Source organism: Acinonyx jubatus, chromosome C1 (genome assembly GCF_027475565.1).
Source record: "Acinonyx jubatus isolate Ajub_Pintada_27869175 chromosome C1, VMU_Ajub_asm_v1.0, whole genome shotgun sequence".
NCBI classification, from domain to species: Eukaryota; Metazoa; Chordata; class Mammalia; order Carnivora; family Felidae; genus Acinonyx; species Acinonyx jubatus.
Genome location: NC_069381.1, coordinates 160,406,126 through 160,686,242, shown reverse-complemented (window position 1 = coordinate 160,686,242; position 280,117 = coordinate 160,406,126). Strand labels below are relative to the sequence as shown.

At 39.8% G+C, this 280,117-nt stretch overlaps 1 protein-coding gene, 2 long non-coding RNA genes and 1 pseudogene across 6 annotated transcripts; 3 read left to right on the top strand and 1 right to left on the bottom strand.

The window, feature by feature from the left end:
* Window positions 1-65,336: 65,336 nt before the first annotated feature.
* CHN1 (chimerin 1) lies at window positions 65,337-267,086 on the top strand. Of its 4 annotated transcripts, XM_053215303.1 has the most exons (14): window positions 65,337-65,477; window positions 65,610-65,805; window positions 112,865-112,903; window positions 115,787-115,842; window positions 135,338-135,369; window positions 137,660-137,773; window positions 180,439-180,727; window positions 219,783-219,860; window positions 243,447-243,531; window positions 253,754-253,927; window positions 254,686-254,763; window positions 257,625-257,762; window positions 264,806-264,911; window positions 266,288-267,086. In XM_053215303.1, exons 2-14 carry the CDS (start codon window positions 65,787-65,789, stop codon window positions 266,457-266,459), a joined length of 1,380 nt encoding a protein of 459 aa, XP_053071278.1. In that variant the 5' UTR covers window positions 65,337-65,477; window positions 65,610-65,786; the 3' UTR covers window positions 266,460-267,086. The 4 variants fall into 4 exon arrangements, with proteins under 4 accessions (XP_053071278.1, XP_026911255.1, XP_014941943.2 ...); XM_027055454.2 differs by lacking the exon at window positions 65,337-65,477 and having other exon boundaries at window positions 65,532-65,805; XM_015086457.3 differs by lacking the exons at window positions 65,337-65,477; window positions 65,610-65,805; window positions 112,865-112,903; window positions 115,787-115,842; window positions 135,338-135,369 and adding an exon at window positions 137,438-137,583.
* Window positions 115,851-122,553, top strand: LOC128314071 (uncharacterized). Its single transcript, XR_008295451.1, has 2 exons — window positions 115,851-116,128; window positions 116,363-122,553. It is a non-coding gene; the product is annotated as an uncharacterized LOC128314071 (long non-coding RNA).
* On the top strand, window positions 226,583-231,028 carry LOC128312177 (40S ribosomal protein S6-like; annotated as a pseudogene).
* LOC128314070 (uncharacterized) lies at window positions 253,769-268,045 on the bottom strand. The gene is made up of 2 exons (XR_008295450.1): window positions 267,598-268,045; window positions 253,769-254,074 (listed from the first exon to the last, which is right to left on the bottom strand). It is a non-coding gene; the product is annotated as an uncharacterized LOC128314070 (long non-coding RNA).
* Between the last annotated feature and the right edge of the window lie 12,072 nt (window positions 268,046-280,117).

The window sequence follows — 280,117 nt, the reverse complement described above, 5'->3', positions numbered from 1 at the left end:
TTCCTGAAATCATTATTATACTGTAAGTTAACTTGGAATTAAATTTTAAATCAATTTTAAAAAAAAAGGAAGGCTCTCTCAAAGGAGGACCTTTCAAAATTATTTTTGCTAATTTTCTAAAAGCATGTAAATTAGGAAGAAATCCTGTTTTCTATAGCTTGACAAAAAAAATTAAGCAATAATTATTTAATGGGATTTACTTAGCAGAATGTGAGATGAGAGTGTTGTCTATTGTAAGTTTCTCAGAATTGGGAACAAATGCATTAGGTTTAGGAGGAAATAAAATTTGTTAATACATTATCTTCAAAAGTAAACCTTTTTGCATTAGCTATTATTACTGCATCATTTATCTTGTTTGATTTTTTTCTACCAATAATTTTTTAATTTAAACACGTAGCTAAGTTTCTCTGTCCAAAATTGTCCTAGGGTCTAGTTAAATAACATCAGTGAAAAATAAAATGAGGTAATACAACTATTCTAGCATTAATTAATTTGGACATTCAAAAAACCACTCAGATTATTATTGACTTTTCCCAACTGCTAAATTTTTAGGAAAGTACTTCTTTTGCATCTTAGTTTATTCAGCTCAGCTAATAGTTTCTGAAGTGACTTCCGGCGCCATGAGGCCATCTGCAAAAGCATAAACAGCCTTGTCAATAGCTCAACGTATTGCAAGCAAAACTCTTCAGACCTTTCCCATGATATTAAAGGCAAAATAAAGTTATTTTTTATGGACTAGGGTGTATTTGTGACACGGTAACATTAGGTGACAATTTTGAAAATAAGATATCTTTCCACTATCATTTTCATTAATAAGTGTCCTACTTACCTGCAGATGCCATAGGAGTACCTCAAAAGTAGTGAGCTATTGTTGAAGAGGACATTGCTCCATAAGTTGAGAATTTGCATGAGAGACATCTGTAGGCCTGCCATAACTAGTAGTGCAGAGGCATATATAAAATCATAGATAATTCTAAAATATATTTTTTTAATATTTATTTCATTTCTGGGAGAGCAGAAGCCGGGGGAGGGGGTGGGACAGAAAGAGGAGGACAGAGGATCTGAAGCAGACTCTGCACTGACAGGCTGACAGCAGTGAGCCCGATGTGGGGCTCAAACTCACGAAACTGAGATCATGACCTGAGCTGAAGCCAGATGCTCAACCGACGGAGCCACCTACGGGCCCCAGTTTTAAAATATTGTAACCTCTTGCTTAAAATTCTCCCCCCGCCACAATCTCTTACCAAAATTTCGAATATAAATTTAACTTAGGCTTCTGTTATTTCTCTTGCTGGTGAAGGTACTTATCAGTATTGGCCCACTGAACGACAGGCCATGGAAGAGAAGAATTTGGCTAGTAAGTACAGTGAACTGCCACTTTGTGCTGAGGTATTGGACTATAGGGCCCACAGTAGAAATAAAGACCAGGATCCTACCTTCAAGTAGAATCCATTTGGAAAAAGAGCATACTTGTGACACCTATGACAGGAAATAATCCCAGTCTATAATTTAGGAAACAGGTTTTATAAGTTCAGAAAAGGAGACAGACTAACATTAAATTTGAGCTTCACCTTAAATTGTGAATGAGACTGGGGTAGAAAGAAAACAAAGGTGAAGACACAAGGTTAGATAAGTATGTTCATAGGACAATGGAGAAATAGGAAAAACATTAGGAATAACAAATGATGTTGCATAGCTACAATTATAGAGGGCCTTCAAAGTTCATTGAGACTACAAAACCTAGGAAACCATTGACTTTCCAAAAAGGGACATGAGGAAAGTAGTTTAAGAAATAGACAATAGGAAGGCTGGCCCACATGGAAACCAGCTGCAAACTGCAGGAATTCAGCCATGAGTTGTGATAAGGACTGGGAAAGAAGGGCCAATAAGTAGCTAAGGGAATGGGTGTAAGGAATATTTTGCAAGAAATGCCTATAGAATTTATAGACTAAAAGAGAGATGATGAAAAAAAAAAAAGTCAGAAGACTCCATTTTTCAGTCTTGAAAGATGGGAATGGTGGTGTCACTTATAAAAATAAGTTGGGAAAGGGAGACAGTTTGGGAAGGACAAGTGAATAGTATTGTGGAGACTAAATGTAAATGTCTATACTCCATCAAAAAAAAAAAACTACTAGAAGCAATGACTGAATTCAATAAGGTCACAGGATACAAAATCCATATACAGAAGTCTGTTGCATTTCTATACACTAAGAATGAAGTAGCAGAAAGAGAAATTAAGAAAATATTCCATTTATAATTACACCAAAAAGAATGAAGTACCTAGGAATAAACTCAACCAAGGAGGTGAAAGACCTGTACTCTGGAAACTATAAAATATCAGTGAAAGTAACTGAAGATGACACAAACAAATGGAAAGATACCTCATGCTTATGGATTGGGAGAACAAATATTCTTAAAATGGCCATACTACCCAAAGCATTGTTGACACTGGAATAATACTAAAATTTGTATGGAACCACAAAAGACCCTGAATAGGAAAGCAATCTTGAAAAAGAACAAAACTGAAGGTATCACAATCCCAGATTTCAAGATATACTACAAAGCTATAGTAATCAAAACAGTATGGTATTGGCACAAATATAGACACATACATCAACAGAACAGAAAGCCCAGAGAGCCCAGAAATGACCCCACAATTATATGGTCAGTTAATATACAATAAATGAGGTAAGACTATACAGTGGGGGAAAAGACAGTCTCTTCTCCATATGGTGTTCAAAAACTTAGGTAGCAACATGCAAAGTATAAAACTGGACCACTTTCTTACACCATACACAAAAATAAATTCAAATTGCATTAAATACCTAAATGTGATACCTGAAACCGTAAATATTGTAGAAGAGAGCATAGGCAAATTTTCTCTGACATTGGCCATAACATTTTTCTAAATGTGTCTTCTAAGACAAGGGAAACTATTCTAAAGCAAAAGTAAACTATTGGAACTACATCAAAGTAAAATGCTTCTGTACAGCAAAGGAAACAATCAACAAAACAAAAAGACAACTGACTGAGTAGGAGAGTATATTTGCAAATGATATTTTGAATTTTATCTCCTTATCAGATATATATGGAGAACTTGTAGAACTCAACACCCAAAAAACAAATAATCTATTTATCAAATGGACAGAAGACATGAACAGACATTTCTCCAAAGAAGACATCCAGATGGCCAACAGATACAGGAAAAGATGCTCACCATCACTGATCAGGGAAATGCAAATCAAAACCACAATGAGATACCACCTCACACTTGTCAGAATCAAAACTCAAAAACACAAGAGTTAAAATAAATGTTGGCGAGGATGTAGAGAAAGGAATCCTCATGCACTGTTGATGGGAATGCAAACTGGTGCAGTCACTACGGAAAACAGCATGGAAGTTCCTCAAAAAGTTAAAAATAGAAATACCATATGACCCAGTAATGCCACTACTGAGTACCCAAAGAAAGCAAAAATACTAATTTGAAAGGATATATGCACCACTATATTTATTGCAGCATTATTTACAATAGCCTTATTTACAAATTATTTAAAACAGCATTATTTACAAATCACACACACACACACACACACACACGCATGCGCATACACAATGGAATACTGCTAGGCCATAAAAAGAATGAAATCTTGCCACTTGCAACCATGGATGGATGGATCTAGAGGGTATAATGCTAAGTGAAATAAGTCAGTCAGAAAAAGACAAATACCTTATGATTTCACTCATGTGGAATTTAAGAAAACGAATAAAAAGAGAAAAAAAAACAGACTCTTAAATATAGAGAACTGGTGGTTATCAGAGGAGAAGGGGGTGTGAAATGGGTGAAGGGGATTAAAAATACACTTGCCACGGTGCGCCTTGAGTGGCTCAGTCAGTTAAGCATCCAACTCTTGATTTTGGCTCAGGTCATGATCTCATGGTTCATGCGTTCAAGCCCCACATTGGGCTCTGCACTGACAGTACAGAGCCTGCTTGGGATTCTCTCTCTCTGCCCCTCCTCCACTCATGCACACAAATGCTCCCTTCCCCCTTTCTCTCTTAAAATAAACTTTTTTTAAAAAAAGGGTACATGCTCATTCATGATGAGCATTGAATAATGGATAGAATTGTTGAATCACTATATTGTACAACAGAAACTTATGTAACACTCTGTGTTAATTAACTAGAATTTTAACTAGAATTTTAACCCAGGGGGGCACCTGGGTGGCTCAGTCGGTTATGTGTCCAAATTTTGATCTCAGCTCAGGTCTTGAGCTCAAGGTCATGAGTTCAAGCCCCGAGTTGGGCTATGTGCTGGCTGTGGCACCTACTTCAAAAATCTATCTATCTATCTACCTATCTATCTGTCTACCTATCTACCTACCTACCTACCTATCTATCTCCAGGAAGCACATAAAAATGTAATAATAGCCTCTATTGAGTATATTGTTTACTAGAGTACCTGCATTTATCTCATTCAATCATCATCACAGCCCTCTGATAGTAGTATTGTTTTAGTAAGAAAAAAATTGAAAACAGATTTAGAAGTTGATTTTTAAAGTCCTGAGACTGAATTAATTATCTTGAATTATTTGAAAGACAAGCTGTAATGGGAGACAGGCAGAAGATCAAGTCTTGAATATCACCAAATGATTATAATAAGAGAAAAAAGGGAGAGTGGTCAGAAGAGAACCAAAATAGTGTAATAACTTATTTCTATCATGCTCTACAATATATTAAGTACTTTTATAGATACTAACTTACTAGAACCTCTGAATCCTACGAAGATGGCATTATCCTCATTTTAAATAAGAAATGAACCTCAAAAGTTGAGTTATTTAACCAATGTTACACACCCAACAAATGGCAGGATTAATACACACACCCATTTCCTAATCCCACATAAAAGTGTTCTTTCCACCACAGACAAGAAGAGCAAAATTTAAAGCAAGTGGTTTATATGCAACAAAAAAGTCAAAGGTTGTGAAGATTTAAATTGCCACTTAGTTTAGCAACAAGAACGTCTTTTGTGACCCATGGGACCATAGTCAGTACAATGGTTTGAACAAGTGACAATAAGCTCATTGGCACTTGGATTTTATCTCCCATCAGGGGATGCAGAGAAGTCTTGGGCTTTCTAATTTTTGAAACTACACCCTCACATTAAAGGGGTATCTTATGATCACACCCACAAAGAAACACGAAAGAAATCTTGTTTGTTAGTACCTAAGTTCCAAGTTTAAAAAGTCTCTCCTGAAAAATGGAACACCCTTGCCCTGTGCAGCTGTGTTTCAATGTTTCAGCATGCTCCATCCACATGATCTAGAAAGCTACGCTAAGAAATTAACAGGATACATTTTGGATACAAATGCAAAATCTCTCCAAGAGAACATTCCTGCAATCTGGATCATACTCAAGTGTCACAGAGAAAAAGAAAATGGCCCCGTTGAAAATGAGTATATATTAAAAACAAAAAAACAAACAAAACCTGCCACAAAATGCAGGAAAAGCATTTGACAAAATTCGACATCCATTTATAATAAAACCTCTCAACAAAGTAAATCTCGAGGAAAAGTACCTTCACATGATAAAGGTCATATATAGCAAGCCCACAGCTAACATCATATTCAGTGGTGAAAAGGTAAAAGCTTTTCCTATAAAATAAGGAAGTCCCAGCCAGAGCAATTAAGCAAGACAAAGAAATAAAAGACATCCAAATTGCAAAAGAAGAAGTGAAATTGTCACTATTTGCAGATGACAGGTATTAGAATAGTTGAAATCAGTAAAGTTGCAGGATACAAAACGAATACACAAAGTTCTGTTGCATTTCTATACACTAGTAATAAAGAAAGAGAAATTAAGAAAACCGTCCCATTTATAGTTGCTCAAAAAGTATAAAATGCTTGGGGTGCTTGGGTGGCTCAGTCAGTTGAGCGACTGACTTTGGCTCATTATGATCTCACAGTTCATGAGTACAAGCCCCATGTTGGGCTCTGGGCTGGCAGTGTGGGGCTTACTTGGGATTCTCTCCCTCTCTTTGCTCTCTGCCCCTCCCCCACTTTTGTTTGCTTTCCCTCTCTTTCTCAAAATAAATAAACTGAAAAAAAAAAGAAAAGCATAAAATGCCTAGGAATAAACTTAACTAAGGAAGCAAAGGACCTATGCACTGAAAATGATACAATGTTGATGAAAGGAATTGAAGAAGACACAAATAAATGGAAAGATATTCTATGCTCACAGACTGGAAGAATGGAAAGCAATCAAGAGATTCAATGCAGTCCCTATCAAAATACCAAAGGCATATTTCACAGAACAGAAAAAGCAATTCTAAAATTTGTATGGAACCACAAAAGACACCAAATAGCTAAGGCAATCTGGAGAAAGAAGAGCAAAACATCATTCTCCTTGATTTCAAACTATATTACAAAGCTATAATAATCAAAACAGTAGGACATGGCATAAAAACAGACACAGATCCATGGAACAGAATTCAGAGCCCAGAAATACACTCACGCATATAAGGTCGATTAATTTACAACAAAGAAGCCAAGAACGTACAATGGGGAAAAGACAGTCTCTTCAAGCGACTGGGAAAACGGGAGAGTCACATGCAAAAGAATGAGACTGGACCACTATTTAAGCATACACTAAAATTAACTCATAAAACTCCTGTAAGAAAACAGACAGTAAGCTCTTTGACATCAGTCTTGGTGATGAGCTTTTGGGTGTCAAATCTTGGTGAGTTGACATAGAAAGCAAAATAAATAAGCAGGCTACGTCAAAGTGAAAGGCTTCTGTATGGCAAAGGAAATCAACAAGATGAAAAGGCAATCTGTGGGCTGGGAAAAAGATTTGCAAATCACATACCTGATAAAGAGAAACAACCAAAATGTATCAAGAGCTCATACAAAGCAAATATAAGCAGGAACGCATATTCAATAGCAAAAGCCCAAAATCTGTTCTAAAAATGGGCAGAGGAACCAAATAGACACTTTTTCAAAGAAGACATACAGATGGCCAACATCACAAATCATCAGGGAAATGCCAATTAAAACCACAATGAGATACCATTTTAGAATGGCTATCATCAAAAAAGATAAGAAATAACAAGTGTTGGTGAGAATGTGCAGAAAAGGGAACCCCTGTGCACTGTTGGGAATGTACATTGGTATGGCTGTAGTGGAGAACAGTACAGGTGTTCCTCAAAAAAAGTAAATTAAAAATAGAAATACCATATGATCCACAATTCCACTTATGGTATTTATCCAAAGAAAATTAACACACTGACTTGAAAAAACATTTGCACCTTCAGGTTCATTATAGCATTACTTACAGTAGCCAAGATATGGAAACAAGTGTTCATAGATGGATGCCCGTGTCTGTCCAGTGTGTATATATACAGCCCATGGAGTACCGTTCAGCCATACGAAAGAAGGAAATCTTACCATTTGTGACACAGTGGATAAACTTTGAGGGCATTATGCTAAATGAAATAAATCAGATAGACAAATACCGTATGATCTCACATCTACGTGGAACCTTAAAAAATAAAATAAAACCAAAGCGAAAACCCTGAGCTCAGAGATACAGAAAACAAATTGATGGCTTACAGGGGTAGGGGTGTGGGGAGATGGGCAAAATGGGTGCAAGAGGTCAAAAGGTACAAACTTCCAATCCAGTGACGATATAATGTACAGCATGGTGACTGACTATAGTTAATATTGTACTGTATATTTGAAAGTTGCTAAGAGAGTAAATCTTAAGAGTTCTTATAAGAAAAAAATGTTATAACTATGTATGTTAACTAGACTAGCTGTGATCATTTTCCGATATGTACAAATATTCAAGCATTATGTTGTACACCTGAAACGAGTATCATGGTAAATGTCAATGATAACTCAACAAAACAAAAGTCCCTGGGTAAAAGTTGTATTCATTTTCTATCTGTACAACAAGCTACCACAAGCCTATCAGCTTACAACAATACCTATTTATTATCTGTTTTTTTTAGGCCAGAATTCTGGGCATAACAAAACTGGTTTCTCTGCTTGAGTCTCACAGGCTGAAGTCAAGGTGTTGGCTGGGCCTGTAATCTCATTTGAGGCTTTATATCCTTTTCTGAACTCACTGCTTATTGACAGAACTCAGCTTCCTAGAGATGTAGGACTGAGGTCACTGCCCTCTTGCTGGCTGTCAACTAAAGACTGTCAATTAAAAACCCTTTCCTGCAACATGGTTCTCTCTACAATATGGCAGTTCGCTCCTTCAAGGCCAATTTGAGAATCTCACTTATTTTGAATCTGTCTGGCCTCATTTAAGGGGTCATCTAATTATGTCGGGCTTACTCAGAATAATCTTAGTTTTGAGTAATTTCAAGTCAATTGATTAGGGGCCATAATTACATATATGAAATCCCTTCTCTCAGGTAGGTAACAGAACTACAGGAGTGATATCCCATTATATTCACATGTCCCACTCACATTCAAGAGGAGGGTATTATATAGGCTCTGTAAGGAAGTGAAAAGAATGAGGAAAAAAATAGATAAGAGCATCCAAGAGCTGTGGGATAATATTACATGGAGAATTTGACAGAAGTATTATCTGAAGAGATAAGGACCAAGAATTTTTCCAAAAATAATCATTAAACCATGAAACCCAAGCAGATAAATACCAAGAACACCCCACAAAAATTACACCTAGACACATCACATGCAAACTGTTGAAAATTAAATATAAATCTTACAGGAACCAGAAAAAAATTACACACAGAGGAAAATGATAAGAATTATAGCAGATTCCTTAGTCCCAAACTAAGCAAGTCTCTTTAGTGGCTCCTTTTAATGTGCTAGGGAGAAAACTGAGAAACACATATTTCTATATCCAATAAAAATATCTTTCAAAGCTGAAGGAAAAAGATGTTTTTAGATAAGCCAGTACTGTAAGAATTTATTACTAGCAGAGTCTCACTCAAGAAATGTTAAAGAATCTCCTTCCAGAAGATGCAATAAAACAGATGGAAACTTGACTTAACAAAAAGAAATGAAATTTTCTAGAAATAGTTAAAATGAAAGTCAATCTAAAAGACATTTTTTTCTTATGTCTAATCACTCTAAAAGATTTAGACTGTCTAAAGCAAAAATAATAGCAATGTTTGGTAGGTTTATAACACGTGCAAAAATAATATATGACCACAATAGCTCAAAAGATGAGAATTTTGGATAATACTATTTGCAAGGTTTTTATACTGCATGTGAAGTAGTAGGATATCATTTAAAGATAGACTGATTAGAAAGAATGAATATTGTAAAACCTAGGGCAACCGTGGGGTGGGGTGGGGGGGAGAAAGTGGTATAAATAATATCTTTTTTAATGAACTCCAATGGGTTGCAGTAGTCCCCTGTGCAGAACACCCCAGGACCCCCGACTTGCACCCATTTCAGCTATCCTGACAAGGTGTCCTTTGCGTGGAGAGTCCTGGGACATCAGCTTGCACCCACTTCAGTTTCAGCTGTCCTCCCAGGGAGACCTCTGCACATAGAGCCCCAGGAACCCCTATTTTCACCCACTTCAGTTCAGCTGTTCTGACAGGGAGCCCTCTGCATGGATAGTTCGGGAACAACCCCATCCCATATCCCCTTTAAGTGCCTCTGCACAGAGAACCCCAGGACCCCCTGGTTTGCACCCACTTCAACTTCAGCTGTCATGTCAGGCATCCTTCTGCACAGAGAGCCCTGGGACTGCACCACCTCATGCCCACTTCAGCTCCAGCCATCTCATCAGGGAGCCCCAGCATGAAGTATCGGGGGACCCCCTGGCCCACACTAGCCACAGCTCTAGCCAGCCACAGTTACCAGGCACACACACAGTCTACACAGGGATGGCTATACACGAGACCATTCCCTCAAGTTTAGGGGAAGTAGCTATTCCACTTAATTCATAGAAACAATTATAGAAAGTTAAGCAAAATGAGGAGACAGAGGAACATGCTCCAAATGAAAGAACAAGACAAAATATCAGAAAAAGCTAAAGGAAACAGAGATAAGTAATACACCTGATAAAGAGTTTAAGTAACTGGAGAGAAGAGTAAAAGAACTCAGTGAGAGCTCCAAAAAAAGATAGAAAATATTTAAAACAACCAATCAGAGTTGAAGAATATAATAACTAAAATTAAAAATACACTACAGAGGATCACCAATAGGGCAGCAGATGCAGAACAAATCAACAATCTGAAAGCATAATAGAAAGCACCCAAGCTGAACAGTAGAAAAAATAATAATAATAATTTTAAAAATGAGGATAGGTTAGGGGAAGCTGGGTGGCTCAGTCAGTTAAGTGTCTGACTCTTTATTTTGGCTCAGGTCATGATGTCACAGTTGGGAGATGGAGCCACACATCAGTCTCCATGCTGACACTGCACAGCCTGCTTGATATTCTCTCTCTTTCCCTCTCTCTCTGACCCTACCCCACTCTCCGAAAAAACCCTAAAAAATTAAAGATAGGTTAAGACATCTCTTGGACAATATCAAGCAAATACACATTGGCAGTACAGGGATTGTAGAAAGAGAAGAGAGAGAGAAAGGGGAAATTTGAAGAAATAATAGTTGAAAACTTCCTTAACCTGGATAATGAAACAGACATCCAGATTCTGGGAATCTTAGAGGGTTCCAAACAAGAGGAACTCAAGGAGGTCCACACCATGACACATAATAATTAAAGTGTCAAAGATTAAAGGTAAAGAGAGAATTTTAAAAGCAACAAAAGAGAAGCAAAAAGTCACACACAAGGGAAACCCCATAAAGCTATTAGCTGATTTTTCAGAAGCTCTGCAGGCTAGAAGAGAGTGGAATTCAAAGAACTGAAAGAAAAAAAACCTACAACCAAGAATACTCTACCCAGCAAGGTTATCATTCAGAATGGAAGGAGAGAGAAAGAATTCCCCAGACAAAAATTAAAAGAAGTTCATCACCACTAAACTGACTATATAAGAAATTTTAAAAGGACTTCTTTAAGTGTGTGTGTGGGGGGGGGGGGGGGGAGGAAGGCCATTTTAGAAGAAAATTATGAATAAGATGTAAAATAGGACAATATATACATAAAGTCTGGAGGGGGCAGGGAGTAAAAACATAGTCCTTTTATAATGTGTTGAAATCTAAGTTACCATCAACTCAATATAGACTGCTATATACTTAGGATGTTATATAGGAACCTCATGGCAATCACAAACCCAAAACTTATGATACACACACACACACGCACACGGGGGGAGGGAGGGAGGGAGGGAGGGAGGGAGGGAGAGAGAGAGAGAGAGAAAGTCAAATGTAAAACTACAAAAAGTCATCAATCACAAATAAAGAGAGCAAGAAAAGAAAAAAACAGAACTACAATAAGCAGCCAGAAATCAATCAACAAAATGACAGTAAGTACATATCTATTAATAATTAAATGTAAATGGCCTAAATGCTCCAATCAAAAAGCATAGGATTTTTAAGACCCATTCAGGGCACCTAGCTGGCTCAGTCAGAACATGTGACTCTTCATGGTGGGGTTGTGAGTTTGAGCCCCATGGTGAGTGTATAGATTAAAAAATCTTTAGGGGTGCCTCGGTGGTCGGTCACCTGGATGTCCAACTTTGGCTCAGGTCATGATCTCACAGTTTGTGGGTTTGAGCCCCACACCCATCTCTGTGCTGACGGCTCAGAGCCTGGAGCCTGCTTCAAATTCTGTGTCTCCCCCTCTCTCTGCACCCCCATGCACCTGATTTCTCTCTCTCTCTCAATAATAAACACTAAAAAATTAATTTAAAAATCTTTAAATAAAAATTTAAAAAATTAAAATTAAAAAAATTAAAAAGATCCATACATATACTGCCTTCAAGAGACTCATTTCAGACCTAAACACCGATACAGACTGAAAGTAAAAGGATGAAAAAAGATGTTCCATGCCAATGGAAGTGGGGGTGGTGGTGGAAGGAAGCCAGGTAGCAAGACCTATATCAGACAAAATAGACTTTGAAACGAAAGACTGGGAGAGGAACACGGAAGATGGTGGCATAGGAGGATGCTGGGCTCACCTCGTCCTGCTGATTATTTAGATTCCACCCACATCTGCCTAAATAACCCAGAAAACTGCCAGAAGACTAGCAGAACGGACTTTCCGGAGCCAAGCATAGACAAGAGGCCCATGGGAGAGGGTAGGAAGGGCGGAGAGGTGGTGCGCACTACACGGACTGGCGGGAGCGAGCCGGGGCGGTAGAGGGGCAGCCCGCCCGGCAAGGCTGAGCCCCTGAAGTCTGGCTTGCAAAAGCAGAGGGGCCGGACTCCGTGAGTTCTGACAGCCAGCAGGACTTAACATCTGGAATGTTATAAGTCAACAGCTCTGCTTGGAGAGCGGAAGGGTGAGAGGACACTGGGAGAGAGAGGTGTTGAGCCCTGGAAGACAGAACTCAGCTCAGCGGGGAACAAAGGCGCTGGCAAGCGCCATCTCCCTCTCCCATCCCCCAGCCGAAATCCTAAAGGGAACCAGTTCCCATCACTGAACTTGCTTGCACTACACAAACACCCAATGCTGTGCTTCTGTGGATCCATCCCTCCAACGGGTCAGCCTCCCTCCTGGTGCTGCAGGGCCCCTCCCGCAGGACACCACCTACGGCAAAGCAAGCTAAGCCTGCGCCTTCTGCCCCTGTGCACCTTGCGGATCCACCCCGGCTAATATGCCAGATCCCATCAAAGCAGCACCACAAGCCTGGCAGTGTACGAGTAGCTCAGACAGGGGCCACACCACTCCACCGTGAGTCCTGCCCCTGGGAGAGGGGAAGATAAGGTACACACCAGTCTGAGTGGGGCCCCAGTCATGGGCTGGGGACAGACATTGGGTCTGAATGTGCCCACCCACCAACACAACTTACTCCAGACAGCACAGGGGAAGTGCCCTGCAGTTTGGAGCCACCCCAGGGACTACCCAAAATGATGAAACGGAAGAACTCTCCTCAAAAGAGACTCCAGGAAGTAGTGACAGCTAACGAATTGATCAAAAACGATTTAAGCAATATAACGGAACAAGAATTTAGAATAATAGTCATAAAATTAATCGCTGGGCTTGAAAAAAAGCATAGAGGACAGCAGAGAATCTATTGCTACAGAGATCAAGGGACAAAGAAATAGTCATGAAGAGCTAAAAATGCTATAAATGAGGTGCAAAATAAAATGGAGGTGGCCATAGTGCAGATTGAAGAGGCAGAGGAGAGAATAGGTGAATTAGAAGATAAAATTATAGAAAAAGAGGAAACTGTGAAAAAGAGAGATAAAAAAATCCAGGAGTATGAGGGGAGAATTAGAGAACTAAGTGATGCAATCAAATGGAACAATATCCGTATAATAGGAATTCCAGAAGAGGAAGAGAGAGAGAAAGGGGCTGAAGGTGTACTTGAACAAATCATAGCTGAGAAGTTCCCTGATCTGGGGAAGGAAAAAGGCATGGAAATCCAAGAGGCACAGAGAACTCCCTTCAGACGTAACTTGAATCCATCTTCTGCATGACATATCATAGTGAAACTGGCAAAATACTAGGATAAAGAGAAAATTCTGAAAGCAACCAGGGATAAACAGACTCTAACTTATAGAGGAAGACCCATAAGACTAGTGGCAGACCTATCTACTGAAACTTAGCAGGCCAGAAAGGAATGGCAGGAAATCTTCAATGTGATGAACAGAAAAAATATGCAGCCGAGAATTCTTTATCCAGCAAGTCTGCATTCAGAGTAGAAGGAGAGATAAAGGTCTTCCCAAACAAACAAAAACTGAAGGAATTCATCACCACTAAACCAGCCCTACAAGAGATCCTAAGGGGGATTCTGTGAGTGCAATGTTGCAAGGACCACAAAGTACCAGAGACATCACTACAAACATGAAACCTACAGACATCACAATGACTCTAAACCCATATCTTTCTATAATAACACTGAATGCAAATTGACTAAATGCTCCAACCAAAAGACATAGGGTATCAAAATGGATTAAAAAAAACAAGACCGGTCTATTTGCTGTCTATAAGAGACTCATTTTAGACCTGAGGACACCGTCAGATTGAAAGTGAGGGGATGGAGATCTATCATTCTACTGGAAGTTAGAAGAAAGCTGGAGTAGCCATACTTATATCAGACAAACTAGACTTTAAGTTAAAGGCTATAACAAGAGATGAAGAAGGGCATTATATAATAATTACAGGTTATATGCATCAGGAAGAGCTAACAATTATAAATGTCTATGCGCCGATTACGGGAGCCCCCAAATATATAAAACAATTAATCACAAACATAAGCAACCTTATTGATAAGAATGTGCTAATTGCAGGAGACTTTAATACTCCACTTACAACAATGGATAGATCATCTAGACACAGGATCAATAAAGAAACAAGGGCCCTGAATGATACATTGGATCAGATAGACTTGACAGATATATTTAGAACTCTGCATCCCAAAGCAACAGAATATACTTTCTTCTCGAGTGCACATGGAACATTCTCCAAGACAGATTACATACTGGGTCACAAAACAGCCCTTCATAGGTATAAAAGAATTGAGATCATACCATGCACACTTTCAGACCACAATGCTATGACACTTGAAATCAGCCACAGGAAAAAGTCCTGAAAACCTCCAAAAGCATGGAGGTTAAAGAACACTCTACCAAAGAATGAATGGGTCAACTATGCAATTAGAGAAGAAATTTAAAAATATATGGAAACAAATGAAAATGAAAATACAACAATCCAAATGCTTTGGGGTACAGCAAAGGCAGTCCTGAGAGGAAAATACATTGCAATCCAGGCCTATCTCAAGAAACAAGAAAAATCCCAAATACAAAATCTAACAGCACACCTAAAGGAAATAGAAGAAGAACAGCAAAGACACCCCAAACCCAGCAGAAGAAGAGAAATAATAAAGATCAGAGCAGAAATAAACAATATAGAATCTAAAAAAAACTGTAGAGCAGATCAGTGAAACCAAGAGTTGGTTTTTTGAAAAAATAAACAAAATTGATAAACCAGGCTTCTAGCCAGGCTTCTCGAAAAGAAATGGGAGATGATCCAAATAGATAAAATCATGAATGAAAGTGGAATTATTACAACCAATACCTCAGAGATACAAGCAATTATCAGGGAATACTATGAAAAATTATATGCCAACAAACTGGACAACCTGGAAGAAATGGACAAATTCCTGAACACCCACACACTTCCAAAACTCAAACAGGAAGAAATAGAAAACTTGAACAGACCCATAACCAGCGAAGAAATTGAATCAGTTATCAAAAATCTCCCAACAAGTAAGAGTCCAGGACCAGATGGCTTCCCTAGGGAATTCTACCAGACATTTAAAGCAGAGATAATACTTATCCTTCTCAAGCTTTTCCAAAAAGTTGAAAGGGAAGGGAAACTTCCATACTCATTTTATGAAGCCAGCATTACTTTGATTCCTAAACCAGACAGAGACCCAGCAAAAAAAGAGAACTACAGGCCGATATCCATGATGAATATGGATGCAAAAATTCTCAATAAGATACTAGCAAATCGAATTCAACAGCATATAAAAAGAATTATTCACCGTGATCAAGTGGGATTCATTCCTGGGCTGCAGGGCTGGTTCAACATTCGCAAATCAATCAACGTGATACATCACATTAATAAAAGAAAAGAAAAGAACCATATGATCCTGTCAATCGATGCAGAAAAAGCATTTGACAAAATTCAGCATCCTTTCTTAATAAAAAACCCTCAAGAAAGTCGGGATAGAAGGAACATACTTAAACATCATAAAAGCCATTTATGAAAAGCCCACAGCTAATATCATCCTCAATGGGGAAAAACAGCTTTCCCCCTGAGATCAGGAACACGACAGGGATGTCCACTCTCACTGCTGTTGTTTAACATAGTGTTGGAAGTACTAGCATCAGCAATCAGACAACAAAAGGAAATCAAAGGCATCAAAATTGGCAAAGATGAAGTCAAGCTTTGACTTTTTGCAGATGACATGATACTACACATGGAAAACCCGATAGACTCCACAAAAAGTCTGCTAGAACTGATATATGAATTCAGCAAAGTCACAGGATACAAAATCAATGTATAGAAATCAGTTGCATTCTTATACACTAATAATGAAGCAACAGAAAGACAAATAAAGAAACTGATCCCATTCACAATTGCACCAAGAATCATAAAATACCTAGGAATAAAACTAACCAATGATGTAAAAGATCTGTATGCTGAAAACTATAGAAAACTTATGAAGGAAATTGAAGAAGATATAAAGAAATGGAAAAACATTCAGTGCTCATGGATTGGAAGAAGAAATATTGTTAAAATGTCAATATTACCCAAAGCTATCTACACATTCAATGCAATCCCAATCAAAATTGCACCAGCATTCTTCTCGAAGCCAGAACAAGCAATCCTAAAATTTGTATGGAACAAAAAAAGGCCCTGAATAGCCAAAATAATTTTGAAGAAGAAGACCAAAGCAGGAGGCATCACAATCCCAGACTTTAGCCTCTACTACAAAGCTGTAACCCTCAAGACAGCATGGTATTTGCACAAAAACAGACACATAAACCAATGGAATAGAATAGAAACCCCAGAACTAGACCCACAAACGTATGGCCAACTAATCTTTGACAAAGCAGAAAAGAATATCCAATGGAAAAAAGACAGTCTCTTTAACAAATGGTGCTGGGAGAACTGGACAGCAACATGCAGAAGGATGAAACTAGACCACTTTCTTACACCATTCACAAAAATAAACTCAAAATGGATGAAGGACCTGAATGTGAGACAGGAAACCATTAGAGGAGAAAGCAGGAAAAAACCTCTCTGACCTCAACCGCAGCAATTTCTTACTTGACACATCCCCAAAGGCAAGGAAATTAAAAGCAAAAATGGCCTATTGGGACCTCATGAAGATAAAAAGCTTCTGCACTCCAAAGGAATCAATCAACAAAACTAAAAGGCAACCAATGGAATGGGAAAAGATATTTGCAAATGACATATCAGACAAAGGGCTAGTATCCAAAATCTATACAGAACTCACCAAACTCCACACCTAAAAAACAAATAATCCTGTGAAGAAATGGGCAGAAGACATGAATAGACACTTCTCTAAAGAAGACATCCAGATGGCCAACAGGGACATGAAAAGATGCTCAGCTCAACGTCACTCCTCATCAGGGAAATACAAATCAAAACCACACTCAGATACCACCTCACGCTGGTCAGAGTGGCTAAAATGAACAAATCAGGAGACTATAGATGCTAGAGAGGATGGAGAAATGGGAACCTTCTTGCACTGTTGGCGGGAATGCAAACTGGTGCAGCCGCTCTGGAAAACAGTATGGAGGTTCCTCAAAAAATTAAAAATAGGTCTACCTTACAACCCAGCAATAGCACTGCTAGGAATTTACCCAAGGGATACAGGAGTGCTGATGCATAGGGGCACTTGTACCCCAATGTTTATAGCAGCACTTTCAACAATAGCCAAATTATGGAAAGAGCCCAAATGTCCATCAACTGATGAATGGATAAAGAACTTGTGGTTTATATACACAATGGAATACTACTTTGCAATGAGAAGGAATGAAATCTGGCCTTTTGTAGCAACGTGGATGGAACTGGAGAGTGTTATCCTAAGTGAAATAAGTCATACAGAGAAAGAAAGATACCATGTGTTTTCACTCCTATGTGCATCCTGAGAAATTTAACAGAAGACCATGGGGGAGGGGAAGGAAAAAAAAAAGGTTAGAGAGGAAGGGAGCCAAAGCACAAGAGACTCTTAAAAACTGAGAACAGGGGCGCCTGGGTGGCGCAGTCGGTTAAGCGGCCGACTTCAGCCAGGTCACGATCTCGCGGTCCGTGAGTTCGAGCCCCGCGTCAGGCTCTGGGTGGATGGCTCAGAGCCTGGAGCCTGTTTCCAATTCTGTGTCTCCCTCTCTCTCTGCCCCTCCCCCGTTCATGCTCTGTCTCTCTCTGTCCCCCCAAAAATAAATAAACATTAAAAAAAAATTTACAAACTGAGAACAAACTGAGGGTTGATGGGGGGTTGGAGGGAGAGGAGGGAGGGTAATGGGTACTGAGGAGGGCACCTGTTGGGATGAGCACTGTGTAATGTATGGAAACCAATTTGACAATAAATTTAAAAATAAATAAATAAATAAATAAATAAAGACAAAAGACTGTAATGAGAGTACCTGGGTGGCTCAGTCGATTAAGCATCCAACTCTTAATTTTGGCACAGGTCCTGATCTCACAGTTCGTGAGTTCGAGTCCCTCAACAGGCTCCATGCTGACATTGCAGAGCCTGCTTGGGGTTCTCTCTCTCTCCCTCCCTCTCTATATGTCCCTCCCCTGCTCATGCTCATGTGCATGCGCTGTCTCTCAGAAATAAAATAAATAAACTTGAAAAAATAAATAAAACAAAGACTGTAACAAGACAAGAAGGGCATCACATAATGGTAAAAGGATCAATCCAACAAGAGGATATAACAATTGTAAACATCTATGCACCCAACATTGAAGCATTATTATACAGTAATACCAGGGGACTTTAATACCCCACTTATACCAATGAATAGATCATTCAGGAAAAAATTAATAAGGAAACAGTGTCTTTGCACAACACAAAAGATTAGATGGACTTACCAGATATATACAGAACATTACATCCCAAAACAATAGACTACACATTTTTTAAGATATTTTTTAAGTCACTTCTATACTCAACATGGAGCTTGAACTCACATCCATAAGATCAAGAGTCACATGTTCTTCCAACTGAGCAAGCCAGGCACCCCTAGAATACACATTCTTTAAGTGCATACATGGAACGCTCTCCAGGATAGATCATGTTACGCCACAAAACAAGTTTCAATAAATATAAGAAGATTTAAATTATATCATGCATCTTTTCAAACCATGATGGTATGAAAGTAGAAGTCAATCAAGAAGAAAATTGGAAAACACACAAATACATGGAGGCTACACAACTTGCTACTATGGGTAAATGGGTCAATAAAGAAATAAAAAATATACATAGAGACAAATTAAAGTGAAAGCACAGTGGTCCAGAATCTGTGGAACAAAGTAAAAGCAGTTCTACGAAGGAAATTTATAGCAATACAAGTCTACCTCAAGAAGAAAAATAAAAAATAACCTAAGCTTACATCTAAAGTAACTAAAAAAGGAAGAATAAACAAAGCCCCAGGTTAGGAGAAGGAAGGAAATAATAAATATCAGAGCAGATATAAATGGAGACTAAAAAAACAGTAAAGCTGAAACCAAAAGTTAGTTCTTTGAAATGATAAACAAAATTGATAAGCCTTTAGCCAGACTCATCAAGAATAAAAGTGAGAAGCCCAAATAAAATCAGAAATGAAGAGCGGTGCCTGGGTGGCTCAGTTAGTTGAAAATCTGACTTTGGCACAGGTCATGATCTCACGGTTTGTGAGTTTGAGCCCCACGTTGGGCTCACTGCTGTTAGCGCAGAGCCTGCTTCAGATCTTCTGTCCCTCTCTCTCCTCCCTTTCCTCTGCACCTCCCCCGCTCATGCCTCTGTCTCAAAAAATAAATAAACATTACAAAAACTTTTTTTAAGAAACGAAGAAGCAACAACCAACACCATAGAAATACAAAGGATTATAAAAGAATTGCAAAAAAAATTTTATGTCAAAAATTGGACAACTTACAAGAAATAAATTCCTACAAACATATAATCTTCCCCAACTGAATCAAGAAGAAATAGAAAAATCTGAACAGACCAACTACTAGTAACAAAACTGAATCAATAATCAAAAAACTCCCCACAAACTAATGTCCAGGATCAGATGGATTCACAGGTAAGTTCTACCAAACATTTAAAGAAAATTTGATACCTCTTCTTCTGAAACTATGCCAAAAAATAGGTGAAAAAAGCTTCCAAATGCACTCTGCAAAGCCAGTATTACCATCACACCAAAACCAAAGATATTACAAAAATAAAAAAATAAATAAAACTACAGGCCCATATCCCTGATGATCATAGACAAAAGAATCCTCAACAAAATAGAAGCCAACTGCATTCAACAATACATTAAAAGGTCATTCACCACAATCAAGTGGGATTTATTCTGAGGATGCAAGGACGGTTCAGTATTTACAAATCAACCAATGTGACCCACCACATCAACAAAATGAAGGATAAAAATCATATGATCATCTGAATAGTTGCAGTAAAAGCACATGATAAATTTCAACATCCGTTTACGATAAAAACTCTTAAGGTGGACACAGAGGGAACATACCTGACCATAATAAAGGCTATATATGAAAAATCCATAGTTAACATCTTTCTCAATGGTGAAAAACTGACAGATTTTCCTCTAAGATCATGAACAAGCCACAGCCATCCACCCTCACCACTTTTATTCAGCATGGTACTGGAAATCCTATCCACAGCAATCAGATAAGAAAAATAAATAAAAGGCATCCAAATTGGTAAGGAAGAAGTTCAACTGTCACTATTTGCAGAGGACATGATACTATACATAGAAAACCTTAAATACTAACAACAACGACAACAACAACAACAAAAAAACATTAGAAGTAGTAAATGAATTCAGTAAAGTTGCAGGAAACAAAATTAATTTACAGAAATTGGTTGTGTTTCTATACACTTACAATAAAGTAGTAGAAAGAGAAAGTAAGGAAACAATTCCATTTATAATTGCACCAAAAATAAAATACCTAGAAATAAACTTAACCAAGGAGATGAAAGACCTATACTTTGAAAACTATGAAACATCAATAAAAGCAATTGAAAGTGACACAAACAAATGGAAAGGTAGTCCTTGCTCATGCATTGGAAGAACAAATATTGTTAAAATGGACATACTACCCAAAGCAATCTACAGATTTAATGCAATTCCTATCAAAATACCAACAGTATTGTTCACAGAACTAGAAAACATACTACTAAAATTTGTATGGAACTACAAATGATCTGCAATATCCAAAGCAATCTTGAGGGGAAAAAACAAAGCTGGAGGTATCACAATCTCAGATTTCAAGATATACTACAAAGCTAGACAGCAGTCAGTAGAGCATGTGACTCTTGATCTTGGGGTTGTAAGTTTGAGCCCCACCTTGGGTGTAGAAATCACTTAAAATCTTAGGGCGACTGGGTGGCTCAGTTGGTTAAGCATCCAACTCTTAATTTTGGTTCAGGTCATGAGTCAGGTCATGGTTCACGAGTTCGAGCCTCCCTTTGGCCTCTGTGCTGACAGTGTGGAAACTGCTTGGGATTCTCTCTCTCCCTCTCTCTCTGCCCCTCCCCTGTTTGCTCACTCACACTCCGTCTCTCTCTCTCTCTCTCTCTCTCTCTCTGAACATAAATAAGTAAAAATAAACACTTTTGAAAAAGAAAATAAGATAAAATCTTTTTAAAAAGTTATACTACAAAGCTACAGTACCATACTGTTTTTGTTACTGGCACAAACATAGACACATAGATCAATGAAAAAGACTAGAGAGCCCAGAAATAAACCCACAACTACATGGTCAGTTAATCTACAACAAAGGAGGTAAGAATATACAGTGGAGAAAAGACAGTTCCTTCAATAAATGGTGTCGGGAAAACCAGACAGCTCCATGCAAAAGAATGAAACTGGACCACTTTCCTACACCATACTCATAAATAAACTCAAAATGTATTAAAGAACTAAATACGAGACCTGAAACCATAAACTCCTAGAAGAAGACACAGGCAGTAATTTCTCTGACACCAGCCTTAACATTTTTCTAGATATGTCTCTGTAGGCAAGGGAAACAAAAGCAAAAATTAACTATTGTGATGACACCAAAATTAAAAGCTTTTGCACAGCAAAGGAAACCAGAAACAAAACAAAAAGGCCTCCTGAATGGGAGAAGGTATTTTCATTTTGTTTTTGTTTTTGTTTTTCAATATCTGAAGTTTATTGTCAAATTGGTTTCCATACAACACCCAGTGCTCATCCCAAAAGGTGCCCTCCTCAATACCCATCACCCACCCTCCCTCCCACCCCCATCAACCCTCAGTTTGTTCTCAGTTTTTAAGAGTCTCTTATGCTTTGGCTCGGGAGAAGGTATTTTCAAATGATATATGTGGTAAGGGAATAATATTCAAAATACATCAAGAACTTATGCAACTCGCACACGCAAAACAAATAATCCAATTAAAAATATGGGCAGAAGACCTGAATAGACATCTCTTTAAAAAGGACAGAAAAGATGTTCAGAATCACTAATCAGAAAAGTGCAAATCAAAACCACAATGAGATATTACCTTCACCTTTCAGGTTGGTGGTAGCAAAAAGACAAGAAACAAATGTTGGCAAGGATGTGGAGGAAAAAAGAATACCCACGCTCCGTTGGTGAAGATGTCAATCGGTGCAGCCACTGTGGAAAACAGTATGCATTTCCTCAAAGAATTAAAAATATAATTGCTACATGATCCAGTAATTCCACTGGTGGTATTTGCCCAAAGAAAATAAAAACACTAATTTGAACAGATACATGCACCCTTATGTTTACCTCAGCATTATTTACAATCGCCAAGATATGGAAGCAGCCCAAGTGTCCATTCAATAACAGGTGAATGGATAAAGGAGTGGCATAAATATTTACTCAGCCATAAAAAAGAATGAGATCTTGCCATTTTGGAACAACCCAGATAAACCTAGAGGTATTGTGCCAAATTAAATAAGACAGAAAAAGAAAAAAAACCATATGATTTCACTTAAATGTGGAATCTAAAAAACAAATGAACAAACAAGCAAAAAAAAAAAAAACCCAGACTCCTGGATACATAGAACATTCTGGTAGTTGCCAGGTGGGTGAAATAGAAAAATAAAGAAAAGAAAATGTTCAGCAACACTAGATAAAATCGTGTTTTTACTAAAACTACAATGAATTTTTTTTAGTAGCTCATCGCCAGTTTTTCTCATAACCTAATTTTTGAAACACCATGACCAAATTCCTGTCTCTTTATGTTACTTCTCATGAGGCTATTTGCAATCTTAAATATTTGCAGATCTTTACAGCAAGAGTGGATTTAGTTGACTAGTTTTTGAAATAAGTGGCCAGCAATTTGGTACTGCAAAATACCACTACGGACCAGTTTTTCTCATATTCAGCATATGCTTCTAAGGTCCATTCTTTAATTTGAGTGAAATATAAATGCTCCTTTGGACAGAAGAAAGATATTGATCTAGGACCACATACTCCTTCAAGACAAACCAAAATAGACCCAATTTAAGCAACTCATCTCAAAATATAGAACTTCTTCCTAAAACTTGGAAGAATAAATGTTGTATCTACCCAAATAGAAAGTCTATTAGAAAAATTATATTTAGAAGGAATGCCATAGTTATGAATTTTAAAAAATAATTTTAAGTTCTTAAGATCTATCTAACTATAAATTAGATTATATTTATGTTCTACTTGTTGAGTAACAAGCAGAAGCCACTAAGAAATTCACTACAAAGCATTGCATGGGAACCCAATGAATATTTTTAATTTTTTTAATGTTTTTTTTTAATTATTTTTGAGACAGAGAGCGAGCATGAGCAGGGGAGGGGCAGAGAGAGAGGGAGACACAGAATCTGAAGCAGGCTCCAGGCTCTGAGCTGTCAGCACAGAGCCCAACGCGGGGCACGAACTCATGAACCATGAGATCACGACCTGAGCCGAAGTCAGACGCTCAACCGACTGAGCCACCCAGGCACCCCAAGGGAACCCAATGAATATTAAATAAGCATTAAAATCATGATTTAAGCTCTAATTATAATCATGTAAAAAGATGCATAGGATAAGATGCAATAAATATATTTTAATAAAACAAAAGCTTCCGTTTTCACAATAATTTAACTTTTGTAAGTAGTTTTTTGGAATTTTGGAATTCTCATTTTGGATGTTTGCTCTTGTTGGGGAGAACTTCAGGATGGCAGATAGAGCTAATGTGGAATGCTACCCTATCTCTTCCCCATACATAAAAATAGATTATATAATATTTGAAATATTTCAACACATAGCTGAGCTATAAAGCAAGAAGAGTGCCGTAAATAAAAACAATTCTCACGGCAGACAGCTGGATTCAGTTAGATGTCCTTTGGAGCTCACCTGAGCTCACTTATACAGCACAATTTTAGTATACCTTACAGTCAGATGGGCAAAGGAGTCATGGCTGCAAGCGAAATGCTGTTACTGGGCTCCCATCATTTTAAAAAACAATTTTTTTTACATTTATTTACTTTTGAGAGACAGAGAGAGAGCATAAGCAGGGAAGGGGCAGAGAGAGAGGGAGACACAGAATCTGAAACAAGCTCCAGGCTCTGAGCTGTCAGCACAGAGCCCGATGCGGGGCTCTAACTCACAAACCGCAAGATCATGACCTGAGCCGAAGTCGGATTCTTAACCAACTGAGCCACCCAGGAGCCTACTGGGTTCCCATTATAAAGCCAGAGCCGGGAAAGTGTGATCCCAGTACAACTCCACTCACTGGGAGGGGAACTGACTGTGCATCTTTCCAGCAGTATCTCTATACTATAGAGATAGAGCACAATTTTCAGTGGAAGGTGGCCATCTCTGCAACAGTCCACCCCTTTGGCCACCAACCATTGGACACACTCCTCTTCCCACACTGAACATCTCACTTCCTAAAAGAAGAAAACCCAAAGTCCCATCCAGTTATTGCATCCACTACAAAGTCCATGGCTGATGGGGGAAATCCAAGCACAGACCTCCCTATCAGATAAGAATGTAGCTTTTTGTGACCTAGCAATACTTGAACTAATGGACATGTTCTTTTCTTTCAAACCCCCAACACTTGCACTATTCCACTGCAAATCAAGGATGAAATAATTACGATAGAAACTTCTCACCAGAAAAAGGACTGGTGAAGGGCACACAGCAATCATTAGCCTATAGCAATTTTCAAATCTGATGGGAGAGGCATTCTGAGGGCCCCCTTTTCTGACATTTGGGGAACTTCCTTTTTAGACCTGATCCCACCCATTCGTGGAATTCTTCTATCCTTTGTGGCTCCTAGGTCACCTTTCTGGAGGTATCTTCCACCTTCATTATCCTCTTTGGCCACATCTTTGGTGGGTGTAGGAGATTATGTTCTCCTTGGGAGACTCAAGATTTCACAGCCTACCTCCTGCCTATATAAGTTTGGCAGCCAGGGACTGTTTCACCTCTTAAAGCCTTTTTAGTCTAGGCTCATGGATTCTTCTGCAATGTAACTTTCTCAAAATCTCAACTGACTTATGATCTATTTGCTTCAAGTCAGTCTCATGAGCCAGCGGACCCACCCAACATTTGTTCCTAGACATCTTTCCAAACATCTCAATGTCTCTCTCCTGGGCCCCTTTGTCTCTCTAATCACTGGCAAGTTGAAATCATCAGACTTAAGTGAGAAGACACATTTCTTTGTTGCTGGGTTCAGTCTTGACTGGTTTTTCACATTCCAACTTTTTTTTTCCTTTGGAGTTTAAGAGCAGGTGGCTTCTTCAACTGTGCCACTCTAGTCCCCTCAGACCTGGACGAAAGGGGGTCCAGGCAGCAGCCCACACTTTCGAGATCCAATACTCAGTCCTGGCACAGCTTGACCCATAACCTTAAAACAGCTGCTCTCACAACTTATACCATTCAGCCTCCAGAAACACACTTCTCTGCATCTCTTTCATATGTCATTAAAACAAAAGTAACTGTCATGAAGTTTTGTGGACTGTGTCACTGCTGGTGTCAGGGATGAACACTAGTTTGTAATTCAAGGGAGATTTGAGTATTAAAAGCATTTAGCTACGAAAAAGACATTAATTTGTCAAATCCTTTCTCTCCACATGAATGCAATAGATTCGTGTGCAAAAGGTATTATTTCCCAGTGATGTCAAAAGCCCATTTTCTTGTTCCAATCTGTAGTATTGTCAGAAGATGTACATGGTATCTGAGAAACATTTTGCAATGTTAATAATGTATGTTACTTTTAAATTTACAAATATCAGGTCCAGCTGCATGCATGAGGTGATACCATTTCCCTTTATATTGGCAACTAGTGAACATTCAACACCAGAATTGCAATAAAAAATATAAAATACCTATAAAATTTAACTAAAATTTCAATTTTGATTAATTTTGCTTAACTAATTTTGCTTAATTTTGATTTATGTTTGATATTTACTAATTACAACTTTATTTGACCTTTTCAAAGATGATTTTACTCTTTGGGGAGAAAATAGTGTTTTTTGAAAACAATTTTTAAAATTTATTGGAAATAATTAAATAATATCAAATGCATTTACATATTTTCCATTTTGATAAAATTATATTTAAATTGGGTACACTTCGAATTACCTTCTTTAAAAAAGATTTTTTTAATGTTTATTTATTTTTGAGACACAGAGCATGAGCAGGGGAGGGGCAGGGAGAGGGAGACACAGAATCTGAAGCAGGCTCCAGGCTCTGAGCTGTCAGCACAGAGCCCCATGTGGGGTTCAAACCCACGATCCATGAGATCATGACCTGAGCCGAAGTCGGACGCTTAACCAACTGAGGCCACCCAGGCACCGCTGAATTACTTTTCTTTTAACCCTACTGTCAAAAAGAATAGAAATTATATGAAAATCTTATAGCAACGTATTAGTGATTTTATTAAAATTAAGGCAAGAATAAATACAATAAATGTTACAGGGGCGCCTGAGTGGTTCAGTCGGTTAAGCATCCGACTTTGGCTTGGGTCATGATCTCCCGGCTGGTGAGTTCAAGCCCTGCAACCGGCTCTGTGCTGACAGCTCGGAGCCTGGAGCCTGCTTCAGATCCTGTCTCCCTCTCTCTCTGCCCCTCCCCCACTCACACTCTGTCTCTCTCAAAAATGAAATAAAAACGTTTAAAAAAATAAATAAATGTCATAAATGTTGTGTCTTAATTTTCTTACTCATGTAATTATAATTGGCCCAAAGAACACGCCAGATATGTGCAATCATTATTATATTCAGAGATCTTTCATATTTTGCTGACTCTCAGTCATAAAAAGTAGCATTAGCTGCTTTTTTTCATTATGGAAATAGATTTATCAAGGTGGATGGACCAAGGAAGGTAGAAGAGCATATTTTATGATATGTAATAGTTTGTGATCTTGGCTTGTAACCTGCAAATATCTAAACAACGGGTCTATATACTTCCTTTTGTACTTGGGTCTTAGACCTGGCCAATTCTTAGCATCTTGAATATCACCTGTTGCCGTGCCAAAGTGGGAGGAAATAGGGAGAGAAATCTTGAGGGTCTCAAACCAGCAGTACTAATCAATCACAAACATCATTTCTATTCACAACCAACAACTAGTCTCATAGCTTGACCTAAATACAAGGGAACCAGTAGAGAACTGAAAAGATACGGCAACCCAGTTGGTATATTACTTTCCTAGTTTACAGAGAAGCCAAGAGAAGCTTAAGAAACCAAGTTCACACGGTTACACAAGCAACAGAGTCGGAATTAGAACACGAGCAGTTTGGCTCTTGAGCCCGCGCCCTTAACCACTATGCTACACAAATCCCCTGGGAATTTGAAGAGCTCTTGAAGCGCTCTGGACATATACAGGATGGGACACCAAAGTTCAAGTTGATCTTGTACGGTTCTCAAAGACACAAGAAATTCCGGCTAACATCTAAGAGTAATCTTTACAGTGTTCTGACCCTAGAACCCCACGTCCAAATTATCTTTTATATGGTCGCACAAACGTTACTGAGGAGATAAACATCCTTCTCCTACCTTCCACTTTCCTTCTACTGTCTCTTCTTGGCAGAACTTATCACGAAGTCAGCTGAGAAACGTAGTTTGCAGAGTTTGAATCCCAGCATCAAAAACCAGAGTTTGAAAGGGTAGAGATGGGTCTGAGAGACAAGTGAGTCACTACCACAACTGCTCTTCCCAGGCTCCCTTGCTACGGGTGATAAAGTTCCGGTCCGTTGAATGAATGGAAATCACGTGTGCAATTTCCTGAGTTACGCCCTCCCTCTTTTCCCTGTCCTCAGCTGCAGTGTCCACGTGGAGGTGAACTGTGGCCACCAGGTAGATGAGCTTAACATCTTACAGATGGTGAAGCAATGGGATTATCAGAAGGGCCTGGGCCCGTGAAATCACAGGGTCATTACACATTGATGAAGAAACAGAGACTTAAATCAGCTTGTTGGAACGCTTAGGCAATTTCAATGGTGTGGGAAAAGGAAAAAAACATTTATACAGGGGAAATCATGAAATTGGGTGAAAGGGGAGGAAAATAACAATAGAACATAATAAATACGTAGTCGGGTGAAAATCCAAACTTCCAATTGTATTATCTGTACAAGAGATAAATACAAACAAAAAGAAAGGTTAAAAATAAAAAGATACAAAGGGATATGGCAGGGAAATGCAAACTAATAAAATGGGAGGTTGAGTGGCTCCTGGGTGGCTCGGTTGGTTGAGTGTCTGACTTTGGCTCAGGTCGTGATCTACCGGTTCATGAGTTCGAGCCCCGCATCAGGCTCTCCGCTGTCAGCACGGAACCCACTTCAGATCCTCTGTCCCCCTCTCTCTCTGCACCTCCTCCACTCACGCTCTCTCTTTCTTTTTTTTTTTAATTTTTTTTTTAATGTTTTATTTTTGAGACAGAGAGAGACAGAGAATGAACGGGGGAGGGTCAGAGAGAGAGGGAGACACAGAATCCGAAGCAGGCTCCAGGCTCTGAGCTGTCAGCCCAGAGCCCGACGCGGGGCTTGAACTCACAGACCGTGAGATCATGACCTGAGCCAAAGTCGGACGCTTAACCGACTGAGCCACCCAGGCGCCCCTAACGCTCTCTCTTTCAAAAATAAATTTCAAAACATGAAAAAAAATCAAATTGGAGGTTGAGAAATATTAACATCAGGAAAACTAGCATTTGAAGTCTAAAGTACTACTTGAAATGAAAATATTCCATTAAAAATGGTAAAGGGCTATCAAAAATGTTAACAAGCCCTCTCATTCTGAAGAACACATCACCAAAATATGTAGTAACAAAGCGAAGCCTGGATGAGCTAGATCACAAGAATGTTTAGTTTTTGAAGAGAAACTGAAAATAAATTGGACTTAGCTTTACACAACTCAGTTTCAGTTTGGTATTCTAAGCATGCTCGTATACAGGAGACTAGCCCAGAATTTGAGAAATGCGTTCGTACTCATTGGGTGATTATCCATTCCCATTTGAGTCTCTGAAGCGTTTGTGAGGAGACTGGGTTTCCCCTGAAAGGATGAATATCCCCCTCGTCCGTCATCCCGGGAACAGCTCAGCCCGGGGCAGAGACAAGGCTTTGGGCTAGAGGGTGAAGTGTCCCAGGAAACCAGAGGCTGGGATCCGGGCGTGTAGTTGCCTGGGTGGGCTATTCCTGGCTCAGATGAGCTGAGAGTGGGGAAGGGGACTCAGATCTGGGGCCCTGGGAAGGTCTGGGCCTGCGTAGAAGGAAGGTTTTTGCTGTTGCTGCGGGGTCGCTTTGTGCGTTTTCGGTTTTTCCGAATAGTGCATTTCTATTATCGCCGGACCTTCAAGAAAGTCTCCTTAAGTCTTTTAAAATGTTCCTGCCTGGTCTCAGCCTTCACTATGGGCGACTGGGACAAAGCTGGTATAGGGGGAGGGCAGCAGCCGGACAGCACAGCCCGGCATTAACAGGCTGAGGTGGCCAGTGACCATCAGAGAGTCCTTGTGGCTTCTTAGCTTTCCTGTCATCTTGAGTCCTCTTTGGACTCTGTTACCAGATTCCATTGCCATAGGCGGTTGGCTGGGCCTGGTGCTCTGGGTCTGTGGTCACCTGCCATCACCCTGGGCCAAAGAGGCTCCGGGCCCAGGACCTCGTCACCAGCCCGCATCCTGCTCCAAGACGAAAAGGCCCCCGGGCAGAGTGCCCACAGCTCTGGGCCGAGGCTTCTCCTATAGCCAGATTTTGTTCTTTGCTCACTTGGGGAGGGGGCTGAAGAGGTATTTAATCATGGATTTAGAAGAGCTCTTTATTTATTTTTTTTTTCAACGTTCATTTATTTTTGGGACAGAGAGAGACAGAGCATGAATGGGGGAGGGGCAGAGAGAGAGGGAGACACAGAATCAGAAACAGGCTCCAGGCTCCGAGCCATCAGCCCAGAGCCTGACGCGGGGCTCGAACTCACGGACTGCGAGATCGTGACCTGGCTGAAGTCGGACGCTTAACCGACTGAGCCACCCAGGCGCCCCTAGAAGAGCTCTTTAAACTGTGTAAAAGTGGCGTTTGGGTACATAGGTGGGAAAGCCCCGAGTCCACCACGCTGGCATTTGGGGTAAAGTCCTGGGGTAAATGTATGGGTCTCAAAGCCCTTTGGTTTCTTGCCAACTGCTCCCAAACTGTGCACCCCTCCGGCGCCTGCTGTGGAATAGGATGGGCATCACTGTCAACGAGATTAGGTAAGAAGTTAGCATAAATGTGGAGTACGTTGTATGATTTCAGGACTTTGCTAAGCCTGTTTTCCCCAAGGGTAAAGAGATCAGATGATTTTGTTTCCTGGAATTCCAGACGGGACTGAGGAAAGCAGACTGAGCGGTCATGGGTATTCCAATCTGAGAAAGAGTGGGAGCTGGGGAGCGAGTGAGTTGGATGACCTGAGATGATAGATAACAGGGGCTCCCTGGGGGAGGGAAACAGGCTTTGGGAGGCAGTAAAGATGGCTGGAGTTGGTGGGAAGCTATGGCGTCCCTGCCCATGTCACCCCCACTCCTCAGCAAAGTCACAGAGCATCACAGGATGTGGAAGGTGTTGGCAGTTCTCAGGACGATGGAGAAGGGAGGGAGCCTCGCCTGTGGGTCTGATCCACACCTGAACCAAACAGAAGGGGGAACACAACCAAGGTATCCTACAAAGCTCCTGTATGTAATGTAATTTTCCAGCAGAACTCAATTAATCTAAAATTGATACTTAATATCTATTTACCAAGCATTCTACTACATACCAAAAATTTCACAATATTAAAAAAAAATCTGCCCACCATACTAATCCTGGGAGACAGATATTGGTATTACGGGCTGGAGAGCCTCGATTTAGACAGGAAGAGGCTTGTCCAAGGTCATGGAGCAGGTAAGTAGCAGAATTAGGGTTCCATCCCAGGTTGGACACAGAGGGAAAGGAAGTCTTTGGGTTGATACATAAAATCCTATTTTACCACTTCTGATGAGAGAAAAAGGCATGTATTTTACTTAAATAGTTATTCTAGCGGGGAGCACTTTCATAAGAGAGCCATAATTTCAGTTTCTAACAAAGTTGTTTTTAATGAAGTAATGAATTTGCAGAAGACTTAGCTAAGTATGTCTAGCACTAGGGGTGGTAGGCACTATTAAATAAGGGGATGAAAAAGCTAGTCAGTATTTTTCATTTAAAAGGGACTTCAAGTTTTTAATACACAAGTTTTATTTTATTTTATTTTTAAGTTTGTTTGAGAGAGAGAAAGTACCCGTGCGTGTGTATGCGCGAGCCGGGGAGAGGCAGAGAGAGAATCCCAAGTGGGCTCTGCACCGACCGATGAGGTGCTCGACCTCGCCAACCGTGAGATCGTGACCTGAGCCGAAACCCAGAGTACCCAGGCGCCCTACAAAACTTTTATTTTAAAAGAAAGCACAAGAACTATAAACACAAAGTGATCCCTCAGGCGCTATTCACATCGGGCTTCTCTTCCACACAGGGCTTGCCTCCTGCATCATCTCATTCCGGGGTCCTTTCAAGGGAATGGGATGAAATTTCCATTTCATCGAGAGACAAATACAACAGCGTGTGACACTTGAGGAAAGCACAGTTTGCATTTATACCACAGCTAGTCTAGAAAACTGGAGCTAGTTGGAAAGTAAATATTAGGACTGGAATCCAGCTGGTAGCATGTTTGCTTTTCAGTACACTTTCCTTCTGAAATAGGAATCCAATGAAAACTTTACTTTTTAACGAATTGAACAAAGCGCCACCTAGTGGTAAATGAGCAGATTTTGTAAGTGAAGAGAGCAGAAGTTTCTTATAGAAAATTTGGAATCCATTCACTATCAGTTTATTTTACCAGGTAACCTTCGTTTAATATTAGAATATTAACGAGCTTATGGGGCGCCTGGGTGGCTGAGTCAGTTCAGTGTCTGACTTCAGCTCAGGTCATGATCTCACGGTTTGTGGGTTTGAGTCCTGCGTTGGGCTCCGTGCTGACAGTGTGGAGCCTGCTTGGGATTCTCTGTCCCCCGCTCTCGCTGCACCTCCCCCACTCGCACTCTGTCTCCCTCTCAAAGATGCATAAACGTTTAAAAAACGAAAATATTCATTTGCAGCAACGTGGATGGAACCGGAGGGCATTATGCTAAGTGAAACAAGTCAGTCAGAGAAAGAAGATTTCATGTGTTTTCACTCATATGTGGAACTTGAGAAACTTAACAGAAGACCATGGGGGAAGGAAAGGGGGAAAAATAACTACAAACAGAGAGGGAGGGAGGCAAACCACAAGAGACTCTTAAATACAAAGGACAAACTGAGGGTTGATGAGGGGGGCAGGGGAGAGGGGAAAATGGGTGACGGGCATTGAGGAGGGTACTTGCTGGAATGAGCACTGGGTGTTGTATGTAAGTGATGAATCACAGGAATCTACACCCCAAACCAAGAGCACCCTGTATGCACTGTATGTTAGCCAACTTGAGAATAAATTATATATTTTTTAAAAACCCTAAAATATTAAAGAGCTTACGTAGTTGGGGTTTGGGGAGGGGTTACAACCATTAAAAAACTGGGCAGATAAAATCCTGTCTTACTAAATATCATTCCTTTATGCACGTGTTCCAAAATAGTGTTTAGAGCCGATGGCATAAATACACCCTCTACTTTGAAGCCCTCTGAAAATATCCTTCCCACATTTCAAATTTTTCATTTTCAAAGCTCCGTGTGATGGTACTTTGTGTTGCTGGATAGATCGGTGAGCCCTGCGGTGTACCTTCTCTGTATGGTCCCCCAATGTCCCCTCCACCCTTCTCCAGCCCTTTATTCATCGCGCCCTCTCTCTGAATGAGATGGCTCTGCCTATGACTTCACAGAGAAAAGAGAAGCCAACAGCTAGGAACGTACCCAACTTCCTGCCACTGACTCTGCGCGCTTACAACTGGACCCAGCTAGTCTCCTTCCCTCTCCAGTTAGAGCTTGAACCTTCTTCTCCCATCAGAATCTGGGTATCTCTCCTCAGGCTGCCTCAGAATGGTCCTCTGTCTGCCCCCTCTAGCTCAGTATGGTCCTCTGTCTGCCCCCTCTAGCTCAGAATGGTCCTCTCTCTGCCCTCTCCAGATCCCTCCCCACTGGCTCATCCAGGGCACCGTTAGGATGGGATGTCTCTCCCATCCTAAAAGCAGACAAATCTCAGACTGACTCAGTGACCACCTCTCTTTAGCCCTATTTTCCTTCTTTATAGGCTGTCAGCACTTGCTGTCCCCAATTCTTCATCTGCCTTCATTCCTTAGCCAGGTGGAATAGGAGCTCCTAAGGCCCCTCTCCAGCATTTACTCACTTGGCCACTCCTTCCTTACTGAAAGGATTTCGTGCCTTGACTTTTTTTTTTTTAAGTTTATTTATTTTGAGAGAGTACGTGTGTATGCAAGCAGGGAAGGGGCAGAGAGAGAGGGAGAGGGAGAATCCCAAGCAAGCTCTGCACTGTCTGGGCAGAGCCCAATGCGGAGTTCAATCCCACGACCCTGGGATCATGACCTGAGCCAAAATCAAGAGTCAGATGCTTAACCCATTGAGCCATCCAGGCTCCCCTTATGCCTTGCCTTCTATGATGTCACCCTCCCCTGCTTTCCCCCACCCCTCTCATCTGGAAGTTTACTGTTTGTCTGCTCGCCCTTTGAACACTGCTGTGCCTTGGATAAGGGCTTCAACTCTTCCATACATTTCCCTGGGTGTTTAATCCACTCATGTGGCCTAATTTACCGGAGGGCTGAAGGAGTCTGCAACCTGTTAGTACTTGTCACATATATAACCACCTCATCATTGTTCCAAATATCTAGTACATGCTTTTAATTGTTCATTTATATGCTGTAAAATGTTGCAAAATAGAATTTAGGGGCAACTGTGTGTGCAAAAAGCAAGCACTCTGTACTCCATAGTACACTGGGCACTTTATTTTTTCTTCACTACACTGAGCACGTGAAATGAATTATTTAATTCTTGCAACCAACTCATGGATAAAGTTCTATTTATTTTCTCTATTTTACAAATCATCACTGAGGCTTTAGGCAGATAAATAGTTTTCCCAAGGTCACACAGTTAGAAAGTAAGAGAGCTAGGTTCTGTAATGGGGTAATGTTTAATGTTAAATTATATGCTTTTCATTTCTTTACCCTGACCTTCTTCCCCCAACCATCAAGCAAAATAGTTTTTGGGGTTTTTTTTTTTTTTTATTTATTTGAGGGGGAGGAGGGGCAGAGAGAGAGAGAATCCTAAGCAGGCTCTGCACTGTCAGAGCTCGATCCCACGACCCTGGGATCATGACCTGAGCTGAAATCAAGAGTCGGATGCTCAATCAACTAAACCACCCAGGCGGCCCTTTTTTCTTTCTTCTTTTTTCTTCAGAATGGTTTTCTTTTCTTTTCTTTTTAATGTTTATTTATTTTTGAGAGAGACAGAGACAGAATGCGAGTGGGTTAGGGGCAGAGAGAGAGGGAGACACAGAATCTGAAGCAGGCTCCAGGCTCCGAGCCATCAGCACAGAGCCCGACGCGGGGCTCGAACTCATGACCTGAGCCGAAGTCGGTCGCTTAACCGACTGAGCCACCCGCGCACCCCTCAGAATAGTTTTCTAAGTGCATGACCTGCAGAGGAATGATGGAACCAGTTTAGAACAAAGAAATTACACTTCAATTTTGACTTTCAAAACAGATATTTTAAAGCCTAATGCAGAAAAAATAGTGATGAGAGGCCTGACTTTCTACTGGAAGAATGAAGCACCTGAATGAGACAGGATTCTCTCGATGCCTCCAAATGCCGAGAATTAAACTTAGAAGATTAATCGTAGAGCTTATGAAGAGCCGTTGAGGACAGCAACTGCAGAATGGGACATACAGGTCATGTTTCTGGGTTGGGAAGGTGCTTGGAGAGATTTGAGGGAGGTGAGTACTCAACACATGTGAGGGTCTGTTCCTTGGTCCCCACTTTGGGGCCAACATTCTGATGTAAGGGAGTGATGATGACCGGCAAAGAGGTGCAGAGAAACTCAAAGCAGATGGGTTCGTTTCCTGCTTTCCAGGACATGGCAAAGTTGTAAGCCTCCTAGAGATGCCCGTGATTGGGATGGTGCCGGAACAACTCGATCGTAGGAAGTGGATTAGCGGTGGGTGAGAGGACTGTTTGCATGGATGTGCCGATGCCCCTCTACTTCCCCTGCCCCAAGGAAGCTTCACAGAGGACCAGACCCTCCAGAACAGGACAAGGAATGCAGCTAGGGGGTCTGGGACTGCAAAGGAGGGACACAGAAATGCTGAGAGGCTTGAAAGCCTAGAAAAGTGGTAGGGTCGGGACAATGGGAGGCAAGACTCACTAATGTCAGCAGCAGAAGTCCGTGTACAGTGGCCAAAGGCCAAGTGACCCCCGCCCAAAAGAGAGACAAGACCTCAGGGGACAGCAACAAAGACAGGATGACAGCTTAGGGACTGGGCCATCCCTCATCATCACCATTATGAAATTTAAGGTTCCTCCTGAGCCAAAAAGTCACTTGGGAATAGCAAGACAGAGGAGGGAAAATCCCCTGCAAGTTGGAACACTCCAGCTTTTGGAACATGCCAAGGAAAGCTAGAAACTTAGCAGAGACTGGTGCTCAGGAGGGAGGAATTTAGGCAAGAGTGAGATAAAAATTCTAGGCATGGACCTGTGGGATCAAGGAAAAGTCCCCCATATCACCTGTCCTCTGGAGCTGTCTTTGTTTTCCTGCTTTGTCCCTTGCAGTGACCATCACAGGAAGGCTCGTGGACACCTGACCTGGACATAGGCGGAGTGAGACTTTCACCACTGCGGTTCATATTAAATTCGGTTTTTACTCATTTTATGCTTTGTTTGGAAGATTGGGTGTCAAAACGCTTTTTGGGCATTACGAAATAAAGTTTAAAAGCTATTTTGAAACGTGGGTTGTGAAAGTTTGTTGACTATTTCTGGATGTAATCAAACAGCTCAGGTTAAAGTACAAGGAACTGGCTTCACCTCTCAGTGTCCATGGAGTTCTTCCCTAACACCCTGAGTCTCTCTTCTAGCTTATGTTCAGGAGTATCCTTACTCAAGGTTTCATCGGCGTAAAAAAGCTGTGTGTGTTTATTCCTCGAGACCCAAAGGTACATGGATGCTTAACACAATGCCAAAACCAGCATGCTGAGCAAGTCATAAGGCGTAGACCCTCAGGTAATGCAGCGGACACCATGGCTGTCTACCCACTAGCCTTCCCACCCCTCTTCTTTGTCCATTGAGTCCTGACTTTGTTCAGGAATCAGGCATATGTGTGCTTCAGGGAACTCTGCCCCCTAGCCAGAGCAATCGCTGTAATCCCAGGCCCTTGGGCAGTGGTTACTTCAGTGATGGCCTAACTTCTGTTCGATAATACATAACGCAATGGCCGTTGAGGAGGTCCTGAGAGAGTTTGGGGGTGGCATCGGTATTCGCTTGGTAGGGCTGCTGTAGCAAATGACCACAAACTGGATGACTTAACCAACAAAATTTGTCGTCCCATCGTTCTGGAGGCTAACGGTCCAAAATCAAGATGTTGGGCAGGCCTAGTGCCGTCTGAAGGATATGAGGAAGGATCTGTTCCAGGCTTCTCCCCTTGGACCATAGATGGCCATCTTCATGTTCATATGGCATTCTCCCCATGTCTTCACATTATCTTCCCTCTGTGTGTTTCTCCCTGTCCAATTTTCCCCCTTTCTATAAGGACACGAGTCATATTGAATTAGGTCCCATCCTCATGACCTCATTGTAACCCAGTTACTTCTGTTGAGACAAAACTTGCAAATAAGGTCATTTTCTGAGGTACTGAGAGTGACTTCAACATGTGAACTTGGGAGGGACACAATTCAACCCATAACGATATCTCTTCCAGTCTTTGGATATTATCAAGTCTCTATACACCAAGCTGCCTTATCTTATTACTATGTTTCTTGGCAGGACATGAAGATTCTGTCTTTCTAACCCACAAGTGTAGGCTGGTAACTGGGGGACTTACCTTCATCCTGAGATCTCAGCTTACCCTTCCATGGCCCCATTGTGGGCCATCCTCAACCCACATTACCCCACTTTGGAACTCTTCTGCTCAAACACCCTTCTCTCTGGCCTTAACCTCCTATTCCCTCCTCACTTCCCTTTAATTGCTCCACCCACACTTGGTCCCCTTACGTATTTCTGATCAGCCCCTCCTCCTGTTCCTACACCGTCTCTTCTAAGATGCTGTGCCTGTCATTTCAACCACACTCTTTCCAAGATTCTAAACTCATGTTCTTAAATTCCATTGCCCGGCCTGGCAGAACTCCAAGCCTGCATTCCAAAGGCCGCCCACCTCCACATGCTGACATCCGTTCTAGGGAGCCTGACCAGAAGCTCCACACACAGAGAAGGCTGGTTCCTGTGACTTCATGAACACAGTGTTAGCTGACCACCATTATTATTTAAATAATTCCACTTCTCTCTTTTTGTGAACAAAAGCCTTCTCTTAGTGTTCTCTCTCCACTACCTTCTGGCTGATAACCTTGGGCAAGTTACTTAACTTCTTTGTGTCTTGGTTCTCTAATCTCTAAAACGTGAATGGTTATACTTCCTATATGTGAAGACTGTGGTGAGTTTAAATGGTAGAATACACATAAAACACCAGGAATAGTTCCTGGCATATATTGCATTCTCAGGAAGTTTTAGCTATTGATATAATTGCCTGAGTTAGAGTCCTGGGACTCAATCTTGATTTGCACATCTAATGAATCCTAAAATTACTTTGATTTTATCTCCTTAATACCTCTTGAATGTATTCACGAGAAGTGACAGGAAAGGAGTGAGTTACCAATAAAAGCAAAAATGAATGCATTTCCACCTCCCCTGCCTTCATTCAAGCAGGAATCACCAGGCAATCTAGCCCCTACCCAACCGGGCTTGGCAACCCAGCAGGGTTGCACTACTGGGTTACAGAGCCTGCGATGGCAACGCTATTTGGTGTCCATGGGATCTGGGGATTCCGAGCCCAAGTCTCACAGAAGCAGGGAGTGAACAGCAAACACTAAAGTGGCCCAAAGAGACCAAGGACAGAAACTAGCCTTAACTAGTTACCTGACAAGGTCACACGTCAGCACAATGCTCTGTTGTCCCAGTGAATAATTTCTCAGTGGTCCCTTCCTCTTCGCATTATTGCTCAAGAGTTAAAGTCGCCGGTGGCAGCATCTGATTGGCTGAGCTCAGGTCCCCAGCTGCCCAGGCTAAATCCCAGGGGATGGAGACAGGGGTGACCTGTCCACCTCAGGTTCTGTAGTGGGAGGGAAACCTTCCCCCCCCCCAACACTTAAGACAATGAAAGAGTCACCCAACACAGAAGTAAAGTTTGGAAGCTGGGTGGCCAAAAGAACAAATGAGCATTCGCCATTTGTTTATTTGAAAGTAGTGCAATCGAAGTATCAGAAACAAAACTGAAAAGGAGCTAGAAAGTGACCTGCCTAGGCTACCTGCTTCCCAGCCTGAAATGGTCTGGGAAATGGGAACTTCGCTGATTTAGATAAGAATGGCTTTAAATTTGTTTCTATTTCAACTGGGTAAGGCTGGACTAAATATATATATATTTATTATATATATATTATATATATATATTTATTATATATATAATATATATATTATTATTATATTATATATATATATCATAGTACTTGAATGAAAAACGTCACATTTGACACAATTCAAGAGGCTCAGAGACAGATCAGGGCTGTAGAAGCAACTGGGAGGACCCGGGCTAGCTGGGAGAGCCGCAGGTGCCCGCGCATGAGCACAACATAGTTTGGACTCTGGGTCCACCTGCTGGTGCAGTTTGCCTTCTGCTTTTCTTTTTAGTGAACATTCGCTGCCGCCAGGCTCACTCGCATTTCCCAGCAGTGTGGGGATCAGCAGGAGTGGGTCCAGATGCAAAGTGTAGCAAGGATTCCCCAAATAAGAATGGAGGAGGGGTGGTTCATCAAGAAGGCAGTTCCTGATGGGTCAGGGAGACTGGAAGCTGTTTTTGTTTTTGTTTTTGTTTCCATTTCAGGACACAAAAGGAACCCAGGGCTGGGGCAGAGGATTTCTGTGGTTCTGAGACTCGGTGCAGAATTGACATCATGGCTCTCCAGGGTCCGTGCCTCACTTTTACAAGCAGAAAAGAGGACAGTCGCCTGCTAGAAGCTGTGGCCTTGCAGGACACTTCTTGGCCAGTGTTTCCCTCCGCCCCCTATCTCAGCTTCTTGAGGACTCTGCCAGCAGGAGAGGACTGAGGACTGTGCCTCAGCAGGTCTGTTCTTCTTGCTTATGTGACTCATGGCCATGGCTTCTCTGTTGCCCAAGACTTGTATGTACAGCCCCGATCAGCTGGGTTTTATCACTGCTTCCTGGATTCCTCTTATTTTTCTTGTGCTGCTTGAAGGACCAGTGCTTCCGCCTATCTGCTGCCAGGATCACATTAGGGCTTCCTGTGTCTGCGGCTCACGTCTTGGCTCGGGGACATACCTGCGATGATACTGAACAAGTTGAGGCCATCGCCTGGGGACTAACTCACTGCTAAATGACGTCAATAAACCCCTTTGAGGTTGCTGCAGACAGGCCTCCTTGGCTGTCAGCACCAGGGAATGGCTCACCATGGCAAGTTAGAGAACAGTGCTACTCTAGCCAAGGTCCCTGGGTCTGATGACCTTCATTTACAGGGACAAGCCCAGCCCCAACCAGCTTTCTAGAAGTACAGTTTGACTGTGATTTTTTTTTTTTTAAATCGAGGTTTGATTAAATCAAGGAAAATTTATAGATCTTAAGTGTAGAGCTTGGGTAGTTTTTATGGAGTTATGTGCCTCCTGTGTAACCACCACCCGGATCCAGATACACATGTGACTGGAGTTGAGTGTGTGAGTCAATTAGAGCAAATTCCTCATGATTTGGGGGGGGAGGGAGGTACCTAAGGCAGTGGTTCTCAAACGTTATCTGTACGTCACGGAAGGTTTGTTAAAACACAGATCGCTAGACTTCACCCCAGAGTTTCTGACTCGGTAGGTCTGGGGTGGGTTGAGAATTTGCACTTCTTTTTTTTTTTTTTTTCAATTTTTTATTTATTTTTGAGAGAGAGAGAGCACAAGCATGAGTGGAGAAGGGGCAGAGAGAGAGAGGGGGAGACAGAATATGAAACAGGGTCCAGGCTCTGAGCTATCAGCACAGAGCCCAACGCAGGGCTTGAACTCAGGAACAACGAGATCATGACCTAGGTTGAAGTCAGAAACTCAACCAACTGAGCCACCCAGGTGCCACGAGAATTGGCATTGCTTTTTTTTTTTTTTAATAATTTTTTTAATGTTTATTTATTTTTGAGAGAGACAGAGACAGAATGCGAGTAGGTTGGGGCGGAGAGAGGGAGGCACACAATCCGAAGCAGGCTCCAGGCTCCGAGCTGTCAGCACAGAGCCTGATGCGGGGCTCGAACTCACGAGCTGTGAGATCATGACCTGAGCCGAGAGCCACCCAGGCGTCCTGAGAATTTGCATTTCTAACAAGTTCTCAGGTAATGCTGATGCTGCCCTTCAGGGCCACATTTAGTGAACCCCTGGAGTCAGGAATTGCCAGTAAATGTTAGTTAAGCTGCCTGGTATTTATCACCATACAAAGGAGGAAAGCCCATTCACAGAACAATTTTAATTAAAATGTGTCAACCAGGTATTTGGCTGATGGTCTTTAGATTCCGGCCTTGGTTGTCTGACCCAGAACTCTTTGATGATCCAGTCTGTTTCTAGCCAAGAGGCCAACAAAATTATAAGCATAGATTAGATCAGTACAAACCCAAAGAGCTCAAAAGAATCAGTATGCTTTTAAAAACTAGAAGACCCATTTTACCTTTTTATAGTCAGAGAAGTGGTATTTGTACATTGTTTTGAAATCCTCAGAAGACGAACCAGTCAGCACCTATTGTTGGGGCATTTTAAACATTTCTATTTCTTTAAAGAAAGGTTTTTTAAAACATTTTATTTTTGAGAGAGACAGAGAGACAGAGAGCAAGCAGGGGAGGGGCAAAGAGAGAGGGAGGCACAGAATCTGAAACAGGCTCCAGGCTTTGAGCTGTCAGCACAGAGCCTGAGCTGGGACTCCAACGAAGAGACCGTGAGATTCCTCAGGGTCCTGAGCCGAAGTTGGACGCTGGACGCTTAACCGACTGAGCCTCCCAGGTACCCCTAAACATTTTTAAAAGAAGCACTGTGACTTAATTAAAAACATATATTTGGTTTTGTCTCCAGCTCCTGACACACAGCTCCTAAAACCATTGGAATCTCTGGAGTGTGCTAAGTGTCTTTTGTACGCTCATGAGATGACTGGTACCTAGGGAGGGGGGCACCTCGATAGCTTCAGGATGGGTGCTGGGTTGGCCAAGACATAATTAGAGGGTTGGAATTTTTACCTCCACCAGCCCCACCCCCCACCTCTGACCTCTGAGAAGCGGGGAGTGGCTGGAGGTTGAGTTCAATCACCAGTGGCCAATGATTTCAACAATCATGCCTACATAATTAAACCTCCATAAAAACCCTTAAACCATGGGGCTCAGAGGGCCTCCAGGTTGGTGGACACATCAAGACACTGGGAGGGTGGCCCTCCCAGGGAGGGCATGGAAACCCCTTCCCACATATCTTTCCCTATGCATCTCTTCTATTTAGCTACTCTTGAGTTGTATCCTTTATAATAAACCATTAACAGTAAGTGAAGTGCTTTTCTGAGTTCTGTGAGACACTCTATCAAATTATCGAACCTGAGGAAGGAATCATGGGACCCCCCAAATTGTAGCTGGTTGTTTGGCCAGAAGTACTGGTGACTATCTCAGACTTTTGACTGGGCAGTCCTATAAGTTCTGTGCTGACTCCTGGTAGTTAGCGTCAGAATTGAATTGTGGAACAAGCAAATGATGTCTAGAGAGTTGGAGGATCAACTGATGTGGAAAAAACCCCAACACATTTGGTGTTGAAAGGGCGGGCCTACGCCGGTGACTCCATCTTGTTCTGTGTCCTTCACCTTGACCACACCTCCCCTTGAGTAACCCCCCCCCCCTCACCTGCCTAACAGGACTCGACCCTTCCCCAGGACCCTTCCCCAGCCAATCGGCTGAGGCCACAGCCATTACCTCACCAACTGCCCCTAGGCCCCAATAAAACCTTTGTCCTTTTGAAACTCGCTCTTTCCCTGGTATCTCACCGCTGCGTCGGTGCAGGTAGGGGATTGAGCTCGAGCTAGCTCGAATAAAGGCTCTTTGCTTTTGCATCGGACTCGGCTCCCTAGTGGTCTTTGGGGATCACGAATTCTGGGCATAACAGTGTCAGAAGTGTTATGAGTAAAAACAGCTCAAGCACATCCAATAAATGTAAAACTAACAGCCTAAAGTGTGCATTTTTAACTTTTATATGTAATTTCTGAATCCAGAAAGGTTTTCATAACTTTTTTCCAAATTTTCCAAAATGGTTTACAATCACTATATGTTACTTTAATCAGAAAAATCAGGAAAAAAGCAAGCGCCAAAACAAAAACAAAATTTCCAGGAAAAGCAACAATAGAGGTCCAAGAAATTTAAATTGTTGCCTCGCTTTGGATACACAGCCGTACTTAATTAAGACTTTCTGTGCTGTGGGGCCTCTGGGCAACTCTTGATCTCAGGGTTGTGAGTTCAAGCCCCACATTTGGCATGGAGCCTCCTTAAAAAAAAAAAAATTGTACAAAGTAAGAAATCTGAAAACGTTTGAGGTGCCTGAGTGGCTCAGTCGGTTGAGCGTCCGACTCTTGATTTCAGCTCAGGTCATGATCCCAGGGTTATGAGATCAAGGCCTGTGTCGGGCTCTGCACGGAGCGTGGAGTCTGCTTAAGATTCTCTCTCTCTCTCTCTCTCTCTCTCTCTCTCTCTCTCTCTCTCCCCCCACTGCCCCCTCCTCTGCTCAAGTACACACACTCTCTCCCTTCTCAAATAAATAAATAACAAAAACCTCAAAAAATAGACTCATGTCTATTTTTAGAGTGTGAAATGAAACAGACCAGTCCTGTATGATCCATTCCTCCCACAATGCTTTGCAAATGTGTCCCTAAACTCACGTTCACCCAGCTTGCATGCAACCTTGCAAGGCAGCCCTCTCCATCAGCAGACAGGCATTCCCCGGGAAAAGAGCACGTCCTCCCGCTGAGCCGGAGTCTGCCCCCCGAGGCATTCCACCCTGGGTTTCTGCAGCATGTCAGATGAAGTCCTGCACAGGACACTTCAAGTATCCGAAGACTGTTATGTCCTCTTCTCGGAGTCTCCTGGTATTCAGAGCAAGCCGTTTGAGGGCTCTCAACTGTTCTTCAAATTGCACCGAGGTTTGCCACCTCGCTCCTTTTCCTCTCCCTCTCTATCAGAGGCTCTCCAGCCTGACCAAGTGCTAAGCACGCACTCTTCATTGGATGAGAGCTGAGCGAAGGACCCAAGGGTTATAATCTTCTTTAATGGACACTGCTGCTAGTAACTCAGTCTAATCTCGGGGAGTTCGTTTTATGATAGCCTTGCCATTCTCCTAGCTCCAAATGAACCTGTAGTCAGCTAACCCGTGCCACTCCCCAAATTCAAGGTCTTTATTACATGAACTGCTGCTAAGCCACCTTACAGTCAGTTATTTGAGTCAGATTGTGGGTCTTTATATGTGCCTGGTTAAACAGTAAAAACGTGACTCTTAGGGAAAGTAGGCATTTCACCTAAGATCCCATCAAAGTCTTTCTCAATATTGACTCCTTCATCCAAAAGAGTATCAGCATCACAAAAAAAACAGACTTTAAAAAAAACCTTGTATGTATCAAGCATTATTTAAATGCTTTTTGTAAATCAACTAATTGAATCTTCATGACTTTATGAGGTAGGTCCTATTATCATCCACATCTCAGCGTTCAAGAAGCCGAGGCACAGAGAAATAATCAATTCCCAAGGTCACAGAGATGCTAAATGGCAGAGCTAGGATTCACTCCCAGGTAGTCTGGCTGCAGCGGTCTACTTAACCATTCAGCCTCTCAAAGCAACCTTTCCCGTTTCTTATTACAGCTTTATAAAAACGTCTCTGATTTAAAAAAAAAAAAATTTTTTTTTACGTTTTATTTATTTTTGAGATAGAGAGAGCCAGAGCATGAACGGGGGAGGGGCAGAGAGAGAGAGGGAGACACAGAATCGGAAGCAGGCTCCAGGCTCTGAGCCATCAGCCCAGAGCCCGACGCGGGGCTCGAACTCACGGACCGCGAGATCGTGACCTGAGCTGAAGTCGGACGCTTAACCGACTGAACCACCCAGGCGCCCCAAAACGTCTCTGATTTTTAAGAATGCAGTAGTTTACTGATTCGCTCAGCACTTGTTGACTTCCAGGCCTTATGCTTAGCTCCGCGTATACACGTACAGGACAGACAAGACGAAGGCTGGGCACGAGGTGATTTCCGTCAATTGTCAGTGACAGAAACCTGACTCAAACTAGACGAGGCTGAAAAAGGGAGATTTGTTGGCTCATAAATCCAGAAGTGTAAGAGGAACAGATCTTGGGTTAGAGGCAATAGGATCTAGAGGTGAAGATGCCGGGGCGTCTGCGTGGCTCAGTCAGTTGGGCATCTGACTTCGGCTCAGGTCATGATCTCACGGTTTGTGAGTTCAAGCCATGTGTCGGGCTCTGTGCTGACAGCTCAGAGCCTGGAGCCTGTTTCGGATTCTCTGTCTCCCTCTCTCTCTGCCCCTCCCCCGCTCGTGCACGCACATGTGCTCTCTCTCTCTCTCTCCCTCTCTCAAAAATAAACAATTGGAGGTGAAGATGCTGTCGTTAGGGCATGGGTGGGACTTGTTGCCAGAAAGTGGTGAGGGAAAGCCTGCCAGGGGGACATAAACCAAAGCCACCGATGGCAGAAGGAGGTCTTTGTTTCCAAGCAACAGAGGCCTATTCTCTACCTTGAAGGTAAAAGAAATGTATTAGAAGGTATAGGGTGGCTTTTGGAATCATCGAATCAGCTGGAGAACCAGGATCAGCAGGAGCAATAACTGAGGCAGCTTGAGGGAATTCGAGGAGCATGGCATTAACCGACAGGCATCTTTCCTGAAATGCGTCAGCACCAGTCTTTTTTTCTCCCCCCTCGTGTCTCTTCACTCAAGATTAGTAGGATACCTCTGCACACGTATGAGAATGGCTAAAATTAAAAAGACTGATCATGCCAAGCGTTGACGAGCATGGGAGAAATATGAGCCCTCGTACATGCTGGGTGGGAACTTGTGCAAAACCACACAAATCCTGGCCAACACAGTCTCGTTATTTCTCAAAAAGTTAAACATGCATTTATCATCTGACCCATGCATTCTACTTGTAGGTATTTACCAAAGAGAAATGGAAGCATGCGTGTGTACTAAGACGGGTACACGAATGTTCATGGCCCTTTGTTCACGATAGCCCCCAAGGGGAAACAACCCAAATATCCACCAAAAGGCGAATGGATAAGCAAACTGGTATCTGTCTGCCAGCAATAAAAAGGAAGGAATTATTACTGCCCACAGCGACAAGGATGAATCTAAAATAATTATGCTGAATGACAGAAGCCAGTCAAAAAGGTTGCATAGCATATGATTCAATGTATATACAATTCTTAAAAGATGAAACTGATTTCTGGATAGTGACAGAAAAGAGATCAGTAGTATTCCGGGGAGAGCAGTTAGAAGAAATTAGTAAGGAGAACAAGAAAACTTTTTGTGTTGATGGACATGTTTATTATCTTGACTGTGGTGATGGTTTCATGGGTATATACATATGTTTAATTGTATCAGGGCATATAAATATGTACAGTTTGTCATATGTCAATTATACTTCAAAAAAGCTGTTCAAAATGTTCTCTACAAAGTCTCCACTACAGGGGCGCCTGGGTGGCGCAGTCGGTTGAGCGTCCGACTTCAGCCAGGTCACGATCTCGCGGTCCGTGAGTTCAAGCCCTGCGAGTTCGAGCCTTGCGAGTTCGAGCTGCGTCAGGCTCTGGGCTGATGGCTCGGAGCCTGGAGCCTGCTTCCGATTCTGTGTCTCCCTCTCTCTCTGCCTCTCCCCTGCTCATGCTCTGTCTCTCTCTGTCCCAAAAATAAATAAAAAACGTTGAAAAAAATTTTTAAAAAAAAATAAAAAAAAAAACCAAAGTCTCCACTACAGATTTAAAGAAAGAGATGATAATTTTCCTTTCCCAATCATCACTATTGGAAAAAATTATTAAAAGCATACTAATTTCTTTTTTAAAAAATAGTGAATCTGATATTCAGTATCATCATTTTGTTTATTTATTTTTGAGGTAGAGCATGACTGGGGAAAGGGCAGAAAAAGAGGGAGAGAGAGAATCCCAAGCAGGCTCCATGCTGTCAGCACAGAGCCTGATGCGGGGCTTGAACTCACGAACCGTGAGATCATGACCTGAGCTGAAATCAAGAGTCAGATGTTTAACCAACTGAGTACCCAGATGCCCAAATGTATGCTGATTTTTTAATATGTCTTTGGTAAGTTGGTCTTTGGAGTGTTGGCACTAGTGAGTATGAAATGCCTTGGGGGAAGACATCATTTAGTTAATGGTTTCCTACGGCCCACACATTTCTACATAAGAAACTAGTAAATCAGTCAATTAGAATGTTTATGTTTGTAGAAACATTAGAAATCATCTAGTTCAACTGTGACATTTTGTAAGTGAAAAAACTGAGAATCAAAGCAATAATTCGCCTACAGTTATTTGGCTAGTGAAAAAATCATGGTATAATTATTTAATTAAAAAATTACCTTACTGGGCAAATGGCAAGCCCCTTCGAAATAATTGCTAACAACAACCTTGACAGATATCTATCTTGACAGATTTTTGGTGTTGTTGTTTGCCTGATTTCTGCCTCTTCAACGATCTCTGGTGTATATCCCATCTAGAGACACTCCTTTCCCACAGGAGGAATGGCTGGGAAGGACGCGGCAGTCCCTCGACTGATAATGCCTTTCTGAATTCAGCTGTTTTTCCACAAAGGTGTGGTCAAGGATTCCTCAAACATGGTGGCCTAATGATAGCTCCCATCTTCCTTGTGCCAATGAACCATTAGGGAGAGTAGTCATGTTTGTCTAATTCTATCCTTTGTCCTTAAAAAAATTTTTTTTTGATAAGATTATAGTTGGTACACAATGTTACATTAGTTTCAGGTGTGCAACACAGCGATTCAACTTCTCTGTATGTTATGCTATGCTCCCTAAAAGTGTAGCTACTCTCTGTCACCGTGCAATGCTATTACAATATCACTACTACACTATTACACTATTACACTATCACTATACTATTACAATATCATCTATTACACTATTCCAATATTACACTATTACAATATCATCGGCTATAATCCCTATGCTCTCCCTTTTATTCCCATGATGTATTCATTCCCAAACTAGAAGCCTGTATCTCCCACTGCCCTTCACTCATTTTGCCCATCCCCCGCCCCTTTCCCTTTGGCAATCATGAATTTGTTCTCTGTATTTCCAGGTCTGATTCTGCTTTTTGTTTGCTTATTCGTCTGTCCTTTAGATTCCACATTTAAGTGGAATCATATGGTGTTTGCCTTTCTCAGTCTGGCTTACGTCACTGAGCACAATACCCTCTAGGTCCATCCAGATTGTCACAAATGGCAAGATCCCACCCTTTTTACGGCTGAGTAATATTCCATTGTGTGTATGAATATATACATATATATCTCACGTCTTCTTTATCTGTTCATCTGTTGATGGACGCTAGTTTGCTTCCACATCTGGACCTTTGTAAATAATGCTGCAATAAACACAAGGATGCCTGTATCTTTTCAAAATAGTGTTTTCATTTTCTTTGATGCCTAGGAGCTTACATTTTCTTTGATAACCTAGGGGTTTGATAACTCCTAGGAGTGAACACCTACAAGTAAAATTACTGGGTCATATGATAACTCTATTTTTAATTTTCTTAAGAACCTCCATGCCATTTTCCATGGTAGCGGCACCAGTTTGCATTCCCACCAATAGTGCACGAGAGTTCCTTTTTCTCCACCTCCTTGCCAACACCTAGTTCTTATCTTTTTTTAATGTTAGCCATTCTGATGGGTGGAAGGTAATATCTCAAGGTGCTTTTGATTTGCATTTCCCTAACGATCAGTGATAGTGAACATCTTTTCCTAAGTCTGTTGGCCATCTGCGTGTCTTCTTTAGAAAAATGTCTATTCAGGTCCTCTACCCATTTAAAAAAATTTTTTTAATGTTTATTTATATTAGAGAGAGAGAGAGAGAGAGAGAGCATGTGCACATGAGCAGGGGAGGGGCAGAGAGACAGAGAGGGAGACACAGAATCCGAAGCAGACTCCAGGCTCTGAGCAGTCAGCACAGAACCCGGCTTGGGGCTCAAACCCACCAAGCATGAGATCATGACCTGAGTGTGAGCTTATGACCTCAGCAGAAGTCAGAGGCTTAACCGACTGAGCGACCCAGGCGCCCCCCCCTGCCCATTTTTAAATCAGGTTGTGTGTTTTTTTCATATGCTTTTAGCATGCTTTTTAATTGGTAAAGAACAACAATAACAACAAAACATATAACCAAGAGTTTGCAACGATTAGATAAACACTATTTAAACAGCAATAGTCATCAAAATACTTTAAGCATTATAAGACATCTGGTTCATTTCAATAGCAAATTTTTTTCTATTCAACTTTTTTTCTACTAAATTTTGGGGATACACTCATCCCCAAAATTTAATAGAGAAAAATTAACCCTTTGCAAAATAAAATAAAAAGGATTCTTCTTTTAAAAAAATTTGTTTTAATGTTTATTTATTTTTGAGACAGAGAGAGACAGAGCATGAATGGGGGAGGATCAGAGAGAGAGGGAGACACAGAATCCAAAGCAGGCTCCAGGCTCTGATCTGTCAGCACAGAGCCCGACATGGGGCTCGAACTCACGGACCTTGAGATCATGACCTGAGCCGAAGTCGGATGCTCAACTGACTGAGCCACCCAGGCACCCCAATAAAAGGATTCTTCTAAAGCATATCTTATACAAAAATTGATTTCAGAAGTATGGAAAATTTAAAGCCATAAAAAAAGTAGAATAAAATATAGATGAATATTGGTTACACTTCTTTTATGGTATATGCACAACGCACGTTCCCTATTCCCTTTGAGAACTGCCCTTTCTCCACATGATGCCCCTCAAGACGAGCTCCTTATAGCTGGACATAGCTTTGTATTTTGGATTGGAAGGTGGGAAGCAAAATAGGTCAATCTACTGGGTAGACTGTATGAATTAGCTTCTCTTTCCCATGAGTTAAAATTGAGGCACAGAGATGCTAGTGCCTTTTTCCGTGGTGCCAAAACTAGGGTGGCCACAGCATGGATGAACAGCGTATCAGAGAAGAAGAGGGAAGAAGAAAACAGCTGCTCACAGAGAAGCAGAGAAATGAAGTGAGTGGAACAGGTAGCTCAGAGAAATGCGAAAGATGTTTTGGTTCCAGGTAAGGTGTTAATTCCTAGCTCCTGACTCTCATGTGGCCTGCTTAAATCTCCTACCCCCAGGTTCCATTTTAGATCCCAAGTATTAAAATGAATTTCCCTTTAATTAAACCAGCTTCTATTGCTTGCAAATAAAAACAGCCTAAACTAAAGCAATAGTCTTGTCAACATTCCTTCTAAGTAAGACACCATAATCAGAATCCCTAACAGAAACCTCCTCTTAAAAAATTTTCCCTTGTGGGGCGCCTGGGTGGCTCAGTCGGTGGAGCATCCGACTTCGGCTCAGGTCAAGATCTCACGGCTGGTGGGTTCGAGCCCCATGTCGGGCTCTGTGCTGACAGCTCGGAGCCTAGAGCCTGCTTCGAATTCTGTGTCTCCCTCTCTCTCTCTGCCCCTCCCCTGCTTGCACTCTGCCTCTCTCTCTCTCTCACTCTCTCTTGCTCTCTCTCAAAAGCAAATAAGCATAAAAAATGTTTTCTAATTTGCCCTCGTGAAAATGAAAAATTTTTTGTATCAAAAAAAAAAATCAGAAACATGATTAAATTAGGAGAAAGCTGGGGTCAGAGAACTACATATATGACAGACGAAGAGTTACATTCTTAACATCCTTAGAAATCCATAACAGAAGGGAAATATGCTAATAGCAACATCAGCAAAGATCTCAGAATAGGTCCCTATTTCCTATAGAAGAAATACAAACTATCGACTTATATAAAAAATGTTCAAGTGCAAAAATCTACAGCAACAATGACACTATTTTTTCATCCAGCAGGCCTCCCGCTTCCAATGTCGTCAGCGTAGTTTTTCTAAACACGGCAGCCAGAGGGCGCCTCTTGAATCATGAGTCGGAACAAGTCACATTTCTATTCCAATCCCACGTCTGGTTCCTGTCTTTGTAAAATTATTATTCTAAAGTTTATTTCTTTCTTTTGAGAGGGGAGGGCAGACAGAGAGGGAGAACGAGTGTCCCAAGCAAGCTCCGCGCTGATGCGGGGCTCCGTCCCACCAACTGTGGGATCGTGACCTTGAGCCCAGTCACATGCTCAAGCAACTGAGCCACCCAGGCTCCCCTCGTTCCCCTTTTGTCTAGAGAAATCCATACCCCCCACGACCATGTAGCATCCCCCATTACCTCACTAACACATCTCCCACTCTCGCCCTCGCTCCCTCCACGTCAGCCTCCTGCCAGGTTGTTGTTTGAACACACGAGGTGTGATTCAGCCTCTAGAACCTGCTGTCCCCTCTGCCCAAAATGCTCTTCCCCCAGACATCCTCATGCCATGAAAAGTCTCTGGCTCCGTGAGGGCTCCCCTGACCCCCATACTTACAGTGGACCCCCTTCACCCCTTGTAGCCCCTGCCTCCCTCCCGTGTTTCACATGTCCCTGTAACACCACCTTCTGGTACACAAGATTTTCATTAATTTCATTAATGAAGTTAATTTCATTAATTTCAATTAATTTCAATTAACTTCATTAATTTCAATTAATTTCATTAATTGCCTTTCTCTTCACACCTAGACTACAAGCTCCAGGAGGGCAGGGATTTACCCCTAGCCGTTAGCACACAGCCATGCACGTAGCAAGCACTCAATCCGTATTTGCTGAATGAATCAACCAATTAAAAAGGATAATATCAGTGTTGTGCCAAGTCTGGGAAGTGGTTACTTTCACACCCTATCGATGAGAATGTAAATTGGTGCGATGTTTCTAAGGATGGTGTGGCAACAGGGGTCAAAAGCCTTACAGATGTGTATCTCTTGTATAACATTAATTTTACTTCTAGAAATTTATCATAAGGAAATAACGTATTAGTTAGAACCTTTGTGGCGACAAAACACGAGAAGCCCTCAGGCTAGCTTGAGTAATAACGGTAGAGTGCTTTATTACAAAAGTACATTATACGCCATGTTACAAAGGAAGAAAGGGAGAATGCATGATGTGGGGCATTTAGACATCTCTGTCACACCCACTGTCTTAAGTCAAGGCTCTCCAGGAAACCGTTGGAGGCAGAGCTTTTCACGCAGAAAGTTATGGGCAGTGCTCTTTGTATCAATACCTGTGAGAGCGTGAGGAAACGAGGACTGGGCAGAGGGCAAAGTTGAACTGTGATACAGTTGCGATCGCTGCTACAGTCAATGGCATGGGGAGCTCTGGAGTTGTCCCAGATTGAGGCAAGGAACCCAGGCTTGCCTCCAATGATGATGACAGCATCCATCATTGGATGGAGGCTGTCCCTATGGGGGAGGGGGGTGTGACCTTCATCCAAGCAACCGCTTCAGTCCAAGGGCAAGGCCTGAGAAGTGACTCAGCTGTGAGCCATCAGCAACAGACATTCCTGGCATCTGGGAGAGCAGATACCTCAGTCCTGGTGGGAGGATCTGGACAGTACACCACAGCGTGGACTCTACCTATAGAACTTCAAGTTTACATTTCTTCTTCCAAGCCTTAGAATAACTGGAACCAGACACTGGGGTACCGTCCGGGCTCTCTCTCTCTCATCTTTACTGTTTTCAGTGCAGCTCTTCCACTCTGGGCTGTTTTCTGTTTCTTACTCTACATGGTCAAAGATTGTTTCCAGCAGCCCCTAATTTAAACTTCACAGCTTCATCCTCAGAAAGAGGGTAACCCAGAATGGCGCAGGTTGGGTCAGTGTCCATCCGCCGACCTGCCAAACGACGATGGTAGAGGGGAAAAGCACGTGGCATAAAAATGTCGTAACCGTACGGGTTCGAGGAGGCAGGAAAAGGGACCAATCCATGCCGGCATGTGTCACATCCATAAAGCCAGACAAAAATGTCAAAGAATATAAACTAAGATGTTAACGGGGGCTTCTTCATCCTCTAATGGGCGACCACACCATAAGCACAAACTGTAAACAAAACTTTCTATTTGCTTTTGCAAAAATATAGGCTGGAGCAGGGCAACGTGAACCTTTGATGGGAATATTATCAATATCCTGCATGCTGCTCCCTAGGAGGTCCAGCACCCAGAAAGCCTATTGGGAATCCCTATATCAGCTTTTATATTTAGTTAATGTATTCACCATCAGGTGAGTTTGCTGACCATCCATGTGCTGCAAAAGATAAAGAAAAACACAACAGAACCTTACTCTTAATGAGCTAAGGACCCGGTAGGTAGAAAGGTAGAATGCATGCATGTATATGTAGCATTCATAAATATATATTGACAAATATATGTTATATATTTGGGTGTATATATGTATTCAAATAATTAGTACAAAAATGTAAAATGTATTTAGACCCATACCTGGACTTGAAACACAGTTCTCTGGGAATTAGAAGGATTGGTTACTTCTGGGTGGGTGGCTTCACGGAGAATTTCAATTTAAATGATTGTTTTGGGATCTCAGCTGAACAATATCATTATATATTTGTTTGTTTGGGTGGTTTTGTTTGTTTTAACCAAGCATCCGTATTAGCATATCACTATACCGCCACGGTCTCTGCACAGGCTTGGAAACTAAAAGGAGAGCCCTAAAGAAGTGACATTAAATATTTTCAGTTGAATAAAACTCTAATGCCAGCTTTGGGGGAGGGAAAAGTGGGGCGGAGTTTTAAGGCCCCGTGGGTCTGGGAGAGTGGACAGGACTGTAGAATGTGGACGCTCTCCAGCTTGACTTTCTGACTCTGAGAGATGCCTCGATCTATCTGACCCTGATTACTGTAAGACAAGCAAACACCAGTTCTTCCCTGAAGGAGATCTTACTGGTAAAAAAAAAAAAAAAGAAAGAAAGAAAAAGCTGGAGAAATGAATTAGCTGTTTCATTCCATTAAGTAATGGGATACAAATGCATGTTGAATGGTAGAAAGCTTAATGTTTCCCATCATAGTTGGGAAGGGGGGCGGGGGAGGCTTTTCGGACTAAAGGGAGACTTTGCTTCAATTTGCAGGGACAAACTAAATGTGCTAATGCTTGAGGATGAAAGGGGTGGAGAGCACAGAGCTGATGAAGAGCAGAGAGGAGAGCTGTTTTGCATTCTGGATGTTTTCTTCTTTTTGTTGGGACCAGTGCTTTATTTCACCCTGTCTCTAGAGGCTATCTTTCTCCAGTGTGCATTGTTCTTCACAAGAAACACAGGAAACACAGGAAGACATACCCTAAGACGGCTGGTTTCCCTTCCCAGCTCCAGAGGTAATAGGCACTTACATTTTTAAAGCCTGGGAATCAGACTAACCCAGAAAATGAGGAGCAATTAATGGAGCCACTCATGAATGCAATAAATGCTCGACAGGAGATTGTTCGTTCCACCTCAGATTAAAATTGTAAAATCTTACTTGTGAGCGAAATAAATTTCATCCTGACCCTCATCTGCTAAAGAATCTTAACTTTCCTTTTAAAAACTGTTACGTTTTTAAGTTTTTAAAAGTGACCCCTTGTAACCGGGCGAGCAATGTCTGGGTGTTCTGGTGGCATTGATAGTCCAACGCCAGGCAGGTTTTTTTCAATGTTTATTTATTTATTTTGAGAGAGAGAGAGAGAGATTTGGGGAGGGGCAGAGAGAGAGAGAGAGGGAGAGAGAGAGAGAATCCCAAGCAGGCTCTGTGCCGTGAGCACAGAGTGCGATTCAGGGCTCAAACTCACGACCCAGGAGAGACCTGAGCCGGAAGCCAGAATCGGGTTTTTACAAGAGTCGGTTGCTTAACCGACTGAGCCACCCAGGCGCCCCACCAGGCAGGTTGTAAGGACCCCTTTTCCTTCTACCTCTTCTTTCTACTGCTTAGCCAGTCACCTGTCTGTCTAAGTCACCCCCTACCAGTCACCATCCCCAGAAAGATTTCGGGGCAGGCTAACCCTCTCCTGGCATTTAAAAAATGTAGCTCCCCATCAATTATATAATGTTTCTTTCATTTGATCTGCCCCAAACATATAAAACTTCCTGTCAGAGCATTTTGCAAAATATTGAGTTCACAATAGGTGTTTGGGATGTACACGTTGCTTGCTTTATTAATTGGACTCTGTCTCCTTGTGTATCTGAGCTCCTGGTACATTGTCGTCATGACTAAATGTTTTGCCAAATGAAAACATATTTAAATTCTAAACTGGATTAAAATTGGAGCACCAATTCTAAACTCAATTTTTTAAAGAGCAAAATATTTGTTTAGGGTATCAGGCTAGCTTTTATCATAAAGGGTCCTCAACATGCAAACTAAGCAAGTGTATGTGACTGTGCTAATGATAAAAATCTGTAGCTAGACCTTTCTATAGAGAATGGTGGTGTGCTTTAGTTAACCAAGCGTTGGAGCCCCGAGGAGGAATCCCGGACCCAAAGTTCCACCTTACCCCACAAGGTTGCTGGGAGTTTCGAATGAGAAAATGTTCACGAAGCAGTTCACAGAGTTGCTTGCCAGTTGCCTGCCATTGTAAGCCAGGGCAAAATTTATCAGAATTTTGTCTTGGCCAGTCTCACTTTCTAATGAGAAGTCTGGATTTCTCAGCCTTTTGTGTGTGGTTAAGAATCAAGGTTAGTGGCTAGAGAAAGACTAGAATTGAGAGGCAGGAGGACAGGGAGGGAGATTCTTGCTTGCTGGGCCAGTTCCTGGGTCTTCTGAGTAGTGAAGAATTTAGATACCAGGTGAAGGTTAAGGAGAGTAAACAGAAACAGAGAGACCAGTCTGCGCAGTGGGAAATAGCGACGGAGGCAAGTGCAGGAAGCCCACATAGGAAGGGGTGGGAGGGAATTTCGGAGGTTCAAGAGTGCTCTGCTCCAAAACGGTTGTGGGAGATGACAAAAAAAGGGGAAAAGGGATTTCAAGAAGTGTTCCTGGGAGGAACATCCCTGGGAGGGATGTGGTGGCTACCCTATAAGATTTTTCATGAAATGGAAGTAAAGACTATCATTCCTTTTTAATCACTTTGGCCAGACGGACTCTTGCTCAGAATGCCAGTCTATGCAGAGACTAGGTCATTGGGATCCTGGAAGAGATGCATCCTATGATTAGCCCTGCCATTTTAAGCCATTTATTAACATAAATGAACACTTACCCACCCCTGAATAGTGTTTATATAAATGTAAAGCCTACTGGTTCACTGCATAGGACCAGACTTGGAATCCCATTTGAGGCTCAGCTGGAGATCCTAAAACATCCAGAAAAGACTTTCCCTAATGTTGAATCAATTGTATATTTTGCAAGAGATTTAAATTATTTTGAAACTGGAAACCATGATGACAAAACAAGGGTCCGATTTAATGAGAAAAAAAATCCGATAGTTTTGTTGGCCTTGCATAATAGACAAGCACATTTTGCACAATAATCAACTACAATTTTAGCTCCCTGCAGGTCGTGTCAGTGATGTAAATCATCTGGGAAGCAAATATATAGGAGGTTAAAGCGTTGGACATTGTTGTTGTTTTTTTTTAATTTTTTTTCAACGTTTTTTATTTATTTTGGGACAGAGAGAGACAGAGCATGAACGGGGGAGGGGCAGAGAGAGAGGGAGACACAGAATCGGAAACAGGCTCCAGGCTCCGAGCCATCAGCCCAGAGCCTGACGCGGGGCTCGAACTCACGGACCGCGAGATCGTGACCTGGCTGACGTCGGATGCTTAACCGACTACGCCACCCAGGCGCCCCTGGACATTGTTTTTATATGTGGGAAGAGATGGCTTAGTGAGGAGAGGACTTGTTAGCACAAGACTTGGGTGCTTACTTTCAGAGAAAATTGGACTTTTACTGAATATTGAGTAATTCAATATTGGAGGATGAGGATCCTCCTCAATATGGAGGACTGAGGAAGATAATCCTCAGAGAGAGCAAGAAAAGCCATTATTTGTTACATGTCCAACCTGTGCTTTATTTAATCCCCAGAGTGACCCTAAAAGGCAGACATGTGTGCGTTGCTTGCCCAGCCCCTTCTCTGTCCTCCAAGCTATGTAGTGGGTTTTCTTTAAGGAATTCATCTCAGCCATGAAATTTGGAAGGGTTAATCCACTCGAGTAAGGGGTAACTTGTGATTGGCCTATACTCACCCCTTCTCCCTGGCCACAGCAATGATTCATGGATGGGCATATATCCCAACTCACACCAACGAGAGTGAGATGTTCCAGGACTCTCTCTTCCCTTAGATGGAGAGGTGGGACTATGTGATGTCTAGAACCTCAGAAGCCATTTTGCTACCACAAGGGGAGAGTCAGGGAGATGCTGTGAAAGGGGAAGGACTCTGTGTTAGAGAAAGACAGCGACTGGAGAAATAGAGAAATGAGGTCCTTGGGGACATTTTTTGCACTGTTCGATCAGCCTTCCCAGATACTCACCCTGACTCTGGGTTTGTCCATGAGTAAATCTCCTCTGTTCAAGCCAGGTTGAATTCCATTTTCTGTCAATTGCAACCAAAAGGTTGCAAACCAAGTGATACAGAGAGTACCTCAATTTTGCAGAAGAGGAAACTGAAATCCTACAAGAATTAAATCTGCCTCAAGTCACATAGATAGTGAGAGGTGAAGCCAACATTTGAAGCCAGATCTTTCTCACCAGTGTTTTTCAGGACTTAGTGTGGCGCTGGTGAAGTACTATGGGGCAGATAACAACTCCCCACTCTCAACCACAGAGTCGTTGACATTCAGTTTTAGAAGCTGTTTTATAGGCTATGCTTCCACTCAGTATTAAGAGGAAACAGAACATTCAGAGAACTTCTTTCATCATGCTTGGTTTCTAAGTTTTAGAATGGTCCACTCTGGTACTAGCCCTTTCTTCTCTCTATGGCGAGTAGTTTTTGTTCCTCACTCTCTAAACGTTAGCCTCATTTTCCAAGGATAGCAGAGGTGCTGGGTGACGTCCCCTGGAGCTCCTTAAAGGCTAGGCTCTCTCAAAGTTCACACCAGAATTCTTAGAATTTGAGAACAATTGCAGTAATAGGTAGGTAGGGCTTGAAGCAGGAGCCCTGTAATTCAGTTCCTCTCCCTTCAACCTATTCTACGCACAGATAACAGGTTCATCTTGCTGAGAGTCAGCCCTGACCACACCACTTCACAAATATTTGCCCTGGTTTCCTAAGGTCCATACCAGCAACCTCCAAAGTAGTGTGCATACCCCAAGAGTTCCATTGTCTTATGGAAAGAAAAAGAAGAACTTCCAGGTATAGTTATTAGCTATTGTCACAAGGGAGGAGAAAATTCAGCTTTATTAGTATTTTATATACAGGTCAACACAGACTCCCTTACTCAATTTGTATGTTGGAAAGTCCCACATCATGTGCAAGTTACCCTGGGGGCCGAAAGGGTGGCGCGGACAGCACAGGTGACCCGTCTTTTCCCATTTGGCTCATTGCCAACTCACTGTCATTTACACGGCCAAGTTAATTGTTGGGGTTTTCTTTATTTACTTATTTTTGAGAAAGAGAGAGACAGAGACAGAGCGTGAGTGAGGGAGGGGGAGAGAGAGAGGGAGCCACGGAATCCAAAGCAGGCGCCAGGCTCTGGGCTGTCAGCACAGAGCCTGACGTGGGGCTCGAATTCACGAACCGTGAGATCATGACCTGAGCCGAAGTCGGATGCTTAACCAACTGAGCCACCCAGGCGCCCCTCAAATTAATTGGTTTTATGGGTTATATTATAGGCTTCTGAACAAAACTAAAACCTACCAAATGAACAGATGTCTTTAAAAGGTCCTTTCAAAGAAATCAGGCATTGACAGGCATACTAATAATATAAACACAAGTAAATGTAAGAGAAATGACAGAACTGATATGCCCCCTACCCTTGCCTACTTGGTGCAGGCTCTTCATTAGCCAGGTTGTGAAGCAAAATAATGATCATATAATAAGAACAGGCTAGGAGTTGACTAAAAATTTAGAAATTATCAGGGAGACTTTAAAACGTGGATTTATATCATTAATGACAGATGTCACCTTAAGGGTATATTGTGCCTTGAGTTATTAGCTTATAACAATAGCACGTTTGTGTGTGTGTGCGAACGGATCATTCTTGTATTGGTGGTCAGTCAAAAACTTGTTACTGGAAAATAGGGCATAAAAAACTTTGAGACCAGACTTTCGCATAATGAATACAAATTCCCAGTTGCCTCAAGAATGTGTAGAAAGCCCACGGGGTTCAGATAATGTAGTAAGTATCAAGGCACCAGGTTAGCCTTCTATATACGTCCCTGACCTACATGTCTAGCCTCTCCTCCCACAAGTCCTTGTTACAGCCAAGTTGTCCTGCCTCCAATTCTCCTCTCATGATTTCCCACCTCTTTCCCCAAGATGTTCGTCATGTTCTTTTCTCTTACCTAAACCCTGCTTTTCCCTTTTCTCTGTTCCCTTTGCCCAATTTCTGTCCATACCTCGAAGCACAGCTTCATTCTTCATGAAGCCTTCATTCATTTTATCAGCTGGAAGTAATTTTTCTCTGCTCTGAACGTCCACAATATTTAATCGGTACCCCTCTTATGGCTCTTGTCATTGTCCCTTTATAAGGGTTATCCCAAAGGACTGCACATTTTTAAAGATCTGAATACACGTTTGATTCATCTTTGACTCCTTTGCTAGGATCTAGCACAATGCCTGATATAGCACAGGTCCTCAGTACATATTTGTAGACTGAATGAAGGATGATTGGATGAATTCCAATTGGTGCATTGTCCTAAATGTCTGATATACGTTCTATTTTACAACAGTACACAAAGGAGCTTTATGAAAAATCCCTCACAGGAGTAGACACGATTTGAGCTCAAATTGTGAGTTTAATCATGGAAATACACTTCTCTCTTTTTCAGCTCTGTTATTTAATTAGAGATTGTGTAATTCTCACCCAGACTTCATAGCTATTTAGCTGATTTATAACTCACAATGTAATCAACTTGAATAAGTCATCTTATTTCGGACACCCACATTAACCAGAAGAACCATGGCCATATTAGGGAGATTTGATTTGCAGCCAAATCTCCTTCTACCCTCTTGAAAACAAAATCTGGCAGAACTCCAACTGCTCAAGTCAAATAGACATTTAGCTTACACTGTGCATTAGATATGCCCGGTGACCTCAGAAAAATACACACAAATGGAAATGCTGGCTTAAAGTACTATAATATGATTATAGTTCAGACAAAAACTTTTACTTGAGGGCAGCCATAATTGCTGTACTTCTAGCTAATGTGCGCTTGAAAATGTATTTGCTTTTAAGCCTATAAAAAATTCCAAAAGATCTGCTACAGTATTTACCAGGAAATAAGTATTCTCTTAAACAGGTATTAAAAACAGACCTCTTTTTACCCTTTCGTTTTCCTTGGCGACTCCAAACCAGTGGTCATTTTGACATTTCAAAATAAATTCTATAACAAAGTTAAAAAAAAAAAAAAAGGACCTGTGGCATTTAGAAGATTCTATCCCTGTAATACCTGTAGTCCTATCACCTACTACACTAAAATTTCTTTGAAAAAATTATTTTTAAATGTTTGTATTTATTTTTGAGACAGAGAGAGACAGAGCATAAGCAGGGGAGGGGCAGAGAGAGAGGGAGACACAGAATTTGAAGCAGGCTCCAGGCTCTGAGCTGTCAGCACAGAGCCCGTCGCGGGGCTCGAACTCACGGACCGCGAGATCATGACCTGAGCCGAAGTCGGACGCCCAACCGACTGAGCCACCCAGGTGCCCCTAAACTAAAATTTCTTCTTCAGACTCAGCAATTAACAACAAATCCATTATCTTGGGTCAGGGATAGAAGAACTTTTGAATTCCAATTTCCCTTCCCTTCTTACATGTGCACGCGCGTGCGCACACACACACACACACACACACACACACACACCTTCTACAAACACTTTCATCTCACTTTGGAAGTGATAAAATAAGGATTGAACAAACACTGCTCAGTAATATGCAATTTCAAATCTGTGCCTAACCTGTCACAAGGCACCTCCCCTTTTAGCATAATTTTGGTGGCATTATTTTCTGCTACTTCATAAGAAACGCTATGTAGGGGAGCTGAGAAAGTTTTCAATGCCTAAGGATTCTTATGTATTTTTCAAATTTTACTTCATTTCTAAGATCCAAGATTGCTCCTATGGATATAATTCAGGCACCCTCTGGTGGTCAGTAAAACACAACTAACTCTCCAAAACATTAATTTGAATTATTTAAGCTTAACGGCCAAATTTACAGTTTATGCAAATAAGCCTGCATACCTTTTTTTCATCAACAGTCTAAATCTGTCTAAATTTTTGCACTCAAAGCAAATACTGCTTCCATTACTTGTATGAATATGCCTTTGCCGTATGAAAGTGTCATTTATAAGTCATGAAATTCCATGTAAATAGCAGGTATGATATTAATTCAGAAAGATAAAAATTAATTTATCTTCAGAAATATAAAAGCAGGGGACCCATCTGGATTAGGGGAAACATTACTAGGAAAACATTAAAAGCAGACGAAACCCACTCTAAACAAATTCACTGTGGAAACAAATACTCTAACTGGTAACATAAATACTGGATGGAGAGAATGTCACACATGGCGATTATTTTAAATAAATAATTTAAACCCTAATTAGTATAACTGGGGCATAAAAAAATGTTTCTATCACATTAGCAGAAATATGCTATGTAAGTTTTTCTTCAACAGCAAACTTCTGCACTATTTTGGGAACAGTGCTAACAGCACTGGTATTCCTAGTGTTTAAAGCTGTGTTGACATGATAAAGTGCTATAATTTCAACTTGTTATCGCGAGGCAGAAACCGCCTCATTAATTTCTGCTTCATTCAAAACTAAGGAACAAATCAATGTTTTCCAGCGGGAACAAAGCTAAATGAGCAACAAAAAGAAAACCCCAAACACTTGCAATATGTCATTAGTTTAAAATGTAGAAAAAAATTGAAGACCGTTTCCTAAACTCTGTTTAATCCACAAAATCTACATAAAAATGAGAAACTCTTTGGGGTGCCCGGGTGGCTCAGTCAGTTGAGCATCCAGCTTTGGCTCAGGTCATGAACTGATGGTTTGTGAGTTTGAGCCCGGCATGGGCTCACTGCTGTCAGTGCGGAGCCCGCTTGAGATCTCCTGCCCCACCCGCCCTGCCCTTCCCCTGCTTGCACTCTCTCTCTCAAAAACAAATATTTAAAAAAATGAGAAACTGTTTTAGTAAATTTGGCCTGGATTGTTCAGTGCGTACTTTTAATTTTAATCCTATTAAACCTGAAAAGGGGTTTGCTCTGTGTACAATAAATACAATATTGGAGTAACATACTGAGGATGACATCACAGTATTGATATTTTAATAAAATATGACTTCTTTACTGTACTAGGTCTTTATGAAAATGTAACATATGACTCAGACTTAACCAGATATATCAGGACTTTAAATGTATTGAATGCATAAATAAGTGACATACTGAATATTCAAATAAAAATACCTTCTGTTTTATCCATAATCCAGTTAATTTAAATATTTTAAAATATCACAGGATGACAGCTAACTAAAAAGGACACTAGAGATATTTTAGCCCCAGCCCTTCATTTTACAGATGAGGAAGAACCAGAAAGAATAAAACATTTGTTTGAAAATCTAACAACTAAGTAACAGCAAACAAATCTGGCCATTCCAGGTGCTTATGTGTTCAGCACAAAATTAAATCTTTCAATGAAAACATAAATGCTTTCAAAGTCATCTCATTCTTCACCCTTTTAAATAAACAATCCAAGGTACCGCCCATAATAATCACCCCCAAGGGGTTAACGCCCTTCCTTACATTGAATCTGTGGCCAAAAGGCTATTGCTTTATTTCTCACCAAAAGGTGAGAAAAGCAACACTCCATTCCTCATTAGATAATACAATATTATAAAAATGAATATTATTTTTCAAGACCTAGCACTTTGATCAAATATAGGAAACATTTTGTTATTAGGAAGTCAATCAAAAGGAATCACTTGTGAAAAACTAGAAACATTAGTATTCTTTCAAATAGTATCCTAAAAACCTCTCTTGGGAGGGTGGGTGGGTGGGTGTGTGTGTGTGTGTGTTTTGGATATGGGCCCAGACTTGTATAGATAGAGGAAGGGGAGGGTACAATGTCCCCACCTGAGCCTGAGCTCAGTCTATCGCTAAGATTCAGCTGTGTTTAGCCACAACTAGTGGGTGCAAAGCTGATCCAGCAGCTCAAGCTTCGCTGTATATTGGGAGTGTGAGTCTGAACACAGGATTGCTAATTTCCCTGGGATGCATCCCCCCCCCCCCCAGGAGAAGCCCCCCAGGGGACAGAGGGACTTACCAGCCAACACTGATGCTCTGGTACCTCCCTAAGAGAGTTTAACAAATAGAAGAGAAAAGCACTTTTCCTGTCAACCTGATTGGACACATAGTTCTGAGTTGAAAAGCATGTGAATAAAGGCCCTTTGAGACAAAATTCAACTTCCCAAACTATAAGAGACCCAACAATCAAAATGAGGACAAAATACCCCCCCTTGCCACTCTGCTTCTAATACTAAACAGATTTTTCTTTTTAAATTCAAACCATGTACCGTCTAAATTGGTGGGGGATGGAGAGTGGGGGAGGTGGTCAGGGAGAACACCAGATGCCTCATATTTTCCTATTAGGTCTGCCCCTAAAAGGTATATACACACTTGGGAAAATCTTTCCACCACTGGGCCCTCAAGCTGCCCTCTCTCTAAATCGTGGGAGTTGGGTATCTTCCTGTCTAAAATTCCATGCTTCTATGTGAGAAGTAAAACATTTTAGTTACAAAGTATAACTTTCTGAGATTACAAAGGGTATCTGGGGGTTAACCTAGAGTCCCTGAATAGGCCACAATCCCCCTGAAATTGTGTAAAACAATTTTGGTGAGTCTGTGTGCATACATAAGCATTTTCCAGGAAGAGGGATGTATTTCCATCAGAGCCTTAAAGGGAAATTAAGTCCCCCAGAAGGTTGAAGATCACTGGTTGAGGCAGCAAATGGTGTCTTTAGTTTCTGATTTATCTGATTGCAGAGCAGATCAGCAATCTTTACATGGTTGTAAAATCTGTCCCACAAAGCCTTCTTGAGTAGCTCATTTATCTTCATGAGCTGTGTTTGTAATTTTTCATGAGCAGGAAGGCTGCTCAAAATCAAGTCCTTTTCATTAAAGATTTAAAATTGTGGGGATTTCAAGATTTATTTTGATATTCGTGGCTAGAGGAGAACGATTTTACTCCCTCAGAAAATTGCAAGCATACAGCATCTTACACATTTGCCTCTTCATGTTGAATTATTTTACTATTTCTTTTTTCTTGAGTTAACTGACATGAAACAAAGGCTTGGCTCCTCCTTCAACCGGCTTTTCTTTTTCTCCTGATGCTAGAATCTGCTGTGAAACGATGAAGAATTAACTGTGGTTCTATTTGTAGTATCAATTTTCATTTTTTGTAACGATTTGATCCTCAAGACACATTAAATAGAAGGTATTTATATAATGTTCTTAAAAGAATTAGTTGAGATTTGAGAGAAGCAGAAAATGACATTAGGGAATCTGAGGAACTGAAAGGAAAGATGCACGTAGGAAGAAATGAGAGCCAAAGAGAAAATCTACATGATTAGATACTGAAACAGTATCAGATCTGTAAGAGAAACAAGGAAAGGAGGGGCATTTTTCTACACAGGGAACAAACATAGCAACTAGAGAACGCTGAATTTTTGAATACATTAAATGAAAACGGCACCAAAACACCACTACCGAGCTTTTCAAGAACATCTTCTGGCTGATAATCTCAAGGCGTTACACGGCTTTTTGTTAATTAAGGCAAAGACAGAGGCGAGCAGAGAGCGTCACAGAAAGATGTTGCCAGTGATTATCAGACAAATGCAACAAGCTCAGGGGAACACTCTTTTGTGGTAAAGAAGAGGTGCCAATCGGTGACAAATGTTGATTTTTCCCGAGGCAATATCAAAGAGGTGTAAAGTAAAAGGAAGAAAATTAGGTTTAAGCACTGGCCTTGTAACAGATTATTTTAGGCAATTCCAGATGCTTTTTTTAAACGACCCCTGTTCCCTCAGTTACGACAACCTGAGCAGTACCCCCAGTGGCTCTAAATCCTAGGGGAAAGGAAGGCAACAGCCAGGGTCTCCAGTGGACTCCAGGCTCCCTTCCCGAATCCTATAGCTTCAGGTCTCGGGCTCCAGACTCTCCGTTAACCCCGAGGGCGCCGGGCGGGAGATTTATCCTCAAACGAACCCGATCCCCGGATGACCCTGGCTGGGGACGTGTATTCAGGGAGCATCCTCCTGCCACTCTTCCTCTTTCGAGTAACAGCTCAGGGTTTCTCCCCTCCGCGCCTCCGCAAATCCCATTCAAGAAAAATGCCTGGGATTTCGCCTAAAACGCCCCCGCCCCCGCCCCCGCCGGGCTCCGGGAGGCCGCCTCCCGCGCGACCCGGGGCGGCTCCTCCGGGCCCGGGCCAGGAGGGGCGCGCGCCCCCGGCCCCCGCGCGCGCCCGTTGCCATGGGAACGCAGCGGGTTCGGCCGCCCGAGGGGCAGGCACGAGGAGGCGCAGGGGCAGATCCGGTGGGAGACGCTATCGCAAGATGGCGTCTGCGAGGCCGCGGGATGCGGAGTGAGCGCGCCCCGCCGGGGGCCCCGCGAGGCTGCTCGTCTCCCCGCCGCCGCCGCCACTGCGGCGCCGCCTCTCCGCCTGCCATTGCGCCGCGGCCGAGCCTCCCGCCTCGCAGGTATCGCCGTCCGCGCGCGCGCTCCGCGCAGTGCACAGATGGCAGCGACAAGTGCCGGCTCGCCTGGGGCTAGCGGGTCTGCCCCTGTGCGGGTGCGCCTGACAATAACGCGTAAATAACTTTTTCTTGCAGCGGCCCCCAGCGCCCCGGCCTGCAGCCTCCCCGCGCGCCCGCGCCCCACCACGCCCCTCCGACTCCCCGCTCCCTCCGAGGTGTGAGCGCTTCGGGCCGATGCGGTGATCTCCGGCCGGCCTGGGCGGAGCGCGTGGACTGGCGGGCGGCGGCGAGCACTTGGCGAGCGCCTTTACAATGGCCCTGACCCTGTTTGGTAAGTGCAGCCCTCCGACCGCGCCCCTGCAGGTGGGCCGCGCCCGGGGTGGGGGGCGGGGGCCCGGGGCGCCCGGGGAGGGGATGCCGCGCGCGGAGTCGGGCGCGGGCCGGGGAGGCGGAGTTGGGGCGCCTGGGGCGCCGGGCTTGCTCCCTCGCGCCTCTCCCATTGTTTCCTCTCCAGGCAGGGCCAATGGGCGTGTGCTCCCCTGGCCAATTCTGGGCTGGGAGTCTCTGAGGTCCTGGGTGTTTTGTCAACGGAGGATTCTTTAAGATGCCAACTTGGGAGAGAAGTTAGCTGGTTGTTTCCAAACCTACGTTTATCAAGTCAGTAAATAAAGATCCTGCAAAGTTTATTTATTTTGAACAAGATGTCTGTGCATCCCAACCTCCCCGGAATTGCCAAATGCACGTATTGAGTCTTATTGGATTTGGGGGGTGATTTTTGGAGTCGGCATATTTCGTTGGAAAGAAGAATAAGTGATGAACTGAGTAGTTATTAAAATGGAAAATGTTTGTTCTAACAAATACGGAAGCAGACAGAAGAAAGTTGGTTTCTGGAAGATAAGTGATCTCGGGAGAATAACTTCGAGTATTTTAGGAAAGATGTTATTTCTGTGATGTAATTACTGCAACACTGTTGTTTCAGTGGTTAAGATTTCAAGGTTTTTTGTTTTTATTTTGTTTTCGTTTTTTGTTTTTTACCCTGGAGTATAGAATGACAATGGGCTGGGAAGAAGGGCTGAAAAGATACATTGTTTCCTATTACAGAAACAGTCTATGGTACACATGTACCTCCCTTTAAGAAAACTCGATATGTGAAAATTTAGATGTTCAAAGTAGTATGATATGTACTGATATATAGTACTATGAAGCTGATAGCTACAAGGATGGTCTTAGTAAGTTACTCATAATATCAAGTTGCCAGTTACGTTTTAATTGCGTCATTTGATCAAGCACATTGTAGGCATAATATACCACAAATGCTTTTTCCTGTAGATAGACTTAACTAATCTGCTGGAATCAAAACGTTACATTTATTTAATCATCTTATTTTATAAATTAAATTAGATGCAGGGAGATTATTTTCCAAGGTCACATGGCCCTTTTTTGGGGCAAAACTGAGCCCAGAACACAGTTTGCCAGTCTACACTATGTTTACTTTGCCAAAATACCCACAGTACTAGAAATGACTTTTCTTATTTGGTGGTAGTTCTCTTTAGATGCTTTAAAAAACGTTTCTTCTTTTTCTGAAAGAAAAATCTCACTATTGTTTTCCAATACCTTGTGTCTAATCTGCATCGTTTAGAAGAAGCATTTTTTCTTAAGTATGGACTTTTTGTACAAAATTTAAAAATGGTGGAAGGCTTAAGTCATAATTGATATTTTCTGTCGAAGAAGCATTTCTCTTACACTGTTGTAGCTAATACATAGCAGTAATATTTCCAGAAGTAAATATCCCCTTAAACTGTGTTTTTTTTTTTTTTTTTTTTTTACTAAATTCATTTTCCTTCCTAAAGAGTCTGCATTTTCGTGGTTTTCAAAGGTAAGGTTTACAAATCAACCACTTTTTGAATGCTTGACGTTCTCAGTGAATAAAACAGATAAATTGGGGATAAGCACAGTGAGTGATAAGGTTCTTTTAAAAGGCTTCCTAAGTTAAATCTTTACTGAAGTAGAGATGAGGAAAAGAAGGGCACGGATTTGAGTTCTAGAAGCAGATAAACCACTCTCACCCCTCAGAATCAATAAAGTGTCTTTAAAATTTTAAAGTCAACTTGTGCAAAAATAGAACTCAATTTACAAAATCTAATTTGGTGACAATTTTTAAGAATATTTTCCTGTTACAAAGCAAAGTCCACCTGTGTGCGGAGGCTGTTTTCCTGTAATGATAGAGTGGTAGATGTTCTCAAAGGTTCATTGCACACCACTCCTCAGTCATCTCCTCTCTGTTAAAAATGTAGATTCCTTCGGCCACAGAGCCACAGAATCTGCATTTCTAGAAGGGGATTTTAAAAGGATTCCCCTGCGGGGCACCTGGGTGGCTCAGGTCATGATCTCACGTGAGTTCGAGCCCTGCATCGGGCTCTGTGCTGACATCTCAGAGCCTGGAGCCTGCTTTGGATTCTGTGTCTCCCTCTCTCTCTGCCCCTCCCCCGCTCATGCTCTGTCTCTCTGTCTCTCTCTCTGTCAAAAATAAATGTTAAAAAAAAAAAAGGGATTCCCTTTTCTGCCGCTCTCAAGTTTGAGAGCCATTGTATTAAAGATAAATATGAGATTTTCTCAAATTTGCCCAATTCAAAATAGCCTTGGTATATATTAAGAGCAGTCCCCAACAGTTAGAAGAAATGGATTTTTATTAAAAAAATTAAAAAAAAATTTTAATGTTGATTTATTTTTGAGTGAGAGAGAGAGCGAGAGAGAGCATGAGAGGCGGAGGGGCAGAGAGAGAAGGAGACACAGAATCCAAAGCAGGCTCCAGGCTCCAGGCTCCGAGCTGTCAGCACAGAGCCTGATGCAGGGCTCAAACCCACAGAGTGCAAGATCGAGACCTGAGCCGACATCAGAGGCCCAACTGACTGAGCCACCCAGGCGCCCCTAAAAAATTTTTTTTAATCTTTATTTATTTTTGAGAGAGAGAGAGAGAGAGAGTGCAAGCCAGGGAGGGGCAGAGAGAGAGGGAGACACAGAATCTGAAACTGGCTCCAGGCTTTGAGCTGCCAGCATGGAGCTGACACGGGTCTCAAACCCACAAACCTCGAGATCATGACCTGAGCCAAAGTTGGACACTTAACCAATTGAGCCACCCAGGTGCCCCAAAATGGATTTTATTTCGGAAGTTACAGTTGACCCTTGAACAACATGACCCTTGAACAACAACATTAGGGGTGCTGATTCCCCACATAGTCCAAGATCCACGTGTTAACCTTTCATTCCCCCAAAATGCAACTACTAATAGTCTGTTGTTGAACAGAAGCCTTACCTGATAACAGAAGCAGTTGATTAACATGTATTTTCTATGTTATGTGTATTATATACACTGTACTCTTACAATAAAGTAAGCAAACGTTATTAAGAAAGTCATAAGGAAGAGAAAATACATTTATAAGTACGGTACTAGTTTTATTGAGAAAAATCCTTATATAAGTGAACCCATACAGTTCATATCTATCGTTCAAGAGTCACCTGTACTACTTTTTAACTAGTTTAGTCAGAAGTACCTCCTGTCCCTTTGTATTTACTCTTAATAACCAACTTACAGCAGAGGAGCAATGAGGTATTAAAGTTCTGTGAGATGATAGTGAGGAGAAGATAGGAACAAGAAACTGGACGAACGTAACTAAGCAGTCATCAAAGTCAGAGCTCAGTAGGTTTCTACGAAAGCCCTAACCACTGCCAGGATCCCATCTTGTGCCTCTTGGGTGTGTTAGTTGGTAAGGTGAGTGTCTTATGTCAGCTTGGGCTCCTGGAGAGAAATACCATAAACTGTGTGGCTTACGCCCCAGACATTTATTTCCTGAAGTTTTGGAGGCTGGGAATTCTAAGACCAGCATGTCTGTAGGAAAGGTCTCTGGTCTTTTCTGCGGGCACTAAACTCCTCTGGAGGACTGCATCCTCATGGCATCATCTAACGTAATAACTCCCCAGAGGCCTCGTTTCCACAAATACTGTCACCTCGGGGGTTAGGGCTTCAACGTAGGAATTTATTGGAAGACACAGTTCAGTGCTTAGCAGCCAGCAATAGAGTCTCGTTTTTTTTTTTTTTTCTGTTTTGCTTTATGTTTTACATTTCCATTCAGGTTTTTTTTTTTTTTAATCATTGTAAAGAATATTCTTTTTATGGGACATTAGTTAGCTTCATTTTAAAAAATGAGAGCCACTAAAATGACCCAATACAGTTTTCCATTTATATACGTTTAGCATATAGTATGTTGTAGCGACTCAGAATAGCTGTCAAATTAAGCTGAAGTGTAAAAGCTGTCGTATCTCTTATAGTCACTATTAATCACCTTTGCTGTTTGAAAGGATATTTTTGTGCAAATTGCTGTTTTATCTGTGACAAAAGAACCAGACCCCAATCCTTCCTGATTTTGTGGCTCATTTGGGAGTTGAAAATGTGCATTTTTGGGAGTTCAGGAATTTGTTAGCATTTTTCTCCCCTTGTAGATGACTAGACCTCTCAATCATCAGCACCAATACAAGTAAGTTTTAAATCCTCAAATCCTGAAAATAATCCAAATATAATTCATGCTTTGCTCACTCACCTTGCTCATTTGTCCAACATACCTCTATAGCACGTTCAAGAGACATGGCCCTGTCTCATTAGAGCTTACGTTCCAGAACTGTAGTGTAAGCTCCGGACTGCTTATCTCCAGTAGGATTCGTTAGAACGTCCCTGACTGGGAAGCACATGTTCTCCAATTATTGCTGGGCCAAGAGGAAATTCTCAGATCATCTAATTTAGGACTTTCTAGCTGGTCTACCTCACAGAACTCCCTGACTGGCCACACCAGTAAAACCCTATTTGACAGAGCTGGGTGAAAAAGCATCCTGCCAGGTTATCCTGTGGCGGGAATGTCTATCATTTATAGCTAAATGGGGCTGTGGTTTACAGCTCAAATGCTAGGAACTCAGTGACAGTCCAGCTGGGCTGGCTAAACCCTGAATAACTCTCTTCCCTGTCTGTGTAGAATTAGCTTTGGCATTGCTCCCCTCCCCTTTCTTTTTTCTTTCTTCTTTCATTACCTGTCACTGTCATCACTGCCATAGATCACTCCTAATACTTAGGATTTCACTGTAATTTCTGACCTTTCCACAGACTTTTATACCGTCATAGAAACCTTTTTATTATGCTGCCGGGCACACCTGCCTTTGGGCCTCTTTGTAGAGATCCTTTGAGCAGTTAAATGGTAATGGTGTATTCTTTGTGATGCAGTCAGGAAAATTTTGATTTTCTGTGACTGCCCTGACATTAAAATTGGTTTTTAAAAAGACAAATCCACTATGCATCTTCAGTATGATTTATTTGACCCAAAGCCAATTTTGTAGGCATCTCCACTTGAATACACTCTCTGCTAAACATTTTTATTTTTCGGACATTGCTCATCAAAGAATATGAGAGGGAGTTACCTAAGCAGCAGTGGTGAGATCAGGTCATGATCTCACGGTCATGAGATCGAGACCCCTCTCGAGCTCCGTGCTGACCGTGGAGACTGCTTAAGATTCTCTTTCTCTCACTCCCATTCTCATTCTCCTTTTCTCCCTCTCCCTCTGCCACTCTCCCTGCTCATGCTCACACTCTCTCTCTAAAGAAAAATCACCATCCTTATTTAAATGCTTGTGCATATTCTCTTCCTGGTATCAAAAACTTAATATTTCACCTTTAAAATTTTTCTCTTGATGTGTGGTGACTTGGTATAATGCAAGAGAGATAAAAGAATTATAGTTGCTATAACTCTGATAGTTACCATCTGTGTACAATGTAAAAAGATTATTGGTGATGCTGTCTTTTGAGTGACATTTGTCCCTGCAAGTAACAGTCCTATAAGCAGCCTGATCTTTGAAGATAGAGTGATATGTATAATTATAAAACTTTGACATATTTGTCAAGAAGAGTTGCAATTTCTTTTAGATCAGTATTTGTCCACTTTTTAAAAAAACATCACCCTTCATAAGAAGTTTTAGGCATTTTTTTCTTAATTGTTTTCTTCGTGAAACTTTAAAAGCAGAGGTACACTGTTTCTTTACACAGTGTATGTATATCTGCCTTACGCACAAAAAGAGTGAGGTTTTTGATCCCCAAAAGCTAATTTTTTCTCCCTTGAAAACAAAGGTTACCTTCAATGAGAATACATGTTTTAGACTAATCTAAAGCAATCATAAGAGAAATAGGCAGAAAAATACTGTTTGGTCATGCTTTGTGTGGCATATAATAATAGTTCTGAAGGAATGATGTTAGTAAAAGAAGTTATACATTTTTCATTGGATTGGGTTCACCCTAAGAATTAAGTAAACTTAATTTACTATCATCTTGAGAGCAGCCATAAAAAAGGTTTAGGGAAATCTTTATTAGGGAAACCCCAGGCTGGGTTTTGTGTAGCTTTTGTCCAAGTCCCTCTAGTAATAATATCCTTTGATAGAGATATTTGATGTTTTCTCAGTCTTATATAAAATATCAGTAACAGCACCTTTAAAAAACTTCATTTTTTGTCCACCATATATAAATGAAGTCACTGAACTTTCTTTGCAAACCCAACTCAAGACAGGTCCCTGAGCCTGGCCTTATGACCGAATTACCAGCCATAAGTCATTCTTACATAGAAAATGATTCTTACAAGCTTTGATTTTTATTTATTAATACAGTCTTACTATCCTTAAAAAAACAAAATAGGGAGAAATTAAGAAACAATGGTGTGACTGTGTTTTACACTGAAAAGTCATATAGAATTAAAAAAAAACCTGTCTAATAAAATAGAGTTATAAATATACTTTCTTAATTTGGCTCCTTATTTCTAAAAACCATAATGAATGCTTTGTGAATATACTAAAAACCACTGCCTTGTGTATGTTAAAGGGTGACTTTTATGGTATGTGAATTCTATCTCAGTGAAGCTGTTATTAATTTAAAAATTACCTGGAGTAAGGAGGCCAGATTGAATAGAAGAAAGGTTTACTTAAACTGAAAAACAGAAATTACTATTTTTAAAATAATGGTTTTATATCCAGGAATGTTTTAGAAGTGTTCATGTTTTTAGACAGTTTTTTTTCTTTTATTCTCCAAGAATCAAAAAACAAAATCAAAAATTGATAGCTTAAAAATGCCCGTGCCTGTTTTGAATAGTTGTTTTAAATTTAGAAAAGTAAGCACTTCTTGGAAAGGATGCCAGCAGTTGGGGGATCTGTGGGAGAAGGGAAGGTCAGTCAGGCCCCTGTGTGGCTGGCTGCCCTGGCAGGGGGCCACCTCTTTGTGTTTCCTCTGGCCACACTAAAGGTCGTCCTCTCCACTCTGATTTTTACCTTTGAATTTCTTTGGACCGTGTATATTTCATGGTGTAAAACAAGTAGAAGAGAAGATGTAGTCCAAGAAACATCTCCCTGCACGAATAGATTTTCATGACCACAATTCAAAAACTGAGCAACCGTTCCTCTTCTTTAAACTGCTAATCACATCTAATTTCCCATTTGTGCCATTAGCACTTGTCTTCAGCCCTTACGGTATATTCTTTCTTTTAAATAGATCTATGTATGTATATATGTATTTACATATGTACGTATGTGAGTGTGTATGTAGGCAGATTCCATGCCCGATGTGAGGCTTGAACTCACGACCCCGAGATTAAGAGTTGTATGTTCTACCGACTGAGCCAGCCAGGTGCCCCTGTATCTTTACCTTTTATATAGAACTTTGTTATCATTTTTTAGCTCCTTAATGCGGTGAAATGACTTCGTGAGAAGTGATTTCAGGATTTGAAGTAGCTTGTGCTAGGTAGGACAGACAGGCGTTCATTTAAGGGATATGTAAATATCTGCCTGACTGAAATGTTTCCCCTGCAGTCCTTCCTTGGTGAATGAATTTTACACCATTAGACTTCAATTAAAGCATGGATTCTTAGCCTGTTACTTATGAGGAAGAACATGCTAGATATAGATACGTGTCTTTATATAGCATGAAAGAATGATTTTAATTTATGAACTAAAGATCTTAAAGTACTCAGGGCAAGCATTTTGACTGAGGGAGCTGTGCTGTCAGAGAAAAGAAAGTGGTGGCCTTTATGTAGAGGGTGAGGCATGACTAAGAAGGGGGAAGTGTAATAAACAGAACAGTGTAAAAGCCTAGGGCATTTGGGATTAGGGGCAAGAAAGGATAGGACCGTAGAGTGAGAGAAGGGAGTAGGAACAAGAGCTGTACTATTTCAGAATTTTTCTGAGGGTAGCTCTGAGGCTTGGGATGTGTTTTCTTATTTTGTGATTTGTTTACTCATCTGTTCAGTGAATTGAGGGCCTAAAATGTGCCAGGTATGTATTTAGTTCCTAGTCTCAGGAAGCTTCGGCTCGCAGTGGAGGCGGACGGACAATAAAAAAAATGGATGGTGTACCTGGTGCCTAGTGCTATGGAGAAGTACAGAGCAGGGTGAGGAGATGGGGCTGGCTGTCCCATCTTGGCCTCACGACCAAGGTGGATTTTGAGCAGATACTTGAGGACCGCAAGGGGATGAGTCGTGTGAAGTGGGGGCATCACCTCGTGAAACAGGCTTTGAGGCAGGGATGTGCTCGCTTGACGATTTTGAGGAACAGAACGAAGGGCAACATGGCTGGAGCGGAGTAAGCTAAGGGAAAGCAGTGGGAGATGAGACAGAGCTGTCCTTGGGGAGTGGAGGAGCTTTGGGCTCAGATTATGCAGGGCCTTACAAGCTGTGATAAAGATCAGGTTTTACTCTGTGAGATGGGTACTTCCGTAGTGCATGGAGTAGAGGAAAGTGCTCAGATTTGGGTGTAAAAGAGTTACGGTTAATACAGTGTCATCTGTACATTCTGGTCTCATTTTCCTTATATATAAACAGGCGAGTAATTCCCTCCCTCCGTTTGTGCGGAAATAAATGAGATCGTGTGTGTGAGGTTCTTAACACGGTGGTGAAGATAGACAGTAGCTGATGTCAGTATCATTGTTATTGTTGATGTTAACAAAGATCCACAAGAGAAAGATCCACTTGAGAAAGTGGCTCTACAATATTTCCGTTTATGGGTGTTGCTAAATGTGCCATTTTGTACTTTGAGGATGCTCCGGTGGAGACCCAGTTTGGGGATATACATTGAACAACCAGATGGACTTCTAATAGTGCCGGATGCTTGATACTTCCTATTGTACTCTGAAACTGTGAAAAGTACACTCACCAGTGCTGCTGCTTCGGGAGTAATCCAGACAATAGTCAGCTCTAGCCCCTGCCCTTTTAGCGCTTAAAATATATCAGGGATTGTAAGCTCAATGTCTGCTATGTCATAGGTACTCAGTCCAGGTTTACTGAGTGAATAAATGAACGAATGAAGAATTCCTAGCGGGCCGTCACTTTCTATACTTATCCTGTGAGCAACCTTGAATCAGTTTAAGAATTTGCTTTCATTTATCTTTTTTTCTAACTTTATTATTTTGGGTTATTCTTATGTTAGAGTCCAGAATTGGAAATTTAAACCTGTCTCTTAGAATTTGGTTAGTCTAGGGGCGCCTGGGTGGCTTTCGCTGGTTAAGTGTCTGACTTCGGCTCAGGTCATGATCTCACAGTTCATGAGTTCGAGCCCCATATTGGGCTCTGCGCTGTCAGCTTGGATGCCTCTGTCTCTCCCTCTCTTTGCCCCTCCCTTGCTCATGTGCATACGTGCTCTCACTCTCTCAAAAATAAGTAAACATTAAACAAATTAAACAAATTTAACAATTAATTTAACAAACAATTTAAACAAATTAAAAACAAATTAAAAGGATTTGGTTAGTCTAACAATTTACTTCCCTACTTCTCCAGTGGGTCCCCATCACCATTAAGATTAAGTCCAAATTCCCTAGTTTGCATATTAGGCTGTTAGGATAAGACCCTTGCTTACCTGTCTGGTCTCATCTCTTACTGTCCCCTCTGTAAGAGGATGTGCTTCAGCCATCTTGAACTTCTTGAAGTTTCCAGAAAGGATTATACTCGGTGTGCCTTTGGCACAGTCATTTCCGAGGCCCTTTGCACTCACATATCTCTACACATCTTGCAAAACTCAGTTTGAATAGGCTTCTCTTCTAAGTAGTCTGCTGCTGTGACTTAGTTGCACCTTTTCTGCATCAATTGTACCCTGTACACATCTCTGTCCTACCACTTATTATGTGGTGACATAGTGGTTGGTAGACATATTCTCTTGCCTTTCCTTTTAGATGAAGTTCCATAGTGGGAAAGTTGTAGCTTTCTTCTTTGTATCCTCAACAGCCGCCACAGTGTCTGATGCATCCCAGCTACTCAATAAATACTCGAATGAATGTTGGATGTTATAGTAGGCTACTGTGTTTCTTAAATTTGGGACTTAAGTTCAGGGCCCAAATCAATATGATGCACACCCTCTCTTTATTTTTTTGTTCATTTGTTAATTTTTTTAATACAGTAAAGGTGCTATTATGTCATCTCTTGGTTCCATAGTCTAATATGGATTTCCCAACTGGAAGCTTACAAGGGCTTGAATAAAATGGAAATCTCCCTGGGAGCAGATTCTTTGAGGTTTAACTATAGTATTACTAACCATCAGCAGATGTTCCTAAATTATTTGGCATAATTAGATAACAGATTCCACTTCATTAAACTATTGTTCCTTTTCATTTCAGTGGTACAAAGGAATTGCACATAAATTAGCTTGGTTTGTTCACGTTTTACCCTCACAGAAGGGAACATAATCAAATTGAATAGGAATTCAGTATGAAAATGGCTAACTTAACCTTTTAGAGGTCTGAAAATAAAAACAATATAGTCTTTCTCCCATAATAATAAATCTGTGTCCTACATGAGCTACAGATTTAAATGTGCTACAGATTTAAACATTCATATTTCTGAATGCATAAAAGAAAAATTTCATTTGTTATTTATTAATACCTCTCATTGTTCCAGAAAGAAATGAGGTGATTTACAAAAAAAAAAATATATATATATATATATATGTGTGTATATATATATATATATATATATATATATATATATATATATATAATGCGAGAGGGCTGAAAATAATCAGCATGGGAATTTGTTTTTTTCTCCGTCTTGTCTCATTAGTTTCCTCCTCTCCCCTGGCTCCTTCCCCTTACATTAGAGCCATGCTTTCCTGGTCAGGGTGAGAAAGCCTTTCCTCAGCTTTGGAACCCTGTTGGGTACCAGCCTGAGTTACTAGTGTTCCATCTCTTGGCAGAAGTTTATTGAAAGAGCATTCTGTATGTCCCACCTCCTCTTCTTGGGTGGCTGTTTACTCATTAACCCTGTCTATACCATCTCTTCCTAGACAGTGTTTGATTGTACTTCGGTGTTTGGGAATGTCATCCAGCACTAGGGAAAAGGACAAGTCTGAAGAAAAAAAATTTCTGACACCTGTTTGGGGCGCCTGGGTGCAGTCGATTAAGGATCTGACTCTTTTTTTTTTTTTTTTAATTTTTAATGTTTTTATTTATTTTTGAGACAGAGACAGCATGAGCAGAGGAGGGGCAGAGAGGGGGAGACACAGAATCCAAAGCGGGCTCCAGGCTCTGAGCTGTCTGTCAGCACAGAGCCCAACGCGGGGCTCGAACTCACAGAGTGTGAGATCATGACCTGAGCTGAAGTCGGACGCCCAACCAGCTGAGCCACCCAGACGCCCCAAGGATCTGACTCTTGATTTCGTCTCAGGTCATCATCTCACAGTTGTGAGATCGATCCCCATGTCGGGATCCATGCTGGGTGGTGGAGCCTGACAGAGATTCTGTCCCTCTTTCTCTGCCCTTCCTACCCCTCTCAAAAAAACCAAACAAATGAGGAAGACTTAATCAAGACTATTGTGATAGGAACACAGTAGGAAAGAGGGAGTATGAGAACTTAACTCCAAATATGGGAACGAGAGAGGATTTATAGCCAAGGAGCAGGTTGCAGGGTATGTCAGGGGATGAAAAGTACTAAGAGGAGACAAGGTAGGGGGAACTCTTGCTAACCTGACCTAACAGGATTCTTGATGAGGGCAGGTCAGGGTGATCAGATATCAAGGGTGAGGGTGAGGAATTTGATCAGATGTCAAAGGTGGGAGGGTTCTTTCCAAACTGACATAGGAGAATTCGTGCTCAAATGTCGTTGCAGGCCTGGTAAGACCTGGGGACAAGGCTGACGCTAGTACAGAAGAGGGCCTGGCAGAGCCTGACTCAGGTTTGGTCAAGGGGAGCTTCCTGTCACGGCCACTACCTCTTATTCGGCTTCTGTTGGGCCGGAAGTGCCTTATCACTTAGTAGCCAGTAATCAGTGGCTTCCCCTCAGTCCTCATATTTGGTCGTTCTGCACTCTTTGCTATTTTTGACTGCCTCTTTCTGGAATCTTCTTTCTCTTGTCTCTCAGGGCATTGTGTTCTCCCGCTACTCCTTCTCTTCCCTTTCACTGTTCTTCAGTCTCCTCTGTTCGCTGCCCAAAATGTCTGCTTTTCAAGACCAGGCCTCCCTTTCTCCCTTGGGAGTATGTCGGCTTCAATACTGCGCGCTCCGTGGGTGATTCCCGAGTCTCTGACACCAGCCCTGCCCTGGCCCCCCCTCTAAATCTCTGTCAGGATTTCCTGCGGACTCCAGACAGCACACGGTCCCAGCGCCAGATCCTTAGCTTTCCTTCTTCAAGCAGCCTCCCTCCCCTTGCCTCTGCACCCAGTCAGCTGCCAGCTCCTGCCAGTTCTTCCATATCTGTCCCCTGCTCTGTATCTCCTGCTCTTACTCTGCCCTTCTTTCCAGTACTTCATTCAGTCCATACCCTCGCCCCCTGCACCCGTTCAAAAGGAATCCTTGTCTTCTGAATTCGTTATCATTTTATGTGCACATCTCCTGTGACATTGGCCAGTGTGTTCCTCTCGCAGTAGTTTTTTATCCTTATAATTTTCTAGGCTGATGGTGTCTGAAGGTAAGATTCATTCTCTTATTTTGTACTCACAGTGCTTAGCACAGTGCTTCGCTTGTCGTAGGTGCTCAAAAAATAATTAAGTGAATAAAATAGTTCTTAAACCATGATACTTCTGTAGTTTATTTTTTTAAAAGATTGTATTTGTAAGTAATCTCTACACTCAGTGTGGGGCTCCAGATTACAACCCAGAGATCAGGAGTTGCACGCTGCACCGACTGAGCAAGCCAGGAGCCCCAGTGCTTCTGTAGTTTAGCAATTTCCAGGGTAGAAACCTAGAGCACTCATTAATTTTTCCTACAACTTTATAATGTGTTAATCAAGTTAGCAGTAGTAAACATGTCTCATAATCTCTCATATTGTTTTTATTGTCTAATTATCTTGAGTCTTTAAAGGATGAAATATATATATTCCTGCAGTATTGTTGCATGTCAAGGGCAGACATACAATTTACTTAGAGATTGGTCACTTTTGTCGGCTTAACTTTTTTGAGAAGTTTCTGGTGAAATTCTGGTTGGCTTTATACCGCTTTATAGTGTGTAAAAAAAAAAAAAAAGCCTTGTCATCTTTTCTTCCAACTTTGCAAAAGGACAAGGAACACTAAACAGGCTCTGCAAACACAGGGCTTGTGAATCCAGGTTCATTTGTTGGCCCTTTTAATGTTGCTGGGTGTCCAGTATTTAACTGGAGACAGAAACCATCTTCTGGACAGACAGCACTAAATGTAAGGGGAATGATGGGTACTTCTGGCTTGATATCTGTTCTCTGTTCTTTTAGACCTTTTCAGGCTATTAGCAAGGAAGTGTGAAGGAATGCCTTTGCTCGTTTGAGCCTCCCTTTTAGACCTTGGTGGGTTAGCCAAGTTCATAGGACTTTTGTATATTCCTCTTCCATTAAAAAAATGACTCATTGGGGCGCCTGGTTGGCTCAGTTGGTTAAGTGCCCTACTCTTGGTTTCAGCTCTGGTCACGATCTCACAGTTTCATGGAGTCAAGCCCCCATGTTGGGCTCTGAACTGACAGCGCGGAGCCTGCTTGGGATTCTCTGGTCTGCCTCTCGCTGCGCCCCTCCCCCACTCACGCTGTTTCTGTCTCTCTCAAAATAAATAATTTGAGAAATTAAAAAAAAAAAGGCTCATTACGGGTCTTTAAAGTTGCTGAATAGAAGGCACAAAGCAGTGGACCAAAAAGCTCATGTTAGTGATTGTTTTTCAGAATGTGCTGAGCCCCCCCCCCCCCCGCAAAAGATGAAATCATTGGTTTATGGGACATTTCACAGATTGCTAATAGTATTTTATTTAACTGTGAAAAAATTTTTGATGAGATCGCTTTCTCTACTACTATAAGTTGTTTTGGGTGATAGTGCCAGTTTAAGTCTTCGGATGGCATTTGTTGATATTCTCAGGTTTGAATGTTTTAAAGATGTTCATTATATATATGTGTGCAAAATATATAGTTACACATAAGAGGCACAAAAGCACAATTCACGTTTTTTTTAATCCATCGTAATATTTAGAAGTTGACTGAACACTTTCAGTTATTTTCCTTGAATGAGAAAGGATTGTCAACTTGTCTATTCACTCTCTTAGTTGAAATTAAAAAGATAAGTTATTTTAAAATAAGAAAAAGGAACAAGAAGGATTAATACAGTAATTAAAAAAAGGAAACAGACATTACTATACAGAAGGGAGACTTGCAGAATACTTAAGAGGCCTGCCATCCTGAATTTTTCAGACAGATGGCTCTGCAGTTTTCTGGAGAGACGCGAGCCTCTTTGTCGTGCTGCCCCCTCCCTTGCTGTTCTCGGTGTCTCCAGACAGAGGAGCTCTTGCTCTCTTTTAGTGTCCCTCAATCCGCCTCCCACCCCCACTCCTCCTCCTCCTCTTCCTTCTCCTTCTTCTTCTCCTTCTCTCTCTCTCTCTCTCTCTCTCTCAGGTACTGGAGGGAGGGAGCAGTGACTGCACACGGGTCTCAGGATGTAACTCCTTTGGGGTGAGACCTCATTCAGCTCAAGGTGCCTTCTGATTTCACTCTCCTAATCAAAACTTATTCCTTTTATCTTGTTTTTGAAGTATAGTAATTGCCCTTAGGAAAACAGAGGCATTTGAAAATTTAGAAATAATTTTTGGAAATGATTTTCACTTAATCAAAAGCTGATGGAAAAAATAATTAGCAACATTAGCAAAATGATGTGTTCTGGGCTAATTTTATTAAAACAGATGTGGGAGGCTATAGAAATTAAGATGCTATCAAATCTTAAATCAGCCTCGGCTCTACCGAAGTGATGTTCTCCCCTCTTTCCCCCAAGTAGTTGGACTTCGTCCCCCTCCCACAAAGAAAATGTCAAACCATAACACAAATCTCCGTAGTCCTTCACACCAGCAGTAGGCTTGGGTTTCCCTTTGTGAAGCAGAAAGCTCTCTCAAACTTTTGCATCTCGGAACGTAGTTTAAAACAGATGAATGTTCTGTAAACCTCCAGGCATTGCTGCTTCAGGAGCCATTAGCAGGACTGAGACGAAGCCCCTCCCGCGTAGAAAATTGGGGAAGAACCCTCAAGCAGACATAGCCCGAGCTTGAATGTCATTATGCACTCCCCCACCAAAAAGTACCAGGAAAAAGAACCCTGGAGGAAAAGTTAAGTTAGAAAGACAAAAATGTAAGCCAGGGCCCACAGCTCAGATGCCTTCAGTGGGCAGATGGGTAACAGACAATAGGGAATGCTGAGGAAGTTCCCGATTTTAAATGTTGGTGTTTAATTTGGGCCTTTAGAAAAAGCACTGTGTGGGGCAAAGAACACATATCCTTGGGCTGGTGGCAAGGCAACTCCAGGCCACTTGTAAATTTAGAATATTAATTAATGTTTCTTCCTTAATATGTAAACTGAGAGAATCACACTATTTCTAAAGTCTAAAGAGAATCATATAAACGTGACTTTGGGGGCATTTTCTTTCCTATTAGTCTTTCATTTTTTTGTTTCTGTGTTTTTTCATCTTCATATACTATGTACCTTAACTCCTAACACAATTTGTAAACTTACTTACAGGACATAAGACACAAATACGCACACGTGCATGCACACACACACACACACACACACACACACAGTGGATTTATTAGTTTCACTAAATTTTAGAATTCTTGATAACTTTCTCGATTTAGTTTTTATAAACAACGAAAGGCTTCTATTTTGTGAGGCACTGTTGTATGACTTTGCCACACTACAAAATTATAAGACTCATTCTAAGTTCTCCACTGCCTAGATGCTTTTTTAATTCCTTTGGTATGCAGATTTCTCAAGCTTCATTATTGTGTAACATATCTCTCTCTCCAGCCTTAAGTCCTGAGGATGTTGTAAAGATAAAATGTGATGGTTTGGCTATAAATATATCATCATCAAGTGCTTTAGAAGGAAGATCTTATCCCAAATCTACAAATGCCACTTTATTATAGTTGTTGGCATTTGGACCCTGGAAAATTAACCATTAGGGAGTACTTTGATTTAAATTCAAGTAACATTTTGAATGTTAAAAATATTATATTGAATAATTACAATAATTTGCTTCTAGAACTGTACTGGTGAATAGAGTGAAAATATTTCCTAAGAAGCCCACAAGATGGCGCTTCCCAACCTGCTTCCTCAGTTTTTCCTTAGCATAAGGAAGGAAATTCAGCAACAAAATAAGAAGGAACATGTAAATAATTTATTCTCAAAGTTTAGGTTTCCAGAAGGCTTGACTCCTTAAAATTGATGGGTTTCAATTGAACATTTTGAAAAATGTTCATTTCTATTATGGGAATTAAGAGTATTTGTTGAAGATTTTAAGGTTATTTTGAAAATGCTAGCATCTGAGTAATACAAAGAGCTGCCTCCATTCCATTTGCCTTTGAACACTTATTTTAAAGAATATATATGACTTATGAGAGGTAGTTTACATGCATAGTTTCTAAACATTTAAAATATTGGCATTTATGAGGACCTGGCCATTAGTAATTGTTCTAAAATAATTGTTCTGTTGTCAGTTTAAAATCAGGAAGGTACACTTGGAATATAATTTCTAATTTCTAATTAAGAATGAAATTTAATAAGTGGAACAGTAATGGAGGGTAACAGGAATCCATCCTAACACGGTTTGCATTAGGCTCCTTTTTACCCCTGTATATTTAGCATGTAATTAGCACTGTTTTACATGTTTACTGGTCACATTAACATCGTTGTCAGGGAAGGGAATTATACTGAAGTTGTGTTGAGGTTGCTAAGGGAAGTTTTATTTATTTTTGCCGAAGGAAGTTTTATATTTTTTTATTGTTTCCTGAAAATCCTGATCATAATTTCAACGAAAAGAGCTATATTCATAAAAGACTAAGACAGGAAAGTATATCCAGTAGAATTTAGAGCAAGTTAGGTTTAGGTCTGTAGCATTCCACTGGTCTGATTTTTCTCAGCCTCATCAGACAAGTGGTCAAGCAATAGAATCAAAGGCATATTATGGAATAAGAACAATAAAAGGAACTTTCTGTTGAAAAGGAAGTCAGACTTGAAAAATTAAATTAAGGCTTAAACCAAATACTCTAGATGGTTGTGAAAGTAGTCATTTCTTTCACCATTCTTGTGAGGGTTTGGGAAGAAGGAATCTATTATATGTGAAGAAAGAATCACTAAAGCGTTCTTTTTTAAAACAATTATTGTATGTGCTGGCTGCTAAGCTTGCATAATAAATATGTTCTGTGGGTAGGCTGCACAGTGAACCCATTCCTTTGTTAGCTTGCCCTTTTCTGTATCAAGGGTTTAGTGTTGAGTTTCATGTTGCCATCATTTACATCATACTGTTTTGCGCAAGATGTGCTTTACATGGGCTTATAAAACACAATCTCTTTAAAGTCAATAATTTTCGCTGAATTTATGTAAACATTGAATTTAAGCTAACTTAGTTTCTGAGCTAAGGAACTTCTTGAGAAACATCGGTCAGAGAAATGGAATAGGGGAGCAGATGGAGCGGATGTACACATAGCACACAGTGCTGATTCATCCACTGGCATCTTTGAGTACCGAGATCCTAAGATTTTATTTTTAAAGTGCTTTGATTTTCCATTGATAAAATGAAGATTGCACTTTCAAATGTGCCCGTTTCCAGTGTTAAAAACACAAAATTCAACTGAGTAAATCTGAAGATCTAATTGGCTTTATTCAAAGATTCATGAATCAGGCAGCATACCATTTAGTAAATACAAAGGCTCCAGAGGGCTGCAGAAAAGGAAAGGTTTTTAAAGGCAGAAAGGGGTAGGGCCAGGAAGTCACAAATGGGTTTAAAAAAAAAAGGATTATTTCCGGCAGGGTCACCTTTTTGGGAGGGGGGCGGGGGACATAGGGGCTATCAGATGGTTTATCTAACCAGTGCTGACCAGGAAAATTCCAGACTGATGGGTTAAGCTTTCATTCTTGGGGAAGGTTGAAACGGCAGTTAGTTTAGGTGTTAAGTCTCGGTTTGGTGGACTTAGCACATGAGACTCCATTTTAGGCCTGTTGGTTTTTTTTAAACAACAGTTACTTTGTTTTTCTAGAATTAAATTCTAAAGTATTTCTGAAAATGGAAAAAAAAAGGACTAGAATTCTTTCCTTCTGTCTTTAGGTTCATAGTACACATTTGAAAACAAGGGAAAGTTAAATAGCTTAAACAGAAATGTGTTCGTGTTCTTTTTCATCCCATGTTTTGAAATTGTAGGTATGTATGTCATAGTCAAGGCAAGGATTTGCCTTTAAAGTTAGTTGACTGATTGACTTGTTTTTTCTGAATGTGTGAGTTTGGAAGCTTGATTCTAGGCTTAGATACATTTTGCTTATTTCTTCTTCTATTCTGTAACTGTGGAATGCTAAATTTACGCGTGGAGCCTCCCTGAGATTTTTTTGGCCCGTGACAAGCACTATTCGAGGTAATTATGGCACCCTCCTCAGACTTGGTCAGTAGAACGACTGATGTTCTACTAAGAACAATGGAACTGTAAGGAGCCATATTTATTTATTCCTCAAGGATTTTTTTTCTTCATTTTTAAAGTGTATGTTACATGATACATTTTTAAAGTGTATGATACATTAAAAATACATGATACGTGAGCATATTTAAATAAGATGCACAAATAAGTAAATAAAATACAGAAGTCAGAAGCTTGATGCTTTATTACAAAATGAACACACCTATGTAACTTGTACTCTGGTCAAGAAATGAACATTACCAGCCTCATAGACAGACCCTTTGGAATTCCTTCCCGGCTATCCCAGCATGTCTCCCCAAAGTTTGTCACCATCCTAACATCTAACAGTAGAGACTAGCTTTGCCCATTTCTTTAGACAGCTTTTTTTCTCTTTTTGGTGATGTTGAAATGCTTTTTTTATACTGGAGTCTTTAGTAGAATGCAGTTCAACCAAGTAAAATACTTGTGAATAGCATGGGAGGGGATATGTACATGTAAGAGAACATTGTGTTTTAAAATTTTTTAATGACGAATGAACGTAGAATTCCTTGGTATATAACTATTTTAAACTACTGAAAGAGATTGGTACCAGGTGAAGGGATGTGCTGTTGCCTATGGGAAAAGTAACTTATAGCAAGCAACATACCCTTACATTTGTTTTCACACTTGCCACCAGCGGTAGAGGAGAATAAATGCATGGAGTTAGGGATTGCTGAGGGACATTTCTGTGTCATAAAGTGATGTAACTATAAGCATGATATTTCTTTGAACTAAATGTTATCTTAAAAGTTGGAGAATTAGGGGGTGCCTGGGTGGCTCAGTCGGTTAAGCTTCCAACTCTTGATCTTGGCTCAGGTCATGATCTCGGCTCAGCTCATGATCTCATGGTTCATGGGATGGAGCCCTGTATCAGATTCTGCGCTGACAGCATGGAACCTGCTTGGGATTCTCTCTTCCTTTCTCTCTGCTCCTCTCCTGCTAGGGGTGCGTGTGCATTCTCTCTCTCTCGAAATAAACATTTAAAAACATTAGGGAATTTTGATATTCTCCATAATTGACTATTTTTATTTATTTTTTATTTTTTATTTTTTTTTTTCAACGTTTATTTATTTTTTGGGACAGAGAGAGACAGAGCATGAACGGGGGAGGGGCAGAGAGAGAGGGAGACACAGAATCGGAAACAGGCTCCAGGCCCTGAGCCATCAGCCCAGAGCCTGACGCGGGGCTCGAACTCACAGACCTTGAGATTGTGACCTGGCTGAAGTCGGACGCTTAACCGACTGCGCCACCCAGGCGCCCCATAATTGACTATTTCTAATATAATGTTCTTCCCTGTTGGAAAAAAAGTATTTACTATTGCTTTCCTTAGTTAATGGACAAAATGCTGATGAATTGTCACTTTTGGAAAACTGCATTGAATTAGAGTGTTCAGATTCATATACATCTGTTCAAATGGGATGAATTATTTTATTGTTTTGTGAGATGTGTTCAGGCGGCCTCAGGAAGGATGCTGAGTAGCTTGGGTAGTGTTTTTGTGCTTCAATTAAGAGTTTCAGTACTTGCGTTATCTGCTGAGAAGGTAAACTGCTTTGTTGTATGGAAAACTGAAAGTCACTTATTCGTAAGTTAACATTCTTTATTGTCTCAAAAATATTTGTTAAAGAAATACTCAGTGACTAAAGATGACGGTTCTGTGAATGATAAAGTGGCTTCTGGGGTGCTCAATGGCCCTGCTGCTGCTGACAACCTTTCCACAATTTAGCCTGTCTTCTTTTTAGCCCAATTTCTGGATATATGCCCATGAATTTTTTAGTAGGTCTCAAAATTCGTGCTCTGTCATCAAGCACTTCACAAAATGACATATCCGTGTAGATATTATTATAAGAAGATGAACAAATACCGGATTATTAAAATTCTTATCCAACGTGAAGTTAAAGAGCCAGGTTAGCTTCTTCAACCAGCTGCTTAAATAGATCTTTGAGCACATTGAAGGATGTCATTTGATGATGGCACCTTGCTCTAACTTGGTTTCCTCCTTTTGCCAAAGGTGGATTCAACTATACACAAAGCACAGAATTTGGCCAAATTTTACGTTTCACAATGATTCTTAAACTGACCTTTATGGCAGTTTTTAGTGGTTTAGTTGGAAAATATCTTAGAGGTTTTTCCTGCCAAATTTACGTGATTATAAACTCATTATGAGTGATATTTTTAAAAACATTTTTAATGTTTTATTGATTAAAAAAATTTTTTTTTAATGTTTAGTTTTGAGAGACAGGCAGCAAACGGGGGAGGGGTGGGGAGAGAGGGAGACACAGAATCCAAAGCAGGCTCCAGGCTGTGAGCTGTCAGCATAGAGCCGGAGGCAGGGCTCAAACTCACAAACCATGAGATCATGACCTGAGCCGAAGTTGAACGCTTAACCAACTGAGCCACCCAGGTGCTCCAAGAGTGATAGTTTCATTTGCAGGTATTTCTTATCCAGATATTCCTCCACTTAAATAGGATTTTGTTCCCAATAAACCCATTGTAAGTTGAAAATGCATTTAATTCACCTACCCTACTTAACGTCATAGCTTTGCCTCACCTACTTTAAAAGTGCTCGGAACACTTACATCAGCTTACAGTTGGGAGGAAATCTTTAACCCACAACCTATTTTATAAGAAAGCACTGAGTATCTCATGTACGTTATTGAGTACTGTACTGAAAGTGGAAAACAGAATGGCCGTAAGCTTACCGGTTGTTTGCCCTTGGTGCTCGCTGGCCGACTGGGAGCTGTGGCTGCCACTGCCCAGCATCACGAGAGAGGATCCTCCTGTACATGGCTGGCCCAGGAAAGATCCAAATTCAAAACTCAAAGTATGGTTCTACTGAATGCATGTTGCTTCCCCACCATCGTAAAGTTGAAAAATCTTAAGATGAAGCATCTTAAGTCAAGGAGGGTGTGCATATAGAATATAAATAAATATTCAGGTTCATTTGTTCACAACGATTTGTCCATTTTAAAGTCATTTTTTAAGTACATCTTATGCCTTTTGAGATGATGACTACAAATTATGACTGATTCATTAGTTGTGGTGATGAAAAACATAGCATCCTAATCACCATTAGAAAACCAGGTGTAGGGGCTCCTGGGTGGCTCAGTCCATTAAGCATTTGACTTCAGTTCAGGTCATGATCTCACAGTTTGTGAGTTTGGTCCCCGCGTCCGGCTCTGTGCGGACAGCTCAGAGCCTGGAGCCTGCTTTGGATTCTGTGTCTCTGTCTCTCTCTCTGCCCCTCCCCTGCTCTCTCTCTCTCTCTCTCTCTCTCTTGCTCTCTCTCTCTCTCTCAAAAACAAGCACTAAAAAAAAAAAAAAAAAAAGACCAGCTATTTTCTGAATTTCTTTCTCTCTTTTTTAAAAATGTTTATTTATTTATTTATTAAAAAAAATTTTTTTTAACGTTTATTTATTTTTGAGACAGAGAGAGAGTATGAATGGGGGAGGGTCAGAGAGAGAGAGGGAGACACAGAATCTGAAGCAGGCTCCAGGCTCCGAGCTGTCAGCACAGAGCCCCACGCGGGCCTCGAACTCATGGACCGCGAGATCATGACCTGAGCCCAAGTCGGACACTCAACCGAGCTCACCCAGGAGCCCCAAAAATGTTTATTTATTTTTGAGAAAGAGAGACAGAGCGTGAACCGAGTAGGGGCAGAGACAGAGAGAGGGAGACATAGAATCTGAAGCAGGCTCCAGGCTTTGAGCTGTCGGCACAGAGCCCAATGTGGGTCTTGAACTCACGAACTGTGAGATCATGACCTAAGCTGAAGTTGGATGCTTAACCGACTGAGCCACCCAGGCGCCCCTGAATTTCTTTTTTTTTTGGTCATCATTTGTACTTCCATATGTACTGTAAGCTTAATTTTGCACCCTTTTCCTTTTTAACCATGCTCTTGTTTGAAAACTGTTTTCAGATCATAACACTGTAAATTTTCACATGCAAAAACAGGACATCAGCTATTTTTATATCACAGGAACTCACAGTGTCAGAGAAGGAGTGTTTATAAACCTGATGAAATGTAGTTGCAGCAGGAAATTGAACTGATGTGTGGGACTTTGTGAGGGTTTTTGTTTCAAGTAAACAAGCAAACAAACAAAACATGGGTTCCTAGGGGAAAACTTTTTTTTTTTTTTTCCCCTTCTAAATCTTGCTGTTGGGTCCTTCTACTTTCTTGGTGAAGTGAAGATAGCAGAGGTGGTGTCGGCTAGTGTTACTAGTCTGTCTTTTTCTCAGAGCATTAGCTTTTATTGTTCACTTAGACTTGACAGCAAGAATAATACCCTAATAACATAAAAGTGCCAACGGTTCCAGTTATGTTTTTGTTAGGAAGCATTTCTATTCTTAGGGCTTTTGTAACCTCCCCTTGCCCTAGGGAAGAGCAAGAGTCAGCAGGGAATACAAAAATTTAAGAATTATAAATCTTAGCGTCAAATTGCTTTAGAAAGATGTGCCATGTTAATCCTACGTACGGTCCAAATACTGCCTCGTACCCTGCGGGTTACGGGTGGCCAGAACCTGCCTATCTGGGTTGACTGTAGAGAAAGAAGAACAGAGAGGACAGAGATTTTAGCTTGGGTGACATTATTAAGTTGATCTTGCTTTCTTTTAAAACGCATACCTAGCGTATCATCTGGGAAACCACCCATGACTCATGAGTATGTTAGCAAATGAAATAATCACTTTGTGTATCAAGAACAAGTTATTATGCTTGATAATGATAATACCTGTCATTTTTCTATATCACGTAATAATTTTGTTTCCAGAGCTCTTCCTTTTTTATTGTGACTCCACTGAATCCTATGCCAAATGTGCTGGGTGTTCCTAAAATTTAGTAAATGGCCGAGTCTGGGCTTGAAATTGGCTCTCCTGGTATTAGTAACTCTATTGTAGCATTCCTCACACTGCATTGTGAATATTTCATGTCTTTTGTCAGCCCTAAACTATGGAACTCTCCAGTATAGGACTGTGTTCTACTCATATTCCTTTCTGTATAACTTAGTCCAAGATCTCATCCATAGTTGGCACTTGGTATGTGTTTGATGGGTGAGATTTTATCTGATTGACGATGACGCACATTTTCTTTTCTTGAGTCACTAAAAGTTTGGGTATCATTTTTATTTCCAGGATATTTTGAAAACATTTTATTTTATGTTATGAATTTATTCCAGTGAGCATGGAAGGGTAAGGATAGTATGCTGGGAGCAATTTAAAATTACTGTGTATCATTAACTACATTTCACATTAGCTACAGTTTATTAAGATGTATTTTTTTTTGTATGTTTTTTTTTATTTATTTTTGAGACAGAGAGAGACAGAGCATGAACAGGGGAGGGGCAGAGAGAGAGAGGGAGACACAGAATCTGAAACAGGCTCCAGGCTCTGAGCTGTCAGCACAGAGCCCAACGCGGGGCTCGAACTCACAGACCGTGAGATCATGACCTAAGCCGAAGTCGGCCGCTTAACCGACTGAGCCACCCAGGCACCCCTATTAAGATGTATTTTAAATCTAGAGTCTTTATTGCATTTTGACAAATGCTAGTTAAGAAAATGAACCAGAAGTCCTGATAAACTAGAACTGATTAGAGATGTATTTGAAGTCTGGAATTAGTATTTACAAAATGGCTATGTCTCCTGTGTGATACACTGGGGAGTCTAAATCATCATCTGTGCGGTAGGCTTGCAGAAATGCTTATTCCGAATCCTGCCTGGCTTGGTGGGTATGTGGAGGTGAGCAGTCACACACGGCTCCACACTCCGAAGAACCTTGCTTTGGGTTTAATGCTGTGCCGTTGCCATCTTGCAATTCTTAATAATTTTTAAACAAGGGACTGGAAAAGTATGTAACAGGTCCTGATTTGAATCGTGAGGAAGTAATCACAGAAATACAGAATGTGGACACCTACAAGACAAGTTACAGGTTTCTTACAAATGTCATTGTCATGAAAGATTTTTTAAAAAGGTAGAGAGCAAGATTGTTCTTGTTTAAAGAACACTAAGAAGACATAGCAACCAAATGTGATGCATGAACTTTGGATCCTGGATCAAAAAACAAAAGGACATTTTCACGTAGTTGGGTATGTTTGATGATGTGTTTGAATCTTGACATGCCGTCAGGGTCCTTTTTATTCACTATTATTAAGTTTCTTTTTGGGGAAGTTCTAACTATTTGTTAGGGATCTTCTAAAGAACAAAGGAAATTTTACCTTTTAAAAAATAGAACAATATTTTGCCATTACCATATGGGTTTCTTTATAAATCTAAGATACGTTAAGGGATTTTTATGATCTTATCTTTCCTGTATCTTGAAACATTTTGCCACTTTCTCATCCTAGGAGTTATTTCATCATTACCTACCAGTTTTATTCTCAATTATGCTAAAAAACCCTAAAATTAACAAGAAAACAGAGGAACACTGTGGTTGTGGAATACATGCTTGCTGTTTTGTCATTGTCCAGTTTTCTTACTGTGCTGCCCAAAGTATTGCATCATCTTTTAAGAAGGTATAAGAGAAGCTTGGAGTCACTATGTTTGTAGTTGTGTTTTAAAATTTCACTGAACACACTTCACTGAACACAATTAGAAGTTTATAATTTTTTATTTCCTGCGCATAATGACAAAGGAAAGTATTTTGACAGAGGAAGACATTTCACAACTCTTAGATAAATGAGAAGATGAACATATCATAGTCCTCTAGACTTTATTGATGATGGTTAAATTTATCATACAGAAGAAATCCAAGAACGTAAATTATCAAGTGGTGATATCCAAGGTCCAGGGTCAGAAAGCCAGCTTACCGCTGGTTTCCCAAAGTAAGATTTTACTGGGAAAAGCCATGCATATTTGTTTAATGTTGTCTGTGGCTACTTTCCAACTGTACAGGCAGAGTTACGTAGTTGAGACAGGGGTGGTTTGGTTTGCAAAGCTGAAGATATTTGGCTCCTTATCTGGCCACTTATAGGAAAAAAAAAGTGCCAACTAATTGTTAGGCGAATTTTCTCAAACTCAAGAATTGACAATGAACAGTATGTGTCTAAGGAAAAAAGGAAATCAGGTATTAATATCCAGTTAGTCACTCAACAGGAAACATTTCATTGCATCATATTTTGCATCAAGAATTGGGACCATCCCATTTTGCTATTAGGACAGAGGGTGTTAGTTTTTTCATCTTTCCTGATGCCTGTGCACTTGAATACACCTGGTACAGTTCTTAACTGGACAGGTGCTTAAGATAGGTGTGTGTACAGAAGTGACAGGAAGGAAAGAGATGGTGTGGAAATGACAAACTTATTGGATTGGTCATTTTAATTAGTTTTTACAAATCTAAAAAGTTTTGCAATTATGGAGCAAAGAAGATGACTCTCCTCTCTCCGACAAAACTGTGAGCCATCTGAGTTTTCAGAAGTGTTATGTTTTGAAGATGTAAGTGTAAGAGGAAGAACCAGAAATAGTTATAAGCTAGAACATTAAGAAGATATTTTTAAAATATGAAATATTGCATTTTGACAATGTAAGTGCAAGAAAAAGAGCTTTAATGAGAAGCTACATTCTATTACAGATGTAGTTGAGACCTGGAGTCAGTACTTACAAAATGAGTATGTGGGTTCGCGTAGGACTGTTGGTGAGCAACTAGTTGTATTCAAAAAATAATGTCAAGACATATTATTTTCAAAGCAGAAAAATACGGAATCAGATTTGGGCTTGCCATGTTTAAATATTTATTAAATTTATAATAGGTTGTTTTTTCACTCTCCTTTTAGTCTTGAACTGGTAGGTTATTCAAAAATGGCTTAAATACACAAAAAGTAAAATAAAAGTTTCATGGACCCAGATAGTAAATAGCGATGACTGTTTTTCCTGGCTTACAAAGGGGTTAAATTTCTTGGGTGTGAGAATGGTATTGTGTGCGTATAGGAGAATTTTTGTTTTCAGGATATACATGCTAAATTAAACTATGTATGAGTGAACTTTTGTGATGCCTGCAACTTACTCTGAAATTGTTTTGGGGGGTTAGAGGAGGGAGGAGGTAACAAATGGGGCAGATGTTAGCAATTAGTGAATTTAGATGAAAGATGCACTAAACAATGTACTTATTCTTTCATTTTTTGGTAGGCTTTGATATTCTCAAAAAAAATGGAGAAAAAAAATTCACAGAAATAAGAATTCTCAAATATATGAAAAACAAACCATTCCCCCTGCTTCCCCACACTTTTCTTTTAGAGGCAAGACTTGTGTTTATACAATAAACACAAACATATACCTTTTAATTATTAGTCTAGCTTGCTCCTGATTGTATCAGCCTTTTACTGCTGACTAGTAGGGAGAATAAAATGGTGAGGTTAGTAACATGCATTTGTTTGACACCAGGAGTTTTCTTAAAACTTCTTGTGTTTTCAGGGGCGCCTGGGTGGTTCAGCCGGTTGAGCATCTGACTTTAGCTCAGGTCATGATCTCGCAGTCTGTGAGTTGGAGCCCCGCATCGGGCTCTGTGCTGTCAGCTCAGAGCCTGGAGCCTGCTTTGGATTCTGTGTCTCCCTCTCTCTCTGTCCCTCCTCCACCCATGCTCTGTCTCTATCTCAAAAATAAACAAACATTAAAAAAATTATCAAAAAATAACTTCCTGTGCTTTCAGAAAATATTACATGTACTAGTAAAATGCAGAAATTACCTTCCTTGTCTGTTAGGCAACTTTGTTAGGACAGTTAATGCCCAGTGGCCAGTGTAGCTTCTGTCAGTATGTCACCTGTTATTTTTATCATTTTTTATGGCCTATTTACATAGAAAATCAAGAGGTTTTTTTTGTTTTTGTTTTTTGTTTGTTTTTGATTACAGGCACAGGGGTTGCCTGGGTGGCTCATGAATTAAGTGTTGGACTCTTGATTTCGGCTCAGGTTATGATCTCACAGTTGGTGAGATCAGGGTCCACATCTGGCTCTGTGTTGACAGCATGAAAGCATGGAGCCAGCTTGGGAGTCTCTTTCTCTGTCGCTGCCCCGCTCACACGAGTGCGCGCGCGCGCGCACACACACACACTCTATCTTTCTCTCTCTCTCAAAATAAATACACATTTAAAAAAATTGCAGGCACATATTTTATACTGAGGACTCAAATTTTCTGAAATTGTTTATTTCATATACACATATAGTATGTGTGAAATAATCTGGTCTCATGTATGGGTATATATTAATGATATAAATGAAATTACCTTTAAATTTGAGCATTTCATTGCTGTTGGGAAAACATTTACTACCAGCATATTTGCACTGACTTTCAAAGGTACACCAAATATTTTTAAATTTATGAGAAAACAGCATGTGATCTAAGTGTCACTTGTGAACAATTAAATGAATTCATTTATTTTTGTTATGATATATTACAAGAATTGTAAGTCTTATTAGAGATAAATAACTCTCCTTTACAGACTGATAAAGGCACATGAAATGTTTTTCTATTGTTGTCATTTCTCTGTGCTTGATGTTGGTTTGAATCAGATAAGTCTTTTTTCATTTTCCTGTGACAATGACCTTTTGTTTTCCAATCCGTAGTATTCAGCATCCTTGAGGGCATTCTAACAATGTTAGTGCAGTAAAGCATGCACAGTATTTCCAACAAAATGCTTGTTCACAGCTGCATGACATAAATCATTCAGTCTGCTTTTCGAGTAACAAATAATATTGCTTATTAGAAAGCTGTATCAAGTCTGGAGTTAAAAGAGGACTCTATTTAGATATTTAAAAACAAACTGATCATCTTGCTTTTCATTTTGGTAAAACTATTGGACTGTAACATTTCATGTGTGAAGTGTGTGGGGGCATTGACACAGTATTCTTTCTGATCCTGAAGTAGAAGTGAGGGAAAAAAGAAGTGACATTTTTTACATAAGGACATTGAAAGTGTGGTATCTTGAGAGACTTCCAGGTTCTCTGTTTACGTGGTAGTAGTCCTCACTTCCCATCAGAGCTGGTAGGAATTCACGGAGTCCTAGGTGTCTTTGTATAAAGGATCCCTGCCACTGGTTTAACTCAGACATTTCTACATATAGTTTTAACCAGAACCTGTTTTTTACTGTGCCCATGTTTGATATATATATATATATATAAATAAATACACACACATATACACGTATATGTGTGTATATATATATAAATTAAATGTTTGTAATATATATAACTATATATTTATGATATGTAATATTGGCATATATGTCATAGGTTGTCATATATATAATTGTCATGTTCATGGGGGGTGAAGTCTTAACAGATAAATGGTGGCTGGAATTGAATTAAACATCTTTGACTCCAAATCAGATGATCACTTTCTGTTAAACTCTTTGCCACTTATGCTACAGAAGATGTTCAGTGGCTTAGGAAATGCTCGTGGCAGAATGACAAAAAGGAATATTGTTAGGTAATGGCTTAGGTTATGGCATCTTACATGTTCTGAAGACTATGAAAATCTTCCTAGTGACATCTACATTTCTTTCCCTGCGAATTTCCTTAATGTCTGTTACCTCAGGAATCAAGTTAATTTTTTTTTCTAATAATAACAGCTAGTATTCATTTCCCAGGGTGAGACACACAATTAGTGAGCACTAGTCCAACAGACAGAGTCCATACTTGTAACCAGTTCTGACAAAGCTAGTATAGGGCAGGTCCTCTCGTCCTTTCTGAAACTTTACACTGGCCTGGCAGACAACGTATCATTCCTCTTCCTCCTGAGTACTCTTGGGTGAAGCACCCACCCATCCTGGTTCTTTTGAGTGTTTGATCTATTCATAGAAAAACATCCTGCAATTTTGTCTCAGTCATTAGTTTCCCAGACACTAGTGGATATAATGTTAGCTTCTGTTCCTGGTTTCTGCCCTTCCTAAGAAAATTGTGTTTTGGGAATGGGCTTTGAGCAGTCTAAGTTGGTCCATTGCTGTCGTGCAAAAAGACCACAGTATTCTGTGGAATCTTAAATACTAATAATTGTGTTTCATTTATATGTTTTCTGTCTTATGATCCAGCAAAATGTTGAATTGCTTCAGTCCTATATATCATATGTTGAAGCATAGGCAGTGATGGAAGGAGGCATGATCATTGGACACCAGCCCACTCAACTCTGGAAAATACCAGCGAGCATCATCACTGTTATCTAGCATTCTCTTTCTGATCTTAGACTTTTACTTTGATGGTCCCATGTAGAAGAATTGGTGTTTGAGGAACTGAAGGTTTCCAGTGTTAGGGTAATCCTAGATCACTGGTGAAGCTATGAAAGCCCTCTTCATTTTCCTTTTATAGTCACCAAACTAAAATGAAGTTAGAAGACCAGAGAAAGAACATTAGTTATTATTCTTACCTCCTTATATCCTAGGAGCTTTTTAGGATCTCCCCAAATTTTGAGAATATGCTTATAAATTCATTGTTTTTCATTGTTGCAGATATTGTACATATTAAGAGGTTATACTTTTCTATTTCAGGTCTTCCATATGTAGAGTTGAGTCAAACTTTTTCAAACCTGATTAGGGCTGTCAAGCTTAACTCGTCACAGTCTCAACATTGGACGTATTAACACAGCAGTGAACACTGTAACTGACTTTTGACCTCTGTCCCAATAGAGTGGGGAAAACAGTTCCAGGACTTGACTTTGCTTTTTCCCCCCTGACTTCCACTGTGATCTGAATGCTACATCGCTACATCATGGCTACTGATCTGCCACCCACTTCATCTTCTGTTTTTCCTTCCCAAACCTAGCTCACTCCTTTTTTCATCATCCTTAGCAAGAGTGATTCATGGTTTAAATATTACAGGAAGTAGAAATTTCAAGACTGTGGAAAAGTGTATCTGCATATTCTAGCAGCAATTTTTAGCTTAGGAAAATGTGAAGCTGGGAAGAAATTACTGTTCTTGGCCTTACAGGACTTTTTCATAAAATGCAGACATTAAAAGCCCTTCTTGTCACTAATCCGATCAAGATGACAAAACTTCAGAGGCGACTGGGTGGCTCAGTTGGTTGAGCGTCCGACTTCAGCCCAGGTCATGATCTCACAGTCTGTGGGTTCGAGCCCTGCGTTGGGCTCTGTGCTGACAGCCCAGAGCTTGGAGCCTGCTTCAGATTCTGTCTCCCTCTCTCTCTGCCCCTCCCCTGCTCATGCTCTGTCTCAAAAATAAATAAAAACATTAAAAACATTTTTTAAAAGATGACAAAACTTCAGGATATCACTTTACTGTAGGCTTGAGAGGAGGCACTTCTTGGAGTTGATAGATTTAGTCTCTTTATAGGTGGCAACCCAAATTGATTAGTGGAAACTCTGTTTGGATGTAGCAACCAAAGAGCATGCTGAACATTTCATTGAAGGTTATACTCAAGCTTGAGCTACAGGGAAACCAACAGCAGTAAGATGACTTTAATAGTGTCAGGAGTGAATCTGGCCAGAAGGGATTTATTATCCTTGGAAGCCAGTCTGGAAACAAAGTAGACATCTTAGGGTTTTTATCGTCCTTCTTCAGCCTGTGATAGTTGTTGTGCCGTGTGGTCTATGCTTGAAGTACTTCCTGAAACATTTGCATTCTGCCTCCAGGAAGTTGGCCTGGCCTTTCTTCTGCTCACATGAACCTCCTTAGATGTTCTCCTCCTAATGCATTTCACTTTTTATGTTGACTCCTTCTTAGTGCCTTCATATTTTTAAGTTTAGTCACCTGGCTTCGCACCGTTGGTCTTGTTTCTAACATAGCATGCCTTTATCATAGTATCGGTAGCGGCCAGGAGCATGCGATCCAGAGTCATGTGACCTCAGCTCAAGGGCTGGCGCCACTGCTTGCGACTTTAAGCTAATGCCTTCGTCTCTCTCAAGTACCGGTTTTCTTATCTAGAAAATGGTGATGGTAACAGTACCTTATAAAGTTGTTCTTGAGGTATAAACGAAGTAAGTGTGAAAGCATTTAGTAAGAGCCAAGCACAATGTAAGTGTTCAGTGCAACAAAATTTATTGCTACCTACTAGGTACTGTCTTAGGCCAGTGGCTCTCAAACTTTTTCATCCCAGGACCCATTTAATGCTCTTAGACATTACCGCGGAACCTAAGGAGCATGTGTTTCTGTGGGTCACATGTATTGCTGTTTGCTGTATTTGAAAATAGAATTGAGAAACTAAAAAAAAAATTATCAGTTGATTTTAAAATAATAATAAACCCATTACATGTTAACACAAAATTTTATGAAAATAACTATATGTTTAAAGTAGTGAGAAGAGTGGCATTCTTTTACAGTTTTACAAACTCTTTGTCTAGCTTAAAAGAAAGAAAGCTCATATCTGCAGTCATTTGTTGTGATGTGTTGTTTTGATTGGAGTATATGAAGAAAATCTGGCCTTATACAAGTATGTAGTTGGAAAAGAGGGAAGTATTTTAATAATCTTTATTTTATTAAATTTTTAAATGTTTATTTATTTTTGAGAGAGAGAGAGAGAGAGAGAGACAGAGCACGAGCAGGGGACGGGCAGAGGGAGAGAGGGAGACACAGAATCCGAAGCAGATTACAGGCTCCCAGCTGTCAGCACAGAGCCTGATGTGGGGCTTGAACTCACGGACTACGAGATCATGACGTGAGCCAAAGTCAGACGCTCAACTGACTGAGCCACCCAGGAGCCCCAATAATCTTTTAAAATAGTGATTATTCTTTGATACTACACTAAAACTTGACAAGTGGTAGTTTCTTCAAGGTCAGTTGACATGTAGACTCTGAAACCGTATCAGTGAACATTTCATGGTGTTACATTAAAATCCATTGGTCTAGGGGTGCTTGGCTGGCTCAGTTGGGAGCGTGCAGCTGTTGGTCTCAGGGTTGTGAGTTTGAGCCCCGCGTTGAGTGGAGAGATTACTTAATAAAATAAAAAATCTTTAAAAAAAAAATCCGTTGGTCTATCTTGTCTGACTAGATCTTTCACCCATGCATGGTTTTGTACTATAATGTATTTTGTCATTTCCGAAACATTAGTTCATTGAGTTACACAGATTTTACAAATGTTAGCACATTTCACTATACAGTGTATTAACAAATCACATTCTTTATTACCACTATCAATCTTATGAGATAAGTCTTTAAATATTAACAAACTGTCAGGCTCATAATGGTGGATACAATTTTCTCCAAATTCTAATGTTCATTTAAAAGCTTGGATTTTATGCCTGGCAATAAATACGGTCAGTTATTGTCATTGAAGTGAGAAAGTAACTTTGTTCATTTTCAGGAAAATATCTACCAGATATAGCCAGGTCTGAATAGACACAGTTTGTCAGTCCTTCTTTCCAGTGAAATGGCGTTGAAGAAAATTGCAGCTAGTCCACCTCACAGCTTGAATGATCTCACATATGCTTTTCCCCCAGATAATATCCTGCTGTAGGGATGCCTTGTGCACACCTCTCTTCTTCTCACACAGAATATTAAAAAGATACATACTCAGTGGTCAAGATTTAATAAAATTAATGCTTTTTTTTTTTTTAATGTTTATTTATTTTTGAGACAGAGACAGAGCATGAACGGGGGAGGGTCAGAGAGAGGCAGACACAGAATCCGAAACAGGCTCCAGGCTCTGAGCTGTCAGCCCAGAGCCCGACGCGGGGCTCGAACTCACGGACCGCGAGATCATGACCTGAGCCGAAGTCGGCCGCTTAACCGACTGAGCCACCCAGGCGCCCCAAATTAATGCTTTTTAAACTCCATCAAGAATATTAAGTGAAATTGAATTAGAAAAAAATTTTAATGTTTGTTTATTTTTGAGAGAGAGAGAGACAGAGCATGAGTGTGGGGGTGCGGGGGAGCAGAGAGAGAGGCAGACACAGAATCCAAAGCAGGCTCCAGGCTCTGAGCTGTCAGCACAGAGCCCCACCCGGGGCTCAAAGCCACGAGCTGTGAGATCATGACCTGAGCCGAAGCTGGACGCTTAACAGACTGAGCCACCCAGGCGCCCCTTGAATTTTTTTAAAGCCCTATTGCATGTGGTGGTGAAGGGTACAGTGACAGCTGATAGTTTGGTGCTACTGCATTGCTTTACACTGAAGCCCAGCAGTTTTACCCACCACAGCTTTTGCACGGAGTGTGAGAAAAGCAAATAACCTCTTAGTATAATTACGAAAATCGATCTTGTGCATCCCCTTGAAAGAGACTCAGTGATCCACGAGGTCCACACACCACACTGAAAATTGCTGTTCCAGGCACTGTGAAAAACAGATTCTTTGCCCTCATGAAACTTACATTCTGCTGGGAAGAGACAAAAAAACAACAGAATTTGGTAAAGTGTTGGTACTTTAGATAGTTACAGGTACTAAAGAGAAAAAATATGACAACTAATGAAATAGAAGAATATGAATTGTGAGGGGGTTTTGAGCATTTTAGATAGGGTGACAGAGAAGGCCTCATTTAGAGGAAAGAACTGAAGCAGGTGAGGGAGAAGTCAGGAGAGATACCTGCGGGGAGGACATTCCAGTTCTAGGAAACAGCTACCTGGAAGTGTTTCTTGTTATGTTTCACAAATGGCAAGGAAACCAGAGACTGGGAGGAGTAGGTGAGAGGAAAGAAGAGGTGAACCTAGCAAGGTACGAAGAACCCTCCAGAGTCTTGTGGGTTAGCACTTCCAAAAAATCACATGCATGCACATCAGCTGGGGGTCTTGTGAAAATGCTGTTTCTGACTCATAGATGGGAATTGGTCCTGCAATTCCGCATTTCCAACAAATTACCAGGTGAGGTCAATGTTGTGGTTCTCTTTGAGTAGCAATCTTGTAGGCATTTGTAAAGAGTTTGGCTTTTATTCTGCGTGACGTAGGAAGCCATTGGAGAGAATCTAGCAGAACAGTGGCCTGTTCTCACATGTGTCTTAACGTGGTCAGCTGTAAATAATAGTAACAGTAGTGGATCTGTAATCACTTATCAAGAGATGTGTGTTAGAATTTTTCAGATTTTAGAATGGTAATACATTTCATATATATGTATTTTATGACACTCCAGCAATGTTTGAGAAAACACTCTGTAGTCATACATTGATATTTCTGCAGTGAAATGAACAGTCACATTCAACAGAATAAGTAAAGACTGTAAATATTTTTTTTTAAGTTGATTTATTTTGAGAAAGAGAGAGAGCATGTGGGGGAGAGGCAGAGAGAGATGGAAAGGGAGAATCCCAAGCAGGCTCCACACTATCCGTGTGGAGCCTGACGTGGGGCTTGAACCCACGAACCATAAGATTGTGACCTGAGCCAAAATCAAGAGTTGGACACTCAACTGACTGAGCCACCCAGGTGCCCTAAGACTGTAAATATTCTTGTATCCATTCAGGTGAGGTTTTTGCCATCAAATGAATTATAAAGAATTATGAAAATACTTTTAGGTTTAGGACAGACCAGTGTTTGCTGCCAGATGAGTTATAAAAATACTTTTACTTTTCAAAGCACTTGGATTTTAGAATTGAGAAAAGATGGACCTTTGTTTCTATTATACTTTCAGGTAGTTGCTCTTCCTGTCCCTGCACTGCAGGAACTTTTAAGACAAATAAGTCTATTACATGTTCATTTCAGGCCTTGTTGGATGCAGCTGTGGACAAGAGAGCGCTTTCATGCCCCAGGTCCTGCTCTCAAAGGAAGAAAAATAGGTACCTATCAATTTGGAACACAAGTTCTCATTTCCAAAGAGTTTTTTCATCTTGGCAGCCTGGACTGTCATGTGTGTAGTCAAAGCACATTTAATTAAAACATGCTGAGCATTTTATTATACCTTGGGACAGTTAGCATGTGCTTAGAATTATCCAGCTCTGCTCATTTGTGGTTAACACAATATTACTTCCATATCAGACTCTGCTTTCTTTCCTACAGCTCTGAGCTGCCTTCTTCCACATTTGGCCCCACGTCTTGTAATCTAAAGCAAACTTCTCTGTGTTCTTCACAATCCGCTTTTTTTTTTTCTTTAGGTGACTGGTTTTCCCAGAGAAGTCCAGTTTAAAAGAAATGCAGTAGGAAATTATCATGATAAAATTTGTTGCTATCTTTTCCCATCTCCATTATCTGTGATATCAAATTATTACTAATAGGAGCATTATCTCTCTTTTCCCAGTAGAGTTTCACTTAAGGGTTATTATATCCCTGCTCTGAGTACCTGTCTTCTTGATAAAGCTTGAAAACACTGATATAAGGCAAGATTTTGAAAGGTTGCTGTTTTAATGCTTGCTGGCAAAATGATATGTTGACTCTCATCATTAAGGAATCCTAACTATTATATGAATCTGTGTCCAAAAAAATGCACATTCTAATAGACGCATTTTAGTGCAACTGCTAAGCCCGAGAAAATGGCGATAGATTCCTTTTGCTACAAAACTATGTTGGTTTATGGGAAATGCGTGGGTTGGGAATAATTGTCTGAAGGATGAATAACAACTAAGAGAAAAACATTGCAGCTTTTCCTGTAAGAAAAGAACAAGGAAGATACACAGTGGACCCTTGGTGGTTGCAGGGATAGGGGTGCTGACCCACCCACCTCCACACAGTTGAAAATACAAGTGTAACTTTTGATTCCCCCAAAACTTAACTACTAAGCCTTACTAATAATAAATATTTTGTAGGTTGTACGTATTATATACCGTATCCTTACAATGAAGTAAGCTAGAGGAAGTAAAATGTTACTAAGAAAATCATAAAGAAGAGAAAGTACATTTACAGTACTGTACTGTAGTTATCAAAAAAAAAAAAAAATCCATGTATAAGTGGACCTGCACAGTTCACACCTGTGTTGTTCAAGGATCAACTTTGTACTGTTTCTACTGAAGGAAATGAGAGCATTTGAGACAACAGGGTTATGGTTCTTAGATAACTATCTGGGAAGATCTCCACTAAAAGTATAGTTTTACTTGGTTGTTTTCCAGAACTTGTATTTATAAAAAGTAAAAATTCTGCCAAGAGTTTTCATGTGATTACATTTTTATTGTCTGTAACTTCACGTGCTGTGGATGGTTAAAAGTCTAAGTTATTGGATTTGGAAGAAGTGTTAATCAGGTGTATTTTTGTGTGTGTGGTGAAATGTCTATGCCATATGGTATATTCCTTTAAGGATGAATTACAAGGACTTCATAAAAAGTTAATTCATTGCCGTCTGATTTTAGGTGTGTGAGCTATAGAGAAATCAAGTAGAAGGGTATACTTTTTTTTTTTTTGCTATTATTGAGTTTCGTGTCATCTATTTTTTGTGGAAGAGGGTTTTAGGAAATATGTCCTGTTATTAAAGGTGAGTTTTTTTACTTCACGAAATCCAAACGAGAGCCATTTGAGAATGTTGAGAAGTTACCGGGAGGCTTGGCGGCAGCTAAGTCTCCTCTTGAAGTTCTCCGTCAGAAACCTGGTGTTAAGTAGGCCTATCTGAGGACTTTCTGTTAATGTGCCAACAAGTTGGATAAACAGTATCAGAAATTATCATATTCTTTAAAGAGAAAACCTCAGAGAGATATGACTTGCTGTCTAGAAGAAGAAATAGTAGGTTGGAAAATGACAACCCTTACCTTTGAATTGAGCTGAATGACCCAGTTCCCGTGTATAGCTTTTTGTTTCCAAGCCTATAGTGAAAACTTTGAGTAAGCAGAAAGACTTTGTTTGTGTAGTCTGCTTGCGAGGTCTGCCAAGTTGGTTAGAGGAAACATTGCTTAGGTCTTTATTAAAAGCCAAACTTGAGTTCTAAAAAGGAGAGGTTTCCAAGTTTGGTTCACATCTCATTTAGGAGGCTTTATTGGCCTCAAGCTGTGGGTCCATGGTGAAGAGATGAACACTGCATTTGCAAAATATTTGGTTTTAGAGATCTTTGATGAAACTGAATGTGAGCACTGTAGTTGCAGTCAGAAATTTTCTTCCATGTATTAGTTCTGGGTCAATATTCTCTGAAGAATTAAAAACAATTATCTTTGGGTTTAAAAATAGTTTATCTGTCAGAATTGTATCATGACACATCAGTTCTCAACTTGGAACAGTTTTAAATGACTTTGTGTTTTCTAAGGGTGAATTTAACTGACCTGATTTGGCCATCACTTTCCAGAGTGAATTTTAATTATCTTAGTTGAAATGCTTCCTTCCCACGTTTTGAAGCATTTTCTAGGAAAGAAGTTTAGTCAAGGTAGGAGATACCTAGAAACCTAGTGAAGCACTTTTTTATTTGTTCCTTGTTGAAATTGTTTATGTTATTATGAGCCTTTTTTACCTCTGAATTTTCATTTTCTAAGAAATATATTTCTTTTAGAGTAAGAAGTTTGGTTGTTTTCTTTGTGACTCTCTCAAATATTAGCAGTAGTAATTATTTGGTATTTATTGTGGATTTTATGTCCTTGTTCTTTTAAAAAGATCACTTTATAGTGAAATAGACTTTTGTGATCACAAGCATCTCATTATTTTAGTATGCCAGAATTTGGTACAGAAACAGAATAGCAACATGTCATTAATGCCTTTCATTTTCTGATTAAAGCAGGACAGGGAATCTCTTGCCAGTTGGTTGAAAGGTGGGTCTTCATTTGAAGGGGAGAAAAACTCTTTTTCTTGTCAATAAATGTCATTCTTTTTACAGAAATCAAAATTGCTAATTTTCAAGCCAAAGACAATCTGAAACAAATGTTCTTTAAAACATTAATCACAGTTTTTGAGTGTTCATGCCTCATTAGTCTAAACCTCATTTAAAATGCAACATAGTCCTTTTTGAGAAAAATCCATCATATTGTTAAAAACTTTTGGTTTGAGCCTAAAACAAACAGCTTAAATTTAACATTCTAGTCTGTTCTACGGTGAACTATTTATTTTTTAGGTAAAAAGTTAAGCAGATTTAAACTTAACAGAAAAATATTGTTCTAAACCAAAGAATTCATTTAACGTAACTATATAATGATACACAAACTATTCATATAAACAGTGAAAAAATTTTGTTTTGTTTTCTAAAGTCAGTCATTTTCAACAATATGCATAGACATACTGGATATAAATAGGATCCAGTTGGAGAGAGCACAAAGATTTAATCATACAATGTTTAAAAATTTCTTTTTAATGTTTATTTTTGAGAGAGAGAGAGAGAGAGTGCGAGCAAGGGAGAGACAGAGAGAAAAGGAGACAGAGAATCTGAAGCAGGCTTAGGCTCTGGGCTGTCAGCACAGAGCCCGATGCAGGGTTCAAACCCATGAACCACGAGCCAAAGTCGGACCTGAGCCAAAAGTCGGACGTTTAACCGACTGAGCCTCCCAGGCGTCCCAATCATACAATGTTTTATATTTATTCTAAAAATTCAGCATATTAAGGTATTTTATAAATATATTTAATCATGTCAATAAATGAACATTTTGAGTACCTCCCAAATAGCCCTAATATTGTAAATTATATCCTATCAAAGATATTATCCTAGATATATTTTCTTAAGATTTTTTAATCATTGCTTAAAGAGACAGATGAGCATTTTGAAATTTTTAATATTAAAGGAAAATTGAATGTTCTGAAAATATTAATACTTAGAGAAAAAAGCACAGAAGAAAATTATAGCAAAGATAAGTTTAACATTAGAACTTGCTTAAAATCTGTATCTTCAAGTTTTGAAAAGCAAGAAAAAATTGGAATAATTTTTTATAGACATGACAAAATATGTAAAAGTAAGATTTCCTTGACTCACAATTCTAGCAGTTAACCAAAAAGAAAAGAAAATTTAATTATGCAACTTCTCTTTTTCTTAATGAAAGCTTCCCATTCAGCAGATTCGATTAGAACAGGGAGAAGAGGGAAATGAGGACCTGCAACGAGATTCTGAGGGGAATTCAAAGACCGTAGAGGAAGATGATGCCTCAAAATGTGTACATTTGCCATAAAGCTTATATTTGATTCCCAGGCCTCAGACTGGGAGTATGATTTCTAGGCTAGTGTGTTCATTTCAAGAGCCCACTCAAAAAATTAGTCTTGTGGAGTTTGTTAAATGGGACTTTTTAAAAAAACTTTTTTTTTTTAACATTTATTCATTTTTTGAAAGACAGAGAGAGACAGAGCATGAATGGGGGAGGGTCAGAGAGAGAGGGAGACACAGAATCTGCAGCAGGCTCCAGGCTCCAAGCTGTCAGCACAGAGCCCGATGCGGGGCTTGAACTCACAGACCGCAAGATCATGACCCGGGCCGAAGTCAGCCGCCCAACCAACTGAGCCACCCAGGCGCCCCGAATGGGACTTTTCTTTATCTGAATCAGTTTCCACGGTTTTCTCTTCTTACAGATAGTTAACTTACACTTTTAGTTTTTAACAGTTTTTTTTTCCTCCTTAGCACAAATGTAATATATTCCTTGAATACTTTTTTTTTTTTTTTAAACCACATAGTCTTATAAGACAAGTAAAAAACACCATCTAGAGAAACTTCATTCTTCCGGGTTCTGGGAAAAAATAATGCCCCAACAGCCTAGGGCATCCATTGTATGTAATAAGTTAACTTCTCTCCTGTGCTTCTAGGGAGACACTGGTTATCTACCATACGTGGGGGAACTGAGAAAATAGTCACTCAGAACGTTTTCTGTGCTAGGTGGGTCAGATGAGGAACCTGAATGAGAAAGGCTGATGTAGAGCTCATGAATGTGACTTAAATGATGGTATGTTATTCTAGATCTTTCATATTCTGTCTCGTTGGCTCTCTGCCCCCATATGTATGTACACACACACATCTTTCATTTCTAAAAGTGCGATCAGACGGTACATACCAATCAACTTGGTCTTCATTTTCCATACAGTTTACTGATCTCTCTTTTTTTCTTTTGGCTTTCTGCATTTATTTGTTTAGATTTTGCTTACAGTCACATAGGAGAATGTCTCGAACAGAACCTTTCTACTTTTCCACTTGCTTAGACGCACCTGTGACTTCTGAGCCCATTATTCCCCACCTCTGCATCTTTGGTCAGTCAGTATTACTGGCAAGTATTATTTCTTTCTTTTCTTTTCTTTCTCTTTTTTTTTACTGGCTATTTCTTCTACCTCATGAGAATTGAGAATTGGTCTGGGCCTGACTATACCACCCCTCTCTCGGCAGACATCTTAGTATTTAGTGGGAAGTAAGTACCAAGCAGAAGAAAACACATTTCATTACTTGTGGATGCTTCCTGGACAACTCAGCCCAGGATCCCTCCAGTGCCTGCATCTCAAGCTTTCCTCAACATGTCTTTTATTTCAACCAGTCTGCATTATTTATGGTTCCTCAAACACTTCTGAACTCTCTTGTTTCTGTGTCCTTATCACTGTATTCCCTCTGTTCAGAATGGTGTTCTTCCTCTTACCTCCAGTCTCCTTTCCTTAGCTCTTTGACTTTAAAGATCATCGGTCTTTGAAAACTCTCATCAGAGGATACCATCTCTGTTTTTCTTTCTTGGCGCTCTGGCTAAAAGTGACGACTCCTTTCCTTCTTTTCTTTCGTCAGTTCAGCAGATACTTACTGGGGACCTGTTCTTGCCAGGAATTTTGACAAAATCATGGTTTTACTTCTATTATCTTGTTTGTGTAATAATGTCCACCTTATTTTCCTAAATAAATTACATCTGGACCCACCTTGTAACTGACATTCTTACCCAAAGGTGTTTAATACATATTTACTGAGTGAACGAAACTTTCTGATTATTTTAACATTGTCTGTGGCAGCATAACTTTTTTTTTCTTATAAAATTTTCTTTTGTGTAGATAGAAAAGTATTACTGACACTTAAATGTGATGGAGAAAATCTTTTAATGGATTTTGTAGGTATGTACTTAATTTAAAGACTCGTCCATACCATACGAAGGTTATTTTAAGCAGCTGTCCCTGAGTTATTAAGATGGTTTTAAGGTGAGCTGTCCCTGAATCATAGGTTGTCTGGCTGTCATTCTCAGTCATGCTCTAGTGATGGAAGTCTGTCACGTTTATAAGCTTGGTGTGGGTGGTTTCCCTGACAGAATCAAAAAGGGGGGAGGGGAGCCCTAGAGACTGACAGCTGAAAGCAGATCACCGACATTTGGGACTTATTGGCCTGTAACTTCCTTTCAACAGGCTGAAAGGACTTTAAAGTGCTAAAAGACCACACGATTTCCTCTCTTTTCTTCATTACCTTTTGTATTTCTTTTCTTAGATGAAATGTATCTTAGCCCACCATACCCCATATCCTAGATATGCCAAAAAGATCACGATTTAAAACAGTTCTTCTCAAAGTATGGTTTGGGGACCTCTAGGGTTCCTCAAGTTTTTTTCAGTTTCCACAAAGTTAAATTAGAATAAGAAGACACAATTATTTGCCTTTTTCACTCCTCTTCTCTCACAAGTGTCTACTTGAATCTTCCAGAAGGTACATGGCAAGTGATACTACAATAGGTTAAATATAGAGGCAGGTATGAGAATCTGTCTTCAATTAGACCAGACACGAAAAAAATTTGCAAAATGTAAAACAAATACTTGGTTTTGAAAAAATAGCTATTTTCATAAAAGTGTTAAAATATAATGACCTTATTATTTAACAAATTAGCAACTAAAAATTTTATTAAAACAAATGAAAACAAATTAAAATTTGTTTTAATTCTATAATGTGGTTCATATCAGTAGATATTAAAAGCTCTTTAGAATCTGGATTTTTGAAACCAAATGTTTGAGAACCACTGGTTTAAAAGATGTAAAATATTTAAAGAAGAACAGACTTTTTTTTTTTTTTTGGATGTTTTTATTTATTTTAGGGAGAGAGAGAAAGCAAGAGCCAGGGAGGGGCAGAGAGAGAGAGAGTTGGGGAGATAGGAACCTAAGCGGGCTCTGCCCTGACAGCAGAGAGCCCAATGCAGAGCTCAGGCTCATGAGCTACGAGATCATGACCTGAGTCAAAGTCGGACACTTAGCCAACTAAGCCACCCAAGCAACCCCAGACTTTCTTTTTTATGTCTGTTTTATTTTTGAGAGAGAGGTGGGGGGGGGGGGGGGAGGGACAGGGACAGGGAGAGAGGAGGTTAGGATCCGAAGCAGGCTCTCTGCTGATGGCCGAGGGACCATTGCGGGCTTGAACTCAGGAACTGTGAGATCATGACCTGAGCTGAAGTCAGTCACTTACCCAACTGAACCACCTAGGGCCCCAAGAAAACAGACTTTTAACAGATTACAAGATAAAGTCCTTTTGGTGTAGTCAAGGTGTCTTCAAGCTGGAATATACGGTAATTGAACATACTGGTTTCTAGTTGCTGGGCATTTAGGTTGAGTCCAGTTTTTCAGTCTTAAAGGAATATTGCAGTGATACTCTTCTATATTGCTATTTTCCAGACATCCTTAATTGTTTTACAGTAGATTCCTAGAACGAGAACAGAACTGCTGGGTCAGAAGGTATGCAGAAGGAACTGACATGACCTGTTATATAACTTCAGGGGCCAAGTATGCCCCCCCTGTTTGTTGTTGGTGTTGGTAATCAGTGCCCCAGTTATCAGGAAGTCCAGGGTCTTTCTCTTTAGGCAGCCTCTTCCTGTAGGTCTGAGCCCCTGAAGTCTTACTCAGTCCCACAGTGGTCCCATCCTCTTCCAAATGCAGAAGGAGAGGTGCAGTGTAACAGTACACTCTCTGTCTTCCTTATTTTTATCAGTTTCTGTCAGTGTTGAAGACCAGCCCCATATTGTTTGTGATAATTGCTTATCTAATGCCGCTGGGATCCTGTTTCTGGTCGGACTTGGCCCAGGTCAGGTGGTAGGGTCCCCTCCCTAAGGAAAGGAAAAAAAAACCCTCAAGGCAACGTTGCTATTCACATACTTGACAACTTCCTTCACGACCTTGTAACATGAGGCCACTTAATCAGACTATATGTTTGTGTGTTACCGTATATGGGAGACAAAGAAGTAAACAATATATTAAAAAAACTACACCCGTGGCGTTCGGGGCTCAGTTCTTTGGGTACGAACCCGACTGAGCGATGCCGGCAGGAATAAAGTTGCTTCCTGGGAAGAAGAGCCTCTGTGTCACCACTCTCTGTGCGAGAATCCTGCTACGGTCACAGTAGTGACCCCACTTGGAGGTCCGGATTGCAGTTTGTTAGTTCATCCTCTTACACTCAATGATTTCAGTGTACCAGGGAGGATGAGTATGCTTCGTGCATCAGTCTCATGCTGGGTCGGAATCTGTCCTCCCCAATAAACCCATAAGCCCTTTTGTGTGGCCCCAGATCACCGGTTCAGTTAATCCATTTTCAAGGTCATTTTACTTCAGGAGTGTCTCTGCCTTTTCTTGCCAGTGGAACTTGGTTTGGATTGTGAGTTTCTTCTGGAGCAGAATTCCTTAACTTTGAATCTGAGGAATCAAAGATTGGAGTGATGTTTCTTCCCTTCCAGAAGGACTTAGGGTCCTAGAAAAATCCGTCTCCCCAACTCTAGCAACTAACTCTGCCCACCAAGAGGTTGGGGCTTGTTTCTCTAAGTCATCTAGCCATGCCCCCTCCATGGGCTGCTTTCCCCTGATTCTGAGGGCAGTGGTGCTTGCCCGTTGCCTAACTTGGTCAACAAAAAGACCAAGGTGACCTAAGGCTCCCTAAGCATTAGAAAGATTGTCATAATTTTTAAGGGTTTTCCTTCAAAGAGCATCTTATTTGAGCTCTGTCATGACAGGTGCCTGTTAAACACTTTGAAAGGCTTAGGATAAGTATTGCTAATTGCTCTCCAGAGAGGTTGTGCCAGTTTATGCTCCCATCAGCAGAAAAATACATGGCTAGGAAAAGACTTTTAAAACCCAAACTTCACTCAAGGGGTGCCTGGGCGGCTCAGTCCGTTAAGCGTCCGACTTTGGCTCAGGTCATGATCTCAACCCGTTCACGAGTTCAAGTCCCGCATTGGGCTCTGTGCTGACAACGCAGAACCCGCAGCCTGCTTCAGATTCTGTGACTCCCTTTCTCTCTGCCCCTCCCCCGCTGGCGCTTTGTCTCGCTCTCTCAAAAATGAATAGACCTTAAAAAAATTCAAACAACCCCAAACTTCACTCTTAAAAGTCACTAATCATTAGAATTGTTTTAATACTAAAGGAAACTCAAACTTTTCTCCCACTATTTCTTGGTTATTTGCTAAATGCTCAGTTTATTTGGCCACATAATTGTGATCTGTAGCATCTTGAATAATAATGCCTTCTGTAATATAGTAGGTATACAGGGAAGAACAAAATAATAAGAAGAGAACGCACAGCTGAAATCATTGGCAGTGGCCTGAGGCTAATATGGTAACATCATTTTGTTTTTAAATTCACTTTTGGTGAGGGCAGGAGAGGGTACTCATTTACTAAAGCTCTCCTAAGCGCAGGGTGCTTTATGTATGACACCTAATTTGATCCTCACAAGAAACCTGTATTGTCACTATTCCCATTTCAGATGATGATATTATTCCATTTTATAGATAAAGAATAAGATACAGAGAGGTAGTAAATTTCCTAAAGCCACACAGCTTTAGGTAAAAGTTGATGTTTCCCTAAGAAAGTCTTATCTAGGACTGGATACACAATTCTCCAGAGGCAGGATTTTGAGAATTAGCCTCTTTCTCACCTTCTCCAAAGTCAAAGCAACCTGCAGAAGGCTATCACTGCTTGGGTACAGGCTTTGTACAGCGTTTGTGAGGAATTAGGGCTAACTACAAAGTTAGAGGGCACAGTCCCAAAGGCTTCCTTAATTCTGACACCCCCTCAGGTTTGATAATTCACTAGAAGGACTCCTAGAACTCACTCACAGTCAGGATTTATTACAGGGAAAGGTACAAATTGTAATCAGCCAAGGGAAGAAGCATGTACAGCCAGGACCAGGAGAAGGACAAAATGTGGAGCTCCCCTTGTCCTCTCTGTTTAAAGCCCCCACACATAGTGATGAAGTGCTTTCTGAGGTTCCGAAGCTCAAGAAGGCTGTGATGCCTCTTACGGAGAAGATACATGTGTTGGATAAGTTTCACTGAGGCATGAGTTACAGTATACAGCTGTTGGCTGTGAGTTCAGTGCTAATGAATGACAATATTTATTAAATAAGGTGCCTTTAAACAGAAACAAATAAACAAGGTTATGTATTCATAGGTTGATGAGAATGTTGTGACCAGAGGCATATAGGAACCTAACTTTGTGTTTTCCCCAAGGAACAGTGGTTCAGTATTCACTAATTGAGTGTTCAAGGTGACTCTGTACAATAGAACTTGAAATAACGAGAAGCAACTGTATTTGCTGCTTTACTTCATTACTCATTTATTTATGTCATTTTTTATTTGTTCATTAAAAAATATATTTGAACACCCCTGGGTGCCAAGCAATTTCTACATGACTTAGAATTTCCTTTGTGTGTTCTTATGCCTATCGTCAATAGTCTTGCTGTAGCCCTCTGACTCCAAATATTTGTGTGGTTCATGATAACATAAGTGAAGTGTTGGCATTTTAAAGGTTGAGGGGAATGTTTTGAGTCTATGATCATTTTTACTTAACCTACATATGCTAGATTCAGCCTTCTCCATAAACTTTTCGTAAATTTACTTACCTCCGTGGAGACCAGGATTTTTTGGACCAGATTCCTTAATGGGTTCATGTCGGGTGGTAGCAGAACCAGGTGAGGTAGCCGGCCACATATTCCCACGCCGAGACGCTATGTCAGCGGATTTAGCTACATGGTATTGCGGGCAGAGCTTTTGACCAGCAACATTATTACTGAGCTGTGCTTTACTGATGAGATGCCAGACCACACTGGTACCTCTCCTTTTTCTAACTCTTCCCATCTCCCGCACGCGTTTTTATTTCCATCTCTTTCCACATCCTCTTTTACACTGTCTCCTAAACCCTCATTCAAGCAGAGTGAGGGGAAATGGACTTGGAAAGCAGATGTTCACCTCATGGTCTTTGTGGCTCCCTGGATACTCTCCTCCACTGAAGTGTTTCTCCTTTCCTGGTTTTGATTGTTCATGATATATGAAGACACTAAGTACCTTGCTGCTCTTCTCTCCTGAAGTTAGTAAAACCAGTTACACTGGAATCCTCCAAATATGATGGGGAGATACACTTCTGAGGATTAAAACTGTTATCTGGTGAATTTGACTGAAAAAGAAAAAATTCCAATAATTTCAGGGATCTGAGAATCCCTTAATTGTAGAATTAAGCCCAAAGATACAAAGACTTTATTGACTATCAGTGACTGTGAGAAATGAGTGCATGCTGTAAAAATTAACCATGGTGTTTTTATGTGCTAAACAGTTGAATAAATAGTCACTTTCTTTGAACATCTTTGTGAAACTGTACTCCCAAGAAAATAAAGATCAAGACTAAAAATCCTCTGAATGTCCTTTAGAGTCTTAACACGATGCCTAGGACACATAGACATCAACAAACATATATTAAATATATATTAATATAACTTAATTTAATGTATATTAACCATATGTGATTAAAATATAAATATTCAGTAATGTTAACTTGGTGTTTATTCTTCCAGATACAGATGAATATAGACCTCCTGTTTGGAAATCTTACTGTAAGTATGCAAATAATTTTAAATTGGGTGGGTTATAGTGCTTTATAAGTGATATAGAAATAGAAATATTAAAATCATTAGGTATGAAGATTCATTTCATTTTGTACACATTATTGAAAAATTAATTTATAGCAGGGTTTGGGAATAGCGTAGAAGTAGTAATTGTGGGAAAACAGGAGTGTTTCCATAAGGTCTGTCTATGGTTTGCATGTCTGGAATGCATCTCATCTCTCTGAGCTTGCGTGAAATTCCATATTGAACTTGAGGCCACTTGTTGACATTGGCTGATAAAAACTAATGAAAAGAGAAGCTAACTGAGAATTCAAGCAATCTAATTATTCTCAGATCCCAATTCTTTATATGGAAAAGAACTATGGGTTATATAAATGATAAGTCAGAAGGCTGTCTTCATAGAATGAATGGATGAAAACAGGCAAAAGTGGTTTTGTTTTGTTTTGTTTTTGTTTTTGTTTTTTTTTTTAGGAATTGCTTTCCTGCGTATGAGAGACCTTTGAATTCTGTTTTGCTCTTTAAACTTTGCATTAGAATAAAAATCTTTTCAAAAGAGTCTAGGCTCTTTGCCCTTTATTTTCCCTTCCTTGTCCTTGAGAATATTGTCTCTTCAAGTAAAAGATATTTCAGATTTTTTAGAAGTGGAAATGGGATTAATATAATCAAAGTAGCCTTAAAAAGAAATCCATGAATACACTACTGCTGACGCCATTACTGTAAGTTTTTGTTTATGGAGTTGCATAAGCAACCTGAGAAACCTGTACTTTAGACATACATTATCAACATCTTTGTAAGTGTTGAGTTATCCTAAGTTTTGATATTTGTAAGTTGCCGAAATTTGCTGCCTGCAGGGTCAGCTATTCAGATTCTTGGTTTTGTGTTCCCAGAACAACAGATAGGTTTATTTCAGCAGGTTGCTACTTTGGGCTACTTATAGTAAGCAAAATATGAATAATCTCTAGAAATATTGCCATAGAGACTTTTTCCCCACCCCTGCCTGTGCCTTTTTTGTTTATGGGAAGTATAGTTCAAAGAATGTATAAAAATGACTAATGTTCTTCTTAAATATTTTGTCTTGCAATATCATTGGCTAGAAACCTATTTAAAATTCTTGTCTGCATTTTCTGGTTTTCACTTTACCTTTGTTCTCTTTGTTCTGACTTGTACCTTGCACATTTTTTATGTAAGAGCATCTATGAAGCCTCACACTGTTATGGAATCATGGTGATGATTTTTTTTTCCTGTGAAGAATATTGATCACTAAATGTAGTATAGGCAGTTTGTATTTCTGTATCTCTAAATGTCTCCTAGTAGCCATCATTTTTAAAAAATGGCATATTTCTTTTTTTTTTTAATTTTTGGAGACAATTCTGCTACTGAGTTTTAGTTTTTTGTTTTTTTTTTAGTAACCTCAATGCCTGAGCTCCCCCCAGCATAATTCTAAAACTTTACAAATATGAACCAATAGGAAATTAGGACTAGCAAGAAGTCTAAGTTGAGGATTTTTATTATTTATTAAAAAAATTTTTTTAATGTTTGTTTATTTTTGAGAGAGAAACAAAGAGTGTAAGTGGGGGAGGGGCAGAGAGAGAGGGAGGCAAAGAATCCAAAGCAGGCTCCAGGCTCTGAGCGGTCAGCACAGAGCCCGACACGAGGCTCGAACTCAAAAGCTGTGAGATCATGACCTGAGCCAAAGTTGGACGCTTAACCAACTGAGCCACCCAAGCACGCTTAAATTCAATAATATGCGATTATATATGTAGAAAGAGAAGAAAAATTCCCTCCCAGAGATAAACTTAGATATACATAAACATACTTTCTCTGATGACCGCCATGTTCTATTCATTCTTTCTTCATTACAAATCAACCTGAAGTGAGGCTAGAATGTCGTGGTATTGGTGTAATTTTCACTGATTCATTTTCAGATACTCTGAAAATTATCCTTTCCTTGGCAAATTATTTCAGTATCTGAATTCCTTCTTTTGCTGCATTTACTCTATTTGAAGAAGCGGTGGTAACTTTGGCTCAGAAATTTTGTTTTTAGGGGAGATTATCTTTGAAGATAGATGTTTGCAATATAAATAGGGGAGAAAAACACATCTGTCACTTCTACTATAATCCTAATTTTAGTTTCAAGTTTGACATGTAATAATGTGCTTTAAAAATCGATAACCATTGGGGCGCCTGGGTGGCTCAGTCAGTTAAGTGTCCAACTTCGGCTCAGGTCATGATCTCTTGGTCTGTGAGTTCGAGCCCCCCGTTGGGCTCTGTGCTGACAGTTCAGAGCCTGGAGCTGCTTCGGATTCTGTGTCTCCTTTCTCTGCCCCTCCTCTGCTCATGCTCTGTCTCTGTCTCAAAAACAAATAAACATTAAAAAAATTAAAAAATATACACATATATAACCATTATTTGCTTGTATTAGAGACGTGCCTTATGCAATACAACCACCAAGAATTCAGGAAAATAAAGGGCCAGATTTTGGAGAACACAGCCAAACACCCAGTACTAATTTGTTACAAGGTAAAAAGACATTTGTGTGGATTATGATTTTTCTATTTATGCTTGCCTTTGGGCTTTCACTAAGTTTAGTTTGTTTTATTTTCTTCGTGTTGCTCTTAACAGATTTTAATTTAATAACAAATAGAACTGTACCACAGTTTTCTATAAAAAGCAGCCAGTTTGTGATTCCTAATATATTTATGCTTTCTACAGAAGGGCAATTTAGAATTGTTTGTAATAGCAGAATATTAGAAAAAACCTAAGTGTCTGCCATAGGAGAGACATAGGTTAACTGAACAACCTATAACACCAAAAAGAACGAGGAAGATATCTGTGAGCTGATGTGGAATGATTTACTTTCTGTCTTCACAGTATATCAGCTGCAGCAGGAAGCCCCTCATCCTCGAAGAATTACCTGTACTAATGAGGTGGGTGTGATGCGACTGTTATAAGAACGTGTCTCTCAAGTGATGAATCACTGTCTTCTACTCCTGAAACCAATATTCCACTCTATATTAACTAACTAGAATTTAAATTAAAATCTGAAAAAAACACAACCACCACAAACCAACAAAAAACCAAAATGTCTCTTGGTCATCTGTTTACCAAACTTTGACCTTCCTCCCGTGACATGGTTATTTGTGGGATTGGCCAGTTATGTTAGTTAGCTTCATAAAGTTGTACTTGAATGCATCTTTCTTAACGTTCTCCTCAGTTGCACTAACTGTCACTTTTTTTTTAAATTTTTTTAACGTTTTTATTTATTTTTGAGACAGAGAGAGACAGAGCATGAATGGGGGAGGGGCAGAGAGAGAGGGAGACACAGAATCGGAAGCAGGCTCCAGGCTCTGAGCCATCAGCCCAGAGCCCGACGCGGGGCTCGAACTCATGGACAGTGAGATCGTGACCTGAGCTGAAGTCGGACGCCTAACCGACTGAGCCACCCAGGCGCCCCTAACTGTCACTTTTTAATGGACTATTTGGAGTATAGAATGTGACAGTGTAGTTTTAAGTGATGTTAGTATTCTTCTCGGTTAAGTCACACATTCTTCAATAAAGTTTGAAGGCATTATTGAAGTAACTTTTCCATTAAAAGAAAGATTTATATTGTGGTTTTGAAAATGAGCAGAAGACATGAACGGTACTTATCACCGTATTTTCAGTACTGAAAAGATGTTCAGCTTCACAAACAATAAGAGAAATGCAAATTAAAATACACAGAGAGACCATTTCCACCTTTTTAGATTGGCAAAAGTTCAAAAGATTAGACTATGCTTAGTTGGTAAGTCTGTGAAGAAACAAACACTCTCATATATTGCTGATGGGAATGTGAAGTGTTACATTTTATGAGAATTTTGTGATATCTGACAAATCGATACCTGCATTTACCTACCAGTCCAATTTCTAGTGATTTGCCCTGATGAATTACCTGTACAAATATGGACTTATATACGCCCAAAGTTTTTGATTAGAGGATTATTTGTAATAGCAGAATATTAGGGAAAAAACCTAAATATCAGTCCATAGGGGACCGATTGAATAAACTGTGATATTAAAAGGAATAAGGAAGTTTCTGTGAGCCGATACGGAATGATTCCAGGTAGAAAGTGTATACGCAGACATACCTTGGAGATATTGTAGATTTGGCTAGACCCACTGCAATAAAGCCAATATTGCAATAAAGAGAGTCAAATGATTTTTTTTTGTTTTCTCATACATATAAAAGTTATGTTTACACTATACTATAGTCTTTTAAGCATGCAATAGCATTATGTCTAAAAACACAATTTACACACATGAATTTAAAAATACTTCATTGCTAAAAATGCTGTCATGTAAGCTTTCAGTGAGTTGTAATCTTTTTGCTGGTGGAGGTTCATGCCTCAATACTGATGGCTGCAGTTGATCAGTTGTGGCTGGTGAAGGCTGGGGTGGCTGGGACAGTTTCTTAAAATAAGACAACAATGAAATTTGCCACATTGATGAACTCTTCCTTTCACGTACGGTTTGTAGCATGTAATGCTGTTGAGGAGCATTTGAAAGAAACAGAACTTCTTTGAAAATCAAGAGTCAATCCTCTCAAACCCTGCTGCCACTTTGTCAACTAAGTTTAGGTCATATTCTAAATCCTTGTCGTTTCAACAGTGTTCATGCCATTTTTATCGGGAGTAGATTCCATCTCAGGAAACCGCTTTCTTTCCTCATGTACAAGAAGCAACTCCCCTGTCTTATCATGAGATTTCAGCAATTTGGTCATATCTTTAGGCTCTACTTCTAATTCTAGTTCTTCAGCTGTGTCCACCACATCTGTGGTTGCTTTCTCCACTGAAGTCTCGAACCCCTCAAAGTCACCCATGAAAGTTGGAATCAACTTCTTCCAAATTCCTGTTAATGTTGGTATTTTGACCTTCTCCCATGAATCATGAGTGTTCTTTGTGACATGTAGAATGGTGAATCCTTTCCTGATAGTTTTCAGTTTACTTTACCCAGATCTATAGAGGAATCACTATCTATGGTAGCTATAGCCTTATGAAATGTATTTCTTAAGTAATAAGGCTTGAAAATCAAAATTACTCCTTGACCCATGGGTTACAGAATGGATATTGTGTTAGAAACATCATCATTCTTATTGTACATCTCCATCAGAGCTCTTGGGTGACCAAGTACATGATCACTGAGCAGTAATATTTTGAAAGGAATCTTTTTTTCTGGGCAGTAGGTCTCAACAGTGGGCTTAAAATAATCAGTAAATCAGATGTGCTGTCATCCAGACTTTATTGTTCCATTTATAGAGCGTAGGCAGAGTAGAATGAGCAGAATTCTTAAGGGCCCTAGGATTTTCAGAATGGTCAGTGAGCATTGGCTTCAACGTAAAGTCCCCAGCCGCATTAGCCCCTAACAAGAGTCAGCTTGATTTTTGAATCTTTGAAACCAGGCAATGACTTCTCCTCTCTCAAAGTTCTAGATGACGTCTTCTTCTAATATAAGGCTGTTTCATCTTTACTGAAAATCTGTTGTTTAGTGTAGCCACCTTCATTCATTAGCTCTATCTTCTGGATAACTTGCTACAGCTTCCACGTCAGCACTCACTGCTTCACCTTGTACTTTTATCTTACAGAGACGGCTTCTTTCCTTAAAGCTCATGAACCCACCTCTGCCAGCTTCCAACTTTTTTCCTGCAGCTTCTGCACCTCTCTCAGCCTTTACAGAATTGAAGAAAGTTAGGGCTTTGTTCTGAATTAGGCTTTGACTTAAGAGAATGTGGTAGCTCGTTTGATCTTCTATCCAGACCAGAACTTTCTCCATTATTGCTTTCTTATCATTCATGTGTTCACTGGAGTAGCTCTTTTAATTTCCTTCAAGAACTTTTCTTTTACATTCACAGCTTGGCTAACTGGGATAAGAGGCCTAGCTTTTGGCCTCTCTCAGCTTTTGACGTGCCTTTCTCACTAAGCCTAATTGTTTCTAGCTTTTGATTTAAAGTGAGAGATGTGTGACTCTTTCCCTTGAACATTTAGAGGCCACCGTAGGGTTATTCATTGGCCTACTTTCTATCCTGTTGTGTCTCAGGGAATAGACCCAAGGAGTAGGAAAGAGATGGGGAATGCTCAGTTGGTGGAGAAGTCAGAACACTCACAGCATGTAGGGATGAAGTTTGCTGTCTTATGTGGGTGAGGTTTGTGGTGTCCCAAAACAATGATGATGCTAACATCAGAGATCCTCGATTACAGATCACCATGACAAACATAATAATAGTGAAAAAGTTGGAAGTATTGTGAGAGTTACCAAATTGTGACACAGAGACACAAAGTGAGAAAATGCTGTTGGAAAAATGGCATGAACAGCCTTGTTGGATGCAGGGTTCCCACAAACCTTCAACATGTGAAATCCCCAGTGTCTGTCAAGTGCACAATAAAATGAGGTGTGCCTGTATGGTAATTATGGTCCCTTTTTAGTAGTAAAAAAGGGAAAAATAGGAAAACAGTTCAGCGTTTTGTGCAAAAGAGAAACACGGGAAGGATTAACCCAGAGACCGGTGAAATAGTTATCTGTAAGGAGTGGGGCAGGGGTGGGGCTGCGGGGGGCAGAGTGGGGAGGATAAGGATGGAGGTCAGACCTCTCTGATGATGTTTTTATATAGTTGCAACTTTTGAACTATGCAAATATTTCACATATTCAAACAACAGAATTAAGTAAAAAATGATTTAAAAAGCAAACCCTAAAATTGAATACAAATAGAAACAAATGAACCTAACAAATTCATAGCATCCTCACCCCAAAATGAATTTACATAGCTTATAAACATTATTCTGACCATACAAACTTAGAGGGAAATGTACTAAGAATCATAACCTGCAAAGAGATCTTTATACTTAGCAATTTGTTGTTGTCAGTAGCACTTTGTGTGGTAATTCTGAAATTATTTTGTGTGTAATACAGGATAGAACAAATGAGTAACTATATTAGATTTTGGGGAGCCAGTGTTCGTGGGAGATATAAATATGGAGCTTTGAATTCGAGTTGGAGGCATAAATGTGAATTCACAGATTTTTAAAAGTATATTTTCTATCTCAGTCTGTGGAAAGGGCTTAGAAGCAGTGATGCCCTCGTAAGAGTAAACATACTCGGTGCCCAAATTTGGTTTCCAAGTACCATCTCCTACTGAAAGGAGCCAGTGTTCCTTACAAGAATTCCTGATTCCAGAACATGGGGCAATGACTTCTTAGAACCTTTTATATCGGAAAGCAAGAAGAACTCAAATGGATGGGGACATGTCAAAAGTCCCTAGGAGCCCACTTGAAGGGTTATCACAGATAACACAGAAAAGATAATCTGTTGGTCCATAATGATGCTTACCAAAAAAACTACCCCAATACAAAGAAAAAAAAGACAACAGAGGGATGGAGTATAAAGTCCTTTACAGCCGAAACATAGCTAAACATGTAGAAGGAGTGATAATGATTGTGCTGATAATTGAGTCAAGCAAGGATCATCACTGGACATTAAAACCATTGAGTAAAAAGATTGTAGGTGAAGAGAATGTTTACATGGTTTTAAGGCATCACCCTACTAATTATTTATGCATTGCAAGGAGAAAGATATATTTTTATAGTGGAGGGATCTGGCACGCTCACCCTTATCTACATGATCAACTTTAGCATTACCTGTATTGGGACAAACTGACGTGTCTCTGGATGTGATGTAATGAGGCATACACAATACCATCTACATAGTACTTACGCCAAAAATGTTTCACTTAAATCTGTTTGTGAAGTATGAACCAGACAGATCCAAAATGTGTACATTCTATAAGACATCGGTCCTGCAAATGTCCTTTTCATAAAAGAAATAACAGTGGTGGGAACATTCTAAAATGAAGGAGACTAAAGACATATGACCACCGTATGCAGTATGCCTACCTTGAGAGGGTTGTAGAGACAGAGAGCTCTCTCTCTATTTAAGGCTGCACATTTTGGGTATAATTAGAGAAATTTGAATATGAACTATATATTAGGTAATAGGGAATCCTAATAACTTTCTTAGATGATATACTATTAAAAAGAATTGCTTCTCCATTGTTTAAAAACATGTGAAATGGATTCTGTTATTGTGAAAACTGGCTAAACATTGAACAGCCCTGAAAGCATATAGTCATAAAATTAATTTATCAAATTAGTCAGGGATTTCATGAGATTATCTTTTAAGTGTCCTGCTGCAATTTAAGTATTTGTAGGCGTCCAGTCTGCACGTCTGTGTGTATCGGGTAGCACTTGATGATTGCATTTTATTGCTACGGTGCCATGATCAGGCATGACGAAATAATTTTATATGTAGTGAACATTTTTTATAAATGCTATCTAGTAAAATGTTTCATTCTGTTATACTCTGGTGAGACACAACTTTTTAAACTTTTAAGAGAAAGTAAGATATTGGCAGTAGTTCTGTGAAAAGTCTGGAAGTGTTATTAACGTAGTTATCTTTATTGAGAAATATCTGTACTTTGCCTTTCTCAGAATTTGAGGCCACCTAAATGAAGACATAAGAAAAGGAATTCAGAAAGAAAAGTTGAGGAAAATAAAAAACACATATATGCCGGTTGATTGCAGTGCTGATTAAGGATCAATAAAATTGTGTGAAAAGGGAATCAGAGTAATAAAGTACGCAATTCTTAAGGATCAGAAAGGCTAATAAGATCCAGTTTTTACCTGAACTAAATTCTTTAAAAAAATTATGTAGCTTACTAAATGAAATACATTTGTTGATGTTACTTACATTGAGCAGCTACAGTCTTACAGCAAAAGTAGGTTTATGATCGTTTCTTATAGCAGCTGGCATAACATTAAGGAGCAACAAATTACTGAAGCTAATTGTTAAAGGGCTAAACTGTAGCCTTCTGATGATCCACCTTGATACAAAGAGATGACATAGAATGCTAGGAGATTGGATGGCTCTTAGAGTCTCTGAAAATAATTTCTCTTGATTTAGTTTTGTGATGTAGTTGACAAAATACTGCCATGCCCTGAAAAACAAGAGAGTCATATTCTATACTGTTGGTTAAAGGAAGGCATATAAGTACCGGAAAACAAGGGATACAATTGAGATTTTCTTACTTATATTTTCCCATTTTCTTTTAAAGATAAATTTCTTTCTTTTTTTAAAAAAATGTTTTATTTATTTATTTTGAGAGAGAGTGTGTGTGAGCAGGGGAGGGGCAGAGAGAGAGAGGGAGAAAGAGAATCCCAAGCAGGCTCCACACTGTTAGCCCACACAGAGCCTGACATGTCGGGCCTGAACTCATGAACTGTGAGATCATGACCTGAGCTGAAATCAAGAGTCAGATGCTTAACCAACTGAGCCACTCAGGTGACCCTAAATTTTCTTATTTAAATTGTTTTCAGTCTGCTTAGGTTTCTTTCACAAGAAGTTAGTGATCATGTTCTAAGGGCAAATTGGTGAGCAAGGGGGGCATCTGGATTGCTCAGTCGGTCCGGTGTCCTACTTCGGCTCAGGTCATGATCTCACAGTTTGTGAGTTTGAGCCCCACTTTGGGCTCTGTGCTGACAGCTCGGAGCCTAGAGCCTGCTTCTGATCCTTTGTCTCCCTCTCTCTCTGACCCTCTCCCGCTCATGCTCTGTCTCTTTCGAAAACAAATACACTTTAAAAAATTTTTTAAAAATTGGTGGGCAAGGAATGCTGCTTTGTGTGCAAAAGGATTTACTGTGGACTGGCCCTTCTATCAGACTGTAACCACCGTCACACATTGTTCAAAACTGATAACCTATTAGCTACTCAACTTTGCTTAATAAAGGGTAGTTATGCATGCATAAAATATGCATATTTAATTAGCAAGTCAGTAGTGATATTTCTGTATGTGACCAATTTCTGTAATAACAACATCTTCCTGTTTTCACCAGGTGATAACTAACGGACAATTAATAAATAGTGGGAAATGGTCTCATTTTAAAGACATGACATTCCCACTCAATATTGCTGTAATGTTAAATTTATAAATATAGATATCAAGAGTATGTCACTAACGCTAATAACCTACTTTGAGCAATAGTCAATCTCATTAAATTCCTGCAAAACAAATAACTTAGATATCTATTTGAAATGAAAGTAAAGCGTGCATCAGTGAGATGGAGCTAATGTAAAAATACTTCTTGGATAAAGAAAGTTTCAGTCTTAGTCTTGATTAAATGATAAATAATGTGGGAGAATTAAAGGTCCTTGGGAGTGATGAGCACTAAAGATAAAAATGTACTGAGTAACCAGTTGATGTTCAACCTCAAATATTTAACTGGGGAATTGGATTTGGGACATTAAGCACTAAGAGGCCACTGTGTTTTTAAGGGGGAAAAGGAAACAGGATTTAATTACCACCGGAATGGGGAGAGAAAAAGAGAAAAGTTAATGCGGTAGATAAACTGATGGTTCTTTTAAATAAAGGTTATTAAATTCTATGGGCACTAATTATAACTATAAAAATGGTCCAATGACATTGTCTTTAAGGAAATGTCTGCAGTCATAAGAGAGGGAGAAATGACCCTGTTCACGTGTACGTGAACATTTCTCTTCCCTTTTCTTCTAACCGTAGCATTGTATTGCAGATTATCAATTCAGAGGCTGGGGAATTAGGCACACCTAAAGGGAGTACGCATTTAGTTGCCAGCCATGTTTTGTGACTTTCTCTTGTGGTCTAAGCCCTTAGCCGGTGATGAGCTCCATATTCTGCACTTTCTCAGCTGAATTGCTATTAGCATTCATCAGATCAAGACACATAACACTGTATTTTAAAACCTGAATTCTACTGTTCAAACAAATCATAAATTATTGAAGACAGAACTCGTAAAACACGGTATATCTGGTAGTAAGAAATAACATAATTTAACAGAAAATAAAATTGTAATGCTTTTCTTTCTAATTTCAGAAGATCTTTCCAATTGCCGTTATGAGTGTTAAAATATAGAACATTTTAAAAAATAATTATTTTTGAGAGAGAGAGAGAGGACATAAGTAGGAAGAGGCAGAGAGGGAGAGAGAATCCCTAGCAGTCTCCTTGCTGTCAGCACAGAGCCCAATGCAGTGCTTGAACTCACGAACAGTGAAATCATGACCTGAGCTGAAATCAAGAGTCAGTCTCTTGACCGACTGAGTCACCCCAGTGCCCTGAAATATAGAACGTTTTTTATTAAAGGCTGTTTGTTAGGAGAAAAATGTTGAAATTTAAATATAAATAGTTCTTTTTGAAGGAAAGATGTCCAGGTCCACAACTAAGTATTTTAGGCATGCTTTAGAGACTAAGCAAATATTTAAAAGTCTGAAAATGATTCTTAATAATATTGTTAGAGTGCAGTTTTATCTTATAGTGGAGTGAATTCAGAATTTAGCACGTGAAGTGAAAGTCTTACATAATCAGAATTTCCCCTAGAAATCGCTTATCACCTGTAAAGTGTATATGTTTGTGTATGCAGCTCTGGGTCGGTGTAGAAATGTATAAATATATAATGCAATGAAATACAGCTTATAATAAATATATCACATATATACTTATGAGATTTTCAGTTATGTAAAGTGATTTTATTTTTTTAAATTTTTTTTAATGTTTATTTATTTTTGAGACAGAGAGAGACAGAGCATGAATGGGGGAGGGTCAGAGAGAGAGGGAGACACAGAATCGGAAGCAGGCTCCAGGCTCTGAGCTGTCAGCACAGAGCCCGACGTGGGGCTTGAACTCACGGACAGCGAGATCATGACCTGAGCCGAAGTCGGACGCTCAACCGACTGAGCCACCCAAGCGCCCCTGATTTTGTTATTTTTTAAAAAATGTTTATTTTTGAGGGAGAGAGAGAGAGAGTGAGCGAGCAGGGGAGGGGCAGAAAGAGAGGGAGAGAGGGGATCTGAAGTCAGACACTTAACTGACCGAGTCACCCAGACACCCTGATTTTGTTATTTTATGTCAAGCACCTGGTTGAATTCAAGTAAATGTGGGGGGGGGGGGGTGGGGAGAGAGAGAGAGAGAGAGAGATACAGGTATAAATTATACAGGTACACAATATGTATATTTGAGTAGAGATATCAAAGAACTTCCATATCTTTAGTTGATTTGTACTAATATGATGTAAATCAAACTAGTTTGGCATTTAAGCATCCTTAAACACAAAGTCTTAAAATGGATACGCTTTTTATTTTTTCTGGCAGCCAAAGAGTGGGAATGTAGTTACGACTTTTAAGTGCACAAAACCAAATCTCTGCTCTTTGTGACACATTTTGGAGCTGGTGTTGCAGGGAGCTGGATAGCAGTTCTGAGGACGCTGCTTCTTACTATAACAACCAGTTGTGTTTTCCAGGGTAATGGGTAAGGCAGGCTAAGGCTGGACGGAATGCATCAAACTCAAGTTCAGTGCTGTTAGTGTAATGAGAAATACGGAGAAAGTTACACATTTCGCGTTGTATTCTAATTCTAGTCACAGTACCGGTTAGATGTATATTTGATACACATTTTGCCAGCACATGTTTTAAAAAGTCTCTCTTCAAATCTGGTTACGGAAGTATGAAATTGATGGTAATCATTTCTCTACTTACTGTCTCACCCCGGCAGATTATATTCAGCACCTGGCTATGATGACTTCTGCGTAATAAAGGCTCATAAATGTTTGTTGGATGAATGAATATTGTTGCGTACTTTATTTTGCAACATAATGCTCTTGTTATATGGTTTGCAAAAATACGTATATTAATGCCTATAGCTCTTAGGCTCCAGTTCTTTTTGTGACCTGTGTGTATTTATTCATTGAATCAGTATTCTCTGAGGGGCTTCTGTCTGCTAAGTCTTCAAGATTCAAGTCAAATAAAACAAGTCCCCTCTCCTCAAGGAGCTTCCTGTCTAGCTAGAGGATGGAGCAATGAATCCAGCATTACGGCAGATCTGGTGGCAGTTGCCTAGCTACGCGTGTGCAGTTCCTGTGGGCAAGTGCAGAGTTCTTGTGGGAGTGTGGCAGATGCGACCGCAGAGCTAAGCAAGCATCGCTAATAAAAACTTCCGTGTTCTAAGCATAGACCTTGGGAGTTTATCCTGATAGCTGTGGAGAGTGAAAGTGTGTTCATGCGATTGGACTTAGACATAGAAAGCACATTCTGTCTGCAGTGTGGAAGATGGACTGGAAAGGAAGATGGACATTTTAGAGACAAAAAGACTGGTTTAGGAGGGGTTACAATAATCCTAGGGGAAAGTGATGAAGGCACATAATACGACACTGTTCCTGAAAATAACCAAGAGGGGCGGGAATGGGAATAGGTGAAGCGGTAGAATTCACAGGACTCTGGTGAGTAGAGAGTCATGGAGCTGAATGAGAGAGAAGTCTAGGTAGATGACGGCGAGCCAGTCTGCTTCCCTCTCGCGATCTTCTCCAGTGTCATACTTGCTTGGCAAAACCACAACCCTGTTTAAAATCTACATCTGCCTACTCCTCATGTACTTCCAAGAAACTGTGTACGGCTGGAGGAAAACGAAGTGCTGAATAGGCTTCACAAGAAATTTATGAACCTCAAGTTGATACTTCCTGCTCACTGGTAATCATACCATGCTTTCCCCTCAAACCTTCAATACCTTCTTCCTCCCCTAATTCCCAGCTCATAATTTTATATCCTACTTTATTCCTGATGGAGGCGTTCAGAGGAGGATTTCCACAAACTCTCAGTGCCACATCTACCCAGCTGTCAGGGTTTGGGTCCATGTGTTCTGCATTCTTGCCTGTTGTCCTGAATCATGGTAAGCTGTCCACTACACTCGATTCCATTTCCTTTCATCTCCTTGAGGACTCAATCCTAGCAATCTCCCCTCTCTTATCATCAGCAGTGTTTTGCTTTTTACATCAGCCCACAAACATCCTGTTATTTCTCCCATCTTAAAGAATTGTCTTGACCCTACTTTTTCCATCTGCCCTGCCCAATTTCTTTGTTCCCCTTTGTAGAAAACACTTGAAACTGTTACCTATACTTGCTGCTTCCAATCCTGCTCCTCCTATTTTCTCTTAAACCCACTTCAGTCAGGCTGTTAACCCACTACCGCTGCAGTAGAACTGTGTAAGGCGAGGTCACCAGTGAGTTCCAATGTGCTCGATCTAACGGCCAGTTCCGCTTGTCCAGTCAGCAGCACGTGGTACAGATGATGACTCTCCATACCCTCTCCTCACTTCATTTCCAGGACAACAGCCTTCTGGTTTTTCTCCTGCCCTCACAGTCACCTTTGCTGGTTTGTCTTCTCCCTGGCTTCAGTGTTCAGGTGTTCTAGGGCTCAATCCTTGATCTTCATTTCTTCTCTGCCTCTATTTATTCCCTGGTGAGGTTGCTGTTTCAGGTTTTAATAAAACTTACATTTCCCAGTCCAGTCTTCTTTCCCCAAATTCCAGACCATGTAATCAATTGCTTCTTCTATATCCTCCCTTGATGTCATCTCAAATATAACACATCCAAAACAGAACTGAACTTTACCCTCCTCCCCAAACCTGCTTTACCAAACAAAGCTTTCCACGTGTCGGCTAATGGCTGTTCCTTCCAGTTGCTTAGATCAAAAACCATGCAGCATCCTTGAGGTTTTTTCTTCTTCTTTCTTTCTTTTTTTTTTTCCCCCCCTCTCACCAACCCATGATTAATCAGGAAACCATACTGGGTCTATTTGCAGAATATGTGCACAATACGTCAAGAATCCTACCACTTGCTTCCATGGCTGCCATTTGGGTATGAACTGTGAGAACTGCTAGACACCCACCTAAATTCATTCTTCCTTTCTTTAGAAACCTGGTTGGGCTAAATCTCTCCATCTTTATCTATATGACAGCTCTCTTGTGGAATAGAAGTGAACTTGAATGCCGGACCCGTTAAACCTTCCCATCTAAGTTCCTCTGTGTTACGTTCCTTTCTGCTTGGATTCAGATAAAAACAGGGGATCTCGAAAAGATGGTGGCAAAGCTAAAAGATGGAAGCTGCTTGGATGTTGGTCTTCCTGACCTGAATACTAATCCATTAGAGATGTTATACAAGCAAGAAATAAACTTCTGTTGTGTCTAGTTGGTATATATTTAAGCCAATTTGTCATCGTAAATTATTCTGCCCCAACATACAGTAATCTCTCAGTTGTGTAACTGAAATAGTCCTTAACTGATCTTTCCCCTCGTAGTCTGCTCTCATCACAGAAGTTTCCTTTTAGAACTTCAGTCAGATCTCGTCACTTTTCTACTCAGAACCGTGCAGTGGCTCCCCATTTCACCCAGAGTAAAAGCCAAGTCCTTACAAGGGCTTCTGAAGCCCTATATAATCTCCCCATCCACTTTATTTTTTTTTGTGCTTATCTCCTACTGTTTCCCTGTCTCTTCTTCTCTAGCCCATCCTGCTTCAACCAGACTAGCCTTCTTGTTTTTCACATACTCCAACTGTGCTCCTCTCTCCAAGCCCTTGCACCAACTCCTTTTTCTGGAATGTTCTTTTCTCTAATATTTCTCCTCATAGTCTTTAAGTCTTCTCAAGTCTTCCCTTGTCAGTAAGGCCCATCCTGGCCACTGTATTTAAAATTCTACTTTGTCAACCCCCCAGCATTTATAGTTCTTACTTATTCTACGTTGTTTTTATAACACTTTTCATTTTGTAACATACTGTGTAGTTTACTTATTTATTATCTTTATTGTTTATTGCGATATCCTTTTCCGTGAATATAAGCTCCGTGAGGGTAGGATCTTGGTCTGTGTTGTTCCACAGTATGTCCCAGGTGCCTTGAACAGTGCTTGACACATAAGTAGGTGCTTAATAAAGACATTGGTTATGTGAATGAATTGGGGGTATAAAGCATTTGTTTTATGTTTACTTTGTTTTAGAGGACTTATTTTGCTGGGTGGGAGCACAAGAGTTTGTTTCAGAAGTGGGAAGAAAGCACCTGAATTGCAATTGTAGCTTCACAACTGATTGCTGCTATATGCTGACAGGCTATATATAGCTTTAGAACTTCCGGTTCTAAAAATAAAGGTTATCATGCTCATAGATCTCTTGGTTGTTGTGACATTCGTTATTTAACACTTAAAGTATGCGGCTGGAAAGTATTGTTTTATGAATGCTGACTAGTCCTGTTTGTTGAATTAGTAAAACCAACTATTTATTTTAAAATCAGCCTGTCACTCAGAGCCTGTTTTCACCTTATTTTACTTTTGAAAGGGCCCCTTTTTGGTGTCATTTTTTGCTCTTGTTTAAAATTCAGTGTTCGTAAGCAATTGGGTAGTAAGATATGCTTTGATGTCACAATCTGCGATGCCCTAATGTAGAAGTATATTTATAAAATTGGAGATCACAACTACAATTCCAAAAAGAGCTCCTTTACCACATTAACTGTTACATAAACAGATTGGTGGTTTCTACCTCTCTATTCCCAAAACCTACAAGTTGCTTTAATCTAAGGTGGGAAAGTAGTGAACAAAGAATCTTGTGTTTTAAAATTTATCTGTTATCCTTTTTTAGTTCAGTCTATTAATAAAAGAAGAAACTAATATCAGGAAGCTGAATAACTGGTGTTTACCAAGTCACTGAGTAGTAATTACAGAGCTTTAAAAAAAAAACCCTGTAAATACGTTTTCTTCATTGAATTTGTGAAATCTGACAGTAAATAGAGAAATAACCTATTTGGCATGCTGAAGGTTAGTGGTTTTCTTGGCTAAGTCTAACATACAATGAAAAGGAAGCTGCGTTCTTAGCACTTTTCACTTTGATCTAAATATCATCAAGAATGCTACAGAATTGAGGGCGGCAGGTACCTAGAAGTTTATCTTACTGTTAATGGAGGATAAAAAATTAAACAGTCTTTGTAAGTTCTATAACATTTCTGATCTCTTTTTTCTCACTTCTTCCCTAGAAGTCATTTCCAGCCATGTAGTTATTTGATGTGTACTTACTCCTCCACTATGCTGGCACTGTTTTTTTTTTTGTTTTTTTTTTAAGTTGTTGTAAGTTTAAATTATTATGGCTTGTTGAAGCTTAACTATTACCCATGTTGATATTTCCTGTGGTATAAAGTGCAGTCAAAAAAACCTAGTAATTTAGAAAATGTAGTGAACAAAAATTGTACTTCAGTGGAACACTGTGCATTGTTTACATGTAGCACATCCTTCCGGGTTATCCAGTTCCAGTCTTGTACGTATGTATGTATGTGTGTATATATTTGTTTATTTATTTGGGGGGGGGGAAGAGAGAGAGAGAGAGAGAATGAATAAGTGGGGGAGGGGCAGAGAAAGAAGGAGAAACAGAATCTGAAGCAGGCTTCAGGCTCTGAGCCATGAGCACAGAGCCTGATGTGGGACTCGAACCCATGAACTGCGAGATCATGACCTGAGACAAAGTTGGATGCTTAACTCACCGAGCCACCCAGGCGCCCCTCCATTTCTAGTCTTTGATTGTCCTTGAGCGGTTGTAAGATTCCTCCTCCTGTTCTTCCTCTCACTTCCTTCTCGCTTTCCTCCTGCCTGACTAATACAGGAAACTAAAATAGATCCAGAGTTAGAGTACTGAGTGACTTATTAATTCAGAATCTACCATTGTAGGAAGCAAATACCAAATGTGTATTTTTCTCCCTTTTCCCCTCTTCTATGTCTCTAAACAACTGAGCCACTTTGAAAAACAATGCAAAACAAAATCTTGACACTTGTAAACATTTGTACTTTGTGTGTAGACTTTATATATATACTCTAGACTGCTGCCTGAAAAAAATAGTAAATATTTGGCCAGGGTTCTGTTATTTCTTACAATTTCATATATGTATACCCTAACTTTTACAAGCATCGTATAGACTTCCAGACTAGGTTTAAAGTACCTGCCTCCAAGTACTATTTTTTACAGTGGGAACAAGAAAGAGATAATGATTTTCTGTAACTTCTAACCAGGTCAGTACCACTGTTAGAAAAGAGCAGCATTAAACACTTTGGAAATTTTCTGAATTTTCTGCTTCACTGTTCTCGTGACATTGCCTTCAGAATTACATGTTCTTTAAATTTGAATTTAAATTAGAAAAATTTGTGGGTGGGGGAACAACTGTTCTGATTTATAGTCATGGGATAAAGTTGCCTTAGTGAAAAAAAACTAATCTGAAAGGTCAGTCTATAACGTTGTAGGGGAAGAGGGGGGGAATTAACATTTATAATGCTTTTAGTGTTTATTTCTACAGTTTCCAGATTTCCTTTGGAGAGCAAGAAACATATATTAAGCTCTTCTTGTTTTTGTGGAAAATAAGATAAGAAATAAGACTTCTTCAATTTGAAAGAGTGTGATTGATGAATTTGATTAAAATGTTTTACATATGAAGAAAATAGTTCTTGGTGACTGGGTGGCTCAGTCAGTTGAGCATCCAAATCTTGATTTCAACTCAGGTCATGATCTCAGGGTCATGGGATCAAGCCCTCCATGTGGCTCTGCACTGTGTGTGGAGCCTGCTTAAGATTTTCTCTCCCTCTACCTCTCTCTCTTTCTCTCTCTATCAAATTATATGTATATATACGTATACGTATATGTCTATACGTATATATACATACAGATATATACGTATAGACATATACGTATACGTATATATACATGTACGTATATATCTGTATGTATATATACGTATAGACATATACGTATACGTATATGTATGTATATGTATATATATGTATATATATGTAAAGAAAATATATAACACTGTATATTAAAAAATAATCATTAAAAAAAGAAAAAATAGTTCATTAGTTATAAAACTACAGTAAATGTTAATGTAACAAATTCCATTGATATTTCAAATATTGTAAAATGGCGTCTATTTATTGAATTCTTGTACTTTGCATTTTATGTCATATTTAATAATGGTAGATTAACTTAAAACTTTCTTTCTCTGAGGTATGACAGCCAAGCTACAAAGCATTTTATGAACATCTTTTATTTTTAGTTGGAATCTTTTTTGTTCCCCTTGTTTGCCATTTTTCCTACCCATGATATGGTATCATGAAAAAAATGTTAACTAAACAGAAAATTAGAGAAAGCAAAGCAAATAATTCAACATAAGTACTAATTTAAAATCAGGTCTTACTTAGTCATATTGATGTCAGACTGTAAAAAGTCCCTCAACTACTATTATGAACTTTATTTTTTTTAATTATTTTTTTAGAAACTTAGAAGCTTATGCTTATACAAATGCTTGTATAAGCATATAAATACATTTCTATTATTGCATATGACATTTAGATTCCCAGTTTGATGTATTTGAAAGTAAATCAGTTGGGATCATTAATAATCATTACTTATATTACTAACCCTTTTTTATTTGATTATGTATCAGAGTAATGCTATCCTATGAGTTTGAAGAGACTATTCCCGCTCACCACCTAAGTATTGACATCTTAGACATCAGCAAAAATCTAAATGCTGTTGTAGGGAATGAAACACTTCTTTATCCTCTTAGGTTCAATGCCTGGGGGCAACAAATCGAACTGATGAAAGAGTGATTAACAGTAGAAAAGTTCTGGGGAGGCTGGGTGGCTCAGTTAGTTAAACGTCCAGCTCTTGATTTTGGCTCAGTCAGGTCAGGATCTCAGGGTTCGTGGGATGGAGTTCTGCTTTGGGCGCTGTGCTGACAGCCTAGAGCCTGCTTGGGATTCTCTCTCTTTCCCTCTCTCTCTGCCCCTCCCCTGCTCGCTCTCTCAAAATAAATAAACTTAAAAAAAAAAAAAGCAAAACAATACAACAGGTCTATTTCATATGCACACAGGAGGAGGGACTCACAGCAGGTAATTGAAAACCCCAAAGAGGCAGTTTCACCCAATGGCTTCTATACCACTTGAACAAAGGATGATAAAGCGTGCTGAAGAGACCAGACCGAAGTGTTTTGGGCTTTAGAGGGGTTAGGGTGAGTTGTGGGAAGGGGACTGGGAAATGTTTAGTAAATAAGGGTTGTTTGGTAAGGTTTATTATGCAGACTCAAGTCCCCTCAGATGATAAGAGTTGTTCCCCGAGTCATTGTGTTTTTCTCTCCCTGTTTGTTATCTCTTCCTTGTTGTAAAGCTATCCCCTCCCTTTACAAAGGGAAATTTATGCCCTGCCTTGAGTTGGAAAGGGGGCAGGCTAATTGTTTCTTCCATGCTCTCTGTTTCTTAATCGCCTTCAGTGCAAAATAATCCTTACCCTAAAATGGCATATTCTGAACCCCTTCACTATCTAGATAAGAGAGAAAAAGAATTAGTTTAAACTTGTTTTATTTGATATTTCCATTATAGAAATGCAGACAAGGTGCAATGGGTTTGTCAGTTTTATTTTGGGCTTGTTGCATATTTTAACAGTAATATTAATCATCCTAAGGAAATTACCTAATTTCCTTTAATTCAAAAAGTCTTTGAGTAAAGCAAAATAATTACTCAGCAATGTAAAACCTAATCATTTGTGTTACAAAGATGACTATTTAGGCAATCAGTGGAAGCTTATTGTGCATTTAATGTAGGACATAATCACTATTTGTCTTGGGTTGTAACACCATTGGATTGCTACACCATTTATGGCCACCAGTTCCTCAGCCACGCCACTTTGTACTTGTTGAGAATTTTCATCCATGAGTGGGGTGTATTCAAGAACTTTCCTTTCATTTTACTTCATTCCCATAGGCTTGATAAAGAGCTTTTACCTTCAGCCAAAGACCTTACGATTTGAGGGACTCCATTGAGGGAATAGATCCTAATGTGTCCAAGACTCTAATATTAAATTACACAAAAGTTAATCTTGATTTCTGCTTTTTAAAGGTGATATCGGCTATATCAGCAATGCATGAATGCATTCTTTGTTTAAAAATTATATTACAGGGGTGCTAGGGTGGCTCAGTCGGTTGAGGATCTGACTCTTAATTTTGGGTCAGGTTTTGATCTCAGGGTCATGGGATCGAGCCTCATGTTGGGCTGTATGCGGAGCATGGAGCCTGGGTTAAGATTTTCTCTCTCTCTCCCCCTCTGCCCTTCTTCCCCACTTGTGCTCACTGTCTCTCCAATAGAAAAAATTTTAATGTATAAAAAAGAAATAAAAAATTATATTACAGATAATACTAAAACCTCTCTTTTGCCTTTCTAATGGGCCTATCAGTTCATTTCCTCCCCAACCGTCCTGGAAGGAAACCACTGGAATTTGGTATATATTTTTCCACAACTCTATATATCTATGAACATATATTAAAGCGTTACATGTAAATGTGCTTTTCCTAAATGGTGTCATACTGTATAATTATTTCCTAACTTATGTTTGCATTTAATGGTTTGTCTTGGTGACTTCTTCATGTTAGTCCCTGTAGAGCTACACATTCCTCCAAGCTGTGCATTTACTATAAATCAGCTTACTTATTCCTCTATTGGTGTATGTTGGCATAAATATATTTATTTTCATTTTTAATTTTTTAGTAAAAATTTTAAAATGTTTGTAATTTAATTTTTTAATTTTTTCTTTTTGAGACAGAGAGAGAGGGCACAAGTGACCAAGGGGCAGAGAGAGAGAGAGAGAGAGAGAGAGATAGAATGAGAGAATCCCACAAGGGGCAGAGAGAGAAGGATGGAGAGAGAGAGATTGAAGCGGGGCTCACCTGGGGCTCGTGCTCACCCGACATGGGGCTGGAGCTCATCCAAAGCACGGTACGAGTTCACCCGACGTGGGACTCAAACTCATGAACTGTGAGATCACAACCTGAGCCAAAGTCAGTTGCTTAACAACTGAGCTACCCAGGTTCCCTATTTTTTTTTTATTTTTTTAAATTATTGAAGTGTAATTGACATAGAATGTCATTAGTTTCAGGTATACAACATATTGATTCAACAAATCTGTAGGTTACTCGGTATTCACCACAATAAGTGTAGTCACCATCTGTCACCATACAACCTTACTACAATATTATTGACTACATTCCCTATTATCTCCATGACTTATTTTATAACCGAAGTTTGCACCTCTTTATATCCCCTTTATCTATTTCACCCATCCCCTCCCTTTTGTTCCCCTCTGGCAATCATGAATTTGATCTCTGTATTTAAGAGTCTGTTCACTTTGTTTTTTAGATTCTGTTTATAAGTGAAATCATATAGTATTTGTCTTTAACTTATTTCACTTTGCATAATATCTCCATATTATTACAAATGGCAAGATCCCATCCTTTTTTATGGCTGAGTAATTATATATATGTGTGTGTAACTATATATATATATATGAATATGCTTTAATTACATTTATATATATAAGTATTATACTATATAATTATTATACATAATTATATATATATATGCTTTAATTATATATATATGTTTTAATTTGCCACAAATACAAAATGCAAAATTTTGAGTTAGGTTGTGGGCATTTGCATTTTCACAAATATCTTTTTTTTCTCTTCCCAAATAGGTTGAAAACAGACCAAAGTATTATGGAAGAGAGTGAGTATGGATTATGAGAAAACATTTTATAGATTGGAATATGTAAGAGAGGCAGGTAAATGGATGCTTTTAGTAAAAATCAAGATGAAGGAGGTATTCAAGTTTGAGTTAAATTGTTTTTTCATTAGAAATAGAATTCTTCTAATTAGTGAAAATATGGAAAATAAAGATAAGTGTAGAGAAGAAAAGAGCATGGAAAAATGTATATATGGAATGATGTTAAAATACAGCTGCAATTCATATAGATAAGTAATACTAGATGTGTATGAGGAAAATGTATATATTTGTGTGTGTATGTATATATTGAGTGTATCAATATATATTCACATATGTATGTACAGTGGGATGGGTGGCTTTTTGTAACACTTTTCTTTATTGTCCAAATTTTCTAAAAGTGAATTTATGCTGTGCAGAAATAACTAATGTTCACAATTTGAAATGTTACCTTCTGAGGCTCTGTCTTCCTAATGGTTTTACAACAATTAGGTATTACAGTTTTACAGCCTGATTTTTCCACTTAATATTAATAATGAGCATTTTTCTATTTTATGAAAAATGTAATAATTTTTAAAGTCCTACTAGTTTTTCTGAGTATATATATAAAAAAGAGAAATATAGGCCTTTGGAAAGAAAAATAAAAATCACCTAAAAATGAAGAACCCCATCATTCTTCAAATAAAATCATTTGTTTTTCAAGACTTACGATCGTATCATATAAACGGTGATGTATATAGCAAATATTTTAAATTTTTTCAAAATTCTGTCTAGGTTTTCAAGACTTTTATGACTAGAACACAGACACATAAGTTGGGGGGAGCCACTTCTGGTTCTTATAGTTGTACCATGATTTCGTCACTTTGCTGCTTCTGGCATTTAGTTTGCTTTTAAACTATATTATTAAAAATAACACCATCAGAAACATCTTAGCGCATAAAGCTTTTTCTGGGGTTGAAATTTTGGTTCAACTGATATGAACAGGTTTATAGTTCTTTAAATACCCTTGTTGTCAAGTTCTTTTCCAAAATTTGTGTCCTTTAATGAGATTTTCTTTTAAATTAATTGAGTTTTTAAAAACAAATAAATACTAACTTTTACTAATTTGATTAATTAATGTCATTTCAACGTAAAACAAAATGCCAGTATGCTAATCTAATGGAATGTGCAACCACCAGGGACAGGTTACCATCTTCTTGCCTCCAGCAGAGTCTGATGGGCCTGGTTCTGAACGACTGAGGAATATATGGGAATAAGAAATTCCTGGAATCTCCTTTCAGACCTAGCTTCCCTGATTGTTATGATTTGAACATTTGTATCATGAACGGTTTTAAGACTTGAATTGAGAAAGACAGAACTGTTCCCCCGAGAAAGACTCTGGAAGCTCAGCACTTACCCGCTAGTATAGTTCCTAAATTATTAAGGTGCCGTTTCAGGGCCTTTTAAATGTATCATTCCATAATCAAATGACGTTTGTTTCTTTCATACCAGTAAAAACCGCGGTTTCACTTGAGCAGTCTCTCAGTTCACTTATCCTTGAATTACTGAAAGGATGTAATGTCCGTGTAAGTTCTCTGTAAATTGTAAGTCACCATACAGACACAAGGTGGTTTTTAGTTTTTAGTATTAATTAGCAGTCACCGCTAACATTTTCTTTCTTTGTCGGTGTTTCCTGTCCGAATGCTATAAATGAATCCACTGCCTTTGTGTAAAGAATGTGTTATTTATGTTTTTTTCTTTGTGCTTTTTTTCCACGTTAATCAAAAATAGGGTTTTAGCAGGGAGCGAAAGCAAGTATTCCTGTTGTTTGCTTTTGGCTTGAGTATCCAGTGATGCAGATTATGCACATTATTGGGCAATCATGCCAATTAAGGGCAACCCAGGGTCCTGGCAGCTTGCCAACATAGACTGTGAGCCAAAATTCTGGAGCAGTGCCACTAGCGTGAAGGAAGGAAATGGGACACATTTCTGTATATTTTTTAGTACGTCCATATGGTCAGCTGGCTACATAAGAAGGAAATTGGCCTCTTGAGAGAGGTGGTTTGATCTTCCCTTAGATGGATGTGAATTTTGATTTCACAATTGTTAAATGGATTGGAGAACTACTTTGGTGCGGTTCTCGTTACCGCAGAGAAGCTGGCCAGGAGCCAGGCCCAGAGAAACACAAGCAGAGTTAAACCCAACTGCTCCCCTTCGATTATATGGCAGTACTTTGTCTAGGTGGAGGGCTTTGTTTTATCTTGCTTTATTGAGAAAGGTGGAAAGCATTCAGTTTCTGAAATGACTTTTTTCTTAGGTTTCACGGCATGATCTCCCGAGAAGAAGCAGACCAGCTCTTGAGTGTGGCTGAGGGGAGTTACCTCATTCGCGAGAGCCAGCGTCAGCCAGGAACCTACACTTTGGCTTTAAGGTTGGTCATGGACCTGTAATTATAACTGTGCTTCATTTAAAACCCTCTTAATAGAGGGCTTTAAATTTTAAAAGCATCCAGCATGTAATTGAATTGGTTCTTGTTTTCTTGGGACCTAATTACCATTTTAATAGCTTTGAGACCCTTAAAAAATTCCTCATGAATGGTAGCACTCAGTAATTAAGAATTGAAAAACTTTTAAAGCATTTTTATTGTAGCTGCTTTCTTCTATTTCATCTTACCCATTCTCCCCCGTCTGTCCTGCTGTGTCAGCTCCCATCTATTTCTTGAATAAGGAAAGGAGCTAAGAAAAGATCTTTGTAACTCATAAAATTAAAGCCAATATCATTTCTCTTCCGATGGCTTTTGGCTGAAGCAGCTTTTCTTGAGAGCTCTTGGCTCTTTCCTGTCAACTAAACTTTGCCTAGTATTTTGGCTGTTCTTAGCTTATAGTACAGTGCCCAGAAACAAATATTTCCATTAACCCTGCAATAAAAACAGAACAGTAATACAGTAGCTTGCTTATCCATTGGGCTTACCTTATGTCACGCCTCGACCCTCATTTAATCTTCTCGGCAACTCTAGGATATATGTTCTGTCACTATCGCCACGTTGCAGATGAGGAAACTGAGGACCTAGTGATTGAATAACTTGGCCAAGGTCATACATTTAATAATTTGTGTAGCTGGTACGTGAACCCAAATAATCTGGCTTCAGAGTCTGTGTTCTTACTCATTCAACATTGCTGCCTCTCCAAAGGCCTGGAATATTTACCCGTTGTCTTTGTTCATTCATTCATCTATTCTTTCGAAAAGACTTAAAAGTAGAAACTTCCTAAGAAAAAGGTCAAAGACATGACAATTTCCTTTGGTAGCCACTAGGAGAGAACAGAAAGATGATGTTATTGCTGTAATATGAGCGTGTCGAATGCTTTCTCCAATCACTTATGCCTGTTTGAGCGAGCAGGGACTGCTCTTAATTTCATCCACAAGACTTAATCTTTCTGACAAGGAGAACAATATAATTCAGTACTTTTTTGTACTGAATTCTGGATTAATTGTGTACTTGCAGAATAAAGCTCATTGCATGCGTGGAAATCAGCTTTTTATGGCAAATTATAAAGTGTAAATCCCCCTTCAATGATTTAATTATATTGTTCTTCAGGTTTACATTGTGGCATACAGGGGAAAAAAATCTGGGCTGGGAATTCAGATAGTTATTTTATTACCACTAAATGAACTAAAGACTGATTTGGCATAAATCATACAGAACTTCCTAAAGTCAGTTTTTCCCTCTTTCCACTCATAACATTTTGTAATTCTAGGATTCTGCAACACCTCATTTCCAAATAGTCTGGTCATCTGTGTGTCTAGGGTAAACGAGTGTACATGTAAAGATTTACAGACCAGAATAACAAAGAAGGAAGGGTGGGGGTGAGGGGGGGACAGGTGTCTGCACAACACTCTTCTTCCTTTCCCCTTTATTGCCATCTGCCCTAAATCCCTTTGAGATCACATAGTAAGTTACAGAACTGAATTTGAGCTCAGTCTTGCCTCATTGCCAGGTTCAGGTACTTTCCATTATGCCATTTTGCCACTCATCTTCTAGCGTGGCTGTCACTCAGTTTTCACTGAAGGACATCAGTAAACACCCGAGGGTCAAGGGTTTGCTGTAGAGAAAAGTAGCACCCAAAGCCCTCAAGCTCTACCTCTTTCCCACCCTCTCACCCTCTCTCATGCTACTCCTAACTGTCATTTTTGAATCACTTTCCATCCACTCCAGCCCAGGAAATCCTAGAATAGAGAATAGAGGAGATTAGATTGTTGGGAATGTTTTTAACTCATATGTCTTGGGGAAACCTGCAGCCTTCCTTTTGTTATTGAAAATGACCATAAAATTGTCACATGGAAAAGAAATAGTAATGAGTAAAAGCGGTGGTAGTGGGAGTAGGGAATTTGTGAGTACACATTGTGAGTAATTTATATGCTAAAATATGATCTTCCTTGCTTTGAGCTAGATGTACAGCAGGGAAGTGTTAAGGAGAATATGAAAATAAGTCGTATTGATGTATCTGATAGTCCGCGTTTCAACTGGTGCTTCTCCCAATTCACATCAGCTTGTTTTGTTTTCAACGTAATGCACTATTTCTTCGGGAACCAGTTTTATAATTTACAGGCGTCAGCGTTCATTATGCTTTTACTGCGTTAACCATGGGCCCTTAAGTTTGGAACACGTCCTTGAACGCAAGTTGCCCCATTGGCACCTCAACCTCGTTGTGTCCAAAACTGAACTCACCAGTTTTACTCCCAAATATGCTGTAACATCTATATTCCCTTTGTTAGCTGATGACACTGTGATTTAGTCAGTCCATAAGACTGAAACCAAGACATCACTTTTCTTTTTTCTCTTAGCTCTATTTTAAGATGTTTGTAGGCCCCGGCACTACTCCCTTTAGAGGCCCTCCCCTCACATCATAGCAAACGCTGTATCCCATATCAGATATATATTTTTTTGGTGTTAAGATTGTTTAGGTTTTTTTATTTTTTTTTTCTAATTTTTTTTTTTTAACATTTATTTATTTTTGAGACAGAGAGAGACAGGGCATGAACAGGGGAGGGGCAGAGAGAGAGGGAGACACAGAATCCGAAACGGGCTCCAGGCTCTGAGCCGTCAGCCCAGAGCCCGACGCGGGGCTCGAACTCGCGGACCGTGAGATCATGACCTGAGCCGAAGTCGGACGCTCAACCAACTGAGCCACCCAGGCGCCCCTGTTTAGGTTTTTTTAAAAAATTAATGCTTTTAAAATTAACTTTAATTTCGAGTTTACCTTTTGTATTTGGGAGCGCACCCTTTTTTTTTTTTTTTTTCCCCTTTGTATTGCATAGCTTTTCATAGACCGGAAAGCCCAAGGTACCGTGCCTGTATTATCTCATGGTTAAGAGGACTTTTCCTTCTTGGTCATCTCACACGGTCAAACCCAACAGTCTTTTATTTTTTCAGGTGTCTCAAATTTTACCCTTCTTTTTGATTTCAAGATTAGTGCAATAACTGCTTGGAAATCTCCCTCCCTCCAGCTTTGTTTCCTTGAATGTGTCTTACACAGTATCATTCATGACCAGTCTTAAAACCTGCTGCAGTAGTCAGCAAAGTTGTGGTGTCGAGTGGGGCACAAGCTTTCAAAGAACATACCTCCCTCCATCGCTGGCATCTCCCCACTACCGTGGAGCCTAATCCTTTACTGATGATCTTTGTGTAGAATGTGAGGTATTACATAGGGGGACTATGTATTGTGTGTGTGCTGTCACAATACCAGCGTTCCCATAATCAGAAAAGAGATTCCCAGTACACAGCGTGGGAGGTCTTCCGTAGTTAACATCTAACTTTCCTCTTGAGCAGCATCTTCTCCCACACCCCGTCCCAGCCTGAATTTCAGGCCAGGTTTGTCTGGCTTTTTGGCCTTTGCTCATGTTGACCCCTTGGTTCCATAAAAATGATCGTTGCTCAGTGAAAGTTTTTTATACACTGAAGGCGTACAGACAGACATCCACGTGAAGGTAGAATGCTGGCCCAAGCACTAGATTATGTATCGTGAAGCATGAAGTATTTCAAAGTGACTTTGACTTTGGAGTTTTCTGTGTATTGATGTTGACGACGTTTAGATTAGTTACAGTTTTAATGATATATGGCAAGTGCCACTTATTAAAAAAAATCTAAGATAATTTAAGGAGTTTGATTTGGAAAACATTTGTATGATTTTCATAGTTTTAGAACTAATTGCGTTTTGTTTTTTGTTTTTTAATATTTATTTATTTTTGAGACAGGGAGAGGCAGCATGAACGGGGGAGGGGCAGAGAGAGAGGGAGACACAGAATCCAAAGCAGGCTCCAGGCTCTGAGCTGTCAGCACAGAACCTGACGCGGGGCTCAGACTCACAGACGATGAGATCATGACCTGAGCCGAAGTCAGACACGTAACCGACTGAGCCACCCAGGCGCCCCAGAACTAATTCTTTAAAAACATACGTCATTATATAATTTTTTTACTAGAAGAAAAAAATTAGGTTCAGTGTTGTACATACAGAGTGATAAATGAAAAGGGATAGGACTAGCGCATGTTTTATATTGTCCTTTTTATTAAATGTAAACATATACAAATGAATACTTACAAGAAATATAAAAGTTATTAAATAACATGTTATTATAACTGTTACATGCTCAGCCTATATTTTGAGAAAAGCCATTGCCTTTAGAGTCTCCTTTGTACTGTATATGCCTCCCCTATTCCTTCCTTTTGCTTCCTGTCCCTCACACTAGCTAACTTACCCTGATTATCATTCCCTACCTTTCTTTAAAAAAAAATTTTTTTTTAATGTTTATTTTGAGAAAGAATGTGAGCGGGAGAGAGGTGGGGGTAGTGGGGTGGGGGAGGGGAGACACAGAATTCAAAGCAGCTCCCAGCTCCCAGCTGACTGACACGGGGCTCCAACTCATGAACCACGAGATCAGGACCTGAGCTGAAGTCGGACATTTAATTGACTGAGCCACCAAGGCGCCTCCCGCCCCCCGCTTTTCTTTAAAGGCTTATAATTTATGTTTGTATCCTTACATAATACATTGTTTAGATTTGTTCATTTTTGAACTTCAAGTAAATAGAAAACGTAGTATGTATTCTTCAGTTTTTTCCACTCCACGTTGTATTCCTGATATTTCTTCTTACTGTAGAATATGGCTATAATTCATTTATTTTTACTGCTATATAGCCACTAAATAAATACAGTATAATTTGTTTATCCATCCTGTTATCAGTGGACAGGTGGGTGGTTTCTAGTTTGGTGCTGTTAAAAACAGTCCTGCCATGTGTAATAATCTTGTAAATGTCTCCTGGTATACATGAAGATTTTCTCTAGAATATTTACTTAGATGTAAAATTGCTACTTTTGCTTTATTAAATAATGACAGTTTTTTCCAAAGTAGTTGTGCTGATGTTTATTCCACAACACTGTATGCGAATTCCTGTTGTTTTCCTTTTTGTTTTCACTTAATACCGTCAGACGTTATGTGCGTCTGATGGTATCTGCTGGTTAATTTGAATGTCTCTGATTCCAAATGAGATTGAGAATCTTTTCATGTTTATTTACTATTCACATTTTCTTTTCTGTGAAATGTGCACTCAAACCCCCTGCCCTTTCTTCTTTTGGGTTGCATGGCATTTTCCTGTTGACTCATGAAAGTCCATTTGTTCTGGATACTAATCATTGGGTTCTATGTGAATTGAATTTGTCTCCTTCAAGTTTGTGACTTGTCCCTTATTTCTATTTATGGTGTTTTTAAGTTTTAATTTTAGATAAAGTATATTATCCATTTACATTCAGCGTAATTACTGATATATTTTGGTTTAAATATTTATTTTTTATTTATTTTCTGTTTAACTTAACTGTTTCATGTTTCTTTTTCTTTGTTGATTTATTAGATAAATGAATTTTTATTCCATTTTTTTTCTCCCTGTTAACTTGAGCTATACATTATTTTACTGTTATTTTAATGGTTAAAAGATTAATGATTAAGATTAATGGTTAAACATGTGCCCTTGAGTCGTTTATATTTAATATAAATGATGGCTTCTATCACTTTCCCGATACTGCCAGAAAATTAAGTCCCTCTAAATTCCATTTCCCTCCCTCCTACCTTTTGTCTTGTTACTTTTAGATATTTTATTTCTACATGTATCTTAAACCCTACCGTACCTTATTATTGTTTCAACAGAAAACATTTAGTCAGTATTTTTCCATATATACTCATATTTACCCCCTCATTGTTTTTCATTCTTTCCTGTAATTTTGTGTTTTCTTAGAATTACCTTCCTTTTGCTTGAAAAACTCTTTTAGTATTTCTCTAACTGTATGTTTATTCAGGATAAATTATTTTCTGACTTTTCTAAAATTATTTTGCTTTCTGAACGAAATTTCTGACTTTTATTTCTCTGAACTTTAGTTTGGACATTTTCTGTTGACCTTTCAGTTTACTAGTCCTGTATCCTGCTGTTTTTATCAGCTATTAAATCCATCCATTGAGTTCCTTGTTTCATATACTGTTACTTAGGTGCAGAATTTTCTTTCTTTCATTCTTCTTTTTTTAAGGTTCTAATTCTCAGATGAAATTTCCCATATTTTCCAGGATATTCTTGAGTAATGACTTATCAAAACAGTTGTTCACTGCAAATAATGTAGAATTACATGAGTACTGCACCATGAATTCTTGGAAATAGTGAAATAAGAAGGTGAAAGACTAGTGAAGACTAATATAAGTGATCATATGAAATGATCTTTTAAATATTTGGTATCTGTTTTCTCATTGCCACTGCTGTACCTGCTGATAAGGGTGCAAACAATTTCTGTATGTAGGTCTAATCCCAACACATTCAAAACTAGTTTTTTCAACAGGTTTATCTGAAAATTACATATTTTTTATGGCATTGATGTGAATGCAAAAAGGTCTTTACTATCTCAACAAATTTATAAATAATATTGTGATCCCCAGTAGCTGTTTATCTTGTCTGCATTAAGTGTACAAGAGGTGAGCCGTTGCTCAACTCTAGGACCTTACTATTATTCTTCCTAAGCTATTCATTTAATGTGGGGCACACTCGCTTGGATTCCATCCAAGAATTTTCTTAGAAATATGAAAACACGTCTTTATATCAATGTTGTGCATTTAATATGGTGTCGGGATTAAAGTTATGCATTACATTGATTTATTGTGCTCTGTGATAACATTGGTTCCCTTTGATATGAAATATCCCTTTTTCTCAGTGGCCTGATGTACTAAATTTGTTCATTTTTACTGACAAGAAATATATAATCTTACGTTTGTATTTTACTAAAACTAGAAAATAACGCTGGAAGAAGAAACATTTAAAATGCTAATTATAGGGGTGGTGGGATGGCCTCAGTTGGTTAAGTGGCTGACTTCCGCTCAGGTCAGGATCTCGTGGTTTGTGAGTTTGAGCCCTGGATTGGGCTCTGCACTGACAGTGAGGAGCCTGCTTGGGATTCCCTCTCTCTTTCTCTCTCCCCGCCCGCCTTTCTCTCTGCCCTTCTCCCACTTGTGCTTTCTCTCTCAAAATAAACAAACTTAAAAAAATAAATAAAACACTAATGATCTAATCAGGAAACTTTTCAGTTAAAGTATAGGTTGCAAGAGAAGATGGTTAGAGGGAATAAGGAATTGAGATTTTAAAACATCTGTCACAAAATATGATTGCAATTCCCTATTCTCACTGTTGGAATTTTGGAAATAGCTGTAGTAGCTTAGACCTTGACAAACATGAGTTCCAGTTGCCTGACCTTATTATATATATTTAACCTCTCTGAGCTTTAGTTTCCTATTTGTGAAGTGGGAATTATAATCCCGCACTGGGCTCTGTACTGACAGAGTGTAGAGCTTACTTTGGATTCTGTGTCTCATTCTCTCTCTGTCCCTCCCCCACTCGTGCTGTGTCTCTGTCTCTCAAAAATAAGTAAATGTGGGGCCCCTGGTGGCTCAGTCACTTGAGTGTCCGACTTCGGCTCAGGTCATGATCTTGCAGTCTGTGAGTTCGAGCCCCGTATCGGGCTCTGTGCTGATGGCTCAGAGCCTGGAGCCTGCTTTGGATTCTGTCTCCCTCTCTCTCTGCTCCTCCTTGCTCATGCTCTGTCTCTCTCTGTCTCAAAAAAAAAAAAAAAAAAAAATTAGAAAAAAATAAGTAAATGTAAACAAAAATTCAAAATAGGTAAACTCTACTGGCTCAAACAATAAATTACTTAAGGAAATACCTCATATAATGAGAAATTTAGAAATGCAATAACAGGGATGATCAGTATCCCAGTGATGTTATCAAGGACTTATTATCTTTTTGTTTTTATTCATGGCCACTCACAACATCAGCTCCAATCTCAGGCTGGCTTTCCTTGTGGTCAAAAGGTGGTTGTCAGGGCATTTAGAGTTGTATGCCTCCTTATTTATGCCTGGCAGGGGAGGACAGGGGAACTTCATTTTTCTCAGGCAGTATGCATCCTTCCTTTAAGGTTGACCAGACCTCTCCAGGTTTCCCTTTTCCATCCCTGAGCCAATAATAGTATGCAGGGAAATGCTGTACCAATTGCTTGTCTAACCACATGGTTCTAGAGCTGGGAGATAGGGTCAGTCTCTTCTTCAAGATAAGGCTGGAGAGGAAGTCTGGATGACCAAACAAAATCTGGTTTTCTTTTCTTGTTTTATTTTATTTTATTAAAAAAATTTTTTCTTAATGTTTATTCATTTTTGAGAGAGCGACTGAGCATGAGTGGGGGAAGGGCAGAGAGAGAAAGGGAGGCACAGGATCTGAAGCAGGCTCCAGGCTCTGACCTGTCAGCAGAGAACCCAACGCAGGGCTTGAACTCACAAACTGTGAGATCACAACTTGAGCCAAAGTTGGATGCCCAATGGACTGAGCCACCCAGGTGCCCCTCTTTTCTTGTATTAAAAGAAGGAAGAAGGTGGAGTGGGGAGAGAAAATGGATACCAGTTACATAATAGGACATAATAGGTATTCATTAAAGTAGTTTCCTTGTTAGAAAGTGAAGGTCATTCTATGATATAGTTCTTCAAATCTTTCCATCCTGATCAGTCTCTTATTAAAGTAGTATATCCAATTTTAGCTTTGGTAAATAGTAAGAAAATATGGTATTAGCTCCAAAGAAAGTTTTATATGAGGCCAGGCACCAGAGTTTTGTAAATTCTGTTTTAATGATGTTCTGTTGGCTATACTGTTTTCAAAATTAAAAAATATATATTTTCCAAACTGACTTTAAAATCAGTATTTTAAAGGTGATTGGAAAACCTAATTATGTTAATATATAATTTTAGCACAGTGAAATCCATCATACTTTGACTAATATATACCTTAAAATATTTATCCCTGGTGTGTCACAGATGTATCAAGGCCTTTTGTTAGGGGCGTGGTCTTCATTGTTAAATGGGGGAATTAAAATAATCCTTCAGATAACTGGATATTCAAAAACAGTAGCATTTTTTGAGTTTCTGTGTTCTGCCAGTGCTATTTACATGGGTCAAGAAGGAAGACATTTAAGTTGGCTCTTAAAGGTAGACTAGAAGTTTGCCAGGTAGAAGAATAGGATGTGACGAAAAACAAGCATTTGGGGAAGATCAGCCAAGGAAGTAATATATAGAACAGCGTGGAACATTTGGTGTATGGCAGGTTGCTAGGGCTTGGGGGTGCAGGAAGTTTGAGCAAGAAGTGTGCCAGGGAAGCCTGGTATTTCATGCTTAAGAATTTGGACTTTATCTGAAAGAAATGGGAGTCACTGAAGACTTTTAATAGAAGAGGGTGATGATTATATTTGTAATTTGGAAGGATCATTGTGAGAGCAATAAGAATAACGAGTGGAAAGTGTGGTGGGACCTAAGTTTTCCCAGAATCATTTCGGTAATTAATTTAGTAAGCATTTTTCCTTTGGCTACTGAAAACTGACCTTTGAAAGGGTTTCTAGAGGGGCGCCTGGCGGGCTCAGTCAGTGGAGTGTGCATCTTGTGATCTCAGGGTTGTGAGTTCAAGCCCCACATTGGGTGTGGAGCCTACTTAAAATAAAAACAAAAAACCAAAATAAAAGGGTTTCTAGATATCTTATAGATTTTTGAAAGGCTTGTTTTGAGGAGAAATGTTAACTACAGATTTGGCATCTCCAAAGACATTTCTTTTGAGTCTGACTCATTTTAGCTTCTCTAAATTGGGAGAAGAGCAAGATGACGTATGTGCAAGAGTCTTGATAATCCCCAAATTCTGTATCTGGATATTCCAGAGAATGCTTTATACCCACAGTTCTTGCACTTTCCTGTTAGTTCTGTGCTGACCATTAAGATAAGAATTATTTAGAAAAACTTTTGATAATGGGGAACAAATGAGAATTTAAAAACTGAGAAAGCCATTATAACTATGTTTGAACATCATACGTATTGTATTTTCTTTGAAAAACATTTTATCTGATAAATATTGAAATATGGATTCATCTATGTTAATCTGAAAAATGAAATTCATTTTTCGTATATGTATGATATTACACTGCTTAAGTAAAATTGTGTATCTGTTAGGTATAAATGTAAGCAGAGAGATGTGTGAACCCTTCTGGGGTGCCTGGGCGGCTCAGTCAGTTAAGCATCCGACTCTTGATTTCGGCTCAGGTCATGATCCATCCCAGAGTCATTGGTCAAGCCTCTGTGTTGAGCATGGAGCCTGCTTAAGATTCTCTCTCTTTCTCTCTCCCTCTCTCTCTCTCCCTCTCTCTCTCTCTCTCTCAAATTAAGTAAATAAATATAAAAAAATAAAACAACCTTTTTGAGTTGCCTGATTTTGTTTTTACAATGCATGTATATCCCTTTTACAGTCACACACACAAAATTCAGTAGTGTTACTTTCATTTTGGGAAAAATCGGAGATACTAGTTGCAACCTTGGGTCAAAATGGAAGGTAATGAGTCCCAAATCTCTGAAGGTTTCACTCTCAATGGAATGTATCAGCTTATTTAAATAATTGGTCAGGAGAGGAATTGGTCAGCTTTGGGGGTAAGAGGGAAATTCTAGAAGATGGGGTCTGTGGAACAGGGGAATCTTGGCCAACACTGACAGCACTCTTCTCTACTATGGCGATCACTTTGAGGAACCATGTGAGTGTCTTGCCATTAAACATAATCAACTGGATTTCTTTCTTACAGTGCTTCTCAGAGCCTGTGAGTATTGCTTAAGAACTAGATTGCATTTCCCAAATTCATTTGGTTATGAGACCCTCTTCTTGAAATCTCTCTGTGGAACACACTTTGAGAAATATTCCAGTAAATATTTGATTCACTCAGTTTCTCTTGTTTTGGACTCCACGCTCACCAAGCACTCTGATTAAATGGCTTTTCAAGTGATCTGTCTACAGGGAGAGAAAACTTTAAATACATAGTTTCAGTATTAAGAGCCTTTGATATATTTCTCATTTTCAGTTAACAAATTACAATTAAAAGCTGAGAGTAGAGGAGGTAAAAAGAAGGGGAAAAAATCTACCAGGTTTCTTCTGTTTGGTGAGTTCAGATTGACACCCACCCCATTTTTTTCTCTTTTTCATACCCCTTTTGGATAAATGAACCTAAATGACTTCTTGCTAAAGCATTAAGCTGATAGAGAAAAAAAGTTCAGGGCTGATTGACTCACTGATTTGTTTTCTTCCTGTTTTCTGGTTGTTGTTGTCATTGTTGTTGTTGTTTTCCTGGACCGAGAAAGATTTACCTCCTGTCCAGAGAGTGTTCTGAAACTTCTACCTATAGCAACCAAGGAGTTTCTATGTATTACAGTTTGCAACTTCCCCCCCCCCGCCCCAATTTAATTTACAGACGTGGCCTTTGCATGTTCTTACATCTTACTCTTTTTTTAAAACCATTTAAAAATTATATTAACACACCAGTTCACCCATTTAGGGTGTACAATTCAGTGTGTTTTACTGCATTCACAAAGTTACGCAACGTGGTCAGTTTTAGAACCTTTAATCGCCCTAAAAAGAAACTCCATATCCATTTGTAGTCACTTCTCCCTTATTCTGAACCTTTCTAGCCTCAGGGAACCATTGGCCTACTTTTGTCTCTATAGATATATACATCCCGGGTATTTCATAAATAATACTTTTTTGTGTGTGAATGGCTTCTTCCCTTAGCATGTTTTCAAGGTTATCTGTGTTGTCACATGTGTCACCACTTTATTCCTTTTTATTAACCTAATATTGGAAGAATATTCCAATGCATGGATATATATCACATTTTGTTTCTTCTGCTTAACAGTTGATGGACATTGGAGTTGTTTCCACTTTTGGGCTATTAAGAATAACATTGTTGGGGCACCTGGGTGGCTCAGCCAGTTAAGTGTCTGACTTCGGCTCGGGTCATGATCTCACGGTCTGTGAGTTTGAGCCCCGCGTGGGGCTCTGTGCTGACAGCTCGGAGCCTGGAGCCTGCTTTGGATTCTGTCCGTCTGTCTGTCTCTCTCCAAAATAAGTAAAACATTAAAAACAAAAAAAAAGAATAACATTGTTGTAAATAATGCCAGTATGAATAATGCTGGGTATAGGTTTTTGTGTAGATACATACATTTTCATTTCTCTTGGGTACATACCTAGGAGTGAAATTGCTAGATCACATTGTGGCCCTGTGTTTAACATTTTAAGAACCTGCCAAATTTTTTCCCAAAGTAGTTTTACCGTTTTACAATCCCACCCGTGGTGTATGAGGGTTCCAGTGTTCCACTCCTTGCCAACGCTGGTTATTATGTCTTTGATTTAAACAGGAGGTATGACATCCTAATGGGTGTAAAGGGGTGCCACATCGTGGTTTTGATTTGTACCTTACTCTTGAATGGTACTTCATTTCTCATATTTTTCTGCTCGGTATGGTTTTTATTCACTGGTATACGGCCTATTCAAGCTTTAGTTCCCATCTCAAAAATACACATACATTGCAGTGGATTTAAAACCAAAGGTAGAGAAATTGAAAAAGCTGATTTCAAGATATTTTTGGGTTTTGTATTCTTCAGGCACAACATAAGGCAAATTCCACTGAGCATTTCATTTAGGGTGGAGTTGAATTTCAAGTACAGTTTGGGGCTTATTGACAGGAACTTTGATATGAGAGAGAGAACTCTGATTGCTTTCTTTGTAAAAGGAAACTGGAATCTGATTTATGTATCTGCTTTAAGGTGCGCTAGAAAACCTACCAGGTTCTCTTAATTTAAGATCTGTTCCTTGGTAACCACATACAGTCCCAGAATGTGTTGATAATGCTCCTCCTTTCCTGTGAATGATTTGGCATATATAAATATCTTTTTAATGGATTAACAGTGTTACAAATATATTAAGAGTTAACATTTACTAAGTATTTCTTGTGTCAGGCAGGCACTATGGTAAATGCTTTATGTGCATTATCTTTTAACATTTTCTATTACTCTTTCATATTTTTTATGTTTATTTATTTTTGAGAGAGAGAGAGAGAGAGAGATAGAATGTGAGTGGAGGAGGGGCAGAGAGAGAGGGAGACACAGAATCTGAAGCAGGCTCCAGGCTCCGAGCTGTCAGCACAGAGCCCGATGTGGGGCTTGAGTCCACGAACCAGGAGATCATGACCTCAGCCGAGACACTTAACCGACTGAGCCACCCAGGCACTCCTAATACTTTTTCATACCATGGCACCCGATGAAAATTATGGTGTTCCATGGTACACTGAAGTAAATGTACCATATTTACCTTACTGTGGCCAGATGTGACCAACCCAAGGGCCTCAGCCGCATCATACCTTTCTGGCCTCTGAAAAGGCTGGACTTTTTTTTTTTTGTAATGTTTATTTGTTTTTGAGACAGAGAGGGACAGAGTGCAAGTGGGGAGGGGGCAGAGACAGAGGGAGACTATCTGAAGCAGGCTCCAGGCTCCGAGCTGTCCTCACAGAGCCCGACTTGGGGTTTGAACTCACAAACCACGAGATCTTGACCTGAGCTGAAGTTAGACCTTAACCAACTGAGCCATCCAGGCGCCCCAGGCTGGACATTTTTGATGTCTTATAACCTGCAACCTCTGTTAATGGCATACAGGTTGAAAAACTCAGTTTTATCTATGAAATAAGCCCATGTGGTAGATAGTATATTTTCTGAATTTTACAGATAAAGAAACCAAGGCTTATCTTGCTAAAGAACAAAAAGCTAAGAAATAGAGGATATAACTTGTTAAAAACAGCATCCAAAATAACAGTAAACCATGCAGCACTTTCTCTAAGCTGACAAAGGGTGTGGCATAAAACTAAACTCTTAGCTTTTGAATTAATGAATTTTTAATAAACATTTTTTAAGGACATTTCTTTTTTTTAATGTTTATTATTTTGAGAGAGAGAGAGAGAGAGAGCAGGGGAGGGGCAGACAGAGAGGGAGACACAGAATCTGAAGCAGGCTCCAGGCTCTGAGCCACCAGCACAGAACCCAGTGTGGGGCTTGAACTCACAAATCTAGAGATCATGACCTGAGCCAAAGTCAGATGCTTAACTGACTGAGCCATCCAGGTGCCCCTTTAATGAAGACTTTTAAGTGAACACATTGCCTTTTTTTATAAAGCCTACCAACCTTGTTTAAAGCCTTTTAGGATAAGACTTATTCTAATCCTCAAGGGTTAACTTTTCACCACGACACCCCCCTCAAAAAAAGAAAAAAGAAAAACCAAATTAAGTATATATAAAGTTTAATTACTTAGGCTAAAATTTTAATATAAAATCATTTGGTCATCATTTGTGCTTATAAAAATAATTTTGTAATGAGCTTGGATAAAGAAAAATGGCAAGTTATCTATTAAAATAATACCTATTTGCATTTATGTAATTTGTTACATCTATTATGATTATGAAACCAATACATGGATGTGGTTAAAAAAATTTTTTTAAGTAAGAGAAATTTATACCGTGGTAAATTACATTACTTTCCCAGCACATTCTTCTGGTTCCACTCCTTAGAGATTATGTCATTCACAATTAGTTGTCTATCCTTCCAAAAATTCGTCATGCATAAAATATACATGTTTTTCTGATAGGTATACATTATATTTTATGATATTTTACATATGCATATATTTTTATGTGAAAAAAAATACTGTATTTTATTTTAAGTGATCATTATTAGGGAGTGCTAACCATAGCCGTAAAGATCATATCGAGTCTTTGCAGAGGCCTGCCGTCTTGTCTGTCCAGTGAAAAAGTTGTGGAATAAACAGTTAATGTCTCACAAAAGCCATCACTACCTTGTTTATTTAGTTTTAGCTGATGGTTGGTAATTTAAGAACATGTTGGGCTAGAGTTCGTGAATTTAGCTTCAGTTCCTATGATGAGGGTTGATGATTGGTGATAAAATGGACAGATGACAAAATGGGGCTCTTCTGTATCATGTGCGATTGTGATTTATTTTGGCTTTGGGTTTGGAATGCTGCTAAGATTCTGTTGAGGAAGAAATTCCTGTGAGAATGTGTTTTTATCTTTACAAAGATGAAGATTTAGCATGAAGAAACTATTACTACTGTGTTAGAAAATGATAAAATTCGTTGAAGTAAAAAATGTAATTTGCTGGTGATTGAAAAAACCAGTAACTCTTAATTGAATCTCAGAGCATTAGGTTGACTCTTAAAAGTGAACTCAGCCAGAGTTTCTGATTAAAGTTAGAGAATTACAGTAGATACTGGTAAAGGGGCTTTCACATTTTTTAAATATGAAAATTGGTTGAAAGCTTTTTTTCATGTATAGGAAGAAAGATCAAAAGGAACCGGGGAAAGATTATGCTGCTGGTAGGCGTTGACGTGTAATGTACTATGTGTTCTTTTGATCTGATAGCTCATGATAGGTTTAGTTGGTTACCATGGTTTCATTTCATTTCCCGCAAACCTTGTGCTATTTGGAATAAGTGGAAAATAATGTTCTGCAGAATAATTTTTCAAAAATGTTTTCCTGCTTCTCTTAGTTAAGATTATGATCACTTTTTGGAAATTTTCTGGATATAAGAGTAGGTGATAAATCACATGACAACAATAGAATTTAGAAGTCTTACAAGATCAGAAAATTGATACTGATAAAGAGGATAGGATAATTTACTTAAACATGTAATACCATGTTATCAGGGCCATGAGCTTTTAAAAAAATATTCCAGTTTATATGAAGTAACTTCAGGTCAAATATGCTTTAATAAAACAAACTATAGAAAATAATTGATATGACCCAGTAAGGAGTGGCTAGTTTAAAGCATTCCTTACTTGAAAAAAGTAGATGGGGTGCCTGGGTGGCTCTTGGTTTTGGTTCAGGTCATGGTCTCAGGGTTCATGAGATTCTTGGGATTCTCTCTCTTCCTTCTCTCTCTGTCCCCCACCCCTCAACTCATGCATGCACTCACTTGCACACACACTCTCTCTCAAATAAATAAACTTAAAGAAAAAGGTAGATGTGTTCCTAAAAATGGGCTGCAAATTGAACCATATTGTAAATGCACAAGAGAACTAGCTGTTTAGACATTTGTTTTTTCCTAACACGTATACAATACAGAAAACATTAAAAATGTAGAAAAGCAAAAAATAACCTTTTAATTTCACTACCCAAAGATAATCACTGTTAAAAGTTGTGGTGTATGAAATTCTGGTACTTTCCAGGGTTTCATAAATCATAAAATAATCATATAATTGTTATATGATTTATATAATGACTGAATGGTTTCATGTCAAGTACACTATTTTATGGTATATTTCTTCAGTTAGCGGTACATCGGGAACATTTTCCATGTCAATAAATATACGATAAGTTTGCTATTTGAATTAATTTTTCATAAGGTAAAGTTTCACCCCCTGGTTTTTTATTTTCACTTATTATATTTACTTATTTAAATTTGGGTCCATCATAAACTTTTTTTTATTAATGTGCACTATAGAAAATACGTAAAATGCGTAAAAGTAGGAAAAGAAAAATATTACCTTTATAGTCTCGCTGCCCCCCAAATAAATAGTATTTTTATTCTTTTTCAGAAGTATTTTTTGTTGTTGCTTTGTTTTCGAAAAGTTGTTCTGATACTCTTCTGGGTGGTGGGGATACAAGGATGAACACAACAAATAAGATCCCTGGCCTTGTGGAGCTTATCAGGTAGTGAGAGGAGTCAGTTTAACGCAGTTGGCTCACAAATGTATAGTTAAAACCGGAGGTGAGTGCTGTGGAGGGCAAGTGCAGGGTGCTGTGACTGTATGAAGAATCTGATCCAAGTCCGTGGAATTGCAGTCACGGAAGGCCCTTCTGAGAAGGCAAGCCTGATGTGAGAGCTGAAGGCTATGTTCAAATGAACTAAGGTAAAAGAGCAGGAGGGTGGGGAGAGAAAGACGGGGCAGAAGGAGCCTCTTGACGGGGCAGAAGGAGTCTCTTGTGGCTCTGTGGCAAGGAGGGCAGAGAGGGAGCTTCGAGAGTGAAGGCATGAGGCTGCCTGATCTGCTTCCTCTCCGCCATATTAAGGAGTTTGCTCTTTATCCCGAGAGTCGTGGGGAACTGGACCAAGTTTTAAGCTGGGCTGTCATATGGCCCAAGTTTGAATTTCTTTTTGGATTCAGTAGGAAAAACAGCCAAAGGGGATCACTAGTTCAGGCAACACAAACAAGTTACTTGTTATATTTTCTCTTTGTGACCTGTTCATTGCCCTATTAATTCTTTAATATATTATGCATGCAAACATTTATTGTATTTATTGTGTGTGCTTTCTCTATTTTTCTTGCTTTGTAAACATTTTTTAAAGTTTATTTATTTATTGAGAGAGAGAGAGAGAGAGAGAGAGAGAGAGAGAGAGAGAGAGAAAGGGTCAAAGAGACAGGGAGAGAGAGAATCCCAAGCAAGCTCCACACTATCAGCCTGTAGCCTGACACGGGGCTCAGTTGCACGAACCATGTGATTATGACCTGAACTGAAATCAGAGTGAGATGCCTAACCGACCGAGCCACCCAGGCTCCCCTTTCTTGGTTCTGACACGAAATTATTTTAATTGTACATGGTCATATTTTCAGTGAATCTTTTTCTTAATGACTTACTCTACTTTTTTTTTTAGTGGAAAGTACTAACTCTGTAAGGTATTTGATAGTTAAACTGGTTCTCTTCTGGATTTTATGGTATGTTTTATACATTTAACTTTTTAATTGCCCACTAACTTATTTTGATATCAATGAGGTACATGTTTCCCAAACTGTATTCTAGCTAATACTTTCTTTAAGATATGAATAAGTCAGAGAAGTAAGGTAAAATAAATTCAGAAATTGGTGTATACTATATCCCTGCCTAGAAGATTTTAAGGTTCTGAGAAGTCTTACAGTAAAGCAAAACATATGCATGCAAAACAATAGTTTATTCAACTTTTTGTATTTTCCTAATTTTTGACCACAAATAGCACTTATTGACGTCTCAGAATACCATAGATAATTCTAAGTAAATTTATTTGCTAATTGTGGTTCAAATTCTGAGTAGTACTTTCTTTCGTGGTTGTTGGGGATTATTCTGAACATCATACTGACTATGGTACTATGGAGCTTCACAAGCTTCTCAAAATTGAATTTATTTTAATATCCTTTTTTTTAATGTTTATTTTATTTTTGAGAAAGAGAGAGACAGAGCATGAGCAGGAGAGGGGCAGAGAGAGAGGAAGACACAGAATCTGAAGCAGGCTCCAGGCTCTGAGCTCTCAGCACAGAGCTCAACACGGGGCTCGAACTCGTGAATCTCGAGATCATGATCTGAGTTAAAGCCAGACATATAACTGACCGAGCCACCCAGGTGCCCCTGAATTTATTTTAACTATCCTTAAACCTTAGTCAGAAAGACATGGTTAGTCATGTAAATCAGGTACTGGTTTTTTTTCTGTAAAGGATCCAATAGTAAATATTAAAGTCTTTACAGGTCAATTGAGAGTATTTTGTTATGTAGATACTTATTTAGCCATTTAAAAATGTAGCCATTTAAAAATATAAAAATATAAAATCCATTTTTAGCTTATTAGCCACGCAAAAACACATAAGAGCCTGGATTTAGCCAGTGAGCTATATTGCTGGCCCCTGATGTAGACTGCTCTCTGTATTATCGTCACTACATTTGGCCAATTTTTGGCCTCCTTGTGCATTCTAGAGTTGACACATACTGGGTCAGGGCCACAAGGAGAAGATACTTACAGGATGTTAATGTTTTTACTTTCACTTTGCTTTTGTTGTTCAAATGTAATTTCTATTATTTTTATCAGTGATTTTAACACGTTAAGTTTTTATCAGTGATTTTAAAACCAAGTAACAGTAATTTGAAAACTCATCCAAACCATGACTCTCTAATTTGTAATATACCATGTGTGTTCTCTCCTGTGGCCCTACCTTTTCAGCTGCCAAAATTTTTCCGCTGCTAGGCCTCCTGTAACACTTTTTCACGCAAAAAGATCCTACTGGCTTAAATGCTCATTTGGAAAGAAATGAGAAAAATAGCAACAAGTGTGGGAGCCTAGGAGGCAAAGGACCCTGTCCCACTGACAAGCCAAGAAGTTTAAAGTTCTGACTCCCTGGAAATTTCTTGAGAATTTGATTCCAGCAAAATAAATTATGATTTTTACCATATTATTATAACAGACAAAACGAAAGCATATTTTGGGGTGGTAATATTCAGATAGTGAAAAATATTTTAGGGACTTCCTGTTTATATGTTACTTTGGCTCTTACTTTGTTACTGTTGTAGAATTCTTAGACAAGGCTCAGTAGTGGCAGCTGCTGGAAGAAAGTTTTTCATAGTATTACTTTTTTAAAATTTTATATTATACTCAGGAAAACATAACCTCATATAAGAGAATCCCCCAAATACCAGAAACAAAAGTAGACTATCTGTGCAGCGAGGACTGAGAATTGGGCTTAGGTTTGACTATAAGTTACTGAGTAAGAAGTGTATTATACAGAATAGATGTTTTTTTTCTCCCACATTCCAGAAATCTGGAGGTATTTCAAGGCTGGTGTGGCCCTTTTTAACAAGGTAAGGGATACAGACTAGTTCCATCCTGTTGCTTTCCCGTGTGTGGCTTCCAAGTTTATCTCACGTGACACCAGACTTCATATCCACATTCCCGCTGAGAAGGCAGAAGGGGTGAAAATTCATACCACTTTCACTTCTCATTGGTTGCTCCTGAAAGCAAGGCAAGGGAAGCTGAGAGATGTGGTCTGCAGTGTAGGGAGCCAGGTTCACACCTGAAGAGTGAGGGTCTGTTATGGAGGAAGATAATGGAAGATCGTCAGTAGCCTTTGATGCAGAAGCAAAAGATGAGTTTTTGTCAGATTTTGTCTTAAAGGCACATTGTTCATTTTGGGAAATATGAAAAGCTGGGTTTTCTTTCCTTCCTCCTCCCCTACCCTTTTCACCACACACATCTCCTTTTGTTGATAGTCCTAGAAGAGAATACTTTGTGATCAGTTCAGAGAAGCCTGGTCTCTAGCTTGCCAGAGCTATCTCATCTAGTAAGCTTTCAGTTCTACTGTGATTATTTTTGTATTTTTATCAAGTTATGGGTTTTTTTCTTTCCAAAATAGAAGTACATAACACTTCTAGATAGCCACTAGATAGGTCGATGAAACTTTTCATTGCTTTATGAACTACTATGGGAGATGAAGCTGAGCTTTGGAGTGCTTTAATTTTTTTTTTAATTCTTGTGCCAATAGCACTAACATATTTTAGAAATGTCTGGGGAAAAAATTCACATAGGTGTATGTATATCATACACACACACAAACACACACACACACACACACTTACCGCCCCACATATACCCAGATTTCTTTCTCTAAAGATAATTTTGCCATGATCCTTAGACAAATATCAATCTTTCTTCACTTATCCTGCCAGTTGTCCAAGGCTAGACTTCTCCTCTGCCAATATACAAAAGAATGAATGCGTGTTCTCTCAGATTATAATGTATAAAGTAATAAAAATGCAGTAAGTGTACAAAGTGATTAAAATATTTTTTTCAGGAAAAACTGTCTATTCTCTAAATTTCAGTGGATTTCAGATACTGGAACATCCATTTGGAATAAGAAAGATTCTTTGAATAAGTACAAAGTTCCAAATAATTCTCCAACTTTCTGTAGTCAGATTTTGCCAGAACACAGATTTCAGAATTTCATAACACACCAATTTTAGAATTTGCCAGAATATATTGATAGAAAATGGGAAAGGAAAATATCTTCTCTGCTTCCTTCTTCACTCCCCTATTCTTTCATATTTATTTATAAGCCATTTTACTAAAGTATATATGTGATTTGAATATTGACATGGTGCAGATTAAGTATGATTTATACCATTATGTGATACATGTATGTATGTGGGTATACGTGTGTGTGTGTGTGTGTGTGTGTGTGTGTGTGTGTGTGTGTGTGTATGGTGGTGATATACTTTAAAATTTAGCTAGTTGAGTGCTTGCTTCAGCAGCACATACACTAAAATTTGACTAGTTGAGCCTGACATTTGATCAACAAATAATGAGTTTTGACGATTTACTGATGAGCAGAATTAAGTACAGTGATGTTAGAAGCAGGTACATATTAAATTCCTGCACCGATCTAATTAAACTGCCCTCCTTGCCCCAGCCAAATGTCACCTTCCAACAAAGGTTAGGAAGAGATGACAAGTAGGTGACATTATGTCTTGAAAACAGAAAGAAATCAAATTTGTACTTATGATTGGGAAGAAGGAAGAGAACATGGATGAAGATGTGAAGAAACGAGGTTTGTGGTTTTTTCCCTTACAAACTTAATCTTTGTTATATTCAATAGACAGAGAAGTTAAGGAGTTATGTAGCAGATCCAGTTCTATCTCAGGAATATAAACTAGGTTATTTATACTCCATTGGGGTGAAATCTATCTATCTATCTATCTATCTATCTATCTATCTATCTATATCATATATCCTACATAAAGGAGCACGGTGGTTTTTTTTTAATTTTAGATTTGGCTTTAATGACTTCTTAATTTTTAAATTTTCCAACTTCTATGAGTAAAAAAATATTGCAGTCAAAAATAGTTAAGGACTTCATAAATGTCCTTCATAAAGCATTTGTGGATGTAGCTTTAGAGTTGATTTAATTAATTGGTGAAGCCTTTTGTTTTCGCCTTGTGTCGGAAATGTTCCAGTGTCTAGATTTTGGTCACATTCATTTCTGTCTTCTGCTGACTGAAGATAAAATACATATTCAGCCTTCCACAGTCAATAAAAATAAACAATTTCCATGAATTACTTTGAGGGAAAAATGGAAACTCTGCATGTATACTCAATAATTATAGTAGAATCTTTCAGATTTCAGAAACTTTGTATTTTTCAAATAGCCACATGTACATTATATCGGTTAAGAGTAATAACTTCTAGGGGCGCCTGGGTGCTCAGTTGGTTAAGCGACCGACTTTGGCTCAGGTCATGATCTCACAGTTTGTGAGTTTGAGCCCCGCGTTGGGCTGTGTGCTGACAGCTCAGAGCCTGGAGCCTGCTTCGGATTCTGTCTCTTCCCCCCCCCCCCCCCCCCCCGCCTCCCATGCTCGTGCTCTGTCTCTTTCTGTCTCTCAATAATAAATAAACGTTAAAAAAAATTTTTTTAAGAATAATAACTTCTGTTGTCTTGTATGAAGAAATATTTTGGGATTTACTTAAGAAAGAGAGTTATTTGTCTCAGTGGAGTATCTTTTTAGCAATCATAATTTACACCCTCACTTTTCTGAAATACGTGTATAGACACATACATGTGTTTTTAAACTCTCTTAATTTTCAAATGTAGAGTACATTATTGCTTACTTTGTGCACATTGTTGTACATCGGTTCTCTAGAACTCTTTCATCTTGCATAACTAAAACTCTGTACCCACCTAACGATGACTCTCCCTTTCCTCCTTCCCCCAGACACTGGCAACCGCCAATCTTCTTTCTGTTTATTTTTTTTTTTTAATTTTTTTTTTTAACCTTTATTTATTTTTGAGACAGAGAGAGACAGAGCATGAACGGGGGAGGGGCAGAGAGAGAGGGAGACACAGAATCCGAAACAGGCTCCAGGCTCTGAGCCGTCAGCACAGAGCCTGACGCGGGGCTTGAACTCACGAACCGCGAGATCATGACCTGAGCTGAAGTCGGACGCTTAACCGACTGAGCCACCCAGGCGCCCCTCTTCTTTCTCTTTTTATCGGTTTGATTACTTTAGATACTTGATGTAAGTAGAATTATGTAGTATTTGTTTTTTTTTTTTTTGTATTTGCCTCAGATTTCTTTTGTATCCATCCATCTTTGATGGATATTGAGTTTGCTTTCGCATCTTGCTTACTGTGAATAATGCTGTAGTGTTCACGGATGTGCAAATATCTCTTGGAAGTCTGTTGTCAGTTCTTTTGGACATATACTCGAAAATAAGATTGCTGGGTCATGTGGTAGTTCTCTTTTTAATTTCCTGGGCAACCTCCATACTGTTTTTCCATAGCGGCTGCCCCATTACAATCCTGCCAACAGTGACACAAGGGTTCCACTTTGTCCACATCCTCACCAACCCTTGCCATTTTGTTTTATTGATAGCGGCCATCCTAACAGGTATAAGGTGGTTAATCAGAACCATCATTGTGGTTCTGATTTGTGTTTCTCTGATGTTTAGTGAAGTTGAGAATCTTTTCATATGCTTGTTGTCTATGTCTTCTTTGGAGAACTGTTTATTCAAGTCCTTTGCCCACTGTTTAATCATGCTATTATCTCTTAAATTGCACTGTATGGGTTCTTTTTATATTCTGGATGTTAACCCCTTATGTGATACACAGCTTACGTGTATTTTCTCTCCTTCCATAGGCTACCTTTCACTCTGTTGATTGCTTCCTTTGCCGTGTAGAAGTTTTTAAGTTTGATGTAATCCCCTTTGTCTATTTTTGTTTCAGTTACTTGTGCTTTTGGTGTTCTAGCCAAGAAACCATTGCCTGTTCCACTGTCCTGAAGCTTTTTCTTTGTGTTTTCTTACAGGAGTTTTCTATTTTCAGGTATTACGTTTAGGTCTTTAATCCATTTTGAGTTAATTTGTGTAGATGGTATAAGATGAGGGCCCATCTTCATTCTTTTGCATGTGGATATCCAGTTTTCCCAGCACTGTTTGTTGAAAAGACTATTCTTGCCCCATTGTATAGCCTTGGCACCCTTGTCAAAGATCATTTGACATACATGCCAATTTCTTTCTGGGTTCTTCATTGTGTTCCATTTGTCTCGATGTCTGTCTTTAGTGTGGCTAAGTGCTTGTCAATTTTGATGGCATTTTCAAAAAAAACCAGCTGTTTGTTTCATTGATTGGTTTTCGATTGTTTTTTTTAAAATGTTTATTTTATTTCTTTTGAGGGTGGGAGGGGCAAAAAGAGAGATCGAGAGAGAATCCCAAGCAGTCTCCACGCTGTCAGTGTAGAGCCCTATGTGGGGCTCCGTCCCACAAACCACGAGATCGTGACCTGAACCAAAATCAAGAGTAGGATGCTCAACTCTTTTTACAGGTTTGAATTTTTCTACATATAAGTCATCTCCTATAGCATTTGTCTTTCCCTGATGTATCTTGTTTACCAGTGTGCCCAAGGTTTATTCATGTTGTCACAAATGGCAAGAAATCCTCCTTTCTCGTGGCTGAATAATATGCCGTTGTGTATATACACCACATCTTTTTTTTTTTATCCATTTATCCATTTGATGGACATTTGACTTGTTTCCATATATTTGCTATTGTGAAAAATGCTGTGGTCAACATGAAAGTGCATACATCTCGTTCAGATCCTGTTTTCATTTCTTTTGGGTGTATATTGAGAATCAGAATTGCTAGATTGTATGGCAGATTTCTAATTTTTTTAAGGAACCTCCGTATTGTTTTCTGTAGTGGTTGGACCAATTTACATGCTCATCAGTAGTGCATGAGAATTCCCTTTTTACCACATTCTCGCCAGCACCTGTTGTCTCTTGTCTTCTTGATGGCTACCATTCCAAAAGGTGTGAAGTGACATCTCGTGGTGTTTTGCATTTCCCTGATGGTAGTGATATTGAACATCTGTTCATCTGCCTGTTGGCCATTTTGATGTCCTCTTTGGAAAAATGTCTTTTTGGCTCTTCTGGCCATTTTTTAATTGGATTCTTTGGGTTTTTTAAAGTTTTGTGAGTTCTTTATATATTTTGGATAGTGACCCCTTATTTGACATATGGTTTGCAAAAATTTCCTCCTATTCTGTAGGTGTCTTTTTATTTTGTTAATTGTTTCTTTTACTGTACAGAAGCTTTTGGATTTAATATAATCCCACTTGTTAATTTTGCTCTTGTTGTTTGTACATTTGGTGTCATGTCCAAAAGAATCATTGCCAAGGCCAGTATCATTGAGCTTCTTCCTTGTGTTTCTTTCTAGGAGGTTTTGGTGTCAGTTCTTATATTTAAGTCTCTGATCCATTTTGAGCTAATTTTTGTGAGTCGTGTGAGATAGAGGCCCAATTTCATTGGTCTGCATGTGTTTCTCCAGTTTTCCCAGCATCATTTGTTAAAGAGACTGCGCTTTCCCATTGGGTATTCTTAGATCCTTTGTTGAAGATTAGTTGACCAAACTTTTCTAATTATTCTTTAGCTCCAAAATTTCTGTGTGATTCTTTGTAAGGGTTTCTATCTCTCTGTTGATATTCTCTCTTTTTTTCACGTATCATTTTCCTGATTTTGTTTCATTTAGTTTTATTTTTAAAAAAACTTTTTTTAAATGTTTACTTATTTTTGGGAGAGAGAGTGTGAGCAGGGGAGGGTCAGAGAGAGAGGGAGACACAGAGTCCAAAGCAGGCTCCAGACTCTGAGCTGCCAGCACAGAGCCGAGGTGGGGTTCGAACCCACGAACTGTGAGATCATGACCTGAGCCAAAGTTGGACACTGAACCGACGGAGCCACCCAGGTGCCTTGTATTTCGTTTAGTTTTGTGTCTGTGCTCTCTTTAGATCATTCAGCTTCTTTAAGAAAATTACTTTTAATTCATTGTTATATACTTAATAGATCTCTGTTTCCTTGGGGTTGGTTTCTAGGAATTTCTTTCGTTCTGTTGATTGGGACATGTTCTCCTGGTTCTTCATGTAGTTTGTATTTGTTTGTTTTCTGAATTTTATGAGCATTTGTAAATATAACCATTTCTTCCAGTCATTACAGACTGGCCTCATACAGAGGAAGACCTTCTCCAATCAGCCCAGGTAGAGATTTGGAGGGACTCTGACACTTTTTGGAGGGTATAACTTCTCAGGGCTATGTGCATTTCTCAATTAAAGAGGTGGGGCACCTGTGTGGCTCAGCTGGTTAAGCATCTGACTTCAGCTTCTTAGTTTGTGAGTCTGAGCCCCGCGTCGGGCTCTGTGATGACAGCTCAGAGCGTGGAGCCTGCTTTGGATTCTGTGTCTCCCTCTCTCTCTGCCCCCTCCACCTCACGCTCTGTCTGTCTGTCTGTCTCTCTCTCAAAAGTAAGTAAGCATTAAAAAAAATTTAAAAAGAGGCTTGCCAGTTTCTTTTTCAGGACCTTGTAATCTTTTGTACCATCTGGTATCTGTCTTTGGTACTGCAGGTTCTTGGGTGCTCTAGGAACAAGCTGCTTGTCTCTCCTTATTCTCACCAGCCTCCAAGCATCTAAAGTATACCAGCTCCCTGGAAGTTTCCCAAATCAGGCAAGACAGGTACCATTGCCTTGGGCAACTCTCAGAAAAGCCAGAGCACTGGATACATGCCCCACTCTTCTCCCTTCTCCTGAGGGAAAAGTGACAAATTGGACACTCTCCCTTGTTTTCAGAACCTCCCCGCCTCCACGGGCATCTAACCTGTGCCAGTTATCTTAGCACTCTGAATCAGGTGAGATAGTAACCAGTCCCTCAGGCAGCCCTCCAAAAGCCACGATGTTGGAAACATGTTCCACTCCTTTTCCTCCACACCCACCCTTAGGGGAGAAGCCATAAGCCAAGCTCAATGGTGCTGTCTTGGGGAAGGGGCACTCATAGATAAGATGAAGTAGCCCTTCTTACCTGTTTCGGTGAGGCTTTCATGGTTTTGCACTTGCCTGGGGTACTGCAATTTCTTAAATGGGTTCTGGAGTTGTCATAAGAGAATCTTAGTCCATATGTTGTTCATTCAGTGGTTCTGTGGAGTGCGGTCTGGGACTTCCTCTCCATCCATCTTGCTCTTATGTATCTTTTATATACATTATCCTTATCTTATTAAATATACTGCATGTTTCTTTTGGTTTGTCTTCCCACCCCTGCCCCCTTGAAGTGTCCTGTCTTCCTGGAGTCTAGTAGAACAGATCTCCTATGAATATCTTATGATGTCCTTAGGCTAAAATAGCTGCCCTCTGGCTCTTGTCATTGTTCTGCGTGAATGTTTCTCCCTCCTGTTCCTCATCTGCTCATTTCAGACAATTGTGTTAGCTTTTGGCCCTGCTTCTGTTCTCAATTGTGGCCATTCTCCAAGCTACAAATTGGCTCATCCTGCTAAGTCTTTCAAAATTTTTCTTAAGGGTTCCATTGATGTTTGCTGTCAGATTTTGAGGCTCACTTAGAAATCTATTCATGACTCAGGTGTTTTTATTTTTAGGGATGGTACCTAATGTTCAAGATTATATTTGAGTCTCTACTGAATATATTTATGCCAGGTACTGTTGATCACATGGTTATTAACTTATTTTCAGAAAAGATCTTCACGTGTTCCCAGAGCATACCTAAGAACAAGTTCCCACCTACAGTAATAATCTATTTACATGTGTGTCTTTACAAATGAATTGTAAATTCCTTCAGGGCAGGAACTAAGTCTTATTTGTTTGGTTTCCTTGAACCTCATGCACTGCTTGGTGCATACTGGGTTTATTTAATAAAATTGCATTAGAGAACTGTCAGACCTAGAATGCCTCCCTGTGATACGCTTCCTTATAAGTAGGAACTAAAGAAAGATATTTTTCATTCTATTTATTGCTCTTAACTAAGGATATCTTAAGTGGACAGATTCATGTTTCTTTTGCTGTTTTGCTCTAAAAGATACATAACCCAATCATTGGGCCTTATTTCTGGCCCTGTGGTTTTATTTTTTATTTTATTATTTATTTTTAGAGAGAAAGAGCAAGCGTTCATGCAAGTGGAGGAGAGGGGCAGAGGGGGAGAGAGACAGAGAATCTTTTCTTTTTTTTTTTAAGTTATTTGAGAGAGTGCACACGAATGGGGGAGGGGCAGATAGGGAGAGAGAGAGAATCCCAAGCAGGCTAATGCGGGGCTCGAACCCATGAACCGTGAAATCATAACCTGAGCTGAAATTAAGAGTTGGATTCTTAACCAACTAAGCCACCCAGGTACCCCCAAGAGAGAGAGGCTCCATGCTCAGTGCAGAGCCCAACGTGGGGCTCGATCCCACAACCCTGGGATCGTGACCTGAGCTGAAAATCAAGAATTGGACACTCAACCAACTGAGCCACCCAGGCACCCTAGCCCTGTGGCTTTAAGTCGGTAGATATGGGGGGGCACCTAGGTGGCTCAGTTGGTTGAACACCCAACTTCAGCTCAGGTCATGATCTCGTAGTTCATGGGTTCGAGCCCCAGGTTGGGCTCTGTGCTGATAGCTCGGAGCCTAGAGCCTGCTTTGGATTCCGTGTCTCCCTCTCTCTCTGCCCTTCACCCTGCTCATGCTTTCTCTCTCTCTCTCTCTCTCTCTCTCTCTCTCTCAAAGATAAACATAAAAAAAATTTTTTTTTAATCAGTAGATATGGTCAGTGGTTCAGAATGTCGCTTTGCAGTCAGACAGTCCTAGATTAATACTCTGGTTCCAGTATTTTCTGCATAACTTTGGGCAAATTACTTACCTCCCTTAAGTCTGTTTCCTTATCAATAAAATGAGGATGTAATAATAATACCTCATACTAGTTGAAGGATTATTTGGGATACGGCATGCATAGTACCTAGCACAGAACACTCAAAAATAGCAAATAGTATTATAAAAATGAACACACACAGATACATTGTGTATTGCATTTTAAACCTTTTGCTTATTAGCATTAAAAGTCAATGAGTGACAACCAGGGCTATGTTGATAATTCTTTGTTTCCAGCTAACAGGTTGATTATATCTGATGCTTACATCTTAATTAGACATGAGAGGCTATTTCAGAACAACCCCAGAAACAAAAAATGCAATTACAAATTTCATTTATTGCTTTGCCACAGCCTGAAATCCTAGTCTAGTTGCATTCAAAATCTGACAAGAACAGTATCCATCAGTTTAAAGGTGATGCTTTATAAAAACTGAGACATCCAAACACAAAAGAATATATGCTGCATAATTCCATTTCCATGAAATAGAAAATTATAGTGACAGAAAGCAGATACGTGGTTGAATAGAATAAGGGACAAAGAAATAGGCCACAAGAGGACATGAGGGTACTTTGGGGATGTTGGGAAATGTTCTGAATCTTGACTGTGATAGTATCTGTCAAAACTCATTGAATTGTGCACTTCAGATGGAGGTAGTTTGTTGTGCATGAATTATACATTAAGAAATCGATTTTTTAAAGTGAGGCATTTTTATGCTACACTTTATGTAGTAATTTGCTGATTGTTAATAACCACTAGGTGATAAACTTAAAGGTGTATATTTAATCAAATTTAGGCCTGTTTCTGCTCGTCTACAACAACATCCTACTTGTCTGGAAGTCAGATCGTTGGCAGCCTCAGGTCTCTAAAATACAGCCAGGAGGCTGGGAATGAGGGGAAAGGCCTTTGAGTGGCTAAAGAGAGGCTATGGAGCCCATGTGTTGATGGCCAAGGAATGGTCAGTAATCCCCATTAGAGTCTACTTAATACAGCTTTCTGTCAGATATTGGTAAAATTCCCTTTTTGTTTTTCAAGCTTACAGCAGATGAAAAGTAACAAAAGGTGAACACATGCGATAACATGCAAGGCGATTTAAAAATATAAACTAGGGGCACCTGGTTGACTCAGTCGGTGGAGCATCTGACTCTTGATTTCAGCTCAGGTCGAGCCCTACATCGGGTTGTCAGATCGAGCCCTACATTGGGCTCTGTGCTGAGCGGAGCCTGTTTCAGATTTTCTTTCTCTCCCTCTGCCCCTCTCCCCAACTCACACTGGTGCTCTCTCTCTCAAAATAAAAATAAATGAATAAATAAATAAAATAGTTTTTAAAATATATATAAAACTCAATTCAAGAACTGAAAGTTCAGTAATGGGCAATGTAGGGGCACCTAGGTGGCTCAGTTGGTTAGGCATCTGACTTTGGTTCAGGTCATGGTCTCACTGTTTGTGGGTATGAGCCCTGCATCGGGCTCTGTGCTGACGGCTGGGAGCCTGGAGCCTGCTTCAGATTCTGTGTCTCCCTCTGTCTCTGCCCCTCCCCTGCTTGCGCTCTGTCTTCTCTCAAAAATAAGTAAACATTAAAAAAAATTTTTTTTAAATAATAATTGAGGGCAATGGTAGATTGGAGGTTAACTCAATATACCACAATAGCCAATGAGAGAGTTCCATATTCAGACACTAAACTTTTAGTTATATATTCATGATAATGAAACTTAATATTTAAGAAAATATTAAATTGTATTAATTGTTAACTCTAATATTTAAAAAATTATAGGAGGGGTGCCTGGGTGGCTCAGTCGGTTAAGCATCCTTCTTCAGCTCAGGTCATGATCTCGCAGTTTGTGAGTTCAAGCCCTGCATCAGGCTCTGTGCTGACAGCTCAGAGCCTGGAGCCTGCTTCTGCTTCTGTGTCTCCCTCTCTTTCGGCCCCTAACCCACTCGCATTCTGTCTCTGTCTCTCTCAAAAATAAATACACATTTAAAAAAATTTTTAAAAATTAAAAAAAATAAAATAAAATAATAAAAAATAAAAAATTATAGGAGTGCCTGAGCCTGGGTGGGTCAGTTGGTTAAGCATCTGGCTCTTGATTTCGGCTCAGGTCATGATTTCGCTGTTCATGAGATCGAGCCCTGTGTTGGACTCTGCAGTGACAGCGTGGAACCTGCTTGGGATTCCCTTTCTTCCTCTCTTTCTGCCGCTCCCCCTCTCATGCTCTCTCTCTCTCTCAAAGTAAAGAAAGAAAGAAACTTAAAAAAATATTAAGTTAGGGGAGCTTGAGTGGCTTAGTCGGTTGAGCGTCTCACTTTGGCTTAGGTCATGATCTTGTGATTCAGGAGTTTGAGCCCTACATTGGGCTGTCAGCACAGAGCCCGCTTTAGATCCTCTGTCCCCCTCTCTCTGCCCCTCCCCCACTTGTGCACATGCATGCGCGTGCTCTCTCTCTCAAAAATAAACACTTAAAAAATATTAAATTATAGTCCCTGTGTAATACCTAGAATTGTTTATACAAAAATGGTTAAAGAAAACATTTTGTTGTTTAAGAGGATTAAGTAGTAGGAATCTGCAAAACACATAAATGAGTGTGTAAACACACACACACTTATGTATATGTATAGAATTCTGCAAGGACTCACATATATAACTCCATGCTCTTATAAACTTCTGTTGTAATGTGATTTTTTTTTTTTAATATCCTGAAGTAGTGGACTCATGGAAACAAGGTTTTATACGCTTTTAGTGGCACTAAGCACCAGCTCTTGAATAAGCCAAATCTGTTGTTAATTATATGAATACACTCATCATTTCTGGACCCATCCTGTTTTAAAAAGATTAAAATGTGTGTATAATATGTTCTGTAAGTGCACATGCATTTACTTATTGGCTGGATAGAATACTTAATATTGTTTCTTTGATAGTAAAATGAAAATAGTGTAGTAGAAATTATTTTAATTGGTTCACTGTATTAGAAAAGTTGTTTTTCATTTATTTGCTCCCAGTTGTCAGTATGGAAACCATTACAGTTCTGTAAGTGACAAACACTATGCCTGATAATTACCACATCTTTCTTAGTTATGCCCGACAAAATTAATAACCTTCTCATATTTTGGCAATTCTGTGTTTACTCACATGTATTTTTTAGAATCTTTTTTATTGTTATATTCAGTTGGCCATCTTAGGGGTCAATTATGAAAGCATTAATCAAGCCCTTATTAATTCTATTCTAATAATTCTATTCAGCAGCTGATTAGTTAGGGTCTAATATGTGCAACGCACTATATCAGTCTCTAGTGCTTTCGAAGTAAAACTAATAACTGATTCTCAAGGGTTCAGGATTTGCTAAAGTGTTTGGACGTTTTCTTATGGCAGTAGTGAACGATTAACAATTTTCAAAGGGGACAAAAGGGAAAATAGTATGATAGGATCTCTCTTGGAACAAACTCTCGTGGCTGTAGGCAGAATGGGCAGAGTTTGCGTGGACTCAGATCAGTCAATCAATAAAAGTTTAAATGTAGAGGGAGATTGAAGAATCTCAGATAATTATGAAAGTTTGGGCAGGAGTTGACTGTGTGGGTGGTGGTTCTCTTAAGGGGTGTTGGAGAAGGAACAGTTTTCTGAAGGGAGAAGAGATGAGAGGATGAATTTGGTTGAGGACCTTTTTGGTCTGACAGTGCTTAGCAATAGTGGGGAGCACAGTACGTGCGGACTCATGTTGAGCCAGGAGGCTTTCCAGAAAAAAGCTATAAAGCAGCCAGTACTAATGCAGATAAAGAACCATTTGACTTTAAACAGTGGGTTGGATTTTTTTGATTATTATTTTGTTTTGTTTGGGACTTTGGGGTTTTTATTAGGCTCTCTATTTCACTGTGGAGGAACTTGAACATCTTCCTTGCTACATCGATAATGTGAGGGGATTGGATTAGACGGGTGTTTCCCAGACTTTAAGCCATATAGGGATTACCTCGGGATCTTGTTAACAATGCAGATTCTGAATCTGATGGTATGGAGCGTGGGGGCCTGGATTTACAACAAAGAATTCGACAATCACAAAGATCTCTTCTGTCTTTTGAGTCTTCCCTTTTAGACCCAAGATTTTTGTAAAATAAGAGAAGACAGAATCCTTACACTTTAACTCATTCAACATAGTTTTATTTCATGATTGGTAGATAAGCCAGCAGCTGTAGGTAAAGTTTAACAAAGCACATAATTAATAGCTCTGCCAGGTATTGTGGTTCCAGAAAATCAAGTCATCCTCTCTCCTTCCACGTATGTTTGATTGGGCCATATGCATTTTATTATCCTAACATGGTCTCATTTTAAAAATCTTTTATTATAACTTAGTTAGCTGTCAGATTGAATAGTACACTGAAATATGAGGTGTGTTTTTGAGATGGCACAAAACCTCTCTTTTGGAATGACATTGACATACTTGCTCAAAAATAAATGATCTTTCCTAACCTTACTGAACCACTAGTCAGATAAAACCGTATCAGTGACTGTGTTACAAGTACCGTATAGCAGTGAGTTTTTATTTGTTCATGTATTTGGCGGTGACATCCATTAACTTATCCTTGACATTCTGTTTCTGTATAATGATTGTGGTTTAAGAGATTATGATAGCAATGAAGAAGGCTGCAAGTTGGGGGTTGGCAAGACTGAGTAGGTATGGGAAGAAGACATGACTAGGAGACGTTTTATAAATTTAAAGATGCAAGGTAGTCTCACCAAATTCTTTACTCAACAGAGGTGTTAGCAGTGAATAAGCTTCTCCCTGAATTTAAGGCACTTACAAGGCTTGATCCTCTGGATCCCTATGAAGACCATGCAGTGTAAAATGGCATAGGTCATCAAGACTGGTTCCACTCACAAGGCTTTCACTTGAATTGGGTTTCATTACAACAGTTCTGTTCATTGTATCCTAAAGACACAGCGAGCTCATTCACCAGTGCATGATCAAGAAAGAGTCACTGCCTTTCATGGAAGTGAAATTCTAGTAACTATAGTTCTGTTGTCAAGAATGGTCATTTATTAACTTAAGTAAAATTCGAAACATTTCTTAAAGCCATCAGTATGCTAAAATGTTAAATTGCTGCTGCTAAGTGCAGTACCATAAGGAAAAAAAAAGGCATTTCAAAAGACTAACATTCTCTTCAATGACTTCTAAAGACTCAGAGAAGGTATAACTTTATAACAAGAATGTCTCTTTGTTGCCTTTATCTTATTTTATTTTTTAAATTTTATTTATTTATTTTGAGAGAGATAGCGTGCACAAGCAGGGAAGAGGCAGAGAGAGAGAGGGAGAGAGAAATCCCAAGCAGGCTCCACACTGTCAGTGCAGAGCCCAACAGGGAGTGAGCCCGAACTCACGAACTGTGAGTTCATGACCTGAGCCAAAATCAAGAGTCGGATGCTTAACTGACTGAGCCACCCAGGAACCCCTATTATCTTTAAACAACAGCTTGTTTGGACAGAATATCCTCAGTGTATTTTTTCCTATCCTTAGTACTTAATGGTAATCCATTGTTTCTTGACATTTATCGTTAATGTAAAGAAGTCTGAAAACAGTCTTGCTTCCAGCCCCTTATATGAAAGTGACACTGGTTCCTGCCTGGTTGTCTAAAAAATTCTTTGTTTACTCTTCAAATTTAGTAATTTAAACCAGGATTTGTTCTCTTTTTTAAATGTTTATTTATTTTTAAGAGAGAGAGAGAGAGCACGTGTGTGCACACGTGGGGCAGAGAGAGAGGGGGACAGAGGATCCAAAGCAGGCTCCATGCTGACAGTGGAGAGCCCGGTGTGGGCTCGAACTCACAAACTGTGAGATCAGGCCTGAGCCGAAGTTGGGCGTTCAACCAACTGAGCCACCCAAGCACCCAACCAGGATTTGTTTTAATGTTGATAGTTTTTTTATAAGCTCATCCATGAAACAGTGTGTTCTTTCGGTCTTGAGATTCAGTTCCTTCTTCCTTGCCTGGAATATGTCCCCAAATTCTATTTCTGAATAGTATTTCTGTTCCATTTGCTGGCATCTGAACTTGAAGCACAGTTTTTATGGTGGATTGTCTTAGTCTTCAGTGTTTATCCTATATGCCTTAATTGATTTACTCTTGTACTTTTCCTTAGCCATCCAGTTGACTATTTAAGCCTTATCTCTATGCCATTGATTTGCTTTTCAGTCCTATCGATCCCGTTTCCTGTCATTTCTAGTTATTTATTAGATCTGTAGTAATTGTATTGGTATTTAATTTGTTTTTCTTAGCTCTATACTCTCACTTCGTTCTCTTTAAAAACTCACCATTGAACTCTCTTATAAAACTTATATCCTTAAAGTCTATAGTGTAAACCACTTAGAGGGAATCTGTTTCTGATTGCTTTTTCTTCCAGATTTAGGTCTTTGTCATTTGAATGCTATAATTTTATTTTTATTTTTAATTTTCTTTTTTATGTTTGTTTATTTTTGAGAGAGAGAGAGACAGAGTCTGAGTGGGGGAGAGGCAGAGAGAGAGGGAGACGCAGAAAATGGGAAGCAGGCTCCACTCTGAGCTGTCAGCACAGAGCCCGATGTGGGGCTCAAACTCATGAACCATGAGATCGTGACCTGAGCCGAAGTCAGACACTTAACCGACTGAGCCACCCAGGTGCCCCTTGAATGCTATAATTAAAAACATACATATTGTGAAATAACACATACAGGAAAGTATGTAAAACTGATATACCCAATTTAAAAATTGATTACATGTAAATATATGTAAATCTATGTAATCCCTACCACATCAATATGCATTAATGGTAGTTCAGAAATTCCCCATATTTCTCTTGCTTGTCATTATCCCCCACTTCCACACAATAGTTAACTACTGTGCTCGGTTTATAGTTATCTTTTTCATGCTTTTCTTTATAGTCTTACCACCTGTATATATATTCCTGTATAATATATTTAGATTTTGCCTGCCTTTGGACTTTATATAATCAGACCACATTGTATGTATTCTTTTGTGACTTGTTCTTTTTGCCCACATTATACTTGTAAAAATCCATCATGTTTTTGCATGTATATGTTTGCTTTCCTTGCTATATAGTATTTCATTATATTTTTTAAATTTTTTAATGTTTATTTTTGAGAGAGAGAGAGAGAGAGAGAGAGAGAGATAGTGGGGGAGGGGCAGAGAAAGAGGGAGACACGGAATCCAAAGCAGTCTCCAGCTCTGAGCTGTCAGCACAGATCCTGATATGGGGCTCAAACTCATGAACCGTGAGATCATGACCTGAGCTGAAGTCAGACACTTAACCGACTGAACCATCCAGGCACCCCTAGTATTTCATTATATTAATCAAGGTTCTCCAAAGAAGCAAAACGAATAGGGTGTGTGTGTGTATGTGTGTGTGTGTGGGGGGGGGGGGCATTTATTATAAGCAATTGGCTCATGTGATTATGGGAGCTGGCAAGTCTAAATCTGCAGTGTGGGCTGGTAGGCTTGAGACTTAGGAGGGCCAATGTTGCAGGTACATCCAAAGGCAGTCTGCTGGAAAACCCCCTCTTGCTCAGTGAGGCCAGTCTTTTTGTTCTATTCGGGCCTTGAAGTGATTGGATGAGGCCCACCCAATTATGGGAGAGCAGTCTGCTTTACCCACAGTGCACTGACTTAAATGCAAATCTTCTCTGAAAACACCCTCCAAAGTGACATAAAGTTAACTATCATATATGTGTACTACAGTTTTTCTATTTTACTGGAAATGTGTGGTTTTTAGGTTTAGGCGTTAATGAGCATTACTATTAGAGAGAGAGAGAGTGTGTGTGTGTGTCTCCTAGTGCATATAATCAATCGTATTGTCTAGAATATTACCTAGGAATGGGATTGCTAATCCTAGGGAATGCATACATCCAACTTTACTAGAAAATACAAAACCCTTTTGTTAAATGGTATGCCGGGTACTGGTTATGTTAGGTGCTCTGTATCCTTGCCGGTGCTTGGTATCGTCAGACTTGTTAGATTTTACCAATCTAAAGATTTAATTTGCATTTACTGGATTACTCACTGAACACCTTTTCATGTTTACCTGCTTGACGTGGGCTTATTTTTGTCCATTGTATAAGTTTGTATCCTTCAACTTTGATGAATTTTCTTGAATTGTCTTTTTTGATTTCTTCCCCTTCCAGTTTCTCTGTTCTCTGTTTTTAGAACTCTTTTAGATATTAGACTTTCTGAATTGATTCTCTATCTTACTTTTTCTCTCCTATTTTCTATCTTACTGATCTTGAAAATTTTTTCAACTTTATCTTCCATTTCTTCCTTTAAATATGCTATATTTTTTCTGTATACTCTATATTCATCCCTTTCTTACAGCATCCCAGTGTTTATCCTTCAGCTCTCTTTGATTCTCTTTGTTTATCCATCTTTGTCCTTCATCAGATAGTCTTTCCTCAGATGTCAGGTGGTCCTTGGCTAACTGTTCATATTTATTTGGCACTAAAAAGCTGACTGGTAGTTCTGAAAGCTTGAAAGAAACCAGCCAAGTAGACGGTGATGTTTCTATTCTTAAGTCTTCAATTGGGCGGATCAGATTTCTAAGAGCAGAATTCTCCAGTCTCCTACCATGAAAAGGTACAACCCTTTTGAGAATCAGGTGACAAAGAAAGATGGAGGTTTCAATCTTCAGTATTAACAACTTTTCGCTTAATTTTCAGGATAGCACCTCTGCCTTCAGCTCTGTCTGGTGTCCCTCTGTTCACTATCTCCTTGTTTTACCCTCTCCAGAAAACCAGACTTCAGTCTTCCACCAGAGCCGGGAAGGGGTGGGACTGGAGACAGGATTGGAGAGGGTGGGGGGAATGGCTCACTGCTTCTTAAACAGACCTTCAACTAACTCATCTGTATTCATCCCACCTTCCAGAGCGTGCCAGGTTTAGTTAGGCACATTGACTTGCTTCTTTCACTGAAGGCAATTTACTGTGCCAAGGGAATGTCATCATGAGTTCGCGTATTTTAATACTTTTGCCCCATTTCACCATCCAGAATCAATGACCAGATAGACAAAAGTAGTACCCTAACAAAGGTTTCAGGTGCAAAAAAAAATATTTTTAAATTGTATATAGCTATGCTTTCTCTTCCTCAGCCTTTCATTTTTTAGTATTTAACTGAATGCCTCGTCATATTCTTGTTTCTGTTTTAGCTTTTCAAGGGTGTGTTTATGATTAGATAAATTTATGAGATGCTCGTATTTCATCATTAGATTACCGTCTTTGATTTGGGTAAACAATACACAAATATATATTTATGACAAATAAAATTGTTCTTGTATGTTGGTTTCTGGAAATAGTTCTAACATCTTATTGTTAACTTAGACAAGTGTGTTGTATATGTTTCTTTGTTTGTTTAACAGAAAACATCTGTTAACTTGGAACTTTCCTTTGAAGAGCTATTTCCCAATACTTTGACCTCAAATCAGAAGTAATCTTGGTTTTAGAAAAAGTAAAGTAAAATCCCAAAGGCTATTCTTTACACATATTTTCATCACTTTGTACCTCTAGACTGAATGTTTTGAGTACGATTTACTTTTAAAAAATAGAAAGGATGGTATTAAAGGTTTTGTTCATTTTTTGAAAGCTAGATGTTACAATTATATATTTTGAAATTCATCTGAATGCAATTGGGCACAGCATTAAACAGCTTTTTTAAACATGAAAACCAAAACCTGAAATCACAGGAGAAAAAGACACTTCTCGAAAGTGGTAATTACGTACAACAGTAGCAGTTCAAAGCAGATGATCCCAGTCTCTCTTTTCTATTCGTTAACTACAGTACCACTTTGGAGAAAATGAATTTTGTTGAACTCTAACTAAGAGAGAGTTGGTCCTGTACAGCTTCAGACATGTTCACCAAAGAATGAACAGCTATTAAAAAGCGAGGGCAGATGCAGGTAATAAATACAAGAAAAGATGAAAAGAAGATTTTCCTGTAAAAATGGAGGAAAATGGTTTAGCTTCGACAGTTTTGACATATCAGTGCTCTCTAGTGTAGAGTTCAGCAGTTGTCCCCAGATCCATGGAACACGTCCTGCCGTCAGTATGGTTACATTGACTGACCTTTTGCCTTTGAATTCAGAGACCTGACTCACAAGTCACAGTGGAAAGACTCATTGCTCTTCCCTCCCCCACCAGCCCCCACTCTGCATTCTGCTATAGTTCCTGTCTGTCCACCCAGGCAGTATAAACTTTTCAGGGACATCTGAAGACAATTCACAAAGAGCTCCTCCTTGCCTTGTGTCGACTGTGAAATCAGCCAGGGCAGAGATATTCCGGTACAAGTTATTTGTGTTACCGGTTGTTTGTTGAGCCCCCTTCAGTGCATGTTTATTGGTTCTCTTTTCTGTTCTACTTTATTGTTTCATGACATGTTCTGTCATTCTCTGCAGAGGCCTAACTAACAGAGAAGGAGAAAGAGAACTACTGTTCATTGAACCTAGTATGTACTTAGCTTTGACTTAAATACGCTTACGTAATCCTCCCAGCCATGTGGAGAAAGATAATGTTATTCCTGTTCTCTAGATGCAGAATCTGAAGAATGATTTTCTCAGATCAGCCAGCTAAAAAGTGGCAGATCCAGGATTTAAACCTATTCTTATACCAAAGTCTGAAGTTTTCTGTTAAACACTCAGGACCCACACTTGCCTTTCCTGGTCAAACCCTGTTTCAAGACTGCAAAGGTGCTTTTGCACCGGACATAAGCAGTAGCTCTGAGACCTTAGTAAGCAGTGAGTTCCTTGGTTTTCATAGTGTGAGGGGAGTTGTTGGGTTCACTTGGTTTCATGAATCACTGCACAGAAATGTAATGTTTCTATATAAGGTTATGTACCTTTTTACAATGATGTTTTAGAAATGCAAACTAGGGGTTCCTGGGTGGTGCAGTTGAGAATCCAACTCTTGGTTTTGGTTCGGGTCATGATCTCACAGTTCATGAGTTTGAGTCCTGTGTCTGGCTCCACACTGCTGGTGTAGAGCCTGTTTGGGATTCTCTCTCTCCCTTGCTCTCCCTCCGCCCTTCCCCCACTCGCATGTGCTTGCACGTACTCTGTCTCTCAAAATAAATAAACTTTAAAAAAAACTTAAAAAACAAAAAAGATTTAAAAAACAAACTAAAGATGAATTCTTAGGGACCCCTGAGTGACTCAGTCGGTTAAGCGTCTGACTTCAGCTCAGGTCATGATCTCATGGTTCGTGAGTTTGAACCCCGCATGGGGCTGTGGGCTGACAGCTTGGAGCCTGGAGCCTGTTTCGGATTCTGTATCTCCTTCTTTCTCTCTCTGTGCCCCTTCCTGGCTCTCACTGTCTCTCTCTCAAAAATAAACATACATTAAAAATTTTTTTTCAAATAAATAAATAAATAAATAAATAAATAAATAAATAAAGATGAATTCTTTAAATTCCAGGGCGCTTGATAGAGCATGCAACTCTTGAGATATATATATATCTATATCTATCTATCTATCTATCTATCTATATATATATAATGTGATATATATAAATATATATATATAGTGTTATAATGTTATATAATTATGTTATATATATATAATATATATATAATATATATATAATATATATATAATATATACATATATAATATATATATTATATATATATATTATATATATATATATATATATATATAATCCATCATTTGATCTTATCTTTGTGTTTGTCTATATCCTGTAGAGGTAATCAAGGGAACAGGAACTTTATTATGAACCACCTAATATTTAACAGAATTCCTGGGTGTGTGGTTGAATGGTAGTTTGTAAGTGGTAAACTTTTCCAAGAAAGGATCCTTTCTTTGCCTTTAGATTCAGCATCTCTGCTTTTCTGGCTCTTTTGTGGAATAGACACATCCATTCCCCACCTTGCTCAAAGATTTTCTATCATGCCTTTCAAATCACAGAAGGGAAGGAGACTCCGTTGATGTAAACTGTGATGCTATTCTTTATGTCACTTCCCAAGGGAAAGAGAGGGCTGTACAGGCTAGGCAATGAGAGGGTATGGCTCCTTTAGTAAAAATAATGCAGCTTTCCTAAAAAGTCAATCATAATTCCAAAATGGAAATTCATTTTCTTGTCCTCTGAGGTTACATTTTAATCAGCCCATATTATGAGTTACTTTCGTTATTGGATCAGGTTCCTTAAGACTGGAAGTTCGACTGGACCGGAAGTCCAGAGCTGACGTGCAGGTTGAGGAGGAATTGGGAGTTGCGCGCTGGGTCTCTTCAGGTTGCTGTGATAAACAGAAAAGCACAAACTTACTTAGTCTTTTTTGCCCGATGCCTAGAGGTAGCCAGGAAATCCTCTCCTTAGCTGGGGTAGCAATAGGCCCATTGTGAAGCATCCTAGACCAGCTCTTTCAGTCTCCCCACACTCACCCAAGTGAGGCCAAGAACGCCATCATCCCTTCTGCCCTACACTCCCATACTGTTCAGATTTTAGAATAAATGTGAGTGACAAGTGCCTACCACCATTGCTTGGATAGTCTTTAGTTTAAGTGCCACACGCACTGTAAAATCATAAACCCCTGAAGGAGTAAAATGGTCTAATCCCTCATTGAAATGTCTCTGAATACACCTGAGCTATAAAAGGACTTAATGTTAAACAGTGCTGAGTGATTATTGTTGTAAGACTCTTACAAAAATTATACAGTGGCCTTCCATGTTTATTACTCAGAAAACAGATAATATGTCTTAACAGAAAGGAAATAATAAAAGCAGTATATTAAACTGAAAGAAACTTTTATATTTAACTTTGGTGTAGAAATTTTACCTTCTACTTTTTTAGACTTACATTATAATGAAAATTTACTTAGGAGAAATATGTCTATAACATTACAGGAAAATGACCAGTGGGAAATTGGAATTATATGGATCATTCACTTGAGTATAAGTCAAAATATAATTGCTTTTAAAGGACCAAAGGTGGATAAATTTTATTATAGTAGAAGGACCATCATGGATAGAATGCCAGGTTCTAGATTCAATAATTACTAAAGTTCAGTTTGAACTACAGAAACAGAGATACCTCAGGCCATTATAAAAAATTATTTTGTTTCCTTTTTTAAGGATAAATTAAAAGTAGAATCTTAAGTTGGTAAGCCCTGTCTTTCTGGAATATAAGCAATACCAGAATAATATTGTTGTGAAAGTTTGGAGTCCTAATTAAACATTTTCCTTTGGTATTAAACACGGTATTATTTTTGTATTTAAGTTCACCTCTGTTCTGTGTATTTGGGGGTCTTTTTTGTTGTTGTTCTGTGTATTTTTAACAGTGAAATTAAATACATCCTCTCTGACTTGTTTTGTTTTTAATTAGGCTCACTTGGGATTGCCTTTGGGAGACCATGATACTGGCTCTTGGTGCCTTTTGGCATCCCCTTTCATAAAATCAGGAGGCAAAATACTGAAATTATCAGAAGAGTAAACCATTATTCTCCGGTTTTTAAAGTATGTCACCAAAACATGACCCAAAAGTGAGAACAGATCTAGAGTCCATTCGTTTATGACTTCTGTGACTTATATGTATTGCTGACGTTTCTTGCCTCAACTCAACATGCAGACACAGAAAAATGACTATATAAAAGGAAAGAGCAAGTCATTGACTCATGGCTAGAAATCGCAAAAGTATGTTTCTGTTGCCATCCTGCCTTACTGTGCGGTTCAGGTTCTGGACTCAGCTGTACTTTAAATGATTGCTGGCATTGTACTTACGTGAGCCCATTAAATGGGGCTTTCTCATTAAAAGACATGAATGCTGGGGTCTAAAGTATGTTGAATATTTTTATTGATCGACTTGAAGAGAACATGTTAGTAAAGAAATTTCATCTCTTATGGAGTTGACTAATTGAATATAGAATGTGCTCTAATAGGATATAAGCTTTATTTTCCTTCACTTTTCCTACAGGTTAATGAAGTGGTTTAAAAAGATAAACAAGAACATTGTTTCCCTTCTAGAGTAGGCGTGCTTTTAGCTAGTTATCCCTAGTTGTTGCAAGTTTAGTCTTTGTGTTCACAAGTTTTATTTTCTGTATTCCAGACGATTCATAGAGATTAGCCACAGTTTATTTAACAAAGAAGACACACACAAAGCAATAGTTTTTTTTGCTCTTTCTCTTTTTTTTTTTTTCAGAAAGAATTCACTTGCTTACTTTTCTTAAAAACATCTTTCCCATTTCATTGAGGCAGATTTGGAAGTCAAACCAGAAACTTCAGGCTCTACTACGATGGAAAGCACTTCGTTGGGGAGAAGCGCTTTGAGTCCATCCACGATCTGGTGACTGATGGATTGATTACTCTCTATATTGAAACCAAGGCAGCAGAATACATTGCCAAGATGACGATAAACCCAATTTATGAGCACATAGGATACACAACCTTAAACAGAGAGCCAGCATACCAAAAACATATGCCAGTCCTGAAAGAGACACATGATGAGAGAGATTCTACAGGCCAGGATGGGGTGTCAGAGAAAAGGGTAAGCTACCATGAAACCACACTTTATCTTCTTCTGTTTGGGGTCCGTATAAAAAGCCATTATTGCCAGAAGAGATTGACTTCTCCACAGAGCTTTGAAAAAGATGTGCGTTTCCCTAATGTCACTGGTTTCTGTGGTGCTGAACTTTGCATATATCTAATTCTTGTTCAGTTATGTCAGGTATATATTTGTGCTCCATATTATTTCCTATTTCATCAGTTTCATGGTTTTAAAACTATGTTGAAAAAAAAAATGTCCCCTGATTTAAAAAAAAAAAAAAGCTCAGGGCTTTGGGTCAGAAGCATGACTACGGTCAAGAAAAGAGAGCTGTATTACATGAGAAATTGAGGGGGTCGCATAATCTATCAAAACTACTTTTTTATTCCCTTTATAAATAGTTCCGTTCCTTAGCAAAATGATATATAGCCATGCTTTAAAGTACATAGGATTAAATTCAGTCTATCGATAACTTTTACTATTTTGGGAATCGGTCAGTCTTGAGTAACAGGAGTGTTTATCTCCTTCGGGACTCTTAAGAATTAATTGAATCAGAAAGATGTATTTTAATTACAAGAGACAATTTAAGTTTTTCCTTTGTCATATTTTAGTTGTAATACGTTTAAAGTTAACATCAGAAGTTTCAATTCCTTGGCATTACTATTTGCTTTGGAAAATGATCCCTAGCTGCCTCTTTATCCCTCAGAAAAAGAGTGAGAGAATTTCTTGATGTTTTACATTGTATGGGATTTAGTTGGGAGAATTTTATGTATTCTAATTGGAATTGTGTTATTCACTCTAATATTCTTGAGCCTCTCCCGTGGCCATATTAAAGAAATGCAGTATTATATAGTGATTTGAGCTTGGATTGTGTCACCGAATAGATCTGTGCACAAATTCTACCATTTTACCAGTTGTGTGAACTTACTTCGTGTCACTGAATTTCTCTGTGCTTTGATGTTCTCATTTGTAAAATTATAATCAAACTGTTGTGAGGATCGATTGAAGGAGATAGTAGGTGCAAAATAGCCAAACAGTGACAGGCACACAGTAAGCACTCATGAGTTTGGTGGTAACGTTACTGTGACAGCTATATTACCTCAAGGCGGTATCCTAAAATACTTGCAGTTATCTTGAAGTATGTAGGCACAGAATGGAAATTTAAAATGTTCATTGTCTAGCCTAAATTTTAGTTTCTGGCAAGGCTAACTCAAAGTAGCATTTGCGGCTACCCAACGTTTTAAATTACAGACTGTAGAAAATTTGTAGAAAAAGGTTTTTCATATATTCGTGTTTGTTAGGAACCCTAATCTTTTTTGGAAGTAACCAGAATGTAGAATCCTAATTGCTTGCCGTATTTAATATTGTTCTTTTCACTCTCTAATTCCCATTTTCTCACTTTTGGTTATTTTCTATTCATGGTATTTTTCAGTCATGCTCGTATTTAAGTATCTCTGACAATGCATTTTATGCAGGTGTGATAGAATATTCTAAATCAGCATTTGTGAATGTGTTTAAAATGTGTCCATGTGAGGTTTTTAGAGTTGATCGGCCAAATGATGACCTTTGCTAATGTGTTCTGGGTATACTTTTCAAAATCAAGAGACTCGAACTAAAGACACAGCTGTTTCCCACTGGGCTAGTCGTTCCACCTCCTAGAGTCTTGGTTGTCCCTCCTACAAAGTGAAAGTAGCATTCACAGAGGAAAGAGACTGAGGTAGACGATGTCTGGAGGACCCTTTTAGCTCTAGGATCTGTGATTCCCCATGTATTCTGGCAGCGGCACCTGTGATGGTACATGGTCTGGATCGCCTGCTGCTGATGGCCACTGATGGCCACATAGAGTGAGGTAGCTAGCACCGGAAAGTATTTCTCTCCAGCGGTACATAGTTAAGGATCATGGAAAAAAAAATTTTTTTTTTCTTTTTGCTTTAAACTGCATGCATCTTAAATCTAGTTGGCTTAAAATCTACTCACTCAAAAATAGATTTATTTTATTTATAGGTGTCATCCAACAGGACAGGGATGATGACCTGTTCAGGAGCTTGAAACATTGATTCCCTGTCACAGTTGATGACATTTGTAAGTAAAGACAATCGTGTTTCATTGATTTCAAATATCGCTTGACACAAGTATGATTTAATAAGTATTTTACTGGATCCTGAATAGCTAAAGTCCCTCTTGTCCGTGAGGGGCTTACCTTTTCCTCAGAGGCAAAAGTGGTGATTTCACAGGAGTTAGGATGCTGGTGTGGAAAGGTTGCTGGTATTGGAGTTAAGAGCTAGGTTCCAGTTCTGCTACAGGAATTGATTTCCTGTGTCACTTTGGGCAGACTGCTTCACTTCTCTGAGACTGTGTTTCCCCGCCTTTAATAAGAGGGCTTTGGGCCAGATGATCTCCAAGATGTGGTTCTTGTTATAGCCTGTGATCCTTCAAGGAGTGTAGGTGTTGTAAGAGGCAGAGAACACAGGACAGAAATAGCACCGAAGTCTGGTCTTGAAAGGTGAGATCTATTTTTAGCTTATCTACCAACTAATTGTGTGACTTTGGGACAATCCCCTAGCCTGTCTGGACTTCAGATTCTTCACAGATAAGGGTTTTTCGCTAAAACAGTAATTTTACAATTGTTACAATTTTGCTTACTGCAAAAAGGGCTCTGTGCTCAAATAGGCTTGATGAAAAAAAATTTTTTTTAACCTACCTATTTCTTTTCTGTAGTCTTCTCAGTTTCGCTAATGACCTAATAATATGTGTTATGACTCTCCAAGAGTGTTCCCAGACTTACCTGAAGCGCCTCGCCACTCTTCAGAAAATTATTCAGGAAAATAATATTTCACGAAATCCACTTGGGGAAATTCTGAATCAGATATCTCTTAAGGTCTTTCCTCCTTCTAAAATTAAAGGAGGAGAATGCCGTGCGTATTTTATTTTTCAGTCCTTAAGTGTAAGTTGAGCATCTGAGCTTTGTGGAAGGTTATCAGGATGGTTTGATGGTCTTAAAGTTTTTTGTCACGGAAGTGAATCCTGAAGGTCCCCAGCTGTGTCTAGGAAAGCTCGTGGCATATTCTGAGGGCGGAGATTTTTTTTCCAAGTGACATCTGTGTCATTTTTTCATTAACTCTCCCAATTCCTTCTCCAGCTTGAAATATCAATCAGAAACTTAAATTTCTTTTCAAAAAGTATTAAGAGAAATTTAATCATGAAGTGGTAGCCTGTTGAAAAGCCAGAGTTCCTTCTCTTCTAAAATGGCTTAACTATAGTATCCACACTGGCCATGAACCCAGCTTTTATTAGTTACTTTTTCAAAATTTATCTTGGAACTGTATTTGAATAGTGTCTTTCTCCAAGTAGTAAATGTCATATGTTTGCTTCAACAGATATTGGACCAATGGCTGAATGCAACAATTTTTATGATAATTTTATACTTATTAATAATGTAATTTCAAATTCTCCAAAGCCCTGCTTTAGAACATGTCTCATAACTGTTAATAATATAAACTGCCAAATAAAATATATTAATTTGCATTTCAGAAACTGTGCTATGAGTCAGAACTCAGAATCTAGCCAGGACCTCATTTCTTTAGAATCTAGTCTTCTAAGTCCCAAACCTGCCTCACATGGAAGAGTGACCTGTGATGGCAAGGGGGTACAAAATCCATTTGTTGGTTTTATGGAACTTCACCAAGCCAGATAACCTATATGTGTCTGTGTGTGTATATATGTGTTTTTTTCTTCCCCTGGAAGTTTGGAATGATTGCAATGCTTGGCATACTGTCATATTATTTTATTCTTCAGGAATTTCTTTTACATTTAAATTCCACTTTTTAAAGACTTCTTTGGGAATCACCAGACTGCATATGTACTGAAAAACCTTGTGAAGTTTGAAGTTTAAATGTAATCAGGGCCCTGCCAAAAAACTGCTATAACTACTGGACTTCTTTTGGCATCTCCATAAAATGATAGGAGTCTTTGTCCCTGGGAATGGCAAAAGGGGCCCAGGCAGTCTGGTCTGCTAATTGTCTTATTCTCCCACAAAACAGCTCTCCTAAATGTTTTTACTTTGCTTAAAAAATATGTAGCTAGCACATTATTTGTATCCCTATAATCTCCATGTAGAAATCAGCGGGGAAAGCCATACTTAATCATTGCAAAAGTGACCATATCAGAGGAGGGAGTACCATGAAGCAGTCTACAGAAAACTGTTCTTTGACTTTATACTTTACCACTTTTTAAAGCCTATCTTTTCCGGGGCACCTGGGTGGCGCAGTTGGTTGAGAGACCGACCTCGGCTCAGGTCATGATCTCACGGTTCGTGGGTTTGAGCCCCGCGTCAGGCTCTGTGCCAACAGCTCAGAGCCTGGATCTTGCTTCTGATTCTGTATTTCCCTCTCTCTCTCTCTTCCACTCTCCTGCTCGTTCTCTCTCTCTCCGTCTCTCTCTCTAAAATAAGTAAACATTAAAAAAAATAAAGCCTGTCTTTTGCTGCTTCTTCCTTATTCTTCCCCAACTTGTGCTCCTGTTGTTCATCTGCTTCCTAACCCTGCCTTTATCCATATCCATTCCTCTCTCCCCTGGTCAGATTTACATGCTCACACTTCCATTGTGGCTTAAGGTTAGGATGAGTTGTTCCAGGGGAGAACAGGCACTCAGAGAACTGCCAGATTTGCCCAGGGTCACCTATTTGTATAAAGAAGCCAATTTAGTCATTTGTGAGAAAGACTATAGTTGCCCTACAGAACATCTAATAGTGGCTTTGTCTTCTCTAAGTATCCTTCTTAAGAATCAAGTCGAGTTCAAAATCCTACATAGTCAGTATATAAGTATATCTTTGTCTGTGTGGTTTTGAGCAAATCTTAAGTCTCCCTGGGTCGCAATTTGCCTCGGTCTCTAAAATGAGGATTATGGATTCCGTTATACTGGTGGTTATGAATATTCATGAAACTTTATAAAGTGGCCTTCCTCGTATGTAATGCATTATTGACTTTGGGATCAGAGCGATCACCAACCAGATGCCCATTCGTGGGTCTGAGTACTGTTCCCCCAGCTTTTGCTGGAAACAGCACGTTCAGGTTTCTCTTCAGGATCCATCTTTTCATTGCTTGAAGTGCCCTCCTCGTTCACAACATAACATCAAACAGCTCCAAATTGCTTCATCCAACAGTGGAGTTTCTCTTTTAGTAATACTAGGATGCCTCTAATTGTGTCTAAACAGGAAGCATGTCTTTGCCCAATAATATGCTAAGGATTTTTAAGGCTAGAATATGTTATTTTTTATGGTATTTGCATTTTAGTATTGACCAGTATTTTAACTCTACTTTCCATGAATGTAAGACAATTAGTCTTCTGCTTCTCTGCCTGTCAGTGAACTTTTATTGAAGGTGCATCCCATGTTGAGTCCATTAGCAAACATCTCTCAAATTTCCCTGAACTTCTGATTATTCTCCTAACTCCAGCCAGGGAAACCCTCTCCTTCCTTGGCCTTAACATCTTCACGTTTCACTTTCTAGATAGTCTTCTATGAGCTATCTATCTAAATAGATTTGTGGTTTTAACTCAAGAGTAATCTTGGAACATAAATAAGTAAAGAGCATTGCAAAAATATCATCCCCATGTCTTCTTCAGTATCCATGAACACTAACTCATCTATGAAAATTAATTGCTTTTAATTCAACATCTATTGCATGCCTCCTGTTTGTAAGGAAACAGGCTAGACTCTGGAAGGGATAAAAGATGTACAAGATAGAAGCCCTGCCTCAAAGAAACCCCGCCTTACGTGTTAATGTTTTCATTGTTTCCACCCTAATTAATTAGCAATTAGGCATCTTGATAGCAAGAGGCTACCTGCCTATATCATCTGAAGAGTATTGCAGTTCAGTAGGTATTAAGTTGGACTCGCTCTGATGTGAGTTTGCTTCTCTAATAGCCCAGCAGATCACAGAAAACACTTTTGTAGACAAGAACACTACTTTGTCAGAATCATAGATCAGAAATTAATAGGACATGCTGGCATTCCACTCCAGTTTCAAGGCTTTAAACCCCCCGTGTTGTTACACTTCTCGTTCAGCGCTTTGGATTTTATATTAATGGTGTTGACTGACTACATGAACAAATGAGTGTATTTTATGAATTCAGCCAAATCCGAGAAAGAAAAATATAGTCACTCAAGTTGATTTGATACTTTATATTATTTTTCCTTTAAGAACTCAGAATCCTTAGGATGTCTCTGTGAGGTAGGGATGGCCATTCCTTATTCCATAGATAGAGCATCTGAGGAACAGAAAAATTGTCTTTGTGATATGAAATAGTTGGTGAAATGTGGTGGCTAGATGCACGTCTTCGGGGACATGTGCCAAGAAGCCAAGATGGTAGAGAAGTGGCATCTCCCCAAACTCATGGTTATATCAGTCATGTGTTGGGACAGTGTGGACCCCACCAGAGAATCTCATACTTACAATGATTAAAGAAAACTCAAAGGGGGCCCTGGACATCTGTTGCATGAATCTCCTCTGTTCCTCCATCTTATCACCCACGGAAAGGATTAGTAATTAAAAGCCATTAGGGAAAACCAGATGGAAAGATGAAAACGGAAGTAAACATCAAATCCTCAGCTCCAAAAACCAGGCCAGCGGAAGACCAAATTGTAATTTACCAAGCCAGCTGCAGTTTTGGAAGATCTCTGTATATGAGCCAATTTAACAAATAAAATAAGTCTTAAATTACTGGCTTGAGGGTTGGAAAAGGAAGCTGTTAGAGATTGTTTCACAATTGCTATTTCAGAGTCTCCAGCATTTTGGTGAGGAAATAATCATTGGTGGCCTCTCCATTTAACTCTGAAACAGAAATCAGCTCTGGTGGCTTTAGGAGTGATAGCATTTGGGTACAAAGTGAGTGAGACTATCAAGCAATCATCTGGCTTTCCCATGTTGCCCACAAACCAATTCTCTGGGCAATTCTAAAATAAAACTTTCCAGTTTCAATAAATGCTTTTTTTTTTTTAATTTTTAATGTTTATTTGTTTTTGAGAGAGACAGAGAGACAGAGAGAGCACGAGCGGGGAAGGTACAGAAAGCGAGGGAGGCACAGGATCCAAAGCAGGCTCCAGTCTCCGAGCTGTCAGCACAGATCCTGACGTGGGCTCAAACTCACAAACCGTGAATTCATCACCTGAGCTGAAGTCCGACACTCAACCGACTGAGCCACCCAGGTGCCCCTAATCTCAATAAATCCTTACATTAGATCTCATCCTAAATGATTTGGACCTGTAATTTTTTCTTGGGCCTTTTGCTCTATCCTATTTCCCTTTATCCTTGGAGTACTTTCTCTTTCCCTAATATTTAGACCTCTCAGAGACTCACAGATCATGCCCTGAGCCTTTCCTTACCCAAGTTGTGAGACCTTAATTGTTTTAAATGGCCTCATAAGTTAGTCCTTAACTCTTCTTGGGTCTCCTTTGAGTTACTGCACCCGGTGAAAAATGCTCAAACCTGAGCATTATATTGCAAAAATAGATTCTTTCAGTAAGACATTCTAGGCCTCTATAATCAACTGATCGTGCCCTTGTTTATGTGATTCCTATTAAGTGTGCTGCTACGTTATTTCATTGTTTTGCTCAGTAACTTGAATGAATAAGCTCTATTATCCTCTATTTCCTCAGGTTCTAAAGACATCCAGTGAAAATTCACTAAATGCTGTAGGTTTGCTGATGAACTAAAATTTTACAACTTAAACATTATTTTTGGCAATTTCTTTTTTTTTCCTGTTTTAGGAAGCTCTTTTATTTTTGGTTTTATTTTTCAAATTTTAATTCCAGTATAGTTACATACAGTGTCATGTTAGTTTCAGGTGTACAATATAGTGATTCAATAATTCCATACATCACTCAGTGCTCATCATGATAAGTGTACTCTTAATCCCCATCACCTGTTTCACCCGTTCCTCCCCCCCCCCCCCCCGTAAACCTCTGTTTGTTGTATACAGTTAAAAGATAGTTTCTCTATAGGTTTTTGGTTTGTCTTTTTTTTTTCTTTGATCATTTGTTTTTTTAAATTCCACATATCAGTGAAATCATATGGTATTTATCTTTCTCTAATTTCACTTAGCATTATGCCCTCTAGCTTCATCCACATCACTGCAATTAGCAAGGTTTCATTCTTTTTTATGGCTGAATCATATTCCAGTGTGTGTGTGTGTGTGTGTGTGTGTGTGTGTGTACACACTCCATCTTCTTTATGCATTCATCTATCAGTGGACACTTGGGCTGCTTCCATAATTTGGCTATTGTAAATAACGCTGCAGTGAACATAGGGGTGCGTATATCTTTTCGAATTAGTGTTTTTGTGTTCTTTGGGTAAATATCCGGTAGTGTGATTACTGGGTCATGGAGTAGTTCTATGTTTAACTGTTTGAGGCACCGCCACACCATTTTCCACAGTGGCTGTAGCAGTGTGCATTCCCACCAACAGTGCATGAGGGTTATCTTTGATAATTTCTAAATTACTCCAGTTTGTACTTATTGACCAGCATTGTTTGATTAAAAACAAACAAACCACCTTTAGTATAAAATTCCTCTCCAAAAGCAGAAGCTTTTATATGAATTGCAGATTATGTAGCACCAGCTAAGAGATTTACACCTTTCTTTCTTTCACCCACTCAGCAGAAGGAGATCCTCGTCATGGGTATAGTTTGCTTAATAACTTTAGAATGACTTGGGGTTGCTGCTCAAGTTCATAGTGAGGAAAAAAAAAACCATATAGTTCCCCTATCCCTGGAGAAAGTACTGTTTTTCCTCGCAATGGGGAAACTGCAAATGAATAAGCCCATATCTCTTTATAGGCTTATTTTCTAAGAATTTTTTGTAAGTCAGCTTTATTGCAGTATAATTTATATACAATAAAATGCACACAGTTATGTGTCTAGTTTGATGAGCTTTGACAAATACACATACCTATGTAACCACCACTGCAATCAAATATGGAACATGCCATTACTCCATGAAGTTCCCCTAATGTCTCTTTGTAGAAAATCGCACCTCCACCCCCGGCCCTAGTGCAACCACTGATTAGATCTCTATCAGGACAAGAACTTATTTTTATAAGTATTGATATGAAGGTGGCGTTCTTTTTAATGTTTTAGTTTTCTACACGTATAGCACTTTTTACCTTCATTTTCTATTTATTATAAGTACATCATCTTATTTACCTTTTTTTAAGTGTTTTTGTTTTTTGTTTTTTGGTTTTTTTTTTTGGAGAGAGAGAAAGGATCCCAAGCAGGCTCTGCCCTACCAGTGTGGAGCTCATTGTGGGGCTCGATCCCATGAACCGTGTGATCATGACCTGAGCCGAAATCAGGAGTTGGACACTTAACTGACTAAGCCACCCAGATGCCCATAAATACCTACCTTCTTATCTGGATTTTAGATGTAAAATTTCTCAAGTCATATTATTTTAGAGAAATATGGGCAACAAAAGAATGACTGATGTTTAGTACCGATTGCAAGGCACTGTGACTTGTTGATGGTTTCACTCCTATCATTATGGGCTTTTCACTTTTTCATCTATGATAAGAACTTCAAAAATGTGGGAACACAATGAGAGAGGATTCTTAGGGAGGAAGATCTTCTCTGCTCTGTTGGGATCTTGGACCTGAGCCAGAAGCACTCAGCCAGCTCTCCTTTAATCACTGCCATCTCTTGGCCCTTCCTCTTGGGAATAGGTCCCATGGCAGATGCTAGTCACAGTCACAGTTGATAGGAAGTACAGTGTCCCCGACTCTCTGAGTGGGAAGCGTACCACATGGTACCAAGTATCACAATGAGAAAAACTACCGTTTCTGCTTCCTCTTTGCAGTTGGCTCAGATGGGAAAAGGCGTTCTTTGTGGCAGTGGTATGATTTCAGAATTCCCTATGGAATACCGCTGAAGCTTTTTTTCCCCAGCTTTATTGAGACCACTAGGGCATTTAGACATGTCTCCCTATGCTCCTTGAAAGCTTGCAGGTACAACCCACTCAAGAATCCTGAAGACTGGAGTTCTGCTCTTCTCGTTCCCAGGTGAAGACTGATAATCTCTTGTCTGACAAGCTCCTATGTGTGGAGTGTGGGTTGTATAAAATCCTGGAGAAATGATTTTAAGTTTTCTCCTGGCGCCCTCAGACAAAACTATTGGAATATGAGTGAATGGAGGGAATGTTAATAGATGCAGAACCTTGACCCCACCCTAATTCCTTAAAAGTAGATTTAAGAATTTACATGTGAATTTTAGTAATCTCTTGCAATGCAGTTTGACTAGAGTAGGCTCTCCAGTGAACCAGAACTGTTCTCGAAGCCTCAGGAACTCAAAAACCTTGTGACCCTCTTTTAGAATTCGGCATGGTTTGTTGGCCACCTTTTTGAGGTCTACTGCTTCTTAAGGCTGGGAGGACTGGGTATAGTGGTGGAGGGGGAAGAGCACTGGAGTTCTGCTTCTGCTTCTACTTCTGAATAGAAGCAGAGTAGAGAAGAATTGTAGAAATGTGTTATGTACACTGACTAGTATACCATGTTATGCCTGTATATGTATATGTGGTATTTGTGAACCAGTCCAATCATGTGACCTAAAACTGTCCTTAAATTTAAAAAGAAAGGAATCATGTGTTGATGTATCTAATTAATGAATTTAAGAGCGTTTTCTCCCCTACTCTTAAGGAAATACACGTTCTTTATAAAAAAATCTGAAAAATAGGAACTAAAAAAAAAGAATTATTCATAGCCTCACCATCCACAGTGTATGTCAACATTTTGATAGATTTCCTTCAAGCCTTCCTGTGCACAGATTATTTTAAATTTTTATATTTTTATTGTACAAGTAATCCTTGTTCATTTCCTACAAAAATTAAAAAAAAAACATTTAAAAACTAGCATTAAATTCACACCAAATCCCATTATTGATGGATAACATAACCAACAATATTCTGTTTATTCTTCTAGAGTGTGTGTGTGTGTCTGTATGAGAGTATGAGAGAGAGAAAAGCAGAGAGGAGAGAGAGAAAACATGTTTCTTCTATACAAACTCCTTTTTAATTTGCTTTACTGTTAGGTTATGAAAAATCTTTCCATGCGAATAATGCTCAATTGTTTTAAATGTCTACATAGCATTCCTTCATTTTAATGTTTATTTTTTTAGAGAGAAAGAGGTAGAGAGCCAGTGGGGAGGGGCAAAAAAAGAGGGAGACAGAATCCCAAGTAGGCTCCACGCTGCCAGAGCAGAGTCTGATGTGGGACTTAAACTCACGAGGCACGAGATCATGACCTGAGCCAAAATCAAGAGTCGGACGCTTGACCGACTGAGCCACCCACGCGCCCCTGTGTAACATTACATGGTGTTTATATGCAGTAATTATTCAACCAATCTCTTAAGATATTTTTCATTCACTCATTTTATGAATATTTATTGAATACAGCTCATTTGGGCTACCGTGCCCAATACCAATCAAGACAACTTTGGATCTTCTCATGAAGCTAATTTTCTGTCTTATACACCGAGAATATTAAAAAGAAACTTGAAGATTATCCTCATGTTTTAAATGATGATATGTTGGTTCAGAGAGGAAAATTCTTCTGGCCAGGAAATTTTGTTGTTAAGTGATTGGTAACCAGTGGTTTTTTTCCTGCATGCTATGTTTTTATAATAATGAATCTTCCTTAAGTATTTTTTAAAAATATTAAATAAAAATGGTTCCTTTGCTTATTCAGATTAGCATAATTTAGATTATACTAGTCATTTAAATAGATTTTCTAATTTAGATTTTTGTTTATTCTTGTAAATGGCTTTTCCCCTTCAAATATGAGATTTTTTTTTCAGAATACTTAATGCTCTAAAAATCAGTATTTCTTCAGGAATAATGATAACTAACCAAAAAATTTAAATTTATAAGTTATTTGGGGGGTAACTTAAAAAAACATACACAGTTGGAATAGTCTTTATCTTTAAAATGGAGAAGACCTGAAATCATTCTTTCACTATATGCTAATTTGGATGTAAATTAAAAAAAAATAAAAAATAAAATTTAAAAAAATCTACGTGCAAAAAATAAGTAAATAAATAAAATGGAGAAGACTTTCATGTGAAAAGCATATTTCTGCACTTGTTGAATATGGAGAGTCGCACCTTAGCTTCGTATGTAATCACAGCCATACTTGTCTGCTCTTTGAAGTTACTTGGTTCTAAATTAATGAAGCAATTTGAGGGGAAAGGATTTCATAACTTATATCTGCAGTGTGCACCGGAGGATGGGGAGGTAGGATTAGCTAAAACTATTATTTAAGTCAGAAAGAACTATTTTGATATCTTGTGGACATAACATTCTAATTACCGTATATTTCAAATGTGAATAGTGAATTCCCTTCATCTCCTTATAGACAAAGCCCCCCAAAATGCCCCTGCCTACTTAGTGAATGTGACAAATACTTTTATTTGGAAACTGTTTATTGTTCCTGAGGAGGGGGTAAGTTTTTCATATATATCTTTAATTCATAGTGATATTAGATTATAAACAAGTGTTTGGAATATTTCACTTTTGGTTTCATACAAAAAATATTCTAAACTTTAAAAAAAAATTTTTTTTTAACGTTTATTTATTTTTGAGACAGAGACAGAGCACGAACAGGGGAGGGTCAGAGAGAGAGGGAGACACAGAATCTGAAACAGGCTCCAGGCTCTGAGCTGTCAGCACAGAGCCCGACGCAGGGCTCGAACTCACGGACCACGAGATCATGACCTGAGCCGAAGTGGGACACGTAACCGACTGAGCCACCCAGGCGCCCCTAAACTTTTAAGCTAAATTTATTTATTTTTTCAAGACAGAACTTAAATGGTAATGGATCTTTAGCATCTGATCTGGTGTTAAGACTCATCAAAGAATTTCTGTAGCCATGTATGCTAGTGTTTGATCATAGCTTTGGAGAAGTCCACAGCATCTGGTTCACATGTTCTCTTTATTTAGAATCTGTTGTATTTCTTTCTTTAATTTCTTATTTTTTGAGATTTGTTTTCCAGGAAGATGTACCTTTGCTCCTCAGACAAAAGCATTTCAAAGGTAGCTTTAATTATCATATTATCTTCTACTTATCCAGACATTCTGACACACTCAAAACAATTTTGCTCCTCAGACAAAAGCATTTCAAAGGTAGCTTTAATTATCATATTATCTTCTACTTATCCAGACATTCTGACACACTCAAAACAATTTTTTTATTAGACATCCCCTTGGGACAGGATATCTGTTCATCTTATGACTTTAATGATGTCACTTTAAGCACATCATTAACCTCTTCAGGACTGAGTTGAAGAACTCAGCTTCTGCTTCATTAGATGCCATTCAGGTCCCTTCTAGCAGTCATGATTCACAACTAATAAGTTCTCTTTGTAACCCTCAAGAGATTTTTCAGACTTAGATTCTGTACTTCTGAGAACTTACTATGTTAAGAAGACAGGCTGAAAACATGCACATTTCAATACAGGCTTGACTCATACTAACTAGGATTGTAAATTGTCGAGCCAGTGACATAATTTCCTTTGGCCTCAGGAAATTGAAGGTCTTTTGTAGCTCCCCAATAAACATGTCTAAGGGTTGTAAGACTACAAATAATAATAAACATAACTAACATTTATTGAGCCTTTGTACGTCAGAAAGTGTGCTGAGTGTTTCACCAGAGGATCTGCTTTGATTTTTACAGCAATCCTTTTGAAGGTAGGGATTATAAGAACATGGGTATCTTTACGGATGATAGGTTTATGGGGAGTTATCAAAGGGATTCTGGGGGCATGTTTTAATAGTGCATGCTTTATTTTTAAGAATGAAATCACAAAGGACAACCAGATCTACCAAATGTCCTTTGGTGTCATCATAGTGATGGAACCGTAGACTGTGTTCGTATTTAAAGTAAGTAGATCACTTTATTGTGAGTAATTGGATTACTCAAAAAGGAAGAAATTACGGGCGCCTGGGTGGCTCCGTAGGTTAAGCGTCCCACGACTTCGGCTCAGGTCACGGGATCACACGCTATTCATGAGTTCGAGTCCCATGTCAGGCTCTGTGCTGACGCTCGGAGCCTAGAGCCTGCTTCAGATTCTGTATCTCCCTCTCTCTCTCTGCCCCTCCCCTGCTTACTCTCTCTCTCTCAAAAATAAATAAAAACATTAAAAAAATGTTTTTTAAAATGAAGAAATTAAAACACCTTGGAACCTGCCCAGAGATAGTTGAAGCTCGGTCTAGATGGGCCCTTCACCCACTGAGGCATGTTATGCTAGAACTATAGTGCTTAGGTTTAGGTTTTGTTTTGTTTGTTTGTTTGTTTGTTTGTTCTGTTTTTAAAGAAACTCTTACAATGTTAAAAGACTAAAAAGCTTCCAATTTACAGAATAAGAAACCTGTAACTATTGAGTTTTTAAGTATAAAAAACATGAAACAAAATAGTCTTCCCTGTATTGTAGCTTACTTCTCTGAGGGTTGCTCGTTCAAATGCTACCTCCTTTCTTTACATCACAAAAAATGTACAAATCCAAATAGTCTTGTTCCTTTCATAGAAACAACAACAAAAATAAGTAAGAAAGGATTTTATACTTAGGTGAGAGTGTAAATTATACATAAATGTGCAAAGCTGTCAACAATTCAACATGTGAATTTTAAATCACAGTGTACTTAATAGAATGAGCTCTGCATAAATTTCCTTAAAGTTTTTATTATCAAACTATATTAAATGATTAACATAGCTTATTTGTATATTAATGAAATATACTTGCAACTAAGATTTATGAAAAGCATTTGTATTTATTATATTTAAGAAAAGTCTGTACACTTTTCCATTTTCAACAGTTGACTAAGACTCACGTTGACATCTTGAGGTTTTCATCATTTCAGTGTTCAAAGTGCTTATTAGCATTTCCTTGTCAAAGTTGAAGCTTACGTAGCTCTTTGTAACTGACAAAAGACCTTTGAGTTGACAATCACCTCCTAAATAAATAAGATTGTGAAGGCAGTTGAAGTGTTTTTCAAATCAATACTCTAGAGACCATATGTAAAACTTACTATAGAGAGTTTATTATAATTTAGAAGCAAAAAAAGAAAAACAAACAAAAACCAAAACTCTCTCGTCTTCTTAACACAGTTTGACAATTTGTCATTTTCTGTCTTATCTCAGAAGCAGGGAAATCAGTAACAATAAGGTTTAGCATTCATGACTATAAAAGATAAAAAGATATTATTGCTAATGATCATACTTCTGAGAAAGTAATAAAGAAAGTGAAAAAATCTTTAATATAAAGTAAACTTTGGGAAAAAAAAAAGAGGTTAGAGTGGAAGAGAGCCAAAGCATGAGAGACTCTTAAAAACTGAGAACAAACTGAGGGTTGATGGTGGGTGGGAGGGAGGGAAGGGTGGGTGATGGGTATTGAGGATTTGGGATGAGCACTGGGTGTTGTATGGAAACCAATTTGACAATAAACTTCATATATTGAAAAAATAAAATAAAATAAAACTTTGGGGAAGTTCTAAAATACGCACTCATAAGTAGTTTTGTTTTTAAGTATTTATTTGAGAGAGAGGACAAGCTGGGGAGGGACAGAGAGAGAGAAGGGAACAGAGGATCTAAAGCAGGCTCTGTGCTGACAGCAGAGAGCCCGATGTGGGACTCAAACCCACAAACTGTGAGATCATGACCTGAGCAAAGTCGGACGCTCAACTGACCAGGCCACCCAGGCGCCCCAAAGTCATAAAGAGTTTTTGATTAAAAAGTCAAATTCGCCACGGGAATTTACCCCAGAAACCAAGAGCATGCTTTACACGCTGTATGTTAGCCAATTTGACAATAAATTATATTAAAAAATAATAATAAGTTAGTCAAATTAGATCAAAGTTCTCATCAGTGAAACTTTATATGCAATAGAGATGGCTACAGAAATTTTGATTTAGTAGATTCAGTGTGGGGCCCAGACACCCATTAATATATGAGAGTGAGCAAGTGAGAAAGAGAGAAACTGCATGCATGGAGTGCACAGATCCTTTTGCACAGTAAAGTTTACAGCTAATGGATTCGATTAGTGGTTCTCAAACATTTTGGACTGAGGAGCTCTTTACACTTGGAACATTGTTGAAGCGCTAAAGAGTTTTTATTTATATGAATCATGTCTATTGATATTTACTATACTGGAAATTAGAACAGATTTTTTCAATGCTGCTAATTCATTTAAAAAACAATAAGCCCAATACATATTAATGTAATAGCATTATTAAGATCATATTTTGTTGACCAACTTTGGTTAGAAGAGTGGCATTTTTTGCATTTCTCTTATTCTCCTTAATGTCTTACTTAATATTGGAGTGCCTGGGTGGCTCAGTCAGTTAAGTGTCTGACTTTGGCTCAGGTCATGATCTCCCAGTTCATGAGTTCAAGCCCCAGGTTGGGCTGTGTGCTGACAGCTCAGAGCCTGGAGCTTGCTTTGGATTCTATGTCTCCCTCTCTTTCTCTGCCCCTCCCCCACTCATGCTCTGGCTGTCTCTCTCAAATACAAATGAACACTAAAAAAAATTTTTTTTAATGTCTTAATGTTTAGGAAACAGCTGGATTCCCATAAATGTTTCTGTGTTCAATCTGTGGTGATATGTTATTTTAGTTGAAGCATATGAAGAGAATCTGACCTCATAGAAATAATGTGCATTTGGAAAAGAAAGGAGTCTTCGGATAGCCTTTTTAGATAGTTGTGGATATTTGTCTTTGGTACCTCACCAAAACTAGATAAATGGAAATTTTTTTTAATTGAAGTATAGTTAGCATATAATAATATTCATTTCAAGTATACAACATAGCAATTCAACATTTATGTACATTACAAAATGATCACCATGAGAAGTCTAGTCACCATCTGTCACTATACAAAGTTAATGCAATATTATTGACTATATTCCCTATGTTTACTTTGACTTATTTATTTTATAACTGGAAGTTTATACCACTTAATTCCCCTCACCTGTTTTGTCCATCTCTCCACCCCCTCCCCTGTGACAACCACCAGTTTGTTCTCTGTATTTATGAATCTGTTTCTGTTTTGTTTTGTTTGCTCATTTATTTTCTTTTTTTAGACTCCAGGTATAACTGAAATCATGGTATTTGTCTCTCTGACTCCTTTCACTTAGCATAATACCCTCTAGGTCCATCCATGTTGTCGCAAATGGCAGGATTTCATTCTTTTCTTATGACTAATATTCCATATATATATATTATATGTATATATAATATATATATTAAGTGCTTGTGTATGTGTGTGTACAGATATATATATGTGTGTGTGTGTGTGTGCGCGCGCGCGTGTGTGTGTGTGTCCACCTAGATAAGTAGTAGTATCTTAACGGTTAACGTGCAGTGGTATTATCTGAAACCTTCACAATAAGCATTTATATTCTATTACACTAAAATCCCTTGATCTGTTTTGAACTCCAAATGGATCTTTCAACTGTGCCTAATTCTATAGTATCATGCATTGGCCATTCGGAAAAGACTGGTTCACAGAGTTATACAGGTTTTCTAAACATTGACACATTTCTTTATACGATACCAAAAAATCACATTTGTTAATATCATCATCATCGACCTATCAGAAGAGTCATTTAAGTGGTGGGAAGCTGGTAATATGTTCAGGATGGCAGATATAAAATTTCCAAAATTCTTATTTTCACTTGACAGTTTGAATTTTATCATTGACAGTCAGTTGTTTTCCTTGAGGTGGCTGGCTCATTTTTTTCATTTTTGAGAAAATGCCAAGTCTGAATAACTAATATTTATGTTAATCATTCTTCCAAGTGAAAAATGCTATTCTGTGGAAAAAGCAGCTAGCTCAGCTTGCAACTCAAACAATACTTTTCCTCAAGAAAACCATCCCTAAAAGGGACCCACACATCTTTTACATCGTTTTGTGTGAAGCAGACTCTCTTTTGGAGAGTTTTTTAAAAATACTGAGGTGTAAAACTCTAAATGTAGTCTACCGCAGAAACAACAGAAGAGACAGAGTTGGTGGGGGGAGAAAAAATCTAAATGTATGACCCACAGTAACTAATTTAACACGCTATTGTTCATTAAAACCAGTACCTTTGCTATAAAAGACTGCATTAAATGCTGTACTTAGTATCTCAGAGAGTTGGTTCTTTTAAAAATGGAAACAAGGAAACATTATTCAACTGATGACATGGTTTGATATTTCTAACAGTGAAAAATGTAACAAAAGCATCCAAAGGCAAAAAATCTACAGCTGATCCCGCAGGAGGAGATATTTTTAGGCAAGTTATTTTTTTTTTAACATCATACTTCTTATTTTAATGTCTTCCTTATTAAGACATGCATTTGAAAATAGTTTCATCTTACAGTTTTATAGCAAATTGTGGGTTTGAGTTCTTGGGAAGAAAATAATCAAACTTTAAACCAGGTTTTCTAGTGGTAGATGCTGTCCAAATTCCCTTTTCTTTCTAACATCATTACGGAAGGGTTTTATTAATCCAGAAACATTCACTGCACTTTGTTCCTCAACACTAGTTGTTTTGTTCCTGCATATCATTTAGGCCACAGCGCTTCAGCCATCTTTAGAGTTGAAAACTGCAGTCCATGAATCCCGAGCATCCTCTCTGTTTCAGCTGGCACCTCTTCTCCTCACACAACCTGTGGTTTTCATGCAGTCTCATCCTTTAGTCAGCTATGGTTGCTAAGATACCTATGTTGTCACAAATTTCCCAACATGTTTTCAGTTCACATTTGCATACAGTTTGGCTGTCACATGAGGAAACAGCATTTAAACTGCCCTTCTTTGCACCCCTGGCTGACGGTTCCTTTTTTAAAACACATGATATAAGATATTTTAAGGAATGGTCATTAGAAGAAAACAGTTGTTTTTTGGTTTTTTGTTTTTGTTTTTGTGTCAAATATATTCTGACAGTATCATAAGGACAGGAGGCTAGAATCCTTCAGACAGGCATTCATTTAGGAGTCTGAAGAATTCACTGAGGCTTGCAAATATGCCATGAACTTTGTGTGCGCCTTCTTTCAACATTTATCTCCTTATTTATGGTCATGCTTTCAACATTTAGCACCTGCTGGGTTCCAAACACTGTTAGGTGATAAGACTGATGGCCAATGATGATAGTAGTTATCGGTATAACCACCGACACCTAGTCTCGGGGAGCTCTCTGCATGCTAGGTGCTGAGAATGCGTTCTGTGTCCTCATTCCATGCATTCTGCTACGTGATCTCACCTCATCTTGTCCTCCCAACAATGCTAAGATACTGTCATCATTTCAATTTTACACTGAAGAAACTGAAATTTCCCCTGAGATCGCATAACGATAGTAAGTGGACCTGAGGTCTTTTACAGATAGTCTTTATTCAAGAGCCAAGCTTTTAACTATTTAACTGTAGATAACACTGAATTTCAGTTAAAATTTGTTTTGCTAGCTCTTTATTTTTTTAATGTTTATTTTTTTATTATTTATTTTGAAGAGGGGGGCTAGCAGGGGAGGGGCAGAGAGAGAGGGAGAAACAGAGAATCCCAAGCAGGCTCCACACTGTCAGCAAGGAGCCCGATGTGGGGCTCCAACTCATCAAACTATGAGTTCATGACCTGAGGCGAAACCAAGAGTCAGATGCTTAACCAACTGAGCCACCCAGGAATCTCTGTTTAACTCTTTTAGGCAGATGAGGAGGAAGGTTTATAAGCGACAGCTCCCTGCCTGTTATTGACAATCAGAGGACTGTTACGAGGTGGTCAGCAAACTGCCTTGTAGTTTGGTTGGTAGAGGCTGCCGAAGGTACCTCCAGGTTGGGAGAAGAAAGAGATCTGGGATGGAAAGACGTGTAGAAGTCACCCTCTCGTAAAAGGAGGAAGAAGCTTGGAAGGAGGACATGGACGTAGATTTCATGAGTAAACACAACTTTTGTTAGAAAATACGATTTTTGGGATTCACACAGGATGGAATAAAGCCATTACCCATCCAGTACTTACCCCAGTTATAATTGGTTCATTAAATATATATTTATTTGTTTAATATCAGGTCCTTATGAAAATAGCTAGGGCTCTATTCTCTGGTACTCACCAGTTTCACTAATGCCTAGAACATAGTAGATATTCAATAAAATACTTCTTTACTTATTCATTTATTTCTATTTATTTGTATATATATTTTTAAGTAGGCTTCATGCCCAGCATGGAGCCCAACACAGGGCTTGAATTCATGACCCTGAGGTTGAGACCTGAGCTGAGATCAAAAGTCGGATGCTTAACCAACTGAGCCACCCAGGCGTCCGTCAATAAAATATCTTTTGAATGAAGACTATTTAGAACTGTGTATTGTACATATATACTTTGACCATTTCTGTATTTTCTTTTAATGAATTAGTGGGCTGTATGAAGTATTTATACACTCTTGGGCCACATGTCCAAAACTCCAAATTCTTAGTTATTTATACTATATTCTTTTAAAGATAAAATGCATCTAATTATGAAATTCCTGCATTAGCCAGTTTGTGGAATCTCTTCTATAAATATAAGACTTAGTTAATTGTTTACCCATGAGATTGGAATGGCTTGCCACCTTATAAATTATGTATGTCTGTTTGGTGAATTTTAATGGAAAGTTTAATTACCTCTTTCTAAAGACAGCTTAATTAGTTGCTCAGGAGACTGACTACTGTCTCAATCCATTGGTTTGGAGGGTGCTTTTGTTGATTTGTTTTTATTTAAGGAACACGAAAAGCCAATGCCAAAACAAAAATAAAAATAAAAAGGCAAGCTGCTCCATAACTCTCATTGCAGGCTTGGTAGACATTGGACAGAGGTTCTGCATACACCTAATTAAAAGCAACACATCACTGTACTCACCGCCATCAAAATAATCAAGAAAGCTTTTAAATTGCCAGAAATTAATCACCAAAGCTGACCTTCTCGGTAAACCATTTGTCAGGTTTAGAACTGAACTGGGGGTGGCCATGTTCACCTGTCCACATTTCTGCTTGCTGTTGGTTCTGGGTCTTCGTAACCCTGGGCTTTCCTAAGGTCAGAGTCAGTCTCATCACATGTTAAGCGATCCTATGCCTGGTCCCAGGGAAGCAGAGCGGAGTAGAGAGAAATGAAGTGTGAAGTTAGGAGTCTTGGGTCTCCATCACGGCTGCTTTGCTTACCGATTATCTGCAAATACTTGAACATCACAGAATTTTCTTTCTGAAAAACAGGATTGTCGGGATGCCATACAGTAGTGTGTGTGACAGAACACTTTGTAGAATCCAAAGCTCTGTGTAAGTGCTAAAGTGCATAAGAGCCAGACTTGGATTTTTTTTTAACCAAAATATGCAGAAGAATACAGTAATGAAAGTTCTTGTAAAGTAAGGCTAGAATAGGATCATTAAGCCAGTTACCTCACAGATTACTTTGTGCTGTGTCACATGGCTATAGAACCAGGCCTGTTGCTGGAAGGGATCTCCCTCGGTCACCCAGGCCTGCCCTCCTGAAACAAGACAGGAATATGCTAAACATCTTCCTAGAACATCACCTTTACCCAGTAGTAATGGACTGAAAACATTTTTATATTAAACATTTTTATGTGGGGGCATTATGGGGGAGCTTAGCCACCCCTGGGTGGCTTCCACCCCTGCTTACTATTGGTTGCTCTTGGGGACATTTTAGTGGAAAAGGTAGTAAAGCTCTAGCCTAAGCTCACTGGAGAGCCTTAAATAACATTTGACCTTACCAACTGAAGATCTTCACTTAAATTATCCCCCATTATCCTATCCTTTGTAGAAGAGGAAAGCGGCAGGGTGGATCCTTCCCAGTACATTAAAATGTCACTGAAAGATAGATGTTAAGTTATCCTTTTTAATCTTTTCTTCTTCCTGCTCACAGAAGTTGATTGTAGTCTGACTTTCTGTGTCTTATTGACTAATGTACTGATAATTTCTGGGCCTCGTCCAGATGCTTCAAATTACTCTTAAGATGTCAAACTTCATATATATATACATGTATGTGCGTATATACACACACACACACATATACATATGTATACATATATACACACATGTATATATACGTGTATACACACACACACACACACACACATATATATATATATATATATATATATATATATCTTTTATAAGTTAGGGGTTGTTAAAGTTCTCTCTTAATTTCCTTAGGATCTTGTGAACTAACAGGAATTTCAGAAAATGAAATACTATGGGCATGATATAAAAAGTTGATTTTAGAAAGTGCCCAGATACAGGCTATTTTTACTTTTTTAACATCATTGTCTTGATGTAAAACCTGCCACATGGCAGTGTCGTTGCAAGAAAACACAAGTTAGTGTCTAACAGTGAGGTTATAAATTATGCTCATGTTTATACTTCTTCTCAAGGTAATTGCTATGAAAGTTAAATTTTTTGCCTTCAGGCCACTATTACCATTTTCAAATAATAAAAACAGGTTTTCAAAATAGGTATGCTTGAACTTCACAAGTATACTTTATACCATGAATCAACATTTATCTTTGTTGAGGCTTAAAAAGACATTTTTCTTTTTATTTTAGAGAGACCACACAAGTTGGAAAGAGGGACAGAGGAGAGAGAGAGAGAGAGAGAGAGAGAGAGAGAGAGAGAAAGAAAGTTAAGCAGGTTCCATGCTCATCACCAAGCCCAGTGTGGGGCTCGATCCCACAACCTTGGGATCATGACCTGAGCCAATATCAAGAGTTGGGTGCTCAACCAACTGAGCCATCCAGGTGCCCCGAGGCTTAAAAACAATATTAAAATAAATCACAATTTGAATATTTTCATCCAATGACACATATAGGAAATAAGCGTTTATAACTTAAATTTAAGTAAGTTGGTAACAGGCCCTTGTTAAAAGAACCAAAACACACAGACTTCATCCCAGCCTAATCCATAGAAGTCACTGGAAGAATGAGGAAGCTGAAAATATCATGCTTAGCTTTTATTGTGATACACTGGCTTGCCTCTGTTAAATAGGTGATTGCAAAATGTTCGCTGGATTGCAAAATGTACCTCACATGGCAGTTTAAAATCTGAAAATACTATTAATATCATTGTGAGTTGGCATTTTAGTTGTATTTTCTGAATATACATTCTAACTAAAAGCTTTCTGAAAAAGTGAAATGTCTGATTCTAGAGTTTTGCAGTAGATTTAAAAATCCCTAATTGTTCATAAGGTGTTAGAGTTCCTCTAATTTCATCTCCTCTGTTACAGAACAATAATAGTGTTTCTTTAAGTCTTGCAGGTAATAAATACCAAAAATATGGGTTAAAAAAATCAAAATGTCAATGATACATTTCCTATTAGCCCCTCAGGTTTATTGAGGGAGAACATTTTGAGAATTTCCCATGGGGGCCGATTACAGCTTTTGATTAGGAAGAATCAAGAAAGACTGTTGTTACAATCATTGCCATCTAACCAATCATTGCCAATGGCTGAATATTGGAGAGTGTCAGACTAGAATGCTTTATTGTGTAATTTTATGTATATTACATATATATATTACTTTGTAGTTCCATAACTCAGGACAGGAAACATCTTCCCATTTATTTTATCTTCCCAAAGCACCTATTATATAAATTGTTATCAGTATACTGGGGCTGTAATCTAGTATCCTTTAAGAACTTGTAAATGAAAAAATAAGACTGTGTCTTAGGAAGTGACTTTAAAATCACCATTTATATCTGAACAGAAATATGCAAAACCTTCAAAAAGAGACACCTGGCTCAGTTGGCTGAGCATCTGACTCTTGATTTCACCTCAGGTCATGATCCCAGGGTTGTGAGATTGAGCCCTACGTCTGGCTCAGCACTGAGCATAGAGCCTGCTTAAGATTCTCTCTGTCTCTCCCTCTGCTCACTAGCTCACTCGCTTTTCTTCCCTCTGAGAGAGAGAGAGAGACAGACAGACACCTGGAAAAAGACTCAAAGAGGTAGAAGTTGCTCAGGTCCATCTAAGCACTGGTTTGAAATGAGGGGGCCCCCACTAACTAGACATTTAATGTTCTTGTCAATTAGCAGGGCCATCTTAATTGTAGAGGATTCAACAAATGGCTTAACTTTGCATTCAGTACTCCGTTCACCTAACCCACTCCACTTGTTCTGGTTTCTTTCTCATCAGCATCCTAATTATGTTTCGTTTCCAGTATAGGTATGTTACCAGAAAAGAGAATGTTGATCACCTACTCTATGATCATTATATCTCATACTTACTATAGACTGTTGTCAGTCTGCTTTTATCCATCAGTTTTATGAACTTGGTATTACAATGTCACTCTCGAGAAATATATATGATCACCTTGACTTTCTGAGCCTACAAGACTAGGTACCAGACAAAAGCCTGTACCAAATTAGCCAGGGCTGCCTTGTGGGGACTCACTGGAGATGGCCGACCTGGTCTTTCCCAATCGACACAACCAAGTCTTCATATCCCTGTGTTCTGAAGGAGTACGAACCTTCATTTTTCCTTGGCTTTCCATTACAAATATGGAGAACGCCATGGAGTTCGTTTAGTCGAAGGCTTAGAAAAGTTCAGTGAGTTGGCTGGTAACAGTCAGAGCCAGGCTTGGAAACCAGGCTGTGCAGCACTCCACCCCCTCTCGGGGCCTGGTGCTCTTCGTGCAGAGTGCAAAACACTCCCTCAGAACTGGTGCCTGGAGAATTTGATCATTTCTGTTGTTTCTAAGGAATGCAAGGCTGTCCTTTTTTTGTTTGCATTATGTTTTCAAATGCCTTACGTTTAAAATTACTGCATACGAGTCAGGGAACCTGTTAGAGTGTACAGAGTTTGGTGGTGTCGGTGTTAGTATAGTGTGATTTAAATTTGTTAGACACTGAGATGAATGCATTGATGTGCTTCATTATCGGTTTAGCTGGATATTATGTTAACGCTAGAAAAGCTATGTAATGAAGACCGAGTTAGGAATTATGACGTGACTGATGCATAAAAATGTAGAGCCTTAGAAGAATGTAAGAGTTTCCCGTGCAACATAAAACGTTATTTATCCCAATGTAACTTAAGGAATTTATAGAATTCCGTAAAGATGTCGTTACTGCCCGACCTAAAATGCATTTGAAAATTTTGATTAAGTGATGAATATGGTAGCTACTATAAATTCAAATATAAGCAGTACTAAAATGGCTAGTGATCTGAAGGGTACTAGAATTTAAATGATGTAGAAATTTATTCCAATGATAGCCTTTCAGAATTGCATGTTAACAATAGATGATATGGGAAGCAAGACATTCTAGAGGAAAGACACAGAATTTGAAGTCATATAGACCTGGTTCAAATCCTGTTGCCGCCACATTTTGAGTGACCTTGGGCAAGGTACTTAACCTCTCAAAGCTTTTGTTCCATCATCTGCAAAGTAAGAATTATAATATGTAGCTTGTTGATTGTTTTTTTAATGTTTGTTTATTTTGGGAGCGAGAGCATGTGTGTGCAGGGGAGGGGCAGAGAGAGAGAATCTTAAAAAGGTTCCACACCCAGCGTGGAGCCCGACATGGGGCTCTATCTCATGACTCTGAGATCATGACCTGAGCAGAAATCAAGAGTCAGACGCTCTACTGACTGAGCCACCCAGGTGCCCCTACCTTATTGAATGTTTTAACAACTACATCATCCATGTAAACCATTTCCTACTGTAGAGCCATGCAGTCGTCAGTTAGTAAATGTAAGGTGACATATTATTGCCCAGCACCTCGGAATATATTCCATTCTTGTCTCTAATGGAGAGAAATTAGATTATAAATTATAATTCAGGGGAAAGGTATGAATAATCTGTTTATCTAGGGTGAGCTTTGCTTGGATCCACAAACCTTCTTCCAATATAACTTGATATTGGAAGTTTTAGGAAAGCTGCTTTTGTTCTGCTTTTTACTGAAGTATAGTTACAGTGTGACAGTAGTTTCACGTATACAACATAGTGATTCTACAGCGCTATACGTCATGCTGTACTCGACACAAGTGTAGCTACCATCTGTCACCATACAACTGTATTACAACACCATTGACATGCTGTCCTGTGACTTAGTCATTCCATAACTGGATGCCTGTATCTCCTACTCCCCTTCACACACTTTGCCCATCCCCTCCCTTTCTAGCATCTATCAGTTCTCTGTATTTATGGTCTATTTCTGCTTTTGTTTGTTTTGTTTTGTTTTTTAGATTCTACATGTCATTGAAATCATTTTACCTGACTCATTTTACCTAATACCTTGTAGGTCCATCCATGTTGTTGCAAATGGCAAGGTCTCATTCTTTTTTATGGCTGAGTAGTACTTCAGTGTGTGTGTGTGTGTGTGTGTGTGTGTGTGTGTGTGTGTGTGTGACATCTTCTTTGTCCATTCATCTGTGTATGACATTTGGGTTGCTTCCACAGCTTGGGTATTGTAAATAATGCTACAGTAAACATAGGGGTGCATGTATCTTTTCAAATTAGATGTTTTCATCTTTGGGGATAAATACCCAGTAGTGGAATTTCTGGATCATATGGTATTTATATTTTTAATTTTTTGAGGAACTTTCATACTGTTTTTCAGGGTAGCTGCACCAATTTACATTCCCACCAAGAGAGCATGAAGATTCCTTTTCCTCCACATTCTCACCAACATTTGTTATTTCTTGTCTTTTTGATTCTAGTCATTCTGACAGGTGCAAGGTGATATCTCATTGTGGTTTTGATTTGCATTTCCCTAATGATTTAGTGATATTGAACATCTTTTCATGTGTCTGTTGGCCATCTGTCTATCTTCTTTGCAAAAATGTCTATTTAGGTCCTCTGCCCATTTTTAATCAGATTATTTGGCTTTTGGCTGTTGAGTTGTATCCATTCTTTATATATTTTAGATACTAACCCATCAGAAATGTCAATTGCAAATATCTTCTCCCATTCAGTAGGTTGCCTTTTTATTTTGTTAATGGTTTCCTTTGCTGTGCAAAAGGTTTTTATTTTGGTACAGTCCCAGTAGTTTGTTTTTGCTTTTGTGGAGACATTTCTAGAAGAATGTTGCTAAGGCGGATGTCACAGAGATTATTGCCTATGTTTTCTTTTAGGAGTTTTGTGGTTTCAGACTTCACATTTAAATGTTTATTTATTTATTTTGAGAGAGAGAGAGCACGCGTGTGCACGCATGTGAACTGGGGAGAAGCAGAGAGAGAGAGAGAGAGAGAGAGAGAGAGAGAGAGAGAATCCCAAGCAGGCTCCATGCTGCCAGTGTAGCGTTGGACATGGGGCTCAAACCCATGAACCATGAGATCATGACCGGAGCCAAAAGCAAGAGTCAGGCACTTAACTGACTGAGCCACTGAGATGCCCCCCAGATCTCATATTTAGATCTTTAATCCATTTTGAGTTTATTTTTGTGTGTGATGTGAGAAAGGGGTCCAGTTTCATTCTTTTACATGTAGCTGTCCGGTTTTCCCAGCACCATTTGTTGAAGAGACTGTCTTTGCCCCAGTGTATATTCTTGCCTCCTTTGTCATAGATTAATGGACAATTTAAGCATGGGTTTATTTCTGGGCTCTCCATTCTGTTCCATTGATTTGTGTGTCTGTTTTTGTGCCAGTCCTGTACTCTTTTGATTACTACAGATTTGTAGTATACCTTGAAATCTAGGACTGTGATACCTCCAGTGTTTTTCCTCCACAAGATTGCTCTGGCTATTTGGGGTCATTTATGGTTCCATACAAATTTTAGGATTATTTGTTCTAGTCCTGTGAAAAATGCTGTTGTTATTTTATAGGGATTGAAGTGAATCTGTAGATTGCTTTGGGAATATGGATATTTTAACAATATTAATTCTTCCAATTCAGGAGCATGGAATATTGTTCCATTTGTTTGTATCGTCCTCAGTTTCTTTCATCAGCGTTTTATAGTTTTCAGAGTGTAGATCTTTCACCTCCTTGGTTTATTCCTAATTATTTTTTTTTGGTACGACTGTAAGTGGAATTGTTTTCTTAATTTCTCTTTCTGATATTTTGTTGTTAGTATGTGGAAACACAACTGATTTCTGTATATTGATTTTGTATCATGTGACTTTACTGAATTCGTTTATTACTTCTGATAGCTTTTCGGTGGAGTCTTTAGGGTTTTCTATGTATAGTATCATGTCATCTGCAAATAGTGACAGTTTAACTTCGTCCTTATCAATTTAGACGCCTTTGATTTCTTTTCTTTGTCTGCTGTGGCTAGGACGTCCACTACAGTATTGAATAAAAGGGGTGAGAGTGGATATCCGTGTCTTGTTCTTGATCTTAGGAGACCTCAGTTTTTCACCACTGAGTATAATCTTAGCTGTGAGTTTTTTATATCCTTCATTGTGTTTAGAGGTATGTTCCTTCTAAACCGATTTTGTTCAGGGTTTTTATCATGAATAAATATTATACTCTGTCAAATGCTTTTTCTGCATCTGTTGAGATGATCATATTTTTATCCTTCATTTTGTTAACATGGTGTATCATGCTGATTGATTTGTGAATATATAACCATCCTTGCATCCCTAGAATAAATCCCAATTGATTGTGGTGACTGATCCTTTTAATGTATTGTATAATGTGGTTTGCTAATACTTTGTTGAGGACTTTTGCTTTCATGTTCAGGGATGTTTTATGTTGGGGATATTGGCCTATAATTTGTGTGTGTATGTGTGTGGTGCTCTTGTCTGGCTTTGAAATCAGAGTAATGCTGACCTCATAGAACGTATTTGGAAACTTTCTCTTCTATTTTTTGGAATAGTTTATGGAGAATAGATATTAATTCTTCTTTATTTGGTAGAATTTACCTGTGAATCCATCTGATCCTGGACTTTTGTTTGTTGGGAGTTTTTTTAACTACCAGTTCTCTTTCATTACTAGTAATTGGTATGTTCAGATTTTCTATTTCTTCATGATCACTTTTGTTTGTATGTTTCTAGGAATTTATCCATTTCTTCTAGGTTGTCCAGTTGGTTGGCATATAATTTTTCATAGTATCCTCTTAGAATCCTTTGTATTTCTGTGATGTTCTTTGTTACTTTTCCTCTTTCATTTCTGATTTTACTTATTTGTGTCTTCTCCTTCTTATTCTTGATGCCTAAAGGTTTATCATTTTTGTTTCTTTTCAAAGAACTAGCTCTTTATTTTTTTGATCTTTTCTGTTGCATTTTGGGCTCTATTTATTTCTGCTCTGATCCTCATTATTGCCTTCCCTCTACTAACTGTGGACTTTGTTCTTTCTTTTTCTACTTCCTTTAGGTATAAGATTAGATTTTTTTTATTGGAGCTTTTTCTTGTTTCTTAAGGTAGGCCTGTAATAGTATAAATTTCCCTCTTTGAACTGCTTTCCCTGTGTCCCAAAGATTTTAGACCATTGTGTTTTATTTTCATTTGTTTCCATGTATTTTGTATTTCTTCATTGACCTGTTGGTCTTTGAGTAACATGTTGTTTAGCTTCTACATGTTTGTGAGTTTTTTCTAGTTTTTTTACTTGTGATTTCTAGTTTCACAGCTTTATAGTCAGAAAAGATGCATGATATGACTTCAGTCTTCTTAAATTTATTGAGACTTGTTTTTCAGCCTGACATATGATCTATCTTGGAGAATGTTCCATGTGCACTTGAAAAGAATGTTACTCTATTGTTTTGGGATGGAATGGTCTTTCTATATCTGTTAAGTCTATCTGGTCTAATGTGTTATTCAAAGATGCTGTTTCCTTATTGATTTTATGCCTGGATGATCTTTCCATTGAGGTAACTGGGATGTTAAAGTCCTGTACTATTATTGTACTACTCTCAATTTCTCCCTTTATGTCTGTTACTATTTGCTTTATGTATTTAGGTGCTTCAATGTTGGGTGCATAGATGTTTACGGTTGTTATATCCTCTTGTTGGACTGACCTCTTTATCATTATTTCATGCCCTTCTTTGTCTTGTTACAGTCTTTATTTTATAAAGTCTCCTTTGTCTGAGTTTTGCTACCTCAGCTTTATTTTTTCACTTTCATTTGCACGATATATCTTTTTCCTTCCTTTCACTTTTCAGTCTGTATGTGTGTTTGGGACTGAAGTGAGTCTCTTATAGGCAGCCTATAGATGAGTCTTGTTTTTTATCCATTTCACCACCCTGTGTCTTTTTAATTTTTTAAATGTTCATTTTTGAGAGAGAGTGTAAGTGAGGAGGGGCAGAGAGCGAGGGAGACACAGAATCTGAAGCAGGTTCTAGGCTCTGAGCTGTCAGCACAGAATCCGACACGGGGCTCGAATTCACGAACCGCAAGATCATGACCTGAGCTGAAGTCAGACGTTTAACTGGCTGAGCCACCCAGGCATCCCCTCCCTATGTCTTTTAATTGCAACATTTAGACCATTTACATTTAAAGTAATTATTAATAGCTAAATATATATTGCCCTCTTATTCATTGCTTTCTGGTTGTTTTTGTAGCTCTTCTTGCTCCTTTCTTCTTGCTCTCTTTCCTTTTGATTGATGCCTGTCTTTACTGTTATTCTTACCTTTCTTTCTATTTTTTGTGTAGCTATTATAGGTTTTGGGTTTGTGGTTACCGTAAGGTTCGTAGTTAACATCCTCAGTATATATTAGTTTATATTAAGTTGATAGTCACTTTAAGTTTAAACTAAACACATAAAAACTTCTATTATATTCTCTCTGCCACATTTTATGTATATATATCCCTATTTTACATCTTCTCATTTATAAGTTTTTTCTAATTATTTCCTTTTCTTTTCCACTTTAAGAAGTTCCCTGAACATTTCTTACAAGGCCAGTTTAGTGGTGATGAACTCCTTTAACTTTTGTTTGTGTTGGGAAACTGAGTCTCTCTCCTTCTGTTGTGAATGATAACCTTGCTGGGTAGAATATTCTTGGTTGTAGGCTTTTTCTTTCGGTTCTTTGTGTGTATCATGCCACTCCCTTCTGGCCTGCACAGTTTCTCCTGAAAAACCATCTGATAGCTTTATGGGGTTCTCCTATATGTAACTGTTTCCTTCTCTCTTACTGCTTTTAAAATTCTCTCTTTATCTTTAATCTTTAACATTTAAATTATTATTTGTCATGGTGTGGACATCCTTGGGTTCATCTTGTTTGGAATTCTCTTTGTTTCTTGAACCTGGATGTCTGTTTCCTTCCCCAGGTTAGGGAAGTTTCCAGTTATCATTTCTTCAGGTAAGTTTTCTCCTCCTTTCTCTCTCTCTTTTCCTTCTGGGATCTCTGTAATGTGAATGTTTGTTCAGTTGATGTTGTCTAAGAGATCCCCTTAACGTATCCTCGTTTTTTTTTAATTCTTTTTTTCTTTTTACTATTCAGCTTGCGTGCTTTCCATTATCCAGTATTCCACATTGCTGATCTGTTCTTCATCTGCTAACCTACTGGTGATTCCCTCTAGTGTATTTTTCATTTTAGTTGTTGTATTCAACTCTGATTGGCTCTTTTTAATATTTTCTTTCTCTTGTTGAAGTTCTCACTGAGTTCTTCTGCCCTTCTCTCTGATCCATGGGCATCTTTATGATCATTACTTAAACTTTTTTATCAGGCATATTTGCTTATCTCTGTTTCATTTAGTTCTTTTTCTAACATTTTATCTTGTTCTTTCATTCCGAGCATCTTCCTCTGTCTTCTCATTTTGCTGGACTTCTTTTGTTTCCATGAATTAGGCAGCACAACTATTTCTAAACTCACAGGAATGGTCTTGTGTGTGGTCACCCCCTGTGTATACTGTGTGTGCCTGGTGACTGGCTGGCTGGCTAGAGCTGTGATTGCCATGGGTTGGAGGTCCTGGGATACTTCATGCTGGGGCTTCCCCGGTGGGATGGCTGGAACCAAAGAGGGCGTGGGCTGCGGCAGCCCCAGAGCTGTCAGCACAGAGGGATCCCGATAGGACAGCTGAAGCTGAGGTAGGTGTAAGCCAGGAGGTCCTGGGGCTCTCTGCACAGAGGATGCCGTGGCAAGACACCTAACGCCGAAGTGAGCGTAGGCCAGGACTGTCCTGGGGCTCACTGTGCGAAGGGCAGCCTGGCAGGACAGCTAAGCTGAAGTAGGTGCAGCCTGGGGTGTCCTGGGGTGCCCAGCACAGAGGGCACCCTGGCAGGGCAGTTGAAGCCAATGGAGGCGGGAGCCAGGAGGTGCCCGAGCACTCTCCACTGGCGTTGCTCTAACAGGTCATCTGGAGCTGAAGTGGTGCAGGCCTGGTGTGCTCCAGGGTGCTCTCTGCTTGTGTCACCTTGGTAAGACAGCTACAGCTGTAGTGAACGCTGATCAGGGGTGGCCTGGGGTACACCCTGCTGGACCTTGATGGCACAGCTTGGGCTGGTGTGAGACAGGCCCGGTCCCATCGCTGAGATGGCAGGTCAGCTACTCTCCTGTCCGTGCTACGAGGTGGAGGGGGAATGTAAACTGTGGGCGCTCTCACCAGCCCCTTCCACTCAGAGGGTTCTGTCTGCTCCCCGGCCATTTAGTTGAGTCCTGGGGCTATTTTAGTTGTGTGTTTTTAAACCCCAGCCTGCTCACAGTCCCTGGTGCTGTCCCTTCCCACTGCAATACACAGTTACAGAGGTAGCAGTTTCCATCGTCACTGTCTGTCTGTCTGTCTTTCTTGCTATTCTCCATGCGGTCTTTCGTTGTGCTGAAGCTGTTCGGTCAGTCTGCAGTCCTTCAGGAGGAATTACTCTATAAATAAGTGTAGATGTGGCGTGTCCATGGATGAGGTGCATTCAGGGTCTTCCTATGTTACCATTGTGGACCCCAAGATCCAAAGCTGTGCTTTTAGTATCTGAATGTTACCATTGTATAGAACTTGCAGAATCTTGCTAAACCTGAACCAGGATTACCAAATAGTTAATCCAGTTCCTCCTCACCTTTCCAAGCTTCTGGGCCATGCCAGCTAGAACATTTCTTTATGGTGCTTTTCTGATGGAATGCTGACTTAGTTAACTAGAACGTTGTGTTCATGGGTCTGTGGTATCATAGTGATGTTACAGAGGAGGTGGCTGTCTGTGTGAGGTCCTTCTGGTTTGCTAGAGAACACTCTTAGTGAGTTCTGACGTTCAGTAATTACAGATTTATTCCTTTGGCATAAGTGTGGGTCCCATATTAAAAACCAGGTATTTGTGGAAAAAGAAGTATAATCTGTCATTTGTACCTTAGTGTGAATAAGTTGATAAGTCTCTTCCCTGTAAGCAGGTTTTGAGGTGGGAAGGCGGAGAGAACAGGGATTACTCAGAGTTTGAGCCCGGGGATTGAGATTGCCAAGACAGGATAAGGTGTAAGGATTGCAGAACGGTGATGCATATGATGTGTCCTTAAAGTATCTCGTTACAATTTGACCTGAAGTTCACATTGCTTAGGCCAGTGGCCTTGGCCCTTTTGTGTGTCTCAGAGTCCCAGTAGACTAACCCCGATCTTGGAGATAAAAGTCCCTAGATACAAAGAAAGGAGGGAAACTTCTATTTATTGATCACTGTCTGTGCCAGGAATAATGCAAAATGCTTCCCATATATTATTTCACATAATTCCGGAAGTATTTTTAGTCAGTTTTACACATAAGGAAACAAAGACTGAAAGAAATCAGTAATGTGACCAAGATAGGCCACAGCCAGTAAATGACAGGGTTAAGATCAGCACATTTGTCTGGCTCTGATCCCCTGATCCTGTTGTACTACACTTGGTGGAAATGAGAGACTAGTTTAGCATAAATTCAGTATTACTACTAGACAAACAACAGTGTGATGGGTGAGTGGTGGAAATTTCTCTGAAAAACAGCAAATGTGTTCCCTTCCAAGGTCACCTGTTTCCCACTTCTGTTTCTTATTCCTCACACAGCTGTCTCCCACTACACACACGCCACTTTTGTAGTCCACTTCTCCATATTACAGATGGTATGGACAGAGGTGGAAACAGAGAGGGTTGTGGAATCTGCCTGTTCTCGGTTTCTTTTTCCAGGTTAGTCTCCCTCATTCAAGTGAATGTACAAAAGTGGTATCAGTATCAAGGATGGCCAGAGTTAGGTCTAAGGCAGGCCAAAGAGTCACAGTCAAAATGAAAAGCTGCTGATGTTTCCAGCAAGAATGACCTTGTGGGAGATGTGCCCTGCCAGTTTAGATCCCCACCCAGCTAAGCCACTTTACCGAACCAGAATGTGAGGGGGCTGTATCCCCAACACCTAGGATTTATCTCCCACTCTCATTATAAGCTAGCAGAAAGAGCTTCCAGACTTTGGAGACTGAACATAGGGATTCACATAACAAAGTTTTGACTTCTTGACTATGACCGTGAGCATTTCCTTATCTATAAAATATTCATTATACAACATACTCCTGGGATTGTTGTGAATAAATAGGACAATATGAAATATGAAACAGTGCTCCTCACTTCTTAACCAAATGCTCATAATCTTTTACACTTTCCACCCTGCTTCCCCCCATTCCTGCTCCCTCAGCTAATATGCATGTTATCAGATCCCTTTTAAAAGATAGGATTGGGGGTGCCTGGATGGCTGAGCTGGTTAAGTGTCCAACTCTTGATTTCAGCCATTATCCCAGGGTCATGGGATTGAGCCCTGCGTCAGGCTTCATGCTAGGGGTAGAGCCTGCTTGAGATTCTCTCATATTCTCTCTCTCTCTCTCTCTCTCTCTCTCTCAAAAAAAAAAAAAAGGATTAGGACTAGAATTTGGGAGATTTGGTAAAGAACATAATCCATAGGGAAGGTCAGGAGTTTCCAAGCATGTCTATAAGGTATAAACCAAAAGCAGATTAATCTACCAACTCCTCGAGGACGAGAACCTATGTCTTATACTCCACAGCATAACCTGCAGCTCATATTTGGCCCCGCACCCCTATAATACCGTCATTTAGTGAGTTCTAACTATCTGCAGAAAGTCTTTTCCTCTTTTATGTCATCTCTCGTAAACTGCCCAGTGTATGTATGTAAATGAGGTAACCAAGGCACTAGGCAGATCTCCCAAGGTCAGGATTTATTTTTTTTTTTTCAACGTTTATTTATTTTTGGGACAGAGAGAGACAGAGCATGAGCGGGGGAGGGGCAGAGAGAGAGGGAGACACAGAATCGGAAACAGGCTCCAGGCTCTGAGCCATCAGCCCAGAGCCTGATGCGGGGCTCGAACTCACGGACCGCGAGATCGTGACCTGGCTGAAGTCGGACGCTTTAACCGACTGTGCCACCCAGGCGCCCCCCAAGGTCAGGATTTAAACTATAGTGTTTCTGATTTCAAATCCTATCTTTTTTTCCCCCTAATGTACCGGCTGCCAATAGGAATGGCTCCCTTCATTTGGTTTTGCTTTTTTAACCAAGTATTTAATGGACCTTTATTTGTGCACACTACTATGCTAAATTCAGGGTTTATACAAAGATGTAGAAGACCCAATCTATGTGAGTAGCTTCACAGGAACTGTGATAGGAGGTAGAATGTGGTACATCTCATAATTAATGAACAAGTGAAGGCCCCTGAGGCGCACGGAGGGGTAAAATCACGTCTAATTGGTGATCATCACAGGTTCAGTGAAGGAGGGTGTGTGTGGACGGAGCCTTGCAGGTTGCGTTGCCTGTTGTATGCACTGAGCACTGAACTTGAGATCTAGGGATCTTACCTTTTACTTTTTCTTACCATCCGTTGTTACTCATTGCTTACTCTGTCTTACCATGTATTGCCGCTCTTTAAAGTCTAAAGGAGAAAATAACTGGAGGAACCACCTTGAAGAGAATCTGCGAGGAAAACAACTACCCAGACTTTAAAATTTCCTCTCATTTTCTCATTTGCTTGGATGGATATACATAATGCTTAAGAGCCCGACTCTTTTCTACCAACTGCTGGAGGCCTCAGTTCTTTCAGCTGTAAAGTGAGGATAATATGTGCCTCATAGGAATCTTTCGGTGGATTTAATGGGCTTCTGTATGTAAAGTGCTTAGCTTAGATAGGTGCCTGGAACATGGATACTTAATAAAAGACAACCATAATTAACAAATGCTCTAGTATCTAAATGTGACCAAATATAAGAATGACTGGTGTATATTTGGGACACCAGAGCATTGATACTAGTTCTGAATTTTAGAATTAGCAGTTCTTAATGACTTGAGAGCTCATTCAGCAAAATTAATGCGGAAATTGCATTATGGCAAGTAGTGACCAAACCCCTAGCCCTTTGAGGGTAGCTAAGAACTTCTTCCTGAGCTGTTGTTTTCTATCTCCTTATTGCCCCAGGTAGCTGCACAAATTGCAGTTAACCCAGTGTGTCCCAATGAGGCACAAAAATTATTCGGGAAGAACAGTGTGACTGTGCAAAGTCAAATGTTCACTCAGTCTAAGTGAACAATGACAAATGTTCACTCTTGCCCAGCCAAGAATTTTCTCTACCATTAGTCTTTTTATGCTTTGATTGAACTCTGGTTACCACAGCTGAAGGACTGGGGATGGTATACAATAAAGAACCTTGATCAGAAATACTCAGGAAAATTAAAAAAAAAAACAACTACTTTGGGTACATGGGTGATTGTTTTCTTTAACTTAGTAATGTAAACATGAAGTGTTAAACACTGTAGAGAAAAAAAAAATTAGTGTTCAATTTGCCCTTGAAATCTGTTTTTCTGGGGTCTACTGAGAATCAGATAAACTTCACCTTGCATTGTACATGATTAAAGAGTTGGCTGGCGTTTATATTTTTAGTCATCACATGACAAACTAGGTCTAAGCTGAAAAGTAATTTAGGTTAGGCAAGGAAAGTTCTTTACATTGTATTTTCTCTTGGAACGGCATTTTTTTTTTGTCTTCTATTAATCACATAAGGATATAAATTTGTGGAAATGAAACATCTATAGGTATAAATATTAACTTCTGCCTTTTATTCACTTAGAAAAAAATTTTTTAACTTTTTTTTTTCTTAAGTATATATTTTTTTAGTAATCTCTGCACCTAACATGGGGCTCAAATTCACAACCCGGAGAACGAGAATCGCATGCTCTTCCAACTGAGCCGGGCAGATGCCCTAGAATTTTTTTTTTTTTAAGATTAAGACATTTTAAAAATATGAATGTGTGTATGTATGTATGTATGTATTTAAGAGCACAAGCAAGGGAGAGGCAGAGAGAGGGGGAGAGAGAGAATCCCAAGCAGGCTCCATGCTGTTAGCGCATGGAGACTGTCGTGGGGCTCAATCTCACAAACTGTGTGATCATAACCTGAGCCAAAATCAAGAGTCGGATGTTTGACTGACCCACCCACGTGCCCCAAGAGTTAATACATTTTTAAAGAAGGTACTATAGACTCAAGTAAATAAAAAAATATTTGGGGATGTTCAGAAAATCATTCAATATTTCTAATCTTCAGCATGGTTTAAGGACAACTTCGTGCCCTAATTAAACTAGAATCCACATCGGGCATCTACCCTCTATCGCTTATGAAATCTGAGATAAACAGTCTGTGCTAAGCAAACGGACTGAATTCATTTAAATACGGGTTTTGATTCTTTAAATGCAGTGTAACAATTAGAATCATAATGGGTTCAACTTAATTACTGTAACCTGAGGAAACAGATGGGAGATGTTTAGGGAACCAATATGGGAAAATGTGAGCTTCTTATATCAGTTTTGCAAAAAAAGTATAGGTACTTCTCTTAAATGGAGCTGGGTTTGAGTCTCTTACCCAGCACCCCTCCCACCTTTTTATATCGGCAAACAAGCATCCATGGGTCCTATAAGCACAGTTACATCTGGGACCTGTGTACATGAGACATTATTCCCAGCTGTCTCCCACGATGACCTGGCCTCAAGCTCTTTGCATTAAGAATGTTGAGACTAGTAATTAAAGATTGGATCCATTTAAGTACAGATTCACAACAAAACTCCTCCTTGCAGGGAGACTAAACTGACCACTCCAGGGTGTGTTAGCAGTGTTATATGCACGCTCCTTGTTCTGCATGAAAATAATATGCTACCTAGTTAAACTCCTTTTCTTTTTCATCAAAATACCAGCTTTTGCTCATCTTAAATAAAATTGGGTTTTTGTTAACTAACTTCAGTCCATAAGCACAAAGGAGGATATAGATTAGCCTTTCAAAATTTACCAGGCAGTGATGATAAATTCTTCTGGTGCTGTATGTTAATCATCCTTTGCTTTTAATAGGTAAACGAAATATTCCATATGTTAATAATGCATGACTCATTCATTGCTCATTGTCTTCCCACTGATTTTTTTTTTTCCTGCCTTGAGCCAGCAAGAAATCTTACATGAGAGGAGGGAGGAAAAGAGACAGAGTTGAGGAATACAGCACTTAAATACTGTTGCTTGATTTTCATTGGTTATCTCCTTTCTTACGGTGACCAGTCTAATCCAGCCTTCCTTGTCAAATCCCTTCCCTCCCCACCCTCCCTGCTAGGGGCTTCACAGGGTGTCTGTTGCTCGAAGCTGACTACAGGCAGTATGTAGGCATCTTTCATTCAGAATGGACAGTAATGTAGTGATTAGAGAAGAAAGCTTTTAGAAATGTATCATTTGTCAAAATTGCATGGCTTTTAAAAAGGGACAGAGAGATGCTGAATGCTTTGTATGTTAGCATCGACTCTTTATTTCTGTTCAGACTCTTAAGTTTTCAGAAGCTTAAATATAGAGCCCTTTAAAAAAAAAAAAAAAGGAAGAAAGAAGAATTTTTCTGGTTAGTCGACCTCTTTTTAAGAAGTGCTTCATCATCCTCCTCCACCTCTCCGCGATGTTTCTCTGCAGCTCTCTGTAGGTTAGGGTTCTGTGCTGGCTGGCAGAATGCTCATTTGTTAGCTGAATAGAGTTCATCGACAGACATAGATCAATACAGGTTTTATTGCTTTCCTGCGAATTCCAAAATGCCATCCAAAGAGTCTTGGTCGGGTAGGAAAACTAATAGGGCTGCAGCTCACAAATCAAAACAAGAGGGCCGTCAGCAAGATTTATTGATAGCAGCCTTGGGAATGAAACTGGGTTCTCAAAAGTCGTCTGTGACAATCTGGCAACCTCTGAAACTCTTTGCTTATTCGCAGTTGACATCACTTGTTAGAAGAGCAACTCTGAAAGAAAACGAGCAAATTCCAAAATATGAAAAGGTTCACAATTTCAAGGTAAGACTGTTTGTTTTTAACCTTTTCTTAGAAGAAAGGAAATGCACATTACTTGAATATTAAAGGAATAGCTTTTGATGTCTTTTCCAAACTAGGACGACTGGACTAAAATATTCTTACTATTTAAGGAATGAAGATGTTTTAAGCATGATTTTATTTAAGGAATAGCTGACTAAAGCTAATAGAATCCAACTCCATTTTCTCTAATGCTGATTTAGTATTCTGTTAATGGTAAAGTCTTGACTGACATTTAAAAGGTCTCACTCAGTAATGATTTTGGCACTATTTTTATGATGCAAATCTGTCTAACTACCTTTGTCGGATATTTCATGAGAGGATTAGATCTGATCTCCGTCAGGTTCTGGTGAAAAGCTTTGGCTGTAAGAGGCGTGTGTTTTTGCATCTGGATGGAGCAGATGGTCTGCATTTCCCACGGTTTCTGTCTTTTCTCCTCTGTTAATGCACTGACCACGAGCAGAGGAGGGTGGCCACCATCGGGCTGTCACTGCTCGTACAAGCAGCTTCTCTTTACTGTTTGAGTACTGCTTTCCCCTTGTATGTGTTTTCAATTATTGTGTTAATGTGTTTTACTAACTATAGTCCTCTTTCGTCAAGCCGGTATGTGTGTTGATTCAAGTTGCCTGCGTGTGTAGCATGATGGAAGGCCTTGAACTTCAGTCGTTTGCAGCCTGGCTGGGAAAATCTAGTGTGAGGCTGTGCACGAGAACAGCCAGCGACACTCCATGGGTGGACGCACCAGCAATGCTACAGTAACTTCACAGTAGTTACACAACTTTACGATGAAGTTTTCTGTTTCCAGTGTAGACAGAATGTCACTCGTTTTAATACAAGAGGGTATACGGTTTCGAAAGGTGATAGGCTGAGAAACCCTGATCTTCCATTTACTCATTTATTCAGCAGATGTATTCATTCGGAAGGTACCAGGCTCTGTAGAAAATTTCATTTCAGATTTGCAATTCATCCTGATTTTTAACGCTAGCATTTTACTCGGATGCTACATACCAAGCCCCCAATATGCTCTACTTTTTTAGTGAGGAATAGATTCTTTTGATCTTCAGACCATTTGAGGATAAAGGGTAAATTCTAAAATGTTTGGGTTGTATAAAGACTGCTACTATTTCAGGGTAAACCAAATAGCATTTTCTTCTCCCTCTTTAAACAGATTCTTAGGGAACTTACCTTTCAACTAGTATCTTTGATTTTAAATGAAATTGAGACCATTCAGTATGTGTATCTAGTCTCAACCATAGCTTCCATTTATGAACCTAAACAGTACATGCAAGTTAGTAGGCCTCGGCTGCTTCTTGCACAACAGACAAACTGGTCTTACAGGGTTTTTATGAAGAGCATGACCCCAAGTAAATTCTTTTGCAGATATCAAGTTGTGTGCACGTTAGGTAAAAATAGCCATTGAAGTTCCTAAGCAAGAAACTATGCATACTGTTCAGAAATGGCTGAGATTTTAAAATGTGTCTCCAAAGATGCCCCCTCTGGTGTGTTCAGCAGGAACAGATTGACCTATTAAGCCATTTTAGTGCTAAGTCAAGTTCATTGATTAAAAGCAAATAGTAAGTCTGTTCAGGGATTTGCATAAACAAGCACATTCTCGCTCTGTTCGGTTTTTATCTTCCAGTAATTTCTCAATTTTAATTTGATACATGGCTTTAATGAGCACATTTTGAGCAGCCAGAAAGTGCTGGCTCTGGGACCAGTTGTGACCCTTAGCTTGTTACCCAAACTGTGTTGGGGGGGGGGGGTGGGGGGTGGAGGAGGAGAAGGCACATTAAAAAGAAGTCTGCTTCCTTCACCAGAGCTGAAAAATTAAAATCAAGTGGGCTTTTTTTTTTTTTTTTTTAAGTTATGCTCAGGAAAGAGTTCACACTGGTGAAGTTGTGTTACATATTTTTTATAGTTGCTAATAAGGTCAGAAGTCTCACAATTTGATGCTTTCCGTTGAAATTACTCTTTGTTCTTTAAAAAATGTTTCTGTGGGGTGGCATTATAAAAAAGAGAAAAGAAAGGTGGGAGGGGTAGTCATACTTGACTTCCAAGAACAGCCCTGAAAGAATTCGGACTCTGTGGCAGGAGCGCTTCTCTCCCACACAGATGTTCACTTAGAAGGTCACCGCTTGTGATATGTAAGTCTGTGCAGTGCAGACATTTATAATGGGAAGAACTCTGAGCATTCATATGGCGATAGTCGTTCACACCGCCTTGCCATTGACTGTTTTCTGTGTTGGTAAAAGTGGATTCTGCTGACCACAAGCCCACTCTCCAAAGCCTCATTTCAATGTGCTTTTCTTTTTTTGCTTCTTGAACTGCCTGCTTATATAACATTGCTCTGTGGCGTTGACCAGCTGCCAAATCTCATTTCAGAAGGTGAAGCCAAGAATGCCTTATCCCTTTGGTGAAACTCACCGAGGTGAGATATCAAAAAAAAAAAAAAAAAAAAAAAATCAACCGGGCCCAACTCCAGACAGGTGTTTTGTTTTTTTGAGTTTGTTTTTTTAATAGAAAAAAGTGAAACAAAGCAGGAAGACTTCCCATTTACTGTTATGTAACATGGCCTTTTAAATTTTTTCTATTGTTATTTGTAAGGATTTGATGAAGAATCAATCACGAGTAACATAGTTGTCTCTCACAGAGAGGTCACCATTTAAAAAATAAATGTACCACATCCTTTAAAACTGATTACTTTATAACTTGTCAACATAGGACGAAAATAATTTTAACCCTTTCCTGGATAAACCTCTCATTTTAAGAACTGCCCCTATCCTCACACGAGAAAGAGGGACAGAGAGATGAAACAAACAAGTGTTAATTTCTTGAGCAAACTCAAAACTCAAAACTCAACAAAACATTCTCTGACATTAAAAGTAAAACACAGGCACTCCACCAGCCGTGACTACATCCTTACATCCTCCATCTGAGGCTCTCTGGACACAGTGATAACTGAGACCCAGCCCTGACCCTCAGGAGCTGATCATTTGTATGACCTTGGGCACACCGCTTTCTCTTGAAACCACTGCTGCTTCCACTTCGGAAAAATTGAATTTCTGGTATGCGTGAGGTACACGGTAGCTCCTGTTTTTGTTATTACAACTGACCCCTAAGTGGGCATTTTTTCTGAATCCATACCAGGACTTTTTCTTGCCCAGGTACGGAGGTCATGATACAATTGAGAACCCTAGCATGACTGTGGGGCTAAAGAAAGCTCTTGCTTCTCTCTTCGCTCCCAGGCAGAGTTAGATGTTATGTAAGAGCAGTTGCATGTTCATGCACCAACGAGTACAGTGAAATCCTCTGTATGCCTCTTCCTCCCTCCAAATTTAACTATTTGGTGTTTCGTTTGGTATAATCCAAATAGCTCTCTAAAATAAAGCTTCCATAGGATGCAAACAACCACAGACACCTGGCTACTTGGGCAAATGAAATAATTAAAAGAAAAGAACATTAAGGATTATAGTGAGAGGACACTTTAAAATAGGAGTTTAGTCCTTTTTTTCAAGGTAGTCTTCAAGTGGCGACTGGTTCACTTTAGAGTCTCAGATAACTTGCATTCTGCATATAAATGAAAGATGTGACATATCAATGGATTGAATGTTGCCGGGATAGTATGCAGGCGATGAATCCTGAAATGTGAACTGATACTATAATTAAATAAGACTATAGCATGCACCTTACAATATTTAATAAAATTACTGATCGAAGACCTCCAGTCCTGGCACACAGACCAGACATTCTGCTGTTTGACAAACTGAAGGATCGAAATGGCCAGCTCTCCTGCTGGAAGTGGTCTCTCCTTCCCTCTGAAGGACACAGGTCCAAGCCCTGTGGTCTTCATTTGATACCCGTTGAGAATAGATGCAAAATGAACCAGCAAATAAAAATAGAGTTAGTATGAAACATGGGGTTAAACTACATGATCTAGAAGGTCTTTTACAGCTCTGAAATTCTCTTTGGGCACCTGGCTGGCTCAGTCGGTGGAGCGTGTGACCCTTGACCTCGGAGTTGTGAGCTCGAGCCCCATGGTGGATATAGAAATTACTTAAAAATAAAAGCAAAAATCTTTAAAATTCTCTTGATTAAATATATGGAGATCATTAGATTTATTAATATAATTACTTTGTTTTCCACTGTTAAAGCTTTACTAAGGCCCATAATTAAGGCCCATATGAGGACAGAATTTTAATATGTTGATTTCTAAAAAGAATTAAAATAACCTATATTTGAAGGAATCTATTTTTTAAATGTTTATTTATTTTGAGAGGGAGAGAGAGAATCCCAAGCAGACCCCACACTGTCAGGGCAGAGCCTGTCGTGGGGCTCGACCCCTGGAACTGCGAGATCGCAACCTGCGCTGAGATCAAGAGTCGGATGCTCCACCAGAGCCACCCTGGCACCCATGGAGGGATAGTTTTTTAAACCAGTTATATTAACAGTCCGCTGTACAGTCAGGGACTGTGGCCACCGTTGTATTATCCCCACCAGCAGTCGCACCACCGCCAGCCCCATTTCTTTAGCAGAAACATCTGCTGAAGGACTAAATGGGCACACAGTATGACAAGAGGGACTGTTGTGGTGGGTGGTGGTGGTGACTGCTGTTACTTTGAAATCACTTCTTAGGCAGCAGGACATTTCAACGTAAAAATGCGTCTTATACGATTTTATAGACCTGTATGGTTACGATCTTTCAGTGAGATTCGTGTGAGTTGTTTAAATGCAGGAAAACTCCTGATATCATCATGCGGTCTTATATTTGGAGAATCTGTGTTCACGTTTTAAGTGGTCAAAAATTTGAATATCGTTTTGAGTCATAAAAGCCTTATAAAAGAAATTAAATGCAGTGTGACTGATGTAAAAAGCAGCCTGGAATGTCTCACTGTTAAACATCATAGACACTCCATGTCATACCTACAGGAGGAGCAGACAGACATTTTAAAGGAATAAGTGTTTTCCTCCAAATAGAATACTGAATTGAATTTTATATACATATATACACACATACATATATATACATATTTCTAGGTTATACAAATACATGTATCTGTAAATCCACACAGACAAATTCCCAGTTCTTAATGTGGGTCACTTGCAAGAGAAGATAAAAATAACAAAGCTCAGTGCAGAGCAAGGGCTCTGTCTCCTTAGGGCAGTCGTGGAGGAAAGTGGGAGGTTGGACAAGACCATTGATAAGATCCCTGTAGGCACGGTTTCAGTTGTTATTTGGTACAGTACTTATCAGATGCTACAGAAGCCAAAAATAACACATACTACTCTGCTTTTTATTTCTGTCCCTAACGGTGGTGAGGACCGCAAAGACTCATGCGTTTCCAGGCTTCTACATTGCCCCCAGCATTGTAACCTCCTCAGCCTCGGCCCCATGGATCTTTCTTACAGTTTGTAACGCTGGCTGAGGAGCTGGGTATGACGCCTTAAGTACAAGGCCAGAGCAAAAGGTCATGGGGAAGGTTACTTACTGCCACGAAATAATCCAAAAAGAAACGTTTCGCAAGTTTTGCACATCGTTGCTTATACTCTCCATAGCCATTTTATGAGGCTAGGGAATTTAAAATGTTAATCTTTTATATACTGGAAGAATTAATATTGCTAAAATGTCCACACTACCCAAAGTGATCTTCAGAGCCAGTGCAATTCCTGTCATAATCCCAATGGCATTCTTTCCAGAAATAGAAAAAATCCTAAGATTCACATGGAACCACAAAAGACCAAAGCAATCTTGAGCAAGAAGAAAGCTTGAGGCATCAGTATTTTCTGATTTCAAAATATATTACAAAGCTACAGTAATCAAAACAGTATGGTACTGGCATAAAAACAGACATACAGACCAATGAAATAGAGCAGAAAGCCCAGAAATAAATCCATGTGTCTTCAGGCAACTTATCTTCAACAAGGGTGCCAAGCACACTAAATAAGGATAGGATAGTCTCTTCAATAAATGATGCTGGAAAAACTGGATGTCTATATGCAAAAATAAATAATTGGTTCCTTATTTCACACCATATACAACAGTCAACTCAAAATGGATTAAAGACTTAAATATGAGACCTGAAACCATAAAACTACTACTAGTAGAAAATGTAGGAAAGAAGCTTCTTGACATTGGTGTGGGCAGTGATTTTTCAGATAGGACACTGAAAGCACAGGCAACAAAAATACACAAGTGGGATTGTATTAAACTAAAAAGCTTCTGCAGTAGTACATCCAGGACTCTGGAAGTTCATCCTCCTGCCCTGGCCACTTCTTCTCCCTTCCCTCAAAAGTACCCCTTCTAATACCACGTATCAGTTTTGCCTGTTTTTGACTTTTGTGTAAACAGAATCATACAATGTGTACGTCCTTGTGTCTTTTGTTGGACATTATGTTTATGAGATTTCACCCATATTGTTCTGTCAATTGTTTATTCATGTTCGTTGCTAAATAGTATGTCATTGAATGAATAAAACACAATGTGTCTACCCAAAAAATAAAAAATAAAAAAAAGCTTCTGCACAGCAAAGGAAATAATTAACGTGGTGAAAATGCACACATGGAATAGGAGAAAATATTTGCAAACCATACACCTGATAAGAGGTTAGTATCCAAAATATATAAGGAACTCCTACAACTCAATAGCAAAGAGCAGCCCTAGTTAAAAACAGGCAAAGGACCTGAATAGTTATTTCTCAAAAGGTACACAGATGGCCAACAGGTATGTGGAAGATGCTCAACATCATGAACCATCAGGGAAATGCAAATCAAAACCACAGTGAGATGTCAGCTCACACCTGTTAGAGTGGCTATTATCAAAAAGACAAAACATGGCCAGTGTTGGTGAGGCTGTGGAGAAAGAACCCTTGTACATGGTTTATGAATGTAAATTGGCGTAGCCATTACGAAAAACAGTATGGAGGTTCCCCCCAAAACAAAAACAAAACCACCTTATGATCCAGCAATAGGTTGCCTTTTCACTTTGTTGATTGTTTCCTTTGCAGTGCATTAGATTTATCATTAGATGTGGTCCCAATTGTCTGTTTTTGATTATGCTGCTTTAAAATTTGGAGAGAGATTTGAAGTTTGTCTTTCTCACAAGGAGACTGTTGGTGGAACTAAGTGCACTGGTTTTTTTTAATGTAATTAAAAAGCAATTAAAAAAAGGAACTTCAAGCCAGCCTTGAAATTAAAATGTAGGGTTGTCACTTTTAAACATCTTAAGAGAGAGCCTGGCTGCCTCCCAAAACCAGTTCGGATTCATATTCCCAACTAATATCCTAATGTGAGATCCACCAACAAACTACATCTGACACTGTACTATTTCCAGTGTTTTTGTCCATCCTACTGATTTAATGTTTTAGAAATTTGCTATCTCTATGCGAATCAGAACCACAGTGAGATGAGGTATCACCTCACGCCTGTCAGAAAGGCTAGAATCAGTAAGAAAAAATAACAAGTGTTGGTGAGCATGTGGAGAAAAACGAACCCTCATGCACTGTTGGTGGCAATGTAAATTGTTGCGACCACTTTGGGGAAAAAGTCAGGGTTTCCTCAAAAGATTAAAAACGGAACTACCTTCCAATAAAGTATTTCTGCTTCTAGGTGTTTATCCAAAGAAAATTAAAACACGAATTCAGAAATACATATTCCCCCCTAAGTTCATTGCAGCATTATTTACAATAGCAAAGATATAGAGGCAGCCTAAATGTGTTATGTGTTATCAGTAGACGAATGGCTAAAGAAGATGTGGGGTGGAGTGTGTGTGTGTGTGTGTGTGTGTGTAAAATAAAACATTAGCCATAAAAAAATGAAATCTTGCCATTGGCAACAACATGGATAGATCTAGAGGTTAATTAATGAATTAATTATTATACTACATCAGTCACAGGAAGGAAGTCCGTCAAGGCAGAGAAACATATACTATACGATTTCATTATACGTGGAAGCTCAAATCAAAATAGCTCTTTTTCATGGCACTTCGGCAGCAGTAGCCTGCTTTAGGGTGAAGCTGAACAGCTCTTTCCCAGTTACGGGCTGCCAGAAACTCATTGAAGTAGACGATGAACGCAAACTTCAAACATTTTATGAGAAGCGAACAGCCACGGAAGTTGCTTCTGATGCTCTGAGTGAACAATGGAAGGGTTACATGGTCCAGATCAGTGGTGGCAATGAGAAGCCTTCCCCATGAAGCAGGGTGTCTTGATCCATGGCCATGTCTGCCTGTTGCTGGGTAAGGGACGTGCCTGCTACAGACCAAGGAGGACTGGGGAAAGAAGGTGCCGATCTGTTGGGGGTTGCCTTGTGGATGCCAAGCTCAGTGTTTTCAGCTTGATCATTGTTAAAAAAAAAAAAAAAAAGAGAGAGAGAAAGATATTCCTGGATTCAGGGATACTACTGTGCCTCGTCGCCTGGGGCCCAAAAGAGCTAGCAGAATCGACAGATTTGTCAGTCTCCCTAAAAAAGATGATGTCCGCCAGTATGTTGTGAGAAATCCGCTAAACAAAGAAGATAAGAAACCTAGGACCAAAGCACCCAAGATTCGGTGCTTTGTTACTCCGTGTGTCCTCCAATGCAAAAGTCAACATATTGCTCTGAAGTCCAAAGAAACAGCACGCTAAAAAAAATAAGGAAGGGGCTGCAGAATATGCTAAACCTTTGGTCAAGAGAATGAAGGAAGCCAGAAAGAAAAATGCCAGGAACAGATTTCCCAGAGATGGGGGCTGTCCTCAGAGCTTCTTCCTCTAAGTCTGAGACCCATCAAAAATGAGATTTTCTAAAAGTAACACATAAGATCAGACATCAAAAAAATAAGTCAAAACAAATGAACAAACAGAACTGAAACTCATAGATACAGAGAATAAACTGATGACTGCTACAGGGTAGAGGGGTGAGGAGATGAACAAAATAAAGGTAGTTAAGAGGTATGGCTTTCCAGTTATAAAATAAATAAGACAAGGAAACGAAGGGTGCAGCATAAGAAATCTAGAAAGTAATATCGTCACAATTTTATATAGTGGCAGACAGCACCTAGACATATTGTGGTGGCCATTTTGTAATATATATACATACTGGATCACTAGGTTGTATACCTAAAACTAAAGAACACTGTATGTCAGTTATTTTTCAATTAAAAAAAAATTGGCATCTCTAAAATTTATCTCAAAGCAGAGAATCAGCCCAGCATGTGACTCTCATTGCAATAACAATAAAAGGATATAAACCCATAGGAAGAACACACAATAATAATAATGACGATAATGATGACGTCACCTCTGCCAAAATTCTGGTAATGCTTTTTGTGTCCACATAATAATCTTACTTTCAAGGATCAGTTTTTCCCACGTCTGAGTCACAATGGTATGTTAAAGGCAACTTTTTGCAGTAACTTGTATCATACTTCCCTTCTCCCCTTCCATTTAATTGAGGATTGAGTCTTACTTGTATTTCGCTTATTTTATTTTTAAATTTTTTAATGTTTATTTATATCTGAAAGAGAGAGACAGAGCGTGAGTGGGTAGGGGCAGAGAGAGAGGGAGACACAGAATCCAAAGCTGACAGCCTGGAGCCCGACACGGGGCTCAAACTCTTAAACCACGAGATCATGACCTGAGCCAAAGTCGGACACCCAACCGACTGAGCCACCCTGGCACCCCTATTCTGTTTATTTTATAATCCAGTAGGACACAGATGTAATATTTTATGTCTCTAATTTTTAAACCTTGTTTAATTAGCAAATTATACAGTCGTACTTCGTCTTCTTTGTGACCCCCTATGTCAACGTTCCTCAGAGGAAAGTCTTCCTTGGGAGTGAAGGTTACCATGGCTTTAATAAGATGGTCAAAGCAGATGTCTGGAGAATATGCACAGGTCATAACATCTTACTCAGTAACTATCTGTACTCAGCACACTTACTGTCATGATTAGGCAGCATTCAGTATTCTTATGTAACTAGTACATAACACAAAAATATCATTGTCTTCATCAAAGAGACCAAAGGACAGAGAGAAGAGATACATGCATAAGTGGAAGAGAAGTCTAGGAAAGATTATTTTAAGTGAATACATGAAAATATTGATTTTTCTTTCATAAATATTTTATTAGTACTACTGGTATCTGAGAAACCACTACAAATTATTTTTCCAACAAACATCATGCTGGTAGTGTTTTGTTTTGTTTTAGGCTTCTTAACCCCTCTTCTTTAATTATCTTAAGATTCTTCTGGGTGCAAAATAGGAAAGCTAGAAAGGAAAGGAAAAATAGCCCAGTGGTATTACACTGAAACATCATCAAGTGCTCATTTAAAAAATATTTTTATGTTGGGGGATGAACATAAAGGGATGAAAAATAGAGTTGGTGAATTTTTTTAAGTGCTATGCAGACATAAAAATTAACACCAAAAAATGTATTTATTTTAAGGTCATGGGTGTCCAGGGATTCTTGTCATATTAGGTGATATCCTACAGTCTGTTGTATTAGAAATGACCCGTTTCGGCTAGCTGTGCAAATGGATTTGCCCAAATCAGGCCTAAAATGTTAAGTTCACTCCTTTCTCTTATAGAACTCCCTCTGTTTAGAGCCCCAGCCCTTATATGTGCCACACCCAGACCACTGCTTACGACTCTGCCTGACATGCTTGCATAGTGCCCTTGTTCCTAAAAAAAAAGGTCCATCTCTAGGAAGCATGAGATTTTGTTTTGATGGTTGCCAGTATAGCTCATTACTCCACAATTAGTGTCTTTTTAAAAACCTATTTGCAACCCATGATTGACATTTACCATTTGATGGAACAGTTGGAGACTTTCTGTGGCAAGTGTCAGAAAGCCCAACTCTTATGCTTGTTAAGGCCCAATGAAAGGGGATTAATTGGCTTTATTTCCTTTATAGTAGGAAAAGTCTGGTGGTGGTTGGTATCCTTTGACTTAGGGGCTTAAAATGGCACCAGAACCCTGCCTCCCAGCTCTGTATTCATTTGCAATCTCCCACTTGTGACACGATGGCCTGCGGAAGCTCCAGCTCTAAATATTCTCAGACTCTAGTCAGCTCACAATGAGACTGAACAAAAAAGTCCGGGCCTGGCAGACATTGGCCCAATTCTCTTATATGCTTATCTCTGAACCAGTAACTCTGGGCAGGAGAATAGAATGTGTTGACTGGCTTAGATCCAGGTCACATACTCTCTCCTGGAACTGGGGTCAGTTCCATACTATTCATATGGGTTGAGAACTGGTATCCAAAGAGAAGACATTTATTCTGTGTAGCTAAAAAAATAAGAAATGCCAACATCAACATTAAATTACAGAATGAGGTCACTAATTCCACAATCCTAGTACACAACCTACTGAATACCACGGTGTCCGTGTAACACATTGCTGGGAGAGGCCTGTTCTTAGAGCATGATGACAAAAGACTCCTGAAGAAGTTGAGCTTCTATGAGGGACATTGAGAGTTACTGATAAAGTTAATTTTGCACATGCAGAAACTGAAGCCCAGAGAAGTCCCAGGTTCAAGCTCACATGAAAGATCAGTTTTAGAAATTAAGTATATAATCTGAACTTCCACTTTTGGCCACCATGGAGAAATTAGATTTGCCTTCCCATCTTAAACAACTAACCAGAAAAAAACATCTAAGACAACAGTCAGATTATTGAATAGGTAGTGCAGTACTGTGATACCTGAAAAAAGGAACTCAGCAAGAGGGGTCATAAGGTTGTTTTCATTTATTGTTTGGAGGCAGTTTCTTGGCCAAACACCTGGGGAGAGAATCTAAAGAGAGCCCAGTGGCCTAGCTAAGTGGAAGACACAGAGATTGGAGTTTGGTGAGGCAAAAAAGCAGCTGAAATTTGGGGGGCACTGTACCTGGAATTACAGAGCTATACATAAGGGCTCTAGGGATCTGCATTGGGATCTTCTCGACTCTTAGTGCAAGTACTTATCTACATATGTGTGAAAGGAGGAGAACATTTAAAAACAAAACCAGAAATCAATAGGCTGAACAATTTCTGAAATGCACTCAGGGCTGAGAAGAGTTTTGTCCTGCAGTACGAGTAGAAAAACATGATAATGCATGAGACATTGTTTAAAAGTCCTCAAAGCATTATCATCTTAGTAGCATGACTGAATTAGCAATAGACTAGAGGCAGCAGTGAGGAAAGAAATTGAAGCTAGAGATTAAAAATGTATCTGAAATGGGAGCACCCGGCTGGTTCAGTCCATGAAGCATGCTACTCTTGATCTCGGGATTGTGAGTTCAAGCCCCACATTGGGTGTAGAAATTACTTTAAAAAAGAAAAAAAATATATATATATATATACACACATTTATACATACATACACACACACACACATATATATATATATATATATATATATGTATATGTAATGTCTGAAATGAAAAACACATTGGATGGTATTAATGCATATTAGGCATCAAAGAAGAAAAAAATAGTGAACCAAAAGAAAATACCCACAATGAAGGGCAGAAAGAATATTTTTATATAAGGAAGAATACTTTCTTAAACAATTTTTTAATGTTTATTTATTTTTGAGAAAAAAAGAGAGTGCGAGCTGGGGAGGGGCAGAGAGAGAGGGAGTCACATAATCTGAAGCAGGCTCCAGGTTCTGAGCTGTCAGCACAGAGCCCAATACGGGGCTTGAACCCATGAATTGTGAGATCATGACCTGAGCCGAAGTCGGATGCTTAACCGACTGAGCCACTTAGGTGCCCCAGGAAGAATACTTTCTTTTTAACTTTATTTATTTTGAGAGAGAGAGAGAGAGAGAGTGAGTGAGAGAGAGAGAGAGAGAGAGTGTGTGTGTGTGTGTGTGTGTGTGTAAGTGGGGGAGGGGCAGAGAGAGAGAAAGAGAGAGAGAATCCCAAGCAGGCTCTGCACTGTCAGTGCAAAGTCCCATGCAGGGCTCGAACTCATGAACCACAAGACTGTGACCTGAGCAGAAGTTGGACGCTTAACCACTGAGCCACCTAGGTGCTCCCAGAAAGAAGAAAAAAAAAAAAAATTAACATAGCATCAGTGACAATATCAAGCCTTCTAACTTCAAAGTGTAATTGGAATCAGAAGGAACAGTGGTGAGGGCCCAGGGGACAGTACAATTATTTGAAGATATAATAATTTTGAAGATATAGTAATTTTGATGAAAACCCAAGGACTACAAGTGAACTACAAATAGAAAAAAATATATGAAGAAAACACCATGGCGCATCATAATCAAATTGCTGAAAACCAATGCTAAAGAGAAAAGAGCAACAGAGAGGAGAAAACACAGGTTATGGGAAAGAAAAGTTTTATTCCTAAAGTGACACTCTACCTCAGCCTGTTCATCCCTCCCATATGATATCAAAATGTGTAGGGGAAGGAAGTCTCTGGGGTTTAGAAATTAAACAGGTATTCAGTTTCTCTTGAATTGTATTTTCACATTCCAGCTTCATAATGTGTTTATAATTTTATGGCTTTATAGGATCTTACATGTGCACACTCATACACAGAAATCTAGTGCATTTTTTAAAAAAGAAGAGAAATGATTTTTACACTGCTGTTTATTAACATCTTTAAAGGTCATTTCAATGTAAGGAAATATGTCAACAGAAGAAACAAATTATGTTCCTTTGTCACTGGTAGTCTTACGTATTTTACAAAGTTTTATAAAAGGCAGGAGGGGAGATGGGGAGGAAAATACATTTTACATATAGATGACAAAATAGTGACGACAGAGTTCTCATCAGAAACTATGCAAAACAATAGAGTGACATCTTCAATGTCCTCAACAGCTAAAAAAAAAAAAAAAATACAGATCTCTATATCCAACACAAAATACCTTTTAAAAATGAAGACAAAATAAAAATATTTGTTTTTTAAACAAAGAAAAGCTGAGTAAATTCATCACCAGGAAACCTATACTGCAGTAATATTAAAGGAAGTTTTTCAGGGGCGCCTGGGTGGCTCAGCGGTTGAGCTTCCGACTTCGGCTCAGGTCATGATCTCACGGTCTGTGAGTTCGAGCCCCGCGTCGGGCTCTGTGCTGACAGCTCGGAGCCTGGAGCCTATTTCAGATTCTGTGTCTCCCTCTCTCTCTGACCCTCCCCTGTTCATGCTCTGTCTCTATCTCAAAAATAAATAAACATTAAAAATTAAAAAAAAAAAAAGTTCTTCAGGACAAAAGGAAAATAATACCAGGTGGAAAATTAGATCAATACAAAAGAATGCCAGAAGTGGTAAACATGTGAGTAAATATAAAAGATGGTTTTTTTTCCTTTCAGTGTCTTTAAGATAATTGACTAAAACAAATATATATATATATTACGTAGTTTATACAAATAAATGACGACAATAGCATAACATACATATAGGGTGAGGAAAGTGGAATTAATGTTGTAAGATTCTTACGCTATACATGAAGTGGTTTAATATTGTTTGAAGGTAGACTGAGAAGTTAAAGATGTATTATAGACCTTAGAGCAAACTCTAAAAAATAAAATCATTAGAAGCTAATAGTGGAGATAAAAGGGATTCATAAAAGTATGCAATTTATTCAAAAGTATGGAAGAAGAGAGAAAAAGGAACAAAAGAACAAATGGAATATATAGAAAACACAAGCAAGATGGCAGATTTTAAACCAGATCATATTGATAGTTCCCTTAAATGGAAATAGCCCAAACACTCCACTAAAAGGCAGAGGTTGTCAGATTGGATAAAAAGGCAAAATCCAACTCTATGCTATCCACAGAAACCCACTTTAAGTATAAAGACCCAGAAGAGTCAAAAGAAAAAGAGATACCGTGTAGACAGTAATTCAAGGAAAATTAGAGTGGCTATATTTATATTAAATAAATATAGTTGTTTTCAGAACAAGGAATATTGGGAGAGGGTAAAATTCATCAAGAAGACATAATTTAAAATGTATATTCACCTAATAACAGAAGTTCAAAATACATAAAGCAACAACTAAAAAGTGAGATAGACAAATCCACAATTGTAGATTGTGGATTTCTCAATGGTAGAAACTTCTTTCTTAATGATAGAATATAGAATAGAAAATTAATGAGATAGAAGCCTTGGACAACAGTATCAGTTTGGCCTAATTGATATTTACAGACATATTCTATCTACTCAGCAACAGAACGCATATACTATTCAAGTGAACGTGAAAGATTCACCAAGATAGACAATATTCTGGCCCATAAAACAGGTGTCAGCAAATGTAAATGGATTGAAATCATACAAAGTATATCCTTTTGCCACAACAGAATTAAATTCAAACTAACAGATACCTGAAAAATTTCCCACATGTTTAGAAATTAAACAGCTTATTGCTAAATAACTCATGAATTAAAGAAATCAGAAGAGACATTAGAAAAATACAGCAAATCAAAATTTGTGGAATATAGCTAAAATAGTGCTTACAGTGAAATCTGTACCACTAAATGCTTATTTTAGGAAAGAAAGGCCTTAAATCAATGAATTAATAAGCTTTTGCCTAAAACTAGAAAAAGACCCAATTAAACCAAGTAATAGAAGGAAAGAAATATTAAAGAGCAGTAACGCATGAAATAGAAGAAAAACAATGAAGAACATTTGACTCTCTTTCACTAGAGTTTTAAAAAAGGTTTTAACTACAGTTTAATAATTTCTTATGCATTTTATTCTAACCTTTTTCCTGATAGGTGATAGGAATACCTCCATTCATAATATAATGTATGTTAACAGTAAACTTCAGATGACATTCTTAACAACTAAGCCAAGGAGAAGTTGAAACCTGGTTATATGTGGGACAGTCTTGGCTTCAAGGAATTGTGGGTCATAAGATAACGTGGATTGGGCTGAGGCTACTTTGTCTCTTGGTGTTCAGTTTACCCATCTAAAATGTGTGTGTAGAGATTATCTGTCACTCGGCTCTGGATTGTAAGTGATTTTTATTGCACAACCAATGTATTTATTTTCCTATCAAACCTTCATCATATAACTTTAGGAGACTGATGTTTTGAAGTATTGATTCACGGTGTTGATTTTTTACTACTGATATTTGAATGCAAACTTATTCATCCAAGGAATGAAACTCAGCTTCGAAAGTGAAGTTTTTTAGGTTATGACATTTGACAGTTTTAAACTTTAACCATGATTCAGTTTAGAGGTAGAGTTCTCATTAAAGCTCCTATGGAAAGAGGAAAAAAAAGAAATTATTACATACTCTGTACCTTGTAACCTAAAGTAAACCTTGTAACTTGTAAAGTACCTTGTAACTAAAAGTAAATAAATAAATGGAATGCCTTGACAGCTTTGATAATTTCTACTGCCTGATTCCTAGGTTTCAAATTGTTGGCTCTGTGTTAAGTAGCCTCTCTGGCAGCTGAGAACAGAACACGGACGCAAGAAACTGTGTGTACGTTCGAGCATTAATATGGTTGTGTGTGATTCTAAGTAAGTTCACTTGTCTACACCACAATTAACTCAGCTATGGTTTTAGAGATATTTCTCCCTCACTGAGAGAGTGTTGATTTGGGAGGTGGGGTGAGGACTGGTGGATCATTAAGGAAGCCATAAGGAAATCTAAACCCTCGGAAGAAGGCCTGCGTAGAATTGGGGGGAAATGGATTATATGAGTGGAATTGATAAGAATTTGTTCTTGTTCTGTACACTTAAGGTGCCATTTTAGACACCAATTGATAAAAACCATTTTTATTGTATAATATTTTGTATGATGAGGAACCCATTATATTATTATCGCATTATCATATTGCCCTACTAGTAAAGTAAGACTAGATTACTGTAGTCTGACAGTATAGTGCTGTTTTTCCTACTCTTACTTCTCATGTTCAAGGGGACATCACTGACTCGTGGTCTGGCCAACGTAGGTCTAGCAGACTTTGTATCTCCCTCAATTTTGAACAGTGTCTTTTCACTCTTGAAACATTAGGTCACTGATATTCTGTCATGGGTCATCTGCTCCAAAATGATGCTTCGGACTGTGTTAAGTCTTGTGAGATTATGCGTGTGCCGCTCAGTCAGCGAGTTACAGAAGCCGTTAGCATGTGCGCCCCTTCACAGGTCATCCAGCGCCTCCGCGCATCTGCCTGCCGTGGCCAGTGGGTGCCCAAACCTTACTGCTCCAGACTTTTCCAAAAGAATTTGAGGCCACTAGTAGTGCTGACTAGATTTAACGAGGTGATAAGAAGGTGTTGCCTTGATACTAAAGATACTCCTGTTTTGAGTACCCACCCCCCACTGTTTTTTGTTCCGTTTTGTTTTGTTTTGCAGGGAGCCCCTACACAGTTTTATAGATTTGTTGCTAATGCTCATAGCCAATGCCACACACGCTCTGCTCATGACTTAATGGTGTAAATCACAATACTTTAACTGAAGTGGCAAAATGAGGACCAAAATTCTAAGTTTCAAATATTTGGATCAAAATTAAGGCATCTTGGTGCGGCTAAAAGTGGTTACTTCAAAGACTATGTTCTGGTTGCCCTAAAGATAAAAATGGGGGTGGGGGGGGGTGGAGAAAAAGCCTTTCCTGCTCAGCTGCCTATCTACCTACATTGCTTTTTGTTTTGATTTTGATCATCTGTTCTCTCCCTTCATCACCCAGTACAGGCTGCACAGCTGACTCACCAGAGCCTCCCCAAATGTCAGTCCCCTTCCCCCAAAGCAAAATTTCATTTCCCCAAATGTTTTTATCGCCTCCAACATAGTTTACATTTGCAGCAGGCTTTGCAGGCATACTCGGTGACTGTTTGCATTCAGGCTTATTTCTAGAGGGAGTGTTATGACTTGGAAGGGGTGATGAAGATAGGCTGAAATTTTCTGTCTGTTCCCATAGCATAGATTTCTTTGCCTCTCTTTCTATTACTGACATTCAAATTGGATGCAAATGTCGGAAACCTGAGGAGAACATGCGCTGGGTTTCTTACAGAAGCTGGGGTGTGGGCAGTATAACAGTAGGCCCAATTGAGAAGAACTTCACTTTTTACCTAGGCCCGTGTCCAGGAGGCACGCGACCCTTAGCCTATGCCACGTGGGCCCCTCAGTAACCCACCTCCCTCCCTTCCTGTCTGCCCTTCTCAGCCTGGTCCTGATCATGCCTTCTCTGTGACAGACTTTTGGGATCCACTAATTAACTCGGTCCTTCATCTCTGTTTCTAAATGATGTCAGTGGTGTTAACATGAAGGGAGTTGTCCACAGGTGAAAAGCAATCTCAAATGTCATGGCCATAAAGTTGCATTTTCTTCCAGTTGCAGAAGAGAAAAGGACCTTAAAACTAGTTGCAGTGCCCTTTGTTCATGAAGATATGATTCGTGCCATGTACTGTGTCACTTTCATTTGTCAAGATGTACCAGAGGTTTGGAGGTGGCCTAGAAAAAAACCTGTGGCCAATTTACAAGGTTGCTTTTCTCCGGACCATCCTTGACCTCCCTGATCATGTTACACACCGATGCTGACTGCTCTCTTGGATTATTTTACCAAAACACTCTCCCCAAAGGAATCCTTTTTTTTTTTTTCTTTTTGGAAAATAATAAGCGATTTGTTCAAATAACTCTAAGAAAGAAATAGTCTGGCCAGTTTCCCACCTTATAAAGCCAGTGTTTGTCATTAAGGTCACAGGGTAAACAGCAGAAACAGTAACTAAAGATTAGTGGATGTCATAGAATAAAGTAAGACGCTGTTAATACCTCACGCATCTCAAGACCACTGTCCATCAACCTACAAGAAACACAGACAAGAAACCAGAAGTTTGTTTTTCTTTTAAAAGGCTTCAGGGGTGCCTGGGCGACTCAGTCACTCAAGCATCCGACTCTTGAGTTCAGCTCAGGTCATGTTCTCACAGTTTGTGAGATTGAGCCCCACGTTGGGGCTTGGGTGTCTCCCTTTCTCTCTCGCGCGCGCTCTCTCTCAGAAGAAATAAGCTTAAAAAAAATAAAAGGCCTTCAAAAGGAATATAGATGACATATGTTCTTGATTTACATCCAATGCTAGCACAGTTCTCATCCGGTTACCCCATTCACAGCTAAGAATCAGCGAATAGGAAAAGGGATGAGGGGGGCAAGGAGGAGGAGAAAGAGCTGACACAACAGCCTTGGAGAATGAGAAGAAACTCAAACTCATTTCTGATTCGGAAATATAAGAATCTGGAGCCATTTAGAATAAAAATCCTATGAAAACATCACTTAATCATCGTCTGCTAGTGGTTTCTGCTGTAAAGACATCAATAATTCTGATGCCCCAAATGCCGACCAGCTGCTGATCCCTAAGCGGTATCTTCTATAGTATAGGGCATTCCGGACAAGAGTTGCCATCTGGTATAATGTGGGCGTTCGGGCCGAGTCCCTGGACCCCTTGAGAACTGGTCCAGCCCTCCCTTCTCCCAGATTCTGTCCCACTTCTTTCTTAGTGTCCTCCTAAGCAGAAAAAATCCCCAAAGTGCAACTTTTGACCTTTTCATGATTGTATTTTGAATACATTCTGATTCAGTCATTTTAAGGCAGGTAGTCATAACACAACCATATCTATTGAACACAGTCATCTGCAGGTGTCAGAGCCCTAGGGCCTTGTCTGCAGGAACAGCCCGCTTCCATTGTGCTGGATGGAATAGCTCTTCGTCATACCGCTCTAAGTTGCATAACTTGTGCAATTAGTTTTTTTAAGGTATCTTTTTCTTAAGGATTGGTAAAAAATTAGGATATAAATTAAACGTCACTGATTATGTAAAACTTCATGTAAAAGCAAAACATGTAGCACACATTCACCCTTGTAAAAATATTTCTCACTTTTCCTTCCATGTGCTTGACATTTACTCCGGGACTTTAGTGTCCTCCAGGAAAGGAACTTGCTTCTCGGAACTTCTGGCTAATTCCAGTTCCTGTCCCCCCTTCCACCAAACTCCTCATTTGCTCAGTAACTAGACTTCTGTTCTAATGCAGAGACTATAGGCTGTGAACTCCCTTAGCCTTCTGGCCTCCAGGCCCCATCACTCCTGCACAGCCCTCCACTGCCCTCCTTCCCTTTTCCCAACTCGGCGAATGGGAAAAATAATTTTCCTCTTATTCAAAGCTAATCCCTCTGCCCTGGATCCTACGTCCATTTGATACCTTCGAGAACCTTACTCTGTCAGCTACCTCCTCTTTTCCAGAAGTCTTCAATCTGCCATTGCCCTCCCTCCTCATCTCCAAACCTGTTCTGCTTTTGTTTCCCTCTGTTAATGCCCTCTTCCCCTCTCCTGTGCCTCTGATTCAGTTGGTTACCAAGGCCTGTTGATTCTGCCTCCCACATAAGTCCTTCACCCCTTTCTCTTACCGCTGCCTGAGTTCCAGCCCACACCATCTGTCACCTGGACTACTGCCACATGTAGCCTCCTACCTGATTTCTGCCAGCCTTGCCCATCTCACTGTGTCACTCACCTTCAAAATCTTCAGTGGCCCTGCATTGCTCACTGGGCAAAGTAGGAATCTGTAGGCATGGAAAAGGCCCTGACTGCCTCTCTCGACCCTGCCGTGCAGTCATCCCCACCTGTGCCCATGCTGAACTTCCTTTTAATTCTCTAAACATCCCATTGTTTGGTTCAAGCCGGGTGGCGTTGATTTCCTTGGAACACCCTTTTTTTTTTTTAATGTCTATTTTTGAGAGAGATAGCACAAGCGAGGGAGGACAGAGAGAGAGGGAGACATAGAATCTGAAGCAGGCTCCAAGGTCCAGGTGGTCAGCTGAGAGCCCGACGTGGGGCTTGAACCCACAAACCATGAGATCATGACCTGAGCCGAAGTCAGACATTTAACCAACTGAGCCACCCAGGTGCCCCCGGAATACCTTTCCTAATGCAATCCCTCCCAACACGCACACCCCAGTCCTGCCCCACAGGTCACCCAACATGTTAAGCCTGAGCAGTGCCCCTCCCCCAGCTTCCCTCGCACTTTCTCTGGAGCATTTTCACGCTGTATTTAATGGGAGAAACCTATGGTGAATTCCTTGAGCCAATATCCTTTTTATCTTTGTATATATCATCACTTTAAAAAAGTTCATGAATGAATAAAAATGACCGTTTTGATGACCTCTAAGGGGAATGAAAAAGACAAAAAGGATGTAATATTTCAATTTTTACAGATACAGTCCCTTGTCGTGGAGTCCTAGAGGTCCTAAAACAGAATTTAAGATGTACGAATTTTAGATATAAATATTCAAAAGGAAGTCCAGTTCAACCCTGTTACACAAATAGAAGTTTAGTTAGCTTCTGGTGCTTCCATGCTCTTTCTAGAACCTGGAGAGCTGTATAAGCTACCTTCCAAGTGGTTTAAACAAAAAGAAAACAACACCAGCCCCACACGGCTCAGGATGCCTTTGTAAAACACCATCCAAGAAGGAAATGTGTAAATAATAATTTCCTAAAGATTGCGTTCTGAGATATATGTGTGGTCCTTTAGTTAGAGAGCCAGCCTGCTCAGACACTTTGAACCCTTCCTTCAGTATATATCATGAAGAATATATATCCTTCAATATATAATGTGAAGAAATGTCCCAAGATTTTCCAGATGCCACTTTCACCGCTGCTTTTGTGACAGCGAGGAAGAGAATTGGTTGTGCCATAACCTGTCATTATTCCGTGCTGTTTGCCATGAGCCCGATTTTAAGTTATTTCCCACCATCTACTCTGTTTTTGCCCTCCCAAATGTAACTTCAAGATCCTGTATCATGAGGTAACTGGCAGTACAGGACTGGAACTTACTTCCTCTACACTTCTAGTTCATGTTTATTAACCTCACCAAGTCAAGTGATACTGGAGTATCCGAGATCCAGGAACATTTAAGCCAGTTGGTATCCCAAAGACTTTCCCCAAAACCAGCATCGTGATTCTGTAGCTATTTCATGATTATGCAACTTTTTAAATACACATGAGTGCTGTTTCGCTCCTTCCCCTCAAAGCAAAGCAAGATTGCATCCTTTATCCAGTTTTATTCACTCAGAGGAACACAGACGAACACAAAGACCTCACAGACTATCTGAATGTTGCTCTTGGGCTCTGCTTCAGAAACCCTAGGAAATGCTTTCAGTTTACAGGCACTGAGCATCATTAGCAATCCGGAAGCAACCGTGTCTGCATTCCTGATGCTTTTCCTTAAAAGACATAGGCGAGATTATGGCCTGCTTTTCAAAATTAACATGTTCTGTGCTCAAGCTCATGTGGCAGTGACCGGACTCACAGGCACATACCTACTTGGAAGGAACCAAAACCAAGTTTCCATGACAGCTTTATGGTATTTTGGCCAGTATTATAGTATTCTGAATTCTGATATACCTTTTGTCTCCAATTCTAATACATGCTTTTTTTTTTCCATTTTAACATCTCTGGAATTGGGATTTATCTTCTAATCAATGGTTTGTCATATTTTACTTGGCTTGGTTTTTCTAAATGGAATATATGTGCTTTATGTTCATTATAAGTCTTGTATTCAATAGCATCTTAAATTTGAAGAAATGTTCTATATATTATCTTAAAAATCATTTACCGGGTTTCTAAGACCTATTTGATACATTAATAGAACAGTAGCAAAAATGACAATCTCAGTGGTGAATTTTGTTATTTGCAATAGGTATTTATGTTGGAGCCAAATCATCACCCTTAGTGATTTTTCACCCTCTTACATTCCTGTCTTCTGCAGGAGGAACTCATACATGTAAGACATGATCTCAAGTCAGTGTACTTTGAAATACAGATCAGTGACTTGCTTCTTGGGAGCATTTTCAGCCAATATGTGCTCAGAAATCTGAGTGTTATTGATAATATTCCAGATCTGTTTTCTCTTATTCTGGGGTTTGGAGTCCTGGTTTCTCTTTTCTACCAGTACTTTTTCATCTAACTAGAATGGCTTCTCTTATACATAAAAGTCTAGAAGTATCTTAGCATTTAAACCCTTTCTTTGGAGATTCCTTTCTTAAGGATAAAGGAATCAAATGCAGCAAAACATTTTTGCGGCTGGAATGACATGTGCCTAATTACTATACTCAGGGTTTCTGATTGACTGTAGCTTCTGCAATTTCTAAAATATGTTTTTTTCCCTTAACTAACACAGTAAATATCAAATCATTTTGAACAGAAACTGGCCCTTTTTGATGATTCAGTATCACCTTCACCATCTGTGGCCCTAACTGTGGTCACAGATAACAGAAGGCGGGTCATCTGACAAAATCCTTACGGGACCCAAACACACTCTACATTGTTCCTTATCCTCCTTCATGCATTAGCACTTGGAAAGCGCCAGGATTTGTATAACACATAGATGAGGCTGCTTACAGCTGAAGGGGACCATTTGGAAAACCGCAGTAGAAATGGTTTTCCAAAGTAAATCACAGAATATTGGTCTGATTTGTCACCATTTCTTAAACAAAGAGGAAATCAAGCTCTGAAAGAAATCTTAACGGTTTGTAGGTTCCACTCAAGGGTTTTCTAAATGTAACCGTAACGTGCCTCTCCAGTACTAACCATGGCTTGTATTTGAGTGCTTTGACAGAAAACAATCTCTTCGTCCATATGTTTCCCCTCTGGCCACTTTGTCACACACTACTCTTTTTCAGGTCCATACATTCAGAGGGCCACACTGGTGTGAATACTGTGCCAATTTCATGTGGGGTCTTATCGCTCAGGGAGTGAAATGTGCAGGTAAGAGCTCTTCCCTTTTTGCTTTATTGCATAAGTTACAAAGTTAGAAGGAATAAGTTGTAAGGAGATTTGCTGTTACGCGGGCTGGATCCTGGTTTGCCTTTAACACACATGCGGTAGGCTAGATTCTCAGGCAGCCGCTTCGGAAATTGGAAGTTGGTCTGCCTTTTACCTTCTTGTGCTTAATGGACAGCAGACTAGAGATCCGGGATTAGTCCATTAAAAAAAAAAAAAAGTTGGCCTGTTCAAAAGGTCTGATAAAAGGAGATAAAAGTAAGGCAGTTATATTTAACTCTTGCCTTTGATGATACAGTAACTAAATTTATAAAATGATTTTTTTTAAGCAGTGTACAGGGACCTATGATTGTTGCCTTGGGAACTGAATTTTAAGGATAACTTGTTAAGCTGGATTGTCCTTACTGCATTTTTGCAAAATCAAATTGAAGCTTTAAAAAATCTGTGAATTTATCTTCAAAGATGGTTTCCAAATTCTGAAAAACCACTTAGTCAGTAATATTTTGTTTGTGACATTTTGAAATTGTGAATATGCGAAATCCTTTTCATAAAATATGACCATAGTATTTTTAGATATAAATTTAGAAACTTTGACGATTGACACATGAAGAACCAACTCTGGAATTTATTGAAATGCTTTATGAAAGTAAGTTATTCACATCATGTGAAATTCATTTGTATAGAACTATACCAAGAATTGGCCATTTATCCAGACTACTTTAAATTCTGACATAGACTTAAAAATAAACATTTAAAAGACATTTCTGCCATTTAAATTGTAAAACTAAAAAATACATTCTTACCATGTCTTTCAGCATGAAGCTTAACACTTAAAAATGTATGCTAAGAGTAATGTATTTCAAAATGGGAACTGTAGTAATTCTGTCAAGTTTGTCACTGTAAAAACCCACATTTCTTTTGTGGCATGATTTTTAAAAATTGTAATTCCAGGATAATTAACATACACGTGTTATATTAATTTCAGGTGTGCAATACAGGGATTCAGCAATTCTGTACATTACTTAATGCTCATCACAATAAGTATACTAGGATCCTCCTACTCTGACATCTTCCCCAGAAGTCCCCCGCGGCATGATGTTTCATGGAATGTTTTTGTTGCCCCCATTATGTGCACAAATTTCTAGGGTCTGATTTTTCTTCTAAATTGCATTTTTTAATAGCAAGGTACAACATGCATTTTGCACATTGATGTTCCAAGCCCTTCTCCTGTCAGTTACTATTCTGTCGGCATTACTAAGGCATGATCAGGTTTCAGGCAAACATCACCAGCCAGATCCGTTCAAGGACCTCCCTGCCACGCAGGGGTGTAGGAATTCCCCATGTGTTGACTCTGAACTGTGCACAGGTGTCCATCAAGGAGAGTCTCAGCTCAGATCCAGTCTGACTCCCATTATCCTAGAGGGATGACAACCCCGTTTGCAAGTCTCTGCCCAGAGAATGAATGAGGACAACCCTGTCCTCCTTCCAATTGGTGGTTATGGAGTCAGGGTGAAAAACCATCATTAGGAAGGCTGTGGCTAAGCCTCTGAACTGGAGGGGAGCACCTAAGGTGTTGACAAAGTAGTGTCATTAAGGCCATCTACACTGTGGGTTTTCAAAGATAAACGGAGGAGTTTCCAGAGCATAAATCCCCGGCTCAAGGAATGTTGGTCTCGGTAATAGCATGTTTTGCCTTTATGACCCAGGTGGACCAGCCGAGACTTTGCAGCAGTTTCATAAAACACTTTGTGACTGTCCCTGACTTAAAAGCTTTTCTTTTACTTAGAGAAGTGACGTGTATCACTTATGTTCTGAAATAGTGAAGCCCATCTACATAAGAATTCGGAGTTTGCTATATAAGCAGAAAATCGGTACACATATGGAGATAATCTTTGATGATACGCTACAGTCCTAAATCATGTTTGAAAGAAATGTTTTGGAACCTTTATGACAGTAATAATATGAAGGAAAAGGAAAGAGAAAATCATTTGTCCCCTCCCCTACCTACCCGCATTAGTACCCTCCACATCTTGTTGTACATAAAGGGCAGGAATTGAAAGAAAAGCCTTGAGGAGATTTTTCATTTTTATGTTATGTCTTGTCCTTAAAAGCATCATATTCTGTGTGATTTGAGCCATATTAACGTATAAGAACAACTCATTTTTTTTTTAATGTGGAGGTTAGCATTTGAATTAAGTTATGTTTTCTGTGACAATTCTTAGATCCAAAGTGGCTCATCCTGACCTTTGAGCCATCCACTTTAAAACAGAATACAAAGAATTAAGAATTTAAAGAGAGAGAGAATGAACTCTGATAGGTTAAATAATGGCTCCCTAAAGAAGTCCTTCCTGATTCCTGGAACCTGTGACTATGTCATTTTTTAATGGCAAAAGGGACTGTGATTAACGTTAAGGGTTTTGAGATGGGGAGATGACCCTGGATCGTTGGGGTGGACCTAGTTGAGTCACAGTCATAAGGGTCCTTATAAGAGGGAGGCAGAGTCAGAAAAAGGGACAGAGCAGTGGTCAGAAAAGAGAGAAGATGCTACGCCACTCGCTTCGTAGATAGAAGGTGGCAGCCACAAGCCAAGGAATGCAGACAGTCTCTAGAAGCTGGAAAAGGCAAGGAAAGAAAACATTCTCCTCTGGAGCCTCCAGAAGGAGTACAGGCGTGCTAACACCTTGGTATCAGCCTAGTGAAACTGATTTTGGACTTCTGACCCCCAGAACTATAACGTAAACTGCTACTGTTGTAAGCCACTGAGTTAATTTGTTACAGCAGCAATTGGACACAAATACGCCAGCCACTAAACATTTAAGATAGGACTCCCAAACAAAAAGGGCAGGCAAACTGCCCGTCCAAAAAGAGATTTACTTATCTGCTTTCGATTCTTGCAAGAGCTCATTTTGTCCTGGTTTCTTTTTACAAAATCTACCAAGACAGAAGAGCTTGTCAGGAATTTTTAAGGGAGCGTCTGCCAAAAGCATCAGTTTTGTATCCCGCACCGCCCCCCCCCAACGCTTTTTTGAAACATCATGCAAAGCGTTGGGTGGTGTTCCAGTCACCAGGCTGGCAAAGTTAGTGTAGGAATCAGACTGTATCCGGCTAATAACAGGCAAGTTGGCCCTTCAGAACTGAAAGCTCTGGGCTTCACTGCTAAGCACGCTGCAGCCAAAGAGGACAAGCGAGGGCCAGTCAGGGCGGACATGGTCTTTCTAAAACCTGGCACCGAGATTCAGTGGCAGGCATTAAACGTCCTCTTCATCTACAATGTCTCCCTCCTTCCCACATTCTTTATAGAGAGTAAAGTAATGTTGCAGGGGAGTATGGAACTGCAGCTTGGGAGTGGTACTCCTTTCACTAAAATATTTATGAACACACTAGTTTTTAAAAGCAAAGTTCAAAGGACTGTCATTCAGACAATAGTTTCCCTAAGCCATTTTTCCTTTCTTTATGAAATGTAAGCTTTACAGGTTAAAATAATCTGTTGTTACATAATCACTGAGATTGCCAAACACCCCTCCCACCAAAAAGATCGTGATTATCCCACCAGCATTCCTGAATTGTTTTCACGTTAGCCTTGCCAGAATATTCTAAGAATTAAGCCAGATAATAATTGTTGTAAATCACACATCAACTTAGTGTTGGTTCTTTATTCAAGAGACTCTGTTTTCCCAGTGTGTCACAGCCATTGCTGTCACCCCCAACAGAGAACGGCACTTGCTCTTTTCTAGTAATAAAGTGTATCCGTTGCTTAAAGTATATAAGCCCTTAGCTTTTAGGTTGAAGAAGAGCAGTGGAAGTATTTTAATTACTCCTATGATTGGCTGCACCTAAAAAGTTCTGTCTGTCCTTACAAGCTAGTGAGAAATTGATTAGACTTGCCTAGAAGTTTCACGTAGCGATATTTTCACAATATCCCAAAGAGCAAAGTATTCCTTAATTTTGCTTATGAAAATAATGACTTCTGTTAGTCAGAGAAAGACGAATATCATATGACTTCACTCAAATGAGAAATTTAAGATACAAAACAGATGAACATAAGGGAAGGGAAGCAAAAATAATATAGAAACAGGGAGGAGGACAAAACATAAGAGACTCTTAAATATAGAGAACAGGTTGCTCATGGGGCTATGGGAAGGGGGATGGGCTAAATGGGTAAGGGGCATTAAGGAATCTACTCCTGAAATCACTGCACTATATGCTAACTTGGATGTAAATTAAAAATTAATTACAAAAAACATTTTAAAAATAATGACTTCTGATACATATTAGAATCAGACTATTCCCACTTGTCCTAGATGGGGAGTCAGGGAGGGGGGACATCTAAGAGATAGGTTTTAGAATAAAACATTTGCAATTATTAAAAATATGAACAGTCAGTAGAACATATGACTCCTGATCTTGGGGTCGTGAGTTTGAGCCCCATGTTGGGTGTAGAAATTACTTAAAAAAAGATTTTTAAAATAAATAATATACAAACACTCGTAGAAAACAATGAGAAGTTATCTTTCCTTACACACATTAACATTTCCCCCTTAATCCTATCAATATAAATAATATCAGCTATTTATTTCAAAAGATAGATTTTTGTGCCTTCTAGATATAAATCATGTTATATCTTTTGGAGAAATCAAGCCCCAGGAAATCTGAAATCTGAGAGTAGCTTAAAGTTAGTAGTCTAAGTAATTTATAGAGCATTTATAAAGGACAGAATAAAATGTGATTTGAATCTTTTCTTTTTTTCTTTCATATGGTTTAGTGTATGCTTATTAACTGGAAGGACTGGGAGGGGGAAATGTGGTTTAATTGTAACATAAAAATTACCTACTCAACCAAGAGATGCGACAAATGAAACGATCTTTTATGGACTTTTGTTGTTGTTGTTTATAGTGTAGAGCTTCCTTGGGAGAAATGGAACTATATAGGAGTTATATGACTTTAATAAATAAGTATGATAACCAAATAAAGTCTTAATGGCAAACTGAAATACTGACATACTGCTAGTGCCTGCAGCAGGGATTTTCAGAGCAAGCTCAGAGCTGGTATATTGCACCACGACTTAAGGGTATAAAGAGGCTTTATTTGCATGACTTTGCCCTGTCCTTTGGTCATCTGACGGACTTCATAACCAATCCTGCCAAAAATGTGGCCTTTGAAATTTATTTCTAAAATTGGGCAGAGTATGTTGTCCCATAGTTTAATCTTATTCAAATGGAAGAAAGACTATCAATTTACAAAACATTTCCCTCTTCCTGAATTCCTAAATCTGAGCTCAATCATCACTTGATGCACTTTCCAATGAGTCACAAATCATCTTAGGAACCTGATGTTTAAAAGTGGTAGAAAGCTCCAGATATTCAAAGGAAAAAAGTTGGTGTCAATATCAGACCACTAGTTCCATTCATGTTTTGATGTTGTATAGCTGCATCAGAATTTTACTGTTTTGCTTTCTAATGGTTTTCCATGTAGAGTGTATACATAGGGAGAGAATATGACAAAAACAAAGTATAGTGGGTAGGTTTTATCTCTGCTTTAAAAAAACTTGTTTTAATGTTTTATTTATTTTTAAGGCAGAGACAGAGCATGAATGGGGATGGGGCAGAGAGAGAGGGAGACACAGAATCTGAAGCAGGCTCCAGGCTCTGAATCCCTATACAGTATACCTGAAATTATGTCACCTTATATGTTAAGTAACTAGAATTTAAATAAAAACTTAAATAAAAGTACACTGATATTTAAAAAGTCCTTGCCATATATGTACACATATCTACATATATAACAGTAAAATACAACGTCTTTTAAAAAGTATATACAACAAACAATGGATAAAATAAACATTATTGAATAAGAGATTGAAAATAGCAAATTCATCTTCAGTGCTGAAACCGTCTCTCAGAACACATGATATACTGCTGGTGAAAAGTGGCATGCATCAGTCAGTGGGAGCAGCGCGGGCTGGGAATCGGGAAGCCAAGGTTGCATCTCAGTTCTACCACTTTCTGGCTGAGTAATCTGAACAAGTCATTTAGCCTCTTGGACCTTTGTTGCCTTTGTCTGTCCAGTAAAGACATTGGGATAGGTTGTTACCAACAGCCCTTTCCAACTGGATCTGTCACTTCTTTGTACGCTTAGAGTACGAGGCACATTAACATGAATATTAAATTATGAAGCTTTGCTGACTTTTATACATTTAAAATACCATGTAGGAGTTCTTCCGGAACTTGCTTCTGGACAAGATGAACAAATATGTTTTGTTTTATTCCTCGCAGTAACAAAAGACCCTGTACACAATACATATACTTCAACTATCAGAAGACTCTGGAAGTGGAGAAAAGCAGGCAGGCCAACTCAAGGAACCCAGCAGCAAGTTTCCTGGTGGTCTTTGTTTTTCTTTAACCTCCCACGTATCTAGAGAAGCTCACAACCCATAAATGCCAACAAGCACAGACACAAAATAATCCCAAGTAAAGCCTGCTTTTCCCAGCCAAAGCCCTGGGAAAAGGGTAGGCCAGCCAGGGCAGACATCTTTTAGCCATTCCTGCCCTTCTCGAGGTGAACGTCATGAAAAAGCCACAGTGCTGCTGCTGCAGCCATTGCCTATGGGCAGAACCCTGTTTTCACCCCTGCCCCCACAATAACAGGGGTACACCTCTCTCCTGGCAGTCTGTGAGTGGAGCCCTATGTTTCAGCACCACCTTGCAGGAAGAGAAGGTACCCCTCCTGGCTCAGCCTATGAGTAGGACCTGGACTTTCATCCCCACCCTGTAGTAAGAGCAGCACCCTGTCAGCCCAAGCCTGTGGGTAGAGCCCTGTCTTCATCCTGACCTGCAGTAATGAGGCAGCTGAGACCATGATCAGAGCTCCTGTCTCCCATGCCTACGGCATTCCTTCTCAACCAGGTTTCTGGGCACACCCTGGCTTCCGTCTCCACCCCGCAGTAACTAGGAGGTTGCCCTCTCCCTCCCCAGAATGTGGGGTAAAGTCCTGCCATTAGGGTGACGTACACGTAGGGTAGGCAAAATAGCATTGCAGTCGCATCACAGAGGCTTTGTAAACTAGTTTGATATTTGAACCCTGGCCTACAAAAATGAGCCAGGACTTGCATTCTAAATCTAAAGAGGTTAACTATCAGCTACAATGGAAGGAACCAGAGTCCTGGAGGACTCGAAATATCCAGGATTCAGTTCAAAATTACACTTTATATATACCAAGAACCAGGCAAATTGCAACTCGGATGAGAAAAGACAGCAGATGTACCAATATTGAGATGACATAGATGTTGGAATTATTAGACAAGGAAATCAGCTATCATAATAATGCTCCAACAAGCCATTATAAACACTCTTGAAACAAGTGATAAATAGGAAATGGAAAATAAAGATAAAAAAGTAACTACTGTAAATGGAAATTTTAGAACTGCAAACTTTATTACCAGTAAACTCACCAGATGGGCTCAATACCAGAGACAGAGGAAGGAATTGGTGAACCTGAAGATAGATCAATAGAAATTATCCAACGCAAACAAGAGAAAGAAAATAGACTTTAAAAAGTGAACTGAACCCCAGAGACCTGTAGCCAAATAGCAAAAGATTTAACATTTGTGTTGTTGAAGTCCCAGAAGAGGGTAAAGAGAGACTGAAAACATACTTGAAAAATTAGTGGCTGAGAACTCCTCAAATTTGGTAAAAGCAGAGAAAAATTCAGTGCTTCTTTGGAGACATTTTTATGTAATGAAATGTATTCGAACAGTATAGATGAGGAAGCAGCTATAACTCCAGTCACCCAGGTCCTTTTCAGGACCTGGCATTCACATGTGACAAACAGAACCGGCCCAGAATTCAACTTAGCTTCTGACCTTAAGCTGATCGTGACAATACCGTGTAGCAAACCCTGGGGCGCTAGGTAGAAAGGGCCTCTCAGAAACTTCCATTCTTCTAAATAATGACAACGACAACATAGTCCTGGTAAACACTTCTAATCTACTCCGTGTCAGAAAGTACATATACTAATATGAGAGCCTTACGTGAACCTAATAATGGATAATAGAGCTAATAATAAATATTATTCCTATTTTACATAACTGACACACAGGAAAGGTAACTCAAATCACATAGCCAGTAGATCATAGATCTAATTGTAAGTTTTAGAGGTTATATAAAACATTACAGCGTTCAGGGGAAAGGAGGTCTTTTCAGTGGCCATTTTGCCATTGATTTGCCTTATGATTGAGTCAGAAATCTTATCTGGGGCTAACAGATAGAAAGAGGAATTGGGGTTTGGGGTCGTGCAGTCATTTGGACATTGTCCAACTATTGCAGAATGTTGTTCGGTCATTTCCTCAGACAATACAGATCAAACTCTTTGCTCTGGCAGCCTTTCTGTATTCAGGGAAGCAGCTCTTATTCTTCAGTGATGATCATGTTCACGCACCTGTTGGCACTGGCCATGCCATCTCTAGTTCTGCTCCCTTACGCACAGTCGTGCAGAAACTTAGCTTCCTTCTGCACCTAGCCTGATGTTGCACATAGGAGGTGGAGATGCACTCCCTTAGTGACTCAGCGTCACCACCGGCCTCGAGTTCTCATTGCACTTTGGCAGTGTCTGCATAGTTAACGAAAGAACGATTCCGGGCATGACTTTTCAGCTAACGTTCCTTACCTCTCTTTTTATCGTTCCTGCCATGACATAACAAGGTTGCGGCTTTACCGAGTCATTATGATGATGAGAGTCACCAACGTTTGTCTCATGGTTTATACCGTGCAGAGCATCTTGAATGCATTGGCCCATTAACAGTTTTGCGAGGTAAATGCGGTGCTCCCCTCTCTGCCGAGAGAGCAAGCAAAACTGAGCTCACCCGGTGACCGCAGGCAGCAGTCACGTCACTGTAAGATTTTCAAATTGGTGTCATTAAGACCTGGATATAATTGCATCAGATTTATAAGAGGTCAGCATCAAGTTCTTATGAAAAACATCAATGAGTTATGTGTTTAAAACCTTAAAGATGGCATTTCTTTTAGTTAATTACTCAGCTGTGATTTACCCCTCTTCGTTCTAATTTGGCAAGATATTTGTATTCCTCTGTCCCTTCTCAAATTCCACTGCGCTCTTCTTGTTGACAATCAAAGGTCTGAAAATATTCACTAGAAGATGTTGGAGTTCTGGCATCTTCGACGCGATAACCCAGTAAAATTACAAAGCAGAGGACAAACTTCAATAGAGGCAACATGGTATGGGTGCTAAACCCGTGGACCCTGAATCCTTCGTAGTCTTAAATCTCAGCTCCGCTGCATGCCAAATGCACGGCCGTAGGTAAATTACATAACACCTCTGTGCTTGGTTTCATCACGTTTATACAATGAGAAGAATGACGATCCCTATTTCGTAGAGTTTTGTGAGCTTGATGGAAACAATGTAAAGCACTTGGAATAGTGCTTGGCATCAGTGAACTGGTGCTAATAATAAAACAATAACTGTGGCTATTTTTAGCCACTAAATTTATTATTTACAGGGTTATGAACAGATACGAATATGAGTAGCACAATTTTAAGAGGGCCCTGGGATGCTCTTACTTTTGGAGGTCTGATTTCTCTTCATATCAAATATGTTAAAATGGAATTCTGTATCCCACATCAAATATAATTTTGTGTAAGTTTAAAGAAACGGATAACTTTTAGTCACCTGCATTTTGTAGATATCTAAACACTTATTAATTCCACTCTGTCTGGGGGCGCCTGGGTGGCTCAGTCGGTTAAGTGTCCGACTTCAGTTCAGGTCATGATCTGGTGGTTCACGAGTTCGAGCCCCGCATCGGGCTCCATGCTGACAGCTCGGAGCCTGGAGCCTGCTTCCGATTCTGTGTCTGCCTCTCTCTCTGACCCTCTCCCCGTTCGTGCTCTCTCTCTGTCTCAAAAATAAATAAATGTTAATTTCACTTTGTCTGAATTGGTTCTCTCCTGGGATCACACAGCAAATAAATGATGAAGCACGCGCTAGAATTCTCGTCTTCTGACTTAAAACCAAAATTTTCCAAGAGAAAAGATGGGAAGAATGTTTTTCCACTCTTCAGAAACTGTTGGAAGCTAGCCCCCTTCAAAGCCTAATTCAAGCTGGATGGTGGGAGTGTCTTTTGCTAAAATAAACACTCCAGAATGCCCAAAAGTCTGAAAACATTGATGAATTTTTCCTTTCTATATTCTTTATTTAGATTGTGGTTTGAATGTTCATAAGCAGTGTTCCAAGATGGTCCCAAACGACTGTAAGCCAGACTTGAAACATGTCAAGAAGGTATACAGTTGTGACCTTACCACACTCGTGAAAGCCCATATCACCAAGCGGCCAATGGTGGTGGACATGTGCATCAGGGAAATTGAATCCAGAGGTGAGGCGTCGCCCGTGTGGTTCAGCACTCATAATTCACCATGAATGCAAGTTCTGATGCCCTTCTGGGTACCTCATGGCATAACCCAGTTGTCTTCTTCAGTAAGTTTAGAGGGAGAGGATTTCAGACGTCAAATGATCTGAAAGTCTGAAATGAATTAAGTTCAATAATTTGCCAGCTTGATTTTAAGGTACATTGAGCTAGTTCTAGGAAATATGCTTAAATATTTTTTTATGAATGGTGATGCTTCTTGTCTATAAAAGTTGACATGTAGATACCAATTCATTTTTCACTTTTTGCATTTTTCTTAGGTCCAAGAAGCAAAGGTGTAAATGCTCTATTAAACCGTCCCAAACCAAAAAACAGAACTGCACCCTAATTATTCTTTCCCATTTGGGAAAGACTGGTACAGGCCTATTAATATGGCTTATCTTAGTCTTCTGTTATGTAAAAGAATTTATGGTATAATTGAGGTGACGAATGATTTCCCTGAAGACTCAACGTATTTGATCTAATTAGACACAGTGATGAGCCAGATTACAGATATTCAGGCAACAGTAAGCCAGAGTTTAAAGTCTGTGAGTGAAATGGTTTTATTTTAGGAGAAAATGTGAAGAGGTTTCTAGACAAGTACATTTAATCGTTCTTTCTGACACATTACTTGCCTAGCCTGAAGTATGGGAAGAAGTTAAAACTTGAAGAAGGAAAAGACATAATTTCCAAAGAAACCAATTAGCTCTCTTGCTCTGTTTTTACAGGTCTTAATTCTGAAGGTTTGTATCGAGTATCAGGATTCAGTGACTTAATTGAAGATGTCAAGATGGCTTTTGACAGAGGTATGTTCTTTAGCATGTCCGTTAACTTAGGACAACAATGCTCTCTGCCAAGGAGGCACAGTTCCTTATGTTATTCTTTTCATTATTTGTCTAAGTCATTGGTTATTATACCAAATAAAAAGCGTGTAATTTTACTTTATTACTATATTAAACTGTTACACTTCAAGGTGAGAAAGAAACATAAAATTTAACTATATTACCAGTATCTGAGCATCCAGGGCTGGTCCATGTTCCTCAAAATATATACAGAGCAATTAAATTTACCGGATACCATGGAGAAAATAGGGCAGGGTGGTTGGGGGAATCTAAGTGATTGCAGATCTCAGATTTCCCAGTTTGGAGTTGGCCCACCTAACTGCCTGTCGTCCATGCATTCCATCACCATATTTGATGGAGTGGAGACCCAGTGTAATGACTTAGATTCCCCCACCACAGAATCATTATTGATTTTATTTTAATAAATGCCATAAAGGAAAGTATTAATAACTATGGAACTTAACCTAGTCTGCGGGGTTGGGGGGATGCTGGAGATCAGAAGAGGCTTTCCAGAGAAGTACAGAAGTTGGCCGTATAATGGTTGAATAGTCAAAGAAACAGGATATGTAAAGACCCTGGCAACAGAAGAGTCTGTGCAAAGGTCCTGAGGCCTGTCTTTGTCGAGTCCCTGAAAAGTGCTAGGACTTAGAGAGCAGGAACTGAGAGGAGAGTGGACTAATATACAACGAATACACCATCTTACTATAGAAAAAATTAGCTGAATGGTAGAAGGTTCTCAGATCAACCTCCAAATTCAGTTTAACACATCATGTAGCTGAACTATAAGATTGGTGACTTTATTTTCCAAACCCAAAATTGGACATACCCTATAATGAGACAGGACATCTGAAATTTGGATTTTCATAAAAAAATAATAGATAGTGGAAATAGGAACCATGTGGCAGGAGAGAATACCAGCACTCTTTCTTTTTTCCTGAGTAAAAGTTTTGATAGAGATGATAACTTGTCTTTATCATTCTTCTGCCTTCATGTTCTCCTCTCCCTTTCCCCAGGTCTTTAGGCACCTGTACGCTTCCCCAAGATCCCCCAGTGGAGCGATCTAATTGCTTTTTCCTCTCAGAATGCATTCTGTCCCAATTTGCACTGCCATCGTATGTGATTTCAACACAAGAGTGAAAAACAGATACTGGTGATCTAATTCACACTAGAGTGTGAATGTCTGATAGGCCATGGTATTTCCCATTTAAAAGAGGCTTCTTTAAAGAAAAATACACTTTGCTAAAGTAGTTTTTAGGGTTCCAGTTTTAGGTTAACATTAGTTCTAGGTTACAGAATTTCACAGAAAGTGCAGAGATGTCCCATATAACCTCTCCTCTCGTTCCCCTCCCCCGCCATAGTTGCCCCTATTAACATCGTGCCTTAATAGAGTACATTTGTTACAATTGATGAACCAGCACTGATACATTAACTAAAGTCAGTAGTTTAAAGTTCAGTCTTCATGTTGTACGGTTCTGTGGGTTTTGGCAAATGCATGATGTCATATAGCCACCCTTATGGTGTCACACTATGAGGTATCACTTTCACTACCCTAAGAATCGTCTGTGCTTTACCTGTTCTCCCTTTCTCCCGCTGAACCCCTGACAACCGCTGTTCTTTTTACAGACTCCATAGTTTTGCCTTTTCCAGAATGTCAGAGTTGGAATCATAAGATATGTAGCCTTTTTTGGCTGATTTCCTTTACTTAGCAATCTGCATCTAAAGTTCTCCCATGCCTTTTCCTGGCTTGATAGCTCATTTCTTGTTGTTGCTCAATAATATTCCTTTGTCTGGGCATATCACAGTTTATTCACCTATTGAAGGACATCTTGATTACTTCCAAGTTTTTAGCAATCATGAATGAAAGTGGCTTAAATATTTGTGTGCACATATTTGTGTGGACGCAAGTAGTTTCCATCTCCTCTGGATAAATACCTAGGAGTGTGATGGCTGGATTACATGTAAGACACTGCCTTTCCTCCCAGGTGGCCGTCCCATTTTGCATTCCCACCAGCAACAACGTCGAGTTCCTGTGGCCCCTGCATCGTCTCCAGCATTTGTCATCAGTTGTCATTTTAGCCATTCTAATCTCTGTGTAGGGAAGAGGCTGCTTTTTAATGGATAGCGCTCGTTCATAAGCCAAATGGAATAAAAGAAGCCTAGTATAAGATGTAGCTCAGAGTCGGCACTAATTAAATCTTCAGTAGACGAACGTTCAGATATTTTAACCAGTTACTAAATGCAGGAGAGTAAAAGAAGTCTTAAGGCCCAGCAACCCTAAAATACTCCTCTGTGTTATAACTTCTTCTCTGGTTATTTCAAGACTCTCAAGTTTTGTTTCGTTTTACTCTCATACTTCTCACTGTGTGCCTACACGTAGGGCTCAGACAACATCCAGACGTCATGTGTCAGGAGCCTGGGGTGAGTCAAAGGTGGCCTTTTGTAAATTAGGAGTGCCTCTGTTGTTATTTTTCACATTCTCTAGGTTTATTTTAAAAAGAAAGAGAAAGCAATCCTATATTACTCCCCTAGGAGGTCTCAAGTACGCGTGGAATTTACGAATACTGCTGTTGATCTCAGCCCTCTCCTACTCCCCCCCTTTTAATTAGACCTGGAAAGCTAAGTAACTTCAGAAAAGAAAATTCAGAAAAACAGATTTGGCTTTTCACAGAAAACTGATCACTTGTATATATCGGCACACTGAATTTGATATTAAAAAAAACCGACGCATTGATGATCTCGAAAGACCGTAACACAAAATGTGTTATTAAAACAGTGCTGTGTGTCCAGATAGTTACTCGTATTTTTCTTTTTAACATCCTTCAAAGATGGCGAGAAAGCGGATATTTCTGTGAACATGTATGAAGATATCAACATTATCACTGGTGCGCTGAAACTGTACTTCAGGGATCTACCAATTCCGCTCATCACATATGACGCCTACCCTAAGTTTATAGAGTCCGCAAGTAAGTATGAAGGCACGCATTCCAATAACCTGACAGACTCCCTCCTCATGGTAATCACTTCTGCTTTTCCTGCTGAGTTTCTTGAATGCATATTATGTATTTCCCCCTCGCCTCTCCCCTCGGTTAATATACTCACAGAAATTTCGAACTCCTCTCCAATGTAGGTTATTTATGACTTCTGCCATCAGAAGCTTCTTTGTAATGTGCTCACCCTCATTTACCAAAGTAAGGCTTATGCCAGTGCCCCTTAGATATGCACCAATGCTTCTGCAGAATAAAAATGAATAACTAGGAAAATAAAATTGAAGAGCAGGACCAAACTATTTTGTTATTAGATTCAGCTCAGCATAAAAGTTACTCTGTCAGATCTCATAAAAGTTTCTAAAGTCTTACTTTCAATTTCTATACATATCCTGTGACAGACCATTAACAAACAGTTTGTAAACTGGCACCGGTCCGTAGATCATACTTTAAGGAGCACTGTTTTAGATCAAGAAGTGATTTTTTAAGTTCTAGTTGAGATGCAAATGAGAAAAAGCAAAGGCTCATTTGCCAAATTTATGGTGCAAAAATCATACCTGTAATTCACACTTCCTTTTTTTAAAGAAAGGAATTTTTAACAGATTTTAAGTGTTGGCATTGCCATTTTTTAAGAAAAGATAGGCTATTTCTGTCCTTTTTCTTCTCTCTTAAAAACCATATGTTGTCTTGATCTTTAAATAATAACATCACTTTCTTAGAACGCTGATTTACTTTTTGACTTTGAAATTTCGTGAAGTACAGACTTGCTTTGTTCTAATTTTTACTTTCCCCTTCAGTGCTTTTGTTGAGAATTTTTGTGGTTGGCTCCATGGAGACCTGATTTCTTGCGGGGAACAGCCATGAGAGTTACACTGATTTTTACAAATTTCCATGTTAGGAGCCTGAAAGACTAGATCCTCTCCGTAGGAATTTAGCTCTTCTCATTTGGGGATGTATTCAGTGCTGATCACGAAAACCGTCTGAGGGAGCTTACGGGTTCTTGTTTCGTGGGGCAGACGCTTCCTCCCGAGAGAGAGAAGTCTGATTGCCACTCCTGTCGAAAGCACTTGATACACACTTGCATCACCGAGGGCTGCTCGGTCCCCAGTTTGCTCTGGTCCTCAGGACAGTGGGGGCTCAAGCGGACAGAATTCCTGTCCCCGTGTCACTTTGGAGTAAAATTAAAACTTGGTTTCTGTGCCCAAGCCACCCCAATAGCAGAGGACAAAGCGGTAATTCAGACCTGCATTCTGAACTCTAGACAGCCGCTTTATCTACTTAGAAGAAACATCCAAGCCTTCCTTACTGGGTTTCGAGGCCTTTTGCCCTCCAGATTCCCAAATTATTTCACCTTCTTTCCCCACACCCATGTCAGTTGCCTCTATTATTCTTCCAAAACATTCATTTGTTAGCGTTCTGAGGTCTGTGTCTGAAACAGCCCCCGTCGGACATCAGCAAACCCCCCGTTCTACTTTAGAGAGCTCTTCAAAGCGCAAGGTAGAAACTTTCCTAAATCAAGGTAGAAATTCCTTCTTACAGTGTCACCTATTTTGATGCGTGACTTCCATGACACCAAAACCGTGGCATAATACTCATACAGGATATAGATGTTTATTGTGAGTGTTTGCTATTGATCTGATTGTTTATGGAACATTGTGCCCTTGTCCATGTCTCCTCCAGCAGTAGAGTCTGTTCCATTCTTTAGACACAGAGATACAACCATTCTCTTATCTTTATAGGTAGATAAGGGAGATGAGAGAAACTAAGATTTATAGAACATATACCGGGTGCCAGGAATCACGGTGCACACTTTATAGCCACAATATTTTAATTTTTATCTCTACACCCAGTGGGGTTCCAACTCATTCGTGACCCTAAGATCAAGAGTCGCATGCTCTTCACAGAGCCAGCCAGGTGCCCCACCACGATGTCATTTTAGAAAGGAGATGTCGTGGGGCACCTGGGTGGCTCCGTCGGTTAACCATCCGGCCCTTGATTGTGGCTCAGGTCACGATCTCCCTGTTCACGAGTTCAAGCCCTGTATAGGGCTCCTCGCCGATAGCATAGAGCCTGCTTGGGATTCTCTCTTCTCTGCCCATCCCCCACTCACATGATGTGCAGTCTCTCTTGCTCTCTCTCAAAATAAACTTCAAAAAAACAAAAACAAAAACAAAACAGAAAGGAGATGTTATAGGGTATAAGTGAATTGTCCAAGGTCTTGTCACTAGTGGAGATGGCACTGGCATTCAAAGCTACATCTGTCTGAACGCCACAGCCCTTGCTCTCTGCATGCAGCCCACTGCCTGGCTCCACTGGTGGAACAGGAACAGAAGACCTGCCCAGAGAGGGAAGGCAGGAGGGCAGGAACCCCTCCCAAATGATGCACGGTGTTAGCTGACCCTTCCCGGTGCACCTGCTCGAGTCTTTTTATCACTGGGTCCCCTAGAAAACCTGGGGCCTGTTCTTTAGGTCTCAGGATTCCCCGGCACTTATCAGCATCTCTTGCCAACAGAAACTCAAGAGTGCATATTAAAGCTTTCTCCTGCAAAAGCTGTCTGAGCTCCACTCTTGCAGCCTCCCTCAGACAACCTGCACCCAGGAAGCTGGAGGTGCGTGGCTACAGGGAATGAACAAAGGACACAATGGTGGTAGAGGCTGGGGCCTCTCATTTAAGGGCTTAAAGATCTTCATAATATCCTGGCAACTCCCCCTTGAACTACCTGGAAGTCTGGGACCGCCTAGCCCTTTTTCCTCACTGCCTCTTCCCACCAGTGAAGGGATCGCTGCCCTACAGACAGTACAAGGTGTATGTAGAAGGTGCCTCTCCCAGGCTGCACGGTAAGCCAGCATATGCATGGACACTTCCTGACCCCGAGGAAAACAGCACTGCCAGGACCCAACTCCTGGTAGGACTCCATGTGGAAATCTTTCTCTGGCCGAGAACTCTCTGAGCTCTGTTCCCAGAAGATCTCAGAAAAGATGACTCAGTCAGCATGTAGTCTTGAGTGAGTCAGATGAACTCGGCCATAAAACCCAGGGCTCTTTGTCCCAAGCAACTTCAAGTGTCCTGAAGGGAGGTCTGGGATGAGAACTCGCCGAGTGTTCCCCTCCACTCTGCCTCTGATTCACCCCTTATGCTTGGCTGAGTCTTCTTCTTCTTGTACTTGAACATCTCTACGAGGAACTGGCAGTACGTACCTTAAAAGAGCTTTTAACGAAATGTCGACACAGGTTCAGATGCTTATTAGTTCCTGCCCTCACCACGTCCACATTTCCAAACCCTCCTCAGAGGCCATTTCTTCCTCTTCTCAGTTCCGCTCAGCCCCCAGGCCAACTTTCTCTTCTGTGTTCCCGTCACATTTCGCCTGGCCCTTTGGCACAGACTCTTTGCTTCATGATGGAAGGCTGTATTCATGTCTTGTCTGCCCCATTAGACTAACCCCATTACAAGGGAGAGTTCTGTCGCTTTATTTTCCTGTAGCACCTGTGACAGTCCTTTCATTTACATCATAGGTGCTCAATAAATTCTTGTTAAATGAGTAAACATGATTTTATATTGAGAACCATAGAATCTTAGACTTTTTAGATATTCTAAAGGGTCACGTTAACTAGATTTCCTTCTACAACACACTCTTTTTTGAAATACCCAGTAACTGCAAGATCACTGCCTCTCTCGGTAGACAGCCGCCAGTGGACAGATATAACCATCGTAAAGGCCTCCTTGTGCACAACAGAAATCAGCCTGCCCTCGACTCCCGCTGCCGATGGTCTTGATGTGACCCTCTTCCACATGCAAGCCTTTCCCATATTTGAAACAGCTGATGCTGTTCGTCTCTAAATACGTTCCATTTTGTCTGTCTTTCTCTTAAATTATGCTGTGGTCTTCGTCAGGCAGAAGATTTGTGTTCTCTGAAAAAATTATGAGTAATACTCCTTTAAGTAGAAAAAAAAAGAAACGAACTCCAGGGAAGAGCCTGTGTCGATTTGATGTCAGTATATTCAAATGCAGTTTGTCATACGTCCCCAGATTTATATCTCCAGTGTGAACCTCTCCCTGAGCACCGGATTAATCCACAGTCAGGATGATCATGTAGATGTCTGAAAGACACCTCAGGTAGAGCCCTTAACCTTTGCCACAAAACCCCTCCCATCCATAATCTTAATGGAGGCGCCATCTTCCCAGTTGCCTAAGCCCAAAGCTTAGCTCATTCTTGATTCTTTTCCTTTTCACATCTCCCTCATCAGGAAATCCTATGGACTCTACCGTTAAAATAGACCCAGATTCCAGCAACTTCTCATTACCTTCACTGCCACCACTGGTCTAAGCTAGAGTCATTTGTCACCTGGGTTTTTGTAATAGTTACCAGAATGGTCTGTTTTTACTCTTGCCTTTCCATCGTCTGTTTCCCACATGGCAGACAGAGGAGAGCTACTGTGAGCGCTGTCAGGTCACGTCTCTGCCTCATTCAGAACCTTCCCGTTTCTGCCAGTAAATGCTGAGTCCCTGGAATAGCCTGCAGCACCTGACACAATGCGGTGCCCCGTTACCTCTCTGCCCTCACTCCCTTCCATCCCCCTCTGGCTCGCTCCACTACAGCCACGGTAGGCTTCTCACTTTACTCAGACATCGCAAGCATTCTCGCCCCTGGGGACCCTTGCACGGCTGCATCTCTGCCTGGCACCCCTTCCCCTAGATCTCCGTGTGGTCATTCCCCCACGCCCTGAGAGTCTTCACTCAAGACCATCTTTCTCATGAGGTCTGTCATGACCACCCCATTTAAAATCACATCCCCCTGCACCTGCAGTGCTCTTTACTCTGTTTTTTTCCCCACAGCACTGGCTTTGTTCTAATCTAGTATAAACCAGAAGATACATGTTCATTGTTTACCGTCAGCCACGCTCCGAGAGAGAAAGTAAGCTCTCCACGAATGGGGAGTCTTGTTTGTTGCTAGCCCACCAACACAGTCCTTAATTTCATGCCATCTCAAGATTCTCCCTACAAGGATTAATTACGAAAATTAAAAGGAAACTGTGTTAGTCTTTTTTCAACTTCCAGAACAGTATAGTTTCAAATTAATTAGTCCTATGATAAAAAGAAAAAAAAAACTGTAAGTAAATACTAATAGTTTTTGATAGTAAATGGAATTTTAATTCTAGAAATTAAATGATTGAATTTCAGTATCTGATACAGTATTGCTGTTATCAGTTGCTCTTTAAACAGTATTGCTCTTTAAAGATCCCAAGTTTCAAAGACCATGCATCAATTATCATGGCAAATAATACATTGTTTATTACTGAGAAGAGAATCAGGAACCCTGGATAAGCTTGGGGCAGAAAATCTAAAATGGCCGACGTTTCTTTGAGTTAAAAAGCTTCAGTCACTCTTCATGTTCTGAAGCTTATCGATCTGTGCTACCAATGCTAGGAACTTTTCACATTCATTTTATATCACTCTTTTTAATGTTTATTTACTTTTGAGAGAGGGGGAGGGAGGGAGAGGGAGAGGGAGAGGGAGAGGGAGAGGGAGAGGGCGCACACATGCGTGTGAGTAGGTGAGGGGCAGAGAGGGACAATCCCAAGCAGGCTCCACACCAGGAGTGTGGAGCCCACCGCAGGGCTCAAACCCACAAACCGTGAGATCACGACCTGAGCCAAAGTCGGACACTCAACCAAATGCACTGCCCAGGTGCCCCATACAAGTTTTAACCTGACTCCAGTGCATTGCCATTGAGTTGGATTTGTCTTTTGAGTTAGAAAACTAGAAATCCTGGTTTTGTGTCTTGAATGATACTGGTGGTCAGATGCGGCCTTCCAGAATTTCAAGGCTGCTATCCTGATTAAGACGCAACAGTTTGGGGTTCCCTTCCGGTTGCCCTGCAACCCAGCATTTAAGGGCACCCTGTCTTCCTGACATTTGAGAAGCAGGAATGTGCTAGGGTGCTCTTTTTGAGAGCTCAGAATTACAAACATGTCTGTTGTTTCTGATTATGGAAATGATGAACTCAACGCAATCTGCGACCTCAAAAGGAGTGTGCTGGGTTTTTGGCCAACACAGCGGAACTAAAATGCCCAAATGAAGATTGTTCCCTTTAAAGTTTACACCTTTGGAAGAGCCACATTTACTTCAGGGACCCTGTTGTCACTCCAAACATTTGGAATTGCCTTCAAATTCTGCATTTCATTCTCCTGAATGTCCGAAGTAGAATATTTTTGTGCTCTGAGGGTAGATTTGACTTTTTTATAGAAAAGTAAATTAAAACCAAGGAAATAAATACTGGATGATACATTCCTCATTTAAAAAGAAAACAGAATATCAATTAAGACTTTGGCAAAGGCTGCAAGGGGCAATGGGGTGGCATAGCTTATGTACTGTTGCTGAACAGGGTTTTTCAAAATATTTTGAGTAAATTAGCATCCCTTAAAATGTCTGTAATGCTGTAAGATGACTTCATTTGAATGTCTGAGTTCTTTTTTTTTTAAACATTTATTCATTTTTGAGAGACGGAGACAGCGTGCAAGCAGGGGAGGGGCAGAGAGAGAGGGAGACACAGAATCCAAAGCAGGCTCCAGGCTCCGAGCTGTCATCACAGAGCCCGACGCGGGGCTCAAACTCACGAACCGCAAGATCATGCCCTGAGCCAGAGGCAGACGCTCCACCAACTGAGCCACCTGGGCGCCCCAAAATGTCTGAGTTTTTAATCTGTGTGTCGCTGTGTCTGAGTTCCTTATAGTCACATCCTATCTATCCAGTGTCCAAATTCCACAGTTACCAGACTCTTAAGACAATCGAGTGGGTGCTGCCCCCAAAAGTCCCAGTAAACGGTGTTGCCACAATGGTACTAAGCCTTTTGGAAATCCAAGACTTGAACCTTAAAAATATTTTCCAAAGCTGTGGGCAAGGATCTGTGAGAAAGCCTTTCTTACCAGTTTTAGAAGATCACCACAAGAGTAGAATTCAGTGAACCATTTATACCTGTTGTCCATTAAAGTTCTTCTCCTTGGTATTCAACTTGCTATTTTAGAAATTATGGATCCCGATGAGCAATTAGAAACCCTTCACGAGGCACTGAAGCTCCTGCCGCCCGCTCACTGCGAAACCCTGCGGTACCTCATGGCGCATCTAAAGAGGCAAGTTACAGACTTTGAAGCTTATACTTGCACTGTATCCAAATGTTAAGAATCAAGTGAAACCAAAGGTGAAAGAAAGGACAAATTGTTGCATGAATAAAGAAATGCACAGGTTGGGAAGGCATGCTAAAAATGTTCTGCTCTACAGCGCTGAATGCAGACTCGATTCTGACGTAAACGGATTTGCAGTTCCCATGTAGGTTTGCAAATAGGTTAGAAATACTAGTGTTCTGCCAAGGACAGGCAGTGATTTTTGTGTGGAAAGAGAAAAGGTTGCAGCTGTAAGGACATTAGCATTAGCATAATAAAGAGCAAAGCAACTCGCCAGAAGGCTCACTTTCCTTCTTGCTCTAAAATAGGCACTTCGCTCTTGGTGACAGGATTTTAGACCATTGCATCCAGGTCTCCAACACTGAAAACTGCTATAAAAAAAATGATGGAGTACAATAAGGGGTAAAGGGAGGAATAGAAAGTAAAATATTTTGGTTACGTCTGGTTTAATGTTTTAAATACATTGATGGTGATAGAACTTCATTTCCCTGCTCTGTTGCTCTCCCATCTCTACCAGTTGAAGGAAACGGTTTTAAATTATATGACCAAGTTTTAGTGGTTTTGGAGTTTCAAAATATAAAACTAATTAGAAACAAAAAAGACAGAACTTGACGTCTATTTTGTATGCCTCTCAGCATGAGTTACTCAGAAATGAATATGTAACTGATGGTGCTTTTAACATTTACATGTTTTCTCTCTTTGAAAGCACCATGAGCTAAAACTTTTAATATGCTTACAACTTCACTTGCAAATTCAAGTTTGCTTCATATATGGATGCAATTAAGGCCTTCACGCTAAGGCAAAGGAATAGCTCCCAAATTATAGTCTGTGCCTTTGCTGTAGCAGTAAAGAGAAGGCGAATGCTAATTCTCGCCGACCAGATAATCTTTATACTATGCCCTTGGCCATCTCTTCATGCCGTGGCCATCACTCAATAAACTGTTCAACTTACACAAATTCAGCAGACTAGGCAGCCAGTGTGGAAGGAGGGCTGATAGAATAATCAAGACAACCCAGCCCCTTCTCCACTACTCGCCAACACAGCCCTTGCAGCCAGCCGTCGCAATAGAATCCGCAGATAGAACTGACCCCACACAGCCTGACACACGAACTCAGACTTGAGCTTCGGTCATCACCATCAACGGAAGTTTAACTTATTAATATAATCGGCTTTGAGGAAAGTCCGTACTTGGAAGTTGAGGAGTACAGAGAGAGGAGCTAGTGGACGAGTTGATAAGTGGACCTGGGTTTTGTCGTAGCGCTCGAGCACAGCGCGGAACGCTGTGGCTTACGTGAAGGCACGCGCCTTTGCTTGTATTTTTCAGAGTGACCCTCCACGAAAAGGAGAATCTTATGAATGCAGAGAACCTCGGCATTGTTTTCGGCCCGACCCTTATGAGATCTCCAGAACTAGACGCGATGGCCGCGTTGAACGATATACGATACCAGAGACTGGTGGTGGAGCTGCTTATCAAAAACGAAGACATTTTATTTTAAATTTTAGTTTGCGGGGGGGAAAAAAAAGAAATGTTTTACAGATGAAGGAATGTTTTATAGTAATTTAATTGGCTCTTATAGCTGACTTATTTCTCGGTTAGACATTATGGCAGATAGCCAGCTTAAAATGAAGGAACTTTCCGTTGTTTTAGTAGCACCGCTCAGCTGTCCTTGTAAAACAGTGAACACACGCTCTCCAGTTCTAGTAATCCCGGGTGTTTATCATGTTAAGAGAAACTCAAGCTATTGCATGATTAGCCCCCTCTTTGGCAAGGGAACCCCATACAAAGGAGACAACAAGCCTGCACCCGCCTCTTCGTCCCGGGTAGTCTGTGGTTGTAATTCAGCATGTTTCGCAGAGTAAATCTGTCGTGACTTCGCTTTTGGGTTCTATGTCATTGGTTTACTGACGCTTCTATAAACATGCACACAAATGGATGAAACAGCACCTCTGACTGCTACATTGCCATAGACTATAACATAAGCCTCCTTTCCTCCGATGCTTTATTTGTGGTTTCTCTTTGTTCTTCTCTGACATAGTCCTTTCTTTCCAGCAAAAGCAAAATGTGTTTTCAGATTTGTTACTTTAGTAAATTGTCCACCAATAAAAAAAAAAAAGTACAAAAAGTACAATGCAGAGCATTTTCTGTTATTATTGGATTTCAGTTGCAATTTTGCGTTACCTGGCATGCATCTATTAATTTATTAAATTTGGCTCTTAGAAATAAAAACTAGTGATAGCTTGCTTTTTCCCCATGGTTGAGAATATTTGGGAAAACGTATTTGGCCATTTATTTAATACTGAGTAAGGTTTTGTGTTGAGTTCCTAAAATAATAACTTAAAACTGCTTAGAATTAAGGAGTGCCTTGGTGACTCAGTCGATTAACTGTCCGACTCTTAACTTCGGCTCAGGTCATGATCTCACGGTTCGTAAGTTCCAGCCCCGGGTCAGGCTTTGCACTGACAGCGCAGAGCCTGCTTGGGATTCTGTCTCCTCCCCTCTCTCTGTCCCTCCCCCACTTGCTCTCTATCTCTCTCTCAAAATAAATAAACTTAAAAACTGCTTAGAATTAAAATACCCATTCACTGGATTTTTCTTCTCGCATACTTCGGCAGAAAGCTAGAATATTTTCTCACCTGTTTGTGGGGACGGGGGGAGGGCAGACAGCCGTTCCTTCCAGAGCCATCAGAAGCAGGAAAGAAGACTGAAAAGAGTGACTTCCTAAACGTTTGGTTTGTCAGAAATGCCGTTAGCATGCAGTTGAGCTGACCAGGCTTCCTGAGAGGAGTCAGCAGCCAGACGCTTGGCCAAGGGTGGTCTGTGTACATCTAGATGCCAGGAAACCTGGATGGGGTCTGATACTGTGCCTAGCCACCCGCCTGCCTTTGAACTAATGACCCTCCCTCCAGGCTGTTTCCTTGTCCTGTCCTGCTTTAAAATGTGTAGGAAAAAAAAAAAAAAAAAAAGGTGGGGGTTGACGGGGGAGTGCCATTTTTTGGCAAAAAAAAAAAAAAAAAAAAGGCAGGCTCAATTGGTTGAGCATCTCTTAATTTCAGCTCAGGTCATGATCTCACAGTTCCTGAGTTCAAGCCCCACATAGGCTCTGCAGTGGCCGTGTAGATCCTGCTTGGGCCCTCTCTCTCTGCCCCTCTTTCCCCTCTCTCTCTCTCTCTCTCAAAATAGATTTAAAAATTATAATAAAAAGTAGCAAAAAATGTAAGATCCATTTTTGGTTTTGCCACTTCAATCCTTGATACTTTTAAGACTATCTCAAAGAATATGGTAACTGACAGAGATGAGTTTTTCCATATTTGTGCCCCTGGACTATAGTAGGAAGTTGGTAGTTTGCTTTAATGTATATGTTCAGACAAGTGTGGTTGTTCAAGAGTTAGTCCCTCACGGGGGCGCCTGGGTGGCTCCGTCGGTTGAGCGACCAACTTCGGCTCAGCTCATGATCCCATGGTCTGTGAGTTCGAGCCCCACCTCGGGCTCTGTGCTGACAGCCTGGAGCCTGCTTCGGATTCTGGGTCTCCCTCTCTCTCTCTCTCTGCCCCTCCCCCACTCATGCTCTGTTTCAGAAATCAACAAACATTAAAAAAAATTTTTTTTAAATAGAGTTAGCCCCTCACAGCTGCCTTCTCAACCACAGGGAAAATATCACACTGAACATCAGATACATACGATAGTACAGAGATTTGTGTAACATAGAAGCTTTCTTAAAATGGAGGCCCCTAAAAAGCACTATACACTTAAGTTGGTGCCCTTGACTCACGAAGTACATTTGTCAGAGAAATCTGATCACGAAAATCTGTCCCTGGATTGGCTAAGGCTACTGAACGGCTATGTGTCCATGGCTCATGTTCACTTTGGACAAAGCCCTCTTAAAGGAGCCCTTCAGCTGTAAAGAAATATGCTCTATCGGGATATAGTCACCCTGTGCTTTTCCTCAAAGGAACAGACATGGTTGACTTTCAAGTAAACACTTTGTTTTCTTTCTGAGAGAAAATTTGTTTATTCTGATTTATTAAAACAAAATATTCCGCTGGGTTACCCAGGGAGAGCCAGGTAGCAGAAATACGTAACACTGTGCATGCCTTCAAGAGGTCTCAAACGAGTGTTAGAAGGCCACAGAAGGATCTGTATATATTATGCTGTGTAACTCACCTCCACCCCTTGTAAGTGTAGAAGTGAGCTCCGAGGTGCTGCGGTAACCCTGCAGCCTTCTCCCAACATGACTGCGTGGGCGTTCAGGGTTAAGTGTGAATAGCACTGTGAGGTTCTAAGGCACCGGATGAATCAATCCCATTTCAATTTTAGACCAAAAGCAGCATATTCTCCATGCGGCTGAAAGGCAGACCTTCAGTGTGTGGATGCAGGGGACGGGCATGCGCCAGGGTAACTGACAGACACGTGTTAGAATCCGAGGTCTACCGGGAGCACAAGCAACACCCCATCAGAGCAAGTATTAAGCAGGTGTTTAGATAAACCACCAAGTCTTCGGACAAGGTCATCGTTTACCAGCTCTGTGAACAAGCACAGTAGGTTTCTGAAGACACGATGTGTGGTTCATCCCCTCGGGACACGCAGATTCAAACAGCAGCTACATCATCTGTGAGCATTCCTGGACTGCTGGGTGACACTCCTTGAAATAAAGAGACAATTCTTCACTGGCTTAGGAGGAGCTCAGACTCCATGATTACCAGAATCTGTTATACACATGTCTCTGGGACTAATGGGAGATTTCTTACATCATGACCTTTTATGATGCAAACTTACTATTTATTTCCACCCCTGGAGTGAAGGAGGAACCAATAAACCTCTCTGATCACCCACAGATTTGGCAGCTCCGTACTCTGCCCTGTAAGATCCATTTCTTCTCAATTTTCTATATATAGTTTTAAAGAAATTATTGAGAAATCAATTTCCCTTCTCTACATTTTCTGTTACTTTTTAATGCCAGTTAGTTATACCAGCTGGCCAGAGGAAGGCATTCTTCACGGAACTGATATTTAAAATGTTTCTAAGTGGAAGAACGGATGTTTATCAAAATGTTTCTGGTTACTCGATGAGCTCAAATAGAACACCTCTGAATAAATTAGGTTCAGGGTCCCAACACTGTTTGTTTTCAACAAAATATTTTAGAGTTTACAGCCCCAAAGCTGATGAGGGATTACTGATAACTCCATTTAAAGTACAGAAAGAGGGTGCCTGGGTGGCTCGGTTGGTTGAGCATCTCACTCTTAATTTCAGCTCAGGTCATGATCCCAGGGTGGTCTGATCGAGCCCCGCGTCGGGCTCTGTGCTAAGTGTGGAGCCTGCTTGAGATTCTCTCTCTACCCTTCTGTCCCTCTCCCCTGCTCGCATTCTCTCTAAAATTAAAAAAAGGGGGGGGAGGGCACCTGGCTGGCTCAGTGGGTTAAGCGTCTGACTCTTGGTTTTGGCTCAGGTCGTGATCTTACAGTTCGTGGGTGTGAGCCCCACATCAGGCTCTGTGCTGATAGCACAGAGTCGGCTTGGGATTCTCTCTCCCCCTCTCTCTCCACCCCTCCACTGCTCACTTTCTCTGTCTCTCTCAAAATAATTTGATTTAAAAAGCAAAAAGCTTTTATTTTTTAATGCACATTGGAAAAGCAGGATACCCAAAACTCTTCTCCCAACTGTGTGTTTCACCCACTGGACTAACTTCTTGTAAAACTCAACATCTTTATAACTTGATTTACCTACACCTGTGTGGCATTCCCATTTGTGTGTGTTAAGTAGATGCGTTTCCTGCCATGAGCTGAAGTAACAGTAATCTTAGTTATCACACATCACAGTCCCGCTGAACCACTGAGCAGTTCTGGCCCTCGATAGGCATGCCCTGTGTTGGGATGCAGGAGAAAGCTAAGACGACAGCATTGTCAGGGATCTGTCAGCTTCTCTAATGTTTAGAGATCTGGTTTTTACTTGCACGCTCTCTCCAAGTGCAGCCCAGCCCTGCGTCTGCAACTCCTCATCCCATCCCATCTCCTGCCTGCTCCGGGGATGGGCACGGTGCTAGGCCTGGGAACAAGATCAGTGCCCGTTCTCGAGGAACCATCAAGGAACTTAATGGGTCTGCTGGGCCTAGTCAAACTCGGATTGTGTCCTTTTGCTGAGTATCTTATTTCCTATGGGCCTCAGCACTAGCTGTCAGCAGAAAGCTAAAACAAGACAGCATGGACGCATTTGCCTTAGCGGGGCGTGAGTTCACAAGCCACACTCTTACAATCCCATGGATACTTTCATGTTGACTGTAAACATTCATTTGACAAATAGGAAAAGGAAATACGAAAATGACCTCACACATACCCAGTCTGAGTTTTTTGGAAGCATCAAGAGCATAAGGTCTCAGCTGCCTCCCTGTGGGCAGGTGCGTGATGTGGAACAGGATGACAGAGCACAAAGGAGCCCATCCTGTCCTCTGCCGTGGTCCCTAGCCCCTCACTCCCTGCATCACTTGCTTCTAGGCGGCGGTGTGAGCAGCCCTTTGCAGCCAGATGCATGTACTTTGGCCAGTTTTGTGCACAGTTCGTGGTCAGACTGGAACAAGAGATGGTCTCAACCTGACGGCTCAGTCTCACCATTTATCTAAGACAGACAGCAGTGCCTGGGTGGCTCAGTCGGTTAAGCGTCCGACTTTGGCTCAGGTCATTATCCCGTGGTTTGTGGGTTCCAGCCCCACGTCGGGCTCTGTGCTGACGGCTCCGAGCCTGGAGCCTGCTTCGGAGTCTGTGTCTCCCTCTCTCTCTGCCCCTCCCCCGCTCATGCTCTGTCTCTCTCCAAATTAAGTAACCATTAAAAAAATTTTTAAAAACCATTTTTTTTAATGTTTATTTAATTTTGAGAGAGATAGAGACAGAGTATGAGCGGGGGAGGGGCAGAGAGAGAGGGAGACACAGACTCCGAAGCAGGCTCCAGGCTCGGAGCCGTCAGCACAGAGCCCCATATGGGGCTCGAACTCATGAACGGTGAGATCATGACCTGAGCCAGAGTCAGACGCTTAACTGACTGAGCCACCCAGGCACTCCCCCTCCAAAAAAAAACCATTTAAAACAGACCGACAATCTTCATATTTACCAAATAATAATGAAGGAAAAAACACTGAAATTGTTGTTTTTCCTTGGTTTGTACAGTCAGGGAATTAGGTTATAACACAACAAATCCTATTTGAGACCAACTAGCAATTTTATGAATAAAGATTATATTAATACTTTTATTATGGTTTCATTGAAGTCATTAGAGCCTCTCAGCAAATGCTTAAAATTTTTTGAAGTAAAATTATTTCACTAGTCCCGTATCTCACACAAGGATCTCACATCAGCTGATATTTCACATAATCAGGGGCGCCTGCCTGGCTTAGTTGGTAAAGCATGTGACTCTCAGTCTCAGGGTCACGAGTTCAAACCTCATGTTGGGTGTGGAACCGACTAAAAAAAAAATTGTTTTAAATCAAGGAAAAGCTAAGCTAAAAGTTATGATTCATTCATTACGATATAGTGTAAGGAAACCCTGACTTGTTTCTCCACTGAAGAGAGATTTTAGTAATCTTTTCAGTTGTAATATATTTCACAATATAACTGTTTTCCTTTGTTTTGTTTATTCCACCCAACAGCACCAAACAACACAAGAAATATGAAGTGCCATGTTGCTGACCTAGTTTGTGGCGCTCTCGTGAACACGGGGAAGTGTTGGGGGTTTTACTGTTGTCCAGATACAGTCACAATTATTATTGGAGAAGGTAACAGCAAGTAAAGCTACAAATCCTGAAACTGTTTTCTAGTTCTGAAACAACTACTTAGCTGCCCATGTCACTGTGGTAACACAAAAAGCAGAGGAGGTCATGTTTAGCGATGAAAATGACTCACTGAAGGAAATTGGCGAAAAGGTCCTTCCAGTGGGGTGCCTGGGTGACGCGGCCAAGTCTTGATTTCAGCTTAGGTCATGATCTCATGGTTCTTGTGTTCGAGTCCTGCATGGGGCTTTGTGCTGACAGGGCGGAGCCTGCCGGGGTTCTCTCTCTCCCTCTCTCTCTCTGCCCCTCCCCCCACTCAGGCTCCCTCGCTCTCGCAAAATAAAAACAGTAAAAAAAAAAAAAAAAAAAAAGACCTTCTAGAGGTAAAATGTTGTAAACTGGGAATGTTTTAAATACATAAAAATCTTTTGGTTTTCATTGTGTCCATCTTAGACCAGTGAGTTTCCTTTGATAGGTTTACAGGCACAACTTGGGCACAAGCCAAACCTTGCCCATGCCAAAAAATAAAAATAAAAATAAAAATAAAAATAAAAATAAATAAATAAATAAAAATAAAAAAAATAATAAAAATCAAGGCCTGAGCTGATCATTTGGATGCCTTTTCCTAGGAGTGGACATTTTCCTGACAGTTTTTATTTTTTTAACCAAAGAAAATTCATAATATTGAAGAATTTATTGTTTCTTTTTAAAAACTGTATGCAAACTATGTGAGAAAGGAAAGGAGACGATTTGGGCATACGAAGGTTAAGTTCAAGCGCATCAGCTCTCTGTCCCCAGATTCTAGGAACACTGTTTTTGATGTCCCAAAGTGTGGAGGAAGGGGGAGTAAAAATGTAGAGCTCTGGAATGCATTCAAACTTAAGCAGTTATCATCTTAAAATAGGCTGTTATAAATATAAGTTGTTTTATGTAAGCCTCCGGGTAACCACAAAGCAAAAACCTATCGTAGATACACAAAAGATAAAGATTAAGGAATCAAAGCATGCTACGAAGAAAGTCATCAAATCATAAAGAGAGCAAAAGAAAGGAAGGCAGAAATTACAAAACAGTCAGAAAACAATTAACAGAATGGCAATAAGTACATACTTATCAGTAATTACTTTAGGGGCACCTGGGTGACTCGGTTAAATGACTGATCGTTGATTTCTGCTCAGGCAATGATCTCAGGTTCTTGAGTTTGAGCCCCACACTGACAGTGTGGAACTCGGAACTTACTTGGGATTCATTCTCTCTCTCTGTCTCTTTCTCTCTGCCTCTCCCCTGCTTGTACACAAGGGCATGTGTGCTCTCTAAATTAATAAATTTTAAAACTAACAACAATAATAATTACTTTTTTTTTTCAACGTTTATTTATTTTGGGGACAGAGAGAGACAGAGCATGAACGGGGGAGGGGCAGAGAGAGAGGGAGACACAGCATCGGAAACAGGCTCCAGGCTCCGAGCCATCAGCCCAGAGCCCGACGCGGGGCTCGAACTCACGGACCGCGAGATCGTGACCTGGCTGACGTCGGACGCTTAACCGACTGCGCCACCCAGGCACCCCAATAATAATTACTTTAAATTTAAGCGGACTAAATGCTCCAATCGAAAGACACAGAGTGGCTGAATGGATAAAAAAGACAAGACCCATCTATATGCTGCTTCTAAGAGGCTCCCCTCAGATGTAAGGACACACACAGACTGAAAATGAAGGGATGGAAAAAGATATTCTATGCAGATGGAAGCACAAAGAAAGCTGGAGTGGCTATACTTACATCAAACAAAATAGACTTTAAAGCAGACTGTGATAAGAGGCAAAGAAGGACATTACGTAATGATAAAGGGGTTAATCCGACACAAGAATATAATATTTGTAAATATTTATGCCCCAACACAGAAACACCTAAACGTATAAAGTAATAACAAAGCTAAAGGGAGAAATAACAATACAATAATAGAAGGGGACTTAATACCCCACTTTCACCAATGGATACATCATCCAGACCAAAAATCAATAAGGAAATATTGGTCCTAAACGACTTGTAACCAGAGGGACTTAACAGATACATAAACATTCCACCCAAAAGCAACAGAATACACATTCTTCTCAAGCACATATGGAACCTTCTCCAGGCAAGATTATATATTAGGCCACAAAACAACTCTTAATAAACTTAAGAAGACTTAAGTCATACCAAGCATCTTTTCTGACCACAACGGTATGAAACTAAGAATCAATAAGAAAACTAGAAAATCCACAAATATGTAGAGATTAAATAACATGCTACTGAACAACCAACAGGTCAAGGAAGAAATCAAAAGAAAAATCAAGAAACACCTCAAGACAAATGAAAATGGAGAAACAACGTACTAAAATCTACGGGACACAGCAAGATTCTAGGGACAGACACTATCGATGAGCTCCAGGAGCTGGCATTCAATGTAGCTATAAACGGAGGGCCCGGGGGCCCTCAGCCCATTGCTGGCCAGCTTCTCCAACCCTACCTCACTTTACCCAGTGCAACGGTTTTCAAACTTTAGTATGTTTTGGAATCACCTGGAGAACTTGATACAGGCCCCACCTACAGTTTCTGAGTTAAGAGGGCTGGGGTAGAGCCCCCAAATTTGCATTTCCAACAAGCTCCCAGGAGATGCCGTTGCTGCTGGTCCCGGGATCACACTTTGGGAACCACTGGCTCAGTGTTTCTCTGCGGTGGCCGTCCAATAGATTCACCTGAGGCCCTACTGCAAACCAATTAAATCAAATGCTCTGTGGGCGAGGCCAGGGAAGGCAGCTCCCCACATGATTCTAATGCGTCCCTGTTGTGCTAAATGAATTCAGCTTCATTTTCTGTGTGTTAAAATCTACCCAGGACTTGTTTTTAACCACATATGGTAAGACACACGGACGTGGAAATGATTGTCAGGAAGGAGAAAGGTAACGCTCCTAGACCTCTAGAAACAGGAGGCATCACGCCATGCAGGGCCACATGGGGACAGACCAGGGCCAGGCAGAAAGGGAGACGTCAGAGCATGGCCCAGAAATTTTACTGGGGTTCTCTCTGGAACTTTCTCTGGGTCAGTTTAGGATTGGGCAGTTTGAATAATTTTGGCAGGCTCCGGACTACAGGGATGGTCCCTGGTTGTCCAGTACCGGACCCTGGGCCGACACAAGCAGAGGAATTTTGGCTTGGCGTATGAGAGTTTGATAAAGGAGACTGTTGGGAATGGGTTGGTTGGTTGGTGTATCACGCGTGCTTGTGCAGGGGCGTCCTTTGCTTTATGAACTAGCTACCCCGAGGGGAGCAGCATCAGGGCTCTAAAACCAGAACATCGAGAGTACAGAAAACAAGAAAGTACAGTCAAATAGTTGGCTACCTCTGCTTCCCTTCAGAGTCTCACCTCCTACTTTATGATCTAAGTCTGACTGTGTCCTCAATCCTTCCTTCTTCTGCTCAAATTTTATTCTAGATTGCATAGCTTACCCTAAATTACACGTTAAGTCAGAAAAACGAGATGGGTTCGAGCATGAACCATGTTGAATCACTTCAAGGATTTCGACTTCTCGGACCGCACTTAATGAGACGAGCATCACACAAAATGTAAGAAATATAAATTGTCCTGAGAACTCGGACAACCCACATCAGCCTCACCCAGCAGAAGACCTGTCAACGTGGGTCAGCTGTCTGTTCCAGGAGACCTTTGCCCCTGGAAGCCGAGACTGCTTGCTTCAGAAGTTCCTGCGCATAAGTTTACTCGAGACACAGGACTGCTCACCTGGGCAGACAGCTTGCTTATGAAACAACAGTTTACCCATCAAGAGCCCCAATGAGGTCTTTGCCATGTTCACCAGTCTTAATGCTGCCATATCCCCGCATCATGAAAGATAGGGTTTTTTAAGTTTATTCATTTATTTTGTGTGTGTGCGCGCGCGCGTGTGTGTGTGTGTGTGTGTGTGTGTGAGAGAGAGAGAGAGAAAGTGCACGCACAAGGGGGGGCGGGGTAAGAGAGAGGGAGATACAAACTCCCAAGCAGGCTCCACACCGTCAACGCAGAGCCTGATGCAGGGCTCAAACTCAGGAACTCTGAGATCATGACCTGAGCGGAGATCAAGAGTTGGATGCTCAACCGACTGAGCTACCCAGGCACCCTGAAAGACACGTCTTTTGTTTTGTTAAGTTTATTTCTTTTTGAGGTGGGGAGGGCCAGAGACAGAAGGAGAGAGAATCCCAAGCAGGCTCTGTGCTGTCAGTGCAGAGCCCGATATGGGGCTCAAGCCCACGGACCGTGAGATCACGACCTGAGCCAAAGCCAAGAGTCAGATGCTTAACCGACTGAGCCACCCAGGCGCCCCAAAAGACACGTCTTAACCATTGAGCCCAGACCACCTCAAACCCTACAAAATCCTGCTCTGACTCCCCAGTATGAGCGCCTGCTACTGCCTTGAGTTCCAATTAACTTTAGTTTTTGCTTTAGTTGCAGGCAGTCAGACAATATTTTGGGAAGCTCAACAGTTACTTCAAGAGCCAAGGGCTCTTGGGGCACCTGGGTGGCTCAGTCAGTTGAGCGCCCGACTTCGGCTCAGGTCATGACCTCACAGTTTGTGAGTTCGAGCCCCGTGTCGGGCTCTGTGCTGACAGCTCGGAGCCTGGAGCCTGCTTCTTGTTCTGTGTCTCCCTCTCTCTCTGCCCCTCCCCTGCTCATGCTCTAGCCTCTCTCTCTCAAAAATAAACATTAAAAAAATTAAAAAAAAAAGAGCCAAGGGCTTTTGTTGGGGAAATACTATATACTAGTATACTATATACTAATTCCACCTTTATGGCAATTGCAATCATGTGAGCATAATAAAGTTTCTGAAAATTCTACATTAAAAAATAAAACTTTACAGGGCACCTGGGGGGCTCAGTCGTTAAGTGCCTGGCTTCAGCTCAGGTCATGATCTCTTGGTTCATGAGTTTGAGCCCCACATCAGGTTTTCTGCTTTTAGCACAGAGCCTGCTTTAGATCCTCTGTCCCCCTCTCTCTCTGCCCCTACCCTGCTTATGCTCCCTCTCAAAATAAATAAACTTTTAAAAAATTTTTTTTTAACATTTATTTATTTTTGAGACAGAGAGAGACACAGCATGAATGGGGGAGGGGCAGAGAGAGAGGGAGACACAGAATCCGAAGCAGGCTCCAGGCTCTGAGCCATCAGCCCAGAGCCTGACGCAGGGCTCGACCGCGTCGCAGGGCTCGACCGCGAGATCGTGACCTGAGCTGAAGTCGGACGCTTAACCGACTGAGCCACCCAGGCGCCCCAAAATAAATGAACTTTTAAAAAATTTAAAAAAATAAAAATAAAACTTAAGGATATTAAGCAAACTAGCATCTTAGGCACAGGAGGCCTACTAACTCCTCTAAGAACATTCCCCCCCACCGCCTAATCATAGGTTTTAAAGCATTGATTTAGGCATAAGTGATCTGAGATAAACTAAGGAGTACCAAGCATATAAAGCATGAACCTGACATCCTGAAGCTAACGGTGAGCGAGAGGGCACCCAGGCTTTCCCCTCCTGGAAGTGTCCTCACACACCAGAGCCTCTGTGCTGGGCCAGCTGTCCTGTGGAGAGGAGTTTCCACATTATGTGTGGTTTCTACACGATCAACGAAGGAAGGTTTCTTGGAATCCACCAGTGTGTGCAGAGGGCTCTCCACTGAGACACCTCCAAACGAGGCCTCCATTCACTCTGTCGGGGCAGGGGGAGGCAGGACACTCTCTTGTCTTGGAGCCCCAAAGCCACTCGAGCAGGTGCACACCGCCTAGCATGAGCCTCAGTGAATTCTTGCCAGATAACAATTCCTGCTCCTGTTGGTGCCACGGAGAGATCAGAGGAGATCCCCATCTGGTCACTTCACAGCCTTCTCAGAGATGGGAGGAGACATCAGTCGGGGAGCCTAACTTCCTTGCCGTTTCCTCTCTGGAAACACCCTGCAGCTTTTTCCCAGCTCTGGGAGAAGAAACTAATAAATTGTCAGAGAATTCCAGGATCCAATGCTTTGTCTGTGAAACAGGTGGCCAAACAAAGAGGGTGCTTGGCCTCACGAAATCAAGGTTATTCAAATTACCAGTGAGCATTTTGCCAGCGTGCTCTTTGACATGTCCTCATTAAAAATTAATCACCATTAATATGCATTATAGTGATTAAGAGGAAACATCTGAAGACAGGTGTGAATCCTTATGGCTCCAGCTGGATGGAGCAAGAGGACACAGAGCTGCTAAAGGGAAGAAGCTTCATCGTCTTAAAGAAAGGGGGCGCCTGGATGGTGCAGTCAGTTAAGCGTCCGACTCAGCTCAGGTCGTGATCTCACAGTGAGTTCGAGCCCTGCATTGCACTTTGCACTGGTCGTGTGGAGCCTGGAGCCTGCTTGGGACTCTCTCTCTCTCTACCCCTCTCCCACTTGTGCATGTGCTCTCTCTCACTCTCTCAACATAAATAAACATAAATAAAGAAAGGGAAAAATAAGGCAGGCATTCCCTAAAAATGCTTGGGCTAGGGTCTGGGCTCTGGGGGACACTGCTCCCCATCCCTCACCCACGTTATGTTCTCTGTATCACGGGTGGCTTCTCCACTCATATAGTGGTCTCGTCTGCGGAGGGAAGTCAAAGGTTTTCATCCCACTCCAGATCTCCTGACGTGACTTTGGATTATGCCAAAGTTTTTCTTTCTTGCCTACACCCCCACAAGCCACTATTCTTTCTTCTTTTTGCAATTTTAGGATGGGGAGGGACAAAGGGTTCAGTGGAAGGTCATTGTGAGGGGCAGCTGGGGGTTTCTCACAAGAAATGAATGCCAAATGGCCCTGCATCGCTTGATGGTTGGATGTTGAGAAGCCTGAGGGACTGCCCAGCAGAGGACTGGCCCAGGCCAGCGTTAGAGAAACTCAGTCATTTAGGAAGCATGGCCTTCTGCCTGCACATTGGAAACCGGCTCAAAGGCAAGGCAAAGTGGTGAAGGGAAAAAAAACCCATGTGATCCACTAACAGCACGGATAGTTGTCTGTTTTCCCTGTACCAAAAGTCTGGCCCAATCAAATATAATCCAAAGCACAAACATACTAAATCAGTTTTTGCAGTGCCCACAGCTTTCTACAATGTTGGGGGAGGGGGGGTGGAAAGAGACTTCAGGCCTGGAATTTAAAAACAAAACCTGCTGATTATAAAAGCTGTATTACAGGAGAGAGAAGGGAATGTGGTCAGCGGGGGGCTGAGGGCCCTGAAACATCAAAATTGCAGGCCTTCTTCTCTACCCAAACCCTCTGCAAGGCTTCCCTTGTGGGTGGAGGGGAGGGTGACTGCAGGCAAGAGAGAGCTCCAGCCTCTCCTGGAGGGAAGCAGAACGTGGCTTTATCGCCGGTCCGCCATT

What these genes read in the sequence shown, in the direction of transcription:
- CHN1 (XM_053215303.1), top strand. An exon ending in CAAGATGGCTTTTGACAGAG is followed by an intron (nt 254,764 to 257,624) that starts GTATGTTCTTTA and finishes CATCCTTCAAAG; the next exon opens with ATGGCGAGAAAGCGGATATT. An exon ending in TAAGTTTATAGAGTCCGCAA is followed by an intron (nt 257,763 to 264,805) that starts GTAAGTATGAAG and finishes TTGCTATTTTAG; the next exon opens with AAATTATGGATCCCGATGAG.